This window comes from Mustela nivalis (genome assembly GCF_964662115.1).
Source record: "Mustela nivalis genome assembly, chromosome: 5".
Taxonomy (NCBI): domain Eukaryota; kingdom Metazoa; phylum Chordata; class Mammalia; order Carnivora; family Mustelidae; genus Mustela; species Mustela nivalis.
The window spans coordinates 117,530,366-117,809,396 of NC_139024.1; the positions used below are offsets into that span (position 1 = coordinate 117,530,366).

Genomic DNA, 279,031 nt, shown 5'->3' on the forward strand with positions numbered 1-279,031 from the left:
TCGGATCCATACCTCCCAGCCCCCCCATTCTAGCCACCACCCATTTAACCTGGGGGGCTCTTTAAACCCTCCCTCCAGAGCTTGAACCACAAGCTGCCAGACACGCAGATAAGGGGAGAAGCAGTGAAAGAGGCAGGTGCCAGGCTGAGTGCCCACAGAGCTCTCCTCCGTGGTAGGGATCCAAATGGAGTAACAGCAATGACAGCCACTGGGTGCCTGACTTACAGATCAATCCACTCAGACATCAGGTGGTTATACCTGTGTAGCAGGAGCAGAAGGAGGGTATGGTAGCTTCTAGAGCTGGAGTACCCCCCAAAACCAGGAGGAACCCCCCTCTGGTCACCAGCCCAAGCCGGAGAGCAGCAGGAAGCCCCCAACCCCACGGTCCCTGCCTCCCTGTGTACCAAACTCTGTCTCCCTCTGTTCTCTGCCCTCCCCACTATCTGTCTCACACCAGCCCTGCTTTAGCCCTACCCTCTTCTCCTCCTGCTCCCTCCCCTACCTTGGAGGTTATTCTGGTGAGTTAAGCATTGCCCTCGTCCTGTGTCCTGTTTTGTCCATGTTTCACCTGTCTCAAGATGCTCTCGTGACTAATGAAATGCAAATTTATCCAAAGCATCCCTGACCCCATCGTGGATTTTCGCCATTATGAATTTCCCACCCAGCAACACATTTCCACTGCAAGGCGCCATTGAAAGCTTCTGTTTTCAAAGGAATGCTGCATTTTCTGTTTTGTTTTAATTCTTCATTACAGAGAATTGCAAAATGACAAAACTGCAGAGAAGGTTCTAATGAAGGCGCAGGTACCCCTCAGGCAGGGTAAAGGGCCAGCAGCCCAAGGCCGGGCCTGGTGGCCACGCCCCAGCCGCGCCCCTCCCTCCCCATACTTGGGAAGCACTGACCAGCGTCATATGTCATACGGATTCATCTTTCCACACCTGACCACAATTCTCCAAACGATAAGGATGCTTCACACTTTGAAGTGGCATCAAAATACCATGATCACACTTAATATTTACTGGTCACTAGGTCATATCCTGTCAGTGTTCAAAGCTGTTCAAAGTTGATGTCAAACGTGAAGCCCAATACTTGAAAAAGTCATGGAGCATGCTTGTCTGGGCCTTCATGTCTCCCCTTTGATGGTAACTGTGCCTCCCTCTTAGTCCCCACCCCAAGTCACCCTCCATACAACAGATGGGAGCCATCTCAGGCCAGAAACTTAGTCCAAATCCTCTTCTCACCCCCGTGGGAGAAGTAGGTCGGGACCACCACTTGTGGGGTCCACAGTGGGGGCTCCGGAAGCATTTATTCAGCTGTAGTGAGCTGCACCTTATACTGAACACAACTGTAAATCTAAGACCTTCCAGGAGAGGAGCTGGGGGAGGACCCAATCGCCACCCCCCCCACCAGGTGGCCGGAACATGGCTCCCATTCCCAGATACTTTCCTGAAGGGCCTCATCCTCCTGACCTCTTGCAGCTTATTAGGCCCTGAGAGAAGCTGTCCCTGAGCATCCTGCTTCTACTCTGCCTCTAAATGCACCTCCTCCAGGAAGCCCTCTGGGAGCCTACTTACCACTGAAGGCCCCCTGACTCCAGAATTTGCCTGGCCCACCCCTCCCTGTGGCTCATTTGCTGTAAGCTCCTGAAAGGCGGGGCTGTGTCTTGTCTGTCTCCCTACCCCCCCCTGCCTGCCCCCCACTCTAAGTGATTGTTCACAGCCAAGAAATACCAGAGCATCTTTCTACCCTGAGATTTTCTTTTTCCCTGCCCCCCCCCACTAATTCTTCTGACCCTTTAACCATTTTCTCCCTCTCTCATTTTTTTTCTTTTCTTTCTTTTATTTATTTAGAGAGCTAGAGAGCACAAGTAGGCAGAGCCACAGGCAGAAGGAGAGGGAGAAGCAGCCTCCCCCATTGAGCAAGGAACCTGATGCAGGGCTGGATTCCCAGGACCCTGGGATCATGATCTGAGCCGAAGGCTGTCACTTAACCAACTGAGCCACCCAGGCTCCCCATCTATTTTTTCTTTTTAAGACTTTATTTATTTGAGACGGAGAGAGCATGAGCAAGGGGAGCAGCAGAGGAAGAGGGAGAAGCAGACTCCCCACTGAGTGAGGAGCCCAAGTTGGGGCTTGATCCCAGGACTCTGAGATCATAACCTGAGCAGAAGGCAGGCAAATGCTTAACTGACTGAGCCACCCAGGCACTCCTCATTGCCTCATTTTTTAAAACCAGGGCTTCTCACCCATAAATCCATTTATTTTGCAATCTCTAATTAAGCGCTGCTGCATGCTGGGTGTAGGTCAAGCCCTAAAGGGCCAGAGAGAGGAGAAAGTGGGGTCACTCCCCCCAAGGGGAGGTCAGCAGGGGTGCAGTGCCCAAGACGATATCCCACATCTGACTACAGGCAGCTTCTCCAGACCCTCCACATGCAGCTCATGCCCCATAACCCCTTGGTCCACACAACTCAACGAGGCCTGGCTCTGCCCTACATCCAGGTGTGGCCACCCAGACCTGAATCAGATACTCAGGCCCATCCTCAGCAGCGATGACAGTTGATACAAGGGATACACAGAGAGTTTGTGCCTTGCCTGAGGGACACACACAAGGCAGGGAGGGAGAGGAAACTGGACGTGAACCCAGTTTTTTACACCCCTCAGTGGTCCACACAGCTGACCACCAGGGACCACTCTAAGTAGAGAGCTTGCCCCACAACCACCATGCTGGGTCTGACCCCTTCCAACTCCCCATCATCACCAAGAAAAGTGTCCCTCACCCTCTCTTTGGTATTCAGAAAGTTGGAGGGGGTATCTCAAACCCTCCAGTACAGCCTTCTTTTCCCCAGCTCCTTATATTACCTGAGCCAAGAGTGGGGGAAATGCCTCAGCATTTATTGAGTACCTACTGTATATACCAGATTCTTTATATTCATTATCCATTTAATACGATGCCCTAGCTGGGCAGATCTTATGATCCCCATTATTCACTTGAAAGGGGGCTCTAACCAGGTCAAACCCCAATATTTCCGCAGCCTCCATGTCCAGAAGTGAGCACAAACTTCTACAATCAAAGTCATCAACAGTTCTCTGATCTGTGTTGTGGAAAGAGCTTCTTTGTTCTGGGCAAAATGATTTGGTAGGTTTTCTTGTGTCAAAGTGCAGCCAAACTCCTCTTCTTGACTAGAGGGGATGGCTCTGATAAGCACAAGGTTCTAAAGGCAGGGTGGCCTTTCTCTCTGAGCCCAGCAGAGAGTGGGTACCGGGCTCTGGGTTACAGGGCCCTGGACAAAGGCATTCTCACTCAGGGTGTGAGGGGGGGCCATAGCACCAGGTCTAAACTAAGACAAGAGCCACCCTGGGGGAGAGGGGTAGAGGACTCCCCATGGAGAACTTGGGGCGCCCACTAACCCATTTCACTTTGTCGCTGGCTAAGCCCCAAGTAAATCTTGTTTAAACCCCTGACTCGTACAGAGCCAGGCTTTGGGAATTATGGGAATCAGGACTGTGTCCCAGCTTGGAGGGAAGGAGTTTGAGAAGGAAGGAATTGGCCCCAAAATGCCCACATAGGGTAGAGACAGCGGACCCCAGGGACAGCTGTCATCTGGAGGGAGACGCCGGTGGATTTGGAGAGCTCGAACCTAGGCCAGACCTGACTTCCTGCACACAGCGGGAGGGGCTCTGAGCCTGGTGGGGTGGGTGCTGCTGAAGTCCAGTCTCTGTAGACTGGAGAAGCAGGAGGCAACGGGTTAGTAGGGAGGAGAAAACTGAGGACGCCCATGGGGAGGTGAGGCAGCTTGCCCCGGGCTGTCAGAGCCCTGCTCTCCAGCTGGAACCAGAATGTCACTTGAGGGCTTCAGCCTGTTCCTCTTTGGAACCAGAGGTCCCCCTCCAGGCCAAGTGAGTGAGTGGCTCAGGTCCCCTCGGTCACCATCACCTCTCAACCAGAAGCTTGTGCCCCTCTGCAAAGGGATCCAGGGCTCTTAGCGGGAGGTGGCCGGCCCTGCTTCACCAGGCTGCCCTCCACATTGGCTGATTGACTTTTTATTTCCCTGCTTGTCCAAGCAATAATTAGGATCCCCTTTTCCGTATCAAGCAGCAGCTGTCATCACCACTTCACGGCTCTCCTGGTCACATTTTCTCCTCCTTCTCTTTATCCTGGAGGCCGGTTTCTGACAAGTCGGCTGTTTCCTTGTCACTGAGAAAAGGCAGGATGTTGGACAGGGAGGCTGGAGAGCAGTGGGGGAGCCGGGGAGCTTTCTTAGAAGATGAGCAAGGCTGGTTCTGACTTCCAAGGTAGATCCACCCAAGATGGACTAGGTCACGTTCAGTCTCCCTGCAGGGAAACTAGGAGAGATTCTTAGGCCTCCTGTCACGAAGATCTGAATCCCCTCCTCAGAGATTCATTCCTTTGAAAAAGGGCACTTTAAGAATACAGATAAATTCTGGAAGACTAGTTAAACTGTCCCTGCGATTTCTGGTGGACATCTGTTTGACCCCTGCCTGCTTCCCCTGCCCTCCCTCTGCTCCTCTCTATTACTGCAACTGCCCCCAGAAAACTACATTTCCCTAGGCTCCTTGCCTGCAGGTTTCTGGTCAGATTCAGCCAATGGCTGGAGACTGGCAGGAGGGAGAAGAGGAGAAGCCAGGGTATTTTTTCCCTCTTTCTGACTCATTGTGTCTCTGCCTGTGGCTGCTTATTGGGCATTGGCTACATCTCTGCTCTGGCCTCAGTTTCCCCAGCCTGGGAGATCCAAATCCTCATTCCCACCAACCAGCCTCAGACCCTGGGCTGCTGGTACCATCACGTCTTCTCTTATACCTCTTTCCAGGGGGCAGGGTGTGCGGAAGGGTGCGGGAGTGGGGGGTAGAAGGGGCAGATACCTGTTTCTCCACTTCCTGTTTTAGCTCTCCAGCACCTCTGCACCTGGTTCTGCATATTGTATTCCCTCTACTAAACTACCTGGCAAAAAGATCTGTTTGCTTGCTTGGACCCTCTCTGAACAAAGCTCTCACACTTAAAATGTGCAGCACAGAGCTGTTGCTTCCACCTGTCCCAACATGGACTCTTCCGTCCTCAGTCCTCCTCAGGACTGTCCACATAGTATCCAAATCAGAAACCTGAGCATCATCCTTGATTCCTTTTCCCATCTATCCATCATCACCAAAGCCATTTTCAAGTACAGATTGTGATTCCTGGTTTTCCTCCTGCCATCATCTCCCACCTGGCCTGTAGCCTTCCAGATGGTATCCCTGCTTCTTTTCCTGCCTCCCAGTAATCCACTCTCTATACAGCATCCAGAAGGATCTTTTAAAACATCCTTTGCCTCGGGGAGTGCCTGGGTGGCTCAGTCAGTCAGGTGTCTGTCTTCAGCTCAGGTCATGATCCTAGGGTCCTGGGATGGAGCCCCATATATCTTATGTCTAGCTCCCTGCTCAGCAGGGAGCCTGCTTCTCCCTCTCCTTCTACACCTTCTCTTGGCTTGTGCTCTCTCATGTGTGCATGTGCTCTCTTGCTCTGTCAAATAAATAATCATTTAAAAATAAGTGAATGAATGAATGAACGAATGAATAAATAAAAAGATCTCTGACTAGGTGCACCTGGGTGGCTCAGTTGGTTAAGCACCTGACTCTTGATTTCAGTTCAGGTCATGATATCAGGGCTGTGAAATCAAGACATGTCAGGCACTGCGCTGGGTGTGGAGCCTGCTGAAGATTCTCTATTTCTCTCCCTTTACCCCCTGCCTACCGTTGGTGCATGCAGACAGGCATGGGCTCTCCCACCCCACCCAAGAAAAAGAAAAAAGAGTGTGCTCCCTGCCTAAAACCCCTCAGTAGCATCCCATTTGAATCCAGACTTCCAAACAGGGTCAATCAAGATGTGCTCATTCATATGTAACACTATCTTTTTCTGTCTAGCATAAGAAAAGAAGGCTCTGCTAGCAGATATCAGGCCTTAGAATTGACAACAGGAGACTCTAGGTTTTGAAAACAGGTGAGAAGCATCTTTTGGCAGAAACAGCCAGGAGAATATACTCAAAGCTGCTAGGCCCCACATCTCCCCATCACCACCTAGAGAGAGCCTGACTTTCTTCACATCTTTGGCTACTTGAGATTCAAAGTCCAGGGCAGGAGAGAGCAGTTCAAGTGCCAACCCAAGTGCCATAACGCAGACAAGAGAGAGAATCTGGTCCTTCTGGCCAGACTCCTTTCACTGCCCCAGAAAGGTAGAAAGTTGGATGCTGGACAGCCAAAGCATGATCAAACCCACAGGCAGCCTTCAGGCACTGCATGATCCAGCTCTTGCATTCCACTCATCCCTAGTTTTCACATCCCACCAGCTCCCCCTGGGTTCAGTCCACACCATGCTGACCTCTCAGTTTCTAGAACATGGTCAAGCTCATTCCTGCCTCTACAGTCTGTCAGGGCTGACCTTCACAGAGGAGCGATGTCTCATCATCCCTCTTGCCCGCAGTCCTCTTACTTGTTTTACTTTCCATGCTGGAAGGAAGGGAGGGGTGAGGGAGCTATCCTATGTCCAATAGGTGCCCAGGCCATGCTCTAGTCTGTTGTGATGGGTGACCCTAAATCCAGCTTTCAGGGCCGGCACATTCGCAGAACCCAGGTGTTGTCAAGGTAGCTTATGACACAGGGCGGCTTTTCCCAAGGGGCCTCTCCAAATCCAGTCACACCCTCCCCCAGACTTAGCATCTTCCAGGGGGTGCTTCTTCAAGAGCATGATCTCAGGAATCTGGTCCCTCTGTGTCTCTTCTCCCAAACGCACCTCCTTCTATCACCCCCCACCCCCTTCACCAAACAGCTGCAAAATTTCAGCAGAAGCATAAAAGACAGGTGCTTGTCTTTGGCTTTGTTCTTTTAAGAAGAAAAACAATGAAGAGACAAGCCCTAGGAAATCAAGTGGGGAAAAAAAACCAACCCTGCGTTCTAGGGAAATGTTAGATCAGCGAATTAAAATGCTGGTGATGAAAGTGGGACTGCCGGGTGGAGCTCGTCACACCCGCTCTCTGGTAATGACAGCGTGGAGATGGTGGGGAGATGCAGGCAGTGTCAGGTTGTGAGGCTTGACGGCAGCGCCCCCACTCTGCTGGCTCCTAAGTTCCCTTCTGCTATGGCTTTGTCCAGCACCTGGGCTCTCCCACTTTCCCCCTCCAGCTTGGACAGTTGGGGTTGGGGGGGCTCTCTTGCCTCTGCCCCTCCCCACCACCAAATTGTCCTTAAGTCCCCCACCCCCATGCATCATTTAGGAGAGCACTCCCTAATGGTGGAGTGATATTGGAATTTAGAATAAGAAATACATATTTGGTCTTCTTACTATCTGGCATAGAGCTCCTAGAACCCTTGGAATTTCCTAAGTAGAGCAGTGGGAGCATCTTTCATTAATGTTTGTTTTTTGGTTCCTGATACAGCCCAGAGCCATGATGATGAAAGGAGTGTCTTGTTACCATAACAAACCCCTTTCTATTGCCCCTGGGTTTACATTAATGAGGTGACTTTTGGAAAGCACCTAAGGATGGGGGCTTGTTGCCAAGGGGAACCAGCCACTTGACTAAGAGGATTGGAACTTTCAGCCCTTTTCCTCCACCTCCAAGGCAGATTGAGTTTAGTCACCAATGGCCAAGTCACCAATTGATTTAATCAATTGTGCCAGTGTAATGAAACTCCTATAAAAAATGCAAAAGGACAGGGTTCAGAGAGCATTTGAGTTGGGAACACGTCTACATGCCAAGAGGGTAATGTACCCCAGTTCTATGGAGACCGAAGCTTCTGTGCTTGGGACCCTTCCAGACCCCACCCTGCATACCTCTTTTATTTGGCTGTTTATCCTTTATAATAAACTGGTAAATGTAAACTTACCTGTTACAGAAGTTGACGTCTGTGAACAAATCAGTCAAACCTGAGAAGGGGCTCATGGGGAATCTCCAATTTATAGTCAGCCAGTCAGAAGCACAGGTCACAGCCTGTACTTCTAATTAGTATCGGAAATGAGGGCAGTCCTGTGAGAGTAAGTCCTCTAGGTAGATAGTGTCAGAATTGAGTTAAACTGAAGGACACCAGCTGGTATCACAGAATTGCTTGGTGCAGTTGGAGAAGACACACACTGGAGATGGCCTCAGCAAGTTGGTAAAGAGATGGTGGCCTCCTTGGCTCTCTAGAATCCACCTCTCAGGCCCTGGTCTTCCTGTAGACCTCTGTTCCAGAGAGAGTTGAGCCCCCAAGGAGATGGACTATATTCCTGTTTCTTACGGACATTCAGTCCTCTGGTCGCTGACCTTGACCATGGGTCAGTTGATTTCGGGAGGTTTCCAGGTAGATTAAGCTGGGGGCGGGGGGAGAAAGGGGGGAGAAAGAGGTGGCTGACAACCGTGGATTAGGCACCATCAGATATACTACTCAATGAGGAGATGTAAGATAGGGTATGAGAGAGGAAATGAAGAACACTTGGAGAAGAGATAGAAACCCAGAGAGGAGCCAGTAGGATAGAACATGGGCCAAGTGGGGGCATGGGCATGGGCACCCCCTCCTGGGACGTGAGCTTGTAACTGAGTCAAGTGAGCATTTGCCCACCCAGTGCACAACAAGCCAATAAAACCTGACACTGAGCTCTTGCAGTGAAGACACATAGGCTCCATATTGGTGTGGTGCCACTCAGGAGAATGGGAAGCTAATGCTCAAAAGTCCCAAACTCCACTAGTAGCTTGTGAGTGAGGGTTTTTAAGGGCAAAATGGAGACCAGTGGTCTCCTGACTCCATTGACTTCATCAGGTTTCCTGGAGGTCTTTTCCATCTCAAGAAATTTGGAAGCTGAAATGCATCTGTATTGTTTATGTTAGAGATTTCATGGGGGTAGATCTGGTTCATCAGGCATATAGCAAGTATATCTTTAGAGTGTGTTGATTAACTGCTTGTGAGCTAGTGGGGTTGCATTCCTATAGGTCCTTTGGCTGGTCCAGCCCTGCCTGGGGGCGATATGACCTCTAGTGTCCATTCTTTTCATCTGAACTGACAAGATGGACTATGGCTTCAAGCCAGACCCAGGCCTGAGGTGATCCTACAGGACCTCAGGGAAGGCAGCTTGTGAGTTGGAGGGTGAAGGAAAGGTCTGATGCCCAGCAGCATGGTTAGCACCACACCCAGATTGTTTCATCCTCTAATGAGCCCTCTCATCCCCACGCAGCATCTGCCTGTGTGGGTCTGTGTGGTCTGTGCTGCTCTGTGACAGTCTGGCCTCACTAAGCAGCTGTGTTTTAGGACAAAGTAGGACCTTCCTCTTGGCACAGAGCTGGGCCTGTCATCAATGATAAGGGGACAAATTGGACCTCCTATCCCCAAACAAGCCTGATGAAGTCAGAGGCTGAGGGAAGGAGGGCTGGGCTGGCTCTTTTTCTCCGGGCTCCTCTCTTTTGCGTGCTAATAGGGGGCTCCACCCACAGCAGGAACACCACAGTGGAGGCTTCCCACACTCCTCTCTTGTTCTCCCAGCTCCCAGCAGGGTTGCTGAGTACCACTGAATGAGGGGTAATCATTCCAGAGATGCAGCAGGGGTTGTTTGGTCGCCTATAGGGGAAGGGGAAATATATCCATTTGTTTAAATCATTCAGCCCTCCAGGGGTGCCTGTGTGGTTCTTTCAGTTAAGTGTCCATCTCTTGATTTCAGCTTAGGCCATGATCTCAGGGTCACGAGATCAAGCCCCACACAGGGCTGCATAGTGAGCTTGGAGTCTGCCTAGGATTCTCTCTCTCCCTGTCCCTCTGTCCCAACCCCCCCCCCCATCTCTCACTCTCACTCTCTCCCCGGCTTCCCTATTTCCCCCAAAAATTAAAAATTAAGAAAAATTATTCAGCCCTCCAGGTTCCATAGCTGCCGGAAGTAGTGCCCTGGTTTGGCCAGAGAGGCTGGTTAAGTAGTGCCTTCAGCACCACGGACAGCGCCCTGGGCCAGACCACCGCAGTCTGGCAGCTGGATGACGCTGAAGACTAGGCCCTATTAAAGTCCACATTGAGTCCCTGAGAGCATGTCCCTTTCACTGCAGCTTGAAGGGACATCGGATAAGGAATGTCACCGCCAGGCCCAGTTGCCTGGTAATCAACCATTCTCAGTACCCTGCATGGAAAGGCAATTAAACCAAGAATTAAAAAGCCATAGCATCATTTAAAATCCAATAATACGGCTGGCCTGAAATGTGTGTTCAGTCTCTGGGGAGGGTAGAGGTGGGGTGTGGGGAGGTGCTGAGGGCAGAGGGATGCAGCACAAGGGGAGAGAAGGAAGGGAAAGGCAGAGATGGTGGCATGGTGGTGGAGAACTTTTCTGAGGCTCGTATGCCTTCCCACTACCCTGCTCGCCTGCCTCGCTGATGACTCTGGCCTTAAGGAAGTTGTCTCCTCTGGAGTCCTCTAGTGCATCTTATGGTACTGAGTGTTGCTTCGTTGTTGTCATCTTTCCTTCTCAACCAGAGCATATGGCCCTGCAGGGACAGGCTTGCTTATGTCATCAGTGTCCACTGCCCATCACACCTAGTGCCTAGCACAGAGCTGAACCCTGTTTAGGTGATCATTAACTATGCACTGATTGGTTCAATGGCTGAGGCTTTTAATATAGTCCCACCATTCCTCCTATTATTTACCCACCCCTCAGCAAGGCCATCCATAAAAGGAGAATCATAAAACTCAAGATCTTCATGAACCTGTGTGTCAAACACAAAGCAAGTCTGTCTGGCCATTTCCCCTCCTTTTGTTTCCAGTGTCTAAAAAGGGTTTATGCATACTCTTTCATGGAAAAGCTCAAATTTGCTTTTCATTCCTAAGAGACCTAGAGAATTTCTAATCTGCTAAAATGACGTTAACCCTTTTCACATCAAATAAAGCCCTCCTGCAGGTAATCTTCCTGTCACAAGCTGGCTGCCTTGATGTGACTTGGAAGTGAGTGGGGATACTCCGTTCCCTTTCATATTTCGTCCTCCTTAGTAAAATCCTAAACCGGGAGGATTCAAGTTTGATTGGAGCTGTTCTTGCAATTTATGCCTCCTGTCCCTTGGGAGCTTACACGTGCCTATTTTAAATAAATTCCCCCTTTTTTCTCTCCTTTTTTACAAAGAAGAACTGCAAATCTTCTCTGAGGATAGCTTTTCTTTGGGGTGGAATTCAGTTCTGACAGTCAAACACTCAGGAGATGAGCCCTGGGTGAATAATGATTAGATGAATTACCACTGTGATTGGGTCTTGCCTGGGACCTGGGAGCGTTCTCTCAAAATCCTGCAGTGTTGTTTGGCTGCAGTTTTCCAGTAATTTGGTTGCTCTTCCAAGGGAAATATTATTCTAGGAAGCAGAAAAGGAAAAAGAGGAATGGGCGCTGCAAGAGGAGGTGAGGCTGACAAGCTCTAACATCCTTGTCTTCAGAGCTGCTCAGGGCAGGTCTTGTTCAAGATCCTAGTAGGAGTAGCTGAGTCTTGCCACTATCTACAGCACTTGCTCCAAGCTCATCTTGTCCCCATCCTGGCTCCTGTGATGCCTCTGGCTCGCCCCATTATCCCAACTGAGATCTTCGGACCCGCCCATATGACACATGCCTCCCTTAGATGTGCCCCACAGGAAACCACAGCGGTTAAGGACCTGAAGAGCATGCTCGCTGTGGTGGCAGACCAGGTCTCTGCTCAGACAGACACTATGAAGGCATGGAGCTGTGAATGGCTCCTGAGCACCAAACCTGAGCCACCAACAATTTCTGCTCAATTCCTAGGTGAAATCACCCTCCTTCACCTCCTCCACTCTTGCCCATCCCCCATCTGGCAGTTCAGCCCTGGCCATGGACCACAGAGGAAACAGAATCACCTCTTCGCCCCTGCCTCTCGCCTCCAGAGTGAGGTGGTGGGAAGGAGGTCTGCGTGACTGCCACTGGTGTCAATGGCAGAAGCTACATGTAGCCCATGGTTCCCATCAGCAGCCACCGGCAGCCCCCAAAATCCAAAACCCACCAGCCCAGCAGGTGTGGGGAAGACAATGAATGAGGTTCGTTGATGCCATGGTAAAGAAAAAGTTTGGACAGCTAGCTCCTTTTACCGGAATCTACCCTGGATTAGGCTGACATTTGAAATTATTTTGGCTCCTATCCACATGGCGTAAAACCTCTACTGAGACTTCTTTCCTTCTGAAACATGAGAGTACAAATTTCTCTCAACCACGGACTTCCTTAATCATTTATGAAAATGTGTCAGCTGTCCCTGCCTCCATGTTCTAGTGCCTCGTTCCCTCCGATCAGGGTGCTGGGAGCCCCCTGAAGGAGTTGAAGGAAAAGGAGAGGCTTTGGCTTCCCTTATAATTAATTCGTCACTTCCAAAGCCATCTGCTTTCCCTTCACACACATCCATCATCTCTATAAAAACATAAATACATAGATTTAAAATTCAATTACAAGGAGACTTGGTGTCACCAGCTCAATTAACAGAAAGAACAGAAAAAATAAATCCCATCAAAGTCCATTCCATAGACCCAGCTCTAAGCACCATCATCGTCCCTGGAAAAAAAGTTATGTGACCTCTTTTTTAAATTTTATAGCAGCAGCTTTTGTGATAAACCCCCATAAATAGAAAGGGAACCCAGAAGCACATTAGTGACTGGGACATTTCTAGGAGTATATTAACCACCCGGGGAAGTATTGACCGGGAAGTCGGCAGGAATGCTATTGTAAAACTCAACAAAGTTCCCAAATTCCGCGTACACTGTCAATAGTCTACAGAGCTGAGCTGAACAGGAAAGCATTTTATTGGATTGTTTTGGGTCCAGGGTTGTTGGCACACATTGAATGGACTCAACAGGAAATCGGAGATGCAGGAATGTTAATTCAAGTATCAGATGTAACACACAGGAAGATCAACAAATTGGAAATTAAATCTGGACGGACGCTCTTCAAATTTGTGTTTTCCTTTCCACTCGCACTATTTCTATACGGGGGGGTTTCTTGGTGTATGGTGTCTGCTGTGTATCATTTCTCAACAAATCATTTGTGACTTCTGAAAAAAGAGCCTAAGCCATGGAAGGAAAAGAATAAAAATACCCCACAGGTCACTAAAGCCTGTGTCCCATGGGCCAGGACACTGTTGTTGCCTAAAATACATCTTTCAGTGCTTTGCTTGCCCTAGTTTTTTTTTTTTTTAAGATTTTATTTATTTATTTGAGAGAGAGAGCATGTGAGCAGGGGCAGGAGCAGAGGCAAAGGGAGAAGCAGACTCCCCACTGAGTACAGAGCTCTATCCCAGGACCCTGGGGTCATGACCTGAGGGATCATGACCTGAGCCAAAGGCAGATGCCTAACTGACTGAGCCAGCCAGGGGGTCCCTGCCTACCCTAGTTTTAAATGCCATCACTGTCAACTAGTATTTGTGCTCATGAGCCCAGTCACACCCCTCTAGCTCCAGGAGGGCCGATTGTAGGTGGAGCCGCGTCTTAGCCCCCCCCCACCCCCCCGTTTCTGCCTTTGAGACACTGCGTTCTTTGCCTCTCCTTGGCCTTTGTTCAACGTCAGCAATGCACATTTAATTCTTACCAGCATTCTGGGCAAGCCAGTCTTTCGAAACCTTTCATTTTTCATTTTTTTTTAAGATTTTATTTATTTATTTGACAGACAGAGATCACAAGTAGGCAGAGAGGCAGGCAGAGAGAGAGAGAGAGAGAGGGAAGCAGGCTTCCTGCAGAGCAGAGAGCCCAATGCGGGGCTCGATCCCAGGACCCTGAGATCACGACCCGAGCCGAAGGCAGCAGCCCAAACCACTGAGCCACCCAGGTGCCCCTCATTTTTCATTTTTATACCTTAAGCTTTGGCACTCCTAGCAATCTCCGGGCAATTTTGACTTATCTGGACTCTTGTCTTCCTCTAGCCACTGTCCTCTGCCTCTTTGAGGGTGCCATCTGGAAAAGAGAGCAATGTGTTTGCCACACAATGTGTTTGTCACCCCGGTTGTAGCTTTCCTTCTTTGCTGGCCTCTCCTCACCATCCACATCTCATGTCCTCAAGGCCTTGATGACCTATGTCCAGCAGCTCACCTGGCCTTTTCCAGCTTATAGTTCTAACCTCCCAACGTCTTCTTGTATTAGGAATCTGTCCTCCCTGATGTTTGCTACATCTCCCAATTTAGTATCCTCTGCAAATTTAATTAACACGCGGTTGCCTCCCTGTTCCAGGCCATTAATGAAGATGTTATGCAGTACCCAGCAAACAATATTTTCAAGGTCATGAGGAGAGGTGAGCTGAACTGTTAATACTTCTGCCCAACATGGGGGAAAGAGGCAATCAAGGACCCACATGTGGTTTGAGTTGCTTCCTCTGAGTTTTGTGAACTTCCTTTCCCAGACATGGGTCAGGTTTTTTTGCCTCCCCTCTGCTTCGGCCGCTGCACATCAGAGGCGGTTCCAGATCAGAGAAGGAAGAACATCAGATTATGCCTGCCTTTTATTTTTGTCCAGTTTCTAGCAGAAGAGCGAGCCCCTAATTGAGCATTTGTAGGGCGAGACAGTGTACATGGTAAAGACAAAGTAGTTGTTATTAGGCTTGTTATCCACCATCTCTCCATTTTGGAAGCACTACGCTCGACAGTGGAAAATATACCTCAAGATTGAGGCCCCGGACAGAGAGGAGAGAGAAGACATTCTCCTGGTGAGAACCTTCCTAATGGTCAGACCCCCACGATCCGCAGCCAAGACGAGCAGGAAGAAGAGGCCCCTTCCTCCTTACAGCTTGTGACTCCAGAACAGAGGCCACAGCAGAGCCCCAAACTGGTCCACGTTCCCCCCTGCATTATAGGGAGTAGATCCCTGGGAACCCTGATTTGCGTTTCCTCCAGACCAAACTGCAGATATCATATGTAACACTGCAAAGTGCTTGGATCAGAAGTCCTGAGTCACAGGAGAGTTCCAGGATAATGCTACTCATGCCCAGAAAATTGATCCCAGATTATTTACTGTTTCCAGCACCTCCTACCTCCCCATCTCTCTTCGCTGTCCTGTCTCCGGTTCCCAGGTTCCTATCATTTCTCAGACGGAGTGTCTCCGGATCAGAGCCCAGACTGGGCCAGCAGAGATAAGGTGCTGGTCTCAGAGGCCTGGTGTAGAGGGGTGATGGGGAGAGGCTTCGAACTTTCCCTTGTGCATGGTGGACAGCCTGGCCCACCGCATGCAGTCCTCCCCGGGTCTGGGTCTGACCTCTCCAAACCTGAGAACACACAAGAACAACCTGCATTTGTCGCAGTTGGTCCATTCCGACTGGGTCGTGCTCAGGTACCTTGCCAGGGGCTGACTTAGGAGAAAGTGGCAGGTTTGTAGAATTTCTACGGGGCCCTATCAAGGGCCTTCCCCAGCTGTAAACATCCACGTGCTCACTCATCAAACATCAAGTGGCAAAAACTGCAGTGGGCTCTGAAGCCAGGCTTTGAATACAGGCCCTGCCGTTTTAATAGGTGTGATCTTGGGCCCAATGTTTCGCCTCAGTTTTTCTACTTGTAAAATGGAACAATACCCGCACCAGCCTCAGAGTATTGTATGATTTCAAAAAGCTGATACGTAGGATGTCTGGCTGTTATTTTTTAACGTATCAAGCACCTTCCATGCTCCAGACACAGGAAGGCCAAGGATAAGCAAACTTTCTAGAAGGCCCAAATAATAAATAGCTTCAGCTTCGTGGGTCTTAACATCTCTGTCCAACTATTCAACTCTCTTGTTAGAGCCCCCAAGCAGCCATAGACAGCAAACAAATGAATGAGAGTGGCCGTGTTCCAAGAAAACCTTATTTATGGGCACAGGAATTGGAATTTCATAAAAATTCACATGTCACCAAAATCCTTTTTCTTCTGATTTTTTGAATTATTTTAAAAAACGTAAAAACTACTCTTAGCTCACAAGCTGGATTTGGCCCACGGACCATAGTTGGCCTGCCCCCCACCTCACCATGTGTTAGAGATGAAGGTACGGACCTGAGCCCTGTTCTCCTCTTCCCTCCCCCAGGAGAACATGGTGCTAACAGAGACCCCCGGAGTCTGGGAAGTGGGGAGGGAGGTACTTCTTCACCTTGCTCATGCTATCTTGCCACCACCAAGATCTGTGACCATGTCTTAAAGGCCATTCTTGCAACCTGGGGCAGGGTGGGCAGTGGCATCTCAGTTCCAAGCCCCGGCATTTCAGGCTTTCATTCCTCTGGGCTAAGTCTCAGGGACTGCAGAGACCCAGGGGACAGGCTGAATAGCAGTTGGCGAGCCCACGATCCAGCGATCCAGTGTGACTGGCCTTGAAGTGGAATGCCCAGACCCCGCTGGCAGGAAGCCTTGATGAGCACAGGATTGGGTTTGTAGCTCCACAAACATTTGTTTCTTTCTGAGGAGAAAAGCCACGGCAGAGAGGTCTGACCGGGGAGGGGTTCCTGGACCAAGAGCAATCCCCATCTGGATGTGTGCAGCAGCCTCTCTGGAAAGTGCTACTGGCCAGCAAGGTTCCAGGGGAAAGGGTCTCCACTAGCCCACGCCCTCTGGACCTCACACTCTGTTGTTTGTTTGTTTGTTTTTTAATTTTTTTTTTCTTAATTTGACAGACAGAGATCACAATTAGGCAGAGAGGCAGGCAGAGAGAGATGGGGAAGCAGGCTCCCCACTGACCAGAGAGCCAGATGCGGGACTCAATTCCAGGACCCTGAGATCATGACCTGAGCCAAAGGCAGAGGCTTAACCCACTGAGCCACTGAGGTGCCCCACAGTGCTTTGTTTTGTTTTTTAATTTTATTTATTTATTTGACAGAGTGAGCACAAGCAAGGTGAGGGCAGAAAGAGGGAGAAGCAGGCTCCGCGCCGGACAGGGAGCCCAATGCGGGACTCGATCCCACATGACCTGAGCTGAAGGCAGACGCTTAACTGAGTGAGCCACCCAGGTATCCCCAGCAGCTGAGTTCTAAGTGGGCCAGAGAGTGCCATCTGGGTGGGAGTTGGCCTCCACCAAATCCTGACTGTTGCCTGAGGCAGAAGCCTTCCAGGAAGGCCCCAGAAGTCCACAGGTGGCAGGCCCTGCCTGCTGTTTCCATGAGCTTCAAGAATCTGGGCTCCCCACCCAAAGCCCCAAAGGTGTGGCCAAAGGTTAATGGGCTCCCAAGGACGGGCCAGAGGGCCCATCAGACCAGCCAGATACCAGATATAAAGACCGGTCAGATCAGCCAGATACCAGAGGACAAGCAGACACAGACTCCGCCAGTCCCATTCACACCGCGCTGATGTGAGTAGCCATGGTTGGGGGGTAGTGGGGAGGGTTCAGCATTAGCCCCAGGGCAGAACAGCGGTGCAAGCAGAGCCAGCCGGTCCAAAGATCTCCCCTGTGTCTCTCCTGCCACCTTCCAATACTTCACTAGGCTTTGGACTGCAAGCCCCAGAGCTGATTTCCAGAGTAGCAGGTTAAAGCCACTCATCGTGTGTGTTAAAGCAGGACTGCCCCGGAGCAGGGAAGCTGGAGGGAGGAGTGGGTGGGTGCCTTTCCTGGCAAAAGAGAGGCTGTGTGGGTGCACGGTGCCGTTGACTACAACTACAGGCCAAGAACACAAACCAGAGCTCAGTGTGGACGCAGGACCCCCGCATGGCATGGAGGCTTCACTCTGGAAAGATAAAGGTGAAGCGGGTCCCTAGGGAGATTGAGTGACGAAGCCAGACTCGCCAGAGCCGAGGATCCTATGGGAGGGCAGGGAGCAGACAGATGCCCCCTCCTCTAGCCTGATCGCTTGAAGACTGGAGCCCCATCCTGGGAGATGGAAAAGGGAAGTCAGTGTCTCATCATACAGCGAAAAGCTCTCCCACTCCGAGCTCCCAGGAACGCAAATGAATGTAGGTGACTTGCCAACTGCCAGTTGGATCAAGAAAATGAGCAGCAATTGGATTTTGCCTTTTTTTATTTAAGGTTTTTATTGATTCTTATGGAGGGAATTAAATGTGAACACCAGAATGAAAAGGGCTCTGTAGCATCTCTGTGAAGGAAACGGGACGCCATCGATGTGACACATTGTCTCCACCTGGGGAGGGGAGTCAGGGCCCTCCAGCCTCCATAGGGAGAGGGAGGATAGGAAGAAGAGTGATTGGGAGCCCTCCATCCCTGCCCAGACTCTGTACTACTCCAGGTCCTCCTGGGGTCCCAGACCAGATCTCGGCTGTCCCCACAGATGAGGAAGGCAGTCGGTGGGTGGGTGGTCTTCTGACCCTGAATTTGCATGTAGCTGGCATGGGAGGCTTTGACTATCTGAGCTCTCATGTTCTATCTCATGGAGTGTTAGCCAGATGGAGAGAGAAAGTAGGACGGGGACAGGAGGCTTCAAAGAAGGCAGAGAGAGTGTCCTGCTTAGTAGAGGTGGCTTCAGATGACTGAGGATAAGGGTCCTGGACATGGGGAGGCAGGACGCAAGTTGGCATTCTTGGATGATTCTCTCCAAAGGGGTAAGGGGGAGTGGAACTGCAGGGAAGCTTGGAGACCAGTCCAGGGCCGGACTCTTTCCTGCCAACAGAATCCAGGCTGCCCAAGGGCTGTGGGAGCCCCAGGCTGACTCTCTGAAACTCTTTATCTGCAACCCTATAATCCTCCCAACTCTGCCTGCTAGGGAGGCTGCCTGTTGTCTCTCCTCCTCGCTCTGGGGCCTGGCCCCTGCTCTCATCAGCCCACTCAACACAGGAATGTTGGGGCCTGGATTGCGTTCAGCAGGCTGCCCCCGCGATGTGCTTCTCCACTTTCTGTGAGCAGAGGCAACGTGGAATAGCGTGCAGGGCCAAGCAGCAGGCCTCAGGAAGCCAGCCTTCCAACTTCCACCATCTCTGAATAAGTCTCCTCACCTGTCTAGGTCCCCTCCCCTCCCCAGATAGCACCTGCTCCCAGGTGAGTGTGCAGATTGTGTGGGAGAGGGCTTGGAAGGGGGCACTGTGCACCAGGGTAAGGAGTCAACTGAGGCTGGCACCCAGCAGGCAGCACCCTCCCCCACCCCCACCATAGGACCATTTGGACCCAGCCCGGAGTCTGCTCAGCTGACCCCATTTCTCAAGCCTTTGTTCTCCTGGGGTCACCACACCTACCTGTTTCTGGTAGGTGTCTGCGGCCCACCTTCTGGCCCACCAATCCAGACATACCCACTTCCTGGGACACGAGGCCCCACACGTGCAAGCAGGCACCCCCAGCACTTGCAGCATTCTGAGGTGTCAGGGGAGGGGGTTGCTGGGAACAGACGCACTCTGTGTTGTTTCTAGACAACCAACAGGCAGCTAGCTGGAGCTCAGAAAGAGTCTCGTTCCAGAGCCAGTGCTGGCCCCTGGAGGGGTGGAGACCCCACTTCAGCTGTAGGATGCTGTTCCCTGCTGAAATTTTCCATCTGGCTCTGCTTCCATCTGCGCAGAGTGTTCCAGCTCCTCTCTCCAGACCCAGTGCCACCTGGCACACTTGGGGAAACCTGGGGTCATCTGGGCCTGGGTCTATCCCTTTTGTCATCCTCATCAGCTCAGGGCACAGGGAGGGCTCAAGGGGGTAGCACAATTCTGTTGATTATCTAGTCTTTCTTCTGAGACATGGGTCCTTCCCACTTCATGAGCCCCGCTGACCCTGGAGGACTGCAGCTGTGACAAAGAGGGGAGCTGACACATGGACGACTTCTCCCCCAGCATGTGGCAGGGGCCGGGCCACCTCTTCTCAGGCCTGGCTCTGTGACAGAGAAGGGCCTCTGAGCTCCTCTGGTAAAGCCCCACACCCGGCCCGCATCAGGAGAGGCTAAGTGGCTTGCTCAAAATCACAGCTGTAGGGAACGTGTGCACCATAATCCCCATGACAAGAGCTTCTTGTCACTATCCAGCTCCAGGATGGTGTCCCGAAAGGCTGTGGCTGCTCTGCTTGTGGTGCACGTGGCTGCCATGCTGGCCTCCCAGACAGAAGCCTTCGTTCCCATCTTCACCCACAGCGAGCTCCAGAAGATCCGGGTAGGAAGTCTCCCCACAACACACACACCTCAAGGCATGCCCACCTCCCCTGTGTGACCCAAGTGGCGCAGAGCCCTGCTCAGCACTCAGGTGGCCTTAGTCTCTCTAAGGCACAAGTAAGTGTCCCCTTGGTAAACCCTTGTTTAATCAGCTGAGCTAGCCCCCAGCTCCAGCTGTCTACCTGCCACCTTCACTCCTCCCCAGCACCACACACAGGTGACTGCAGCTCCTATACGCAACACCTTTTCCTGCCCCTGCCCATCCTTCAGAGGAGATTTTCAATTAACAAGCCAATCAATATTTGCTGAGCATCTCTGCGGTGTAAACGGCCACGCTGGGTGAGAGGCCAGGCACACAAGGAGATCTAAGAGCCTCCGTCTTCAAGGAGCAGGCTCAGCAGCCAAGATACAAACACCTGAAAATTTCACTAACAATAGAGAACAAGAGAAATGTCACGAGGTAGGACGTGATTAATTGCCCAGCGAGTGACGCTGATGGTAAGTGCGAAGCTCGGAGGGGTCTCCACGGGCTGGCGCATGTTGGTAGCCTACAGAGAAGAGGTGAGCATGGATCTGTGGGTCTTTAGAGAGAAGGAGGGGCACTTGGTGGGAGCAAATGCCCAGAGTGGGAAAGAAGAAGCTGCTGCTCCCTGAAGTGTCGGCCAGAGCCGCCTCTTGAGAACCCAGAAGTAAACCAGGCAGACTTAACAGAACTCAGGGGGGCAGGTCCCCTGAAAAAGTGACCACCAGACTTGGCTCCCCGTGCCTTTTACTTTAGATGTCCAGGGGTTCTGAGTATCTTGTACAGATAGTTGTTTCTCTCCGACCTGAGGAGGTGAAAAAATGGGACTTTCGTGTCCCACCTGAGACCAAGGCTCCACTAGGAACAAAGACATGAATCCATTCTCTGGGAGGTTGCATGGCCTCTGGACCCATGTGCTCTGTACAGGGCAGGCTGCCCCAGACCCAGTGACCAGTGTCCTCTGCCAAGGCAAGGCTGGCCGAAGCCTCCCTTCTTCGTGGGGGTGGGGCGTAGCCATGGAAATACGGAGGAGATGTGGCAGTCTCTCTACACACACTTCCTCCGCCACCAGCTTCCTTCCCAGAAGAGACAGCCCATTGTTCTAGAATCACCATGTCTCAGGCAAGGCCCTGAGCTGAATCCCAAGGGTGCCATTAGGGAAACCAAAGGAATGAGGTGTGTCTGATCTCAGTGCCCTGGGACCCAGAAAGCAGGATGCCACGTAAGATTTGGGGCAGAAACAGTCAAACTCAGTAGAACATAAACTAGCAAAATGGCAACCAAAGGACACTTTGCATTAATCCACTCTATGGTTTTGCTCCTTATAATTGCCAGGCACCAGGATTTTTATGAAGAAGCTGCAATCTCCTTCCTCCATAATTCATCTCCCTGTCTCGCCTCTTATAAATCACCTCCCAGGGACTCCAGTTTCTGGGCCACCCCGTGGTGCCCTCACAGGCTAGGCTGTCTTGCCACCTTTTTTATAGGCTCTCTGCTAAGAAAAACCCATTTTCACGCTTAATATGCATGAAGGGCAGCCATTATTTTCAGCATTTTAACTTAATTAACAGTAACAGCCTGGGTGCGGTGCTGGAACGAGAAAGGAAGGGATTCTTCTGCAAGTTGACCTGTTGGTGGACAACTCGGAGAGGCTTCTGTGGCCATCGCATTGCTGGGACTTGCCGTAGAGGCACCTGGGGAGAAGGAATGCTTCTGTCCCTGTGGGAAGCTCAGGTCACTTAGCACCTTGGACAGAGACAGGCAGGTGCCCTCTGGGCAGTGGACAGACCCCGGTTTTGGGTTTTGTGTGATTTTGTGCTCTGCCCTTAGGAAAAGGAGCGCAACAAAGGTCAAAAGAAGTCCCTGGTTTTACAAAAGAGGTCTGAGGAAGTGGGGCCTCTGGACCTTGTGGAGCCCACAGAAGAAGAAAACCAGGTTATCAAGGTGAGCAGACAGGGGACAATACAAAGAAACCTAGTGGGTGGGAGCAGGGAATGACTCCCCTGCTAGCCACCGATTATGCTAGGATACAGCAGCGAACCAGACATTTAGGCACCCAGCTCCCTTCTAGGAGAAAGGGAGGGAAACACCAATGAGGAGACAGTAAACCATTTCAGGCACCAAATAAAGGAGGCATATCCAAATAAAGGATAGAGAATGACAGGGTGGGGTACTCTGTCACCAGAGGAGGGCTCAGGGAAGGCCTCTTGGAGGAGGTGACATTTATTTTCTTTGAAACCAGAATGATGAGAAAGAGCCTCTCATGCAAAGTGCTAGAGTGAGAACATTCCAGAAGGAAAAGTGCAAAAGCCTTGCTCAGGAAGCACATAATAGGTGTGAGGCCCTCAAGGCCAGGGCATACTGGGAGAGGACAAGAGGTTGGCGGGCCTGGTGGTCCAGGTGAGATGTCTATGTCACTGGGGTTCAAAGCAGGGTAGTGACCTGATCTGACTTAGGAAGATCTGGGGCAGCACAAGTGGAGGCAGGAGACCAGTCAGGAGGCAGGTGTGGTCCTCAGGGGACAGATGGCAAGGGTGCCAGTTCTTCCCCTAGCAAGGAACCTTGGGGACAGCTACAGTGTGAACCCCCCTGGGTCAGTGCTGAGTTTGGATGCACAGATTGGCATAGCCAGAGCCAGTCTTGGGTTTGTCCAGCACAGCTCTTTAATTTCCAGACTCATTTGCCCAGGAAGTAAGTATTTACCGAGCCCTAAGTGCGAAGCCAGGCTCTGGGCCCTGGGGATAGTGTGGTGAACAAAACAGATACATCCTCTGAGCTCGTGGAGCTCACAATCCATTGTGGGGGGGGGGGGCAGAAATGAGATAACAAAAGGACCAGCAATGGACTACAACCAGGATAAACAACCTTCCTAGTGTGGCCGGTGGTGGCAGGTGCCATGGAGGAAAATAAAGCAGAGAGGGGAGATGGATGTGTTGCAATTTAAATAGGGTGGTCAGAGCAGGCTTAGTCAGTACATGGTATTAGTACACAGACCTGGAGACAGTGAGGCACTAAACCGCTAAGATGTCTGGGGGAAGAGCATTCCAAGCAGCACAAGTAATCAGTGCAAAGGCCCTGAGGCAGAAGTAGACCTGGTGCATTGTGGGAACAGGGAGGAAACTGGAGTGGCTGGGGCAGAGGGAGTCAAAGAGAAAGTGGGAGGTGAAAGCAGACTCTGCAGTTTGGACTTGGCTTTCACTCTGCTGAGATGGGAGCCACTAGGGGCTTTGGAGCAGAGCAGGGAGAAGATCAGATTACATTTTAAAAGCATCTCCCCAGGGGAATCTGGGTGGCTTAGTCTGTTAAGCATCTGACTCTTGATCTCAGCACAGGTCTTGATCTCAGGGTAGTGAGTTCAAGCCCCGTGTTCAGGCCAGAGGACCTAGAAGGATGGGTTCGTGACTCATGGAGACGGTGAAGCCTATGGTTAGCTGTAGGATGGCCGGAGGAAGGTCAGGAGGTCAGATAGGACCTGTGAACTTTAAGATGCCTGGTGGGCGCCCAGGTGGAGGTGTTGCCCAGGCAGGTGGATATAGATGATGGACTTTAGGAGCGCTTAGGGCTGGAGACATCCCTCCCTGTGGGAGGCATCAGCAATTAGCTGGAATTTCAAGCCAGGACCGGGTGAGATCCTGGAGAGAGTAGGCGTGGATGGAGAATGAAGGGGGTCCTGGGTCTGAGCAGGGGACACTTCCCTGTATAGGGATTTGGGAGGGGAGATGACTGATAGTAGGGAGAGTGAGAGCCAGGGTGACACAGTCATCAGAGCAAAACTGAGCTGGACTCCAGACCTCCTGCCTCCTGCCAGACACCAGCCAGGGATCCTTCTACCCCCTCAGGTCGCCATAGCACACTGTCCACAAACAGGGAGGTCAGTTGTGGCCCAGAGAGGGACTTCGGTGCACTCATCACACTGGGTGGCAGGGTTAGGGGAGTGTGCCTTCCCTTCCCACGTGCTCCTTGGGCTCCCTGGGAGGAACGGGGAAGGACTGGTTCAGCTGGCAAAGGGAAGCTCACTTGGAACTGCCCGCTACCTGCACCCTGGGCAGTGGTAAAGCACGTGTTACATCCTAAAGAATGTCTTGGGGAGGCTGTTCCATCTCCCTAGAACAGGATATATGGGTCGGGAGGTCCTTTCCAGATCATTCCATCAGCCGCCTCATTTTAAGGTGAGGACGCTGATGCATAGAGAAAAGCATAGATCAGCAAGAGGATGGCGTGGGCAGAGGATGGCATGGGCAGGGCTGGAGACCCTCTGTGTGGCCCTTCAGGCAGCCTCAGCCTATTTCCCACTGCCAGGGAGCCCCTGGGACTCCTCCATCACAGCTCTCCAGACAGGCAGGGAAGCTCGGCTGGCCTGTGAACCAAGACTACTGAACCAGGAAGCTCTGGGGTGGTGGCAAGATCAGTCAGGCCCCCACCCCTCACCCCCCCAGCTCGGCCACAACAACTTCTCTTGGTGGCGAGCCTCCAGACAGCTCCTTTGGGGTCTCACCTGTGTCCCCATGGTCCAGAGAAAGTCTCGCCTGGTGGCGCAGATCCTGGAGTCAGACCCCCTGGGTGTCACACCCTTTCCCTCCACGACTTAGTACCTGTGTGGCTTTGACCAAGTTACTCTACCTCTTTGCCCTCAGGTTCCTCATCTGTGAAATGGGCACACCACTAGTCATATCTACCTCTAGGGCTATTGAGAGTCATCATACATGCAAAGCGTTTGGAGTGACGCCTGTGCTGCAAGGCTCCAGGTGCCAGCTCTCCTTATACAGGAGAAGAGGGACGGAGAGTTTCCTCCCACAGGAAGAGCCAGGGGGTTTCCTGCAGACCCCTCCCCTCCTGTCCCAGCTTCCCAGCCAGGGGAGATTTGTTGATCTTCCTCCCAGCAAGACTAGGGTGACTTCCAGGATCCAGCCCCTTGGTTGGAGTTTGGTGGGGGGCGGGGGGGGTTCCTGCCAGAATTCTCTGGCTGGCCCTGGAAGGTCAGAGGCTTCCCCGGAGGATGGGTCAGGAAAAGTGGGGCCGCCGCAGAGCCGTGTGGCTACTGGCCATCCCTCCTGCCACCTGTGAGGCACCCGGGGGTTAATGGCGCGCTCCGTGTCTTTTCCTTCTTGTTAACTCTGCCTTATTTCACAGCTGACTGCTCCCGTGGAAATTGGAATGAAGATGAACTCCAGGCAGCTGGAAAAGTACTGGGCTGCCCTGGAAGAGTTGCTGGGTGAGGCGCTGCTGTCCACCCAGAACGGTAAGGGAAGGCGGGCGCCTCTGCAGCTGGGGCCTGGCCTCATCCACCCCGTGTTAATATTCCAGGAGCGTGTCTGAGCGCAATCTGGGGACGGCGATTTGTTTTGCTGCCTTGCACTTGAGAACAGGAAGCTGCCTTCTTGGGGGAAAGGGTGCCCCTGTCCCTGAGGGGAGCCTCATCACAGACAATGGCAGGCTCTGAGAGCTCCTGGGAACCACTGAGGCCCAATCCCCAGCCAGCGGCATCTCAAGGCTCTGCCCCATGGCTCGGGCCCCTTTTCCACTACCACGACCCTGCTCCAGTTACGTTCATTCCCTCCCCCAAAGCACCACCAGCACTGGGGGCTTCCTCTGAAGGGAACTCTGGAACAGTCTGGCTCCCGAAGCCTGCATTTTTTTTTTTTTTTAATCTGTTCTACAAATCGTAGTGCTGAGCTGCACTTGGCCTTGCCCCGTTCAAGGTCTGCCAGAGTAACTTATGCGAAGCTAGAACTTACCTGACAAACAGCTACTAATGACTTCTCATCCTCCCCAGGAGGAGAGGAGAGAGGTGGGGAGGAAGGGTTGGAGTGGGAAGAACCAGAGGTTAAAGGATTTGCCCCAGGGTACAGAGAAAGCTAGAGGCTGAGCTGCCAGATACCTGGCCAGTCCGCCCTGCACCCTGGGGGCTGGATGTGCCCCCTCCTTCCTGGCTCTGCAGGCAGGTTTAGAAGTCAGTTTCATAAGTGGACCTGCGAATGTTCCTGAGCGCAAACCCTGCTTTTCCCCAGCAGACAAGTGACAGCCCGCTCTGGGAAGAAGATGGAGCCCTCCTCCCACCCAAAGGAGGCCCCAAAATCTGCATGCCCAAGAGCGGGGCTCCGAAGGAAAATACTCTCTCCCAGGCAAGCCCCCCATCTGGCAAATAAAGCAGGAAATACACAGAAATGACTCTTTTATTTAATATTTTAATTTTGGAAGGTTAAACTCAGGTCATATAAAGGGGGTGGGGGGATAAATTTGGAATGGGCCGTAAGTGGTGGTACGTACAGGAGCAAAATGTGTGCCTTTGATAAATTCTATGTTCAAATATGAAGTCAGACCCACGGAACTAGAAGATCTGTGCCGCTGAGAAAAGATGGCATTTTCTGCCCACACACACCAGCCAGTGGCAGAGCAAGGACCGGAACTCAGGTCTCCTGAACCCTTGTTGGTCTACTTTCTGTGTATGGGCAAGCTCGAGGTCTAATGGGCCAGAGAGTTGTGAGACTTCTGCACTCAACCCCTTGCTGTGTAACTTCCAGCTAGCCCTCGAACCTCAATGAGCCTTTGCAAATGCAAGGTGGTAATATGTGCCTTGAGATCGGGGGACAGGCACCAGCAAATCACTATTATTACTATCATCTTGTGACTCTACGCTCCAGCATCCACAGCAAAATTCCACCATCAACACACTTATTTCTGCCTTCTAAACAAAACTGGATGGGAAATATCATTCTGATTTCATTTTGCATTAATGAATGTTCATTTATTTATAAACCGGGGCTGTATAGGAACCACAGCTCCCGCTATCCATAGGTTACCAGCAATTAGACATGCTGCCCCTTCGGCATTTCCACCCACCACAGTCATCGCGGGAGCTTAGCCACAGTTGGTAGTTAGCGGGACCAGACAAAACCAACCCTTAGAATGGACACTTTTGGTGCACTGTGACTGCTGCTGAGGGACACCTGAACCTTCCAGGGAACCCAGACCCTTTACACCACCCAGTCCCACAATTTCCCATGCATGTACTGATCAGCCCAAGTGCAGCTGCAGGTTTATGGGAAATGCTGCCAAGATACCCTGTTATAAACGGGGAGAGGGCTGCACAGGGCAGGGGAGGAAAAGGAGGAAGAAAGGCAGGGAAATCTACAAAGTATGCCATTGGGAAGAACTGGATCCAAGACCCCTCCTGGCCCTTCGGAGCTCCACCGTGTCATTCACATCATTCCACGGAAGCCACTCCAAAAAGCAGACCAAATGCTCACTGTCCTCTTTCTAAGGCAGAAAACACAGCTTTTGTGTCTTTTCCTCTCTGCTCAGGTCTGTCGCTATATGAGACTACTTTCCCCCATCACCAGATGGGGGCGCTCACCACTCCCACTCCCCCTGCCCCAGCCTCCGAGCCCCCACGCCCCCGCGCCCACCGCCCGCGTGAGGGGAATTTTCCTTAAGATCCTGGGGCTGGAGAGTAGCGTTGAAATAGGTGACAAGAAGGAAACAAGAGCTCTAGGTGGCTGTGCCAAAGGCAATCTGCATTTCTGAAAACGGAATTGGTTCCGCAGCCACAGCACTTAGGTGGCACGAGGGTGGGGTTCCTTCTGCAGAACAGCCCTGTTCAAAGCTCAGCTTGGCAGCCAGGTTCTCCCTGACCCTCACCCAGTGGCCTCTGATGTGCTTCTCAGTAATGAGCCGCAACAGGGACCCAGCCACCACCTCCATCTGTATGCACAGTGCCCCAGCTGCCTGGTTGGATGTGTCCGCTCCTTTCTTCTCTCCTTCTCCTCCTGCCGCTGTTCAATTTCTCACAATCGGTTCAAATAATTCTTTTTCTCCAACGAGTTCCTCCAGTTTCCAGGACAGCAGACTCGATTGCTTACTGGACAGGCAGAGCCCTGGAAGAAATTAAAATGGGGGGTGGGGAGGGAGGGATAGGGGAAGATAGTGTGAGTTGAGCCGAGACAAAAATGACCCTATTTTCACAAAAGAGAAAGAAAGAGAGATCCACTTTTGGTTAAAGCTCTTCACAGCCAGGAGCAGGGATGGGAAAGGGGAAAGTGCCCAGAGGAACCAGGCAGGAGAGGACCGCGATCTTCCTCACATCTTAACTGAGGTTCATCCCGTGAATTCTGCAAGAATCTCTCCAGAAAACTGGCAATTACGGAGAGTTACAGATTATCCCTCTTCGTCTGGAATGTACTTTACACTTAACAGGACCACGGGTAATTATAGGGCAACCTGAGCCTCGCTTCACAAGATGGAGATGATGAGGTATTTTCTCGGTAACCACATCGGTATGATTTTATAATTACCGAGCTACGTGGATTTGCCATGAAATTGAATAGTTAAAAGCAAAGAGTAATTGCCTGATATCTGTACTCTGTAATTTTGTATAATCTAATCATGGACAAAGCCCAAAAGAAAATGTTCTGAAAGCATTACATTTTTCTTCATACACAATTCGTTATTGACATCGGGGAACATATTCCATGCCGCTAAAGGAACTTTTACCCACAGGTATCAAAGTGTGGCCAAAAGAATGAGAGTTTTGTTATATTTTCAGCTGATTGTGAAAAGCAGCCAACCGGACTGTCCATTATACCTGTTCTGGCGTTTCTCTGTGACAATATTTGCCGCCTCACTAACCTGGAGGGATGAAAGGTAGCTCTCCTCTTCCCCGGGGGGCACTGAGATAAGGCAGCCGGAAGCTGGGCTGTGCTGGGACCATTCCTGTCAAGACCTGAGCCCAGAGGGCACCCACTTTGTCCCCCACTTTTCAATCACACTCTGCCAGCACCCCACTGTTCCACGGTGTGATACCACCCATGATACGGTTCCAAGCAAGCCCAGAGAAATGCACAAGGCTGGCAAGGGGGTGGGTCAAGGATGAGGCCATGGTCCCCCAGGGTCTCTAAGGACCTGATAAATGTGTGCAAGGCTCTTTGCAGGAGGAGAAGGCGAATGGAACCCACTAAAAGATTTATGGCTGTTGTTATTCTAAGGCTCTGCTGAAACAGAGAGAGGTCAGCAGGATGGCAGGCGGTGTGCCGGCCCTCTGGGAATCCAGAGCCTTCTCCTAGAGGCCCCTCACCTCTGCTAAATGTGTGGATGTGGTTACTAAGTAGATTTTGGACACTGGAGCCTGCTTTTCCTCTTCTGCCTTTAATAAATCAGGAAGACCGCCTGCAGCCTGAGCTGCTCACCTAAAAAAAAAAAACCCACAAGAAAGTGAGGAGAAAGGGGGGCATGCAGGGCAGCCGCTGACTTTGCAATATTGCCCTTTGCTTTAAAATATGTGTTCCCATACTCGACCCAGGAGGCAAACTCTGAGAAGGCTCTCATGAACCTCCAGGGTGGCTCCCAACACAAGGCAGTGGTGCTGGAAGAGGACGAGGGCTGAGCCTCAGGCCGGGAAGATGCCAGGGGCAGTGAAGAAACTGTGGGGGTGCAGCAAGGAGCAGGTGAAGGCGTCCTGGCAGACGATGTGGGTGGAGGGCGACCAGGGGGCTATCAATCCATGGAAGGGCCAGGACTGGAACAGACTGGAACCGGACCTTTCCAGGGCAGGGTACATGGAAAGGCCCCAGACCTGAGAGGGACGATTGCCTTGTGAGGGTTTTTCTGATTGACTTTTCTCCATCCAACGGTGAGGATTCTTCCAGGGGTGGAGGGTAGGGGGTGCGGGGGAGGCAGGCATTGCATGGGAGCACTGATTGGCAAACACCCTGGCGGGGGGCACATGAGCCCAAAGGCCCGTTGGACACAGCGAGATATCCAGGAACTTCTAGAAGCCCCACGGAGACAGAGGATGGACCGCAGGGGGGCAGAAAGCTACGCCTGAGGACATGATGGGTTCCAGGCTAGAGGGAAGACAACAGGCTTGGCGGGTGGGGGTCACTGGGCCCTAGGTCGGTATATCAACAGCAGCAGCCCCAAACCCAAGCCTGGCTTGACAAAGCCCACACTGGGGACCACTGCTGGGGGTGGCTCCAGTTCAGGACATATTTTTAAATCGTCCTGGGATCCATTGTGATGAAATAGACCATAACTCTGCAAAGTGCCAGAATGTTCACTTTGTTTAAGCATCAGATTCAAGCCCTCTTAGAATACACGGGGCCAGTATTGATGCCGAAAGGCTCGTTCCTTATATATTGAACTGCACAGCTGCAAGGAGCTGCACAAATGTTACCAACTCATTTGTCATGCAAACAGTGCTTCAGAAAGAAATAAAATACTATTATGTGGTGTATGTGTTAGGCAATCACTATATCAAATTCATGGCAGTCCGTGCAAACACAGGCAGAGAAAAGGAAAACAACACTTGGTGAGAAAAATTGCACCACATGGGAACAGCTAAGTTGGGGGAGATGGGGAGGCTAACAATGGAAGCCCGACAGCAGAGGCTGTAATTTTCCCAGCAACTGTGGCCAGTGTAGGACTACCCCAGTGGGACAGCAAGTGGCAGTGGCAGAGATGCAAACCACTGGCGGAGGGGCCTTGCCCAGGACCCAGGGAAGGAATAGGGACACACAAGGCGGGGGCTGGGCCACGGGTGGGGAAGGGGGGAACCTCATTGGAAGGGTAGCAGTGGCATGGTACCTGGGAGGCCAAGGGCAGCCACAAACGTCTGGGACAGGAAGCTGGAGAAGGATGTGGAAGGCTTACAAAGAGGGGAGGGAGACAAATAGGAGGCTGTGAGCCATAGCTCAGTTTCCATTTGTCACCACTCCCCCATGCTTCCCTTAGGGGCCTCTCACTTCCTGTAATCAAATAGGGTGCCCTATGGGAGGTTCTAAAACGGCCCTCCCCACCCCTAAACTGCCCCTGCAGAGAGCGGGATTAAGTATAAACACTTAGGAGCCATGAGAGACTATGGACTCTAAAAAACAATCTGAGGGGTTTGAAGTGGCGGGGGCGGTAGGGGGGAGGTATTACAGAGGGCACAGATTGCATGGAGCACTAGGTGTGGTGAAAAAATAATGAATATTGTTATGCTGAAAATAAATAAAAAATAAATTAAAAAAACAACACCACCACCACTTAGGAGGCCTATCAGGCACTGTTTGAACCTCTCATACAAATTACCTGTTCTAATCCTCATAACTGCCCTACCAACTTTACTGGCCAGCAGACTATAAATGTTAATTGGATGTGATCACACATCTGAAAGTGGCGCCCGTAGGATTTGGGAGTCCCCAGCCTAAACTCGCAAGTGATACAAGACTGTGTCTCGGGGGTCTTCCTCTACCCATCTCTTGTGAAAAATCCCACTACCCACACATACGGGCTCCTCCCAGAAGTCTGTACTGCCCACTCAAGCCCAAGGGCATTTGGGTCTTCTGCCTCCTTGAGGCCCGTGGCATGGACCTGGGGCAGAGGACCTGGGACAGGGCCTACATCCCCTCGGAGCTCCACCCCAGAGCGAACTCCTAGGAAAACACCACGGAGGCCTACCGCCCTCGACCTGAAGTCGGACAGGGTCTCAGAACATTTCCGGCATCTAGCTCACGGCCAAACAAAGCCCTTCCCCAAGCACAGACAGAGGCAAAGAATCCCATCTCCTCATACTCCACTGGCGCTTATCACCATTAAGCAATTCATCCATTATTTCACCATTAGGTAATTCATCAACACTTTGCTGAATGCCTACCAAGGGCAAGGGACCGCGCATGGGGCGGAATATTCGGAAAGAAACCCTGATCGGTCTTCCGGAGGAGACGGACTGAGCAAGGAGGGGAAAGAAAAAAGGAAGAAGGAGGGGGGAAGAAGAAAAAAAAAAAATCCTCGGACCTCCCCAACATGGCGGCCAAAAAGGCCGACTCTGACCCCCTCATCATGGCCGGCAATCAGGCAGAGGCGGACCTTCTCAACATGGCGACCCAGACAGACCTTCCCATCATGGCGCGGGGCCCCGCCTGCTCCGCCGCGGCCGCGGCGGGAGCAGTTCCGGGTGCGGTGCGCGCCGGGGGCGGGTGGGGGGCGGCGTCCTGGCCATGGCCGGCCTGTCGGACCTGGAGCTGCGGCGGGAGCTGCAGGCCCTGGGCTTCCAGCCAGGACCCATCACCGACACCACCCGGGACGTCTACCGCAACAAGCTGCGCCGCCTGCGGGGCGAGGCCCGGCTGCGCGGCGAGGAGCGGCTGCGGGAGGAGGCCCGGCTGCGGGGCGAGGAGCGGCTGCGGGAGGAGGCCCGGCTGCGGGAGGAGGCGCCGCTACGAGCACGGCCCGCCGCGGCCTCCCTGCGAGCGGAGCCCTGGCTCTCTTCGTCGGTCTCGGGCTCGGCCTACGCGACCTCCGGGGCCTACGGCGATGTTGGGGCCTCCGCGGCTCCCTGGTCCGGGAGCCGCGGCCTCGCCTACCCCGCCCGCCCTGCGCCGCTCAGGCGCCGCACCTCGGTCCGGGGCAGTTCCGAGGAGGACGAGGACGCCCGGCCGCTCGACAGGGCCGCGCCGGGCCACGGAGTTCGTCGCTGGTGGGCCTCGACCCCGACCCCGACCCCAGCACGGCCACCCTCAGCCCTCCTAGGCGCGGACCCGCGCCCCGGCTCGCGGGCGGCGCGAACTGGCCCGGCCGGAGCGGCGCGGGCCCGGCCCGAAGCGGGACGGCGGCTGGAGCGCTACCTGTCCCGGCTCCTGTTCTGGGCCAGCCTGGGGCTGCTGCTCGTCTTCCTGGGCATCCTTTGGGTGAAGATGGGCAAACCCTCGGCTCCGCAGGAGGCGGAGGACAACAGTACGTCCCGGGCCGGCGCAGGGGAGGGCCCCGGGCGCGCGAGTGTCCACCAGAACGGCCACCCGGTCCTCCCAGCGCCAGGCTGCACATTCCCGGGGCCTTGTCGGATGCCTCTGGCTGTCTTCTTACCTCCAGACCCTGACTCTCCTTCCTCCCGCTGTGGGAGAAGAGGGCTGGAGTTCCCGCAGTAATTTCTGTCTTCACTCTCTGCTGTTCTCATTTTCTGCCTTAACCCTCCCTGCCAACCTCCCTTTCAACCACGTGCTGGAAGCAGTCTTCATTCCTAGTCACTTCCACCTCAACCTCTGGCTTTCCCCCATCTAGAGAAAACCACACCCCTATCCAACAGACAGGTCCACCCCCATTCGTTTTTCGTTCTTTCTTAACTTGGATCTCTTGCTCATTCACACGTTAGTGCCCATTTGAAGGCACCCCAGGTTTCACTGCCCACAGATCAGATCTGGTTGGGTTCCCAGCTTTGCAGCACCAGAAGAGTTTAAACCGATATAAATGGAGGCATTTATCCTTGCTTGCATTATCCTCCTGGAGTGTGTGCAGAGAGGGTTCATGTTCCCAGCCATGCTGCTGTCCACACTTCAGTGACTAGACATGCCAATAAGTGGTCTGCAGGATACAGTATGCTTCCTGAAGAGTTGAGGATTGGTATGTTTCTTAAAAGGGAAATTTGCCTCTTGGGTAACGTTGGGCTTTAGTCTAACAGAAAACAACATAGACATCATTTCTTTATAAATTTAAAGGGTAAAGTGTATAAATTTAAAGTCTAAGTATAAAGTGACATTGTGAGTGCACCAGTTTTTTATATTCTTTGGAAAGCATCGTGATTAATCCTGCTCCCAGCCTCAGGCCAAGGCCACATCTCTTCACGCCTAGTAGGAACAGCCAAGATGGAGGGAGAAGCTAAATTGTGTCTTAGCTCTTGCAGCAGATGGGTGTTTGGGTATACGAACGAGTCTGTGGGCTCACGGGGATACCAGACTCGTGCACACACCCAAATAATTTCTTGGCTCTGAGAGCAGTTTATCCACCTGCTAAAGAAATTAAGCAGACCCGGGAGTGTCGTGGGACTGTACTGGTACCACAACAGTGAGTCTACTGTCATAAGACCACAGCTCTTGGATATATACTGAGATTTACCTGGAGCGCCCCTCCCATGATGGTACTAATCCCTGTTCAACATATCACTGTTGGCAATTTACAAAACCATCATGTATATTGACTTGTTGGAGGTTAACTCCCTGAGTTAAGCAGGGGAAGCTTTATCGATCCCATTTTACAAATGAAACGGAGATTCAGAGTGGTTGAGTTACCCAAGAGCCTGTGGCTCATCATTTCCGGCTAGGATTTGGACCTAGCTGCCCTCATCCTCATTCCTAATCCAGGATTGGGAAACTCTTACGTGTTACTGTCTGTGTTTTAAAAATGCCGCCACTTAGATGACACCTTCCTGATCCCCACCCTTATGTTGGTAATGTTTTACTTCCCCTGAATTTTGAGACTGGTCCCTTTTTTGCAGTCTTTTCCTCCACCCACACGTTTAATTTCCTCTGTGTTTCTTTTCTTGGTCTCAGTGAAATTATTGCCAGTGGACTGTGAGAGCAAAACAGATAAGGTGAGTCTGCGTTCCTCTAAGCTTTTGTTATTCCTCCCAAGGATGTTAGCCTCTGCCAGGAGGTAAGCTGGCCCCGAAAAAGATCATAATAGGCTCATTTTCAGGAGTGCTTCCTGTAATGTACCAGAATCACATCGTGTTCTGTGGTGTTTGTGTCAGACTCAATTGTGGCAGGCGAAGGAGTACTTGAAACAGAGAGAATTGAACTCCCAGGATCCAACCCTGGGCTTGTTATGGAAGCTCTCCCATCAATCACGGCACTGGGGACTTTGATCTTCTGCCTGAGTCAATCTAGGGGGATGCAGAAGGTGGGGGCTGAAGGACCGCTCAAGCACCCTGGCTTCCCCAGGAAGAGCTGATGGTTTTAAGCACCCGGAGGCTGGCTTCTCAGGTCCATATGCCCTCTGGTAGTGCGTCTGTGGCTGACTGACGGGTGCCGTTCGGATTTGAAACATCATGGGATGGGGGGAGGTTGTTTTAAATATATCTGAAGTAGAATGAGTCCTCCCAGTTCTATAGATTTGTTTTATGAAGCTTTAATGTTCCCTACAAATAATATTTGGGGAAGGCGAGCAGCCCCATCCATTTATGACTCATGCCCCTAGCATTAGCCGGGAGCTGGGATGCTGGCACTGGTGATAGTCTAGGGAAGATAGGAGGCAGTAAATTTTCAGGTCATAAATCCTACCAGGAGGAGCCTTTTGCTGCCAGAGGGCATGACTTAGTAGTCTAATTATTAAGTGTGCAGTGCCAGGCTTCTCTGGAGGCCTCAGTCTCCATGTCTAGCAGCCCAGCGGCTGGGAAAGAAACAATACGGGGTCATGTGTTCAGTCTCTTACCCATGTCACTGAAGGGGTGGCCTGGGGCAGATAATAGGTTTCATCTCTTCTTTGGCTTCTGCTGTGCATTAAGGGTTGTTTTGTTGTTAACATTCATTTATTGTGTTCATCCACCAAGTATCTTTGCCTCTCAGTTGTTTTGGGAAAACAGATTCGTCTTAAGTTTCAGCTCCCTCGTGTTGTGCAAACCACCGTTGACGATTACAGGAAGTGGCCCGGAAAAATAGGTAGTGGCCAGACGGAACACTAGAATTCTGAACCCCGAAAGCAGAAAATGGGCAACAAGTCTGTAAGATTTCTCTGGTTTCTGTCTCTTGGTTCTTCACCCCAGTTGAGTGAGCCCCGACAGGCACAATCCAGGGCCTTGCTAAAAACGTGCCCAGTGAGCAGACTGGGGACTTACAACCTCTGAGCATCCGAGAGCAGGGTCTGGCATCGTCGGCAGGCGCCACTGAGCTGAGATTTCACAGGATGCTCTTGGTCTTTGTGAAGGGCGGACACAGGAACTGGGAGGCGCTTCTTGGCTTTGGTGAGGCTCTTGCTGAAAGTTTCATTCTTTGTGCGACTCTCAGGCTCCCCCAGAACCCAGATGGGCACTGGAGTTATAGATATACATGTTCTTTCCCTTCTCAGCCAACGATGACACTTAGCGTTTTTCTTTCTGCCTTTGTGCTGCTGAAAACGTGTGGACAGGCTGGGAGTGGGTGTGCTGTCTCAGGCAGGCCGTCTCGTGGTCTGGTGCCTTCTGTCCTGTTCCCTTTAGGTGGTGTGAGCCCTGCTTTGCCTAAATGTCGGTGAGTTTGGAACAGAGCTCGTTGTGACCACTTTTGTTGTCCTTTTGTGGGTTTTTTTCTTTCTTTCTTTCTTTCTGGTTGTGACAGTAAGAGATGTTTAGTGTAGAAAATTTGAAAAGTGTGACAAAATCAGCCATGAATCTGCCACCAAGAGATAATAAATTGCCTTTGACATTTTGGGGGCGTTTCCTTCCCCCTCTCACCTATCTGCGTATGTATGTTTATAGAATTGGAATCTCTGTGTATATTCAGTTACATTTTCTATCATCAACATTTCCCATCTCATTCGTCTTTAAAAGGTATCTTGAATACCTGATTCCACTTACAGACTTGGGAGTTGTCTTAGAATGTTCATGGTCATACTTGTAAATCTTGGTATTGCCATTTTGTACCCTGTAAAGGCTTTTGGGTCTTTAGGCAACACGAGGGTACATATCTTGGCCTCTGAGACTATGAGAAACCAAGCCCTGCACATTGCAGATGAGGGCCACAAGTGAGCCCAAGAAGGAAATTATTGTGGTTCCTCCGGCAGTTGTCATGCCAGGCAGGCCCCAAGCCCTGGCCCTCAGTGTCAGTCAGGCGCCCTGGCCAATGACACCCCAGGGGAGGTCTACAGGGGGCGGCAGGCTTAGAGGTGACTGGCTGCAGCACTTGGTATCTGTGGGATCTTGGGGTCCTAGCAGGTCTCTAAACCTTGAGCTCTTCATCTGAGAAATTGGGGTGCGGTCAGGATTGTGGTGAGGAGTCGGTGCAGACTCTTGACAGCCCGTGGCCTGTCATTCATTCTCGAGGACAGCAGCCTTCCGTTTAAATATTCTCAAGCTAGCAGCCTAGCAAAATGGGTTCAGTTCAGCTGCGGGTGCAGGAGAGCTAGGTGTGCCTGTATTCCCGTGCCCATGTCCTCATACGGGTGACTTTCGTTCCCCCGTTTCAAGATGCCTAGAGATATTGCAGTTCCAGTCTAGAATCTGGATGTCTAGGATGAGGCCTTTGCTGCAGCTCATGCATACAGTAGATGATTTATGGGCGGAACGAAGACACCTGGCTCTCCAAAAACAGACGGGAATGGCCCAAGGAGGGACGAGACCGTGGTAGTGTGGCATTTGCCTGGCCCACCATGGAGGCCTGACCACATCTTCCCGCAACCTCATGGCCTTCATTCCGAGGAGAGTTACAGGACAGAGGCCGGGGGTGCCTCTTAGACAGTAACCGGGGCTGCTTTTAGCTCTCCCTCAGCTTTTATGGTTAACCAGATACTTACCCATCCTTTGGAGAATGTGGGTTTTGCGGGGTTCCGGGCTGCTCAGCCCTTGACAGTACAGACAAGGAGGCCTAGCCAGATAGACGGAGCCCCCCCGGCCATCACCCCTCTGCTGACTGCTTGTCCTGTGCTCTTCCAGTTTTGTCAGGCCAAGCAGAAGGCAGCCTTGCTGGAGCTGCTGCATGAGCTCTACAATTTTCTGGCCATCCAAGCCGGTGAGTGCCTCTCTCAGAGCCCCAGGGTGGTGGGCTTTCACCCTCAGCAGCTGAGTGGGGGCTGGCTGGCAGGCGGCTAAGATGCCAGATGTCTCCCGGAAGACATCCTGCAAAACCACGCCTTGCCTTCCCCACTTTTCCACTCAGTCACATCTCCTTTCAGCCTACAGTTGGTTCTCATATCCCCTGGAAGGGTCCCAGGGCTCCTGGCCCCAAGCCTTTCTGCTTTCTCCGGATGCCCACTACCTGAGGTCTGGGGCATTCATGTTGCCTTGGAGGGGGCGTGGCACGCCCTAGGTCTCCTCAGTGCAGGTCTGTTGACTTGGAGGGCCTCCCTGTACCAGGTGGCTGGCCAGGCCAGGAGGAGAGGCCTGTGCAGGGGCCAGGGGTCGGCAAGGTAGGCTAGTCACACTCAAGTCCATCCAGCTTGCCAGGGCCCCGGGGTCACTTCTGGTCCCATTTACCCCATCTGGCTGGAGGACCTTGGATAAGTCCTTTATTGTCTCAGAAACCATCTTCCTATCCCACCAAGTGGTCTTGGGTCTTTTTTTTTTTTTTTAAACAAAATGAAAAGGAAGTCCTGTACTCTAGGAGAGGGCATTTTCAGCACCCCCATGAATACCCCCTAAAAAGTCATCCATTCGGAAGGCTCCCCTACTGTTTTATTTAGAAAATTGTTCTCTGAGGCCAGAGATAACCCGTCCCCACACCTCTAAGAATCATTTGCTAAAAACATAGGTAATGACCAAAGCTTATGCCCCCGGTGAAATATATTTGGCACAAGAACCAGATGGAGCTATTCAGTCTTACGAGATGTTCCAGAGACACCTCTGACCTGTGGGGCCTTTTCTAAAGTTGTTGCTAGGGAATTGAGGCTAGATGGGCCTGTACTGGGCCCTCAGCCCTTGGGGCCAGTCTTACTGGCCCGAGTTCTGCCACCACCTCCCTCCTGAACGGCAGGAGACCGGTGATGGGCAGAGAGGCATCTGGGAGCTTGGAGGAGGAGCAGTAGGAGTGGGAGCTCACAGCACCATAGGCCTCAGGGGCCTTTCTCTGCGGCCCAAGTGCTTGGAATATAAATTCTGGCCCAAGAGGATATTGTAGACCTTTGTGACTCAGTTGTGGTCCGGGAACCAGTCAAATCACTCAGGAGGTTACTGGATGGAAATGCAGACTCTGAGGACCCATCCCAAACCTATGAATCAAAGTCTGCGTTTTCAGAAGACCTCCAGGGTATAAAGTAGAGAAACTCTGTCTTAAGCTGTGGATGCTGGTAGACATTTCTCCTTCCTGCCCTCTGACTATGGTTCTGGCTTATGCCATCAGGGAGCCTACTGCCTCTTGTCCTCTGATAAGCCCTCTGTCCTCTGACAAGTCAGGGGCAACCCTAGGGTCTCATTGTCGGGGAATGAGGGCTCTACCAGGCTATACCCACCCCACCACCCCCACAGATCACCTGTAAGCAGAGCCTTGTGCTGGCCTTTGCAGCTAACAGGCTGCTTCTGGTCTAGTAGAAGAGACACACCACCTATGTCCCTGACCACTGGCTGTTATGAGGCATGACTGGATGAGAACCGAGAGGCCAGAAGTTCCAGGAGGCATGTTGCCAGAGCAGTCAGGAAAGTGGCACAGGGGAGGTGGTGTCTGTACCAGGCCCTGAAGCCCAAGGAAGGTTGATTCTATGTATGTGGGGGGCAAGGCAGAGCCAGAGAGGCAGGAAATGACAGGGGCAGGGATGGAAGCAGCTGGCCTCACGGGGGAAGGAGAAACAAGGGATGGAGTTTGGAAAGGTCAGCTGGGCCCAGTTGTGGACGGCAGGCCACGGGTGCTTGATCTCCGTAGGCAGTGAACGCCAGGGAGGCCTTCAAGCAGGGGAGAGAGGTGCTAGGAGCCAGGAGCCAGGAATGCCAAGGCGACAGCAGCTCAGGTGTAGTAGTGCCATTTAAGCAGAATCATTTTAAACTCCTGTTGATAAGACATGGATGGGAAGGGGGAGAGGAGGAAACCAATTAGGAGACCATGGCCATGATCCAGGCAGGCTTAAGCAGGGCAGGGCGATCAGGGCACGGTAGGTGAAGCCAACTTGATCTCAGGGATCCCCTAAAGTCAAAATCAACTTCGGCATTAGAGGGATAAGCTGTAGTTCATTCTCAAGATTTTTGAGAATCCTCAGCCACTTCCTCCCCCAGCACACAGACTGGCCCTCCATGGCCCCTAGGCGGCACCAGGTTAAGAGTTTGTGGCTTCAGGGTCTTGTGCAGGTGCACCATGTGCTGTCCCTGCTCTCAAGGAGCCTGGTGACCCGCGGGAAGCAGCACGTGGTGGGTGGGCGGTAGTGGGCTGTCGAGAGCCAGTGACTGTGGCAGGCCCCCAAGTTCAGAGTAATTTGGTTCAACAGGATTCCCCTACAGGCCAGAGGTTTTTCCAAGGAGATGTCCCTGGGTGGGCTTCCTCCTAGGTGGGAGCTGGTCACCTAGGGTGCTCAGATGGGAACAGCACCTTGGGGCTCCACACTAAGGCCCCGCTGCCCAGCACAGAGACGCCCTTTTTCTCTGTGGGGCATTTGGACATACATCCCCAGAACCCCTCAACCAGGTCACCTGCCTGTGTCACGGTCAGAATCCCTGCAGTGCCTACGGCTTCCCAGCCTTTCTTTTCTCCCAGGTTGCGTTTATTTATAGTGCCATTCTGGTACCTTCCAAAGCTATCTGTCTGATCCTTTTAGGGATCAATTGCAAACAGACCTTAGGATTGGGCAGCTTTTTAGTCATTTAATGCAAATCACCACACTGCTTTGCAGGTCAGGTTTTAATGATCTGGAATCGATCCAAGCTAAGTGGCTTTTGATCTTGCTGCGGAGTGAAGATGCCCCACGGAAGCTGGAGTCGCGGGGCCACATGCTCCCCATCAGAGCTGATGGCTTGATACTCGCTGCAGTTTTTTTAGGCCGTTTCCGAATAATTTTTTTTCCACCTCTTTTTTGTGTTTGAATGTGTGTTTTCTCCTCCTAGGTAATTTTGAATGTGGAAATCCAGAGAAGCTAAAAAGCAAATGCATTCCTGTAATGGAAGCCCAGGAGTACCTAGCAGTAAGTAGGCTGCGGTGCTTACCCATTCCCGAGAGGTCCTCGTGCTTTTGTACTGATCTTGCAAGCCCTGCTTTTTTTTTTTCCCCTTTTTGTTTTGTGTTTGCTTTTTGGCTTTTTTGTTTTCCCTTTTTTTTTTTTTTTTTTTTCCTTAAAGTTAGTTCTGAGTGTTAGGCTACTTTCAGTTTGGGCAGCAGCAGGGGTGACTGGTCCAAGGTGGGCTGTGAGCCGGCCTGCTGCCTCTTTCCAGGGGCCCTGTTACTTGCTCCCCACTTTTCTTTCCTTCCCAGCAGCTTTACGGAGCTGCACTCTGCCTATCCGCTCTTAACTTTATGTTCGCTGTGTAGTTTGCTCAGGGTCTGTTGGACTGTTGGCCTGGCCCCAGTTTGATAGAATTCTGGAACTTGGGGGCCAGCAGAAACTTTAAGGGTCACCTAGCTCCTTGTCATTTCCCAGATGAGGAAACTGAGGCCCAGAGCGGGGCAGGGACTGGCCACCGGCCTCCCACCCTACCCCGCCCCCACCCCCCTTCCCCTTTTTTTTATTTTCCCCAAGATGAGCTGCCAGTTCTCTGACCTCACACTTTGGTCCTTGAGAAGATGCTGTGGTCTTGGCTACCTCAGGCCTACATTGCTTTCTTTTGTGCTTCTGCATCGACTCCTCCCAGTAGAGCTCTTTCTTGGCTCTCATCGGCCAGATTTCCACCTGCCACTTTATTGTGCATTTAGCAGAACGGGGCTTTGGGGCCTGCGGAGGACACGGGAGAAGGCCTCCTTAATCCAGGAGGAGAATAATGTTCCAGCTGATCCGCCCAGACACAGCACTAATCTCCTGTTCCCTCCCACAGAATGTGACTGGCAACTCCTCCGCCAAGTTTGAAGCCGCACTGACCTGGATACTGAGCAGTAACAAAGACGTGGGCATCTGGTGAGTGTGGGCGGGGCCTCACAGGGTGGCGACACTGCCACAGGCCCCTGCAGCCATGGTCCTTACCCATTGGCCGGCTGCTGAGCACTCACAGATGTGTCTCAGGGCGGAAGTTGGAGGCAGGTCTCCCTGCTGAGTCCTTGTGGGCTAAGCCTGCAGCGGGGCAATGGAAAGAAGCAGCATTCGGGGCCAGGGAAGTGGGGGTTGGGGGTGGGGCAGGGGCCAGCAGCATAAAGAGCCATTTGAAGATAAGACACAAAATCCAGGTGTTGGATTGTGAGCCAAGTGTTCTAGCTAAGCGTTTCAAGTAACTCACTCTGCGCCCCTTGCATTTACCAGCTCCATAGGGTTGCTGGAGAAGGCATTTTTCTGCACTTCCTTTTGTCCGCTGCTAGTTTTCCTTCCTAGATGAAACATTTCTGTCTGTTGGTTTTTACTCAGCATGGACATTGCAAAAGGAAATACTGAATTTTATTCTGACTGGGCAGTTCGACCTCATTTCTGTCTCTGGGGAACTCTGTTAGTAGAGATGGCAAGCCCCCTCTTCCTCCTGAGAAGCCCCAGCTGGCTGGTCAGCCTGTGGGGGAGGGGCGCACCGACCATACTACCCCCATCCGGCTCCCGGCTCCCTCTCGCTTTCCAGGGTTTGTGGGAGTCTCTGTTCAGGCCACAGCTCCTGATATTCAAATACACTCTAGGGTTTTGTTCCCTTCCATTCTAACCCACCCAGACTACTAATTCTATCGGCCTCGCCTCCACCAGAAGCCCCTTGGGCAGCTCAACCTAAAGCTTGCTCACTGGATGCAGGGCACGATTAAAATTCGTTGGCTTAAAAAAAAAAAAACAGCTTCCCTGAGTGGCTGAGTGATTTTCCTGTGTGTTAGGAACAGGGGAGGAGAGAATATGGATTTTATCCTCCGCAGCACTCACCAAAGCTGCCAGCATAGAAGAATGATGGCACTCACCCTTTCACATTGGGGGAAGGCTATCAGGAGAGTGTCCAAGCCCAGCTCAGATGACCGGTGCTCAGAGTGGGTCGTGAGGTACTGGACCGCTTCAGGGACTGGGCATTCCCTTGTGTGGTCTGGAGCGCGGGATTGTCAACTAGCCGGAAGAAGGTGCAGGCGTGGGCATCCCCACACATCCCGACATCACCTCTTAGGGGCCAGGCTAGAGGTGATGGGGCCGGGGCCTGGCCTCAGAGAGTCCTTTGCTTGTCCTTCCCTGAGCCTCACAGCACCCCATCTTTACTCTTAAACAGCCTATGTGCCTTCTTATCCCCATCACCGAGGAAAAGCACACCCTCCCAGACTCTCAGTTCCTGCCATGCAGTGCAAAGCCAGCGATTCAGTAAACATTTCCATTTCTCTGTGCTGGGAGGTGGGAATCCAATTTACAGTTTAATCTTCCACATGCTGAGAGGGGCTGTCAAAAGACCCGACAGAGGGGGACTTCACTTTAGCGGTAGGGGTTCAAGCCTGCTGCCGTCTTTAAAGCTTTATTCTTTCTAAGTAGCCAACGTGGGAAATTTCTGGAAAGCATGCAACCAGGATACTAAGTCAATTTTATAAGCAAGTAGAGGCCTCAAAGCTCCTCCTTTTTTCTCTTTCTGCTCTAAAGTAGGGCTGATCCCAGGGCTCTTGGGAGCTTGGGAACGTCTTTGCAGCCCCATGTCCTGTTTCAGGTTGAAGGGGGAAGATCCATCGGAGTTGGTGACGACTGTGGACAAAGTGGTCTGCCTGGAGTCTGCCCGCCCCCGCATGGGTGTGGGCTGCCGCCTGAGCCGCGCCCTGTTCACCGCAGTCACCAATGTGCTCATCTTCTTCTGGTGTAAGTCCTCGGCTGCCCTTCTTCCCCCACCCCAGCCCATCCTTGCTGTGGGGACTGCTCACACAGCACCTCCCCAGAGCCCAGGCTCAGGGACGCTCCTAGGCATGAGTGATGAGTTCTAGAAACCCAGGCCCTGAGAGTTCATTTCTATCTAGTGAACCTGAGGTCTGTGTAATAAAACAGAGGAGATGAACAAGTCAGCCTCTGCTCTAGGTCATCTTTAGAGATTGGTGGCAGGAGCATGAGGGTAACTGGAAAATATCCTTGATCAGGGTCAGGACGATCAGGGTCCCCGGGGTCGGAGTGGTGGGGGGAAGCCTGGCCCGGGGCGGGAGCCCAGCATCATCTCCCCACAACCCTCCAGGGCCTCAGAGGGCAAGCCTTTCAAAGGAGGAGAAGGCGCAGCAGGACCTTGGCCTAATTTTATTCCCTGAACAATGTAAACATCTCCTTGGGAGCTCTAGGTACCCGATGAAAGTGGGAAAGGCCCAGGGGGCTGAGCTACAAATCCGAACACAGATCCTGTCGCCTGACATCAGGGGCTGCCTTTGAGCAGAGACCTCGGGGCGTCTCTGAAGGCCAAAGGCCGAGTCACAGGACCTGCCGCTCTGCAGAGCTGGCAGAGTTACAAGTTTCAGGCCATCTGGGCGTGCACACGGCTCCCTCCCTCAGGCCGCCGGGTGCAGACATCATTATCCGCAGCAGTGTCTCCGAATACAAAGGGCCCCACATGTATATATGTATGAAATGCCGTGTTCCGGTTCACAAGGGAGGAGATGAAAGGCCCGGAATGAGGTTGGGAGGAGCCGCAATCTGGGCAGCTGGGGAGGCCTCTGTGGTGACAGCCGGCGGGAGGAGCATGATCACTTCATAGCCTGCCTACCCCCTGCACCTCCATGGCCCACGTCTGCTGCGGGTGGCCTGGGCCTGACACGCTGCAGGCATGTAGGCAGAACCCTGGTGCTGCTCCCCCACCGCCTCCGGCATGGCGGCCGGCCCACCCTGAGACCTGGCCAGTGGCTCAGCGGCCAGGAGGGATGTGACGGAGTCATGGGGCCCGTGTTCCCTCATAGGTTTGGCCTTCCTATGGGGGCTCCTGATCCTCCTGAAATACCGGTGGCGGAAGCTGGAAGAAGAGGAACAAGCCATGTATGAGATGGTGAAGAAGATTATAGGTGCGTGGCCCCCAGGGAGAGGACTCCTGGCACCTGCCAGAAGGTCCTTGCCCTCAGTCCTGCCCTCTGTCCTGCCCTGCAGACGTGGTCCAGGACCATTACGTGGACTGGGAGCAGGACATGGAGCGCTACCCATACGTGGGCATCCTGCACGTGCGCGACACCCTCATCCCTCCACAGAGCCGGTGAGTGCCATGGGAGGAGGCCCAGAGCGTCAATTATTGGGGGCGGGCAGTGCAGCCCCGAGGGGCACCGGGGAGAGGGCTGTGCCCACCTCTGGCCCTGCTCAAGTGCAGCTCTGAAAGAAGCTTCTGGAAGAAACAAGCCCCTGTGAGCGTCTGTACTGACTCTGGGTGGCTGACTCTGGGTGACTGGCACCCTCCTCTCCGCGGTGGCTCAGGCTGGGTTTCTGTGAGTGGAGGTCCAGAGTCCTGTGGACACTGGGAACAGAAGAGTCGGGTCTCTGGTTCCGTTTCTCTGCGATGCTTATGGTCCCCGCCTCCACAGACTCTGTGAGCTGGTGTAGAGTTCCCCCTGGTCACAAGATGGTAGCCTGCCGCAGTGGGGGCAACATCTCCCTTATCACGGCAGCAGGGGAGAGACGGGTCACTCTCATGGGCAGAAGACATTCCCAGAAGCTGCAAGTGACACACTCCTTGAGGCCCTGCTGGCCGGAACCGGTGACTTGTATATTCTTGAATCAGTCACTAGCCAGGAGGAGATTGTTTTGCAAACATTTTGAACCATGACCCATTACCTAAAATACCGTGACGTGCGTCCCACAGACGCGTGCACATGTACATGTGCATGCCTGTAGCAGAGAGCAGGGTTCTGCAGTGGTGGCTGGGTTCAGTTTCCAGGGTGCACAGCTGCACGGGAAAGGGGAGCAGGCCACGGTCATGCCTGGGCCGCAGATGCTGGATGGAGCCTGACAAAACCCAGCGCGGGTAGCTTTGGAGGATGGGGTCCCCAGCGCCTGCCACGACTTTAGCCCAGGCTGTGGGCCCTCCTCAGAGCTTGCTGTGGTGTGGGACCAGACGCCATCCCCTCAGGAGGTGCTGAGCCCTTACTGGCTGAGTGCTCACTGGGAGCCAGCACTGCCCTGGGCCCTCAGGAGACACCACCCTGCTCACTCACTCCTTGCTGCAGTCATGGGAGGTGACGGCGGCGAGTGTCCCATCTTACAGAGGAGGGAACTGAGGCACCTGGAGACTAAGAACTTGCTGAAGATCCACTGCTGGTGGTGTTTCTGTGCAACCCAAGAGGAATTGATAGAGTAAAACATTGAAGACCCCTTTTAAAGGTGAAGATGCTTTAAGAACTTTCAGGCCCCCCTCCTCCTTGGGGAGGTGCAGGCAGGAGCTGAGCAGGGGCAGCTGGATCCCGGCAGTGGCCAGTGCTTGCTGTTGGTGTGAGCACAAGGCAGCCACATGGCCCTCTGGGGCAATGTCACCTGGTGCTTTCATGCTGCCACCAAATTTCTGGCTTGCCCAGAGTCCTCATGTGGCCATGGGTAATGGCCCCTCTGAGCCAGTTTCCTCGTCCAAAGTGGAGATAACAACACTGCCTTGCAAAGGGAAGCCCCTTATTTACTCAACAAATGTTTACTGAGCTCCTGCTATGGGTCACACACCCCTGGGTCTCGGGGAGGCGGTGGGAAGAGGAAGAAGCCCAAGTCCCTGGCCTTGCTTCCCGGGAGGGAATAAGGAAACTGCTGTGGGGTAGTGACCGGTCCTCGGGAAGTGGGGCGCGGGTGTGTCAGGAGAGGGCCTCACCACTCATTAAGTCAGAGCATAGCCAGAACGCTCCTCCGAGGGCAGCCCTGATGCTCTCGGGCTTCCTTCCATTCGGTGGGGCCTGCACACCAACGGGAGTAAGAGCAAGAGCACCACCACTGCTCGTCTTGGGCCTGAGCTGCCCAGCCTCCATGCAGAGACCACAGGTGCAATGGCGGTCCATGGGGACTGAGCCCTGGCAGTGAACCCCAGGAGACTCACCCCCTGTTGGCTCTCAGCCCCTCAATTTATCTCCCAGGGCCCCTGATTTGCGTAGCCAAGCCCTCACTGCCATCACAGCCAAACCCTCCACTGTCCTCGGCCCTGCAGAGGAGCGCCTGCCCTTGGGGCTGAAGGAGGGCTGGGGAGCCTGGCTGGCAAGGAAGGCAGGGGAGCTAAGAGCAGCTGGCTAGCAGGGCGTCGATCAGTACCTGTTCGTGGGCAGCCTGAGAAGGAGGGCTGGTGTGAGACCAGCCAACTGGGGACTGCTGAACCGTCTGAGGGGTTGTTGGTGGCAGGACTGACCCCCGAGATAGAAAGCCCTGGCACCCTCACTCTAACTCCTGACCCACAGGCCGCCTCAGGCTCCTTTGTCCGCCCCCAGGCTGAACCTCTCCTTCTCCCACATGGACGTACCCCCAGCCCCTCTCCACGTGAGGGGGCATGAGGAGGTAGTGTGCAGAGCTGACAAAACACAGGGACTCAAAGAGAAGATGTCAATGCAACCCTCCCTGACTGCCTTGGAAACTTCCTGTCTAGCCTGGAGGGAAAAGAGTTTATAGGGGGCTGTCCAAGGGATTGCAAGTCCCCGGGGAGCCAACAGAGAAGGGGCCCTGCCTGGTAGCTCTGGTTCCAGGAGTAGCTCTGGTTTCTTGGCCTCCCCAGTTAGATGCTGAGCTCATTCCTGTGCTCCAAAGTACTGTGGAGTTTGGGCTCAGCAGCCCAGTGGCCACTCTTTAATTGGCCCACATGGGGCATTAAAATGCAGCCAGCACTGGTGGGGGTTCGCCTGACTGGGGCTGCTGCAGGAACAGGCCCCAGCAAGAGCTGGCCAAGGCCGGCACAGCCCCTTCCCACTCGGACACCTGGGGGTACTCTGGTCACCTCTGGCTCCCTTCAGCTCCCTTTAATTGAATGCTTTTAGAGCAGAGAAGGTTGAGGAATCATTTCTCTGTGGCTCAAGAAATTTCTCTCCTCTGCAGGAGTTCTGTTAGTACCTGACGCCTTTTCCTCCCACAGATAAATTCCATCCGGGCTCCTGGATTTTTGGCCTCGGTTTGTACAAAGGGTTTACACAGGCCCACTCGCTTCTCTGATCAGTGCCAGACGGAACTCCCGGGGCGCTGCTGGCCTGCTGAGCCTGGCTCCTTTCTTTGCAGGAGGCGCATGAAGCGGGTCTGGGACCGGGCTGTGGAGTTCTTGGCGTCCAACGAATCCCGAATCCAGACAGAGTCCCACCGCGTGGCTGGAGAAGATATGCTGGTGTGGAGATGGACTAAGCCCTCTTCCTTCTCCGACTCCGAGCGATAAATCCCAGGCGGGGAGGGGGGCCTGTTCCCAGTCGGCCTATCCCAGGCCAGTCCCCTCCAGGGGCGCTAGAAGGCCACCAGACCTGCCAGTGCTGAATTCACACTTGCCTTGACTTTCACCCTCCTCCCGACTCCGGTTCCAAAGGTCTGTCTATAAGACTCTGCAGAGATCAGCTTGTAGGAAAGCATGGGCTTCGTTGAAGGGCAGCAGTGGGGAAGAGCCAGAGGCCAAGTGCCTAGCTTGTCCTCTGTGTTGGTCCGATCCTCTCTGCCCTGATTGCTGGCAGAAAAAGGGAGAAGGGTTTGTTTTTGATGCAGGGAAAAGACGAAAGAGCAGCCGTGAGACCCTGCAGAGCAAGTGTGCAGTTCGGTGGGCTACAGCTCTCCCACCGCTGGCGAGCACTCAGCAGGGTGGGCATCGTGCCTTTGGGAGGCGGGTAGGGACGGCAGACTGGGGCGGCAGGGGTTGGGGAGCAGTTGGGTCCATGTGCCTTCAGAGGGTGTTACCTGGGAGCTCAAGGGTGAGGGGAGAAAGCCTGTCCTCTAGCTGGGTGGGGCCTGTTTTATCCCGAAGGGATAAGGTGCTAGAAAGTAGAACATGTACTGTAGAAGAACTCTCTAGAAATGCCAGGTCCTGGCACACGGAACCCTCAGGTCAGGAGGAGTGAGCTGCCAGGGTGGCCTCCTGAGAGGACCTGGAGCAGTGACAGGGGCCTGAGAGCAGACAGGAGGGTAGGGCTGCCCGCCGCCACCATCTCTGGCCGCCGGAGGCAGCCTCCCAGGGCCGGGCTTCCGGGACTCTTGAGCGGTGCTTCTCACAGAGTATTCGTTCTAGACCAGCCCCGCAGCCACGGCACTGTGTGGGGCCACGATGCGCATTCCGGTACTTTGGGAATGCCGCGCCTCCGGTGTGCGACGGTCACCGTGTCTTAGGGCGACCACAGCCACCCCACGGGGAGGCAGTGGAGCCAGAACTTGGCGGCACCGACCCCAGCTGCGCGGGGCGCGTAGTGTGCGGCGGCCGCACGGCTGCCCCCTGCTGGCCGCCAGGGAGCGTGCATGCGCCGCTGCAGACCTTCGTCACGGCCCCCCCAGCACAGCCCGCCAGCCCGCGGCGCGGAGCCCGGCTCCAGAACCGCCCTCGCGGGGGCCTTATTAAGTGCGGGGAGCCTCTCCGGCAGAGCCGCGTTCCCATATGTTCTCAGCCGCAGCAGGCGGGAGAGGGGCAAGCGGGCCGAAACAGCTGCCTCCAGAAGGCATCAACCACCCCCTTTCGGTCTTTCTGGTATTTTTTGTTTCTCTAATAAAGCTCCAGTCTCCCTCATTTGAGCAATACTCTCTCATTTCCTCTGATATCTGGATGATCGGCGGGGCTGGAATCTGAGTGCCAGCCCCGTGGCAAAGAAACAGTCGTAATCAGGCTCCAGCCAGAAGAATAACACTGCAACAGGCTTCAATATCAGGGTTGAAACTATTGGATAAATAAACTATTTATTAAAAATGGATGTGTTTCTTGTCCATGGTTCTCCCCCTAGAGTGACGTTGTAAGGGATGGCAGCTTGCCAAAAGGTCAGCAGAAGAGGAGGGTGGGGTGGGCTGACTAGGGGCCCTGAGCCTTCTCCCATGGCTGGCTGGCCCCACCCCGCTGTGGGACCCAGCCTTTTCACCAACAGGCTCTCCGGCAAGCCCCCAAACCTCCCAGAGCCTCAGTTTCCCCATTATCACTCTGCATGGCCTTCATACCAGGCGGGCTGAGCTCAAAACATGCCCACCTGGTCCCTGTGAGTGTGTGCAAGGGGCGAGGGTCAGTAGAACCTTTCATCCATCCTCGGCCCCATTTCTGCTTCCCCGCAGGGCCCCAGACACTCCCGGGTGGTGCTCAGCCCCTCTCAGCCCTGGGAGGGGGAGGAAGGAAGAGCAGAGTGAGGCTGGTTGGGGCTCCTTGTCTGCAGACTGTGTTCTCTGAGGAGGCAGAGATGAATGTCTGCCACAGACCAGTGTCTGGGCCTCCATTGCTCTGGAGGCCCCGGGGGCAGTCTGGGAGGGAGGGCGCTAGGCATATGGGGGTCTGCAGTGCAAGGGTTCACGGAGCTTCCGGGGGCCCATCGCCCTCCGCCAGGACAGTCCCTACCCAGAGGGCACAGTGGGGTGTGGGGAAGAGCTGCAGGCATGGGGGTTGGCGTCCTTCTCTGTCGGCCCTGCTGCACCCTCCACAACGGCCCACTTCTAGGTGGTGGCTGGTGCAGGAGCACCATCTGCGGGAAATTCTGTGGAGAAACTGACCATCAAAGCACCCAGAAACACAACCCAGACAGAAACAAGCCCACCTTTCCCGTTTCTGTTTTTCAGGGAGAGATTCTTTTTCCCTCTCCCCTGTTTCGTCTTAAGCTGAGAAGGAAGTTAATGCACGGTTCTATTTCTGTGAGGCTGTTTGGAGAGCGGCAGCAAGATCAAAATAAGCCAGATAACAAAAGGCCCCTGCCAGCCGGCCCCTGGCTTTCTGGAGCACTGAGCGCAGGCACAAAGGCCCGGAGGTGCGTCCTCTGCCGCTCAGCCTCAGATCTGGCCCTGCAGCCCTCCTCTGCTTTGAAGGGCCAAGCTTCTCTTTCAAGCAGCTCTTACTGCACAAGTGACAGGGCAGGGTGGAGGGATTTGCCTGAGGATGGGATCCAGGGGCCTCTTTTTTAGTGGGAGCCATTGCTGAGAAGCTTCCGTGGCTCTGACTACTCCCTTCCAAGCCTCCCCAGGCCGCGGACCTGTCTTTCCTCAGTGACAAACAGCCCCCTTGGGCTTGGTGGCACAGATAAAGAAGCTTGTGGGTGGTGAAGGAGGGAGAGGTTGTACCCCACAAATCTCGGCCATGGACATCCACCCAGGAGCTCTAGGGCATCTTCCGGAGCCTCCGCTCAGAAGAAAGGTAAACACAGTCATTTGTCACTGACTTATCATAAGAACTGCAGTAGCAGCTGTTCCCCTTAATTAATACACCATTGACTTTGAGTCTCTCTCTCTCTCACACACACACACACACACACACACATACACACACACAAATCCCTGCGTTGAGGCAGGCCTATGGACTTCAAATCCATTATCCTCTTGGCCTCCACCAAAGGGAAGGGGCAGGGGAGTGGTCAGACAGTAACTCAGCTCCAAACAGGCCTCCTGGGACAGTCAGGCCAGCTTCTCCACCCTGTCCCCAGAGAAAGCTCTAGAGACAAGGAGAGAATCTGAACAGAGGGGCTCGTGGTACACCAGGGAAGAGACAGAGGGAATGAGTGGGGGGTGGGGGTAGCATGCCACCTGGGGCTTCAACAGTGCGAGGCAGGCAGGCACTCAGCATCCTCAGGACCAGCTCTGTCCCTTATTGGCTGAGACCTCAGGCAGATCAATCACTTTATCCCTGTACCAAGGGACGTCACTGAGAAAGAAATGGTAAAATTAGCCAACACATGATAACATCATGACATGCTCCTAGTGAGCCGTAGCCCACTGTGGGGCCACGACACCGCACACGGTAGTTGCTATTGTTATCCCCTTTATGGGGGCTGGAGGAAACTGAGGCAAGGGTTGACGGGCAAGTAGCAGAGCTGCAGTTTGAATCCAGGCACAACAGCCCAGAGCCTGTGTCCTCAGCCCTGCTCTCTTCCCTTCTCCAAAGAAAGCAATGGGAGCCACTCACAATTTTTTGAGCTGTGCTGGGTTTGCCAGAACAGTAAAACTATGCCAGGACCTCAAAATGGCTCTGGGAGGCTCCTCTAACGTGCCCACATGCCTGCCCCCATTATGCTTTCTGGCCACACAGCTTGCTGCCCTCACCTTGCCCGGGTCCCACGGCTACCAAGCCCACGGCTGCCAAGCCTCCGCATTTACTGTTCCACCCAGTCTGCTCTTCCTCCAGGGCGCCAGGCGGCTCTCTCTTCCTCTCCTAGAGTGGGGGCTTGGAGCAGATGGGCCAAGATTTCTAAAGGAAGTGACAGGATGTTTTCTCCTGCCAAGAGTTGGGGCATCCAGGGCTGACGCCTCCCAGGACCTCAAGGGCACACCCCTCAACCGGGCAGCAGCAGTGTGCTGAGACTGCTGGCCACCGTGGAGGGACTGCCTCCTGCAGGTACCAGGCTGCAGGTGGGGACAGTACAGAGCAGGGGCTTGGGAGCAGAGGACCTGAACAAGCTCTGAGAAGCGAGGGGAACAGAGGTATTGCTGGTGATTACAGCCCAATTTCTGAGCCGCTTCTGTTTAGGAAGGAGACAGGGGAAAGTACAGCAATTTTCTTCAATGAAAACAGGCAACAGAATTCCCTTTGCCTCCTTCCCCTTGCAATTAAGCCCTTCTCTGCAAATGAAATGATTTGGTTTTCATGGGGACTAATTTAAGCACACTGGAAGGGCCGCTGAACTTTCTGATTGCAAACACCAGCATGTGCAAAACAGACTCCCCAGCGGTGGCAGGCTGACGAGTTGGGTCCCGCCCGCCACCAGCCCGGGCTTCAAGCGGTAAGGTGGGCTAAGCCCTGGGGTGTGAGTCCAGCTCCACCCCCGCATCAGTGACACTGTCTTCGTGGCTGCCGCCATTGCCTTCTCCAGCCCTCATATCACAGGTCAAGGAGCTGGACTGGAGCCCGAGTGGTAGGGGGGTGATTGAGAAGCCTCTGACCCAGCTGGTAAAGGCAATGAACTGAACACGCCGCCCCTCCCATCATCAAGAGGGCGTGTCTACCTCTTCTTGAAATCTACGGAAGGGAGATGGTTAGGGGGACACTGGCCAGGGCCAGCCCAAGGCCTGACCACTTCCGCTTTTATCCCTGGGGCCCAGAGCCACCACGTAAAGTGGCCCAGCTGTCCTGCTGGACAGAGCTTGTGGGGGACAGCTGCATGCCTGCCCCTAGCTGTTCCAGCGTCGCCAGCTGGCACCCTGGACGTGTGAGTGTGTCCCACGGGAGCAGGGATAAGCTGTTCCCACCCAGCACTGCCCACATGGCAGAGTCATGAATGTATACAAGGTTGCTGTGTTAAGCCACTAAGTCCATATTATTACCATTATAACTTTTTAATTTGAAATAGTTGAAGATCCACAAGAAGATGCAAAAAGAGTGCAGAGACTTCTTGGGTACCCTTCACCCAGCTCCTCCCAGTGATAATGTCCCACATGATTGTGCCCGATTGTCAAAACCAGGACATTGACCTTGATCCAATACTACTAACTCACACACAGACCTGATTTAGGCACTTCGTGTGTGTGTGTGTGTGTGTATAGTTCTATGATATTTTGTCACACAGAACCACTAAGTTTTGGGGTGGTATATGACACATAATGGATACCTGATCCAGGCTTGGACAAAACCTCCCAGGAGTGTGTATGACACAGTTCCTCGGGTGGGAAATAGAAGAACATTCCACACTAGACTCAGAATGAGCATCCAAGTGGTATGATGGGAACTCACGATGGGTCTGTGGGACAGAAGCAGCCAGTATCCAGAGACATCACGAAGGCCGTTTGCCAGAATTTCTGGCACTAGAAAAGCTCAGAACTGCCTCAGTCCCTTTTCAATGAAGCATAGCCACATGACTTGCTTTGGCCAGTGATATGTTGAATGGAAGTGACAAATGGCGCATGGAGGCGGAAAGCCTACGAGCTAGCACGTGATCTGTGATGTCTTTCCTTCTGCTGGGGTGTGGTACTCCCACCCTCTCGGCCTGGGACCCAAAGCCATGGTGGCCTGGACGGAATCCCCAGTGGACCTGCAATGCAGCGATGTGAGCAAGAAATCAATGCATGTTGGTAGAAGCCGCTACCAAGAACCTGGGCTGGTTTATTACCAACCTCAGCTCCCTGACCCAGGTAACCATCTTCTACCACCTTCGATGCCGGAAGAACGAACAGCTCCCATCGCAGGAGGGGAGCTAGAGGAATATGCCTGAGTCTTCCGTGGTCTAACATGCAGTGCCTGGAGGTTGGGGCATGGCCTAGAAGATTCTGGAAGGTCTGTCTAGGCCCTGTGATCTTTTTCATTCCATTTAGGCAATGTCTGCCAGGCTCTTCAGGGAAGATCTGGATCTTTCCAAGCTGGCTATGCCTGCTATGCAATTACCCCAAAGAGAAGGTCTGGGGTCCCCCGAAGAGAAGGATCAGACAAACAGCGCACAGCAGGTACACTGGCAAGAAGGAGCTCTCACCCCAAGCAGTTGTGCTGACTTCACCATCAGCAGCCACAGCCAAGAGGGGGAAGAGCTACACATCTGGATGCTGCGTCTGGTGTGTCTAGCGGCAGTGGGAGGGATGCACAGCTGGCCGGGAGAGCCAAGGTCCATGCTGGTTCACCAGCCTCGCCTTAAGCTTGAAGGAAGGGGCCAGTGGGGTCTTGCCGGGGCAAAGGCTCTTTAAACACCTGCTGATGGCGGCGAGGACATGAGGACGTCCCCAGAGCATCCCATCCACCGCAGGGACACGTGCACAGCAAGTGCCTGAGAGTGCCAAACCCTCTATGGGATACAGGTGCCCAGGATCCCCACCAGGATCTGGGTGACTGGACAGGGCTAACAAGCCTCAGCCAGAAAAGAAAGGGGAAAGCGCAAGTGTGTGTGTGTGTGTGTGTGTGTGTACGTACACACGCGCCTGTGCGCGCCTGTGCACGCCTGTGCTCCAGCCACCCAATGCAGGGGATGGGGCTTCCTCTGAGACAAACACGCTCCATGTACTTTATCAAATTTGCAGATGCCACACAGCTGGGGGGGATGATGGCAAATACACCAGATGACAGAGCTGGGATCTAAAGGGAAGTTGACAGGCCGGAGCGACGGGGTGGATCTAACGAGATGAAACTTAACAGGGACAAACGTGTTTATTTCATTTTATTTATCTATTTGTGCCCTGCCTCCACGCGCAGAGGAATGGGGGAAGGACAGTGGCTCATGGGAGGAGGGAAGTGTAACTATGGCACACAGGGCCACAGAGCTGACTGCACAGAACTGGGGGCCCAGGGGAAGGGGGTGGGGACCAAACTCTGGTGTGGGCTTGGGGGTCCAGGGATGATGGTCAGCTCCACAGGCAGCAATGGGGGCTGTGGGTCTGTGGCTGCATCAATAAAGGCATAGCATCCAGGTTGAGGAGAGTAGTGAGGACTGGGGTACCTGAGTCTGAAGTCTATGATGGTCAGGTCTCCCGTTGGGCAGGGGCCTTTCAGGCAGCTCAAACCCGGCCTCCTTCCACACCATCCACCTGGGATCAGGTCCCCACATCCACCTCTCTTTAAAATAAAAAAAAAAAAAAATTTAAATTTATTTGAGAGAGAGCATGAATGGATGGGAGGGGCAGAGGGAGAAGGAGAAGCAGGGAACCTGACATGGGGCTGACATTGCCACCAACCCTGCCGTCCTGCCAAGGGTCCATATGAGACCAGGCCCAGGCAGGCCTCCCAAATGTGGACTCCTGAGGTCTGGCCAGGCACCAAGTAGGTCCTTGACCAAATCTGGCCTAGAGGGGAGAGGAGCTGTAGGAACAGACCTCCTGACTGTGTCACCACAGACTCACCCACATCATAGACATGGGCTCCCTATCTCCTTCCCTCCCCTCCCCTCCTCTCATTGTGAGAAGATTCCTAGGGAAGAAGTCTCCTTCCTTACTCCTTTGCTGTCCAGGAGGTCTTCCTGGAAGAGGAGTGAATCTACTTTAGGTTCTTGGGGGAAGGTGGGAGCTTACATGGGAGATAAGGGCTTGGCGGAAAAGCAACAACAAGATGGAGCCAAGCGGGAGGTGGGGTGACCTGGGGAGATCCCTGGCTGGCAAGGGCGTGGGCTCTGGATTTGAAACCCAGGTTCTGTAACTGCTTGGCTTTGTGACCCACTTAGGAGACATGGTTTCTCTGGACCTCAGGTTTCCCATCTATATAATGGGGATGACACAGGTACCAACCTTACAGGTGTTGGATGGGTTAAATGACATGTTGCACTGAGCCTGCTATGCGGATAATGCACAATGATGGGAATTTACTCACGGCATGTGACTATAAGTAAACAGATGGCTGCCACCAAATATTCAGACTTCAGCTAACACAAAGAACTTTCCTAAGAAACAAAGCACCTTTGCCTGGAACAGGCTCCTGCATGAGGTGGTGAGCCCCCTGTCTCTGGGAGCATTTAAGCACTAGGGCTCTGTGGAGGGATACCTGTGCAGGGAGGGGTGTGTGGAGATGGCCAGCAGGGGTCAGCAACACAGCAGGACAGAGGAAGGTATGGCCAGTAAACTTCCCTATCCCCCACACCCCCAGCTCTCTGGGGATAGTAGTGACAACTGGCTCAGGCTGCCTTGCTTCCAGGCAGACAGGATCCACAGGACGTGGCCCAGGCTGTGGCGTGTCCTGTAGGGTCAGGCCAGAGTCCTAACCCCCAGCGGGGCTGGGTTGGGGTGATGGGAAAGGCAAGCTTTGAGACTTCCAGTGAGGGGCCCTGCAGCTGAGGTCTGAGCCAATTGGGGAGGTAAGAACACGGTGCTGGCACCCCAGGATCTGAAACTCTAAGTACAGGCCTTCAGAAGGGTCCCTCGGGTGGTCAGAGCTGGGGCCTTCTTCCCTTCTGATCTCCACAGCAAGGGCTGACAGGGTCCGTACTGAGCCCTCCCTTAGCTCCACCAGGGGCCTCCCAGGGCCAGGAGACTGAGGATGAGGAGATGGGCTGGGAGGGCCAGGGATTCAGCTGTGTCCCCAGACCCTGCCCCAACTGGTACAGCCAGAGATCCCTACAGATGGTGCTGCTTGGGGCACCTGGGTGGCTCAGTGGGTTAAGTGTCTGAATTCTGGATTTTGGCTCATATCACGATCTTGGGGTTGTGAGATGGAGCCCTGGCTTTTATTCAGCAGGGAGTCTGCTTGGGATTCTCCCTCTTCCTCCAACCCTTCCCCCAGATAAATAAATAAATAAATAAATAAATAAATAAATAAATAAATAAATACAGCTTTTAAAAGGAAAAAAAAAAAGATGGCACTTCTCCCTCTTCCCACTCCTGACTCCCAGAGTGGCAGGGAGGGTGTGCCAGGGCACGTGGGAAAGTTACAGGTTGAAGGCAGGAGCAAAAAGTAGATTTTCCCCTGCTGGGGGCCCATTTCAGAGCCAGAGGGAGCTACTGATCCCCACCCCTACCCCCAAATGCTCTGGCAAGTGATGGAGAAAGTGACTTGACCAAAGGTGTCTAGGAGGGAGCCTGGGACAGCAGGATGGCTCTGGGGACACAGGGAAGCTTCCCTGACAAAACCAAACCAAAGCCAAAACAAATAAAACCTCTCCTAAGAGGAAGAGGTCTGAAATTCCACCATTAAAGATTCATTCCTTTAGCTTAACACTTTGTCCTTTTTAAAAATGCAGACCTATCAGAGCCTCACCTACAAGTAGGTTTGTCAGAGGAAAGAAAAGGGAAAATGCATAGTATCCCCTGTGAAGAAACACCGTGAAGAGACCAGCAGGGAGAGCAGCAGTGGGGGACACTGTGAGGAGGTCAGTGGAGAGGGCAGCAGCCGGGGCGGATTTCCCAGGATTTACTTCACCTGCTACACAGCTTTGGCCAAGGGCCAGCTCTAAAGGCACCTGCATGGGAAGGAAGCTGAGTCTCCTGGTGCTGTTCCTGTGTTCAGGGAGTGAAACTGGACAGAACAGACTCCCAACACGCCAACCAAAGACACCATTCACACATGCACCGGTACGTGGGAACATGTGTACTCGGGCACTTCTGAGAGACTCCACAGGCAAACATGACCCCGACTCCCATCACCACTCCTACCCTCCAGGTTCTGCACCTGACTTGGAATCCAGAAACCAAGAAGACTCTGGGCCCAGACCACTCCCCACCCATTTGCTTTCTGGTTTGGGCTCAAAGCTCTCAGCCAGTGAATATTTACGGAGAGTTTGCAGGAAGCTGCAGAAGTATGCTTGTGACATCTGAGAGGCGCAGTGAAGAACCCATTCGAGGAACCCATTATCAAGGGTGAGTTTTCCACAATCACAGGGGCCTGGCACCTCCTGTGGTGCCCCTCCCGCTGCCCTCCTTGCCCTCTCCAAGCTCAGCCAGATTCCCCTGCAGGGAAACTCCTGCCCCAAGGCTATTTCTTTGTGGGCTTCGGCAGGGAATGGGGGAGGAGGGAAGGGAGTGGGGCAGGGGGAGGGCCCACTTTAGTGCACTGGGCCAATATACCGGACTCCTTTTCCTTCTTTTTTCTTTTTTAATTGTGGTGAAACAGCCTCCCCTTCCTTTGAAGTAAGTTCAATTTTTACAAAAATAACCCAGGGGAATCATTTTTTAAGTCAAATAGTGTTTCACAGATAGTACATAACATGTGTCCCATGAATGAATAAATGAATGAATGAATGAATGAATGAATGAATTGAATGAATGAATAAGGAGCCCCTCCTGATGTCTCTCCAGCTCCTCATGACAGGGTCACCCAGAGAAAGTGGCATGGAGCAGTCACATCTTGCTTCACAGGGAAGGAAACTGAGGCCCGGGCCACCCTGAGTGTTGTTGGATAACATGCAGCAGCCCAGGGACTTGCCTAAGGTCTACTTCAGTTTGGGTCTAAATCCAAGCCCACCCCTGCTCTGGCTGCCAGTGAGCCTGGGTCTGCCTTCCCCGGCCTTGCCCTAGGGCCCCTGTGGTCACCCAGCCTGGGAAGGTGGACTGGCTTCTCACGTTGCAGGTCTAATTTTATCCACTTCTTCAGAAGAGCCGGACCAGGGCCAGAGGACGCAAGGCCAGAGGGCCAGAGCTCTGGTGGCTAGGCTGGTCCAGGGCTGCAAGGGCCTCTTTTAGCCCTAGAACTTGGGGGCCAGGCTTCTAACCTGGTCTTCCCTAGAGGGGCCAGGCTGTGGGGGCCGACCGGCTGAAAAGGAGGTGAGAGAGAACGCTTGCTGGGCCCTGCAGGAGCCATCTGGCCAGGTCCTCACTGCATCTCACCTGGATCATCGCTGTACCCCCAGAACCTCAGTGCCTCCCAGGAGCTTCGCAAGGAGAAGTGCCCTGAGTCACGAGCCAGGGCCTCAGTCTCCTCATCCCTGAAATGGGGATAATAATGTTGCTTTCATCTCAGCGTGACTGGAGGCTTAACTAAGTTGAGAGAATTCATGTCTACAGCAGTGCCTGGCACCTAACAAGGGCTTCCCATGTACGCGCTGAAGTTGCTGTTCCAGACCTCATGATTTGAGACCCTTCCCTCCCCCACTAGGCCACCAGCCTCCCCCGGAGCTCCCAGGTCCTTCCAGCCCCCTCAATGTCTGCACCAGCTTCTGGGGTTTTCTCCTGGGGCAGAGAAGGGGGCACAGGGAGTGGCCTGCCCAGAGGACAAACTCCCTGACCGCCAACACCCCCAGGCCCTGCCTGTATAGGGACCTAGGGACGGCTGCCAGGGGATGGGGCGGGGGCAGACCAAGGACAGATTGCCGCTGCAGCCCTGCTTGCCCGACTCAGCAGAAAGCTGGGCCGGCGGTAATGGGCTGGCGGCCCCCGGCTGCAACCAACTTCATTTTCTGTCACAATTAAATGATCGCTCGAGTTTGCTCACGCTCACTTATTCAATTACCTCCGCGGCCCTGAAGGACTCACAGAGAAACAGCCATAAATAACCCACATCAGCTGCCCCCCCAGGCCGTCATCCTTGCGCATCAGTCACCGCCCGGGCTGGACTTGCCTGGGAGCACCGGGCCATCGCCGTGCGCAGCCCTGTCCCGAGTCAGTCCTCCTCAGCTCTCCCACCCGCATCTGGAATCGAGCCCTGGCCGCAGAGCTGGGAGATCTGGTCCCTTGTGGCTCTGGCTGCCCAGCTGTGCACCTCTGGGGGGCTGCATCCTCCGGCAGGCCTCTGGCTCCTCATCTGTGAAATGACAGAACACTGTGTGGGAGCTGGGAGTGTTGCCCTTGCAAAAAGCTATGGACTTGGCTTCGTGGTCAGAACGTGGGCAGGGTCAAGGCAGGGTCAAGGGTGAGACAAGGTGTCTTCCCTACCTGCCTCACCCTCACCTCCACTCCAGGCTTCCAGAAATTCCCTGCTCTTCTAGCCTGCAGGCCTTTGTGGATGCTACCGCCTTTGCTGTTCCCTTCCTTCACTTCTCGGCCTGGGGACTCTCGGCCCCCTTTAAGGTCCAGCTTGGACGCCACATCCCTGGAGGGCCAGAGGTCTGCCCCCGGCGGCTAGCGTGTTGACGTCTCCCTCCTCAGGCTCCCACAGCATGCTACATGCCTCTGTGGTTCCTACAGTTTCTGCATTTGGGAGACAGTCCCAGGATCAAATATTCTGGGCCACTGTCCCCATAACCATGTCAGGACATGAATCTTAATTTGGGAAGGGTAGCCACTGTGGGGTCCCTCCCTGACAGTCCCGTCTGCGTGAGACCTTGCTGGCCACTTATAATGGCACAAATAGCCAGTATCATGGAGGCCTGGGGTCACACACTGTGCTAAATGGTTTTTCACCGGCATTTTGTCATTACAGTATTATATTCACCCTAAGAAAATTAATCCGGCTTTAAAGAGGAAGAAATGGAGGCTCGGTAAGTGTAAGATGCTGGTCCAACATCACATCACTGGGGAACAGCAGGGTAGGGGCTCCACACCTGCAGGCCAGGCTCTGTGCCCGCCTCTCCCTGTTGGGGAGGGAGAACTAGCAGTCTCAGGACGTGGGTTCAAGTGTGGCTCTTCCACTGGCCTCCACACGACTCCAGGCCTCCCTCTGCAGCCTCTCTCAGTCTCTTCCCTGCTGTGAAATGAAAAGATGGTAAGAGATGGCTTCTGAGGGAACCTCCAGCTCCGATGTTCTGGAATTCCGTTTCTTTCTGTAAAGCATGGCTCAGACCAGCGGGACCCACAAAGTTGGAATGGTGGGTTCACCTCCTGGGGAATGTTTTGGAGCAGAGCCCTGCCAGTGGTCCTGCCCGTGGGCCGGGAAGGCAGGTGGCAGCCTGTTCTGTCAAGGACGGCAGCTCCTGAGTCTAGTGGTGGGGGCAAAGTCCTCTGGGCATTTGTGGGCAGGGCAGGGTCCTTCCTCTGGTGGCCTTTGATGGTGGCTGCTGTTACCGTGACTGTGTGGGGCAGAGGAGCCTCGCACTGCGGGCTGGAACCAGGCTCTCTGTGACACACGTCAGCGGCTTCTCCTGGGAGCTGTCTGGGGAAGGCGTCTTCTCCGTGCCTCAGCCAGACATGAGCTGGGGGACTCGGCCAGTCAGCCCAGGCCGCAGGGAAAACCAGTCCCAGGCCGGGGGCCGCAACTGTGTCCACACACACGCCCAGAACAGCCAACACCTCACTCCTGCCACCTCCCATGCCCAGGGCTGGCCTGTGGGCTTGACTGGGCAAGTAGAGGGATAACCCCCGGCTTTCCCCTGGGGCATGGGGCTGTGTCCTTACATCAGCATGTGTCTAGGGGGCTGTCTGGGGAGTGAAATAGTCGTTAGGAATGGGGACCCTAGGTTCAAGTCCCCGCTCTGCCACTGAATAGCTGTATGACCAGAGGCCTCTCTGAGCCTCCGTTTCTCCTCTATAGAGAGAGAGTAATAGAGGCCCCTCCCTCACAGGGCTCTTGTGAGAATCCAGTGAGGTTGTGTGTGTGTGTGTGTGTGTGTGTAAAGAACAGGTGGCCACAAAATACATCAATGTTAGCTGCCCCCATGGAATGATAACCCTGTAGGGGTCTGTGGCGGCTCCCTTGGAGCCCCGCATGATGCTGAGCCAGCACCCTGACCCCCCAGCACCTGGTTGGCATCTTGGGGGCTCCTGATGCTTCTCCCAAGCTGGTGAAGGGGGAGTGATGACACGCCCTCTGCTTCTTAGACAAGGGAGTCCATTGGACATACAGAGGGTGTCCTGCCTGACCAACTGTGTACTATCTCCTCAGATTCCAGGCTTCTAGGAGGCAGGAGGAGGTCAGTAAGGGGGAAGTGACTGCCATGGCCGGTGCCCCTCCCCACCGAGGGGTCTCTGAGCATCAGCCATTTGGGAGTCCACCACAGGTCCAGGCGGGCTCTGGGACGGGATCCTAATGCCCAGGCTAGAAGTTCCCAGGTGGGACCACTTGCTGGCAGAGCCCTTCACCGATGGCAAGGGGCTGGACAGTGGCCTCGTTCTGTGTGTGCTGTATCCCGGGCTTTCCAGGGAATGGGGTGGCCGCTGATGTGGGGGGCCCAGTTCACCGTCATCTGGGGAGGCTCTGGATGACTGGCGGGCAGGTGAGACTAACGTGTCAACCACAAAAGAAGCTAAGGGCCTCCATGCCAGCCGCCTTGCTCTGGGATTCCCTTCGAGGCACCCAGAGCCTGGGTGAGGCCCCCCGGCACCCAGGTTTCTGGGCAGAAGCTCATAGCCCTGCCTTCCTCAGGGCTCCCATTCCCAAAAGCCCACTAACGAGGACATACTTTTTCAGCCCAATGGGCTCTACCACATCGAGACCCTCACGCACCCGCATGAGGCCTGAACACAGCAGAGTAGAACAGGAAGTACCAGCAGAAACAGAAAAGGTGATAAGAGAATGTGAGAGAAAAAAGGAAAACCAGAGACAGAAAAGGCCAGGACAGCACAGGAAATAACCCACAGGAAGGCAAAAGGAGGAAGAAAGGAGATTGTGGAGGGAATTGCAAGACTGAGGTGCTTTCCTCTCTGAGCCTCAATATGCTAGCCTATAAAATGGGTCTCCTCACACAGAGTGGACATGGGGGAGGGCTGTGAAGGGGGCGATGGACTCACTGGGCTTGGAGGGTCCCACCCAGCCAGAGAGCAGAAGAGGGGAAGGGAGGGGAGAGCGGCATGCCACGCTGGGGTACAGCAAGAGGGGCCCAGCACAGGGCAGGACTTCTGCGGGAGCCCAGGTGGGTCAGCAGCAACCACAACAGCCACGATGTTTATGCCTCGAGAAGGGGGTGACGACATGTTCTGGAACATGTTGTTGTCTCCAGAGCAGGAAAACTGGGTCATGGGGGCAGTAGAGGGGAGGCAGAGGGGGAAGGGTGTCCCAGGTCACAGTGACCAGGCAGGGCCTCCACACCGGAGGCCAGGAAGAGAAAAGGAACCCCTGGAGACCAGCTCATGACCCCACACACCCCCAGCTGTGAAAGTCAGGGGCATCAAGAGGCTGGAAAGGGGAGCTGTAGACCCAGAATGAGTTCATACATTTATTCCTTCTTTCAGCCACCAAACAGGTACCAGGCAATTGGCGCTACACTACATGCCCGGGGACCCAGTGTTAAGCACAATGATCCAGGTCACTGCCCTCATGGAAGGAAAACACACAGGGAGCAAATAGTCATACAAGTACAAACTCAACTCTGTCTGAGATGAGTGCTTCTAAAGAAAGGTCTTGGGTAGCAGACCATGTCCAAGAGGTCAGGGAGGGCTTCTTGGAGGAGGTGACACTTGAGCTAGTGTTTGAAGTGTGAAGAGGAATTAGCCACACAGAGAGGTGAGGGAAGGGTGTCCTAAGCAGAAGGGACAGCAGGTACAAAGGCCCCCCACAAGGTGTGGTAGACCACAGAAGGCGAAGAGGCACCCCTGGAGTTCGGGCTGGGAAGGTGGGCAGGGCTGGGCCCTAGGGAGGGCTTTGGACTTTATTCTAAGGACAGGGAGCCCCTGAAGAGAATTAAGCAGGCAAATGACATGACCTGAATTGTCTCAAAGCATTGCTCTGGGGAGGCTGGACTGTAGGAGCAGAGGTGTGATGAGAAAGGAAGACGCCATGAGGACCCACTGAAGCCATCCATGTGGGAGATGGCAGGGTGGTGAGCCAGGCTGGCGGCCGTGGAGATGGAGTAAAGGAGTCCAGTTTGGGACTTAAAATTCACAGGATGTGGTAATGGGTAAATTGCCCGAGAATGCAGCAATGGGGGGGGGGGTCCTAAAAGTAGTTCAGTTGGGTGGGGAGGACTGAAGGGGGAACACCCCTGTGCCTTGAGCCAGCAGGCTGGCCCCCAATTAGGTAGCTGTGTGCTTATGAGCCCCCAGGCATTTTCTGTCTCCAAATGGTGGCATCCAGGAGCTGGCCTGGAATAGCATGTCCACAGACAAGCCTCATGGGTCAGGGCTGATTGCCTAGAGGAGAGGCAGGATCAGGCCCCGAGGGAGAGCGAGCTGGGAGTTGTGGGGCAGAGCTGGTCCCAGCCATGGTTGTAGAAGGAGGCTTAGCTGCAGGTATCTGGCAGGGAAAGCTGAGCTTTAGAAAAATGACCAGGAAGAGAACTTGGCCAGAGTGGGAAAACAAAGTGGCTCATGTGATTGCATAATGGAAAGCACCAGATCACTGGCTCTGTGACCCCAGGGCCCTGTGTGTTTTGTTTACTACCGTGTGTCTTGAGAGGATCACATAGTAGGGGCTCAAAAATGACATTCAAAAATAGATGTGTCAGAAGTCAGTATGCAACTTTGCTCTTTACAACAACAAAAGGACACCAGAAAGCAAGTACTGGAATGTGCTTCCACCCTCCCGAGGCCCTGGGTTCAGCCACTCACTGGCCAAATGGCTCTGATGGGGGGTCCCTTCTCCTCCGCCCTCAAGGGCCTGCGGCTCAGCCCTGTGTTGATTCAAGGTTTCCCAGAACGGGGCTTTGAGTCCAGCAGGTGGCAATGAGGAGGTGGGGGAGGGCTGGGGGGAAAGGAGGTCACACCCTCTCTTCCAGGGCCTGGTAACCGGAGCCCAGCACATAGCTGGGCAGCATGAGAGACCAAGGACACAGGAGGCTCCTGGAACAGCCTGAGCATCCGCCTGTCCCAGTGAAATGCGATCCCCTGCCCTGGGGAGCAAGCAGGGGCATGGGATCCTCAGCCCATTAAACCAACATCCTCAGGGTGCCCAGGAATCCCTGTCATGCTTGCAGGGCTCTACTCCGTCTGGGTGTGGGGAGGACTCAGGGTGGGGACCGGAAAGGAGGCTGGCCACAGGAAGGGCAGCTGCTGACAGCCCCCAAGGCTGCCATGGCCTTGCTGTGACACTGTTTTCTGCTGCTAACACATCTGTCGGGCAGCTGGTGAGAAGCCAGATCCCAGAGTGGGCACAGAGCACCCCGAGCACACAGTGACCATGGGACCTCAGGGACAAGGGCCAGGAGACCTGCGTTCCAGGCCTGTCTCACCTCCCACTTCGACTCCTATCAAAGCCCAGGGCTCATGTGCTCTGTGCGTGAGCAGTGAGGGCAGACAGGTTGTCTGTGCGGAAGGAGTTCTCCACAGACACACGGAAACGGGGGTGAGGGGATGGAACAGCCATCGTGGCTCTCAGTGCTGCAGCAGTAAATCTGGGGGAGCCCTGTTAAAACCAGGAGACAGGCGAGGGCACCCTGAGGGAGGCAGGGATCTGGGGGAAGTGGCCCAGAGTCAGAAGAAGGCTGGACCAGACCAAGGGGCCCAGGGAAGAGCCTGTGGCCTGAGAGAAAGCTGAGCCCCAGAGCTGAACTGTAGCCTCAGGGGCCTAGTGCCCATATTTGGAGAAGCCTGGGAAGGGGCAGGCTGGGGCCTCAGGCTAGTGGGGCATCCAGGACCCAAGGGAACTACAATCAGAAGTTTGGGACAGCAGACTTCAGACCTAATACTCGGTCCAGAGTTGCTGAAACCTGAAGCCTGGCATTGATGAGCCTCTATCTTTTGTCCACACCACATCTCTCCCCATTTACATGTCCCCAGACCTTGTCGAGCCTGTCTCAACATCTCAGGAACTCACCATTCCCTTCCACTCCACTGCCTCAGCCCTGTCACCAGGCTGGGCTAACCTGGAGGACAGCACCTGGCAGCCTCCTAACCTGCCTGCCCATCTTTGACCTGATCCACTCTCCCCAAAGCAGAGTGGACGTGCTCAAAATGCCAATCTGGACCTGGCCCTTCCTGATATAAAGCCCTTCGGTTTTTCCTGAGAAGCCAAGAGACCTTTGAGGCCTGCATCTCCGACCTCAGGCCCTTCTGTCATTACTACCCACCTCTCGCATGCTCTGGGCACTCTGAGTGGCTCCACCTCCGGGACTACCCTCTTCCCCGCTGCCTCTGGGCCTTTGCACATACTCTTCCCTTAGCTAGCATGCTCTTCCCACACCCTCTCTCCCCACCCCAACCTGGATGATCCTGTTTGTCCTTCAGGTCTCTCTGATGGCTGCTTCCTCCAGGATGCCTTCTTTGCTTCCCCCAGGCTGGGCAAGTTGCCCCCTGCCCCAAGCTCCATGTTTGCCCACGAAATACACTGGGATTGCCCTTCGACTTGATAAACACTCCTTCCTCTGCCCTCACCATAATTCCCTGACAACCATCACTGGTCAGGTCAGACAGGTTCCTGGGTCAGCTCAGCTGAGCAAGGAGCAAGTCCAGAACACATAAGGGTCTCAAAAACTACTTGACTGTCTTTAAGCTGATTGTTGACTGGCTGTCTTCTTGCATGACTTTCTCTCTGGCGACCACAGCTTGGGGCAAACTGACAGTAAAATTATGGGGGAATAGGGTTGGGGGAGGGAAAATAAGACTCCCTAGCCTACCCTTACCTCAAGACATCAAAAACCCACCAGGGGCCTGACACACTGGGCCCTGGGTGCGCGGGGCCTGACATCCATCCAGGCAGCGGAGCTGACTGCTTCTCCCCTTCAGACCTCTCCTCCTCTGCCTCCTCTTCATTCCCCTCCCTCCTAGGCCCTCAGGCCCTGCTCAGGGCAGCCATACACCAGCTGACAGCTGGATGTGCCAGCCCCTGCCAGCCCTTCCCCAGGGTCATGTGACTTCCCTATCCAGGCCCGTGGGCAGACTGGAGTCTAGGCAGACCTCTCCAGCGGCACTGCCGTGGATAGTGAGTTCTCGGTGCTGGGACGCTGGGAAGAGCCTGCCATCAGCAGGCACCGAACGAGGAGATCACTTCCCCCTGGACCTTCCCTTCCACACGCTCCCTGCCATCTTTCCAGGAAGAAGCCCCTGGTGAGTGCCGCCCCAGGGAGAATAGGGCAGGGAGGGCCTTGCTGAACCCTTCATGGTGCTGGAGTGAGGGTCCACCCAGGTTGGGATGACCCCACCCCTCAACAAGGGGCCCACCCTGCAGAGGGGCCAGTCTTTCTGGGGGTGTCTGTACCTCTGTGTGCACCTATGTGTCTGGGGGTGCTGTTGGGTCAAGTCAGAAACACAGAGATTCTGTCGTTCACTTGTCTCCCATCTCTATCCCCCAACCCCTGGAGTGATTCCAACCCTTCCTAGGGCGTCCCCGGGTCTCTAACCTCAGCTCCTGCACAGAGGCAGGGCCGGTTCTGGGGAGCTGGGACTGCAGAGGAAGCTGTGTACAGGGGCTGGAGCCAGTGATTCGCACTGTTTAACCCTTCACAGAGGCAGCTGTCCCAGGAGACGTGGACAGCAACCCTAGGGCTCCAGGAACGGCGTGTCCTGTCCTGGCAGCCCCACCCTTCCGCCAGGGGGAGGGGTGCACCAGGCTGGGGTGACGTCAGCTCCTTTGACCAGCCATCCATGGCCTGGGTGCGGGGCGCTCCCATGCAGGGCTGGTAGACTACGGTCACTACCAAGGGCCCCTGCCCTGAGCAGTGGCAGAATTTTGGGAGGCCTCCTCTCTCTGGGCTCTTCTTGGCCTTCAGTAAACTTGAGACCTGAACCTGTCTGAGCCTGGCATGGTCCTTGGGACCTCTGGGAATCTAAAAACCTCCATGCCAGATTCCTTCCCCAGAGATTCAGATCCAGTGGGGCAGGACCCAGGCTTCCAAGTTTTTTAAAAGCTACCAGTTTATATCTGAACCTTTTTTACTATGAAAAATGTTAAGCCCACAGTAAAATGTAGAGGGAGTGATATCACGAACCTTGCATATCCTACCCCAGGATTTACACGGTTGTTTGACCTTTGCCATACGCTTCATTGACTGCTCTAAGGCTAAAGTATTTGAAGTAATTTTGGGACATCATAGCATTTCCCCCCAATGTACCTCAGGAGGCTCTTACATAACCCCAATGCCATTATCCCACTAACAAAACTAACAGCTCCTGAAGAATGGCCACATGGAGTTCATATTCAAATTTCCCCAGTGGCCCCCTGGATGTTTTTTATCGCTTTGTTTAGACCAGGATCCAATCAAGGTATATGGGTCAGTATGTCTTTTAAGTCCCTTTCAATCCCAAACTGTCTATTCCAACCACCTGTCTCCATACCCCCCCCCCCGCCCACCACATTGACTTCCTGAATTAAAGGGCCAGCTGTCCCATAGGAGGGTGAGAATATGGCTGAGTCAGACAGCTCTCAGTACAGAAAGGGAAAATGAGGCCCATGGAGAAAGGGACAGGGAATCTGAGGCAGAACCAGGTCTTCTGGTCCCCTCCTGTGCTGTGCTCCCCCAGAGCCAGCTCCGTATCAGGAATCTGAGAAGCTCGTCCATTGCGAAGGGCCTGTGGCCGCCGGGACCCTGCCGGTGTGCTCTGGGGTAGCAGGCCAGGCTGAGCCATCCCGTGTCTCTCCCTTCGTTCTTCTGCTCTGAGCAGGGGATCTGAAAAAATTCTTTACATATGGTTGCTATCTTGTTCACCAGCAGCCACAGGGAATGTCAATCAACTTTATGAGCATTGGGTTGTTCTGGGAAGTGAGATGAGAGGCCAGGAGGAGTCTAGGAATGGGGAACACAGGGGCTCACTGAAAGCCAATACTCTTCCTTATCCAGCAGGGCTGGGACTGTGGGGTCCAGCTGCTACGGGGAGGAAGTGGTTGAGTCGGGTTGCGAAGGACCATGTTCCCCTCAGCTCGGATGTGCCCTCCAGCTCATACGCCTTGTCCCCTCTTCAGCAAGACCTGTCCCTGGCTTTGAGGTCCCTCATACTGTGAATGGGGCCAGGCACCCCACTCCTCAGAACATGCCTCCTCTTGCCACCAGCCAGACACTCCTCAGAAAAAGTAGGGCGTGGTGAGAGAAGAGAGAGGGTCATCAACCTCGATGGTAACTTTTTTTTAAAGATTTTATTTATTTATTTGATAGAGATCACAAGTATGCGAGAGGCAGGCAGAGAGAGAGGAGGAAGCAGGCTCCCTGCTGAGCAGAGAGCCCGATGCGGGGCTTGATCCCAGCACCCTGGGATCATGACCTGAGCCAAAGGGGAGGCTTTAACCCACTGAGCCACCCAGGCGCCCCTCGATGGTAACTTTTGAGCTCTTGAAAAACTGCCCCTTGGGAAGGCAGTGGCCCCCAAGCCACTGTCCTGGGCTCTATGAGGGCATGCCTGGCAAAGCCAGGTCCCGGATGTGTTCCCTGTCAGGACCAGGGCTGGCCAGCTGTGGGGTTTGGGCCAGGGACTCCTGCTCAGGGCGGGTCTGGCCCGTCTGCTGCTGCCCTCTGCTGGGGGAAGGCCCACTCACCTTCTCCCTGAACAGGCAGCGGGCTCCTCAGAGTTGGCCAGTTCCAGCCCGTGGTGTGAAGGACCACGACCACATGCTCACACGCACGCACGCACGCACGCACTCGTCTGCACGCTCACATGTCTGCTCCACCCATGACTGCATTTTGACCTTAAAAGGCTGTTTCTTCCTGCATCCATAAAGTTGCCATGCTAACCACTGCCAAAACCTTCTGTCTCTGGCTCAAAGACCTCTTACGTAAGGCAGGTGGCTGCTGACCGCAGTGCTTAGAGAAAGGTGGGGAGGTGCGGGGAAGGGGGTCAGAGGTTGGGAAATGTGCACGTCTAGATGGTTAGCGGTATCCAAGATGCTGGATGCAGCTTCAAGGGGGTTAAGGTCCTGAGGGAGTTGGGCAATGCTGCTGGAGCCATTATTAGCCATGCCCAACATCCCCAAGGACCTGGGGTGCTGTTATGAGGTCAAAACAAGGTAGGGATCAGGGAGGGAGAAGTCTCCAGCCTCTGCCTTCCCTGGAGCAGCCCTTCCAGGGCCACTGGGATTCTGGAGTCATCTTTGCCCCATGCGTCTCCCGCCCCGACAGCAAGCTCCGAACATTGCTGCTGCTGCTGCTGCTACTGCTGCCGCCGCTAAGGACATTTGTCAGTGGCTGAAAGGCTTCTAAACTAATAATCGCTGTATTAAAATCGCATTTGGTCCTCAAACTGGAGGAACATTGGGAGATTTTAAATGTTAAGAGAAAAGGAGAGAGACAAAAGAAATCTCTCAAAGGATAAAATCAGCCCCGAAAGAAGTCTGTGTGATAGAGGAATATGAAGCATTGCTCTGGGGTTCTGGGGATCAAGCCTTCCCTGGGGAACAGACGTTTTGCCAAGCCACATATCTCAGCCACGGCTGAGAAGGTGAGATGTGACGTCCGCCAGGGCTCGTTATTGATCCTGTTGGGCCAGGGGGGCAGGGAGTGGCCACGCACACAGAGGGCCCACCATTCCATGGCTCTTGAGTCATTTTTAGAATGGATTTTAAAACATGCCCCCCACCCCCGCAGGAAATAATCTCTTGATTTCCCAGCCTGGATGGCCCCAGATGATACACAGACCTCTGCCACATGAGAAACTCCAAAAATCCTCCTGCCCATTACTACCTAAGCAGTTTTAAATGGTTTTTGGGTCCTCTCCTCTCGAATAGATCTAAAAAAATGCTCCCTCGGGCATTGCAGACATTGAATGGTACTTGTACCAAACCTCTGGCTCCAGCAGGCCTGCAAAATGCACGACAGGACTTCAGAGGCGAGAGGGCAGGCCATAAACCATGCAGCCTTTGAATCTGCAGCCGACCCTGCCTATACAGCAGTCTTCTTTTGCTACAAGCTGCTTCTTAATTATCTCTTCCTCAGAACACTTCCCAGCACCCTCCCCACCCCATCAGATTTACTGGGATGCGATGCTGAAGGCTTCCTTCCACACCTCACCCTCTCAGGCAACCCCCTCCTCCCTGGCCTGATCAGGAGCCAGACAAGCTGGGCACCCCGGGTCTATGTGGCCAGGCCCCCTCTAGGCCTGCGAGTGAAGCAGGACAGGCTTACCCCCGCTCACAGCCTTCCCTCTGGTCTCCTGGCTGGCCCAGACCACTTTACTGTTGCCCCACCCTCACTGGAGACAGCCCCTCCTCAGGCCTTGATGGCCTACCCCCAACCAAGACTCCATCCAAAACCCGTGACACCACACCCACCTTAGGAGACAGCAGTACCTCTGCTAAACTTTTCAGCTAGGACTCCATTTCAGCATAATTTGTTCCCTACGCATCCCCCTGTGATACTCATTATACTTTTAGTATCCGCTGATTGAGAGAATGGATGAAGATTAAAACTACTAGAGGCTCAAGAGTGCCTTGAAATGAATTTGTATTTTGGTAATCACAGATGTGTTCGTGTACATGTGAGAGGTTATCACACTCTGAGGGTCCTACTGCTCTGGTCTGAGGATGACGCTTGTGGTGGTGTAGGGTTAGGAAGGTCGTGAGGGGCCTGCTGGTGGGAGCCCTTCACCCATGGCCCTGTGAACCCACACTGCTGAGTGGGCCTCTGGACCCTGTCCACCGGGTGTGAGCTCCAGGTAGGCAGGCCACAGCGGCACAAAGAGTGGAGAGGGCCTCGGATGGGACCCTAGCCCTGAGGCCTTTAGAGGAGAGGGAATGCTCTCTAGCTCGCAAGTGTGCCAGTGGCCTTTGCCAATTCAGCCCCTCAGTTTCTCCACCAGAGATGGGGACTTGAGAAACGGAGATGGGGACTACAGAGCCCATGACCCCAAGATATGCTTCAGAGGAGCGGCTCATGTCATACAGGGTACATTTCTGCAGGAAGTCTTTGAGTGCCTGGTTCCAGTGGGATCCCTTGCAACTTCCGGGCTCCCTGCTGGGCATCCAGTTGTGGGCACAAGGCCGCCAGCCTCACAAACCAGCCCCGAGTCGCAGTGGCCTCTGAGAGCAAAGATGTACCTCTCTGTCAGGCTACATACACATCCAGAACGTTCCAAGGCAGGCCAGGGAGAGAGGACGCGGCAATGGCTTGCCCTCCAGGATCCTACCGGCAGTGGCACAGGGCACTCCCATCCGCATATGTCAGCGGAAGCAAGTCATGGGGCTGCGCCTATCCTCCAAGGGCAAGGAAGTGCAATCACACCACATTCCCGCAGGAAAACCCGAGTGTTTGTGAACAGCACCAACAAGGACCACAGTCAGCCAGCTTGTTTCCATATTACAGGGAGCTGACAGGATTTCGTAAGACCAGGTTCATGACGAACTTAGTCTAAGTTAGAGCCGCTAGAAGTCTGATTGGTGGCCTCATCTGCCATCTTGCCTAAAATGCGAGCAGCAAGCTGGAACAGGGGCTTATCTTCTGTAATTTTTAATGAACTTGGGTTCAGCCTGGGGCAAAAGATTACATAAACACAGATTCTCCGGGAAGAAAAGGTGCCAGCTGCTAGTGATAAGCCAGAGGCACTCATCCACCTCGGCCTGGTGGCCTCTGTCCCTGTGTCTGGCATCACTGATACCATCATCTGTCCCCACTCTGGAAGCCAAACACAACTGCAGGCCCTGCTGTCCGTAACCTTCCTTTCAGACCGGGGGCAGGCTGGCTGTCACCCGGGCCCCGTGGGGCTGCACAGACACAGACAGCACCATGGGGCCTCATTCAACCACCAGCTGGACAGTGGGGCCCATCAGAAATTTCAGCCCTTGAGTCTCCTGGAGTGAGCCCAGAGTTATTTCATTCAGGATACAAGCCAGTGACAGGATAGGATGCAGGGACCTGGGCCGTTTGTCCATGACTCCTGGGGAAGGGGCTTCTAGCTGAGCTCTTCTGGCTGGGGGCATCTCACTCTCTCCCCTCCCTCCCTCGCTCTCTCCCTCTTCTCCCTCCCATGGAACACCAGGGCAGGATGCTGAGTGAGGGTCCAGCTGTGGGGCTATGGAGGGAAGTGTGGGCTGGAGAGCGGACATTTGTCTCCCTCTGACGCACTGAAGGGAGACCAGTGTACTTAGCGAGGGTGTCAGAGGGGGCGTAAGGTCCTGTCTCAGGCAGGCGCCTCACCTGCCTTCCCAGCACCCGAGCTGAGTCAGTCCTGAGAATAACCCACGCAGTGACAAGCCTCGAGGGGTGGGGATGCTTGGGAAAAGGACTCCACAAAGGAATGCTGTGCGTTCTGTCATCTGAGCATCGTGACAAGGCTGTGGCAGTGGGTGGGAAACCAAGACTCAGACGAACATTACCAAGTTCATCCCAGGGGCCTCAGCAAGCTGGTGGGAACACTTGGGAAAGATCTGGGTTCCTGAAGCCCTGCCCAGTGCTCTGAGGAAACAGGGCATTGATCAAAGGCCAAGGCCCACACCGATGACAGATGTACCTGTGTGTGGCAAAAGGAAGGTCTGGTTGAGAAAGATCTGTCTGCTTGAATTATTTATTTGAAACTTAAGGGTGAGAACTGAGAAAAATGGAGGTCTTCCCTAGCTTATTCCCATAGAGCAGAAGACTATACCCAGTGACAGAGAGACAACCTTGGGAACAGAAGGTCAGCATCAGTGCCAAGGGGAAGCCACAGAGTACCTCCATGAGCGGCAGCAGAGCCCACCTGCCTAGCTCAGGTACTGATGCCTCTGCTCCCACTGCCCCTTCCCGCCGACCCATGTCAGAACCACAGACCACAGAGCTCAGGAGCAGGACGACCCTCAGAGATCACCTCATCTGTACCCTAAGGTGAGCCCTGACAGAAATAGCCTCAGTTTCCTGACCTGCTGGGTATAGACTTTTTTTTTAAGGAAGTTCTTTGCACAACATGGGACTCAGACTCACGACTGCAAGATCAAGGGTCACAAGCTCTACGACGGAGCCAGCCAGGTGCCCCAAATCTAGATTTTTTTAGAAGTACAAGCTGATTATCCAGCAGACCCACTACCTCACTACCGACCCACCCTAAGTTTGCATTAGGGAGACAGTAGCATGGGGAAGAAGGGTACGCAGGAGGGCTCGCCTGGGACGCCACCTGGAGGTGTCAGCACTGCTAAGCAGTCCTGGCAAGGCCACGCCTGGTTGGTTGGTGCTGGGCCACCTGGGTTTTTCTCTCCTACCTTCCTTCTTGCCTTCACCACATCTGCCAAGTAGGACTGGGTTTGCCAAGCAACTGGGCTACCTTGTCCTGTATCAGCTTGTCCCTGCACGGATTTCAGATTTGCCTCTGCATCTAGATGCCTCCTACTGATTTCTCAGCTCGTGGAACAGGCTCCAAGTGGGGCTCCCTCTGTGCTATCTGGGAGCAGACCCGGAGGGAGGCCGAGCCTGCTGCGTCAGCACAGCCCCTCTCCATCAGGCCTCAGGCTCCCCCTGCCCTGGCCACCTGGCCCGGCCACCCTAACCTCCCCAGTCCTGCTCTGGCCACACGTGCAGCTCTCAGAAGCCTCGTCCTGCACCCAGCAGAGCAAATGCACACACCAGACAACACACCTCCCCCTTCCTAGAGGGGCACTCTGTGGCCTGAAAATCAGTAGCCAGTGAGAGAGAGAGAGAGAGAAAAACCCCTTAGGGGGGAGCAGGGGGTCTCTCTGAGCTGGGGTCCTGAACAAACTGATAGGCACTCCACGCATGGAGTTGGCTGGCCATGCTCATGGTCTGCACTGAAGGTCATTTAGAGCGTTAATCATGTCCAGGGCTGCCTAGCTTGGTGGCATCTTTGGCCAGGAGTCCAGCGGAGGAGAGAGTATTAATAACTTGGCGGTGATGGGCACCCCTGTGGGAATGTCCTCTCAGACGGGACAGGACAAATGTGGCCAGAAGATCCTCCCCTCACAGTGTCTCCTTGGGCACTAAGACAAAGTCAGGGTGTCTTTCGGGGCTGTATTCCCAGCCCAGAGTTCCGGCAGGCCTACCTTTAGGGAGGACAAGGGAGCAGAAGTTCATAAGGAATAAGGCCCCAAGACCAACAGTCCCCACTTCCTCCTTTCTTGCCCCTGGCCTGCACCAGAGCCCAGTCAAGGCACTGCAGGCCCCACTTCCCTCTTGTGCAAAGTGGCGGTGAGAAACACGGCCTTCCTTCCAACCCAGAGCTGTTGGAAAAATATGATCACCAAGGCAATAAGGTTAGAAATAATTACAACAAATCACATTTATTGAGGACTTAGCTCTGGGCCCTCAGCCAACCTTTTCATGGGCTTTATCTCAATGTTGTCCTATATCCATAAAGTATCCTTACTATTTCACTTTACAGATGGGGAAACTGAGGCCCAAAGGGGTTTGGTAACTTCTTAGAGTCACATGGCAATTATGTCTTGAAGATGTGACGCAGACGGGTGTGCACAGCTGTGCTGACAAAACCAAAGTTTTGCTGTGCCCCCCAGGCCCCTGCAAGAGACCAAGCACCCTGACAGCAGAAACTTTGCTCTCTCCTTGGGCCTGCAACCAACGTTCCCAAAAGCAGGCAGGAAACACGATATGAGGAGTTAAACACAATCTCGGCACTCTGGAAGCCTACGGTTGTGTGTGTTATTTGTTTTTTCAAAAATGCTAAACAGGATGGGATTCAGAGAAGTCTATCTCTCATCCTGGCTCCCCAGAGCAACCACAGTACCAGTTTCTTGTAATGGATTATTCTAGAAGTGACGGAAGCCTCTGTACAGTCTGTTCAACTACCAGTGGGCATGGCTGGGAACTGTGTGTCCTTCCACTCCTCCCAGGACCTTGTCTCCCTCACACCATTTCCACCTTCCTCCTCTGCTTTCCAGGGCTCCCTCCCAGGCCAACAGACAGAGGGACAGCTGTGCTATGACGAGGATCAAGGCCACTAAGGAGACAGCTGAGCCCCACTGACGGCCCCACCCCCTGTACGGGAGCTGCCCAGGCCTTCCTCTAGTGGACACATGGTTGTGCAGGACAGCACAGATGCTGGGGAGGCCAGAGTGGGCGTGCGGCTAGAGCCCTTCCTGCACCAGGTCGGGGGGCACCTGAGCGTGATGAAGTACGATGAGCACACCGTGTGCAAGCCTCTCATCTCCCAGGAGCAGAGGTTCTACGAGTCTCTGCCTCTGGCCATGAAGCGCTTCACCCCACAGTACAAAGGTGAGTGTTCCCGGCAGCCGGCTGCAGCTCTGTGTGCCATCGTGCCGCCATCGCAGGCCAGGCTCCTGGACGCCCCCCCAACCCCCACCACCTCCCCAGGTTGCCACGGAGACAGGCCCCCTCCCCACAGTCTGGCTGGCCCTCACTGTCCTAGTTTCTCTGAACTCTTCAAGCCTCCAGGCCTGGAGTCTAATACCATTTGGCATCCCTACAAACGAGCTCAAGCCACTAGGCTTCGAGGAATTGAGCGTGGGGTGAAATGATACCCCGGCCCCACCCTGCTCTGCTAGGGAGTCTGCTTTGTGGTTCAGGGGTGCCATGGCTAGGTCATGTGACTGGGGCTGGGGAAGACAGGGCAGGCCAAGGCCTCTTGTCCCTCCATCTGGAGACCCAGGTGGATGGATGGAGCCTCAGGCCTGGGTCAGGGCATGAAGGAGCAGGGACCTGACATGTTTAAGAGACGAGAATTCCTCATTCTCACCTAGTGACCAAGCCGGGGCCATGGGCTGCCTTCCAGGTAGAGCTGGGGAAGCGGGGCACAGAGCCGTGTGTATTCTAGATCTGAGTACAAGGTGGGTTCAGGGGGGTGAAGGCTGGTTGGAGGTGAAGCTGGCTGGCCGCCAGCTGTGGGCCTCCAGGCAGAGGCCCTCTGGGCAGCTGGCCAGCATCCACGAGGCAGGCCTTTTGATCACACCCAGCCTTCAGTAAATGCGGCTCACAGGGCTCAGGGCAAGAACGCCGGCCTTGAACCCCTCAATGGGACGAGTCCCCAGAGAAAAGATCTCTTTTAAAGGTTTTAAATGTTGTGACTACAAGCTTCTGCCCTCGAATATGCATCAGCAGTAAAAGTAATGACAATATCCAAGCAAGTCAGTCAAAAACTTACTTGAATTTCAATGATCAAAATAACCAGGAAAAATGGGGCCTAGCTCTGTGGGTGTTTCTTAGAGTGTGCTCTGGGACTGACCAAGGCTGGTATAGGTGTTCACATGGAGATTCCCAGGCTCCCTTCTACTCCTATGAACCAGAACCCCTGGAGGCAGGGCCCAAGAATCTGTATCCAGCATTCAGACTGAGATCCACTGTTGGGGGCCAAGGCCTTGAGCCCCAAGCACCGCTTCAGTGCCGGCTTGCGAAGATCTTCTGAGAGTCTGAGATGAGGCCTGTGAGCACCACATGCTGGGAGAGAGGGGGGCGGGTGGCTGGTGCGTGGCCTGTGCAGGCCTCCCCTGGGGCCTCTGGGGCTGCAGGCCGGGGTTGCCCATCCGTTGTGGGTCACTGCCCATGTCGTCAGAGCACCCACTAGAATGAATGTCTGTCCTTTCACAACGGAACTCAATCTACCAAAGGGGTGGCAGGACCCTGCGTGGAGGGGCCTCCTGCCCGCAGCATTTCACGCCTGTTGGACATGGCTCTGGAGCTGAGGCAGATGGCCGGAGCAGCCACAGGCAGGGCAGGAAAGTCAAAGAGGCTGCTTGGTCTGCAGGACCCCATTCTGATGCCCTCCCTGGGTCCTGTCTACAAGTGCCCATTCCTCTGAGGGAGGAGGGGGAGAAGAGCACCCCTCCTGGGCACTCTCGGGCACTAGTCTACTGTCCAGACCCCTACTCTAGCCTGCCTCCCAAGCTAGGTCAGGGGGTCATCTAGCCCAATAAGGACGGGATGTGCTTTACCCAGAGTCACTCAATGAGTGACCTCAGGTCAGGGGGACTTGAATGCCCACAAGGCTGCCACAGGGGGTTTCCCCCAGAGAGGCGCTGTTTCTGTAGTGGCCACTGTGTGCCATGGAGCACAGCCTCTCCCTTCTCATAGCTCTGCACTGTGATGAAATCAGAGAGTGCTGGGCAGGAACGTCACTCCCAAGGCTAGCCTCCCCATGCCAGGAGCTTGTCCAGACCTTTTGATGGGCTCCTAGGGCAGGATAACATTTTGGACCTGCATCTCTCTGCCTCCCAGTGTACCTGTCAGCTTTGGGTGAGCAAAGACATACTCCTAAGTCTGGCTGGTTAACAGACGAGCCAGATTCATATTATACACGCCGGCAAATAAATGCTCTCATGAGCTTAAAAATAAATACATGACAGAACATTCCCGGAGGCTGGGGAAGCTGCTTGGCCAAGCCGAAATTGCTGAGATGCTCTGGGCATGGCAATTGTGGCAGTAAGCACTCTTGTCTGCCCGGCTGGCGTGACTGCAGGCAAAGCTCTGGCTGTCCCCCACTTACCCCCAGCCAGGCAGGGGCGGCAGAGTGTGGGGGGCCCATGTCCCTCCGGGCCTAGCTCCCATGGACACACAAAGCAAGCCGGAAGCCAGGCTGGGACCAGCACAATCTTGACTAAAAACCAAGCCAAGCCCCAAGGCGTCTGGATTCCAATGACCAGCTGCTTAGGTTTAGAGAAGGCAACCTGAGATCATCTGCAGCAATCTGCTATGCATCTCCGGCTTCAGAGCAAAGTCTGGGCTGAGCTGGAGAGAGATGTGGGAGAGGGGAGAAGACAGATAGGTGGAGACACAGAACCAGAGGCGTGCAGGAAGACGGAGAGGCAGGGACACGAAGTCTGGCTGGGTAGCTCTGACAATATGAGGAATAGAAATGATTTTTGGATTTTATTGGTTTTGGGTTATTTTGCACCTCTCCTCGCCTCCATTTATTGAGACAGTCAGATCTGATGAGATCAGACAAGAGCTGGAGCCTAGAGAAGCAGGAGAAGGTCATGTTTCTTGTCCTTCCAGGGAGGCCTCCTGGGGCTGGGGCTCCCCAAGACAGTGGTTTCTGGTGAGCGTGTCCCAATCCCACAGTCCCACAGCAGAAAAGGCCAGAGGGTGAGCTGAACTTTACAAAAGACCCAAAAGGGCCATGCCCTTGGCTGGCACACCGTCCTGGGCTCCCCAGCAGCCACGAGGCTCCAAGCTCCCCAAGGACAAGCACAGACGCTAGCGCGCTCTCCTTTCCCCATGGTGGAGGGGTGGGCTCTGGGGCCAGCACCAGCTTCCAGGTTGGCCCTCCCTGGAGCAAGCAGAGTGGCCCTCCTGCCTGAGGAAAGAGGAATGGCAAGAGAAACGCCGCGTCCTTAGGCTTCTTGGCACTCCCACCCCTCTGAACCAATGGCCTTCTCAAAACAGGTTTCTCTGTTCGCTCCCATGGAACAGAAGGGCCGAACCAAATGCGATGAGGACACAGCAGGAGCGTTCCTCATCCACACACAAGTAAACACAGCATGACAACACTGGAGTTTCCCAATGAAGTCCTTGGCTCTGTGTTACAGCTTGTTCCCTCTTCCATAGCCATGTCTGCTGTGGCCTTTCTCAGAGCTCCGCCCCTTACTGTGTGACCTTGGGCAAGTCATTCCATCTCCCCGAGTCCCCGTGATACAGGCAAGGGCCTCGCAGGCTTGCTGTCACTCAGTGGTAACAGACGAACATGGCACTGATTAGCATGACTGCAGTTCCTTCCCCGACCTGCCATCAGCCCCTCATTCTCCAGGTGGAACCCCTGGGTTCAGGTAAACGACAAAATGCCAGGTTCAGGGATAGTATTATTAATTGTATCATTATTAATTCACAAGATTCAGGGGCCTGAGATGAGCTGAGGCAACGCAGAATTTTTTTAAGGAGCTAGAAAAAACTGAATGTCACTCTCGGGCTGCGAAATTAGGGCACTGGGAATCTGAGATGACAGGACTAGCCCAGAAAGGCCGCTGAGCTAGGCACAGATGGCCCTGAAGAGCCACTTGCTGAATTAGAGAGCAGCCCTGGAAATGAACGTCTGCACTGACCAGCCTGGGCAGGGACGCAAGCAGAGAAATCAGCTGCCTTGAGCGCTGGTTCAGCAAAAATTACCACTTGCGCTGAGAAAGTGACCAAGTGGCAGGGGAGAAAATAAATACCTGAGGGGGACCCGATCACATGCAGCCCACCCAGGTCAGAGTCCCAGCAGGCAATGAGCGGTGTACCGAACGGGCTTTAAATGAAGAGAGTTTTCAAAAGGATGGCTCATAGACATGCATGTGGGATTAAGGGAACTGGGGGCGATGAGGCACGCAGGGACCAGCACCCCTGAAAGGCTGTGACCACCCCTAGGCCTGAAGGGAATGGGGTCACGGGCCCAGTGAGAGGGAGGCCACAGAAGGACAGGACCATGCTGTGACAGGGAGGAAACCAGGAAGATAAACACCTCGATCTTTCTCTGGCTCCAGTCCATCTCCTGCCGATGTCCTTCGTAGGCCCAGCCCCTGGGAAATCAGGAGCACAGAAGCCACTGGTGCACTTCACAGGGTCAGCCTGCCAGGCACAAAGCAGGGTGGAGCCAGGTGCCGGGTGGCCTGGAGGGAGAAGGAGCCACTGGAACAGTCAGGGATCAGGGGCAGGAAGAACAGGGAACCAAGGACTCCAAAGCTACTTGCGGGGCTATCTCCCCTGACACTGCCAAGAGCATAGCTCCACCTCCAGCAGAACTTGGGCGAGGCCGGGCACCCATTTAGGGCAGATGCTGAGCCCCATGGGGGAAGGCCTGGACTGTGCCGCCAGAGCAAGAAATCCAACAGGGGTGACCACGGAGCCGCTGACACGCGTGCCAGACCTAATTACCCAACCTGGCCCCTGTCCCGGAGAAGCCAATTAGCATGTTTGTTCACTGGGTCTCCTCACACTCTCCATGCTCACAAGCAGTGACCAGAGTGGGCTGCTGTGCCTTGATTACAAACTCGATGGGCAGGAGTTACCGTAGCTGGAGAAATCCCACCAGCTTCCTGTTTTCTATCAGAGAACCATGTTCTGTCAGTAATATTCATAGGCTGTGGGTCTAACTGAAGGAGATGGCGGGCATCTGTGTTGAAGCCAGGATGGTGGGTATGGGAGAGGTCTAAAGGATGGGGACAGAGAGGCCGAGCCCAGGAAGGCTGTCTGAGGCAGGCTTCCTGGAAGAAGCTGGTCAGACAGAACGGGAAGGGAGAGAGAAAGGATGATGAAGGAGGCACAGGGAAGTTATGGGATGGGCCCCAACTTCCCTCACGGCCTTCCTGAGGCACAGGGGCCCTCTTGGCGGAAGACCGGCTCCGATGATCCTGGGTTGGGCCCCACTGGAACAGCTCTGTTGTGCCTGGGAAGGTGCCAGTGTGCACCAAGGAATCAGAAGGTGAGGACAAAATGTACAGGGCTGCATTTGTTCAAAGCCCAAAAGGGCAGAGAGATACAGGGAAGGAGAGCTAATGCCCTGACCAGCCCAAGGCTATTTTCTGCAGGCTCCGCGGCCCTGGGCTCATTTTGGAACGGTCCCCGTAGCTCTTCCTTGAGAGAGCAGTTAGGGAAGTGGGGGGGGGGGGTGTTGATCAGTGCCCTTAAACTGCAATTCAGAAGTATGTCATGCCTTGCAACATGTCCACCAGGTAAATTCCATCTGGTTTCCCCCTTCCCCTCCCCCTGTGTGCTCTGCAGGCACCATCACGGTGCTCCTCCAAAAAGACAGCCGAGGCCATCTCAGCCTGGTGGCCACCCCGCTGAAGGAGAACCGGGGGCCCTTCAAGGTCTCCACGGAATCGGCGGCAGTGGCAATATGGCAGACGCTCCAGCAGACCACCGGCAGCAGTGGTGGCGCCCACCCCCTCGTCCAGTGGCAGCTGGCTCACTCGCTTGAGGAGAGGTGAGGGCCGCATGGCAGGATGACAGCTAACCTAGCAGGGACCAGCTCTGCTCCCACCTGCGCCAAGGCCCACAGCTTCCCAACAGGGCCGAGGAAGTGACACATTCCCAGGAATCTCCTTCTAGAAACATCCAGGCGACCAAAGGAAGGCATGAGTTTTCCTTTATGTGGTTTCAGAGGGGGGACTCCACAATGTATTTATCTCAGAAGCTGCCACATACGCAGGGTCCTATACGGAACAGGCATTTCAGCACATACTTGTTTAATTAAATACTTATTTTACGGAGACTGTGCAGTGTCTCCGGGTGGGGGTGGGGGGAATACAGAAACCCAGAAAAGTTGACGCAAGGGAGAAATGGCTAATGGCAGTCCGAAGTCACCATTCCCCAGCAGTCAGGAAGGGACTAGGAGAGAGGTCAACACAATCCCCCTGTACCCCTCACCCCCACCATGGATCTCAGAGACCAGGCAGCTCAGGGCACCCAAGTTCCCAGAGAAGTCTCCAAAACCTCTCTGATAATGTTAGCCGACCTTTCTCAGATGAAAAGGACCCCTGGGGACTTACAAAACATTTATAGAAAACAAAAGGGAGCTAATACAATGAAAGTGCCTCCTTTTCCCAAGGAGCAGAGCAGATCTAATTACGTCTCTTGGCTCAGCGTCAGGAAGCGGGTACGTATTATCACCATTTCACAGATGGGGAAGCCGAGATGCAGAGGACTGGAGAGAGGGCAGACCAAAATGCAGGATTCCCGGCCCTAAGGGCATTTTCAGGTCTCAAGGAAATAGTGCCACAACACACTCACAGCCTAAAACCCCAGCCTTCTGATTCCAGGCAGGGTTGCGGTCCCCACACTGCATCATCTCGAGAGTGCAAGAGGAATCCAGATCACTTACGAGTGAACTTAAACCACCTCAGCCCTCTGAGGAGGCGCCAGGCTCTAATGAATTCTTCTGGGGCTCGGAGAGACGCCCTGCCAGGGCTACAATGTGGCCTGATCTGGTGCCCAAGGCCTGAATGGGGCAGCAGGGGCACTCTGAGGCCCTGTAGGCAGCCTGGAGAGCAGCTAGGGGCTGTCCCTATCAGAGCCCAGCCCAGGAGAGCCCTGTCCGAGGGACGGGCACCTACCCCCAGCCCTCCGGCCACGGCTGCTGGCCATGGCTGCTCTGACTGCCGTGTGCTTCCCTCTCCCACAGACCGGCCACGTCGCTCTTGAGGTCCGAGTTCCATCTCAATGCCCCAGTCTCCACGCTCGTGGAAGACGTTAAAGGGAACCAGGCTGAGAGGAGAAGCTTTAACCCGTGGGGATTGCAGTGCCACCAGGCCCACCTGACCCGCCTGTGCACCGAGTACCCGGAGAACCAGCGGCACCGTATCCTTGCCGGCACTCCCTGCTGCCTGTCAGAGGCCAGGGCAGCGGGGGGAAGGGGGTGACAAAGACAGGCAGACAGGGGAGCAGGGGTGGGAGGGGGAGACACAGACATGGGTGCCAGGATGGGGGGGGCAGGGAGAGACCAGTTCAAGGGAGACATCGAGGCACAAGCCCTCAAATCTGGGACCTAGAAGACATCTAATCCCTCCAAAAAATGAAAAAAGAAAAAGAAAATCAGAGATTATGGGGGAAGTCGGACTGGGAATTAAGCTGAACACAATGCCCATGGCCAGGCCTCTGGCTATGTCGCGGCTCCCACCTGGGCAGAGGGGCTGGGCTGAGGGTGTCTGTTGGCAGACAGGAACTATGACAGCCATGCTGGGTGGGGGTGGCAGGGGGCCAGAGGGCTGGGTGGGTTCCCCACACCCCAGCCTCCCTTCTAGCCCTCCAAATTCTCCCCGCAGATGTCTCCCTGTGGAGCTGATGGGGTGTGGGGGTGCAGTGTCCCCTCAGGGCAGTGCCCGAGAGGGAGACTCTTAGGGGAGGCACTCCCCACTACCACCTCAGGCTGCCATGTTCTCAGTGAGTACATTTAGGCTTGAAATACCCTTTTGTCAATGCTGGGCTCCTTCCTGCAAACGGGTGACTGGTTCCACAGTATTTACTAAGACACATCTGCAACACTAATCCCTAAGAAGCTTTTGCAGGATAATTACTCCGCTGAAATTAATATTCCTGCAACTCATCTCCAAAGCAAACATCAACCCACTTCTCCCAAAAGGTATTGGCCCATTCAGTGACTCAAGGTTTTAGCCTTATGATTTTCTGCCGTAAAATGTAAATTGGGCATGGCCTGCCAGGGATTTCACGCCTACATTTAAATTTCAACCTCCGAGCAGAGAGGAAAAGAAGCTCCCAGAGTCATAAACTCCCCCTAAATAAATGGACTTCTTAAAGCAGCCTGCTAGGCTAATACTTTGCATTCTTAAGAGGGGTGATGGGCTTGTCCGTGCGGAGCAGGGGGAACCCCTGAAAAGGGGGTCCCGGGCAGTCATGGGGCCGTGTGAACTGCCTCCATAGGGGCCGCAGCCTTCCAGTCCACAGAGCCTTCCTGAACTTAGCCTGACCAGGGTTTCTGCTACTGGAAAATGTTGTGTCACAGTACAAGCACCCCTGTATCCTGGACCTGAAGATGGGGACCCGGCAGCACGGGGATGACGCATCTGAGGAGAAGAAGGCTCGTCACATGCACAAGTGCGCGCAGAGCACCTCGGCCTGCCTGGGTGTGCGCATCTGTGGGATGCAGGTAGGCGGCAGAGGGCCCGTCGTGGGGCTGGGGGTCCTGGTGTGTCCACTGCGGACACCACCGCCCACAAAGCCAGCCACAAAGGAGGGTTTGCGGTAGGTGGAATTTCCCAGGGGCCACGTGGGGCCTGTCCACGTGGAGAGCAGACCTCTGGTGACGGTGTGTGAGCAGGGGCTGGAGAGAGAACAGAAAAAGAGCTTCTCTGTGCACTCCGTGGCTTCCTTGGTCTCTGGAAGGGTAGAGCTGAACACTCTCCTTCTCAGGGGCCATAAGGCACTCTGCTCTTCAAATTCCTACTCCATGTCTTCTGGGGTTTTTTTGCTGTCTGTTCTGGTTAAAGAAGTGGGAAGGTCGTGGCCTGCTCAGCTGAGGCAAAGGAACAGTTCATTTTTTTTATTGCCCAGACTCTACCCCATTTTTGCAGCTGACGTGGCTCATGGCAGGGGCTACAGAACCGGAAGAAATCAACTTTCCCCCACTCGTTTGCTCTTACGTCTATCTTCTCAAAGCAAAACCAGACACTGATTTGATGGTACACGTTGAGGCTTTCCTTAATTGAAACTGCCACCCCTTGAAGCTGGAAGTGGAGTCTGTAAATTTGTTGCACAGATGTCCCTCGGAAGGCTTGGAATGCAGTCCTCAAGAGAATGGAGTGTGATGATTCGGGGTGTAAACGGAATCTCTCTCCAGACCTCCAATCTTCTGAAAACGATCTGATTTATTTAGATAGTGACAAGTGTCATGTGTTTATGATGGCTAATTTAACAGCCCATCTCCCGCCCTCCAAAGCAAGTCTATCATAGCCTTCTGATTTTTTTTTTCCCTACACTGGTTTTCCATACACATACCACGTAATCTGAAGGTGGGAAAGACTTGAGAAACTGTCTTGGCCACATATGGGCTGCCCTTTCCAGGTGTGCCAGACAGAAGTAAGCCAAGTCATGGCCACGCCAGCCACTGGCCTTAGTACAGCCTCTGAATGAATGGGAGCAGCTGCCACTGTCCCCCCATCAGCATCTTCTCCATCTGCTTCCTTCTGGTGGCCAAGACATGACGGGGGCGGGGGGAGCTGGTGCCAAGTAGGAGCCACCAGCCCCGCAGAGCTGCTGCGAACCTCCTCCCCAGGTTCCCCTCAGTGGCACTGGCTCCTGGAAAACCCCATCCCTTCCTCATCCAGCCTATCTTCTTATTGTTTTATCTTCAGTCAACCCTGCTCTACCCCAAAAGCCATGACAGTTTCCTTAGAATCTGCAGAGAAAGGATTTTACAAACTTTACTGGGGAAAATTGAATCTAGTTGGCTTTCCAAGGCCATTGGCTGCAATCTCAGATTCCTGCTAAAGCATTCTAGCTTGGATTCGCTAATATTTGAATTGAAGAAGGCCAGGAGCCAGGGTTTAAATCACGATTTGGAGGATGACACTGGAAATTCACAGCAAAGGCGATCCAGAGCTTTTTGTTACGGGTGGAGGGTCACCTTCATGGGGTGAAGGATATGTAGACCTTGGATTCCTATTAAGGGCTTGCAGAGAAAGCATTTTAAAATGTGAAAGTTCCCCTGGCGCTTGATGGAAGATCATCCTTCCATTCATTTCAGCCATTCCTGCCCTGCATCTCCCAGAAATCTGTTTATATATCACGCTAGTTTGTAACCCCGCAACCACAGCAGTGGCAAGCTTTCTCTTGAGTTGGCAATTCTTCACGTTTTCTTTCTTTTTTTATTATCAGGTTTATCAAGTTGATAAGAAGTACTTTCTCTGCAAAGACAAATACTACGGAAGAAAACTCTCTGTCGAGGGCTTCCGACAGGCCCTCCATCAGTTCCTGCATGACGGAACCCGCCTCCGGATGGAGCTCCTGGAGCCCATCCAGTGCCAGCTCCGTGCCCTCCTCTCAGTCATTAGGAGCCAGAGTTCCTACCGGTTCTACTCCAGCTCTCTCCTCATCATCTATGATGGGCAGGAGCCACCAGAAAGGACAGCCCATGGCAGCTCTTCTGGAGGTGTCAGCAAAGTTGACATCCGGATGATCGACTTTGCCCACACAACATACAAAGGCTCCTGGGACGAGCGCACCTCTTACGATGGACCAGATACAGGCTATATTTTTGGCCTAGAGAACCTCATCCAGATCCTGCAGGATATTCAAGAGGGAGAATGAGGCTTGTTGGGTCTATCCAGATTTTTCTAGAGTATAGTTCTCACAAGGGACCTACTGGTAGCCAGGGTACTCCAGACACAGTCAGATGTCTTTTTGTGATAATGCTAGCCACATTCAAGAGCCACACAGGGCAGAGGATATTAATGGCTGCTACAGAAACTAGCTCTGGAAGTAAGTTCACATCCTCTAGCATCTTCTGCTAATGCCGGTTATCCAAGGCTGGACAGCCAGAGTGGAATGGCACCATCACGGAGTACACTGGAGGGCTGTGGCATGAGGAAGAAGCCAGCGTTACAGTAAGATTCTAGAGAATTTGCGTTGAAAAATGCTTTTTTGTTGTTGTGCTGATGTCTTGGCAAGCTATGAGGCAAAAAACTCTACTTGAAGAAGACCAGAAGAGTGAGGTCACGAGTGTATGGTTTTTTCTGCTCACACAGGCAGCCCACCCCAAGAGCAGACAGAGCTCACGAATGACTGTCTTTTACCTTCCTAGGAGGCATTTCGGTGGGGCAGGAACACATGGGACTGATCTGCCCGTCTTGCCAGCTTCCTACCCAGGGTCTGAATGGGCAAGGGCAAACCACACACAGTCCTGGCAAATCGAGCCCCTGGGTTCTCCATTTCTGCCTGAGGAAATGAGGGTCTCTTTCTAGACTTCCGGGTACCTATTGGAAGTGATGCCTCTGTGCAGTTCTGGCCACAAACCAGCTCATAAAGCGCAGTTCTGGTGGCGGGGGGGCTGCCGGAAGGATAAGCAGTGCTGTTAAATCACACTATCTGCTTTCTATTTATTTATTTTGGAGGTGGGGTGGGGAGTCGGGAGAGAGAAGCCTGAAGGGCCAAGCAATCCAGGCGCAATGTTTACAAGACTGGTGGACAAGTGTAAATACGGAACAAAGAGCAAACAGTTCTAATTAATTCCTTCTTCTGCAGCATGGAAACCTATTACAATGCCCTTGAGTCGAGCACGAAGATACGTTACCCAATTAGGGAAATAAATTTGTTAATAAAATTGCTGAGGTCACCAGTGATTATTTGGTGTACCTTATTACTCTTTCTGTTTATTCTGGTCATCACACTGTATGGCATTTCCACTTTATGGGTGACTAGAACAGTTCACCGATCTCCTGCAATCCTTTGGGGGTCCCAGGGGGGAAATGGGAGCTAATCAAATATTTCCATGTATCTACAAGGCATGTACCAGACCTCGTAAGTTGTCCTTTTATCTAAACTTCTTTCTACAATGCAAAGTCAAATAATTTTTATATTCTCCTGGCTAATTACAATCAACCTTCAAAAAAGCCACACTCACAGAAGGAAAGAGTCCTGGATTAAAAAAAAAAAAAAAATTTTTTTTTTTTGGTTGTTTAATTGTACGATACATTATATGGATTTCGAAGTAAGTTAACTTCCCTAATTATGTTTGGCTGAGGTAATGACATGATTAATTTGCATTTTCTGCACCCATGGTGGGAGAATTGAGTCAAAGTATGTTGGGTGGCAAAAAGGAAGTCAGCCGAAAACTAAACATTTGCTAATTACAAAATGGAGCCCTAAATATTGCTTTTACTAGGCCACTTCCTTGCTGGAAAATCTGCTTCAACTAAGTCCAAAGCTTCTGCTTCCTGGCCCCGTTCTCAGCCCTGGGCGCTGTGGGACCTACCTGAGGATGGGGGTGGGGGGGGACAGCAGGGGGCAAGGACAAGCGTCAGCTAGAATGGAAGTCTTTTAGGGCTGGCTGGCCCATATCCGTAACTGTGCCACACTCACTCTCCTGGCCCCATCCATGTGACCCATCTTCCCTCAGTTCCTCCTTTATCCAGCAACGCCCTTCACAGGAGCCCTTCTCCCCACTCTGCCAATCCCTTCAGGTCCAGACCAAACTCCCACATGCCCCAGAGGATGTTGCCAACAAAAGTGCAGTTTGCTACGAGGCGCAAAGCTGGTTCCAGGCTGTGCTTCCCAGACCCCCGGGCTCAGAGGGGTTGCTGCTTTCTGGAAATGTGCACAAGGTTTTCCTGACTCAGCGGAATGAGTCCACCCAAGCACTGCAAACCCAGGCCAAGGGGGAAGAACAGAGAGGTATGAGAAGAGAAGATGGCAGGCATGGATGTATTTGATCATCAGAGAGAGTTCGTGTTCAAATGGCAAAAGAGGTGAGGGGACCCTAAAAATCCAGTATCCGGCAAGTATACACCAAACTAGGCAGCTCTCCCCTGCTGATCTTTTTGCCAAGTACTGGCGAAGATCCAGCACTTGGGAGTGAAGATTCTAGGCAAGGAGGCAAAGGTTCCGCACATGATCTGATAACAAACCACACAGAGACAGTACCCTGGGATACAGAGGACTCATCTGTGTGGTACAGAGGATCAGTCCTACACGATGAAGAGGTCAGCCCACAGTCAACAGAGAAATGCACATCACCTGACAGCCGACCCTCATCACAGAAACTGTCTGTGAAAGTTTCTGAGGTGAGACTTCACTTAGACCCTGAACAGTGACAAGAATGGAGAAGGGGCTGGCTGAGCGGAGGGAAGGAGAAGACCAGCCTGTTCAGGAGTCTGTGGAGAGACCAACCCATCCAGAACGGGGGTTTGGTGGCTGGGAGTAGTAGAGCAAAGAAGAGAGAAACGGAGTGAGCCCAGAGGGTGGAGATACTTGAAAATCTGGCTGAGGAGCTCATGTGTTTGTGATTACATTAATCTGTCCTTCCTTCCCTCCATTCATCTAACCAAGGAATATTCTCCGAGCGCGCGGTACATATGGCCCAGTGCTGGGACCTAGGCAAGAAACAAGGAAGGGTGAGGGTCAGGTCATTATCCTAAAAAAACCTTATGACTTAATGAGAAGATGAAAACCCTCATGTGAAAATATCAGGGGTGCTTCAACAAGGCCTGGGGGCCGTTTGCTCAGCCATCCAGAGTGCTGGCCAGGAGAGACAGTGAGGGCTCAGTGCCACATGGGGAGATCACAGAGGTGGTGTCTGAGCTGTGCCTTGAAAGGGAGGCAAGACTGAGAGGTGATCAAGAAGGCAAGCATTAGGGACAAGCACAGCAAAAGTAATCAAGCATTTTGCTCAGGGAACGGCGGGGTCGGGACTGGCTGCAGGGGTTGATGTGAAGAGGCACCAGGAGAGATTAAGATGAAAATGGAGAAAGCCCAGCACTGAGAACTGTCAGGGACCTCCGAACCTTCTGCTTCTACCACTCCCTCTTGTCTGGAAGCCTGGAAGGGCCTCCTCCCACCTGGCCTTCCTTCCCCCAAACTGGGGAGCTCTCTTCTGAATTAAGAAACACAGGCGTGTTAGTCAGGGTGGGCTAACTGTTACAACAAATAATCCCCAAGCGACAGTAGCTTTGCATTCCAGTCGGGTTTGGTCAGCAGAGAAAGGGCCTCAGATCTGCACGGTCACCCACGAACCTTCCATCTCAGAACTCCAGCACCTCCAGTCGACCATGAGGCCTGAAAGTCAGACGGCACCCAGGAGGCACACCCCCATTCCAGAGACAAGAACCAGCCATGGACCCTGCCCAGATGCCAGCAGGCTGAGATGTCGTTTAACCATATGCCTGGAAAAGGAACTGGGTTTGATGAGAAGCTAGCCAGTCTGTTATTACCTCCAAAATCCTCAAGTCGAATTGATACCTGATTTAAGGAGGGAGAAGGAGAGACATAAAGAATGAGTGAGGACGTGGAGGGGCAGAAGCAAGGGCCTGCCAGTGCCAGGGCTGTGGGCTCTGACGCAGATCCTTCCCCTTCAGCTGCATCTTCTGACGGTCCGCCTGAGTCCAGAGAGCTGACAGACTTCTTCCCGTCTCCCCACCTCAGTTGCCCCATCTGCCCCCCAGGAACTCTCACTTGGTCCCTAAGACAGGTGCTGAAGAGTGGCAACCACTCCTGCCCTCCCCAGCAGGGAGGCCAAGGACAGCCAGGGAGACAGTCACCCAGGCCTGCCTCCTCCGTCTGGTGCTCCCAGTGCGATGGAAGAGGAGGCTGAAGAGTAGAATGTTATTACAGCTTTTCCATGATGCAATGTCATCAGGAAGCCCTGGGCCTCTGGGCAGCACCCTGGCAGGTCCCATCACTCTTTCCAGCTGCACAGAGCCTTGTAGCCCATGCTGGAAAGGGCAGGAAGCAGGCTCATAAAACAAAAGGCATGGCAGGACCACTCATCAGCAGCTCTTCAAAATGATCTAAACTTCTGACTTTTTATTTAAATCTGCATTCACTGTGGCCAAAAACATAAAACAGAAGATGAGGGAAAGAACCAGAATGAAGGCTTGGGTGCCAAGAACTAGAGGGGAGGGAGGGAGGCATAGACAGCCCTGGGACAATACCAAGTTGAGTGCCAGCCAGGCAGGCTGACTTGCAGCCAGGTTGGGTCCTTTTCATTATGCATCGCTCAGAACTTCTCCCTTCTGTTATGAGGCTGCCGTAAAATGGGACAGGAGCTTCGAGAGCTAATCCGAGGACCAAATCCAGACATCTACCTGCTCCCGATGTGCCCTTCACCTTTCTCCCTCAGACCTCTAGAGAGGAGTGTCTCACGGGGGCAGGTGGGGAGACCCGGGTCCAGACTCTGACGTGACCTGTTCTCTTCAGAGGCATTTAGTGGGAGAGCCTCTGTCAGGGCCTGTTGTCAGAGAGTGGCTAGTGTTCTACAGGGACCCGGAGTGGCAGGGCCACTCCTTGAAATGGGCGACAGGGAAGGCCTCTCTGAAGGGACATCCACTAGAGTGAAAGGAGTGAGGCAGGGCCTAAGGCAGATGACAGATGACTCCAACAAGTGGTGGGGCTTTTTGGTACGCTGGGCTGAGCTTTAGGCCACTGTGAGCCTACCCTGGAACACCGTGAACACCTCTGAGTCTTGAAAAACAGCTCCCCTCCAGACAAAGGCAGCTATCTCCCACTGGCCTGCCCCTTCCGGTTCAACTTTATGCGGGGGCAGGAACCTAACTTCTCCCTTGCAAGTCCACGCCCATTTTTTATGGTAACAGCTGGAATGGGCAGCCGATCATTTCCTCCGGTTGAATAAGTTGAAAGAAGAAAAATCAGGCAGTCGTGCCCCACAATACAGCTAAGTATTTAATTCGTTTTGAATGTTTACATTATTAACACCAGCATTACAAAACGGTATTTTTACTTTCAATGTGCAATGATTTAAATGTGCTATTCAGTGTCTCAATTACTGGGATCGTTAGAACTTGAAACACTGAAGCCGTGCTCCCTCCCGGAGATGCCTGTTTCTATAAAGAGCTACCAAAGGACTCCACGGAGCTGAAATACCCGCCCCATTCCAAATGGATCCCGAGGTACAGCCCTGGTGGGGGACTTCAAGAAGCCAGGGGAGCTTGCATTCAGTGTAGAATGAGTGACAGTCAGCAGGTGGGTGTTAAATGGTCATCAACTCCCTGGGGACTGGCCCTGCCAAACCATATTCCAGGCGGTGCCTATAAATGTGTCCAGAAGGATGCTGGGTGACTGACAAGCCAGTGGGCCTGGACTCTGGCTCCAAACACCCACACACATGAGAAGGTGGGGGTGGGGCGGGGCACAGGTAACACAAGACTGGAGAGGGCCCTAGAGCCCCTTAGGAAACTATAATGCATCCCAAAAGACGCCATTCACGCAGCTCCTGTGATGATACTGAAGGGGCATCCTGATGGCGGGGGTGAGAGTGTAGGCTCTGGAGTCAGTTGGCTGGGGTTCGAGTCCAGGTTCCGTCACTTACCACCCAGTGACCTTGGCAAGTCCGCATCCTCTCTTTACCTGAGTCATCACCTCTGTAAAATGGGGATAATAGCAGTCCTTCTCTCTGAGAGCCATTTCAAGCACGAATGAGTCACTACTGTATGAGGCATTTAGAACAGAGTCTGACACAGAGCAAATAGTCAGGTGTCACTTTATCATTAGAATGCCTGTTTTTTTAAGACAAAGAACTGAAGATCAGAGAGATTAAATAACCTATCATACGCTGGCTGTTCTGAAGGCTTCTGTGCTCCCTCTGCCGGGAAGCCACTCTTGCCCCTTCTGTGACTAGGGTCTCTCTCATACACAGGCCTCCTCCAGACCACCCAGACCCACCCCTGCCCCAATCGCTGTGGACCCAGCACCCTGCTTTGAATCTCTCCCTAGCACTTATTGTATCTGAAATTATCTTACTCATTTACTAAATGACTTAATATATATAAAACACTGTTATTATCATTATTATAGGTCTGTTCAGTTGTTGTCTGTCTCCACCCACTTACATGTAAACCCCACGGGATCTGGGCCCTCGCCTGTCCTGTCCACCACTGGGAAGGAGCTCAGGGGCTGCTTCATGGGTGTGTAACCTCTGCAGTCACACAGTGCTCTGAACTCCAAAGAGCCCCACACTTGGCTTAATGCTCCATGGTTACTGTCTCAAAATTCCTTTTTTTTTTTTTTAAGAGATTTTATTTATTTGAGAGAGAGCATGCAAGAAAGCACAAGGGGGGGGGGCTACGCAAAGGAAGAGGGAGAGGGAGTAGCAGACTCCCCACTGATAAGGGAGCTCTACACAGGGCTCAATCCCAGGATACCAAGATCATGACCTGAGCCAAAGGCAAATGTTTAACTGACCAAGCTATCCAGGTGCCCCTGTCTTGAAATTCTTACTATTTTAACAAGGACCTTTCTATTTTCACCTTCTACTGGGCCTCCACAAATTACACAGATAGTGTAATCAATGAATGGATGAAGGAATGAATGGGCAAGCCCACATTCCAACCCAGGTCTGTAAGACTCCAAGGCCTCACTCCTGAACCACCAAACCAAACAAGCCTCCAGTGGAGATAAGAGAGGTGGGCAGGGCAGTCTGAACCGGGAACAACCACAACTCACCTAGAAGAAGCTGTGCTGTGGAGGGGAGAGCCTTAGAAGGAGACACTGACTTGAGTTTCCCGGATGTCTAGTTGTTCTTCTCAACCTCTCATTTCACTTGTGCCTCAAGTGGAGTAAAGACCATTTGCTGCCACCTCAAGATACTCCTCCTCTCACTGAAGAGAGAGGGATCTCAGTCCCTGCGTCCTAGGGACACTGTCAGCCAACAAGGTGCTCTTCAAAGCCACAGCTGTGGTCAGGCCTCAAGCAGAATGACCAGGCCTCTAGGCACTCAGCACAGCCCTAGGCGCCTGGAACTTGACAGTAAACAGGTATAATCCTTGACCTTTAGGTCTCATGGCAGCCATCAAAACTTCGCGGCTAAACAGCTAATGAGGAAGATAGAGCTGGGAGGTACTGCTGGACTGGGAACGAAGGCGGGGCTGCCTCCCCAAAAGCCTCATTTTCTACTCCTCCTGAGCTCTCCTAACCTCAGGCAGGTACTACTCCCTGAACTCATTTACCTCAAGTGGACATTGCACACCCCAGATCCCCAGAGGTTCTCATTCAATAATAGGTCTTTACTCTTATGGCCTTCAGAACACTTCAAAGCTGATCCTTGTTAAAACCACCCATTTATCTTTCCTCAGATTAAACCCCTTCCTCCTCTTCTCTCTCCCATTCCTCCCCCAGGCCTGGCTCTTGCTGCTCAAGAACCTTTCATTCCCTCTTATCCAGATCCTAACCATCCTTCATGGTCTGGCCCAAATGCCATCTCCTGAAGAAGCCATCTCCAATCTTTCTCCCCTTATTCCCCTGAACAGCTAGAAGTAGTATCTCTTTCTCCAAACTCCCCAGCATTCTCTGACACTTCCATTAAAGTCCTTGTCACTTTGAACTTGTATTCGGGTTGTCTATCCACTACTCAACAGTCCACTCCTTGAAGGCAAGAGTCTCCTGGATTTACCTTTACAAAGTAGGCAGGTAAGAAGGAAGAGGTTTGGGGAAAGCTGGGTGTTGTATGCATCGGATGGTCCTGGCTCAAAGCAGGATAGTGAAGACAGAGCCCGACTCAGCTTAAGGAAACTGGTGGGGGTATCTTGAAAAGAAAAATGATGACATCCCACATGATGCTGCAGCTGGAGATGTATAAGAAAAGAATTGGTAAAACAAGTTTCCCAGGCTGAATCAACCCAGCTGACTTTGCTCAAGCTGGGAAATCTGTGCCTCCCAGGGACACGTGCTCAGTGTGGGGAGGGGAGCTCTGAACGATACTGAAGGGCTGGGGACAGAGGAACTAGAGCTAAGAAGCAGTACCTAGTGGTAATGACAAGCACAGGGGCTGCGATAGGAGAGATAGGGAGGCGAACGTGATTAAATTGCGCGTGCTATGTGATTAAATTCATACACATCTTCATCGAATAACAACCTGTATTTACATGCAAATGTATTCGTTTATGCAAATTCGCAGAGCACTCGGAGGAAGTTTGTTAGTCTGGAGCTTGTGCAAGCATTGAAAAAAGAGAAGCAAACCTGTCTCTGGGGTACACCGCGTCTGACGGGCCCCTGGGAGCTGAGCCGGTTCCAGGAGGAGTAACACTGAATTAGCTCAGCTCGCAGAGACAGGAGAGCAGCGCCCCTCTCCGGAGAGCGCGCGGGCGCCCGCGAACTCACGCATGCTCACTCCTTCTTTCCTACTTCCCCCGGGAAACTGGCGAGCCTATGTGCGCAAGCGCCAACTTTCGCTCCGACTCCTCCCTCAAGGGCGGGGACAAACGGGGCCCAAAATGGCGGCCAGCCGCTACCGGCGTTTCCTTAAGCTCTGTGAGGAATGGCCAGTGGACGAGACCAAACGGGGCCGGGACTTGGGCGCTTACCTGCGGCAGCGGGTAGCACAGGCCTTTCGGGAGGGAGAGAACACCCAGGTGACCGGACTGTGGGGTCCGTCTGCAGCGGGGTGGCGGTTGGGGCGAGGGGCGGAAAGGACGAGGCACGGGCGGGGCTGACGAGCGGGCAAGCAGTGGGGTCCACGCATGCGCGAGCCTTCCCTCCTTGGCCGCACGTGCGCGCGGCCCCTCCTGTACACCCCACCACCCCTCCCGGAACTTCAGAGAGCGACGACCCAGCCTTTTATTCAGTGTTCTCCTCTGGCTGCACTGTGGAATTACTGAAGATGCTTTTAAAAAATATAGGTGTCCGGAACCGTACAGCCTTATTGAATTAGAACCTCTGGGGTTGGGGCCTTGTGCTCAATATTTGGTAACTTTCACCAGCTGATTCTGGGTGCAGCCAGAGTTGAGATGGTGTCTGTCGCAGGCTTAGAGCTTCCCTGACATGGTGCTGTTACCTCGCAGTGTTGTGCAGTGACTGAACCAAACCTCAAGGTCCTCTGCAGGGCCCCAGCTAAGCCTTTGTGTGCTCTCTGGGCCCCTGTAAGTCCATGCAGCAGGTTTGGACCTCAACCCCCGCCCCTGTGTGAGTCATGACCCTACCTTCTCGCTCTCCTCCAGGTTGGTGCTAGGGCGGCTGTGGGCCTCATTCATACACAGTTCATACTCTTCGATCACCGCCATGTGCTGGGAACTGTGCTAGGTGCTGGGGGAGACAGCAGTGAATTAGAAGAGGTCGTGTCCTCTTCTGTCCTCTTCAGTTTCAATTGAAGTTGAAGTTTACATTCTCGTCTGGGACACAGTAAGCAAGTAGACAATGGTAAGAGAGTCCAGATCAGTCCTGTGTTGGATGTCAAATAGAGTAGCATGATAAAAGAGTAATACTGGTTCTGATACAGAAGGCCTGGCCCAGAAGGTGACACATAGATGACGCATGAAGAAGATGAGCTGGCTGTACACTTGGTGGGAAGGGCATTCCAGGCAAAGGTCCTAGGCAGGAAGCAGACTGGCATGTTAAGGAACAGAAAGGAAGCCAGAGTGGCTGAAGGGGAGTGAGTGAGATGGAGTTGCTAAGAGTTGAGGTCAGAGGAGGACAAGAGCCAGGCGCAATAGGGTGTTAACAGGCTCTGGTTAGGAGTTGGATTTTATCATAAGGGCGGTGAGAAGCCATTGGGGAGATTTGTGAAAACTGACGTGACCTAATTTATTTGTTTTAAAAGATCATTCTGGTTGCATGTGGTGAATGGATTATAGCGGGCAAGGATAGGAACAAGGCAGCTGGAGAAAAGGCTACTCTGGCAAGAAATAATAGTGGTTTGGATGAAGGAGGCAGCACAGGAGACGGAGTGGTGCACTGTGAAGGTTGCTTCAGTGAGACTTGCTAATATAGTGGATGTGACGTAAAGGGGTAAAGAAACCAATGAGAACATCTAGATTTTTTTGGCCTGAGCAACTGGGTGGGAGGAGGTGCCGTTTACTGGGACGAGAAAGACTAGATGAGGAGCAGGTGTGGGAAGAACGTCTTGAGTTCGGTGTTAGACATGTTAAATTTGAGATGCCAAGTGGACTTACCTCCAAGTGAAAATGTCAAGGAGGCAGTGAGATATTTGAGCCTGGGGCTCAGGCAAGAGGTCAGAGGTAGGAAATACGATACATAAACACACAACCTGAAGAAATGACTTTTGCCAAAGTTGGCCACTACCTGTCAAAGCAGGAACATGTTTTTTTGCAGCTTAGCCCCAACAAAGAGCCAAGCCAGACCACCTCCAGGAGCAAGAACATGCCCAGTGGTATCATTGAAACCAAAGTTCAGACTTGGGGGAGGCCATGGATGAAGTGCCTGGCTATGGGCTTGGGGAAGGAGTGAGGGGCCACTACGCTGACACACCTTTTACAGTGGCCTTCACTGTTCTGACATAAATCAAGATCTTGAAGGCAAGAATTGTTATCTAGTTCCAACTTTACAAACTCCGTAGACTTTTCTAGGGCTCTGCTCCCTACGTATTTTTAGTGTGAGCCTCCTGGGACTAGAGAGGGTGCCATTTATTTTCTCCCCCCGCGCCAGTGTCTAGCATGGTTCTTGGCACATAAAGGACAACCAGTAAATGTCTGGATGAACAGATTGAATAAATGATCGGTTATGACTCATGATACAAAAATCATTTCAATACAGTTGCAGGTGTGGCAGAGCTAGGTAGAGAGAAATAGCGAAGAGTGAGAAGGAATAGTTCTGTGTCCTGAGTGGTGAGAATTTGAAAGCTTGCTGTGTGCGGGGACTCCAGAAGGGGGACAGAACCTGGTCCTTACCGTCAAGAAACTTACCAGTCAGGTAGACATGCAATTTACTGGACTGAGATTCAGATGGTGATGGTGATAGCAGCCAGCAGGGAGGCAGGCAGAGACCTGAGGAGGTGAGAGAGTGCGACGTTTGCCTACTTGACTTAGTGTTAGAGGACCCAGAAAAGCTTTCTCTTTTGGAGTTGTCATCTTTTGTCATCACCTGGGGAGATAGTTCTAATTAGCCAAAGGCCCACCGAGACTTGAGTCATAGTTTTAAATGCAAGTCATGGCTTTGTTGATGGTTCTGGAGCCGCTGATGAATGCATCCCTAGTAAAGCAAACCAGTATATGATGGGGGCAGCAAGCCCATTACTCAGGACCATTGTCATGGTACCTCATCCTCGTGGCACCTGAGAATGCTCCTGGGCTTAGTAAATCTTGGTGATCATTTGTAGAGGGAGCAGCCCCTTGCCAGAACGGAAAACAGCACTGTGAGTCACTCCCACTGACACCCCGGATCATTTATAAAGCTTGAGAAAGAAAGGAGGTTCTGCTAAACTCTTCATGAAGCTGGCAGCCGGCAGCGAGCATTAGACCCAGCTGGCCGATGGGTGGGGAGCTCCTCCTTGGTTATGCCAGTTGCCAGAAAGATCAGACTAGAGGTGGACGCAGCTCTGCTCCCCAGCCTCCTTGTTCCTGTCGAGGAGAGAGGCAGGCAGTCCTGTCGACCTCCTGGCTTCCTGCATGTTAACAGTACCACTGAACACATGGCCTGGCATGCTTTTGCAGGCATATTCTCATTTAATTTAATCCTCAGTGCAGCTGAGGAAGGTGGCCATCATTTAATTCCCATTTTGCAGACAAGGAAACAAAATCAGAAACCTAAAACAACTTACTCAGGGTTCTCGGGGAATCAGTGGCGAGACAAGTAAGCAACAGAGCCAGCTGTGCCAGTCCTGATCCAGCGTTGCTTCCTTGGTGCCTCCTCTTCCCTCAGCTGCCTTTTCTCCCGAGTTCTTTCTTGCTGAAAAGACCCCTTGTTCCGTGGACATGAAGCCACCACCCCTTTTCCCTCATGCCCTCTTCAAGCCAATGACAGCTTTACCAAAGAAGTAAAATATCTCCTGCTTGTTTACCTACCTGCTTTGCTTTGCCCCAGCCACGACCCCCCTCGTACAGATTGGAAGAAAGATGACCCTCAGGTAGGATATCAGTGCAGAAGGGCCTGACTCACTAGAAAACAAATCAGTCATTCAGACTTGAATGCAGAGTACAAAAACCTCCGCCTCCATTAATACCACTTCACTTTGCCCTTTGGGGAGCCTCACGGTCCACCCAGAACCCACCAAGAAGGAGGCGATGGTGGGAAGCAGGAACACACTTAACACCTCTTACACCCTTGGGCCTTTTGTGCAGTATTTTGAAAGTTAATAGTTATGGGTTTTGCCCCTTCTGAATGCAGTTTCTTCAAGGAAACACGTCCCCTGCAGCACCAAGCGCTCAATAAAAGAATCACGACGTGGGGGCAGGTGGAAAACAACTCTGATTGTTGACTTAAGTACAGGGAAAGGGGCCAGTCCTTCTCATGAGTTCTTTAGGTGCACAGGCAGCTTCCTGAAAGATCCCTGACTGCACACCCACACCCACTAATCTAGCATGGGGCATGGCTCTGGGGAACAGCTTGGAAACACGGCCACCCAGGAAGGGGCTCACCCACCAGTGAGTTCTTGCATCATACCTTTAAATCCTATCAGCCTCTTTTGAGAAAAGTTGAACGGTGTCTTGGGTTTGCAGTAATGTAAGTGATAGTTTCAGGTCTCGGGAGAGTGTAAAGGTTGTATGTAATTCTGTTGTCTCGGTCACCAGGCGAAGCCCTGGACTCTGGCTTTCCTCAGTGTGGCAGGGAGCCAGCTCCATCCACCATTGCCTGGCCGGTGCTGGTTTCGGGGACAGCACCTCAGCCATGCCCATGCCCCGCTCTGTGGGGCCCCAGAAGGCCAGTGTCCGAGGCATGGCCTAAGGACAGATGGTGCTATTTTTAGCTACAATCTGGAACCCACTGCAAAACTGGAGTTGTGAGGAGACTCATCTGTGAGAGGGAATGCAGACGTCTCCATCTTTTTCCTCCTCTCCCAGTTCCAGGCAGAGCTAGAGCGACCCAAGGTAGTGTTTAGGCTACGGGATGGCAACTTTCTGTGCTCAGTTAAAGATACAGGTGCTCGTCCTCCTAGAGGCATAAATTAGGGACCCCTTTAGGTGGGTCCCTGCTTTACTTGGAGCCCTGTGGGTCTGCCTCTTGCCTCCCTGATGAGTGACAGGCAGGTGTGTGAGGTCTTCACTGTCCTCCGATCATTCATGCCAGCCCGTGTTCTGCTTCTCACCACACGGAAGCCTGTGCCCTGGCCTCCCATTGCCTCCCAAATGGGCTGCCGTGCAAGTGGTTCTTAACCTCAGAATCTAGTGCACCGTGGACACCACCGCCCAAAATGCACAAGGCTTGCCAAGATTTGCTGCCCCTGCCCCAACCCCGGCCCTTGAAGCACTCCTTGGCTCAGCTTAAGACCCTGCTTTGCCTAAAACATCCTTGTCCCCTGCTTTTTCACACGTCCTCCAGCCATTCCTCAGATCCCCATTCCACCCACCCCCAGCTCCTTGCTCTGCGCACTGTGGGACTCTGGCTCTCCCTCTGAACTGTCACTGCGCTGAAACTCAAGACCCCTGCCAGCCCTGCCCTGTCAGCCAGGCCTGGTGACCTGCTCCCACCCCTGATGTCCTGTATCCTGGTACTCAGTTACACGCTACCCCTGGGGCCATGTTTGATATTTAACGCATGCCTGACTTGTCTCCTCTACTTGATTTCCAATTTCTCCAGGGTCGAGGCTGGGTCTTTATTGTCCCCTCGCAGCCCCCCAGCAGAGCACTCTGCCTAGTAGGTGCTCAAGAAATAGATTTGCACTAGAATTGAAGGGGGCAGGCTCCCATAACGGAATGAACTCATTTCAGAAGTTCATTACCAAGCCATGAAAACCTTTTTCATAGATCCTCCTGGACCAAATCCAGCTCTACCTTAATTAGCAAAGCAATTTGCAACACCCTTTCCCAAAAGTGCTTATGCGTCCCTTTGTGTGACTAGAATCCGGGCCACTGTGTGGACCGATTGCAGTCACCACCCAAAATTCAATTTTGAAAATCGAAATCAGTGCCTGCGGCACTGATGTAGATTTGTATGTATAAAAGTTTAATATGGTAAAGAGAAATTTACTGACGACTGAGCAGGGGAAATGCAAAAGGAGCAAAAATAGAGCTATAAAGGACACTATGTCAGTTGAACATCTATTTCATTCACATTTAGGGAGCAGAGCTGAATTTTTCATAATGTCCCACGGCTGCCTTCTTCAAACCCACAGCTGCTATTAGTTCTAAAATGTCCGTAATCTCATTAGGTGTGAATGCAAAATCAGGTAATTTAAAGCTTGTATATAAGAATATTTCTAAAAGTGCACAGAACATTTCATCAGGCAAACTGTATATTTCCAAATTCAGAAACATTTTTGCTGGAGTCTGTGAATAAAGTGTAGGATGTAGGAGTGTGGCAAGGCTTCTGGAATCAGACAGATATTTCTACCAATAATCCTTTTAAATGGTAAATAAGACTTTTTTTTGTGGGGAGCTTGGGTTGGATGTGCCCGGGACTGGAATTGGCTGGAGCTGCATCTGCCCTTAGGCAGTCACACCTGGCCAGAAATGAGCACTCCGGCCTCTCATCACCTCCTCATCACCTCCTTGGAGCTGCTCTTACAGCCTCATATGCACACCTTCTGGCCTCAGATAAGAGGTTGGGTGACCAATTCATTTTTTGGTGTTTGGTTCTTGTTAGGTGTTTGGTTCCTTCTCGGATTGTTAATGGAGCACGGGGCATTATATAAAATATCTAGGAGGCTGTGTCGTAAATACTGAAGGAATTTTAAGAGGTTGAGGGAGCTCAGACCATCCCATTGTTTTTACATTCAGACCCTATGCTCTTTGCCCTCCTAGGAGCAGTGCTCTACAGGGGTGACCCGGGCCTCCTTCTGTGCCCCTGCAGAGACAGGAAGGAAGAGGATACCTCATTCTCTCAAGGCTTTAGTAGGAGGTTTCCGAGTTGCCCCATGGTCACCATTAGAGAAGTTGGAGGAGAAGCAGGAGGGGAACTTGCGTGGAGTGATCTCCCATGCCTCCATTACTTCCATGCCTAGCCACACCCCGGGGGTCACATCGGTGAGGAAAACACTGATCTGCTGAGGACACCCTCACTGCCTTATCTCCCCCACGGTTGTGCTTTCTAGCCGACCCCCTGCCTGCAGAGCCCCCGCTTCCTTCAGGTAGCCCCTGCTCGTCCTCAGCCATGACCCTCCCGCTGGCCGGTCTCCCCTGGCAGTGTCCATAGCAGTCCTCGTTGCACTGCCACCAGGATTACCTGTCCCCAGGGCTGTCCTGAACACTTCCGCTCTTCCCCTTGTAGTCCGTGAGGTGGAGACAGGCATTGCCTGCCGGAACTGTTCACTACCACTAACACTAAGAAAAGCGAATCACTCACATTGATCAGCGTCCCAGGCCCCAACTTCAGAGCAATCCAGGCATCGCCTCGTTTTTCCTCACACCGCCTTCAGAAATAGGGACTATTATTATCTTTCCTTTTAAAAGGTTAAGTTGGCGGGTATGCTTCAAAAATGTCAGTGCTTGAAAGACGAAAGGCCGGGGAACCGTCCCGGCTGAAAGGAGAAAGCTACATGACAGATAAATGCTGTTGGTGATCCTGGGCCAAAAGGAAATTTTTTTTTTTAATGTAAGGATTATAACGGAAACAATGGACAGAACTGGAATATGGATGATGAACTAGATAAAAGTGTTGCATCAATGTCAGGTGTCCTGAATTTGATCACTGAACCGTGGTTATGTAAGAGAAATGCCCTTGTTCTCAGGAAACCCACGGAAATATTATGGCACGAAGGAGCGTCACGCTCCAACTTACTCTCAAATGGATCAGAAGGAAAATACGTATATATAGAGAGAGTGATAAAGCAAATGTGGCAGGTTTTTTCTAAAGTGTGGGGGACGGGGAGATTGCATGATTTGCCCAGCATCCTGGGTCTGATAAGTGAAGGAGCCAAGATTCCAAGGCAGGAGGTGTGACTCCACTGCTCTTCACAGCCATGGAGACCTGCTCATACACAGGGCCGAGCACACTGCAGGTTCTTGGTGCGTGGTTTTTTGTTTTTTTTTTTAAAGATTTTCTCTCTTTTCCTTTTTTTTTTTTTTTTAAAGATTTTATTTATTTGACAGATCACAAGCAGGCGGGGAAGCAGCTTCCCACTGAGCAGAGAGCCCGATGCGGGGCTTGATCCCAGGACCCTGAGACCATGACCTGAGCCGAAGGCAGAGGCTCAACCCACTGAGCCACCCAGGCGCCCCTTAGTGCCTTATTTTTAAATTTGTAAGTGAGCCCATCCACACAAGGATGAAGACCGCAGGCAAAAGATGAAATGGCACGATTTTCTTTTGATAATTGACATAATATTTAAAACTTGGTGCTGGCGTTATTCTGTTTCCTTTTGTGTCTCGCACACTCTGTTCTCCCTTCCGTGTTAGCTCGTGGTTATGCACGTTCCACTGAAACCACAATGTTTGAAATGCTTTCCTCTGAAGTGTGTGCTGCAGAATTCAGTTCCAGCTGGACTTCCCCTCTCCCCCGCCCCAAGAACGCTGCCCTACAGGGCTCAGGACCCAGTCCCAGCCTTAGGTTTTTCCATCCCTTCCTTTTGTTCAGCCCTCTGCACCAGTCCACCCAAGTAATGCTTCAGCGAACCCTGGCTACCTCCTCAGCCCCAAATCCTCTCTCTTCTGATGTGGCTACCTGGGCCTTGTCGTGGTGAGTGGCCTGAACCCGGGGATGGATCAAGTAAAATTACATGATGGATTGTCTTTTTTTGGTTGGCTGTGAAAGGGGGGACCTCATTTGACACGTGCACAGAGGCAGAAACAGAGCGACCTTATTAAAACAATTAATTACTTATTTATTTCTGCTTTGCCTTCTTCGAGAAAGGATTTAAGTTGGAAAAATCCATCATTTGAATTCTAGGGAAAAACATAAACGAGAAAGTTTTTTTTTCAGGGGAACTTTCAGAATTCTTGGAATCGTGCAAGGAACCATAGGTAAAATAATAGGGCAGAAGGAAGGGAAAACTAAAAAGTGGGATGAACAGGCAAACCACCTCACGTCTACACGTGTCCATGTTTCTTGCAGTTTCCAGCAAGGGCACCAGGGTGTCCTGATTTTTTTCCCTCTATTTGCAAGGCCTCAGTGTTTGCGCCCTTTCCTTTCTAGCAGGACCTAATTGGACTCTCCCTCTGGATTCTTAATTCAACTATCTCATCTTTAACTACTGCCTTCATCATGTTTCTTTCCTTGTAAAATTGTAATGGCTCACCATAGATGAAAGCGCAGACGATTTTTTTTTTTTTGCCTTTCATAAAAGAGTATTTAATACATTTTATATTGAAGGTTTAATTCAAAAAACTCTTGCTCTTTCTTCCACCCAAGCTCTTACTGCATATTCAGGCCATCAGCCAGACTGATCTGGTGTGAAACATAGACAGCATCCGGGTCTCTTGCTCACACTATCCCTCCACCTAGAAGGCCTCACCGCTCTCGCTTCTGCTCCCCAACTCCTGTGCATCCTTCAGAACCCAGCTCAGTCTCACTCTCACCATACGCTGGTCCTATGAATCACCCCCCCCCCGACCCTGGTTGCTTCCCACACCACCATGAGGTTCACCCTTCTGATACTATATTTTCATTGCCGTGGCTCCACTGCCGCTGGTGTGGTGGTCCACTAGTCACAGATGCTCAACAAACATTTGTTTGCCATTGATGGAGTTTTTCCGCAGGCTGGGGAGTGGATGAGGTCAAGCCATCACGGAAAGGTGATTTCTAATAGCTTTCTCATCACTGGAGCTGGAGGCCAAGTTGGCTTCCCAGGGAGGGGAGAAACTGGTGCTAAGCAGCAGGCTGCTTCATTTGCATTGCGGAAGCGGGGTCCTAACTGGAGGTGCAGACGCAGGGCAGGGTGGAAGCGAAGCCGGCTTGTTTGCTTACTTCCTTGGGGGTCTCTTTGTTTTTCAGATTGCAGAGCCTGAGGCCTGTGATCAGATGTATGAGAGCCTAGCACGACTTCATTCAAACTATTACAAACACAAGGTGAGTGGGTCAGTCTTTTTTTTTTTTTTTAAAGATTTTATTTATTTATTTGACAGAGATCACAAGTAGGCAGAGAAGCAGGCAGAGAGAGAGAGGAGGAAGCAGGCTCCCTGCTGAGCAGAGAGCCCGATGTGGGGCTTGATCCCAGGACCCTGAGATCATGACCTGAGCCGAAGGCAGCGGCTTAACCCACTGAGCCACCCAGGCGCCCGGGTCAGTCTTTTTTATATCCCCAGCCCTCAGACTGGAAATGACCAATGAGAGTGAGTGAAAAATCTGATTATATGGTGCTTTGTGAAGAAGTGTGGTTTTGCGCCTTTTAAATGCAACCAGTAATTTCAACGAAGCCAACAAGGGCGCCTGGTAGAGGCTTTTAGGTCACCTAAATAAAAGCTATTTATAATTTTGAATAACAGCCATGTGTTTTATAGACCAGTGTGTGCTCCGGGTGTATCTGACGCCTGTTGAGCCTTACCCGTTATTTTCCCATCTTCTCTGATGGAGCTGGCATTTCCCCACATTCGTGATAAAGATGGGTGCTTCGGGAACGTCCTGTCAGACAAAGCTGGGCTTTTCCTCAGCCCTGATGTGATTACTGTCAAATTCCGTTCAGCGTGGTTTTCCCCAGACTGGAACAATGTGTTCAGTAACTCTCTAGAGATACACACACCAAATGCCTAGCCTAGAGGGAAAAGGGATTTCTTCTAAATCCTCGCAACTCAGAGTGGGGTCTGTGAGCAGCCATGCACGCATCTCCCTGCTCCTGCCCCCAACTGGTTAGAAATGCAGAATTGGGGGGACCACAACCAGACTTCCTAAATCACACAGGCTTTTCCCCCCCAGGCTTTTTGGATCCATTCAGGCGAGGCCAAGTTTTTGACCTCTAGGTGGCGCCGCTCTTCTAGCAGGGCCCCAGGCTTGCGGAGGCCCACGCTGGGGAACTGTGCAGAAGAGTAAGGCTTCTCAAGGATCATCAGGTCTCTGACGTTTTGCTGCAGAACTAATCTCTCCCCCACCTTCTCTGTCCTTTCTGCCCCGTGTGACCAGTACCCTCGGCCCAGAGACACAAGCTTCAGTGGCCTCTCTGTGGAAGAGTACAAGCTGATCCTGTCCACAGGTATTGACAGCCCCGCTGCCCTTTCTGGTCGGTTTGCAAATGATTCTTTGAGTTCGAGCAGCCAAGGGGATTGTCTAATAAGACCACGCTGCATGAGCGTATGGAAAGTCTTGTGGAATAGCCTAGAGGAAAATCTGAAGCTTGAGGGCTCATGCTTTTTGGCCATGGAATATGAAGAAGGTCAAAGGCATTATTTTAAATAAGAAAATCCATATTTAGAGCTTTTAAATTCAAGCCTGGGCAGCGGGGAACAGGGGAATTCATATTTGCCAAATGGAAGTAGTTGAAATCAGGATGGAAGGAAAATAATTTTATTTTTATGGTCCTAAGGGGGCTTTATAAACAATGAGGGTTTTAATTAAAACAAAAAGCCATTCAATAAACTTGTATGGGGATATCCGTTGAAGAGTTATCTGACCCAGGGGACGTGGTTTGTGGGTTAGATATGGGTTTAACTAGGTACATTTGGGAGTTGTTGACAAACCTCAATTAACAGAGAAGGAAATACCTTGCCTAGCCGTCCCCTCCTTACTTCCCCATATCCATTGTCACCAAAAGGGGAGTTGAGGGTAGTGGCAAGGGGAGCCTGGGTTGAAGTAGGGAGGGTCTGGAAAATTACTATTTTTATTGCCAAGGATACCATATACAAAAATAGGCTAACCTTTTCTGCAAGGGCACGGCCCTGAAATATTTGCCTTCTGGTACCCTAGAAACTTCTCTTTCCTATTCCTCTGACAGCCTTTCAGTGATTGAGTTTTGGGGATTTGGCCTTCCAGAGAACGCTTAACCTTCTGAACAGAAGTGGTATCACCTGCTATCGTATGTCAGCTCTGATCCTATTTTTGTTACAGTACTCTGGAAAACTGGGGTAAAGATATTTTGGCCAGGCAGAATTACTTTATCGACAGTTTTTAAAAATACGTACATAAATGTATTCCCCTGTCCCTAGGCCCATGCAGTTACCAGCAATGATGCATTGTGTCACTCTGAGGGCCCCAGAGGGTTTGAACAAAGTTTGAACTTGAAATTAGAATGGAAATAAGTTCCAGAGGCCCAGCCTCCGCCCTTAGCCTCTGGACACATCTGCGAGTGGGGCAGGGGGGTGAGGAAGGGGCGACAGACTCGGCAGCAAAGGACGGGGAGTTGGAAGACTTCCACCACTGACCTGTGGTTCCAACTTGTTGTGGCTGGGAGCTCGACTCTGGGAAATTTGCTGATAATTTGTTTTCACAATAAGCCTCATATGTTTTTGTTGCAACTGTTTGGCACAAGCTCCTGATTGTTTCTTCTAACACGGCAAGAATACACACCTTACAGTATTTGAGGGCTTGGCGAGTCCGAAATGTGGCCAAGGTCTCTCTGGGCCCAAGTGTGTTCCCCTGGGCTTGGGGTCATGGTAGACTCTGAGAGAGTCCTCGTGGCTCGCAAGTGGGCGGGGACCCCTCAGCCTCCCACTTTGTGCCCACAAGACAACCTAGACTTCTGGAAAGATTTCAGTATGGGATGTTGGGCTCATGGCTGAGGTAGAGCGTATGTCCTCATTTAGTCAAGAGCCCATCGACCATAAATGTAAGTTGCCTTTTTGTTCAGAAAAGCTCTTCTTTTTTCTTCTCCAGAAGTTTTGTTAACCAAGGAAAATCTAGGCTATGAAATTAAAACAATACTATGTGAAAATCTAAATTTACAGTACAGATAAAATTAGGCAGCATAGAACTTTAGCCCTAGAGAGCCTTTAGCTGGGTGGTTGGTTGGCGGGGGGGGGGGGGGGGGGGGTTTGCAAATCTGCCACATCTGGAGACATTTTTAGATGTCCCTGCTCAGGGCCTGGTAGGGGGGCTGCTACTGACATCTAGTGGGGAGAGGCCAAGTTGCTGCTAAACGTCTTAGAGTGAGCAGGTCAGCCCCACAACAAAGGACTTGGTGACCCAAAATGTCAGTAGCACCGAGACTGAGAAAGCTGGTTTTGGGGTCTCTGGGATGTGTGTGTTGTGTGTGTGTCCTTAAACAAGGGCCCCACTAGCTCTCACCAACCAGCTCCCTGCCACCTTCATAGCTGAGAAGATGGCCAGCTTTTCCTGAGTGCAGGCCAAGCGCCAAGCAGATTTTCCTCTTACTTTCTTTAGTCCACAACTTTGGAGGCGGGTGTTTTGACCTCCACCTTACAGATGAGGATTCTGAGGCTAACAGGGTTGAATCATTTGTGGCCCAGTGAGATGATCGGTGGGGATCCCGGGTCCATCTCCCGCTGCCCCCCGCCCTGGGCCTGCTCAAGCCCACAGCATATGGTGGGCCCACTCTGCCCGGCTTCATGTCCCAGCTCTGCCGCTTCTGAGCTGTGTGACCTGAGCAAGTTACCTGGCCTCCCTCAGCCTTAATTTCCACATCTCAGAAGTGGAGACAGTAAGGCCTGCCAAGTTTTAAGAGGAGGCCTCTGGGCCCATGGGATGTGTCGCTGATGGGATGGTGCCATTTCTTTGCTGGTCCTGTGGAACCGGGCAGCGGGGGGTGGGGGGCATGTAGATGTGGGCAGAGGGCACAGTAAGTCACAGGGTGCTTCGTGTGGGCCTGCTACGCAGGTACTCCCTCTCACAGACCACGCTGTGTAAAAATCAAGGTGTGCTCAGATGGCAAGAGCCCGTGGGGCCAATTTACATAATCATATTGCCGACTTCAGTCTATTTCTTGTGTTCCCCTCTTGCAGACACCTTGGAAGAGTTTAAGGAAATGAATAAAGGCATGTGGAAGAAACTGCAGGAGAAGTTTGCCCCCAGGAATCCCGAGGAGAAGCAGAAGGCCTGGGCTCGGCCCTTATCTCGCCCGCGCACCTAAGTGTGGAGTCTTGTACATTGTCATCATAAATAAAACTGCCCTAATTTCCCCATCGTCACAGTTTGGGAATCTCCTCAGCCTCACAAGAAGGAAGCCCTTGCTGCACTAAAGAAAGCTGCCTGAGAAGGGATGCCATCGAGCATCCGCCCTGCCCGCCGGTCAGGGTAGGGAAGTCTCCAGAAGAGAGGAAATGTGGGTCTCTGTCTGGGCCGGAGAAGGGAAGGTGCCGGGACCTCTGGGCAAGGTGCTTCCTGCGCAGCCAGGGGAGCCCCACCTGCCAGCGGGGTTCTGGCTGGCTCCTGGCGAAAATCTCAGGCTCGCTTTTGTTGTAAGAGCTCCTGGGGGAGAGCCAGAAATAGTGGTAAATATCGAAGAAGGCATCCTGTTGCCAGCAGAGAGCAGCAGGAGGTGGTGTCGCGGAGAGATGAGAAAAGCCGGCTTGGCCCTCATTCCCACTGACTGACTCAGAAGGACGGAGCCCAGTCCTCTGCTCCTGACCTTGCAGAAAACCCATGTTCCTGGTTGGCTTAAGGGCCAGAGTAAAGCTACGGACGGGCCTTGGCCAGGCGGGGCCTCAGATCACTGGGCTTCAGCCCTCTGGGCAGGTTGTGTGGGAGGTCACAGGACAAAAACCCCTGGGGCCGGAGCCACACGGGGTCACCTTATTATTCCACAGAACCTTAGCTCTTCCGTAAATGTTCATGTTCCCCACTTGAGCTTTCTTCTGTTAAGCACAGAGCTGAGAGAAGGGATAGGGCAGGGGCTGATGGCACCCCTCAGGGGGAAGTGAACATTAGCTCTTAACCCCATCTGTACCTAGACTCCTCAGTGTGTGCTGAAGTACAAACAATAAAATACACCCAGTTCCCCTGCAACACAGTTCTCCGCATCCTTTCCCCACAGTCTGGAGTTCTATTAATTTATTTAAGGCAATTAACATATTAGTTCTTAGGCCAAAGGATTTGTAAAATGTTACACCAAGAGATAAAACAAGCAGTCCAAAACCAGCCACTCAAACACACCCAGGCCCTGTCATGTGGGCCAGCGATTGTTGTCAGCAGGCCTACTAGGAAGGGGCAGGTCCCAGGAGCAAGGCTCTTCATCCTCAGGTCAGTCTCCCTGGGGCAGAGCCAGAGTGGTGGCCTGAACGGTGAGGTCTTCGTGCTGTCCACAGCAGATTCGAGGCCTAGGCATGGCCCCCTTTGAATAAGTTAAATACCAGCACTAAAATCACTAGCAACGGCAGCATTACGGCACCTCCCTGGGGCGCGGGCAGAGGCCAAAATGTAGTGCTTAGAACAGAGAGGGGACCCCACTCCTAACGACCCCCACAAGGAGGAACACAGGAATGTCAGTTACTGCTTTAAGGGACAAAGCGATTGTCTTTCAAGACGGCTTCTCTTCCTCTAAGGCATTAAGGTAAGCGGAGTCCCAGGGACGTTCTGAATTGTCTCTAAGGGCTCTAGGCAGGACTGGCAGCCCCATGGCCCCCCAAACCGCACCGGCCAGAGCCTGGGATGGCTCGGGGGTGTCTGGCAGAGTGGGATCTGGAGGCCAAGTGGGCCCCTGGCCTGGAGAGGCTGGCAAACTGGCTGGGCCCCCTGACCCACAGGAAGGGGCAGCATTCCAGTCGCCGCTGTCCGTGATGACCATCCCCCATCGGGGCTTCCAGCGGCTCTCAGCGGCTCATGCAGTTCTGGACGTCCACGAAGCCCAGGCGTTGCCTGCGTTTCCGCTGCTCTGTCATCTAGGATTAAACGGGCCCACGCGTCCGGTCAGGGAGCCTGGCTCTCACTCCCACCGTGGGCACCGGGGAGGGGCCAGTGCCCGCCCCCCACCCCCTGCCTAGTGGGCCCAGCTGCTGTTCAGCGCTGGAAGCAGGCCAAGGCCCCCCCAGGGTGCACTGAGGATGTCAGCCCCAAACCCTTGTCCTCAATTAGTGCATCACGAACCCCTGATGTGGTGCAGCTGGGGAACCACCCCACCTAAAAGAGGGGCTGCCTAACCTCATTTAGCCACTGCCAGATGGCGAGGAGGATGCTCCGGGCAAGAGGGGACCTTGGCAAGTGGAAGAATGCCCTGACCTCCCTTATCACCAGTGAGCCCTTCAGACAGCCTCCCTAGCAGCTGCCAGGGGTGAGGTGGGGAGTGAGGGGGAAAGACCTCTCACACCTCTACCAGGTGTCCACTTGGCCCTTTCTTCCAGGGGCTCACAGACAGGAGCTGCCAACCTCAAGTCTGGTTTTCCATGAGGGAGAAAGTGTCTCTGAAACCTTCAGTCTTCCACCCCAGACCCAAGAAGGAAAGGAAGGGGTGTGAAGGCCCCAGCACCCTCCCCCTCTCCCCCGTGGCAGGCTGGGCTGTGACCCCACCCCCAGTGAGCCTCTGAAGCTGGGGACCCCAAGGGTGGGACTGGGTACACACCTGCTCCTTGAGCTCGTTGAGCTGGGCAGTGAGGTGGGACACAAGCTTCATGGTGGAGTTGAGCTTGTCCTGAAGAATCCGGATCTCATTCTGCTCCCCTTCCCCCTCATTGCACACTAGGGACATGGCCCTCATCCGGGGGAACCAGTCCAGGTTCTTGTTCTGAAAAAGGTCCCCCACGGGATGAGCAAGCTGGGCCCAGCCTAGGACGGCCTCGTTTAGAAAAGCAATAAGGGAGGGGAGCCTGCTGTCACACCCTGGACAAATTACTCCCCGGGGACTTGTCAGGGGAAAATCTGAACCGACTGGGGTTCTCTCTGACCCTGGGCAGGGCGGAGAGACCAGTGCCCTGGGACAGGCTAACTTCCGTTCCACAGCCTCAAGTCTCACTGCTATCAGCACCGTCTGTTTTTACTCTCCTGACACCCCACGAGAGGAGGAGGGGGGCCTCTGCACCAGACCCCGAAGCTCCTTCCTTCCGCCCTGCCCCGTCTGCCCCTCGTGCTCCACACCCCAGGAAGATTCGAGTCAGACACATGGCTCATCGAGCAAGGGGAGGGTCTGCCGAGGACAGCTGGCATCTGATGTGTCTGAGAGGCAAGGCCACATTTCCCAGGATGGGGGAGGAGGGGAAGGGGGCCACCAGGTGTCTGGCTCCTTGTCACAAGCTGGGAGTTCTCAGACCATCAGATAAACCTGTACTCAAAGATCAAATTATAGACTTAAGAAATAGTAGAACTCCCCCATTTCTCCCCAACTAAATAGGTCTTTCCTTTTAGCCTGCAATTTACCCATTGTGCGGTGATTAGAAGCTGCACTACATCTGATGGAATGGACGGGCTTCCTCTTCCCGAAACACTATGAGACCTTTTTTTAATTATTATTATTTTTCACTGCTGTCACTGCCTCCCTCACTACAGAAATTGGACAGATTATCTCTGATCCCTCCTAGATCTGATAGTTGCAAGTTATCCCAGCCTCCCTCTCAGCCTAGACCATCCAAAGCTTTTGGGAAGCTGCCATTCCTCTCGCCGAGCTGGAAAAGGCCCCTTGAGAACGTCCACAGAGCAGCAGCCGGGTGGAATCCCCTGATTCCTCAGTATCGGGCAACCAAGGGCCTGGGGAACCCCGTGCACGTCCTTTGGGGCTGACAGGTTTGCTGTGGGCTTTTCCCGGACAACTGAGCCTGTGAAGGAGAGCTCAGAGGCCTCTCCAGCCTTCCCACAAGTGTTCCCAGATATCCCACCCCAGTGGCCATGGTTGCTGTCTCCAGGGCCACACCTTGATCATCTGGGCCACATAGCTCTCGGGCCCCGTGTAGTCTGTCTTGTTTTTCACACGGACTAGCACGATGAAGTACAGGTAGTTCCACATGTTGTGTTCGAACTTGATGTGCTCCTCAAAGGATACCGTCTTGTTATCAAACTTGTCTCTCTCCAACCCTGAGGGTGTGGGGGGTGAGGATGAGACCGTCAGCCTCCCACAGCCATCACGGGGCTCCCTGGTCGAGCAGATACCGCCTCTGGGTGCAGTGGGGGGGCATCTGGTCTCAGGCTGATGGGTCTGGTAAACACATGTGACAGCCCACCCCGGCCTATGTAGATCACTTCTATTTAAGGCTCTAGGCACTTAGCCGTGGAGAGCCCTCCCCCCCCCCCCCCCCCCGCCGCCACAGCTGCAGCCCTCCACAGGCCAAGGACTGAGGCAGCCAGCTTTCCGAGCCCAGGGGGAGGAAACAGGGATAGCTGAGAAGGAATCTTGTCCCGCAGGTGCCACTGGCTCCTCTGCCTGGGGTGAGGGGACTAGCACCTCAAACCACGAGTGGGAAAAGCTTTGGACAGAGACCAGAGAGCTTCGGTTTCCTCTGAAGCTCTTTCCCACTCCCTTCTATTACCCCAAGCTCAGGCAGGGTCCTGTTCTCCCCAGGGATAGGAGGAGCAAACCGCCATCAAGCTGTCAGCCCCCCGGGGACCGTGGGAACCAGGGAAGGGCCCAACTGAGGCCGCCCCAAGGGGCAAGAGCAGGGCCTCACCACAGATGAAGCACGTGGTCTTGAGAATCTCTTCCTTCTTCTGCTTCTCGCTGCGCAGATCGGCGAAGGTGTCGATGATCACTCCGAAGATGAGGTTCAGCACAATGATGATGACGATGAAGAAGAACAGGAGGTCGTAGACCACCCGGGCTGGGAAGAGAGACTCCTGCAGGGGGTGGGCAGGGCCCAGTTCACCCAAGCAGGCCAGACTCAGGCTGGGAGAGGTCGGGGCCAGGACGGAGGGGAATGAAGGCCCCCAGCTCCTACAGCCCTAAAGGCAGCAATGCTGACCCAGCTTCACTCCCACAACCTTGTCACTGCAGCTGCAGGCCTGGACTGCGGGTCAGGAAAGAGCGGACTCAGGATACCAGCTAGGCCTGAGCCCTGTGGACATAGCTTGGCGTGGGGCACTAAGGTTGCAGGTGGAGGCTTGTCTCTGCCCCCGATTTTTGCATGGGGGCAGAGCCAGCTCCAAACTCCTCTGCCCTGCCCTGGGGATGCCTGGCCTCACACATTCTAGAACTTTCGCCAGGAAGCGGCTTCTCGCCCCCACGTGACTGGGGAAGACTGGCTACTGGTAATGCCTGAGCCAAACCCTGAGGCCTCCTCATGGAGCTGACTCAGCTTCCCCGCCCTGCCCACCCCCCTGTGGGTGAGGGCTCTGCCTCACAGATGAAGCCAGTGTAGCGGGGGATCCGCCTGACATCTGACTCACACCTTCCCTAGCCTGGGCAAAGCTTGATTGCCAAGGTCTCTCCTGAGAGCAACCATGGTGAGCTGGTGGGATGTGGGAGCAGAGGGGGGCGTTTCTCAACATCCACGTGACTGCACGCTGACTGGTGGGAGAGCAGGGAAAGTGGACGCCTGACGGGGGCTTGAGACACTGAAGACTGGGTGGCTTCGGGGACCAAGCTGCTCTGCCAGCCCATGACCCCATGGCAGGACCTCACCGTGGCTGACTGGGCCAGGGCTTGGGCCGCATGGATCTGGGAGCAGGGCAAGGGATGCTCACGTCTTTGGAGGGCTTTCGGAGAATGTCGCCCACGCCGCCACCATTGCGCAGCCCGTGATTCATGACAGTGACGATGCACATCAGCAAAGTGTCACAGGCCCGCTCCGTGCTCTCCAGCTCTCCGTTCCCTACACACGGAGCGTGTGCTCAGACCCAGGCCGAGCCCCCTGCCTCTGTGCCTCCTTCCCCAGGCTCCTGAAACACACTGCCCTCACCTTCCGGGACCTCAGGCACCGAGACCCCCGAGACACAGTTCAGCTTGTCCCCACTGCATGTACCCATGAGCGTGGCAGCTCCATGTGGCATCCCCAGGGGGCTGGCTAGAAAGGACACAGAGGAGGTCACCAGGATAAGGACACAGCAGGCCTTACCATTCCCCTGGTTGTGTCCCTAGCATCATACCCTCCACGAACCCTTCCATCCTGTGAGCTACCAACTCTGCCAGACGACAAGGGAAGGGTCTTTGTGCCCTTGCCCCCACTGGGCTGTGCACAAAGGGCAGAAGGGGGGTCTGCACCTCTGAGCCTGGCACATAGGCAGTCCCAGCAAATACCGAGTTGAACACGAACGCCGGGGTCTGTAAGCAAGAGGCTCTCCCACCCCCCTCAGTCTGTGCCAGGCAAGAGAGAGGCAGAATGGTGTGAGCCAGACCTCCCTGGAACCCAAGAGGAGAAACTGAGGCACGGAGCCTGGTGGAGAAGCACTCCCAGGGCCTGGGCCTGACATAGGTCATTCGTGGACCACGCCCCCCAAGCTCCCACTTCCGCCAAGGAGAGGAGCCGTCAGACCTCCAGAGTGATTGCCCGGCAGCCGGTCGACCTCGAGGATGAAGTCGTCCTTGAGGAAGAGGAAGCCAACGATGGAGAAGAGGTAGACAAGGATGAGGGCCAGTAGGGCAGTCAGCAGGATGGAGCGGCCATTGCGAGTCACGCTCTTAATGACGTTGAACAGTGTCTCCTCACGGTAGATGAGGTCAAAGAGCTGCCGGGCAGGGACAGGGCCATGGGACCTGGGCCTGTGGGACCGCAGGTGCCGCTGGATCCCAGGGCTGCCCTGCTTCCACTGGTTTCCCACAGGCTCTTCCAGAAGCTTGAGGGGAGCCCCGATCACTCCCACACCCCTGCCAGTACCTGCCCCCAGCAGGCTCACCAGGATACTGTAGAAGAGCTCGTGGACAAAGAGGCCCAGGACACTAGTCAGGATGTAGCCCACATGGTATAGGAACTCCATGTCCATGACCATGGCCTTATAGCCCCGGATGAAGGTACCGCGGTTGCCCACGAAGCTCACCACAAAGACAATCTTGTTGGTCAGCTGGAGGCATGGACAGGGCAGTGGGATCAGTGTCCCACCACCCACCCCGGATCTCCACTCCCTGCTGCTGGGCCTGCCCCGGGCCACCCTGCCTTGCTCCAAGTATGCTTTATTTCCAGCTGCCAGGAACTGTCATCACATTACAAATCTTTGACGTCTACGGTGTGAACAGTGCCTCTGGGCAGTGCTCCACTAACCCCATGTACACAGCAGCCCTGGAGCTGGGGCCCCACAGTGACTCCCACCGTGACTCCCCACAACTGGCTCAGAGTGTCAGTTGCCCCAGTTGATCACGGGCGACGGAGGAGGCTCAGAACAGCCCCACCCGTGGGTCTTTAACAAACTTGGCCCCATTCACAGGGACGGGGTGGGGGGTAGGGCAGAGCAGTGGACTGTGGGGAGGCAGACGGCCAGCATGAAGTCCTACCGCCCCGTGAGCGCAGGGGTGGGGTGGGGTGGGGGCTCCCTCCAGCACTCACATTGAGGGCACCCAGGATGTTGAGTGTGGGCCCAATGCCCAGGTAGTAGATGGAGCGCAGGATGAGTGCCACAATGAGGGGGCGAACGCTGTAGCGCTTGGTGAACAGAGCCGCGATGGAGAAACAGATGAGGATCCAGAACAGCAGCGAGATGAGTGGGGAGCCCAGCACGCCTGGAGGCCGGGATGCAGGGGTGAGCCCTGGGCAGTGAAGCCCAGCATAGCCCCAGCCCCAACACATCCCAAGAAGCCACCTCTTCCTGGAAGCCTTCCCTCTAATGTTCTTGGTCACCTGGTTTTAGGCACCCCCCCCCCATCACACCTGCCCATTCAGGCTTAAGGCAGGAGGTCCTGTTCAGCTGCTGCTACCCTGTCTGATCTCTGGCTCATGTTTGTGCGTTAGAGAGATGGCAAGAGACATGCACTGTCTCCAGAGATTAAGGAAGCTGTCCATCCCACGGAACCATGACTGTGTCTCCCACAGGTGCAGAGCCCAAAGGCGTGCAGGTGATGTTCCCCACTCTGCATCTGGTCCCCGCAGAGCCTGGCCGGCACCGAGGCTCTGCCCAAGCCCAGGGAGAAGGCATGGTGGACTCTGAGGCCTCAGTCTGCCACCCTTGGGTCCCCACCTGTGGATGCGCCCTCCATGTAGGGGTAGAAGAAGGCGATGATGATGTTGATAAACACCGCCAGGTTGAAGGAAATGCTGCCCCACAGGGTCATGCGGCGGGAGAACCAGTAGATCAGTGGCATGCCTGGGGGAGGAGGGGGGCAGCAGGCTGGCATGAGGGGTTTCTCACCTCCATATTGTTCTCCCACCCCACAGGAGCCCCTAGGCGCCAGCACAAGCTCCAGGTCCCACTTGAGCAACCATGACCAGAGCCCTCCTAGCGGTGGGGCGGAGGTGGGGGCGGAGTGTGGCAACCAGCAGCAGGCTGGGGGAGGGGGGGCTCAAGGGGGCAGCACTAAGCAGCTCCAGCCCTGCCTCCCTGTCCGGCCCTGCCCAGTCCTCACTGCGGAGCTTGCGCTGCCATTCCATTTCGTTGTGCAGGAAGGAGGACTGGTCGAAGAAATCGCTCACTTTGCTGCCCTGCTCATCCTGCTCAGTGGTGGTGAAGAGTCGATGCTTGGTCTCCTCCGTCAGGAATTGGCAGATGCCAGGCACGGGGAACACGATCTGCTCCATGCTGCGGTCCTGCCTCACGATCTGGGCGCGCACAGGCACTGGGTCACAACTAGGCCACTGCCACCAAGGGCCAGGGTCACAGCCCTCACCCACAGTGCCCCTACTGCCCTCTGGCCCTACCTCTATCTGGGACGTGTGGTTCTCGTAGTAGGCCAGGGGGTCCTCCTCCTCCTCCTGGGCGGGTGCTGAGGACTTGAGCATCTGGGACAGCTGCTTGTTGTTGAGGCTGAGCTGGGAGTAGAGTGGCCACTGAGGTCAGGCCCCACAATTTCCCACGGCTACGCCCGCCACCCAGCCCTACCTGCGCGAGGGTTCCCCACCCAGACCAGACGCAGCCCAGCCCAACTAGGGTGCAGCTCCAAATTAAGAAGTGGGTAGTGGGAGAGCAATGTCCAGACAATAAGAAGGACATAAACCGTCCTCCGCTGTTCTGCTCTAGGCTTCCAGAACAGCCCCAGAGCTTCACTCCCACTTGTACGTCTAGGTTTCACCTCGGCCAGGCCACCGGTGTGGCTCTTCCAGCCCTGAGCCCCGCCCTCCACCCCCCAATTCCAGCTCTTTACTCAGGTTCAGGCCACGCCCCCGGCCGCGCTCTGGCGCAGAGTACCAATTCCCACGGGCCTTCCCTCCCTAGCCTTGCCCCCAAATACCAGCCCAACGAAACTCTCGCCCTGCCCCGCCCCTAGATCTAAGCTCCGCCCCGCACCCAGCCTTGTCCGGGGGCCCCCACCATGGAAGAGATGCCCTCGGCCTCTTCCTCCTGGATGCGCTTCACCGGCTTCAACAGGTGCTGCAGCTGCTTGTTGTGCCTGGAGAGCTGCGGGAGAGGGCGGTGCGGAGTCACGGGGCGTGGTCACGGGGGAGAGGGGCATTTGGGGGGCGGGGCCACGGGGCGGGGCTGGTACCTGCAGCGCCAGGATGTAGATGTTGTGGCCCACTTCCCGTGGGCTCACCTCTGAGTTCTCCCGCTCCTCCTCCTGCAGGTAGGCTTTCTTGATGACGTCCACCTGGCGGGGCACTGCCTGTCTGAACGCCGTTTTCCCGGGGCGTAGGGAATGCCCCAATCCCCCCTCCACACCCCACCAATCACTCCTTCCCAACCTGACCCCGGGCCCAGCCTCACCAGCTCTTGGGGCCGCAGGCTGATGAGGATTCGCTCCGCATTCTCACTGTCGTGCCGGCTCTCCATCAGAGCCAAGAGCAGCTTGGACGCATTGTCCTGCGGGGAGGTGGGAAAGGGGGACAGGTCACAGTCTGAGGGCCCCCACCATGCCCCACAACAACCCCCTGTACTCCATAACAGCCTCTCCTGGCCTGGAAGATATTCCAGGGCCTTCCCATTCCCCACTATCCCCCAGGACTCTCTGAGAAGTGTCCTGCAAATCCAGACCACCCCCCACCCCTCCATTGCCTTCACCCCCACCCCACAGTGGGCGCACACAATCCCCCAGAGAGCAGACACACGCATAGGAGACCCCGGGGGAAACCCAGAATTCACTTGCTCCTGGAGCGTACATGCACCACATTTGCTCACAAACTCATCTGTGTATGCATGTTAAACCCCCCAGCACACCTCAGGACGCATGCTCAGCACACACATCACCTGCACACATGCACACCCTTCGCACGCACATGCCCGTGGGCTGCCATGGGCCCCACCTTGAGCTGCAGCACCAGGTCCATACGGTACTTGCACAGGGGACTGATGTCATTGAGAATCAGTGCCGTGATGATGTCGATGCCATTGGACTCGTGCGTCACGATGCAAGTCTGGCAGGAGGCAGTGCGGGGGACGTGGGGCCCAGGCCCTTCAGACCTCTAGTGGCTTCCAATGCCCTTGGCTCTCCCCTGCCCACGCTGCTCCCTGCACCCACATGTCCACACTCCCTGTCGGCCATGGGCACCAATGTGACTGCTCACCTGGTTCTCATGGCAGGGGCCCTGGCAGTACTCGGTGAGGGTCTCCAGGGTCTGGATGACAAGGCCCACGTTGTCCTCATTGATGTAAAGGCCCAGCAGCCCCAGGCCACCGGTGGTGCTGCCGCACATGATGTCCAGAAACTGGAGTGTCTCGCACACCAGGTTGTAGTTGGTCTTGTTGTTCTGAGAGCGCAGGAAGTTCTGCATGGCACAAGAGGGCAGGCATGGCGAGGCTCTCACAGGGGCTAGAGGCCAGGCCTGGGGGGCCCTGCCCTGTGTAGGCACAGAGCAGTGGCCTGCGGGCAGGCGGCAAGGGTGGGGATCCACGCACTGGCCAGGGGGGTGGGGGCAGGGCCAGCACACACCTGCAGGTCCCGGTTGTGATTCTCACACAGCAGCTGCAGGAAGCGAAGGATGGGCTGCATGATGAGTACGGACGTGCCCATCTCGTTGCTCTGTACGCGCTCGCCCACCTCGTGGCCCCGGCGCAGGCTGGGGCCCAGCGAATAGCGGGACGGGGAGCCCGGCATCGAGAAGGAAGCTACACGGCCTGCAGGGGGAGGCCTGCTGAGGCTTGGGGCTGCCGGGAGGGACCAGACCCTCACCCTCACCCTGCACCCTCTGACCCGGGCCCAGCACCCCCATCCTCTATGGCCATGACCTCTGACCTTTGGTGGTAGGGTCTGCCGGCTCCCGGTCCTCCCGTGGCTGGCTGCCCAGGTCGTTCATGTTGACAGCCACTGTGGACTTGGTCTCCTGCTGGGCCCGCTTCATGCGGTCGTGTAACACTTTGAAGAAGCGCTCTGACTTCTTGTCACTCGTCATCAGGTTGTAGAAGGATTTCTGGGCAAGAGGATGGGGGACAGGGGCACCTGAGTGGCTCAGTGGGTTAAGCCGCTACCTTCGGCTCGGGTCATGATCTCAAGGTCCTGGGATCGAGTCCCACGTCGGGCTCTCTGCTCAGCAGGGAGCCTGCTTCCTCCTCTCTCTGCCTGCCTCTCTGCCTACTTGTGATCTCTCTCTGTCAAATAAATAAATAAAATCTTAAAAAAAAAAAAAAAAAGAGGATGGGGGACAGCCTCAGCACAGTCAGGTGCTAAGCAGTCCTCGGTGAGTCCCTGGAGGGCTCTCTCCCATGGTTCAGGGACAAGGTTGGGCTGCAGACAGGTCCCTGGACGTGCCCTGGGACTATGACTGGTGCAGGGGCGGTCAGGATTGTCAGAGGCGGAGCGGAAGTGTCCATAACTGCTGTCACTGTGAAGCTAGGGGCCTGCACAAGTGTCCTCACACCATCTACATCTACTCTTGCTCCTCTATCTGCCCCTCACACAGCCGCAGAGGTGCCCTTGGAAGTCTAAATCTCATCCCTCCTCTGCCCACAGTGGCCCCATCTCACCCACAGAAGAAGCCCCACCTCCCAGCACCCATGAGGCCATCTGATGGCCTGCCACCTCTCTTGGCACCAGTTGCCTGCTCTGCCTGGTGCAGCCCGCCCCTCCTGTCCACAGGCTTACCTCGGGGCTCTCGCTGCACTGGCCCCTCTTCAGGAGCCTTCCCCCATCCCTGCCCTGGCACCCCCAGACCCCTCGCTGGCATTAGCACTATCCAACACTCTCCACACCATGTAGGGGTTACAGTCATGGGCTGTTACACCACTAGGCTATAGGACCAATTCAGAGGATATGCGGATTTTGTCTTTTCTGTTCACGGCTAAAATCTTAGTGCCTACGCACATGGAAAACACTAAGTGCAGACTTATTAAAACAGAGCATGAGGGGGCACTTGGGTGGCTCAGTGGGTTAAGCCTCTGCCTTCAGCTTAGGTCATGATCTCAGGGTCCTGGGATTGAGTCCCGCGTCTGGCTCTCGGCTCAGCAGGGAGCCTGCTTCTCCCTCTCTCTCTGCCTGCCTCTCAGACTCTGTCAAATAAATAAAATCTTAAAACAAACAAACAAAAAAACAGGGCATGAGGGGCGCCTGGGTGGCTCAGTCGGCTAAGTGTCCAACTCTTGGTTTTGGGGTTTCAGCTCAGGTCATGATCTTAGGGTTGTGAGTTCAAGCCTCGGATTAGGTCCTGCATCTAGTACAGAGTCACCTTAAGACCCTTTCTCCTTCTCCCTCTGACTCTCCCAGACTCTCTCACTCTCAAATAAATAAATCTTAAAAAAAGAATAACAAAAACACAAGTCATGAATGAAAGAATGGGGATAAGGCAATCACAGGGGACTTTTCAGAGGAGGCAGTTCTTCGACTGGGCACCAAAGGCTGAGGAGGATGGGGGAGAGGAGGGAAGGAAGCCTGAGCAGAGACCGAGAGGCAGGAATGATGGACGCAGTGTGGGCAGCGTGGTGGGGAGTCAGGCTCAGGCCTGGCTTAAGCAGAATAGTCTGCGTGGGCAGAAAGAAGCCACATGACACGGGGGAAGGTAGACGCGCCCACATGTAGCCGGACTCGTGCAGGCCACCAGCACCTGGCCTGGCAGCCTCAGCAACGTGCCGCCTCATACCTTCTCCCAAGCACAAGGCACCCCCACAAGAAGAGGTGAGCCCCCAGCACCCCCAGCCCCTACACACCTGGATCTCGGTGTTGCCGCCATCCAGCAGGCGGATGGCCAGGCCAATGCTCTCCTGGAAGATCTTCTCATTCTTGGTGCTGGTGATCAGGTCGCATACCAGTTTGGTGGCCCCCTCCTTGTCCAACCGGCACTGGGTGGCCGCAATGGCTGACCAGTCCTGGTCCAGGCCTGGAGTTGGGGAACCCACACTGAAGGGAGCCGGGGGTAGTGGGAGGCAGGCGAACAGAAGGGCAGGCCCAGGGCCTAGGCACATGGGCCACAGAGAGGCACAGTGGCGGCAGGGAAATGGTACTGACCAGCGCCCACGGGGTCTGGAAGGTCCCCCCTCGAGCTGGACTTCCGGTTCTGGAGGTAGTTCTGTAGCAGCATCTTGCGCAGCTGGTTGCCCTGCGGGGGAAGGTGTGAGGCCCCACAGTGGCACGGTTCACCATCAGACCGACCACGGGCCAGCCCGCACTGGCTCCGAGCCCCTGGCCCCCACCGGCCAGTCTTGCAGGGCATCCGGCTTGCCCCAGACACTCACCCGGTCCCCGTACTTGGTCTTCTTGAGCAGCATCTGCTGCAGGGTCCGCAGCACCTTGACACACAGCTTCTCCTCTGACTCCATGAGGTCCTTGGTGTGCTGGATCAGCCTGGCCCGTGAGGGAAGAGGAAATGCTGGGGCCAGCCGTGGCCACCTCCTTCCAGCCACCTACCCTGCCCCAGCTCCCTGCCCTGTGGGCTGTCCGGTCCGGCCCTGCCCCCAACAGCCTCACCCCGGCCACCGCCCCCTGCCCGGGCCTGGCGTCCGGCTCACTTGGACAGGAAACCCCCGCTCTCGCAGCGCTGGTAGGCCTCACTGCCCTCCAGGAAGAGCAGCTCGGGCCAATGCAGGACGTCCACCAGCACCGACAGCTCCGCCTGTACCAGGGGCCTCAGTCGCTCCTCCAGGGCTGTGATAATGTCCTGGGGTGGGCACAGCAAAGTCACTACAGGGCCAGATGCGGGCCACCCAGGCCCAAGAGATGAGTGGGGCTGGACTGCCAATCGGCCCGCCCCAACACCAACACCAAATGGCCCTGTGGATTTCTCCGAATCTGTCTGAGGGGCCCTGCACCCACAGAACCACCCTGAACCATGCAGGTCATCTGCCTGCTTAGAGCACCTAGCGGGTAGCCACAAGCCAGGGCTTCTCTCCCAGCTGTGTGACCTGGGGCAAGCTCTTCTCCCTCTCTGAGCCTCGGTCTCCTGCCATGTGGGTGTAGTGAGCCACCGCATCCCCCTCAGAAGTGTGTGATAGTGGCCAAGAGCGTGTCACATAAACAGGAACGTGCTCTCAGGACTGAGAGGTGTTCTGATCCCCTTCATGAGCACCGACTCTACCTAGTGGAGGCCTGGGTTCTCCTGGCTTCCCCTGGAATGAGGCCTCTCAGTCCCCTGCCCAGGGCCTGCCCTAAGCAGGGGCCTCTTTCCCGGGAAGTCCAGGCAGCATGGGGAGGCAGGCTTCTCTGTCGTGGCGGACGCCGGGCAGCCCCGCACCCACCTGCAGCTTTTCGATGATGTTCTTGTAGTCCCATTGGTTGGCGGTGGGCGTGACACGGGGGAAGGCCCGTGTGGTCGCCTTGTAGTTGGAGGCGTTGCGCTGGGCAGCGGCTATACAGCTGGTCCCACTGCTGAGCAGCGAGCTGATATGTGCATCCAGGTCCATGGGCAGTGAGATGGCCCGGCCTTTAGCTGGAGGAGAGAGACAACGGGGTGCTCGAGGGCAGGTGGGGGTTGGGGGAGCTCGGCCAGCCAGAGCAGTCAGGCTCCAGGCTGCTGAACTGGGAGACAGGGTGAACTCCCCAAGATTCTGGGGTATGTGTTGGCCCCCACTGGGACTGGGGTGCCCCCTTCCACTTTTGGAATAAAAAGAGGGAGTTTCTGCCTCTTTGATTCTACCCTGGCTCCACCCTGAGCCCTCTCCTCTCTTTCCCACCTGCTCTCTCCTCTTCCCCGATGTTCCCTAACCACCTCCAGGCCTCCCTTCTGCCTGCAACCATTTGCAAGCGTAAGAAACTTTGGTTGGGGGATGTCCCCCGGCTTTACCGTCTGGGGAAATGACTCAAAGCTCAAAGGAGAAAACAGCTTCTCAATTGCTAAGATGCCAGTGAGACACCAAGAAGGACTTACTGGGAACAACCTGGGAGCAGATGATGGGCAAGCTTAGGAATAAGGTGTTTGTGTTGAGGGCAGGTGGCCCTGCGGCAAAGGGAAGGGAGGGGTGGTTGGCGCTAACCAGTGCCCCTGGCACACTCACCCACCATGGCGAGGGTCCGGATGCAGGCCTCCACGGAGCCCTTGTGCTGCTGCTGCAGCCACGGACACTCAAGCAGCCGTGTGGTAGACTGCAGCAGCTGCACCACGATCGTCTGATGTGTCTGCAAAAGCAACATGCCTACTGCTATAGCCTGGCCCACCCTCCACCCTAGGCAGCCCCAAGCCCTGTGACCAGGGCCCCCTGAGGATGGGCAAGATGGAGCAACAAGGCTTCCAAGAGCTACCATATATCTTTGTGCCAACTGGAAAAAGGCACTGCCTTTCCTCTCAGCAGTGCACAACCTGCCCAACCATAGTGGGAGAACTCCCCAAAGTTCACACCGGGGTTTATAATCCTGTATTGCTAATCCTTTCCTTCCTTTAAAAATTTTTTTAAAAGAAATTAATATTGTGAAAAGGTGATATAGTTCCATGGTTCAAAAACTGAAATATGCTATAGAAAGGTAGGCTTTGAGAAGTCTCACCCCAGCCTTGATCCCATCAGCCCATTCTCCCACCTCTGTCCTGGGACTGATGAAAGGTGGGAAAAGCTTATACAAATTACTCATAGTCTCAGAGAGGTCCCAGGGCCCAAACGCCTGTGTGTCAAAATGAATCCACCCTTGCTGAGACCAGGACCCACTCTGCCCCCAGTTCCTCTACCTATAAGTAACCCCTTTGTTGGGCTCTTGTGTCCATCCAGTGATTTATGGTATTATGGTTTAGGTATTGTCTCAGGCTCCCTCCTCTAGGAAGTCTGCTTCTCTTGCCTTCAAAGGGGTCTGGGCTAGAAAGTCTGGGAATCTGGGAATTGACTGAGTGTCCAGGACTCTTCAGTGATTTAAGGCCAACTTCTGTTCCCTAACGTAGAGCTTCTCTGCTGTAGTAGGACTTCAGTCCTAGGGGCACCTGATTGATTAAGCTGACACCAAAGTTCTCTGGGCCTTGGAACCTCTGGATTACTGCTCAGGCTCTGCTAACCACTGTGGTACACATGACTGTCTTGTCTTCAGGAGGTAAGGGCTGCCAGCCGTCCCCTGCCACCCTAGGACCCGTCACACCAAGTCAATTTAGGAATTCCCGTTCTAGGGTACTGTCCCCACAGTAATTCCCGACTTACAGAAGTAATAGGAGAATAAACGTTTGTTGTTTTAAACCGCTAACTTTGGGGGTAATTTGTTACACAGCATATGTAACTAACACACTTGTCTATGTCCCTCCGCTATGTCTCTATGCACCACAAGCAAACAGGAATATATGTTCTCCTTCCCTCCTTCCCCGCACAAGAACTGCGCACGCAGGACAAGCGCACCTGCAGGGAGGTGCTGTTCTCAGAGAATGGGGAGCTGAAGAACGCATTGATGGTGTCCAGCACAACGGTCAGCACGTACTTCTCCAGTGTGGGGTCAGCCAGACGCTTCTCCCGCTTACTGCACACCTGGGGCAGGAAAGAGCGATGCCTTGGGGGCCCCTCCACGCCCAGTCCTTGGCAGGCTAACTGGGCTCCCAACCACACTTGTGCCCATCACGGTGCACCCACAAGCCCACAGCCTCCCGGCGGACAGACCCGAGCCATATCCAGGGTGAAGTTCTCAAAGAGCGTCCAGATGTGGTTGCTGGTATAGATCTCCTTCATCTCCACCTCTGTGTCCACATAGCAGTGATTCACAAAGTTCACGTATGCCATTTTCACCTGAGCAGCCGGGAACAAGGTCAGGGGCGCGAGCCGGACCACCAGCCCAGGCTCTCCTTCTCTGTGCTCCGCCAATCTCCTGACCTCCACCTGTTCCTCTGCCCACACCTTCCATTCCCCCACTTTTCTTACCTCCCTCTTCCTGCCCCACCATGCAAGACTGACAGCTGCCCCGGCCTGGCTCCACCAGCTTTTACACACACACCCCCCCACTCCTGCCAACTCTCCCAAATCCCAGACCTCGGTGATACAGTCCTCATGTGTCACCACAGACACCACGTCCTCCAGGGGTAGCAGGGAGGTGCACTTGATCTCCGTGTAGACGTTTTTGCCCTCAGCACAGGCAGCTAGCAAGTCCACCAGGGAGATATGGTACATGAGGGGGCTGTGGTCCTCCACGCCATCCCGAGCAGCCTTCATCATGTCCAGCAGGTGGGCCAGCGAGGCCTTGTCATTGTAGAACACCACCACGTCATCACCCGCATTGGTCAGCTACAGGGAGGAAGGGTGCCCGATCAGACGCCCCCTGTCAGCAGGGAGAGATTAGGACTCTGACCCCAGCCCTCACCTGACACTCGGAAAGCCCTCCCCTGCCTAGCCCATGGGGCCATAGGCTGATGTCTCAGGCCACCTGCCATCAGGGCCAATCCCTGGACCAACAAAAAGAGACTCCTCCTCCCCTAAGGAAAAAAAAAAATCCCACACTCAGTCTTATTTCACAGGTGCTTCCTCCAGGAAGCCCTTTCTAATCCCATGCCTGCCTGCCTCACCCCCTGCCTCCCCTGTGCTCCCACAGTGGAACTTAAAGCCTCCCAGAGCACTTGCTGCATCCTCTCGTGTCAGTGATTATGTTATTCATGGTAATAATAATAACAGCAATTAATAGTTCGGCCCATAGGGCACTACCAGTACCCCATTTGTCAGGTCCCTCATCTCCATTTACTGTGCTACCCACCCCCCCCACACACACACACCCCTCCCGGGCTGAGACCGTCTCTGTTCCGGATTTAGACTCGGCCCTTCCTCCTTCATGCCTTCGGCTAACAGGCCTACCAGGCACCTACAGTGCACCAGACGCTGGGGCCCATGCAGAAGCACACAGGATGTGGTCCCTTCCCTGAGAGTACACCCCACCCGTGTACCCCTGGGTACACGTGCTCCTTGGCCCTCCAGCGGGTGCCTCACGGTTTTGAAATGCGTGAAAATACAAGGATAAATAGTGGGACAGGGCTGTAAGTTCTGCCTCTGTAGCCTCTGTCCTCTCTCCACAGGCCAGGCCCCTCTCCACAGGCCAGGCCCCTCTGTCTGACTGGTCTTCACTCTGAGTCCAGCTGCCTGAGCCCCCGGCGCCCCCGGGCCCCGGCCCCGTCCTCACCTCGGTCATAATCATGTCCTGGCACTTCTTGACGTACTTGCCCTCGGCCTTGATGACGGTGTGCAGGAAGTCCAGGTACTGCACGTGGCGCCCATGGGTGGCCAACAGGTGCACGAAGTGCTGCAGCACCGGCTCGCTGATCTCCGAGCACAGCTGGTAGTTGTTCAGGAAGATATGCTGCATGGTCTCGGCCTCCAGAAGCTGCAGGAGGGCAGGCAGCCGTCACGTGGAGGGATCCCGGCCCGCCCCGCCCCCCTGCTGCCAGCCCCATACCGCCACCCCCCCCACCCCGGGCCTCACGCCCTTACCCCAGGCGTGAGGAAGAGGTGCAGGTGCTTATGCAGCAGGGCCTGGTTGCCCGGGTTCCCCGCGCAGAACTTCTGCAGGAACTGGTGGGTGTAGCGCAGGATCTCCATCATCTTGGCATCACCCTGGGCATCCGGATGGGAGGAGGAAGGTGACGCCGGGCCTCGTGCCTGAGCTCCAGCGGGCATGGCCGGAAGGAGGGGGCAGGGCTTGGGACTGGGACCACGGGGAGGCCATGTTCAAGGTGAAAGAGGGCCTCCAGGTCAAGATAAGAAAATGTGTCTTGGGCGCCGGGGTGGCTCAGCCAAGTTAAGCGTCTGAGTTCGACTCAGGTCATGATCCTGGGGTCCTGAGATGGAGTCCCTCATCAGGCTCCCTGCTCAGTGGGGGGTGGAAGGGATGCTTCTCTCCCCCTGTCCCTTCCCCTGCTGTGCTCTCTCTTTCTCTCTCTCAAAATAAATAAATAGGAAATATGTAAAGGGCTGAGGGGCAGAGGCTGACGAGAGGCCAGCTTGGGGAAGCTAGGCTGAGGGGTGAGGTGTCAGGGTCAGGTGAATGCTGGGTGTCATGCTCAAAAGCCAGTGTGAGGCTTGAGACATATCAAGATCATGGTCAGGTGAGGCAAGTTGTAGAAGATCAAAGGTTGAAATGATGCTAAATTTGGAGTCCAGGACCAGGATGTGCCCTGGGAACAGGTCAAGGTAAGAGGTCAGAGTGAGGCTAGAGTGTGAAATCAAAGTCAGGGGTCAGTATGAGGTCCGAGTTGACATCAAGAGTCAAAAAGAGGCAGGGGTCAGTTAAGGTTTAACAGGGGATCAGGATAAGGAGGAGACAGGGCACCTGGGTGGTTCAGTCGGTTAAGCGTCTGCCTTTGCCTCAGGTCCTGATCCCAGGGTCCTGGGATGGAGCCTCACATAGACCTCCCTGCTCAGCAGGGAGTCTGTTTATCCCTCTACCCCTCCCCCCTGCTTGTGATCTCTCTCTCTCTCTCTCTCTCTCTCTCTCAAGCTCTGTCTCTGTCAAATAAATAAAATCTTTAAAAAAAAAAAAAAAGACAGAAAGATGAGGAGGCAACAGTCAGAGTTTACAATGAAGCTAAGATAATTAGGACGAGGCCAGAGAGGGCAACAGAAGCTGGGGTCAGGGTGAGGCTGGGTTAGGTCAGCGCTGGGTATTAGTGCGTGGTTTGGCTTGGGCCAGGGTTAGGGGGAAGTCAGAGGTCAGAAGTCAGAGGTCACCTTGTCATAGGGGATCTGCAGCAGATCCAGCATGACCTTGTGGGCATCCATGTTCTTGAGCAGCCTCTGCTGCTTCTTCCTCATCTGCTCGCCAACGCCGCACATCTTGTTCAGCCGTTCCAGGATCTGGGGAGCATGGGGGGTGAGCCCAGAGCCCCTGCCCCTTCCCTCCTCCTCCAGCAGCCCCGCCGCCTCCCTCAGGCTGGTGGGAGTCCCTGGCCAAGCCCAGCTCACATCGGGGACAGGAAGGGGGAGGAGGTCACGCTCACTGAGTCATATCACCACAAGGCAGGCAAGCACTAAAAACCCAATTCCACCCATAAAAGTAAATAGAACAATATGACTGTGAAATGGAATTTCATTAAATTCCTTCAGCTTTAAAATAATTCCATCTGGACCTGGGCAGGATTGTCTTTAATGTGCAGGCAAAGCCAGAAAATGTGTATTTAGAACGCAAGTGGCCAGCAGAATGGGGAGGCAGGAGAGGCCAGGCCCCAGAGCCTCCAGCTGGGGTGGGGTTGGGGAGAGGCAGGGCGTGGGGAGTTGCCTCAGGGCCCCAGGCCACTCACGCCCTTGACGATCTGGTAGTTCTCACTGCTCTTCTCCCCAGGTTGGTGCAGAAAGCCCTCCTCGTCTGTGGGCCGCTGGGGACACAGGGAAGGGGGCGGGGGTCAGCTGGGCCCAGCCCTTGCTGGCAGCCCTGGCATCCCAGCTCCCTGCCACCCTACTCACCTCCTTCTTGTCTTTAGAAGCACCTGTGTCCACCTCCTCACCCTTGCTGCTACCCTTCTTGTCCACCCATAGTTCCGACTTCTCCACCATGGTCCGCAGCCGGTCCAGCTCCGACTTGATCACCTTGTAGTTCTCTACATCCTGAGCCGAGATCAGCAGCTGCACCTGAAGGTTGACCGTGGGCATGCCAGATGAGATGAGCACTCCCGGTCCACTGCCGCACGGAGACCCCCGGTGCCTGCCCTATTCCAGGCCTCTGCTCCTCCTCAATGTTGGCTATGGTCCGTCACCTCTAGTAAGACTTCCCTGATGGCCAAAGGCCTCTCTGCACTGTCTGTCATGAGCTGCCCCATCAGCGGGCTTCAGTTGCTCATTGACTGGTGCTGCTAAGGCTGTCAGGGCAGGACAAAGAATCCTGGCAGCACTGATTCCCCGTGGCAGGACAGCCTCAGCTCCCACCACACTCACTTTGGTCAGGGTAAAGCAGGAAAGCTTCCCAGGCCTTAAGGCTCCCCCCAACCCAGTAAGACAAGGCCAAGGCTCTGCGCCTGGCATGTGCTCATTAGACGGCAGGCGTGTTTCACAGGGCGCTGTCGACACCATGCGACATCATGGTCACAGAACCAGTCACCTCAGTGCAGGCTGTGTGCCAGGCGTGATCTGAAGCCCTTAGCAAAGGTGCACATGGTATCATTTATGAAACCCTCGAGTCTGTCTGCCTCATGAAAAGTGACAAGCCTCGAGTCAGGCAGAGAGGTCCTAAAGGTGGCCAACACTTGGCCTTCACCTTTCAGGAGCTCGGCAAGGCCAGGCCAAAAACCCCCAAACCAGCCTCTTGAGCTCCCCTGAGCAGCAAGCTCCACCCCACCCCCCATGGTTAACCCCAGTTAACCCCCCAGTGCCCAGCACAGGCCAAAGCCCGGCCAGGATACCAACCCACTCAGGGCCTGGGCCAGATGGTCCTCAGAGTCCCCCACCCACACACCCTGGAAGCCCCCTGGGGCCTCTGCCCCGCTCCCCAAGGCCTGTCTGGGGGCTCAGGCAGGAGCAGCACCTGCTTGAAGGTGTGCACGGCCTCCTGGCGCTGGCTGAAGTGCTTGAAGAGCAGCTGCAAGGCCCCCGAGACCAGCGGCGCGTAGTCGTGCATGGTGAGGTGAATGAGCACACGCAGGAACGTGCGGCCGCCCTCGTCGTCCACCTCCAGCATGCTGCTGGTCTTCCTGCGGCGCCAGGGACAGCCATGCTGGGCGCTGGGCACTGGGCTCCCCACCGCCCACCCTGCCACCCACCAGCAGATGCCGCACCCCGTGGAATTCGCACTCGGGATAGTGACCCCAGCCACGTCCCGAAATTCCAAGGGAGCCCCGTGTTCCCTGAGATCCTGCAGGACTCCCCTTGATCACGCAGCTGAAGCGGGGACTCTGCAGGGGACCCGACCCACAGGACTCCCTCCACCAAAGGGTTCGTGGAGATGGGCTGAGGGTCAGGAATGGAGGTGGGGAAAATTCCCGTCAGTTTACTAAGTAAAATGCAGCCTTTCCTTCAGTGAGGAGAAGCTGGGGTACCAGCGATTCTGTCACCAGTGACAGTCACAGATGTTTGCGCATCGCCTTATAGTGGTTACAGAAATTGTGAATCCCGTTCACATGCACTGTTCCTTCGAAATCACGGTACTAATTACCACCCCCCCAGCTCAGCTGGTTACTTAATGTGTTAATAAAGATCCACAGATCTAACTGTCACTTCAAATTTGTTTTCTTCAATATTTTGATAACTGCTTCTCAAAGCTCTTGGTTTCCTTTGTAACTGATGTGCTTTATTTTATGAATTTAAAAATGTTCTTCTGAGTCGGGGTCCCTGGGCTTCACTAAATGTCAAGGGCACAGCACAGAGACTGTGCTGCCCCCAGCTCCCAGGCGACCTCTCCCCATCCCAGCACTGTGTACAGCGGACTGTCCCCCATGCCTCCCGCTGCTCCCCTCCAGCTACCTGGGCCAAGTCCCAATGTAGATAGAGCCACGACTGCTCTGGGTAAGGGCAGGGGATGACCAAGGTGACACGAGGGCCCAAATGGCCCCTATGTCCCTGGGGCTAGGTAGGCATGAGAGGGCAAAAGCACAGAGCCAAGGAGATTCCCGCCCCAGAGCCCAGTAAAGGTCCTGCAGACCCAGGAGGAGAGGCCGCTTAGAGAACCCCAAGGAGGGGAGTTTGCACACCTGTGTCAGCATCACCCACCCAACCCCACACACCAGCCCCCAACTGAACCCTGGCCTCACCCCACTCCGAACATGGCCTCCGCCTGCTCCCCGATGCGGTCCAGGTTCATGTTGGCGGCTGTGGGGAGCAAGGGTGAGTGGATGGGGGCAGGTGGCAGGTCCGTGCCCAGGAAATATGGGGAACACAGGGTGAGGGAGCAGGGAGGCACCCGAACTACCCCGTTCCCTGCACTGGTTGGGTGGCAGCCGCACCTTCATGCTCCTTCCCAGGGTGAGGGTGGAAGCCAGCCGCGGCGGGGACCAGAGCAGCCCCACTACCCTGCAGGGCCCAGCAGAGTTCTGAGCTGGACACCAGGGGACCTGGGTCCTGCTCTGGTTCAGCACCTGACAGCGTGACCTCAGGCAAGTCCCCACCTCTCTCTGGGCCTCAATTTCTCCATTTAGGAGATGGAGAGAATGATGTTTGCCTCTGCCTCTCACCATGGCAATTAAATGGGCTGGGTGGGAAACAGAGGCAGGGCTGGGGAGCTGGACCCGAGGTGCCCCCAGCCCCCACCCCACTAATGTGTACCCCTGGGTGAGTCACACAGCTTTAGCCTGAAGGTGGGGGAAGGCAGGGGTCAAGGCTCACTTGTGGAGTCGAAGGCCGGAGCTGTGCCATCAGCCCCACTGTCCTGCATGGGAAACACTTCCACAAACTCCTTCTTGAAGACAGAGAGCAGGTAGGAGATGCGGTAGTCCAGGCGGACGTTGAGGATGAACTGGAGAAGCAGGGAGGGATGGGGTGAGGACTGGAATGCAGTCAGAAGGCCAGTCGCACCCCAGGAAGGAGGAAGGGGTACCCCGAATGAGCTCTAGCACTCAGGGATCTCAGCATAGATATTCCAGCTACCGTAGGACATCACAACCTAAAAAATCAAGACTCCTCTCCCTGGGGAGGCCTGGAGTGCCCTCTGCTCCTCTCCTGCCCCAGTGATGAGGGATGACACCTATTCTCCAAATGAGGCATAGATCACTCGTCCCTCCTTCCCAGGGAGGATGCTGACAGGAAAGCAGAGGCCAGCTCTCATCCTCCTCCCCTGCTCTGCCCGGGGCTGAAGGGCAGGGGGGTGTGGAACTGAAGATTAGCAGGGAGCAGGAGAGGCCAGTTTGGAGTGGGTGGAGGGTGAGGACAGAGGGTTTACAGACACCCCTCACTGGACTCTATCCTTTGGCCACACCCCAGGACGTAGATCCGGAAGCCCTTAGTTCCTAGAATGAACAAGAACCCTCCAACTCCTTAACCAGGCCCTGCCCAGACTGGGTCCCCATGGTGGTCACTGCATTAGCCCTCCCATCTTCTGGTGGAAGCAAGGCAAAAGCAGGCATTCTGACCACCCTCAGGGTCCTACCAGCCCCTTCTCCCAGTTTTGCTAGGGGGTCTCAGACAAGACCCAGAACAGGAAAGACCGTGTCTGCCTCACCAGGGAATGAACCCTCAAAGCTCTACTTCTGCTCTAAAATCTCTGCAGGAAGGCAGTTAATCCCCTCCCCCTTCCCTTCCTCATCTGTACAGTGGAGGGATGGAGCTAGGCTTTACTGTCCCCCAGAATCACCTGGGAGGCCAATCACAGCACAGTGGGCCTGCCTCGGATGCCTCTGATCAGTATGTGGGTCTGGGACGGGGCCCAAGAACACGCATTATTGAGTTCCCCGGTGAGGCCCATGCTGCTGCTGGTCCAAGGGCCACGCTTTTGAAACCACTGAGCTACATAACCAATCACTGCAGAGTTCCCACTACTGGATACTGTGATCTGAGCAGGGGCTCACCAGCCCCAACCTCCCTGTCCTAGGCCCCCACTCTCCTGCTCTATTCCCAACACTCTCCACCACTGTCCTGGCCCAGCCACCTGCAAGATTTCCAGGATCTTCAGCTTGGTCTCCATCACCACAATGTCCTCATTGTCCTCGAACTTGCTTCTGTCCAGTGGCTCAGTGGCACCAGCGCCAGCAGACAGGCTGGGGGCCCCAAAGACAGACTGCTTGCGGTTCAGCACCATGGTGGACATCATGTGGCCCACGCCCTGGATGGACCGGCGCACGTTCTTGCCTGCAGAGCGAGAAGCACCAGGGGGTTGCAGGGTGCCCTTCAGGAGCTCTGGCTCTGGCTCTGGCTCTGTCAGAGGCAGGGCTAACCCAGAAAGGCTTTCTGCGGGAGGTGAGCTTTAAGCCAAACCTGGGTAAAGAGGGACTGGCCATGGCAAAGGTTAACTGTGTGGGGAGAGCAGTGAGAATTCTCTCATGGGGCATCATGAGAGCTGCTACAGAGCCTGGGGGACACAGGGGATACCGTGCAGGGAGCAGGATGCACCAGGTGTCAGACAACGCACTTTTTGATTAGAGGTTTTGTGCCACCCCTGGGCGTGTCCCTGAGAACTGGGCTGTGTCTGTGGTCACATGTCTCCCGCCCACTCCCCTGTCTGACTGGGAGCTCCTTGGGCAGGGCCTGTGTCTCCCCTCCTCCCACATTATCTCCCATCTGGACCAAGTTGTGTTGGAAGACAACTGCCCAGGGCCCCAGAGTCTCCACGGCGCTGGGACAGGGGCCCCTCTGGTCCAGCAGAAGCCAGGAGGCAGGCTGCACAGGGGGCTGATCAGAGTGGACTGTGGTGCTAGGAGGAGGAGGAGGAAGGCCCGGGCTGGGTGAGGGTGGGGATGTGTGGCCCTGGCCACTAGGTCTCACCGCCTGAGTCATCGTAGGCCTGCAGCATGGCCGGGGGGCCCTGCACGCAGTCGATGATGCCCAGCAGCGTGCGAGTGAGCCGCAGCAGCTCACTGAAGCTGTAGAAGCCGAAGTAGATGAGGTTGTGTGCCAGGCTGACCACCTGCGGGGGGAGGAGGCAGGGCCCCGAGGTGAGCGGGGGCGGGGCCTCGCAAGGGGCGGGGCCAGGATGGGAAAGCAGGGCTGAGCCCCTGTCAGGAGGGTGTGACAGGAGGGTGTGACGAAGGTCCTTGGAAAAGGCAGGACCTCTGGGGGCGTGGGTCTGAGAGGACCGCGGCTGCCCCCAGTGGGCTACTGAGGAAGCGAGGCCTGCAAGGAAAGCTACTGGGGGGTTGGAGGGAAAGAGCAGAAAGGCAGGAAGGTGGGGTGATCCTCGAAGGGGCCTGCAGGGGTGAATGGAGGGCCCCCCCACAAGTCCTCTCTCAGGTGGCCGGGGAGAATCTTCCCCCTTGGGGAGCCCCGGCAGTCTATGTGGGCTCCCTGAACTGGCTGGGGCACGGTGGCAAGTTAGGTCATGGAGCCCTCAAAGCACCCCTGGGGGCAGCTGAGGCCTAGAGCCCCCGCAACGCCAACCCCTTGCCGCCCCCTGCCCTGCAACCTCGAAGGTGAGCTTGTTCTTCTCCTCGTTGGCAAAGGGCACGGCCTCGCTGACCACATTGTTGAGGTAGTCCTCCACGAAGTCCATGGTGCTGGCAAACTTGTTCTTCTTGTCATCGCGAGAGGCGTTGAGGTTGGAGTCGTAGCTGGGGGTCGGGGGAGGCAGTGAGGTATAAGGGTCGCTGAGATCCCCCCAGCCCAGCCTTGCCTGGCCCACCCCTCTGCTCCCCATCTCACTCCTTGATGGTGATGGCTGTGGGGATCTCAGTCCAGAGGCGGGCGAACTTGACTGGCGTGACCAGCTCCTGGGGGTCCCTGTCCACGTGCACGTGCAGCATCAGGTGGCAGAAGGAGGCGCGCAGATCAAAGGGCAGCATCTCATCTGCCATGCATAGGAAGATGAGCTCAACGCCCAGCTGCTGGGAGATCTCATCAATGGCCAGGTACTGGCGGTCCAGGCACATGCGGGCAAAGAGCTTCAGCTGGTACCTGCAGGGCAGGGTGGAGGGTGAGCCTTCGGCAGGCAGGTGCTGGTGAGGGCCACCAGCACTTGGGCTCAGGCCAGGCGGAGGCCTTGGGAGAATGGCAGAGGGACTTAGGTCAAACCAGGCACCCACCAGCATCACAGTAAAGACACAATTCTGAGCGAGCGTTTGCAGCCCTCCCCTTCCTTGCGAAGAAAACCACTTCTGGCTCAGCCAGGACAGGTGTTCACGGGAGGAGAGCTGGCTGAGCGAGAGGCTGGGAGAGGCAGGTGAGGGAAGCGCAGCAGGGGGACAGGCCTCCGCAGAGCAGCGGGTACAGAGCCCCAACAGGAGATCGACTGAAAGGAGGCCTGCAAACGGCCCTGCTCTGCATGGGGTGCTGGCCTGCCCTCAGCTTTCTGCTCAGAGCCCAGATGGCCTGGGTTTGAACCATGGCCCCTTATGAAAGAAGTGTGACCTTGGGCAAGTCCTTTCACCTCCTGTGCTTATCTCCCCAACTCTGAGGGTGACAGTAGTCATGGGGCTGCGGTGAGGCTTTCATGAGTGGCCAGGGAAAACACTTTGAATTATGGCAGGCACTGGCTAAGTGGTTATCTAGTAATCTTATTTTTTAAATAAATATGCGTGGACACAGGTTCAGGTTCATTCAGGCCCCGTCCCTGGACTGAGCTCTTTGGGCGACACTCAGCCTCCCCAGGGAAGGCCACACAGCTGCTGGAGCTCATCCCTCAGCCAGGATTGGCTGCCGGCCTTCCAAGAAGGCCCAAGGGCAGCAGAAGCGCTGAGGACGAGGAAGGAGCTGAGCCCCCAGAGGCACCTGTAGTAGCTAAGCACGTTCTCGTCGTGAGCATTGCCTGCCCGTGCCTCCTGCGCCAGCTGCCTCACGCTCTTCTCGTGGTGCTCGTTATTCTTGTCCGTCCACGTGAGCCACACCTCCTCCTCTGAATACTCGATGCTCAGGTACTCGTGGGACTGAGCCATCTCCTTCACTGGCCGAAGCCTGTGAACCAGGGCCGTGCGTCACAGAGAGTGGGGGCGGTGGGTGGCCGGGGGGGAAAGGGCGGCTAGGATGCCAGGCCAGAGCACCCCCGCCTGTGTGCCCAGCCGCACAGACCCCCTCCTGGAGTTTGGCCGAGTGCCAGCTCAAATAAACACACTCCTCAGACCACGAGCTTCTCAAGGACAGAGGATCTGGCTCAGTCCCCAAGGCGTCCTTGCTCGCACAGTGCGGGCACAGAGCATAGACAGCCAGAGGGATGGTTCCAGTCTGTACGCACCCGGGGCCCGAGCTGTAAAGGGCCTGAGGAGCAGGGCAGGGAAGAGGCGGGGCTGTGGGCAGGGGACAGCGCAATGGCTCACTCGGTCTGGATGAGAATGTCGCTGTTCTTGGGGTCCAGCACACACTTGCAGATGAGCTCTTGGGTGACGGGGATGGCGATGTGGTTGGACACACACAGGTCAGAGAGGTAGTCCAGGAACCTGGGGTGGGGACCGTGGGGGTGAGGAGGGGGCTCAGACACCAGTCCCTGGTGGGGATGCACCCCACTCTCCTCCAAAATATTGCACAACTGGTTCAATACAGGCATCAATCCTCTGGTTTCGAGATTGGGCCACAATCAGGAGGGTCCCCAGGGAAGGGCTGCAGAGGCCAAGGCCTCAGACATGAGGCACTTTACCAGTGGAGGCAAGGGTCTTTCACTGTTTGAATGATCACAATCAGCGCCCGCCACCCCTATACCCTGGGAGAACGGGGGCAGGTGCAGCACGGGAGGTGGGCTGGTGGGCTCACCGGGGTTCCCGGTTCTTGCGCACGAGGCTGACGAAGGTCTCCACCTCGGTCTTGGTGATGTGCTTCTCCAGCAGTTTACGATTGTTGTGCAGGAGGGCAGTGATGGTGTCCTCCGCCAGGATGTCGTAGCCGATCTGAGATTGCATCATCCCGAACTGCTTGGCGATGTGCTCCTGGAGAACAGATGAGCCAAGTGGCAGGGGGCCCGGCTCTGCTCCCGCAAGCACCCCCCACCAGGGCCTGGGTACTCCCACTAGCAAGGCGGAGGTCCGGGGGAGGAAACCCGCTCTGAGCAGCAGACTGGGTTTGCCTAACAGACTTCTTCAGCTCACGCAGCCTATCTCCCGACCAGAGCAAAGCCTCCATGAGGGGGGAATTGCCTTGTGGGACTGGCTGCGTTATCTGTGGGGCCCGGGGCAAAATGAAACAGCAGAACCCTTCTTCGAACATTGGGACTTTCAAGATGGCCACAGCAGAGCATCAAACCCAGCTCGAGGCCCTTCTGGGTACAGAGACTGACCGCATAAAGCGGGCCCTACTGTCTGGGTCCCTAATGTATCCCCAGAGCCTAAAACAAGGCCTGGTACATAGCAGGTGTGCACTCCACAGCAACTACCTGCAGAGTGGTGGGGGGGGGGGAGCAAGCTGGCAAGGGGGTGAGCATGAGCGGGGCCACCCCAGCCGGGAAGGCTCAGGCCAGGTGTGGCAGCACACCTGGTTCTTGCGGTAATCCTCCTGGGAATGCCGCAGCACCCGGTAGCAGAGACGGAACATGTGCTGGTACGGGGCGTTCTTCTGGTCCGACAGCTCTTCCAGTCGCACCAGGGGGCCCTCACCCCCCTTCTCACGGAAAGGGGCCTTCAGAATGCCAAAGATCTGGGGGAGTAGAGAATATGAGAACTGATCCCCCTACACCTGTCTGCATCCCTCATTATCCCAGGAACCCTTGGCCCCAAAGTCACCCTGCCCCAAAGCCACACTGACAGGAACCCCTAGCTGATTCTAAGCTGGACGGAGAACCGAGCCCACCCACCATCAGCCCCACTTCCAGCCCCCACTCCCTTCTTCTGGCTGGGATGCCACTGCTGGCCTCAGCCCACCCATCCCCACGTGACGAATGCCAACTCTGATCCTGGGCCTGGCTCAGAGTCTGGGGGAAGAGCTCAGGGCTGCCATAGCTCATGGGTCTGCGGTTAAGAGAAAAGGCAGGCCAGTGTGGCCAGAGCCAACTTCATTAAAAAAAAAAAAAACAAAAAAACAATAATGTAGGGCACCAAGGTGGCTCAGTCATTAATCATCTGCCTTGGGCTCAAGTCATGATCCTAGAGTCCCAGGATCAATTCCCAAGGCAGGCTCCTTGCTCAGCAGGGACACCCACCCCCCTCAAATAAGTAAAATCTTTTAAAAAATGTTAATGTAGGACGCCTGGGTGGCTCAGTTGTTAAGCATCTGCCTTTGGCTCAGGTCATGATCCCAGGATCCTGGGATCAAGCCCCACATCCAGCTCCTTGCGCTTCTCCCTCTCCCACTCCCCTTGCTTGTGTTCCTTCTCTGGCTGTCTCTCTGTCAAATAAATAAAATCTTTAAAAAAAAAAAAACCACTAATTCTTTTTTTAAAAATGTTAATGTAATCAATAAATTTTAAAAGCAAAGATTGGGTGAGTGTGAAAAACTTTTCTAGAAACCAAAGAAATACAACCAAATGGAATAAGAAAACCTTCGTGGGATCCTGGGTCAAAAAACAAGCTTTAAAAAACACTTTGGGTAAAGTAAAAGAATCTGATATGGACTGGTATCATTACTAATTTTCTTATTGTGCTGACAGTATTGTGCTTACGGAGGACAATACCCTTATTCCAGGAGATGAACACTGAAAAACGTAAGGGTGAGGCTCACCCCGTTTGGAAATCTACAGATGCAAGGACAGATGTACAGACGCACAGTTACGTCAAAGCCAAACCGGCAAAATGTTAACAAGTGGATTCGGGCCGTGTTTGTACAGTGTTCACTGTACTATTCTTGCACTACTTTCTCACTATTTGAAAAGTTTCACAATCAGGGGCACATGGGTGGGTGCCTCAGTAGGTTAAGTGTCTGTCTGCCTTTGGCTTGGGTCATGATCCCAGCGTTCTGGGATCAAGCCCCACATCAGGTTCCCTGCTCCGTGGGAAGCCTGCTTCTCCCTCTCCCACTCACCCTGCTTGTATTCCCTCTCCCTCTGTCAAATAAATAAATAAAAATCTAAAAGAAAACTTTAACTTAATTTAAAAGAGAGATAAAAGTTTTACAATCAAAACTTAGAAAAAAATATTTTTTTAAGTTATCCCCACACCCAGTGTGGGACTCGAACCCACGACCCCGAAATCAAGAGTCACATGCCACGGACTGGCTCAGCCAGCCAGGTGCCTCAGAAATAGTATTTTTTAAGGATATTATTTATTTATTTGAGAGAGAGAAAGGGAGAGACTGCGGGAGCTGCAGGGAGTGGCAGAGGGAGAGGAAAAAGCAGACTCCCTACGCATCGGGGAGCCCGATGTGAGGCTCGATCCCAGAACCCCGGGATCATGACCTGAGTCAAAGGCAGATACTTAAAAACTGAGCCACCCAGGCGCCCCCCTTTTATTAAAGCACAAGTTCTGGGGGCTCCTGGCTGGATCAATCTGCAGAGCATTCGACTGTTGATCTCCAGGTTGTGAGTTCAGGCCCCACACTGGACATAGACCTTACTTTAAAAAAAAAAAAAAAGAAAGAAAGAAAGAAAAAAAAAGCACAAGTTCCAGAGCAGACATCCTGAGTTCAGATCCTGACCCCGCTGCTTTCTAGCTGCAGACTCTCTGTCAAGTCGTTCCAACCTCCACGTGTCAGTCTCCTCACAGGTAACATGGGATAATAATAGTTATCTCCCCCAGGTGGACAGGATCAACCAAGCCAATAGGTGTAGGGCACTTAGGGCAGGGTCTGGGGCATGTGGCCAGAGCTCAACAAATACTCATTTTCCAAAAAGGGGTGAAGAGAAGCTGCAGAGAGACTGAAGCTCCACTGCGGATGGGAAAAGGTTCCTCTTCTGGACACCCGGCCCCTCCCCCAAGGCCCAGACCCGCCCCTCCTGTTTGAGGATGCACACACCTGTTTGAGGATGTTCTGTTCTCTCATCAGCTTCTGCCGTTCCCGGTTGGGCTTGGTGACCATGATGTCCAGCACATTCTGCCCATTGTTGGGGACGTCGCTGACGAAGAACACCAGGTCCTCCAGCAGCTGGATGACAAACCTTCATGAAGGGACACCAGGGATGACAAGTGTGAGGCACCGACCTAGGGAAACACCCCCAGGACCCAGGGGGCCACACGCCCCTCAAAGGCAACTAGCCCTGCCCCAAACATGCTCTCATCAAGCCACTCGCCTGCCCTGCTATCCAGAGCACAAAGCCCATCATCGGCTTTCAACTTTGCTCCCCAGCTTCACCCCAAAAGGCTCTCAAAACACACCCCTCACCCCACCCACCCTGGATTCCATAGTGCCCTGGGACAAAGAATCTCTCTGTACTCAGATCTGGAAAGGAACAACAGGGCACAAGGTGTCTGGGGTGAAGGGCTCTGCATTTCTGTCCAGATCCTGCCACTTACTAGCTTTGTGACCATAGACAAGTCTCTTAACCTCTCTGAGTCTGAACCCTTCATCAGGATTAGTTCTGGGAGCACATGAGCTGTGAGGCAAGAGCCAGGGGCCACCAAAACTTGTAGGAACCGGTCCCCACCTCTGTCTCCCCAACCACAGCCAGCCAAGACTGCCCGGCTTCTGCTTTGTGACTTCTTGGTTCATGAAATGCAGACCCTTCAAGGACCCAGCCGTGCGGCCCACCTGCGGTCATTTTGGCTGATAAAGCCCTCATTGAGTTTCTCCACAGCACTGGCCAGCATGGAGCTGGCATCATTGGCGAAGTCCAGGTCTCGGATCTCAGACACAGGCACGGACACGATGGCAAAGGCCTCCTTGTCCTCCTTGGTGGGGCAGGTGCCCAGCTAAAGGGAGAGATGTCAGCTGGGCACCGAGGGACAAGCCAAGGACCCTGCCTCGGTCTCCCAGCCCCAGCCCCAGCCCCAGCCCCGCAACCCCAGGCGGCTCGCACCATGAGCCGAATGGGCCGCTCCTCCTCAATGTCAATGGGCACGTTAGTGCTCTGGATCCACGTGTTGGTGCAGAGGTGCCGCAGCCGGACATAGGAGTTCCTGGAGGTGGGGCCGGGGGCAGGCCTCAGAGTGAATCCCAGCAGCCCGCCTTGCCCCACAAGGGTGCCACATCTCCACATGACTCCATGGGGCCATGGGACAAGGGAGACCGGTCCCCTCCCAGGAGAAGCCCAAGCCAGAGAAGAGTGGCCAGCAAATGGCCCCAGGCCCTGTGCTGCTCCTCCGCACGTGCCTCGCCTGCAGCCCCAAACCCAGAGCGTTCCAAAAGCTGGAGCTTGTTTGTAAACTTGAAACCAAGATTCATTTGGACAAATGAGACTACTTAGATATTTATCCCACTTCACGGCAAGATGCGTGCGTCTCAGAGCAGAAACATTCTTGTCTGATTACGAAATGTAATTACCTTTCTGAAATGAAAAACAATCTGAATCTCAAAACGCACCTGGCCCCAAGAGCTTCAGGTGAGGGCTGGTGGGCCTACAGTGAGGGATGCCATTACGTCTCCCGTCAGCCCTGTTTTGGGTACACTTGATATGCCCACTGTCAGATCAGGCAGTCAGGGCAAAGGGCCTGAGGTCAGACACCTAGTAAATGCCAAAGCCTGACTGACACCTGGGGAGTTTCTTGACATTATGTCCTAGCGTCTAGGGTTGGGGGGCCTTAAAGATTGGGGATCCTGGTCCCCCCCCTCCCTCCCACCCCGTGGACAAACTTGTGCAGCCTGTGCTTGAATATGCAGAGCGCGAGGGGGGCAGGTGGCTGATGAAGAACACCAGAGAGAAGGCATTTTGATGAAGCAGCCAGCACAAGGCAGCACCGCGTGTGACCAGAACCCAGGGCCGGGCACACGACATGCGTTAAGTAAAGGATAGATGCCTACCGCTCTGAGAGCTTGGTCCCCAGAGGGGCAAGACAGGCAGGTCCTGAGGCCAGAGCTCAGGAGGACAGAGGAGCATGGGATGCAGGGAGCCCAGGGACAGGACGGCACAGCCTGGGCACCCCTGTCAGCCCCCAGGCACATGGCACCTACTCACCGGGGCACAAAGGAGTCAGTTTTCTGCAGCGTAGTGGGGTCCAGCTCAAAGAGGGAGGCGATGTCATTGCCATGGGGCACAGCCACCAGGCGGTACTTGATCTTCTCTCCAGCGTTCCGGCGACCTACACGACTCTGGGCACCCTGGGATGAGGACCCCAGCTCAGACAGAAGCCCCTCCCTGCTCTCAGGTCCCCCCAAAACCATCTGGGATCCCACCCAAGAGGCCTTCTCCCTCCAGCTCACCTCCCAGGATTTCCTGGCTAACCCCCACGGTCCCTCCCCACCGCGGGCCCTGGAGCCCTGCTCCTCACCATTCCTGCTGCCTTGGGATCACAGGCCTCACCCTTGTAGCTGGGGTTCTCCTGGACAGACAAAAAGGATGGGCACAGCTACTGGATATGGAGCTATGCTCACATGACCCCCCACCCCAAAACAAGGTCCACATAGGGCCCTATGTTGGGGCAGACGGTCCCTCACCCTCCTGGAGGTGCCCACCCCAGTGCTAAAGCCCAAATCACTCTTGAGGAAGCCACTAATGAGAGCTCCCAGGCCCTGCCCTTCTCGCCCTTTTCATGGACCCACAGATGAGAACACACACACATACAAACACACACATGCAAACGCCCCAGTATACACAAGCCTGCATATTATGGACAGACATACATGTGGACTGTAAGTCATATGAGGGGTGGGAACCTGGCTTGCTGGTGACTCCCCAGTGCCCAAAGGAGCTCCTGACACAGAGCAGAGGCACAGTAATATTCAACGGACTTATTTGCATCAAGCACTTATTTGATAGTATTTGTTAAATCCAAGGGTGCGGCTAAGCCAGGGTCCACAGACACGTGTGTCCATGTGTACAGACGTGAGCCCGACTTCCAGGCTCACATGCGCCCATGTGCCCACACAGCCTGAGCTCCCAGGCGCCCTCTCCCACCCCGCTCACCTCGGCAGCCAAGTAGTTGCCCGTGGCCAGGTGCTTGAAGCGGTACAGGCCGTTCCAGTGGCCAGCTCCTCCACGGCAGGGGTCGTGGTGGACCACCTTGGGGGGGCACAGGGGTGAGGCAAGGAAGAGAGACTGGTGGCCAGGGAGGGGTACTCAGACCCCAGGGAGGCCTGGAGAGCTCTGGGTAAGTGGCACCCGAACCCCCACACCGGGCTCTACATGTCCTACCCTCCAGGGTGTTGGGGGGAAAAGGGGCAGGCCCCATGGCTAGCAAGGAGGGCTGGGTCCTGGGTAAGAGGCAAGCTCTAACCTCCACTTCCCAGAGGGCATTGGAGCTGGTGGCCGAGGTGGCAGACTGACGCAGTGTGGTACGCAGAAACACCTGCAGCTTGCCCTTGTACTCGTCGCACGTCAGGAACTTCTCCTGCTCCGCATGGAACAGTCGCACCACATCTCCCTGCAGCCATGGGCCATGGGCTCAGGTTGAACCAGGACTTCCCTGGGGGCCAGCCCCCCCTTCCCCACCCCACCTCAGATGTGGGTGTAGCTGGCACGGCCCTTGTGCTCCTTGCAGAGCCAGCAAGCAAAGGGCCGGACGCGGGCCGAGCCCCCCTGGAAGGTGGCTAGGGCCAGGGGCCGGACCCTCAGCCAGGCACTCTGCCCAGACCCCAGATTGAGACCCTCCAGGGCAGGGCATGCTCTTATCCAGAAGCTTCCCCAGCTTCCTATGTCAAGCCCACCGTTGACTGTCTCCTTCCCTGATTTGTATCTCTGGGGACCCCACCTGACCTCTAAGGGCCAATCTTGAGTCACCCTCTCTATTAAGGCTGGAGGGATATCACCTCCTGGGGTCCCCCCAGACCCATGGCTGCACCCCCCTAGGTGAATATGGGTAATTCCTGCCCATTTCTTCTGCTCCCGTGGGCCTGAAACAGCTGGAGTGCAGAGACTGTGGCCTATTCATTTCCAGAGCTCTGGACACAGAGATCAAGTCTGGACCCTGGTTCTACTTTCCAAGCTGTGTGACCTTGGATAAATCCCTTAAGATCTCTGAGCCTCGGTTTCCTCTCGTGCAAAATGGGGATATTAGGACCTCCTTGCAGAAATTGTGAGGGCCATGATTTGTATGATGAAGTAACCCTGCCCATTTCCCACATGCCAGCTGCCATGTGAGCCCTTTACAGGGACTTCCTCACCCCATCCTCACCCAAACTGCCTGGGTACCTATATCATTATCCCCATTTTACAGGTGGAAAGACTCAGGCAGAGAAGATAAGTAAGTGTCCTGTCAAGGGTCACACAGCTAGTGGTGAACCTGTGGTGCAGCTTCGGAACCCTCACCTTTCCACCACACTTCCTCCGGCAACGGGCCTGCAACCGGCAGGCTCTCAGGGCATGGCTGCCACCCGTTCCTGTCCCTAATGACATTCTCTGGCTTCCCTACCCAGCACCTAGCTCTGCGCATGAACGCGCCAGGGAGGGAGCCGGTGAAGATACACAGATTAAACCCGTTACTTTGGCAGAACGTCAGGACTTCTGTATGCACACGGTATAGGGCAAGAGCCAAAAACGGGATGGGCTCTGTGAACTAAGCTGCCTGACCTCCAACATCCAAGCCATGACCGGTTCACCGAAACCATGGGGTTCAGCCCAGTGATGCTTTACTGTCTAAAGGCCACACACAGATTTGGGGGCAGGAATGTGTTATCAGAGAAGGCTTCTGGGAAGAGGTGGAGCACAGGCTGAGGCTTGGTTGATATGTGGATGATGTACAGGCTTAAGGAAGGGAGAGAAAGGCCTTTGGGGGCGCCTGGGTGGCTCAGGTGGTTAGGCGACTGCCTTGGGCTCAGGTCATGATCCTAGAGTCCTGGGATTGAGTCCCACATGGGGCTCTCTGCTCAGCAGGGAGTCTGCTTCTCCTTCTGACCCTCCCCCCTCTTGCTCCTCTCTCTCTCAAATAAAAAATCTTTAAATAAAAATCTTTTTAAAAAATAAAAAAGAAAGTTATTTGGACAGAGCATGGGTAGAGGGGGGAGGGGGAGGTGCTGAGCCCCTCGGCGCCTGCCAACCCCTATGCCCCAGCACCCATGCTAGCGGGTCTGGAACCAGGGCACAGGTCCTGACTCAGCAACCTCAGGCCCTTGCCTAAGAGGGCACAGGGCAAAGGGCAGGGTGCCTAGCCTGGCTCCACAGAGCCAGCGTGGGGGAGGGGATAGGGTGCTCAAAGGATCTGGGCCCCATGGTGAGGGGATGGGGACCCCTAGTCCTCTGGCACACCCTTAGCAAGAGAAAAAAACGGAGGCTAGCAGGGACCCAGAAAGGATGCAGAGGGAGGCTCTGAGTCCAGAGACAGAGAAGGGGTGGTCCAGCTTGGGGGAGCGGGGTTTGGGGTGCTGCGGGGTGGAAAAAGGCTGAAGAGGGTGCAGAGCCTGAGAAGGGGGCACACAGAGGAGGAGACTCAGACGAGGAGCAGAGCTGGGCAGGGGGAGGTAGGGAAAGGGGGCCCCGGCAGGTGGCAACGGGGGTGGGGGAGGTGGGGGGGGCAGTTCTTACCCCTTTCAACACCTCCTCCAGGTGGTCTCGGAACTGCATGAACAGGTTGATCTTCCAGCTGGTGTTGCAGTTCACAGAGTTGACCTGAGGAAGGGCAGAGAGAACGCTGACTGACACCAGGTGGATCCCCAGAAGGTAGAGGCTGGGGTGCAGAAAGGCCCGGGGTGAGGGGGTTGGGGGCGGACCAGCCCAGCTCCCGTCAGAGCACAAGGAGCAAGTGTTATCTCTCAGCCAGGGTCCACCCCCCACCCTGAGGTCCCAGCCCAGCTGCCCTGGGGCTGCTGGCCTGGAGGGTGGAGAATGGGGCAGAGGAGCGGCAGGAGGCCAAGGCAGGACTGGAGGCCGAGAGCAGGGTGAGGAGGGGATGTCTATGCCCTCAGGGCCCCCCCGAGCCACTCACCTCCTTGCAGCCCACGTTGTCACTGAGCTCGTAACTGCTGGCATGCAGGGGCTGCCCAGCATTGACAGGGTTCAGGATCACCTTGTCCCCCACCACTACCTATGGGCACAGGAGCAACAGGGGGCAGGTGGGAAGGGCATCTCTCTGATCTCAGTCTGTCCCTCTGAGAAATGGGCACAACCTCCCCCAGTCCCCCCATCAGAGGCCCCATAGAAGCCCCTCTGGAGCTGTGGCCTGCATCTCCCACCGGGCCCCTCCAGCCCTGGCCGGTCTTTACATTGTCCCCATTGCTCCGCAGCTTCCAGAAGGGCTGGATGAAGAGCCAGGAGCCCTCATTGCCTGTCGCATCCAGCGTCACGCGCATGGCGTTCTTCTCCAGCAGCGCCGGCAGCCGCTTATTCACGGTCAGGTACTTGTTGCTCTTCATATGCAGGAGCTGGAGGGCAGGCGGGGTGCAAGTGAACGTGCTGGGCCCCAGGAGGCCAGCCCCGCAGGGAGGGGGGCTCTTAGGACCCAGTGGACATTGGTCACAGCTGGACACACATACGGTGTCATATACACAGACGTAAACACCCAAACTGAGAGACATGCAGCCACGCACACGAACACACGCCCCCCGTCCAGCACCTGGGTGATCACAAAAGAAGCCAGCATTTCTAAACACTCTCTGTGTGTTTGCTCATGTAATCTTACAACGACCAAAAGGGAAGCGCTATCACCGGCCTGATTTTACAGATGGGGAAACAGAGGCACTGGAAAGTTAAGGAACTTGCCCCCGAGTTCCCAGAGCCAAGACTAGAACTCAGATTCCAGCATTTGCACTGGTGACCGGTGAGCACAGAAGCCACGCATGGGCACAGTTCCTCAGGCCAGGCGGTAGGAGGCATGATATGCAGTCTCAGAGACAGTGCCGGGGCCACCCGCTGGGGACACAGCACTCCCCGCCGCCCCAGGGCATGTCAGCCACCAGCCACCCCATCACCAGCCCAGTGTCTCCAGGGGGCAATGCGGTCTCACCTGGATCACACTGCCGTACTTCACCACGTCCCCATGCACTTTCTTGTTCTCTGTGTCGTTCTGCTTCTGCTCCATCTGGGCCGCATGCTGCTTGGACACATGCAAAGGTGGACAGCAGGCTCAGAAGCCTGCTCCTGCGGGGCCACATCCCCGACCTGCACACACATGTGTGCACGGATGCACATAAACACAAACACACACATGCACAGCTCCTGGCACTGTACCCAGAGTGACCCCCCAGAGACAATCTGGCCCATTCCCTCCCTCTATTGAGAAGGGACTGATCCTCAGAGTGTGGAGGGGCAGCCTGAAGTCAGACAGCAGGAAGCCCAGGGGAACTGAATCCTGATCCCCTGCCCCCTCCCCTCACCTCCTCTGGAGGGTACCGGCCAACAGGCCCGGGAGCTCCCTATGCTCTCGGACAACCTAAGCTGTACCTCACTGCCCCCATCTTAGCAGAGTCCTGATGCCCCCAACATGGGACACCTGCCCCAGCCCTAACCCTGACAGATGCGCCTAGTGCTCCTTCCTCCTCCTTCTTCTCCTCCTCCTCCACCCCTCTCCTCCGAGACCCTCCCTCCCAAAACTGTATGTGCTCCTAGCCACTGCCTCCTGGAAGCCCCCACTATTGGGCCACATCCAGCTCTGACAGATCCAACCCCAGTGGCCCTCAGGATTTGGTTGGCTTCCCACTAGGACCCTTTTTAGGCACTTCTCTCACTTTAACCAGGAAGCTGCCTAAGGATAGACTGACTCTATCTCCTCCATCAGATTGGGGGTTTCTGGAGAAAGGGCTCTGTCTCCTCCATCAGACTGGCATTCCCTGAAAGCACTGGCCCCTCTGTGCCTTGCTTCTCCTCAGCCCCACTCTCTAGGCCTCATGACTGAGGCGGGGGCAAGGGTGGCTGTGAGGGAAACTGGCCGTGTACCATGTGACTTCCCACAAACCTACAGTGTGTGACATGACTGTGTGTGTGCATGCGTGTGTGTGTGCATGCGTGTGTGTGTGTGTGTGTGTCTGCGTGCATGCACATGCACATGGAAATGCCCTATACCCAGGCCAGATCCCCAGTTCAGCCGCAGGAAGGATGCCGGTGACAGCACCCAACCCAGGAAGAAAGATGAGATATTTATGACAGAGCTCTGGCAGCCCACCCCTGAACCCCCTCTTTCCAGCCCAGTTCATAGCTGTGGGGTGAGGCCCATCCTTCCCCATTTCATTTCCACCTCCTCAGGGAAGGGGCCCACAGAGAAGCAAGTCTCCATGACAGTGAGGGGCACACCAGGCCTGAGGGAGGACCTCAGAAACAGGCTTCGAAGCTGCTGACCACAGCCAAAGCCTCCTATTCGCTTTTTCATGGGGACTGGGCTAGGGGTCCTGAGAGTCTATCCAGAGAGCACTACCTAGGATGTCCACTGAGCCACTGCCCCCAAGAGACCCATGAGCAACCACCAAACCCTTCCATGGTGCACTGTCCATGTGTCCAATGAGCCCAAGGTGGGTCAGAGACCTGGGAGCCATTTGGGGCCTACCACAAAGTCTCTGGTTGAGCATAGACAGTCCAGCCCCCTCTAAGGGCCCCAGGATCCAAATCGATAAAATGAGGGAGGTGGTTAAGACTGGTTGTCAAGTCAGGTTCCCTGGAGCCACTATCACCAGGAACTAATGGTAACTTCCCGTACAGCTGTACAGGTTGTTCACTGCACCACGCTGTCCAGCTGAAGGGCTGGGTGGGAGCTGAAATCTAGTCCACCTTTCACTCACTGACCCATATGTCCTGGGCAGAGGGCCACGCCAGCCTGAAGGAAGGAGCACCTCCTTCTAACTGGCACAAAGGGTCATACAGACGAGTGGATCACTGGGAAGGCACGCTACTTCCCCTCTTTCACCGCATTCACACCCACGCATACCACTCTCTTGCATGCTGGGCTTCTGGACTCAGCCACCGGGCCCCTTTGTCTCTGATGAACAACATCCAACCCCTGACATCCACGTGTGCCCAGCTCCCTGAGGCGCACAGGCGCTCTGCTGCACGCAAACCCACCTGCAACTTCTGGAGCAACACCACGTCGGCGATCTTCTCCTTGTCCTGCTTGGTCTGCTTGGCCTTCCAGTACTGCTTCTGGGCTGAGTAGCGGTTCATGGGACACACCTTGAAGAGGCAGTCTGTGGGAGGGCGGGCAAGGGCAGGGGGAGATCAGTTCATGCAGGGCTCGGCCTGCCACCCGGCCCCCAAATCCCACCTCCGCTCTACCCATCCCTCCCCACCCTCCTGCCCCACTAGGGCAGAGAGGTAGTGGTTGGAAGAACCCCAAAGAACGTGGAGAAGGTGCGAGGGCAGGATCTCACTTGGGAGGCAGACACATGCCCTCCTCCCTGTGGCGGATTTATCAGAGGCCCTTGAGTCCCGACCCCATGCCCATTCTGTGCCCACTTTTGTGGACATTGGTGGCTGACAGCTAATACCTACATCCTTCTCTGACTCACTGCCATCTTGCCCACAGATGCCTGGGAAGTTATATCCCATGCCATCCCCGACCCCCGCCCTCAAGAGCAGCTCACTGTGAGCTGCTGACACAGAATCATCGGGCCTCTGGAGGTGACCTGTGTGGGGGTCTGGTCATTCCCCAGCTCCCTGCAGTATCGCCCTGGAACCACATCCTTGTCTGGGACTTCCCTGGCCCTAAATGAGGAAGGCTCCCTCACTTTCTCCTCCTGAGACCCCTCCTCCATAGGCTCTGCTTCCAGGGAACTAGACCTAAGACCAAGCCACTCAAAACTCCATGAACATGTTCACTGTTCCGATTTTTATTTTGGAAAGCAGACAAAACACCTTTGATTTTCGCAAGCCCAAACTCCAGAGAGGGAGCCGATGTTTCTACTCATCTGAAAGAAGCAGGAGTTGGAAAATCCTATTCTGAAGTGTGGCAGGAGGGGATGGAGGATTATGGGTCAGGGTCAAGTGAAGGCTCAGTGGCTGGGCTGGGTTGCCAGTGGCATGGGTTACACTCCCAGGCAGTGGGTTCCCTGTCACAGGAGGGAATCACAGCCTGGACAAGGGACTGGCCTCTAAGATGCTCTCATGCTACAGGCTGGGCCTCCATGACTGCATAGGCTCCAGCGGCATGGCGCCCAGGAGCTGGGATGGCTGTGTTGGAGCGTCCCTCCTTCAAGTCCTTTTCATCTGCCCTCCAAAGGAAGGCTAGGTGCCCACTGTAGTCAAGGCTGGTCATCCAACCCCCAAAAACTAAAAAGCAAAACTGGGTGCTCCTGGGTGGCTCAGTCAGTGAAGCGCCTGCCTTCAGCTCAGGTCATGATTTCAGGGTCCAGGGATCGAGCCCCGCATTGGGCTCTCTGCTCAGCGAGGAGTCTGCTTCTTCCTCTCCCTCTGACCCTCCTCCCCACTTGTGCCCTCTCTCTCTCTGTCTCAAATAAATATTTAAAAAGAAGCAGCAGCAGAAGCAGCAGCAAAACTGGATTTTCTAACTAGTCCATTAACACGCAGCCCCCTGGTGCCATCCGGAAGAGAGACTGAGCGAATCGAAGTTCAGAGAAGACAGAACTTCCTTAAAGGGAGAGGGGGAAACAGCAGTTCTATAAGTGGGTAGAGTCACCAAGGCCTGCCCTGCCTGGTCCACCTTGATACCACCAGCAGGAGCGGGCACTGCTTCTAGAAACAAGCACTCAGTTTGTTGGACAGAGTAGGTCTTTACAAGGATCTGCTTAGCCCTCAAGAAGCAGCTCAGGTGTCACCTCCTCCAAGAAGTCTTCCTGCTTCTTCAGGCTGGGCTGGAGCTCTCAGGGCTTCCCAGACCCCCAGCTTACCACGCCGATCTCACTGCCTTGTTAGAAGCCACCAGTTCCCAGCCAAAGTCAGAGCAGTGACCCAAACCAGGGATTGTCTGGCAAAGTGGGGGGAGGAGGTGGTCCCAAGAGAGGTAACAGCTTGCATTTAGTGGGCAGGGCAGGGATGCTGGACATCGGCACCATAAAGATCGTCCAGCACAGGGGTGCCTGGGTGGCTCAGTGGGTTAAGCCGCTTCCTTCGGCTCAGGTCATGATCTCAGGGTCCTGGGATCGAGTCCCTCATCGGGCTCTCTGCTCAGCAGGGAGCCTGCTTCCTCCTCTCTCTCTGCCTGCCTCTCTGCCTACTTGTGATCTCTGTCTGTCAAATAAATAAATAAAATCTTTAAAAAAAAAAAAAAAAGAAGATCGTCCAGCACAACTCCTGCCGAGAACATTCTGCCACACACTTGTGGGTGGACTGCTGCGGGCAGTGCTCTGGGTCCAGAGTGGCACACAAAAACACAAAGGATTTTTTGCCTGGTTTCAGCAATCAGTGAATTTTTCAAGAATGCAACTCAGATATAAGCTGAGGGAATCTGTGTTGTCCTTTGTGTTGTTCAAACTTTACCAGGAGTGGTTTGTTTTTTTTTGGCTGTTTCAGAGAATGCATCACTCCTGGCCATGCCAGATGCTTGCATTTGTGGCTGCCCTAGTCATGATTCACAGGCAAGCTCTGACTGCGTCCTTGGGCCTTCTAGTTGTGCCCGACATTGACTTCTAAAGCGCCTATTACTTCATTAGAAATCGCTTTCCTTTTACGTCTCTTTTTGCTCACACTTAGGACATTATATTGGCCTCATTCCCTGACCCCCGCCAGCTCCAGGCTCCCTCAGACCCTGGCCCCGCCCCCCCATTTTATATGATATAAATATAGATATGCATCTGTTGTATTACTTTTGAATTCTACTTAAGAATATCAAAGCATGCTCTGGTTCTGACAGGCTAATCTGCAGGTGGGCAGGGCCACATGGAGCTCATCACCTTGTCGCCAGCGCCTAGCCTGGGGCTCAGCAAATACCTGCCAGATGAACGCATGAATCTAGAAACGACTCTTTCATGCGGATGAGATGGGACCTGAATTTATAGCCGAGAAAAGAGGAAAAGGATGAGGCACTGCAAGTGGAGGGAAGGACCAGAGGGCACCACGTGGAGGGGGCAGTGAAGTGATAGCAGCCAGTCACTTTGGGTCTGGGGAGCTGGGACGGGAGGGGCCAAGCCAGGACCCTGAACCTGAGTGAGCCTGGAGCCCACAGGCCTTGGCGATCATGAACTCTCTGGTCTCCCTACACCTCCACTCTTCCCCCTTACCCCACCACTCCCAATCCAGAAAGGAGAACAGAAGGAAAGAGAGAGGTGGCCCCAGGTCACCCTAGAGCAGAGGTTCTCAAGCTTTTCTGAACTGACTCCTCGAGGAAAGATATTTTTGGATCACCATTTCATGAAACAACATGAGGGGCTTCCGCCCCTGGTAAGCAGGGCAGGCTCTGACGGGGCTGAGAACCATGGTTATAATATCTTTTGGACCAACCCAACCAGAAAACAACTAACACAACCGGATTTTTCAAATGGGTATTATTTTAAGACTTCTGAAAGAGCTGACAAATGAGCGAAGAATTATTGGGCCCGAGAAGAGGATCAAGGGGAAGTTAGAAAGCTATAGAGACACCCAAGTTTTCACCCTGAGAATAGTCACTGATTCCAGAAAAGAGGCTTTTTATGTGGGTGGCTTCATCAGGGGAAGGGGGTGGGGTGCAGAAATCCAAGCCCAGGCCCATGGAAGGTAGGAGTCTAACAGGAGACACCCCACTCAATAAGCTGGGACCCCAAAGGGTTACACTCCCAAGTGAAGGCTGAACCCGAAACAGAACAGATCCTTCCAGGAACTAGAACCCTGTTGGAATCCCCTGGATGGTTCAGAAAACCCCAAATCTGAGCCTGGCCTCAGGCAGCCTTGGACAGACGGAGTCCCAGGAGTCTGGTAATAGGATATGTAAACCCCCTCTGGAGGAAGGTACCTCCCTCCTGGTCTATAACCACTTGTAGCAAATTCTTCAGATGCAATGGCCAGCATACAGTCAAAGCCAGCCAGGAGCTCTCGAGAACTAGCTGTTGTGAGAGAGAACCAACCCACTAAACAGACAGTAGAAACAGACTCGAAGAGACTCCAGACACAGATGTCAGTAGAACAGATATGCCTACTCTGCTTAAATCCACGAAAGCCCGAGGATCCCCGCAGAGAAGAGGAAACTGTAAAGAGTAACATCACAGACTGAAAAAGAACCAAATGGAATCTATATAAATGAGAAAGCTTCAACAACCACATTTAATACTCATTGAAGGGGCATCTGGGTGGCTCAGGGAGTTAAGCCTCTACCTTCAGCCCAGGTCATGATCTCAGGATCCTGGGATCAAGTCCCGCATTGGGCTCTCTGCTCAGCAGGGAGCCTGCTTCCTCCTCTCTCTCTCTGCCTACTTGTGATCTCTGTCTGTCAAATAAATAAATAAAATCTTTATAAATAAATAAATAAATAAAAATCATCGAACGCATTTAACAAGAAGGAAGGAGCTGAAGGAAGAATGAATGAAACAGGAACGACCCCTACTATCATGATGCATTCGGATTCCATTGTGTCCAGATCTTTAAAGGATGGGGGAGCCCCCCTAAAGGGACTTCACACAGCCACAAATGGGTCAGAGCCCTTGTCTGAATGAATCACTGTTCCGGAGTGTCCCAGGAGGGGGAAGGAAACCAGACGTGATCTCTCCAGGCTCCTGACTCTTCTGTCTTTGTCTGGGAAATGGACTCCCTAGCACTTGTCAAACTTTTCTTTTTCTCTCTCACACAGATCATCCCTTAGATCCTGGTCCATAGTGCATGTCGGGAAATGCTTGTTGAATGAATAAATGACTTGAGTCCTCTCCAATATCTGTGGCACACCTCCAGGCTTTTACGGGGCTGTTGGCCTAACGGCAGCACTGTCAGAACCCCAGAAGGGGCTGGAAACTTTCTTCTCCCCAAACCCCAGGACAGGAGGGCAGGATGGGAGGAAGAAAGATAAAAGGTGACCAAGAGACCGGGCTCACACAGGAACAGCAGCAGCAAAGGCCAAGAGAAAAGTATGGGTCCGGGGAGGTTTCCAACAGTCAGGACGGTGTGTGTTGGGGGACATGCACTCATGGCTAAGGGGGTCCAGAGCCTGTGGGGCGGCAGACAAGAGGATATTCACGTAGTAAACAAAGTCTAGCGACATTCCCTGAAATTAAAGTTCCTAACAGTTCAAAAAGCCACTGCCACTGGGGAGCTATAAAAAACACAAAGTCCTGGGGCACCAGAGTGGCTCAGTTGGCTCAGGTCATGATCTCAGGGTCGTGAGATGGAGCCCCCGGTGAGGCTCCATGCTCAGCAGGGGCAGGGGGATCTGCTTGAGATGCCCTCTCCCTCTCCCTGTCCCCCTCCCCAACCCCTTGTCTCCTTAAAATAAATTAATTAATTCAATCTTTAAAAAAAAAAAATACAAACTCCTAGGTTCTGCATCAATTCAGCAGGCTGGAGCAAGGCCAGGCGAGGTGGGGGGGCAGGCAGGTGATATGCTTATATAAAGGCACCCTGAACCCTAAATAGTTCTGCCGCTCCATCAAGATTGAAAAACACCAGTGCCCAGGACTGGAGGTGAGAACGCAGCACAGGAATAAAATTCTACAGCCACAGTAATGTCCAAGCTCTGTCGTAAATCGTGTAAACATCTGCTTCTAATTATTTTCAACATTTAGACTCTACCTACTGAACAAAACATAAAAGACTTCATTGTGGTTCCAGAAGAGAAGGCAAGGTTATTCGGTCTTGATGTAAAACTGAATGTGCGTCTGGCAGCAGAGGGAAGGGGTGTGGGGCAGTGCAGGGGCTGCTGGCCTGCTGGGGAAAACAAGGTGGAACCATGCCCCTCTCCCCGGCGTTTATAGCAGGTGACAACAGAGAATCGAGACAGGCTGCCCCCGAGATAGGCTGCCCTCAGGAGGACAGGGCAGAGGAAGCGGAAGAGTGGCCCAGGGGAGCTGAATTCTCCTGAAATAAGCAACACAGGGTGAGACCTGGGAGCAAACAGAACAAACAATGAAGAGCTTGAAGGGACCGCCTTCTCCTATGACATTGATCCCCCCCCCCCCCACCGGCTCCCTGGGGCAACCTCGCCGCTGGTCTAACCTTCCGCAGCAGCTGGTCTAACCTTCCGGGAGCACACCTGTGTTTGTTCAAAATGTCAAGGGACAAGGGTCTTCGCTGCAGCACTGTCTGGAAAGATGGAGATTAGGAAGAGCTCAAGTGTCCATCAGAGGGGACTGGTTAAATACATTCCCACCGATCCAAATAATGGAATGTTCTGCAGCCGTTAAGAGGGAGAGGTCAGAAATTCCCACAGGTGCTACATGTGAGTAAACCTTGAGGCCATTATGCTAAGTGAGAGAAGCCAGTCATAAAAAGACAAATACTGGATGACTGCACTCGTGTGGGTACTTAGAACAGTCAAATTGATCGAGGTGAAAGTAGCATGGTGGTTGGAGAGTGGGGCTGCGGTGGTAACTATTCAATGGGTTTGGAGTTTCAGTGTTGTAGGAAGACGAAAGTTCCACGGCGGATGGTGCCGGTGGCTGCCTATCGGTGACAATGTGCTTAATGCCCCGAACCATACACCTAAAAATGGTTAAAGATGGGAAACTCTGGGAGCCCCTGGGTGGCTCAGTGGCTTAAGCCGCTGCCTTCGGCTCAGGTCATGATCTCAGGGTCCTGGGATCAAGTCCCTCATCGAGCTCTGTGCTCAGCAGGGAGCCTGCTTCCTCCTCTCTCTCTCTGCCTGCCTCTCTGCCTACTTGTGATCTCTCTCTGTTGAATAAATAAATAAAATCTTAAAAAAAAAAAAAGATGGGAAACTCTGTGTTAGAGATCTTTACCACAGTTTAAAGATAAATAAATATTTCCTAAATGTTTCAAAGCAGCTAAGTTGTAGAAACACTATTTTCACACAGTTGTCCAGGACACAGAACAGAAATAGTGTCTAAATGAAAAAAACAAAAACAAAACAGAGTTCAAGATCTCTATATGCTAATATGAAAAGGTCTCCAGTAGGATCTGTAGTAAGATTTATAAAGTCAAAACAAAACAAAAAACAGAAGAATGTATAGAGAATGCTACCTTTGTGTAAGACAAGGAGGAGGGACTCCAAATATATGTTTGTATTTGCAAACACTGGAGGATGCATAAGGAGCTCAGGAAAGTGGTGTCCTGAAGGGATGATCATAGAGGAGGGGAGTGGGGGACCAGGAAGGTGGGAGCAGACCCTGTCCCCCATCTGTACAATGTTTTGATATTTTAATCATATGCATAAATTACCTAGTCTGTTTTTCTATATGGTTGCCCCCAGGAAGGGGGGACAGAAGGTCCGAGAGTGTGAGGTGGGACACCACAGCTTTCACCTTGAACCTCGAGTCTGTATTTGCATTACTTTTATAAAACAGGGTTGGGGGGGTGAGGAGAACAAAATTTTAAGGGGCCAATAAACATAGAAAAGATGTTCCATCTCACTAGTCCTCAGAGGAATGCAAATTAAAACCACAGTGAGATGCCATTTCACACCCAGCAGGCTGGAAGATATTTAAGTGGGATAGACCCAAGTGTGGCAAGAATGCAGGTGGAAGCGGTGGGGGGGGGGGGGGACACACCCACAGTCTGTGGGGGGTGAGCACGCACAGCCCCATGGGAAGGCTCAGAAGAGCTTCTTCGCAGCAGGACTCCCCCTCCCTGGGAACACACCCAGGAAACTCTTGCCCGGAGCCCAAGGACGTGGATGGGACCACTCACCACAGCATGGCCGGCAACGGCCAGAAGCTGGAGATGGCCTAAGTGGCCATCAGCGGGAGAACCGATAAAAGGCTTGCTGCTTATTCACCCAATGGAATATTGTATAGCAGTTGACGAGATGAACTAGACCCACATGTGTCAATGTGCAGAACTCTCACAAACGATGCAGAATGAAAAATGTGCAGAAAGATTTTAATATACGGGGTTATAAAAACAGGAAATAATACCCTGTATCACTCGTGAGTATAGCCCTGTGGATTAATAGCAAAAGTATAAGAAAAGGCTCCTGAAATATACACAAATTTCTGATGAGGATTTGCCTCTGGAGAGGGAGGGAGAGGAAAAGGATCAGGGAGAAGACCCAGAGGGCTTTCGCTACAGGCATAAGAGGCTTTAAAAAAGACAGGGTCTGGGGGCGCCTGGGTGACTTGGTCAGTTGAGCATCGGACTATTGGTTTTGTCTCAGGTCATGATCTCAGTGTGGTGGGATGTGGGACTGAGCCCCACATCAGGCTCTGGGCTCAGCGCAGGGTCAGCTGGAGATGGTGTCCCTCTCCCTCTCCCCCCGGCCCCGCTCCTCCCCGTGACTGCACCTGCGGGCTCTCTATCTCTCACTAAGGGAAATAAATAAAATCTTTTTTAAAAAATGACAAGGTTTGAAATGAACATGGCAAAAAGGATTTTGACAGAGCTCTTTACTTCTGTGTAGAGTTAAAATATGTCTTAATCATAACAAAAAAATAAATACATAAACGGGGCTCGGAAAGTGGGGCAGATAGAGCAGAAGCACAGGCTTGGAGGAGGTGAGGGCACCCAGCCTCCTGACTGGCCTCCTTCCCCGGCACTGTCCCTCCCCCACACCAGTCTGGCCCCTGCATACACTCCTGGGGTCGCTGTAGCTGGGAGTAAGGTTGACTAGGAGGCGAAAGCTGTCCAAGCCCTTCACTGGGTTTCCCCGGGCTCCGCATGGAAGAGGAAATAGAAAAAGGGCTCATGGGAGGGAACATGCCCAGACTTCAGGGCCTGACCAGCAGCTCATAACTCAGAGCAGCCATAACCCCAAGATTCCTATGGTGAAGCAGAGGTTAGAGATGGTGGGCTGAACTGGGTTATCCCACGCATTGGGGAACCAGTAGCCTGGGCCTCCCCAGGCCCTGCACACTCTGGAAAGAATTCCCAGAACATGTCGGGGCTTGGAATGGCCTTAGAGGATGGCTAGAGCTGAAACCACAAACGAGAAGCCAATCAGGGGCTTATAGGTTGGCTGGGAGCGTCCCCGGGCTTTGCCAGCTCAGCCTGGGGGTCTCCAGCGTCAGCGGGTGAGAACAACCAAGCTGCAGGGGGAGAGAGGGAGAGACCAGGGTTCGCAGCAATAGCTGGGCCCACCCAAGGATGGCAGGACAGCACTCGGGGGCCCTTAGGACACAGCCATCCCTGATAACTTCTAGCCCACTTCTGACATGCCTCCCACGGCCGCCGTGCCCTTGCCGGGACCTCCTTCCGGTGCCAGGGTATTTACAGGAGAGAACCGGGACTCCCAGGCAAGAGGCCAAACTCTGCTTTTCTTTTTCTCCTCTGCCTCAAAATGAAGAAGTTGGAGGCCATGTCTCTTTGTCCCAAATTCTAATACTCCGGCTGTACCCACCCTGGGCTGCACAGAGACCTCGTCCTGGCCCAGAAGGCCGGCTCTTCTCAGGTCTAAATAGGGCCCCAGGAAGTTCAGAGGGGCCTCTGCCTGCCTCCCCCAGACACCACAGGCCAGGACCTGGGGCAGAAGGGCAGGGAGCAGGCTGGAAACTCTCTGAGTTGGCTGGGCGCAGGGAGGCCAGTCCCTCAGGAGCCTCCTACTTCGGGCTCCAGGAGAGGCCCATGCACTGTCTCCACCTTCAGGACCCGGAGAGCAATCAGACCTGGGCCAACAAGCGAGAGGCCCGCACGAGTGCCCTGAAACCCCTAAAGCCTGGGCCCAATGCCTTGGAGGCTGGGTCTGACTGAAGGACTCTGGGACAGGTCACATCAATGGAACTAGAGGAGCCAGGCCTGAGAGAGGCAGCAGGGGCGGGAGGAAGCCTGAGGAGGGGCCGATGCCTGCCTTTATTCCTCAGCTGTGTAGCAGACCCCCACTCTGTGGCAGACACCACACAGAAAACAGTGAACAAAACAACCAGAATGGAGGTGAGAGAGGCAGCAAGGCCCAATGGCAGGGCTGAGGGGTCCACGGTGGAAAGGGAGGGAAGTCCAGGGGCAAGGCCCGACCTAAGACCCCCAAGCAGAGCCCATGACAGAAGCAGAACAACAGGTGTGGGGCCCCTCTGCGGGCTGGGGGGCCCCCCTCCATCTCCTCCAGCCTCCCATGGATAGACAAGGCCCCGGCAGACCGACGAAGGCTGGGGTTGCCACAGGATTATCTTAAACCCCGCTTCCCTCCCAGCATCCCCCCTCAAGGACAATCCCGGCTAATCTCTCCCCAGAGGAGCAGCCCCGTGGGCAGACAAGGCGGCAGCTGCCTGGCATGTTCCTGCCTGCTCCCACCCTGCCCACCACACCCGGGATCTGTCTGATTGTCTGTCTCAGCTTCGCAGGGCATCACAACAATAACACCTTGCCTCAGCTGGGCACAGTGACAGCGGGAGAGCATTTAATTCCCTGGGCGCCCCTGTGCCTGCAGGGTGGGGCTGAAGGGCAGAGCCAGGCCGGGGCTCCACCAACTCTCCTAGGACTGGAGTCATCCACGGCCTGGGCCTGGGGACACAGTGGGACAGGGATCACGGGTTCCAATCCCCATACCACCCTTATGGGAGCACATGGAAGAGCTCTCCCCCCGACCCCCGGGACCTCCCAAAGCCTGAGAAAATTCTCCCTCCCCTGCTCCCTCCGAAAATGCCCCATCATGCAGACAGAGAAGGCCTTGTGGCTGGTGGGGAGTTGTGGGGGCGAAAGGCTCCCAGCCAAAAGTGGTTGTGCTCCTCAGAGTGGAGGCAGCCCCCAGAAAATGAAGGCAGAGGCCATCTGTGCCAAGATGGCAGTGGAAGCCAATGGGGGGGTTCCCACTGACTACAGTAGTGTGAGGACTGCCAGGCAGTGCCTCATCTGACCCAGCCCATGGGCACTGGACGGGGTCAAATGGGTTCTGTCCCTGGTCTAGGACTCTGCAGCCTGAGAGGAAGGCTGGTGTGGAGGTGGGGGTCTTACCTCGGAACTTCTTAGGTGGGTTGTCCAGGTCCCCCGCCGCGGGCTCCACCACACAGCGGTCATCCACCAACCTGGGTGAAAAGGTAGCCCAGTCAGGGGGAGAGGAGAGACCATCTCCCTAGGTGTCCCTCCTTAGGGGCAAGGGATTCAGGGCACCAGGGAGGCCTCCCCAAAAACCCTTCTCCATCACTGTCCAACTCCCAACCCCTCAAGCCTTTCCCTTTCCTGGCACCACTGTTAAAACAGATGGGGGAGTCCTAGGAAAAGCCCAGAGACACACCCAACCCACCCCCAACCCCCGCCCTCTGCTGGACGGAGGGAGCTAGAGCTGTCCTTTGAGGGGGTCTGCCTCCTGCCTGGGCTGTCCTTTGAGGGGGTCTGCCTCCTGTCTGGGCTCCCACGCACTGTGGACATAAGGCTCATGAAAGCCCTGAGACCCTGCTGCCCAGACCTGAAAGGGCAGTGGGCAAAGCAAGAAGGAAAGGGAAGAGGACTAAGAGAAACAGACAAAGTAAGAGAGACTCAGAGAGGGTGGAGGGGAGACACAGAGAGAGCAGAAGAGAAAAGATAGAAAAATAAGTAGGATACAAACAGAGGCACAGAAAGACTGGAGACAGGTGGACAGATGGCAGAAGCTTATGAAACATCAAACTAGGGGGACCATCCTTTGGTCCCAAAGACCAGACAACAAACCTAACACCTTCTCAACCCCAGTCAGGCCCCATTCCACACCCTCCTTTTTGACCTACCCTAGGGCCCCAAACCCCCCTCTTAAGCCACAACTGGAATTAATCCTGAATCTCTGGAGGACAACCATCCACCCACCCAGCCACCCATCCATCCATCCGTCCATCCACCCACTGATCTATCCATCTACCCATCCATCCATTCATCCATCTACCCACCATCCATCCAGCCACCAATCCATCCATCCATCCATCCATCCATCCATCCATCCATCCATCCATTCCTGCATTTAAGTCTTTAATGCCATCCCAGGCGCTAGGATACCACCCTTTCAGAGGCTGTCTATCTCAGCACTTCACATCTGTTCCCTCTGAATTCTCACCAACTTCCCCACAGGGTCTAGTCATTAACACCATTTTTTACAGAAGAGGAAACTGAGTTTGAAGGTGAGATAATTTGCCTGAAGTCACAGAGCTGATTCCAAAACCCCCTCCTCTCCTCCTTGGGTTGGCTAACAAGGTCTTTTGTGATCTGACCTCTACCCACTCCCCCCCCAGCTAGCCTCACAACTTCCTGTGCAAACCATGCTAAACCCTGCATTGATTCCAAGGTCCCTGGAGCTCTCATCCCTACCGAGGTGACTACCTCTGCAGTGGCAGTCCGTGATGCCCTTCATGCCCAGTCCACCCTGGCTCCCCACCAAGACCCAAGCCTAGCAGACCTCATTTATTCTTTGGCCCTCAGCCCCTTTTTCTACTCTATGAAACCTCCCCTGGCCAATGCCCTCCCTCCCACTGGGCCCCCTTCCCCCGTGTTCCCACAGCACTTGGTCCTGGCCTCTCCTGCTGCCGTGTCTCTTCCTACTACCACTATTTGCCATATCTACACTCTGGGTTCCTTGAGGACAGGCCGCTGGTTTTTCCTTGGGCATCACCAGCACTTAGCTCAATGTGATCCATAAGAATAACAAAAGCAAGCAGGATTTTGAGTCTAATGTTTTCATATATTGTTATTTAGTTTTCTAAATCTATTTTGTCATTGTTGTTGCTGTTGTTTTAAAGATTTTATTTGACAGAGAGAGACACAGCTAGAGAAGGAACACAAGCAGGGGACCAGCAGGCAGAGGGAGAAGCAGGCTTCTTGCTGAGCAGGGAGCCTGATGCGGGGCTGGATCCCAGGATCCTGGGATCATGACCTGAGCCCAAGGCAGATGCTTAACGACTGAGCCACCCAGGCGCCCCTAAATCTATTTTGTTATTATTGTTATTATTTCCATTGTTACTATTTCCATTCTCTGCCCCACATTCGGGCAGAGAAGCCCAAGTCCAGAGAGGTAAACCATCTGGCCAGGGACACACAGTCAGCAAGAAGGGCTGGGTTTTGAAGCCAGGCTGAGCAGCGTCAGAGCGGATGTTGGGCAGGACTTTACAATGATGGGGAGGGGAAAGGCAGCTTGCTCTTCGAGGATTCCACCCCCCTCCACCTTGGTCTCTTTCCCTTTTCCCGGCCCCCAGTACCAAATCAGCACTTGTCCCTCTGCCCCATTCCATCTGCTCGCACTCCCTCAGGCATCTCAGCCACACTCGTGGGTTCAAAGGACTGCTTTAGACACTGACCAATGCCTCCCATAGCTACCTCCCCCACAAACTCCAGACCGCAGCTCTAAACACCTCCACCTGGATGTCCACGGGCATCTCAGACTCGGCAGGTTCAAAACTGAGTTCCTGATCTACCACTTAAATGTGCTCCTCTTGAAGCTCTCTCCATCTCAGCTGACAGCAATTTCATTCTTCTCGTTGCTTAGGCCAAAAACCTTGGGTCAATCTTTGGCTCCTCTTCCATCTGCTTCTCACACCCCATCTGTGAGGCAACCCTGTGGGCTCTATCTTCACCATATGTGCGGAATCCTACCCCTTCTCATCTTTGCCACCAGCACTTGGCCAGCTGTCCCCTGGATGTGGGTAACCACCTTCTCATCCATCTCCAGATGTCCCCCTTATCTCTGTAAGACCCATTCTCTACACAGCGCGCATACCTTTCCTTTAAAAGGTGAGTCAGATCAGGGCAGTCCTCTGCTCAGAACCCTCCAGAACTACCCATCTCCGTGTAAAAGCCAAGAATTCACAATGGCCTGAACCCACATGATCCAGCCCTCACCTCTCTGACCTTATCTCCCTCCCCTGCCCCTTTGCCCACTCTGCTCCAGCCCACAGCCCTCCTCCTCCAGGCTCCTCAAACCTTCGAAGACACTTGGTGCTGCTTCTTTTGTCTGCCCCCAGTTCCCCTCCTGGCTCCCTCCCTCCCTCCCTCACTTCCTTCAGATCCGCTGCTCAAATGACCCACCACCCTGAACGCCCTCCTTTTTAAAACTTGGAACTGCTCCTTCTCACACTCCTTAGGGTCCTCCCTGCCTCCCTGTTTTCATAGTACTTCTCACCACCTGGCCTGCTGTACTTTTTACTTCTTTATTTTGGTTACACCCCCGCAAGCCCCGACTGACTTGGTATGGAAGGGCCATGAGGACAGGGATGGATCCTTTTGCTTCCTGCAGTATCCCCAGACCTGGACCACTGCCTGGCACAGAGCACACACACGGAACACACAGTGAGCGAATTAATTCACTTTACCAGCTTCTAAGAAAAGTAGATGAAAAGCAAAAGGTAAAGCCCCTGCCTCAGGGAGTTTCAAATCTCATTGGGAAGACAAGTCACACGCTCAGAAGAGTTTATGATATAAAGAATATGTATGAGTGCCAACTGGTGGTACCAGCTGTGGATTTTGTCCGAATCCAGGGAAGGAACAGGTCAGAGCTTGGCCAATCAGAGGAAGTGTGAAAGAAGAGCCAGGAGCTGTACTGCGCCTTGAATAATTCATAGAATTTCCTGTAAGACATTAGTGAATCAGATTATCTGCTTGTCTCTTAGCAAGGCCCTGAAGGGAGGAGACACGGGATGGATGCGTTTTGACGGGGGAAAGGAGAAAGCACAGGCCCTGGCCTGGGACCCTACACTGCCAGGGGTGCTGGGCAGCCACATGGCATCATGGAAGTCAGTGTGGCTGAGGACAGGCTGGGGCCATCTCCAACAGACCCTATTAACAGCACTCAAGGCCTTGGGGGAGGCCACCTCCTCAGAGACTCTCTGAGGAAAAACCCATTTTCACCCTGACCCCACAACGGCTCCCCTGGGAGCTCCTCATCTGGGCCACACGTGCAGGAAAAACACACACAAATTCGGATGCCTGGCGTGCTTTTCCTAATCCCCCTGGCACAAATCTGCCGGGTCATTATGCGGATGTCCATCTGTCCCCTCCCACTCTAACACAGCTTCTGAAGCCCTGATGTCTCCAACTCAGCCCCTCCCCCCCATTGCCCCAGCGTGCAAAGCAGGGCACATATTGGGAGTGTGAGCTGAGACAACACAGGGAAAGGGAAGGATTGATTAGGAGGGGAAGACGGCCTCCAAGAGAACTCAAAGTTGAGAAGAAAAACACTCTCAACCTGCAGGCTGAGAAGGGACAGGAATGGTCAGTAGGAGGGACCAGAGCAAAGAAGCAAGCCAGGCAGGAGGAGAAAAGAGGCAGGTGTGTTTCCCGAAGGTATCAGAGGAACAAGGTCAGTTGATCGGACTTTCGGAGGTTCTCCTGGCTCTAACATTTCACACCCTCCGTCCTCCAGGTGTGGGTCCCAGCCTAGCAGAATCAACATCGCCCACGAACGCTGGACTACATTCCGTGCATCCTCCCAGAAACGTCTGAGGGGTGGCACCTTGCCCTACTCATAGTTTTATTTCCCACCTGGTATTTCCCACCTGGTAGGGCTAGGTAGGGCAGCTCCCCACCTAGCCCATAAGCAAAGAAGGCATCGGCAGGGTGTTCAGAGTCCCAAATGTCCCCAAGCGCCCCCGCGAGAGCCTCCCTCCCTTCCTGTGCGTGTACTCATGAGGACTGAGGCAACCCAGGAAGGTGCTATCGGGCGGGAGGGGCGGGAGGGGTGCCTCGAGAAACCATTAATAGATAAACAGGGAAACGCTTATCAGATGGGCTGCAGGGAGACCCGAGGCCAGAAGGAGGCCCAAGATGACAGGTTAAGTTCTTACGGAGGCGGCGCCTCAGGGGGCAGCCCAAGTCGGGGCAGCTACGGTGGTCGCCCAGCGCGGGCTCCCCAAGGAGCCCTCCTACCCCGGGTGGGCACTGCGCTCTCACCCACAAGGCCCCGGCCGGCCCCGCCCCCCGCCGCCAGGCCCCACCTCTTACCCCGCCCCCGCCTCCATGCCCCGCCCCTGCCCCGCCCCCGCCGCCCAACGAAACTCGCCACCCCTCGTGCAGCCGTCGCCCCGCCGCGCCGCCTTGCCCCTGCCTGTCTCGGCTGCAGGCGCGCGCGGGGGCGGGAGGGTGACGTGCGCCGAGTCCGCGCTTTCCTCCCCTTCGCGACTCGACCTGTTCCCCCCACGTGGCACCCACGTCCCGGGCTGTACCCCTCACTCTCCCACACGGGGACATCTGGGTTTATAAAACTAGCCGGACACGAGTCACAGGTGCTTCGGGTAAGCACCTGGCGCTGTAACCAGAGCCGAGCTCTGCGGGCGGGGGGAAGTAGCCGCGTCGCTTCACTCCACCCGGACCCCTCCCCTCCAGAGCGCCTCCGTCTCCTCCCTAGGTCCGGGGAAGGGCTGAGATAGCCAGCCCGCTGATCTCATCGTCCCCACCTCCAGACGTTTGCACACCAGAAACCCTGTCCGAAGTCCTGCCAAGTCCTGCCACCTTCAGGGCCGCGCTTAGGCTCCTGCAGAGTTCCCCTCCTGGTCCCACCACTGACACCGCCCCTCATCTAAAAGCAGGTACCAGCCGATACACGTCCACAGTAGAAAAACCAACTTTCCAGAGTGCTAAACGTGTTTTAATTTATAAGCTGTTTTTACATCCAATACCTAATTCTATTCTTACTACAGTTCAGTGTGAGGTTCACTGAGTAAAATTAAAGGCCGCCTCTGCCTCCCCCATCTCAGCCCACAGAGTTGGTGAGTTGATGACACATGTACAAGCTAGGTCTCCATCCATTCAACAAAAACTTACAGGGAAGCCATTATGTGCTTGGGTGGGGTCAGGAAGCTCATACCCACCATGCTGAGTGCCCTAAGGACAGGAGCCATGTCCTAGAGGGCCAGCCCAGAGACTGCTAGGAGATGTATCTGCTGGGAGGCACAAAGCCAGTTTGAGCCTGGACTTGCATGGCCCAACAGGGCGTGGGCAGAGCGGGCAGTGGGATGAGGGTTAGTGGGGAGGGGTCTAGCAGGAGGCCTGTGGGCAGGGCTGCCCTGGACCCTTTGAAGAGGAGATGGTTGACAATTCTGCTCTACAAAGTTGTGGAGGAGGGTGCTGTCCTTGAAATGCCCATAGGGTCTGCACCCCAAGACCTTGGTCAGAGGGAAAAGAAGAGGGCAGATGTGTCCAGGGACCTGAGTGGCCCCATTCTGCCCTGACTGGACTTTGAGATCCAGGCAGGAGTAATAGAAAAGGTAGTGGGGCGGGTCGCTGCCGTCTGGAAAGATTAGATAAGGGAGAGGAAGAAGGGAGCTAGAAATGGCGCAAGTGACTATCAGAAGAGCTTGAATCAAAGCCTGCACCCACCATCAGAGCAGGCACAAGACTGGGAACCCTGGACTGGGGAATGCCTGAGGGATTCTAGACATTCCCTCCCCAAGCCAGCTTGGAAACTGAGGCATGGAGGGGAAACTGACCGACTCAGGTCACACAAGTTAAAGGAACAGCCAGTTCCAGACCCCAGGTCTCTGACTCCCAGCCCAGGACACTGGCCACCATCTCACAAATCTAGGCCAGACACAAGAACAGCCACTCCCAAATGTGGGCACTGTTAGAATACTGGGATTGGCAGGTGGTTCACATAGGCCTTGGAGTCTCTTTTGCCAAATACCAAAGTCACACCCACTAGATGGGGGTGGGGAGGGATATTGGGACAGGAACCCTGGTTCATTGGCAGGGATCCCTTCTCATCAGAGAAAAGAAATTCATTTCTGCATCCCTGAAAACCATCCATTTACTGAATTAACCTCTACATATCTTTCTGTACCAAAGATCCACCACTAGCCACCAGAGGGACCAGTATACAGAACAAGCCTGGATGACTAAATGTTTGTTGAATGACTTCATGAAGTTTCATGAAGGCTAAGAGAGATAGACTCTCTGGACCAAGGGGCAGGCAGGTAGGCTTCCTCTTCAGAGAGCTTACATCTAAAAAGGACAGTAAGGGGTGCCTGGGTGGCTCGGTGGGTTGGGCCTCTGCCTTCAGCTCAGGTCGTGATCCCAGGGTGCTGGGATCGAGCCCCACATCAGGCTCTCTGCTCAGCGGGGAGCCTGCTTCCTCCTCTCTCTCTGCCTGTCTCTCTGCCTACTTGTGGTCTCTCTCTCTTTCCAATGAATACGTAAAATCTTTAAAAAAAAAAAAAAAAAAAAGGACAGTAAGCCACACACTCAGAGAACCTCAAGAATCTCCCCACTGAGGCATGGTGGTGGCAAAAATGAATGAATTTTGGGCCCACTACAAATAAAGATGCCTGGTTAATGTGCATGGCTTCAGGACGCTGCCTCTGCCCACAGGCCTGGGTTTTTGGCTCTCAGGATTAGTGGGCTCTGGCAAGTGCTGGTATCTCAACAGAGCTGCTGGGTGCACGGGGAAGCGCACCCATTAGGCTAAGAAGAGAGACAAGAGGGAAAGCTGAGAAAGGACAAAGAATGTGAAAGCAGGGGCCGGCCAGCTGGCCGGCCCTCACCTCACCCACAGGCCTTGCCTAGCCTAGGCCTTTCTCCTGCTCTCCATAACCCGGAACTGGACTCAGCCTGTCCTGCAAGACAGAGTAACTCAGGCCTCAGGACTCCTCAGAGCAGGCCCTGAGGCCCAGCCCACCTGGCTCCAGACTGCCACAGAGCTCTCTGGAAAACAGCAGCAAAAGCTGCCCTGACAAATCCAGAAAGTGAGACCGTCTGTAGCATAACCAGCCCTGTCTTGTCAGGAACTCAGTATCATCGCAGGAAAGAAAGAGGTGGGGGCCTAAGAAGCAAATGTGACATGTGAACCTTGACTGGACCCTGAACTAAAGAAACCACTGATTGAAGACAATGGTTTCCCCTGAGAGGGGAATCTGGATGGCTCGGAGGGTTAAGCGTCTGCCTTCAGCCCAGGTCATGATTCCAGGGTCCCAGGATCGAGCCCCGCATCGGACTCCCTGCTCAGTGGGGCGCCTTCGTCTCCCTCTCCCTCTCCCTTTCTCTCTGGCTGACATTGGCCCTGCTTATGCTCTCTTTCTCTGGCTATCAAATAAATAAATAAAATCTTTAAAAAAAAGAACAAAGAAAGAAAGACTGAGGACAAGGGAGCACATCTGTGTGCAGACAGGGTATTGGGTGCCATTAGGAAGTTATTAAAGCGTGGGATGAAGGTACTGTGGTTACCCAGGAACATATCCTTATTCCTTACAGCTGTGTAATGAAGTATTGAGAGGTAAAAACGTGCAATTATATAATTTACCATAAAATACTTCAGCAAAAATATAGATACATCACGTATGGCAAAATGTGGGCAATCATTAAGTCTAAGTAGTAGGCATATGGGTATTCTAAACAGTTCTTTCTACTTTCCTTGGATTATATATGGCAAGGGGCCACAGTGACATGTAAAGGCGAGAGCCACCCACCATAAAAGCTCAGTGACGTCTACCCATTGTGGCAGCAGCCGCAGCATCTCTGAGACACAGACTTAATTCTGCCTACCATGACCTAGATCCCCCGTCACCCATTTCTAAGCTCACAGCCTGGAGAGGACAGCACTCCTGCAGGCTGGAGAAAGGGGTGCTACCTGGCTGGCTGAGGGGAGGAAGAGATTTGCGAACCAAATACACACAGGTGTCTCCCCAGCACCTGCAGCTGACCAGCACCTGCACCTTGGGGTGGCGGTGGTGGGGGAGGGGGCCTCCAGGGCTGAGATTTCTGTTCACTGCCTCCTCAGGCTCTGCCCACCTGCCAGCCCCCAAAATACCTAAGTTCATATGCCACCACTAGGGTCATTTTAGTCCCCTGCCGAGTCCCTCCAGCCTGTCTCCCCAAGTGTCCTCACCCACACACTGGGCTCTCTGTGCTGTCAAGGCCTAGACTCATCTCTGCTCCCACCATCGCTGGTGTGAAGGGCCCTGCAACCCCTGCTATGTGATCCCGGGCAAGTCCTTTAAGCCTCACTACACCAGCAGTGTCCACTGCAGGGAACTGTAAGTGTGGGTGCCAATGCCAGGGGCCACCGCCGGCAGGACCAACATGACACACTCACGGTGGCTCAGAGCTCACTCTCAGAGGCCTGTGATGAACTTACCATAGATTTGGGCTCTGCCCTCCTCCCCTCTCCCAGACCTCCTCCTTTCCTCCCTCACAGCCCCTGCTTCCAGGGAGGAGCCCCCCAGTTCCAAATAGGGGGCGAGGAAGCATGGACCACAGGTCCCAGGAAGACTACAGGGCCTTCGAGGCCCCAGCTCAGCGACAAAGGAAACCCAGACCCTCCCCTTAAGCAGACAGCAGAAAGCTGGTGTGGCCCCACCTGAAAATCCAGCACAGCACCCCACCCCCCAACCCAAGCCACTGCCCCACCCACCCCACAGCCCCATCAGGCCAAGTCGGGGAGGTAGGGTCAGGAATGTAGGGCAGGGCAGAGTGGGAGCAAGTGACTACAGCAACATTCTTTAGGGCTGGGGAGGGGATGCAGCCTGGGTCCCTGGGTCCCACGGTGGAAGCCTGGGGCTGACTGTGTCCTCAGGCAATCCCCACCCAGCTCCTCTCCCCGAGTTACCCCCTCTCCATCATAGTCACCAAGCCCAACTTCAAAGGCGGAGGCTGGTCTTTCTCCCCACATCCCCTTGGACAACACTCTCAAACTGAGGATATGAAGCGGAGTCAGGCCCCCTGGGACGCAGGGTCACCTCAGCAGGTCACCTCTACCACCAGAGAAACCAGTACAGTCCAAGCCTGTGAGGAAAACAGGGTTCTGCTTCTGGGAGTTTAGCCTGAGAGGGTAATTGGACAAGTGTCCGGGCATGTATGGACTCGGATGTTCTGGGCAGATTGTTTATAATGCAGAAATTCAGAAACAACCTGAATGCCCAATACCAGAGTCACTTGAATAAATGAGGATACATCCTACCATACCGTGGGATGCTATGGGGCTGTAACAATGGCCTGTCTGGTGTAGGAAAATAGAGCCTAACGTATCTCCCCAAAATGACAGGATACAAAGCCGTATTTGCCGTCTGACATCGTTTGTAAATGTTTGTGTAGATAAAACTAAAAACACACCAAAAAAAACAAAAAACCACCCCAGAACATCCACATAAATAATGTCCATATATGATGAGTGCTGTGAAGTGTGTAAACCTGGCAATTCACAGACCTGTACCCCTGAGGATAAAAATACATTATATGTTTTTTAAATAATTAAAAAATAAAAAAATTTTTTTTAAAAAGAATGTCCATATAAGTCACAGCAGTATCAAATAATTTTTTATTTGCATTTTTCCAGTTTTCTCCATGGGACACACATTATTTTTGAACAACAAAAAAAAACTTTTTATTTTTTAAGTGCGTGTTTTTTGTTTTTGTGTTCAAGCCCTGGGGCTTGAACTCACCACCCTGATATCAAGACCTGAGCTGAGATGAAGAGTCAGACACTCAACTGACAGAGCCACCCAGGCGCCCCTCCAAAATATGTATTTTTAAAGATTTTATTTATTTATTTGACAGAGATCACAAGTAGGCAGAGAGGCAGGCAGAGAGAGGGAGAAGCAGGCTCCCTGCTGAACAGAGAGCCCGATGCGGGGTTCGATCCCAGGACCCTGAGATCATGACCTGAGCTGAAGGCAGAGGCTTTAACCCTCTGAGCCACCTAGGTGCCCCCAAATATGTATTTTTTAAAAAACGAGTTGTGTGACTAGGCCTAGCTGCGGTCAAGACCCTGCCTTAGGGCACAGGACAGCGGGAGTTCCAGCCTCTCCAGGGAAATCACAATGAAAAGAAAGCCAAGGACAAGTCTGAAATTTGCTCCAGGAATGCAGTCTGCACCAAGGATCAGTGCCCTCCCCCACACCCCACACCACAGGGATTTTATGTGTCTCAGGGACTTCAGGCTCAAAGGGCCCTTACAGACATCCTCACCCAGCTCCCCTGTGTAGAGACTAGAACGGGCTGGAACTCTATCTTGGTTACTCTGGATTCCCCCAAGACTAGAAAGGTGCCTGGCACAAAGTAGGTGGTCAGTTAATGTTTGTTGAATGACTTACTGAAGTCTGATGAGGGCTAAAAGATGGGCTCTCTGGACCAAGGGACGGGTGGATCCAACAGGTAGGCCTCCTCACAGCCTGTCAGCCACCGAGGGCCCTTAGATCAGGAAGCGCCACCCCAGGTAAAATCACCGGGGAGCTTTTAAGAAACCCAACCCTCAGAGCCCTAAAAATACTGATGCAGTTGGTCAGACCTGGGATTCAGAAGCTGAAATTTTTTTAAAGATCCCAGGGGTTCTCGGTGCAAACAGAGCACCTCTAGAGGACATCCAGGCTGAGGGAAACACACTTTGAGAAGGCAGGGCTTTGCCAAAATCACCCAGCAAGTTAGTGACAAAGCAGCAGAGAGCCTCACCCCTGGGGCTACTAGCTCAAGGGTCCTGACCCTGGGGACCCAAGGTTTCCTCTACATTTACCACATTTCCCTTCTTGGGTGCTGGCCTCCAGGGCCCACCCTCCTGGGGAAGTGAATCAGGCTGGAAGGTGGACAGAGAAGCCCAAGGAGGAGGGGACCCTTCTGATTTTATGCTCTGTGATCACCCAACCCTTGGGGATACAGGCCCGGAAGCCCCGAGAGCCTCGAGATGGTGCTCCGAGGCACTCTGACAAATATTGGGAGCTCAGCCTCAAAACCCAGGTACCCTACACTCCCCAACTTACACACTATGGGCTGGGGCCCACCCCTCTGGCCGTTCAGCGAGAGAGGCCTCGAAGAGAAATCTTCAAAGAACTGGGTATCAGACTCTGAGGGGCCCAGGCCGCACATTGCACACAGATGTGGCCAGGAGCCACACGGAATCCTCCACCTTTCCCTGGCCCCAATCAGTCACTCCAGCCCTGGCCTCTACTGCCTTCCACCCAGGGTGAGGTGTGAGCCAGTGGCCCTGGCCACACTCGCCTGCCGAGAACAGGCGTGGGCCTGCTTTCCCTTCCCCGCCGAGGTCTCGACCTGCTCCAGGATCTACTGCCCAGACCCTCCCACCCTTCCAACCCAGAGTTAATGTACAATCTTCCCCAGGAGCTCGAATTATTCAGGCAGGTCGAACTGGCCTCCTCTGCTTCTCCCCGTAGAGTCTGGCCAGAATCTGAAGGCTGCTTCAGATTCCCTGCTCCACCAACAACCCCCTTTCCATCTCCCAGCTGACCAGCCCCTCTGCCCACCAAGGCCACCCCCCGTCTTCAACACATTCATTTCATCCAGCCCTTAATGGGCACCTCTTGGACACCAAGTATTGGGCTAGCCTGGGACCTCAGTCAAATCAGCCTCTAGGGTTCACAGACATGAGCCAGGATGAAGGCCAATGGGGACCAGAGTTAAGGATAGAGGCAGAAAGATTCTGGTGAGTGGGGCACCTGGGTGGCTCAGTCAGTTAAGCGTCTGACTTCAGCTCGGGTCATGATTCCAGAGCCTAGGACTGAACCCCACATTAGGCTCTCTGCTCCGTGGGGAGTCTGCTTTTCCCTCTCCCTCTGCCCCTCCCCCTGCTTGGGCCAAGGCTGCTGGCTCTCATAAATCAAGGAAGGGAGGGAGGGAGGAAAAGGAGAGGAGAGGAGGGGAGAGGAGAGGGAAGGGAAGGGAAGGGAAGGGAAGGGAAGGGAAGGGAAGGGAAGGGAAGGGAAGGGAAGGGAGACAGATGCTGGCAAGGATGGGGCACAGAGTTGACTTAGAGCAAAGCAGCTCACACTTTAAGGCACCAAATCCCACAGGAATCAGCATGCAGGTTCTGAGGGATGGGCACAGGTCTGAGATCCTGTCTATCCAGCAAGCTTCTAGGGAATGGCGATGCTGCTGGACTGCGGACCACCCTTCAAGTAACAAAGACTCAGCAGGGCTTAGAAATCATGCTCTCATTGACTCTAAGTTCCAAGAAGGTGGGACACACTGCTCCCTCAGTCGCCACCAAGTCCCCAGTGCCCAGTACACTGGCTGTGGACACGCTGAGTGGATGAACGATGTAATAAATTAGTTAATCCTGGCAAATGGCCCAGCATTGGACGGCCTTACAGAGAAATCTGCAACTAACTGTGAAAAAACACAATACCAGAGAGAAATCTGTGCAAAGCTGTGCAAAGCACAGAAGAAGAGTTAACTGCCATGTTGTGAGAGGAGGAGCTGGATCTCTCAAAAGAGGTCACTTAGTACTAGGTCTTAGAGGGTGGGTCAGATTTACCCAGGTGGAGGCTGGCTGAAGGGCGGGGGCAACACAGGAGCAAAGGTAAAGAGACCTAGAGCATGGGGTAGGTTCCGGGAATCAGAGTAGCCTCACGCACCTAGAGCTTCAGAGGCTGTGAAAGGGAAGGTGGGGGGAAAAAATAGAAAATTAAGTTAGGGTGCTAGAACTCTAAGCTGGGAGACGGGCATCCTTCGATGGAAAGTCGGGAGCTGTCAGAGGTGTTTGCACAGGGAACAGGCACCCCGGAAAGAAGCCCTCTCGGGGGTCACCAGTTCCTGCCCCAGGGTCAAAATGGACCAGAGGAAGCAGCTTCCAGGGGCAGGAAGGGCCAAGGCAGGAAGAAGCTACGTTGAGAGACGACAGAATCTCCCGTGCGTCTCCGGATGCTAACAGATCTCACGCGTACTTTAAAAATCACCCACTTTGTGCTCAGCCCTGACCCAGGCTCTAAGCAACAGAGAAGCTGATCATTTCCCAAAAGCCCCCAGTGCCGTTCAGACACTAGGAGGGAGGGCGGCTTCCACCATCTCCCCCCATTTCCCCCACAGCCCCCCTCTCCTGCTTCCCTCGGCATCATCAGGGGTGTTACTGTGTGCCTACTGTGTGCCTGGCAGCGGGACCCCCTGGTCAGCGCTCTGTGGGAGGCCTGCACAGATGCTGGCCCACATGTGGTTCCAGCCCCGTCCTCTGCGGAAATGAGCCAGATCAAATTTAATGGGGTGCGGGGGATGACCTGTGGCTGGGGATTCCACATCTGAATAGGGAGGGGAATGAGAGAGTCAAAAAGGATGCTGAGATAAGGAGAGCAGGTATGCTGGAATTCCCAGTCAGAATCCCCTGCTGGCAGAGCCAGCCCTCCAACCCCCACAGGCCAGCTGGACTCCCTTTCCATCATGACTAGAACCAAACTCCCAACAACCCTGGGAGAGACCAAGAGCCAGGTGACTCCCACTTCTCAGGCTCAGGGTGAGGCCCGGCCAGGTCCAGAGTCAGACTTTTGGTCCTCGAAAGCACCCCCACCCCCAAGAGGACACACCTTGTGACTGGCTGGTGTCCTGATGAGTAGGGGGAACAGAAGAGGGTGGGTTTATCCCAAAGGACAGCTGGGTGTGGTGGGGATGAGACAATTTAACCCAAGTCCCCAGACTGAAAATGGGACAAAGGCAGCAGGCTGTGCCCTGGAGGTTGGCTGGAAAGGTAGAGAAAGCACTCTACCCCCACCCCCAGCTGCTCCTTTGAAGATAAACCTATTCGCTCTGCCTAATTCCTTTCCTGCCCTAGGCCTGCTTCAGGCCTACCCCTCTCCGGGGACTTGAATAAATTCCCTGCTAGACAGACCCTGGGGGGTGACCGCCAGAGTTAATTAATGTTTGTAAAGTGCTCGCTAGATCCTGGGACCGGGGACCCAGGGGCGCCAGATGAGCCACGCAGGAAATTGACAGGGAGAGGCGGGGAGAGGAGCAGCGGGTCAGGACCTGGGACTCCTGCTAGGGGAGGACTAGAGAAGGCACTCCTACTGAAGAGGGGGCAGGGCAGCGAAGAGCTAAAAGGGAAAGGTGCGACCCTTCAAAGGTGTGACGGGACCAGACCATAACTTGAGGATTCCGGGCTCCGTGGTGAGCCTGCTTCCCCCACTGCTCCGCCCCACCCCCAGAGCCAGTCACGTCCAGGCCCGGATGCCTTTCCCCAACTCAGGCCCCAGCCACCCACCTGCCCCGCCCCGGGACCACCTGCAGAGGAAGTCTCGGCCTCTCCTCCAGCTCGGAAGAAGGGCGAGCGCAGGAGGGTGAAGGCTTCGCGGAGGGGTGTCCCCTACCAACTCCCGCAGGGTCCCCGACTTCTACCTGGGCAAACACTGAACTTCCTTTCTCTAAAAAAAGGAGGCAAGCCGTTACCCCGCTCCTTGAAGCTGGGGACTTCCAGGTTCTCTATGGGGGAGGGGGCGGCGGCAGGACGCACGCAAGTGGCACCAGGGCCCACGGCGCCCCCTCCCTGCCCGCGCCCCCCCCCCAACCCGGCTCACTCACCCCAAAGTGCTGATGAAGCCGTTGACGGAGCCCTCGGCGTACAGGGAGACGATGTCCCCGATGTGGAGAAAGCTGGACATCTCGCTCATGACTGCGGCCCGCCGGGGGCCCGGGGTGGTGAGGGCGCCAAGGGGCGCGCGGCCAGGCTCGGTGCAGAGGACGGAGATGACCGCGGAGGCCGGAGGGGCGCGCCCCCACCCGCGAGCAGGACGCTCCGCGCGGCCGGGACGGGCTAGCGGCCACCGGGGCGGAAGGCGGCGCGGGGCGGCCCGGGAGCCGCTGGTGGCGTCCGGGTGAAGAGGTGCCCGCGTCTCGGCGCGCCCGCCGCCCGCCCGCCCGGCCCGGCCCGCGCGTACCTGCAGCGTAGAAGGAGCAGGAAGTCTGGGGCCGCCACACACACATGCAAATCCCGCCCGGGAGGCGGGGAAGCCACACCCCGGCCCCCCCGCACCCCGCCGCAGCCGGCCCGCCGGCACCCATGTGCGCCTGCCCGCCTCCTTGTGCCCTGCGCCCCTCGTGCGTCCAGGGCCAGGCCTCCCGGGCACCGACGGGCCTCCTGACCCGCGCGACTCCGAGGAGCCCTGGGGCTCCTGCGGGCTCCCCGGTTCAGAGTTCCAGCTCCAGCGAGTTCCCAAACAGACTCGCGGAACCGCCATCCCCGGGAAACCCAGCCGTAGCTGGGGCTTTCTGGGCTCTCGGGGTTCCCTGGGCTATCTACTCCTCTGCCCTCGGGTCGGTGAGAGCCAGTGCGCGGTGCGGGGTCCGGCGCCCCCGCAGGCTCTATCTCCCGCCGCGCGCGGAAGACCCGAGAGCGTCCCAGCTGAGAGCCGTCTCGCACCGAGAGGCGCTCTCATGCCTTCACAGCGCAAATCGGGATTCATTTTTCTTAACGTGAAAAAGCCTTTTCATTGCACAATAGAAAGCGCTGGGGCTTGGAGGGGAAATGAAGCAATGGGGTGGGTTTTGTTTTTTTCTCTCTGCATTCCTGTGTACAAAGAGATCCAACTTCCGAATCAGTTCAGCCGCTCCCTCTCCAGGAGTTGGCTCCAAAACTCTTGGCTCCTTCTATCTTTCTTTTAAAGCGGGGGGGGGGGGGGGTGGCAAAAGAGAAAGCTACCTTCGCTAGTTAATAGCGAACCGAGTGCCAACAATGACAAGGCCGGTACTGGCCGTCTGGGAGTGACCCGCTGCGGTGTCGCCGCCGAGCTGTGGCTCACGAAGTCCTGCCCTCCAACCCACGTCCCCAGCTCGCCTACTTTCCGTTCTGGCCCCCGGGTGCTTGGGTGTTTCTTTTTAGTCTTTTTATCTTAACTCCTGGGACAGAGTGCCCACGGCCACCCGGACTGGATCACGTTCACTGTCTTCAGAAACCCCCACCCGGACTTCCTGGGAAGGGGGTGGGGGTGGGGGGGTTGTCCCTGGGAGAAAGGGAGGAGGGGATTGTATTGAAGCAGGAAGAAGAGAGACCCAGGGACGGGTGGAGGCCGCTGAGAGCCAAGAGACAGCTGCTGACCCAAGAGAATGAAAAGACCCTGGGTGTGTGGCTCTTTCACAGAGACCCCTAGACGGTGGGAGTGGGGCCACCTCCGGGATAGCTGAACTCCATGTTTTACAGTTTCTTACCAGGACCCACAGGAATAAATACATGTTACAATAGTTGCACAAAACAATGCTTACCCTTATGACCTGCAGGCAATGCACTCTGATATTTTCTGTTCTATTTCTGTATTTTGTTTGGTTTTTCAATACTGATTGTGACCCATTTGATTGCTTTTTTAAATGTGCCAAACATTTAACTGCAGTCTGAAAAACCTCATCCAGATTTCTCTGCCAAAAAGAAATGACAAAAGCCTAGAGAAGGTGCACCAAACCTCAAGGTCACACTGTATATTCACCTCACCGGGAGTCAGGAGCCCAGCCCAGGACTGGCAGCCCAGTACTCTCCCCAGTACTCCCACACCACACTGGAGCTGGCTGTATCCATCCCTGGAGCCCTATGGGAACAGCTTCTCTTGCTCCCAAAAGTCAGGCCTCCACTGATAGAAGGGAACAATCCGCATCTGGGCCCTCTGCGAGCACCAGGCTCTGATGGAGCTGCAGCCATGGCCCAGTTGCCTTTCCCCCTACCCCACATAGCAAGGATGGAGAGGAATGTGCTAGAAGCACCCTCTCTAGGGGCCACACTCGGGACATGTGCCTTCCTTGCCCCAGCTACATCCAGGAACCCATGTCTCTCCCCTCCTGAGATTCAGATAGATGGTTCCATAATTTAGCCAAGGTCTCACAGCCAGGAAGTGGAGGTCAGGCCTATCTCCCCCGGATGCACATCCCCTGGTTTTCCCTCCATATCCAGCCTGGGAATGCTCAGTACCTCTGTCCCTCCACCAACCAGGAGGACTGGGGGGGAAAAGGGAGGAGCACCCAACTCTCATCCAGCTGAGGGGGGGCACCTCTGCCAGCCTCTAGCCACACACACTGCTTCTAGGTATTTTTCTGGAACGTGGCATCCATACCATGTTCCCAGAGGAGCCCTCTCTGGGCTCTAGGCCCCTGTCAACTGCTTCTGCCAAATCGACCCCACTGTAAGCTCTTTTATTTATTTATTTTTATTTTTTTAATTTTTTTTAAGATTTTATTTATTTATTTGAAAGGGAAGGAGAGAGAGAGAGAGAGCACAAGTGGGGAAGGGTGGAGGGAGAGGGAGATGCAGACTCCCCGCTGAGCAGGGAGCCCAGTGCAGGGCTCTATCCCAGAACCCTGAGATCATGACCTGAACCAAAGGCAGATGCCCTATCGACTGAGCCACCCAGGTGCCTGGCAATGTGAGCTCCTTTAGATTCTGAGTTGAGTTAGAGTTTGTTTAAAGACAGGTTCGGATGCTGTAGCTACAATGAGTTGACTCCCTTGTTCCCCCGCTTGAAATCCTCCTGAACGTCCTCATCATTGACAGAATCCAGTCTACACATCACAGCTCCTGCCTGTCTCCACCCCTCCCCACCCCTGCACTCTGGGCGGACACAAAGCTTGCTCCTTGAGAAGGAACTGCGCTCAAGAACACAGGCTCTGACTCACAGGCCTGGGTTCAAGTCCCAGCCTCTGTTTCCATCTGTTAAATAGGGAAGGTGTGGTGCCAACATGGGAAGGAAGTGGGATAAAGCCATCAGCATAGTGTCCCCAGTTAGGAAGGACTCGGTGTTCATTCTCATTACCCAGGACCTCACCCACTCCCAGCCCTGTGCCTGGGCTCATGGGCTTCCCTCTACATACCCCCCTCTCTATTCCTACAGTCAGAAGAAAGTCTCCTTCCCAGATGTTCTGGAACATCAGTCCCCTAAGTATTATTATGCAATAGTTTAAGAAATAAAAAAATAAAATAATACATTAAAAATATTGTCAGTGCCAGGTACCTTTCCACCAGCTTTGTCAAATGCTCATATTTTGCAAAATTTAGTTCCTATATATATATATATATATTTTTTTTTAAGATTTTATTTATTTATTTGACAGAGAGAGATCACAGGTAGGAAGAGACGCAGGCAGAGAGAGAGAGGAGGAAGCAGGCTCCCTGCTGAGCAGAGAGCCCAATGTGGGACTCGATCCCAGGACCCTGAGATCATGACCTGAGCCGAAGGCAGCAGCTTAACCCACTGAGCCACCCAGGTGCCCCCATTATATATTTTTTAAAGAACTGAACCCTAAGGGGCACCTGGGTGGCTCGATCGGCTAAGGGTCTGCCTTCAGCTCAGATGGTAATCTCGGGGTCCTGGGATGGAGCCACATTGCTCAGCTGGGAGTCTGCTTTGTCCGCTCCCTCTGCCCCTCCCCCCTCCCTCTGCCCCCGCCACTTACCTGTGCTCTCGCTCACTCTCTCACACAAATAAATAAATAGAATAATATTTTTTTAGATTTTATTTATTTATTTGACAGAGAGAGTCAGTGAGAGAGGGAATACAAGCAGGGGGGCGTGGGTGAGGGAACAGGCTTCCTGCCCAACAGGGAGCCCAGTGCGGGGATCGATCCCAGGAGTCTGGGATCATGACCTGAGCTGAAGGCAGACGCTTTAACGATTGAGCCACTCAGGCGCCCCAAATAAATAGAATCTTTAAAAAAAAAAAAATAAAAGGACAGAACCTTAAAGCTTGAGTTGCAATTCCTTATACAACACCACCACCAGCCCCATTCCCACTCAGGATAGATAACCCCTATCCTGACGTGGGTATCATTTTGTGCAGGATTACACTTACGCCACTTCAGAATGTAGTCATTAATAATATGGGCGTATAAGAACCATAATGATAATATGCCACCATTCTGCAGAGCTTTCCGTCCAAGATGGATCTAGACAGTGTCCCCATGTGTGTATCACAGCATGATAGTCCACTTCCTGACCAAGTCACAATTTCTTTATCCATTCTGCTGGTAATCACGAAAGCCCCATTTCAGTTTTTGCTGTGACAACAATGTTGCAGTATGCTTTCTTGTCTCCTGTGCATGCATGTGGGAGCACGGTTCCCAGGCTTGAGACCTAGCAGCGGGTCAAATCGATTTAGCGGATGAAGGTGAGCATTTTTAAAACTCAGAACTGATTCGAAAATAATGTGCCTCACACGTCCTCAGGGTAACTGTCAGAGTGGGAGTTGTATCAGTTGTGAGTGTGCGGTGTATGCTTACTGAGGATACTGCCAACAATTTTGAAATATTCTACTTTAGAGTGAGGACTTAGAAAGTGAGTGAAATTGTTGGATCACAGAGAAGATCTTCCTAGACTTGCCGAATTACTCTCCAAAGTGGCTGTTCTAACTTACCCTCGCACCAGCCACTGGAAGTGTGCCCACTGAACCAAGTGCTCACCAACACTGGCATTGTCAGATTCTTTTTTTTAAAATTTATTTGACACACACACAGAGGAGAGAGAGATCACAAGTAGGCAGAGAGACAGGCAGAGAAGGGGGGGGAAGCAGGTTCCCCACTAAGCAGAGAGCCGGATGCAGGGCTCGATCCCAGGACCCTGAGATCATGACCTGAGCTGAAGGCAGGGGCTTAACTTGCTGAGCCACACAGGCACCCCTGTCAGATTCTTTAATGTGGGATTTAGAATACCCAACTCCCACCAAGGTGCATGGGCTATCTGGAGCTGGAATGATGACTCTCCTTTCTGGCCTCCCCCAGGCCACTGTGAGCTCTTCACTGGAGTGGGCATGTCCCCTCACTTGGTGTCCCCAGGCCAGCTCAGGCACACAGTAAGTGCTTAACAGGTCCATGTGGGGTTTTTTGTTGTCGTTGTTGTTGTTAAGTAAGCACCCAGCGTGGGACTTGAACTCACGACTCCGAGATCAGAATTGCCTGCACTGCCAACTGAGCCAGCCAGGCATCCCAAGTCCATGGAGATTTGAACTGTCAAGGAGAAAGAAAGAGGTTGGCAAAACTATATGAATTGTGTCAGGAGATAAAAGGATACTGGGGTAGCCCCAGCTCAGGGTGTCAGGTGCCTGGGTCCCCTCGGTGGAGGGCAGGGAGCTTCCAGGGATGTGGCTCTAAGCAGTGGAAAAGGAGAAGTAATGGGCCCCACCCCTCCTGAGTGGCTCGAGCAGGATGCTGTCAAGCTGGGGCCAAGTTCAGACCCAGGAAAGAGTTCACCACCATCCCAAGGCAAATGGGTGCCTGGTCCAGGCCCGAACGTCAATGGCTGGGCATGTCCTTGTACCCACCTCCCACGGGACCCTCTCCTAGAGGGAAAACAGAAGAGATGGGAAGCTCTGACTCAGGATTCACAGGGAGTCAGTGATCACGGGGGCCTCTAGAAGGTGGAGCAGGGTGTGGGGTATGGGCTACGATGGGGGGAAATTACCTTTTGCCATCTCTTTCCTTAACTTTTTAATTTTGACTATGTGAATATATAGCCTATAACCCAAAATAAATAAAAACAAAGGTGTTCAAAGCATCACCCCCAAGTTCCAAGATCCAGCAGGAAGACTTCCAGGAAACCCACCTCCATTTACTGTCTGACCTGGGCCTGAAGAGGTGAGGGAAGAAAGGGTGGTGGTACCCAGACCCTCTCCCTGGACTAGAAGAAGCACCAAGGAGTGGGGGGACAGGCAGGCAAATGGACATAGGAGAGACTACCAGCTGTGAAGCCCAGGCCTCTTTCGCAAGACGCCCCCACCCACACCTCAGCTGCCTCCTGGCCACTCGTTCCCAGCTCTGCTGTGTGACTTTGCTCAGAGTACAGACCTCTCTGGGCTGTACAGACCATCTGAGCTGAAGGCAGACAATTAGCCGATTGCCTACAAGCCAGGCGCCCCTTGTAAACAGAGTTCCCATCCCCCTCCCAGATTTCACTCTTGGCTCTGACTGCTCTTTAACCTTTTTCTGGCCCTCCATAACTGCAGCTGGGAAGGGTAGGAATACCACCCCCACGCTTGCTGTGTCTTCATGTGGTTTGAAGCAAATAACAGGTAGTTCTGAAGGGCTTCCTCAGCCCCTCACTCCTGACAGGGCAACAGGAGGGACAGAGTCAGGCCAGAAGGTCTGACTCAGTGTAGCAACCACCCAGCTGGGTCACCCGCCGTGGGTGGGGTGCCAGCCCAGGCCCTCTGGGGTTCCCAGAGAATTCCTTCCCCATGCCATAAGCTGCCCTGGGCGGGCACCCCAGCCCACAGTAACCACTTAGCCGCCACCAGCGCTGCCGCCCCAGAAACCATCACTCACACTTGCACTCTCCCTCACACACACCACTACTTACAGTCACACACTCTCACTCACGCATTCATACCAACACTCTCCTCACATACTCACAAATTCCACAGTCACACACTCTCTCTCACAAAACCACATTCTCCCTCACACAACCATCCCAACACTCTCCCTCATATACTCATGTCCTCTCCCTCACACACACCAACACCCACCTCACACACACACTCACAGGGACACACTTTCCCTCACACATTCACACCAACACTCTCCTCATATACTCACACATGCCACAGTCACACACTCTCCCTCACAAACCCACGCTCTCCCTCATATACTCATGTACACTCCCTCACACATGCTCTCTTACACACTCTCACACATTCTCCCTCTCACACTGTCTCACATACTCACTCTCTATCACACACACACTCACACCAACTCTCTCCTACACATTCACATACTCTACCTCACACTCTCACACACTCACACCAACTCTCTCGCACATTCTCTCTCACACACCGACACACTTTCCCTCACACATTCATACTCTCACTCCTATACTCTCATCCACACCCTCCCACAACACTCACCCTCTCAGGAAGCCTGAAAGGAAACAATACTTGTTCTGTTTGCCTTCACCCCACCCCCACGCCCTAGTCATCGATGCCATATCTATTTATTTCAGACATGGCTGACCACCTTCACATGCAAGGGACCAAAGACGAAACGGACTGTAAGAATGTGGCCTCCTAACTTTAACACGTGCTTCTGGTCTGGTGAGGAGGGAGAGAAAATAATCTTCTGGGATTCCCTCTTGTCACAGAGGGAAGGGTGATTCCTTCTAATTCTGACCTCTTGAGAGAAGAGCACCCTGGCTCTGGAGTCCTGAAATGGGGGGGGGGGATACCCCAGGTCTTCCCTCCTCCTGTGCCCTGAGGTGTGCAGGCAGGAAAAGGGGGACCCCCTCTGCAGACACCTCCACAAACAGAAGTGGAAAGCAGAATTCCTAGAGGAGGACCACTGGAGTCCTAGCTCTGCACACTTGCCAGCTGTGTGGAGAAGCTGCCCAGCCCTCTGGCCCTCCATGTTCTTGGGTGGAAAATAAGGATGCAGGACTGTACTAGTGAGATCCTGGCAGGAAACTGCCAACACATCCCCAATGAGGGACTAAAGAGAGGTTAACAAGTGGGTCCCCCCACAGAGGTGCAGGCAGGGTTAAGGGCCCGGAAAAGGGATGGTACAGAGACCTGGAGCCATCAACTACAGAGAGCTGTTATCACTCCAAGCTTGAAAAGTAGCCAATGGAACAACCCCCCACACCTGTCTCTCCTCCTGCCCTCCAGTCTTACTAGTGCCTCTCATTGCTCAGAGGCCGAGGGAGCCAAGTACTTCAGGCCACAGAGATCAGCTTCCCAGAGCCCAGAGCAAACGCAGAAGAGTAGGACAGTGGTGGACCTGGAAGGGTGTGTGAAGAATGTCTAGGATCAGGAACTACTTTGTAAAGCCCTTAGAACAGTCAGCAAAACAACTGTCTTTATTTGCATAGTCCTGAGGGGTCTGAATAAAGAGAAGTGCTTGTGGATCCAAAGAAATGACAGTCTAATGGTGGATTTTGTTTTATGGAATGACCAAGGAGGGAACACTGATTAGGCAGAAGGTTTTATCAAGCTCTCCACAAATCAAGCTCAAGTCCCCTCCCCAGATGAACAATCAATGGTTGAATGTCCATTACACACACTGGCCAGGAGGAGGAGGTACAGGAGCCTGGACTGAGCTGCAAAACCCCCTGAATTCTGAGTCAGAGTCAGGAATGATGGAGGTTACAGTGGAAGCTGGTCACTCTGCGAGGCCTCCCCATCCTTCTATCCAGGTCAGCACGGTGGAGCCCCCCAAGACAGGGGCAGGCCTCTGGCAATTCTGCCTCTTTCCAGATTTTGCGAAAGGGCCTCTGCACTTCATCTGCCAACAAGGGAGGCCTGTTAGAAGGAGAGGGGACATCATCCCAGGGATCCTCTTGGGAAAGGGGACCAGCATGGAAAATCTCCTCGGGGCCAGGGCCAGCCTTGCCTGGCAGGAAACCAAGACGATGACGTCAAGTCCACCTGGGCTGGGTCCTGGCCTCCAGCCAGGCCCCACGCCCACCTTGGCAGGACTGGGTCCCGTGAACCGGTCCTTGCCTGGGCTGCTGGGCCAAAGCTAGCAATGGCTAAAATATAGGGGTTTGTCCACCAAACAGGACCTGCTCCTCTGCCAGCTTTGCCAGCCTCTGTTTCTGGATCATTCAGAAGGAAGAGGTCCTGCAGCACGGGGTGGGCCATGCCCTTCCAAGGGGGCAGGGAAGGGTCACAGCTGAGGCACTCTGGAGAGGAGAGGGAGAGAAAGGCCTGCTGTTAGCCCAAGAGCCGACAGACACTAGGGCCCTTGTCCTGGGGCAGCGGAGGAGGCTTCTGGCCAGATGGAGAGCAGCAGAGGGAGAGGAGGGACTCCCGGGCTGAGCAGTCAGCCTCCTCCTCCCACACCCCCACCGAGCTCCTCCTGGGGCTCTCTTCCTCTCCAGCCCAAGATGAAGAGAGGAGCCCGACTAAGGCCTGGTGAAGCCTGGCCCCCAATCCCACCCCAACCTCAGAAGCTCTGGAGGCAATCCCAGAGTACTCAGAAACACCCCAAGTTGTTGAGTAAGGCGCTGCCTTCCTGAAGCCCCAGTGGCATAAAACCCTCCGGGTCCGGGCCATCAAAGCTGGACAGGCTTTCCTCTGGAAAGGGCGCTCCTGGTCTGCAGTGAACAAGCCCAGCCTCAGACCTCTAGGGCCATCTGGTGAGGAGGGCTGCGTTCAGCCCTTTGGCAGATAGTACTGAGTCTGCGCTGTGTGCTGGCCCGTCTGTCTTGGCAGCAGGAAGAGATCTCCCTGAGGGCCTCAGCCTCCTGGTGGCCAGGGCACCCAGCTCTGGCCCAGCCCCCGACCCACAGTAGACTTTGACAAACACAGGTTGGGCCAAGCTGGACCTTAGCAGCTCCTTCTTTGGTCGGTGCTGCTGTAATTCTCTAACCTCTTTCTTTCTTTTTTTTTTTTTTTTTTAAGACTTTTTTTATTTATTTGTCAGAGAGAGAGAGAGAGAGCGTGAACACAGGCAGACAGAATGGCAGGCAGAGGCAGAGGGAGAAGCAGACTCCCTGCCGAGCAAGGAGCCCCATGTGGGACTCGATCCCAGGACTCAACCAACTGAGCCACCCAGGCGTCCCCTCTAACCTCTTTCTAAACTTAGCCACACCCAGGAGCGGCCCCCAGCACCTCAGCCAGCCCTCAGGACTGTCCAGGGTTCGGTGGGGGAACAAACAGGTGCAAGCACCTGGAGCAGGAGCGGGAAGGGAAAACTATTCATGGCCCATCACGGCCAATACCTGCTATCCACCCCTAGGTGGTGCTGTGGCTGCATCTGCGCACTCAGTCTGGCCTCAGCCCCGCCCCCATTTTACAGAAGAGAAAACCGAGGCTTGCACAGCAGAGGGGATTTGAAGGTCATCAAAGGGCTTATGGATCATTCCCATGCTACGGATGGAGTGGAACTCAGCTATCTAACAGACTGGTGAAGATCATACAGCTAGTACCGTGTTCCCATTTTGCAGATAAAGAAATCTCAGGGAGGTGAAGGGACTTACTCAGTGCCACACAGCTAATAAATGACAGAACTGGGACCCGAACTCAGGCCTGCCTGACCCCACAGAGCCTGCTGGCTTAATCTTCCCTCTGCAGAAGTTTTGCAGACAGGGCATCTGGAAGGGGAATGGGCTCACCCACGAGTTCTGTCCGCCAGAGGGCGGTTCCTTTGCCTTCACAGTCGCTGCTTAGAACTCCTGTCGAGGGTGGCTGGGAGGAGACTCTAGCCATTGTGACAGGGCCTGTGCCTCCAGCCTCCATCTAGATCTTTCCTCTGACTTCAGCTGCCGTGGGCCTGGCCTTGCTCCCTCTCTCCTGAGCTGGGTAGGCCTCCACGCCCAGGATGGGTTTGTTCTGGAGCCACATGCAGGGTGCTCCTGCCCTGATCCCTACAGACCAACCAGTGCCAACCACCATGATTCGTCAGTCCTCCTTTGCTCTCCGTGGACAAAATGCACAGCAGGAGGAAAACGAGACAGCAGGGAGGACTTCCAGGTTGTCAGGGTTGGAAGATGCCTGGATGAGATGACAGAGGTTGTGGGGGTTCTTTTTTATTTTTTTTTTTTAAGATTTTATTTGTTTATTTGACACAGAGAGAGAGATCACAAGTAAGCAGAGAGGCAGGCAGAAAAAAAGAGGGAAGCAGGGGCCCCGCTGAGCAGAGAGCCCGATGTGGGGCTCGATCCCAAAACCCTGGGATCATGACCTGAACTGAAGGCAGGGGCTTACCCCACTGAGCCACCCAGGCCCTGTGGCATTCTTTAAAAGAGGAATAAGCCAGGCCGCAGGAGTAAAAATCCATATTGGGGGGGTCCAAACTAATTAGCGTCCTTTGGCTTCTCCAGCTCCCTCCCCTCGGGCTTGAGTGCTGGGAGTGGGAGCTGGAAGGCTGCCTCCAGATTCTGTTCAGGACACACCCAGCTGCTCACACTGTTCCCATTCAGAGCAGAGAAGAATGAGCATTTCCTGAACCTTTCCACAGTCCTTCCAGGTCTCTATCAAAGCATCGAAACTTCAAATGGTCTTATGGCAATGGCGCAGCTATTCCTCAGCCCCCCACAGCCTTGTCCAGGACTCTCCATCTTCCCCATGTCTGCTCATCAAGGCTCGGCTTCTGGGTCCCGTCCTGCCAGCAGGTCACACTGAGGACCTGTGCTCTCTGCGGGGCAGTCTGGGCACAGGGACCACCACTGGACTCTCTGAGGCAACCTGACACTTCCTAGTGCTTCACCTTGAATAAACAACTTCCCTAACCCTCACCTCCCTTATCTGCCACCAGCCCTAGGGGATGGGGCTGAGTATCCAGTCAGATGACAGACATCTCCAATGCACCCTCCACACACCAGTCACTCATTCTAGCACTGACTCCTGTCCAAGTCCCCAGCTTCCTGCAGCTCTGAGCTCTGGCGACCGGCTCTCTTAACTTCATCCAGCTCCAGCCTTGTTCGGCCGACAGACTGGGGATCAGGAGGCCCCTCAGAAACACGGAGTGCCAGAGGCTGAGGGCAGGGCCTGGCTGAGGACCAACACAGGCACAGAGGTCCCCATCCAGGGACCAGGGTGGAGATGCCACCCAGCAGCTCATCCGTTGAGGGCTTGGCTGATCACCAGCATCAGGGTAAGCCCAGCAGTTCCTATTCACCCCCCGGGGCCAGAGGGAGGGTGGGCATCCTGTCCCAGCTTTCCCCCACAGCATTCTGGGAACCCAGGGAGCCACCTCCTGGCTTTGGGTCTAGTGGAGGAGGCGTTCAGTCTGGGAGACAAGGTGGGAAGGGGACCAAGAGAGGGATCAGGAACAGTTTGTGGGTAATGTTTGGATTACTATTGCCGTGTAACATGTCATCCAAAACTTCGTAGTGTGAAACAACCACCATGTTATTCTGCTCAGAGTTTTAAGAGTCAGGAATTATGGAAGGACCCACTAGGCAGCTGTCACCTGGGGTCTCATATGAATGCTGCCCACTGTCGCCTGGGGCAGGAGGCATCTGAAAGGCTTCAGGGACTAGATGCTCAAGACAGCTCCCTCCCATGGCTGGGAACTCAGCTGAGACCACCTCCTTGTGGCCTCTCCAGCTTGGCAATCTTAAGATGGTCTGACTCCTCACGTGGGGGCTGGCTTATCCCAAGGCCACTGTCCTACAAGAAGCAAGAGGAAGCTATGTGGCCTTTTCTAACTTAGCCTCCATGGTCCCATAGCATCATTTCCACTGTATTTTACTGATGGAAGCAGCCACTGCCCTCCCAGATTCAAAGCGAGAAGAACATGATCCCACCCCTGCCCTAGAAAGAGTGCCAAAGGATCTTAGGACCAGGCTCTTAAACTACTGCAGGTAGCATTGAGGTCCCATGCTAACTGGGACCTCACAGGTTGTAGGCCCGAGGGAAACCAAGAGACCTTAAGCCATCACCTATCATACAGATTTAAAGACAGGGGTCCCCCCGAGAGTGCTGAGCTTGGCTCTCAGCACCTGCCTCGGCCCCATCCTGCCTGTCCTAGACAGTGAAGGCTGAGGAGTCCTCAGGCTCTGAGGCCCAGGACCGGTCAGCGACTTGGAGAGGTATGTGGGGGGATGCGTAGACCCAAGGACCATTTCTTCGTGCATGAGTTCAAGCAAAACACTGTGCCCCATTACCAAAGTCCCCTCTTGTAGGACACAGATTCTGCAATGTGGTGGGAAAGTTGAGGCAGGACCATAGGGAGGATAGGAGCCAAGTGAAGAGTGTATACTGAGCCAGAAACAGGCCTATGGGGGTTCGAGGGGCTAGGACCCTGGGCCTGGGGTCTTGGGGTTTAGAGCTCCTAATAAACAACTTCATCAGAATTAGCAACAGCTAATTATCAGAAACCGTTGACAGTTTCCCCCGCAGCACAGGGAAACACCTGTGGGGGGGTGCGGTGGAAACTTGAAGGGTCAGGGAGGCCTGGAGAAATTCAGGGTCCTCAGTCCCCACCCTGAGGCCAAAAGACACCTCTTCAGAACCCTGCCCATCCCAACTGTCCCCAAAGTTGCTCTAGGCCTCCGGCCCAACCTCATAGCACAGTAGCAAGGGCAAGGCAGGTGAGGCAGGCCAGTGTCCCAGTGCGTGGCAGGCTTCACCCCATCTCCCTCATCCCCTGCAGGGGCAGGAACCTGGTCCCAGCCACATTCGGACAGGCTCTCAGTAGAGCTTTGTTGAATGAATGAGGGTGACTGCAGGCTGGAGTGGGTGGTGGGCTGAGGCTGGGTCCTTGCTTCTCTGCTCAGCCTCCATGTAGAGTGGCTACTTATGGTCTGTGTCCCCTCCAGAGGTCCACCCAGGCCCTCAGGTACTTCCTGAGCCACAGGACATGTCCTGCTCTGTGTGCCCCTGGAGGGAGGCAGCTTATCAGAGGGGAAAGGACACTTTGTTCAGGCCTGGCCATCTGCCTGGGCTGAGGGTGCCCTGCCTGGGGCCTGGCAGACAGAGCAGGCCACTGCCTGCAGGAAGATCCCAGCGAGCAGATGAGGATGGAAGGCCTGGGGAGGGCAGATGAGCAAGGCTCTGTGTCCTGGTCCATGCCAGGACCTTGGGCCCCTCTCAGAGGTCCACTCAGATCCTCCTTTCCCCTCTACCATTTTACCTTCTCTCCATTCATCTCACACCTCTCTGACTTCTGATGGGGTTTTTCGCTCACTCACTCCGTTTATTCATTTAAGCAATATAGAAGGAACACTTGGAATGTGCTAGTAAGGTTCTAGGCCCTGGGGATGCAGCAGCAAGCAAAACAGGCAACAGTGCCTACCCTCATGAAGCTCATGTTCCAGCTGAGAGACAGTAAGCACATAAGAAGATGAAATAGGTGCTATGTTAGATGATGAAAGTGCTCTGAAGAAAATAAAACAGAGCAGGAGCACAGGGACAGAGCCAGCGCAGAGGATGAAAGGGAAGAGATTATTTTTCCCCCCAACATATACAGTGGCTAAGAAACATCCCCTGAGAAGGTGACAGCTAAGCAAAGACCTCAAGGAGGTCAGGAAGGGAATCACATAAATTCCTAGAGGCAGAGCCTCAAAGGCCCTGAGGCAGGAGTGGGAGGAGTGTGCAAGGAAGAGCAAAGAGGCTAGTGAGGCCAGAGCACACAGAGGAAGGAGGGCGGCAGGAGATGGGGCAAAGACGAGAGGCAGCTGGACAAGGTAGGGCCTTGTCAGCCCTTGGAAGGACTTGGTCCCACTTACAAGATGCGGAAGCCAGTGCAGGGCTCTAAACAGAGGATTTATGTTTAAAATAACAGTAGGTCATGTTACATAGTTTTTAACATGTATCAGCCATTTTTCTAAATACCGAACATGTATTAACCCGTTTAATCCTTCTAATAACCTTTATTAAAGATGATGAAACTGACTAGAGAAGTCTCTACATACTAGACATTAGTAGCACCCTCCCCTAACTTGTGACACCAAAAATGTCTCCAGCCATTGCCAAATGGCTCTTGGCAGACAGACTAGCCCCCAGTTGAGAACGACTACCCAAGTGTCCTCCAGTCTACCCCATCCGCCTCTGTCCCAGCTTAGGCCTACACCCCTCTCACTATGACAGTTGTGACAGCCTTTAAATTGGCCAATCGGCCCCCTGTCCTCTCTACTTCACCCTCCACGGTGCATCTGACCAGGCCACTCTCCTAGCTTTGAGCACTCTGTGGCTCCAGGGGCCCTGGAAATAAATGTGAAGCCATTTACAACGATCTGAGTGGTCCTACACAATCTGGCCCCCGCCTGTCTCTCCAGCAATATACCCCCATCCTCCCCCCTATCTGTCCCCCCACCAATCTAGCATGTGTTGAGCCTACTGTGCACCAGTCACCTCAGTTGACATGGCTGTTGAGGAGACCAAGCCCCCCAGGGCCTGTCCTTATGGTATATTGGTCCTGGGTAGGGGAGAGCAGCTGCACTAGCAGATCCTGGTCACCCAGAGCCAGGCAGATGTGGCACTCCAAGAGCATAGGTGCTGGAGCTGAGCTGTAAGGGAGGGGCAGGAGTTACTGCGGGGGGGGAGCAGGGGGAGGACCACTGAAGACTTGGCAGTGGGGGGACAGCAGCTCTGAGAAGCCAGGGAAGCTGTGGCTGTGATTTGGGGCCCCAGGAAAGGAACAGAGAGAGCACGTGTGAAGAGGGATGGAAGGCAGGGAGCAAAGGACTACACATGAACAGGTGGACTGAACAGGAGGCCCAGGAGAGGAGTCCAGAATGGTTCAAGGGGGTGGACCCTGGGGTTGTGGTGGCAACTGGACACTGTCCCAATACCACGGGGTTCTCCTGGCAGGCATGGCCTCCCACTTCCCCTGCAAGCCCAAATCACAAATGGTGCCTCCTCCGGGAAGCCTTCTGGATTCCTCCCTGCTGCAATGACTGGTTCCCTCTCAGGCGGGCATCTCCTAACCAATACTGCGGGAACATCATCACCTGCTTTCATGGCTGGGGTCTGCGGTTAACTCACACCCCGGAGGCGGGGCAGGGCGGGGGTGGGGGTGGAGGAGGCAGGGAGGTCGCGGCCAGGCTGCACTTGCTACGCGCCTGGGTGGGCACAAGCCAGGCAGATAGCAGCCGCCTCCTCTCACCCTCATTCTGCAGTCACCCAAGTGCAACCCCGGCCCCTGTCCCGCTGGCCTCCAGCCCCGCCCCGCCTTTCCCTGTCCGGACCCAGGCTCCGCCCCTCTCCTCGGGGGCGGGGCTGGGGGGGTTCTACCTGGGGAGCCCCTGGCTGACCACCGCACAGAAGTTGGGGCCAGAGGGCTCTCCCTGGTGAAAGGGAACCCCCCCAAAGCAACCCCCAGTCCCCTTGTAATAATTACAGCCGCCAGTGAGGTCACCTGCCTCCCTGCTTCAGTCCCTGATTCCCACAGTCTCTGCTTCCCTCAGCAGCCAGGAAGATTTTTAAATTTTTTTTTTATTTAAAGATTTTATTTATTTATTTGACAGAGAGAGACAGCAAGAGAGGGAACACAAGCAGGGGGAGCAGGAGAGGGAAAAACAGGCTTCTCACCAAGCACAAAGCCTGACGTGGGGCTCAATCCCAGGACCTGGGATCATGACCTCAGTGGAAGGCAGATGCTTAACGACTGAGCCACCCAGGGACCCCCCAAGGAAGCCTTTTAAACAGTATGCCACGTTATGTCACTCCTTGCGCTGATCAAATAAGCCCTAGAAAAAAGCCCAGCTGGGCAAAATACACGTCCTCTTCCTTCCCTCCTGACCTCACCTCCTACTCCTCCCCTTCCCACTCACTCCTCTCCCTCTGAGCCAAACGGGTCTTCTTCTGGTTCCTCACAGGAGCCAGTGTCTCAGGGCACTTGCACTTGTGCCCTTTCTGCTGGAATGCCCTTTCCCTAACACCCCCATGGCTCACCCCCTCCCTTCCTCCCATTCCAGTTTATACATCATCTCCTTAGAGCTGCCTTGCCCACCCCATCACTCGGATCTAAAACAGCATCGCATTACCCAGCTTCATCTTTCTTTACAGTACTTGTCACTCCCTGATGTTTTATGTTTATTGTCTATCCTTCTAGCAATATAATAAAATGCTAAAAAAAAAAAAAAGAAGTTCTGTACATCTCGTTCTCTGCTCTATTCCGCAGTGCCTAGAATAGGAACAGGATGTAGTAGATGCTTGAGAAGTATTTGTTCGATGCCAAATAGCACTTTATTCAGCCCACACGAGAAGCCCCCATGAGTTGCCCATTTCACAGATGCAGAAACCTGAGATTCACAGAAGTATGGGACCTATCTGTGGTCACATGACCTTGTCTGCATTGGAGCTGGGGCTCCAACCTGATGAGTCTCTCCTCTCTGTTCTCCATTTCATTGCCCACCTGGAAAAGAATACAGGTGGTTTTGCCCTTCCCTTTCGTGGGGATAGGCAAGACTGACAATCAGTGACTCTGGACCTGGCACAAGGCAGCATCTTCCTCCAAGATCCTGCCCAGGACCCTGCAGGGAGAGAGACCCTACCCACTCCCCAGGAAGGCAGGCTCAGCTTTGACCCTGGCCACTTTTCCCTGGGACCATCTGTACCCCCTCCTCAGCTACTCCCCTCCTGCTTTCTTTCAGCCACCTATGGGTCCCAAAAATGCCCTGAGAATAATCTGGGGGTTGCTTTTCTTTCTTTTTTTTTTTTTTTTTAAGATTTTTATTTGTTTATTTGACAGAGATCACAAGTAGGCAGAGAGGCAGGCAGAGAGAGAGAGGAGGGGAAGCAGGCTCCCTGCTGAGCAGAGAGCCTGATGCGGGACTCGATCCCAGGACTCTGAGATCATGACCTGAGCCGAAGGCAGAGGCTTTAACTCACTGAGCCACCCAGGTGCCCCAGGGGAGTTGCTTTTCTTACCTCTATCCCTCCAGAGATACAGTGAGAAGAGACAGAGACACAGTAAGAGATGCATCGTGGGGGGTGAGGGAGCATGAAACAGAAACACACATGCAGAGACAACAGAAAAAATCAGAAGATGGGAGAGATGACAAGCCCAGAAAGGAACTGAGATGTGGCAAGTTCTGGAAGTAATGGCTCCCCTCAAACCTGCAGGACGGCCCAGGGCCACTGCCAACCTGACTAGCCCTTCAGAGTGAATTAGAGAGAGGCACCCTGGCTGGGTTCCAGAACCTTCTGGCCTTTGAGCCAAGCACACTGGTGCAGGGCCCAACACACAGGGCAATACATAGCAGCCCTCCACAGAAAGCTGCCGAGGACTCCAAGGGGCTGGGACAAGGCCCTCATGCCTGCGCTAGTGTGCACACCCTCTTCCTGCTCTCACAGGCTACCTTCTGTTTGGGGGGTGTTGGGGAGACGAGGATGTGGCATGACCCTTACTTGACAGAAAGGGAAAGGGAGAAGCAGAGAGAGGAATGATCACCTCTGAGTCTCCCGTACTAAATGAAGGTTCCTGCCCCCTTGTTCCCCAGAAGCCAACCCTTATGGGGGCTGAGGATGAGATGCTCAGTCCCCAGAGGCCACTTGGCTCACACAGGCAGCCAAGGAGCCTGAGCTGCCAGCGGGGGCCCAGCCTACCCCAAGCCAATGTGGGGCTGCTTGGGCACTCCTTTGGCTGGCCCCACCTGGAGAGCAATGGGTGAGGGCAGAAGCTCTGTCCTACAGTGCTCTGGGTCCTGGGAATCCCCACTGAAGCCTGGACATGGCCTGGCACAAGGTCATGGGCTTAGGGCTTATTAGGATGGGGGAGGGAGAGAAGGTCTCCCCTCCATGGGGCCCATGGGGGGTGCTACATCTGTGCTGGGGGAAATCAAAGGGTCCAGGTGGAACCAGGGAGCCCCCACAGGCTGCTGTCTAAGGCCCCCACCCTTCCCAAGAGCCAACACTCTGGGAGGAAATAATTAGGACACAGGTGAGTCATAGTGTCACAAGGCTGCTTCCTGGCTGACTCAGGGGAGAGTCAGATGGCCCTTCCACCAGCCCCTAGCCCAGAGCCTGAGTCAAGGATTCCAGGCGAACAACAAATCCTGGTGTCCAAACTGGGCCCAGTCCACCCTTCTACTGGATCCCCAAAAAGTCAGGTATGAGGGTGCCCCCTTCCGTGGCCAGTACAGACACGGCCTTATGTGCCCCTGACTCAAGCCTATCCTTGCCTTTGGGTCTTTGGGATGTCTGGATCTCCCTCTGACCAGGATCCCTGTGAGGTACCTGGCACTGACTATGGTATAGAAGGGCTGTGACCAGGGGTAGCCGGATGGGGCCCTGCCCCCACCTCCATAGCAGGGAATCCTTCTGCAACACCCCCCGCCCAGGGGACCCTTTACCTGCCCCCAGTTCAGCCCTCCAGCAGGTCCCTATGGTCCCAAGACTGCTTTCCTGGCTTTGTCCCTGGGCTGGCTGGGCAGCAACTTCCTGCTGGAGAATTCCCGGATCCTCCCCGCTCCCCGCCTCCAAGGCCGAGATGGCCTGGGAACTCAGAAGGGAGGGAAGTCAGGGATGCTCCCCCTAACAGGGTCTAGTCCTGTGGTAGCACGGGCTTTCCTGGCACTCTCTCCCCCAGTCCTTCCCCTCCTCCGGGTCAGGTGCACCAAAGGTCTTGTCCTCTGGCTCCAAAGCCACACTGTGGCCCCTCCACTGGAACTCGGGGCTCTGCAATGGGGGCTGCTGCCCTGAGGGCTAGACTGAGACCCTGGCTAACCCGAGTCTGCTCCTAGCTTGAGGCTGAGGGGTGGGGTCCAGAAACAGCCAAGGAGGCCAAAGTCAAAGTGGGTTTTATTATTAAGAACCCAGGCTTGACTCTGGTGGGTGGGGACGTTCTGCTGGGCAGGCCCACCCTGCGGACACATGGACACCAGTGATCTCAAGATCCCTTGGCCCTGGGGGCGCCTCGGATGTGCCTCCACAGAGTGGGAGGCTAACTCCCGCTTCAGGCTGCGGTGATCCGGGAGCAGGGCAGACTCGGGTTGGCACCAGCTTCACTCGGGGGGCCAGTTCCCCAGCTCGTCCATCTCCTCCAGGAGCAAGTGCTGGGGGCAGAAATGGGTGAAGAAAGAGGCCTCAGCGCCTTTGGGCTCGCCCTTCCGACTCTGTACCTCTAGAAGCTTCCCACATACCCCCCAGAGATAAGCACCCTGAGGCCATTCCAGACCCTCCTCTGTGGCCCCACAGCCCCAAGCTACCTCCCTCCCACTAAATGAGGGACCCTTCTCCCTCCAACTTCGTGAGGGGTGGGGTCCTTGGAAGCCCCAGGAGTCAGGCACCCGAGCCAAGCCCTCCCCTCCCTCACCTCTGTCCTGGACACCACACCAAGGGGGCTCTGCACCCTTCCCTTCAGCCTAGGGTGTTGCTTCCGCTGCCTCAGCGCCCCTCCCCTAGGTCCCCAGCATTCCCCAAAGGCTGGGGGGCAGCTTCTTTCCCCCTCAGTCTGGTATCTCTGAGGGTAGATAAGGAGAGAGTGGGGGGTTGTGATGAGGATAGGACCCTCAAAACACCCACAGCAGGAAGATAGCCCTGAGGCAGCTCTGTCCCCCACATGAGGCCAGAGCTGGGCCCCGGCCTGCCACTACCCAGAAACTCCCTAGAGACCCCCAGTGCCGCTCAGGCTACCCCAGGAGTGTGACCCCCTACCCCTGGGACAGGGGCAGGCTGGCTCAAAGGTGCTTCTGGAGGGGAGAGGGAAGAGAAGAGGGCGGGAAGGGTGACGAGAGATCCCCTTAGTGTGAAAAGACAAAAGCGCAGGCCCCTGCCAGAGCTGGGCCATCGTGTGGTTCAGGATAAGGTGCACAGCCTTGTTCCCTAGAGCATGGAGGGGCCGGTGACTCAGGCCTGCCAGCTCAGGACAGTGAGAGAGCTGCCCCTCAGAGCCCCAGGGGTGGGCGATACAGGTATTCACTGTAATGTGTAATTTACACTGTAATTTACATTACAGTAAATTTACATTACACTATAATGTGTAAATTCACATTCACCAGAAGGGGTAAGTAACATCCTTAACACTATAGTGCCCTTGACAGCCGGTGGGCATCCCCTCTCCTTCCTGTTAGATCCTTCAGTCACTTGGGCCTTTTGGCTAAGATCAAGTGCTGTCTGGTCTTCCCACCAGGCTCCCTTTACAGGTAAAGAAGCCAAGGCCTGTCTCCAAAGCCACAGAGCAAATCCAGGCCAGCGCAGGGCTGCAATAAAAGCCTTTGGCCTCTGAACCCTACGCTTCTTCCTTTATTTTCCTATAAAAGGAAACTACATAGACTGTCAGGGCCACATGTCCACAGAATGAAAGAATGAGCTGATGAATGAATGCAAATTAATTTTAAAGGCCATCGACACACTTTCCTGCAACAGATCTGTCTGTGTGCACTCAGAGAAGCTGGCACAGGCCTGAGCTTGAAGGCCCGTGTCAAGGAGGGTGGGCAGTGAGTGGTCTGTGGAGCAACACGGATGAGTAGCCTATGAGTGTTTGTGGAAGTCGGTGTGGGCAAGAATGGAAGAGAAAAGAGAAAAAGAGCAACATCACGGGATTAAGTAAGAGACGGAGAGACAAACAAACAACTGTGTGTGAGGGGGGTCAGCCTCCTACTCTCGAAAATCCCACCACTAGGAAAGGGTTCTGCCGTCCCTACCCAGGCCAGGGGAGGTGGGAGCCAGGTTCAGGGGCCTATGGAGGTGGGAGGCCTCACTTTCTCCAGTGGCCTCAGGCAGGGGGTAGTGGTCTGGGACAGGCTGGGGCATACCTGACCGTTCACAATGCCCGCCTCCTCCAGGGTGATCTCTGGCTCGGTCAGCAGCTCCTGGCCATCATGGCTGCCCACCTTCCAGAGGCGGGAGTCCCGCTGCACTGCCAGAAGCTTCTTTAACTCCGACTCCACGAAACCTGTGAGGCAGAGAGATGGGCATGGGGCAGGCAGGAGAGGGTGGAACAACCTGCTGGGGAGGGAAGGAAGAAGAGATGGCTCGGGCTCTCCAGGACTCATCCTAGCCCTGGGGAGTCTCTGGTCACCCCCAGCCCCAGTGCCTACATTTCCATTATCCGGATCTGGCCATGTACCACCTCCCCACCTCCCCGACTTCCCCCGGAAACTTACTGGCCAGTGGGCTCCCTCCTACGTTTGAGTGTGGGTTTCCTCACCTCCTGGGGAGAGTGTGCAAGGCGCAGACATCTGCTCCCACCTTTCACCAGCCACTGACTCAAGAGCAAGGATCAGGGACTACCCCAGTTGCCGAGGTTCAAGTCACAGCTCTGCCATGTACTAGCTGTGTGACCCTGGACAAGTTACTTAACCTCTCTGTGACTCTGCTTCCTGACTATGAGGTAGAGATTATAATGGAGGACGTATCTCAGATCTGTGACATGGCATTTCACGACAAATGCTCAGAAGAGGGTTAGACCTATGGTTATGGCTACGCAAATGTCAACAGTGACCATGTTGTGGGATTGTGTCAGGCTATTACCATCCTTGCTCAGGCCACTGAACAAGTTAGAAGTCTGGGCTGGAAAAGGGTGATGCTCCTGGAGTACAAGTCCATCTAATGCCCTCCCAAACCAGGAGAAAGGAGGACTAGCTACACTTCTCCAGCAGAGCCACCCACGGGTGCCCCCCCTCCCCGCCCCAACCCCCATCTCCAGTGGTCATCTTAGGTCCTCTGGTTCCACCTGGTGGTAAGAACTGGTACCACACCCATGAGCCGCAGCCAAGGGAAGCCCTTGGGCCTAAGGGCTGGTTGCCCACTGCACTTACCCACTGTGTCTGTTGACCTGAAAGTCTTATGCAGCGGTGACTGCAGGGTGACAATGCCTGGGACACAGAGCTTGAATGAGCTGTCCTCTACCTCCATTTCCTCTTCCTTACTTTTCTCATCAGGCAAGCCTTCCTTGAGAGGAAACTGAGGGCATGCCCCGCAGCTGATCAGGGGAGGACAACTCTGACCCAAGCCTATAGCCCCACCCCCACCTCCAAGATAAAACAAAAAGCAGGAGGGTACAGCTCCCCAAAAGTTAAGAGTGATCTGCCCAAGCCACAAATTCTGGGGCCCAGCCAAATGGGGGGAGGAACCCCACCCAGGCTTTACCACCCACTCCCCCCAACCCCCTTGTCTCCCCCACTGCCCCAGCCTGCTCCCACAGACCTTGGCCATGGCTGATTTCTGAAGCTGCTTGTACAAGGTGAGGAGGCGGTTCCAAGGAGTTGCCCCCACCTTCAAGGAGGCCAGCCTGAAGTCTCCTGTGAAGGGGCAGTGTCACCAGCAGGCCGATGGGAACAAGGGGCAGCCCAGGCCTAGGTAGGCAGGGGCACTAGGTGGGCTGAAGCGAGGGTGAGGTCCCTTGTTTTCTTAGCAAACACCTCTTATGTGGCAGGCACAGTACTAGGCACCCTGCAAAGAGCATCTCATGAACTCCTTGCCACTGCCCTCCGATGTGGATACTGTTCCATGCTCACTCTATGGATCAGGAAATGGAGACACAGAATGACTGAGCAACATGGCCCCATCCCACAGCTTGGCATAGTGCGATGGAATGTTCTCAAATCCAGGGAGCCTGCCCCCAGCACTCCCTCAAACCACTCCGTGTCCTTCCAGGCCCCACACCCCTGAGGAGTCTGAGGAAGAGGGCCTATCTCTAGCACTGCCCCAATGCCTGTGGCCACCGCACTCACCGTCCAGCAGACACTCCTTCTCCTCCTCCCTGGTGAAGGTCTTGGGGCTGACCTCCGGTGGCCCCATGGCCCTCTGTGGGCATCCTTGTTTCACCTCCAAGGCTTGGGCAAAGTGGCCCCTGACTCCAAAGCATAGTCAGATGGGGGCGGCAGGCGGAGCCAGAGACATGGTAAATCCCCAAATTCCCCAAGGCCCTCCCACAGGCTCTGCTCAGCCCGTTCCTCCCTCCTGCCTCCAACAGTTCCCTGCTTGGTCCTCTGAGGTCTTCATCATACAGGGGTGGGCCCCCTTTCTCACAGGGAGTGGTGCCAGGTCCTAATGGGAGTGGGAGCCAGGAGGGAGAGAGTGGGGAGGGAAAGCAGGGTGGAGTGGGGCCCAGGAAGGAGCTGGGAAGAAATGGCAGCCTGGTCCTCTCTCACCTTGGGTGCTTCCACCCACAACCTCTGACTTGTGGGAAGACCCACCCCATCTCTGGTTCCCTCCCCCCAGACTCTCCTCCCATTTTCCTGGCCCACCCTTGGCCTCCAGGCTCCTTCCCATACTTGATGCACCTGTCCCTTCCCTATAGAGCTAGGGGCCTTATTCCAGTCCTCTACCCATATGAAGACCCACATTCCTGGGCCTTCCTCCCATCTCTGCCCCATATCCTTGCCCCAGTGCCCCCATCCCAGGCCCCTGCCCACCACCCACATGGCCCAGCCCCTCACCTGTCTGAGGTCCTTGTATCCCCGGAGGCTTCCCCGACTGCCTCCTCCTTCTCTTCTCTTTTTTCCTTCTTGGACACATTGCCCAGCACCTCCTGGCTTCCCCTGGACAGGATGGGCTTCACCTCTCCACCCTGGGCTGCCACCCTCAGGACCGTCTCCTTTGGGGTGGGGGTCTGGGCCCCTGTGTCCCCCATCCCTAGCCCCAAGGGATCATGCCGTGGCAAGGCCACAGAGAGCATGTAGGGCAGTGTGGCTGGCTGCCTTGGCTCCTTCCTCCCTGTTCCTCCCTGGCGGTTCCTCATCAGAGGGGTGGTGCTTTGCTCCTGGGAGGGGCATGGCCGACTCCCCATCAGGGACTTGTCCGAGCTCTTGGGGCTACCCCTGCTCCCCACCAGACTACGGAAAAAAAGGAACATGGAGGAGCGGCCCAAAATTCGGGACTGAGGGGTTGGACCTGGGGCCTCCATCCTGAGAGAGACCCTGACTCAGAGGGAGTGGTTGCAGCTGCCACCCCACCAACTGCTTAAGAACAGGAGGAGTTTTCAAATTAAAACCTCCAGTTGGAAACTTCCAGGAGTTCTAGAAGGCAAAGGTCAGGTGCAGGGGGGGGGGCGGTGATGGGGAGGCTGGGAGGAATACATGATGGGAGGCTAGTGGGGGGGCAGAGAGGGCAGGGGGTCGTTGAGGCAGGGGAAGGGGGTATGGGAGGCAGATTTGGGATGGCTGATGAGGCTTCAGGGGACACGGGGTGTGGGGGCAGGCAGAGAAAGCTTTGGGGGGCTCCCTGGACTGAGAATGGGGCAGGAGCTCTTTGGAGCCTCTGCACACACCTCTCTCCACCTGGCTTGTCCTTCCCTGATCCTGTGGGGCTGCCTCTGCCCTTGAGAACCGTTCCCTACAGCCAGATAGTATCTGTCTTCCTTCTCTCTTCTCAGCATCCACTGGCACGGGCCCAGGTGGTACACAGACACCCCGTTTTCATCTGTTGGCCTGCCTATCACCTCCAGGGTGTCAAACCCCCACCAAGCTGCCCTGTGCGCGTCCTAATTGCATGCTGAATCTCAATGCAGTATTATTCCCCCCCAACACCCCCAACACCCCCCCCCCTGCATCCAGAGACTTGATCTTAAACTCAGCTCAGTGCCCTTGGGGGTTCTTTAATCCCGCTGAGCCTCAGTTCGTTCATCTGTAAAAGAGGCGTAGGGGCCAGCACCCACTTCAAGGGTTACTGAGAAAATTCCACGGGACAAGGGCCCTGTTGCCAAAGTGCAAAGCACACTGTGGCGCTTCAGAAACTCTGCCCTCCTGGTTTTTTTACTGGTACTGACTGATGAAAGGGGGTGCAGGTCAAAGAGCAGGAGTGGGAGAAGGGGAGCCATGCCAGCTGAGTGCGGCCAAGAGTGGGGGGTGGAGCGTCTCTCCCGCCCAGGAGCCAAGACCGACCCCCAGGCTGTGGGTCCAGCATCCGCATCCGGCGGCTTCACAGCAGCTTCCTCTAGAGGGAGCTGATTGGAGCCAGGAGCCGTCGCCGGCACCTCTAGGATCACCGCGGCCTCGCAGGTCCCTGGGGCAGCGCCGGGACAAGCGCAGGCTGTGTCCAACGCCAGGACTGCACTCACCCCTGTTCCTGGAAGCCGGGTCTGGGCCCCCGATCCCCCGGGAGCAGCTGCTGGGCCCTCAGGATCTCTGGCCTCGGTCTTGTGAGCCATCCGGGCCCGGGCTAAGTTCCGGGCAGGTAAGGTGGGAGGGTCTTGTCCATCCTCCCAGCTTTTGGCAGCCGCAGACCCTGGGGTGGGGATACAAGGAGCCGGCAGGCAGCCGGGTGCGGAAGGGAAGGTCTGGAGACTTATCTGAGCAGCTCCGCCAACTCCTGCTGGGGACCTGATCCAGTCTGGGCTCCCTCTGGATGCCCCTCAGACAATTCCCCGGCCTCCCCTCCCATTCCCGGCCCTGTCCCAGCCCTGCCCTGGCCCTGGGCACCAAAGAATTGGGTGCTAAAGAGTCAGGTCTTTTAGCAGTCTGGGGGGTTGGGAGTGGAGGTCAGAGCCAAGGTCAAGGGCAGGGAGAGAACTTTCACGGTGCTTCCTGCTGCCCCAGGAGCCCTAGACTGAGTCTGCCGCCCAACCAGGCATCTCCCTCTAGGGAACATCCTGGGCCCGGCGAGTGGAGACAGGGAACTCCCCTTACCAGGAAGTCAGGCCACTTGGATGAGGGCAGGGGTAGGCCCAGAGCGGCAGAGGCCTCTGGCCCTGGGGACCGCTCTGACGCCCCCACCTACTCCCCAGCTGTGACCCCCTTGGGTAGCGGTCGATGGAGTTGGAGGTGCAGTCAGCATTCTCCGGTCCTGCTGTCCCCGGGGTGCTGGGTTTGCTGGGGGGTGCGGGGCAGGGGACCACGGAAGAGGGAAGGGCATCTTTTTCCGGAAGGAGCAGCAGGGATGGGGTTGTGCCAAGCAAAGGTCTGTTTCTTGCTGGCAGGCAGGGCTGAAGGAGGGGAGGGTCTGCCTTCTCCCTTCCTTCTTCTCCCTGCCCCCAGTAAGTGGAGGGGTGGAGTGCTCTCCCCCTCCCCTTCTTGAGACTTCTTGCCCTGGGGCACTTTTGAAAATGGCCCCAGGCCAGAGGCAGGAGGAAGGTGGGGAGGGTACTCCGGTCCTCCCTGAGAGAAGGCAGTGGCTGTGCTTGGTCCCCGGTCCCCAGTCCCGGGTCGAATTGCACCTTCTGCACGGGTGGGAGGAGGTATACTTCCCCAAAAGGCTGATGGAGGCAGCTTTGGGAGGGGTGGGTATGAAGGGGTGTAAACTGAAAGTGAAACAGTCACGTCCAGGAAATACTCCCTCTGTCGAGGGTTCACAGAGCAGATCGGGGCTGTGGCCAGGACCAAGCAAAGAGGAAAACGGGCTGGGGACAGGAGAGCAGGTATGCGGTGTGGTGGAGGAGGGGCGTGAAGGGGGGTACTGTGGAGACAGCTTCCTCAGCTCACTGCAAGACAGGAATGGGTAGAGCACAGGTGGGATGTTAACAGATAACCACAAACTGGAAAATAAATCTTAAAGGAGTACTGAAGGTATGAAGTGATGAAAATTCAGATAACCAACCCGACTCCCTGATTTAGCTAAGTGGCCCTCGGGCCCTAACTTCTTGGTGCCTCACTTTCCCCAACCCCACCCCCCAGTAAAATGGGTAGGATGATGCTTAACTTGCTGGGTTCATGTGCATTTTCAGTGTCTGACACCCCAGGAGATGGAAGTAAGTAAGCCATGGGCACTCAGGAAATGTCTGTGGCCGAGAGGCCTGACTTGGAAAACAGGCATGCTCTGACCAGCCAAGGGGAAGTGGAACCTTCCAGCACAGCTTTCATGGGTCATTAGCTAGATGGTGGCAATCCTGTGGTAAGTGTGTGCTAGGTAGGGTGCAGGAGGTCCCAGGAGCAGTGGGAAGAACCCGCAGCCTCTAAAACTTGCCCCATTTGCCCAGGGGTGAGGTGAATTATGACCTGAGATCCACGAGGGTGTTGCTGGTGTCCGCCCTCCCCTGGGCCCTGGGTCCAGGTCCCTAGGTATGAATCCAGACTGCCCTGACTTTCTCCATCTCTCTGGAAGGACTGCTAGTGAAATGCTCAGGAAGTTCTGATTCTGCCCACAGATGCCACAGGGACCCAAGGTTGTGAAATTGAGAGGCGGTTGGAGCTAGGACCGTGGGGCCTTTGGAGAGTTGGGAACCCCCTCCTCTCTCTGTGGCTGTGGGACCCTCTCGTCAGCCAGCCCCTGCCCATCCCCATCACAGCTTTTTCTCACCCATCCCCACAGGCTAACCCTGTCCTCCACTGGGACCTGAGAAATGGCATCCGGGCAAGGCCCAGGTCCTCCCAGGCAGGGATGTGGAGAGCCGGCCCCATCTTCTACTTCTGGTAAGGGTCTCTCTGCCCTTTGCCCATCCCAGAACCACCAGGGCTGTCTGAGAGGGTGGTGAGAGCAGAAGGGGTCAGGTCCAGGCAGGACTAACAGGCAGGTTCTCCTCCCCCATTCACTCACCTCAGATAAAGGAGGAAGGCATCTTCCCACCCAGTACAGGTGGCCTCAGAAGCTGGAGTGCAGTCCAGGTTGAGCCCTGGGAGTGGGGAGGAGGTTGGGCCTGGGGTTAGGGGGGTAGAGGCTAGGAGAGGCCCCGGAGGGAGTGTGAGGCAGGCACAGCGCCATCCCAAGGAAGAGGAGCAGGAAGGGGTGAAGAGAGGCCAGAAGAGTGGGGTGTGGCTATTCTATTCCTCCACTAGGAGAAAGAAGGAAGTTCCTAGACATATCACCCCATCAGGCCTGCTAACTGGCGAAAGTGATTGTTACGACTTTGGGGAGGAAGTAAGATGGCTGCCTTTCTTCCCTTTTCCAGAGGGGACCATTAGGGACGCCTGGAGTCCCCAGCCCATTACAGACTGCTTCCGGGGCTTTGGGTTCAGTGCCCCATCTGTCCCTATGTCCCTATGTGACTTTTCCAGGCACAAAGCTACAATTTCAAATTCTGTTTCCCCACATTTCCTGGGCCATCAGGGCCGGGTATCTGTACCCACTCAAACACACTGAAAATCCCACATGCCTGGCTTACATCCTGGCTCTTTCTGACCGTGTGACCTTGCGTCTCAGCTTGCCCATCTGTAAACTGGGGTTCCCCTGCTCCACAAGGCTGTGGTGAGGGTGATCCTGGACACAGGCAGCACTGGGTGTTGACTGAGGACTAGAGTTAGGGTTGCTTCTGCCCATGGGTGTGGACAGCTGATGCCTCGAAGAGTGACCCATGCACAAAGCATGGGGCTGCCCGGTCTAGCCCGTCCTCCCTGACTCCTGGCTTTGATTCTCAGAGGAGCAGGTAGCCCGGGACACTGAGGAGGTTTTCCGCAGCTATGTTTTTTACCGCCATCGGCAGGAGCAGGAGGCTGAGGGGGCGGCTGCGCCTGCTGACCCAGAAATGGTCTCCTTGTCCCTAGAACCTAGCAGGTGAGCAAGAGGCCCCTCGGCCCACAGGAACATCTTCAGGGAAGTGGAGGTTTATATGGAGTCAATGCCCAGCAGGCCCGGGGAGCTGGGGAGGCTGGGTAGAAGGGGGATGGTCTTGTCCTTCTGCCATCATTGCCTTTTTTTTTTCATTTTGGGCTTCCACCCCCCGCTGGGGCCTTGCACCATTTATAGCACATACCTGTCCCGTGACCCTGGCCTTGGCCCTCATGTCAGAACACTGTCAGGAACCTCCAGGGAGGGGTCCACAAGGCCGGGGGCATCTTGGGTGGAACCCCTTGTCCATGAGCCCAGGCCCCAGCCCTGCCCGCGCTAGGCCTCCTCACCTACCTGGCTCCCATTCCTCCAGCACCATGGGGCAGGTGGGTCGGCAGCTTGCCATCATCGGGGACGACATCAACCAGCGCTACGACTCCGAGTTCCAGGCCATGCTGCAGCACCTGCAGCCAACAGCGGAGAACGCCTATGAGTATTTCATCAAGATTGCCTCGAGGTAGCCCTGGCCCCCAGCCTCCCTGCTGTGCTGTTGCCCTCACACTGTGTCCCGCCCTTAGGATGGGAGACACGCTTCTCTGTCAGCATCAAGAGACATGTGTGCCATTCCCGTATCTGCTGTTAGCTCACGCATGGGCTTGGGCCCCTGTCTTTCTCTCTCTGGGCCCCAGACGCCTCCTCTTTGGGGTAGAAGCTCACAGCTCTTGTGAGCTGGGGTACTGAGGACTTGACTGGCTAGATTGGGACTAGAGAGGCGCCCAGGATGGGGCTGTCCCCAGAGTTCCCCAGTCCTGCTGAGACACAGCTGTCCTTCCAATTCGGAATCATATTCCTGCCAAAGACAGTCAGGTTGCTCATGTTCCAGAAATGCTCATGTCCCTTTGCTACAGTCTTATGTCTGAGAGGCATTGGACAGTGGTTAAAGATACCACGTGCCTGGGTCCAGTCTCAGCTTTGTCACTTAATGGGCTTTGTGAAACCCTCTGGCCATCAGGCCCTGTCTATAAAATAGAGGAAGTGGGCTCAGAACGGTGGCTGTCCTTACTAGTGTCATCTGTTGTTAAATCTGGGTTAGGAGTCAGCCTCGAGGGCACTGATGCTGGGGTGAAGGCAGACAACAGATGCTCAGAGCCCGAATGTCCTGCCCCTGTCCTTCGAGGCCGCCCCCTCCCCACTCCGGTTCCAGGACCTGTCCTAACCTCCTCTTTGTCCTTCTCTCTCTGCTGTCTCTTGGGCTGCCAGGCCAGCAGCATCCACCACAGGTAATCTCCCTGCTGCCTCTGTCCGCTTGTCCTGCCCTCCCTCCTGTCCGCCCGTTGGCACTCACAGCCACAACCCAACAGCACCAGCCCACTCAAAGGCCCTCTGAGTTTCCTCGTTTCACAGAGATGCAGGCTTTTCCCAGATTGAGGCCCAGCTGGGGCAGCCTCTGCCACTTTGGTTCACGGCTCGGCCGTTTTGCTTTCCAGCTGGGAGCAGGGCGGGTGGCCACCAGACTGTGGGAGAGGATGAGCAGGCCATGGGGGCCTCCTAGGGGTCTCCGCTGACAGCATCACCCCTCTGCCCGCAGCCTGTTCGAGAGTGGCATTAACTGGGGCCGCGTGGTGGCTCTCCTGAGCTTCGGCTACCGCCTGGCCCTCCACGTCTACCAGCGCGGCCTGACCGGCTTCCTGGGCCAGGTGACCCGCTTCGTGGCTGACTTCATGCTGCATCACTGCATTGCCCGGTGGATTGCGCAGAGGGGCGGCTGGGTAAGTGTGGCCACTCTCCCAGCCCCGCCTCTGCCCTGGCGAGCCTGTGCTGGCTGTCTACCCCTCAATGACCACTCTGTCTCTCCTGGCAGGTGGCAGCCCTGAACTTGGGAAATGGCCCCATCCTGAACGTGCTGATAGTTCTGTCTGTGGTTCTATTGGGCCAGTTTGTGGTACGAAGATTCTTCAAATCGTGACTCCCAGGGGGAGTCCAGGCACCCTTGCCTGGACTTCAGCCAAGCCTTCTCCCCTCATCCCCTCCCCTCCAGCACCCCCCCACTCAAGAATACAGAAGCTTTAGCAAGTGGGGCACTCAAGCTTTAGGAGGGCCCCTGTCCAGGGGTCAGTTAGGCTGCCGGGATGCCCCAACCTTGCGTGGTGCTAATGACCTCCCTCTCTGGGGCCCATCCTGTCAGAGAGGGGCTGTAGCCTTCTTCCTCAGCTCTCTGGGACTCCCTCAGCTGTGTCTCCTGGGTGCTGGGGAGATTGACAACTTGGGGAAGCAAGAGGCTGAGAGTCACTTCCCTCCAAATTTTTAATGGTTCTATCTTTTTATAATGCCCTTGGAAGGACTCTCCCCACCCCCCATTCCCACCACTCTGCCCAAGCGAGGATGCCTGGGTTGTGGGGGTTCATAGGTCACCCTGTGCGCCCCAGGACTCAGCTGTTCTAGAAGGTCAGAGTTTGATTGCTGGGCTTGGAGCCCAGTCCTGGCCCTTCCTAAGCTCTCCCCCTGCTCCCACTCCCCCTACCCATATTGCCTTTGCAGTGGACTCTCAGGGATTCTGGGCCTGGGTGTGGGATGGGGAGGGAGTGGGGGTATAGACCAGAGCTGTGAGAACTTCATTGGCACCCCCCAGCCTGCCTTCCGAGACCCTCAGTTCTCTCCCTTCTCCTCCCCTATTACCACTTCAACCCAACCTGTTCACTACAAGTGAAGCCCACCCTGCCCCCATCACTCCAGATAAGGAAGGAGGGTTCTTGGGTAAGTGGAGACCTGAAGTCCCCTCCTTGCCCAGACTAGACTTTAGGACGCATTTGTTATTGTCAGGGAAAGGGGGTAAGGAGCTCATCTTGAGGTTTCTGAGTGAGAAAAGAGCTGTTAATGTCACTAGGAACCCCAGAGTTGGGATCCTCCCTCATGGCCTGGGCACAGTGTAATCAGGGGGTGTGGATAGGGAAACTGTGAATACTTGAACTCTACCCCCCTACCCTACCCCCATTCTCCACACTCCTCACCTGCCTAATCCCCTCCTGTGGGTCAGGGTGGGAAGGCCTTGTCTATCTTGCACAACCTAGAGGTTTAGAGGTAGGGAGAGGGAAGTTTTTGATTAAACCAAATGCAAGAAGGGGATGCACATGGAGCCCACTGGCCAGCCCTCACCCCTCTGAGTAAATCTGAAAATAAACTATAATCCCCTGATTCCCATGTGGTTATTTTTGTATCCTCTGCTACCTCTCTCTCCACCAGACTAGGTTGGGGGAACCTGCACATGCCTGGCATTCAGCAGGTTTGTTACTGAATAAGAGTTCCTATTAGGCTTTCACAATCCTGTAAAAGTTGCTTGTGGCTCTCCCAGGCTCCAGCTCCCTGGAAGGCCTTGGCCCCTCCCCACCTCTCCTAGACCCTTCTCCAGGTGCCTCCCTCATCTTAGTGTTCCAGGCAGGTTTCCCACCCCTTAGGAGGCTGGGGGGACCGCAAGCTGCTGGGCTCTGGCTGTGGAGCTGGTGGAACAGCTGTATATGTCTGGGGAATCCCAGAGGCCACCTCGGGCCTGATGTGAATGCCCCTCCCTGGGGCCTGCCATCCATGCCGGGCCCAGAAAGCTCTCTCTCCCACACCTGGTTCTGCCCGGGACACAGTGTCTCAGCCCCCTCCTCCCCATGTTCCCCACATCTAGCGCGCGTACACACACACACACACACACACACACACACACACACGGCTTTTCAGTCCAGGAATAATGTGCTGCATCGGAGTCCCTATGGGAAAGCAGCTAGAGGTGATAAAAATAACAAGCATGGGGGCGTTCAAATGTTCCCAAGTCTTTCCAGTCCCGGGCACCCTGGTCTGTGTTTCTGACACCCTTCCAAAATGGTCACATGCAAGTCCTAAAGGACTTGCGGGGCTTCACTGTCACTCCGTAAGGGCATCTTGCCGACCTTCTCTCCCTTTGGACTTGGGTCTTCAAAGAGTCACACTGCGGTCATGGCAAGCCCCCCGCCCCCCCGGTTCTCCCGCCCTACAGTAGTGGCTGGTGGGGTGTTGGCTACGAGGCAATCTCCAGTAAAAGCTCCCAGACAACCTGCAGGGGACAGACACCCCGCGGGCCTCCTGCTGAGAATTCGTCATACACGCACGATCGGTAGGTATTACGACTGGTGACCTGGTGGGTTGGGAGGTGGGGCTGGGACTTAAGCTCCAACTTCACAGATAAAGAAAACTGAGGTACCTGCCCAGAGTCACCAGGTAGAAAAGGCGGGAGCTGGCACTTGCCACGGGATACTGGCCCGCGGTTTTACGTAGAGACCCGGCCAGGTGCCGCACAGGGCCGTTGGTCTCCAGCACAGGACAGCCAAAGGCTCAGGCCCGGAGGTGGGGTAACTCGCCTCTCTGCCCACAGCGCGCAGCCGCCGGGCCACCGCCCCACGAATATGAAGACCACAGAGGTGGGCGGGCTGCCCGAATCCAAGATGGCCGTCGCCGGGCCGATTACGCCAGCGTGCCATCTGGTGGGCGGGGCCTCCGGGTGCACCTCCCACTGCCTTCCCGCGGGGTTTTTGAGAATAGCTTCCTCAAGGACCTTTTTTGGAAGAGCGGGTATTTCTATGGCTGGGGAAAGGCGGGTGGGCAGTGGCTGGAGCTGTGGCTTTCTCTGCCTCTGTAAGGAAGGAGTTGGAACTCTGTCTTGAAGGTGTGGGGAGTATAAAACCTGCCTTGCCTTGTACCCAGAGACTCCCCGCCTCCCCGCCCCACCCGACAGTGTACCTTTCTGTGCCTGCAGTTTTGCCTCCTCTGAAAAAAAGTTTTATTTTAGGTCACTAGGTGTCCATCTGAACAAGAAAATCCTCCCTTTGCCCAAACCTCTCAGTGACTTGAATGTAGGTTTTTATGACCTAACCATCTGAATCGCATTAAAATAAATTAAGATGAATCCATTGGTTAATTAAAATAAAAAACCCCGCCCCCATATCCTGCTCCGTTGTACACACCTCAGATGTAAAGGCCCCTGATCAAAGACACTTGTAAAATATGGATTTAATTCACTCTAATCCTGCGTGTGTGGGTGGGTATGTGTGTGTAAGAGAAACAGAAAGAGAGGAAGAGAGGGAGAGTTGGAATGGAGTTACCAAAGATTTCTGGAAGTGTCCAAAAGAACCAGAAAACCAGCAAACCCAGCTTCTGGGGTAGATTCACCAATTGCTGGACATGTTAAAAAGGTGAACACCAGGGGCGCCTGGGTGGCTCAGTGGCTTAAAGCATCTGCCTTCAGATCAGGTCCTGATCTCAGGGTCCTGGAAAGGAGCCCCACCTCTGGGCTCTGCTCGGCAGGGAGCCTGCTTCCCCCTCTCTCTCTTCCTGCCTCTCTGCCTGCTTTTGATCTCTGTCTGTCAAATAAATAAATAAAATCTTAAAAAAAAAAAAGGTGAACACCAAACTAGTGGCATATTAAAAATGCAGGGGGTGGGGGAGGGAGAGAGGATTCAGCCCACCAGATAATAAGGGAACAAAAAGCAGTGATCTAGCCTATTGAGCACACGGCTGGTAGCAGATCCCCAGCAAACTCTGAATGAGCCAGTAGAAGGGCAGTGTCACAAGACCCAGATCAGGTACTGAACTAATGTGAGCCGAAACCGGATTTTTCTGAGAAGTCACTTAATGGCTGAAGGGATTAAAGCCACAGTCTCCCTCCACCTGAGATTTGGCAACCAAATGGATGCTTGTGAGGATGTAGAGGCGTGTATGACATCTGGAGCGTAACATTTGGGCATTCATTGTTGAAATCGACAGACAAATCACGATACCTCTCAGTTCCATTCATCTCCTTTCTTGCTCTGCAATCTTGGAATCATTCCTGGTGCCTAATGCCTCAACTTTTCCTAGCTTTGGCTAAGAACACAACATGAAGACAGTTCTTCAAAGTTGCCTGCTGCATCGCATCCAGGGTGAAACTCCTTTTGCAAAGTTCAGACTTCTGTGATGATGGACTTCCCCAGGAGCTGCACTCACCAAACTTACCATGTTTTGATCTGACCCCCTTATCTCGGACCTTACTGAGGGCAGCTTCTCCAGTTCATTTCCAGCAGATGGTAAGGCTTCCTCCAGCATGGGAACATTTTCTTGCTAAATTCTCAGGTGAACCACACCAGGGAAAGGCAGGGTGAATTTGACATGCTTTGCATCTCGGAATTGTGGATGTTGTGAATCAGAGCACGAGGGAAGCCCTGGGTGGGGTTTAGAGATGTGGATTCCCATGTCTGCTGAGAAAGAACAAGGTTTCCAGGAACCTGAATAATGCTGCTACTGAGCCATGTAAGAGAAGGGTTGTGTGTAGGCTCAAAGCCAAGTGCTGTCCTGGTAAGGGTGTGGGGAAATCCTCCTGGGTGTATGGAGATATATAGTGTAGTGTATAGCATAATGGAACAGATTGTCTTCACATGATCTTAAAATCCTTAACATATCCTTTAAATATGAGATACAAATATATACATTATTTTTTTAAAGTAATCTCTATGCCCAACATGGGGTTTGAACCCATAACCCTGAAATCAAGAGTTGTATGTTCCACCAACTGAGCCAGATGGGCACCCCTAATTTTCTATTTTTTAAAGCAGTAAATTATTTCAAAATCCCACTGTGGACAGTGGAGGGATCAGAGTGAGGAAGGGGGCACCTCTCCGGAGAAAGTCATTTTTCTTTTGTTTCACAGAGTTGCCTGCCCTTTACGCTTAGAAGAAGGAAAGACCCTAGAATTTTTCCACTTTAATCTGAGTTTGGGGGAAGGATTGTGGTGTCAGAAAAGGAGAAAGGAAGAAATGAACATATGTTGAGTTATTGCGCTTATGACAGATGTCTTGTTTGGCTGTGCAGCTTTCTAAGACAGAAATTGCTATGACCATTTTACAGATGAAGCAAAAAATGAAGTATATGCAGAAAGAACAGGATGGTATAAGGTAATAGTCGGTTACATCATTCGCTCTATTGTAAGTGTTGTTTTGTTCCTTTGCATAGATAAATAATATAAATTAATACACTGATAAGTTTTGTTTAAATCTAGGTTTACATTTAGAAGGGTAATTATCAGACTTTTCTTTCATTGTAGGGACAAATCAATAAGGTGATTGTAGAATTGTGGCAAGAAAACTATGAACAGAAAACATTTTTACCACCTTGGGAAGGAAAATGCTATAAAAATAGAAGTCCATAATGTTACTTTATTGTGTAAGGTTAGGGAAAAGATATTTTGTTTTGTTTTGTTTTGTTTTGTTTTGTTTTGTTTTAGAGAGAGAGAGAGTGTGTGAGTTGGGGAAAGGGGAGAGAGAGAATCTTAAACCGACTTCCTAATCAGCACAGACCCGGAAGGGTGGCTTTATCTCAGAGAAGACCCAGAGATCCTGACCTGAGCCAAAATCAAAAGTCAGACCCTTAATGACTAAGTGACCCAGGTGCCCCTAGGGAAAAGAGTTTTGTCTTTTTCTGAGATTTTATTTATTTATTTATTTATTTGAGAGAGTGAGGGTGAGCAGGGGGAAGAGCAGAGGGAGAGGAACAAGCAGACTCCCTGCTGAGTGAGGAGTCCAGTGCGGGGCTGGATCCCAGAGAACATGACCTGGGCAGAAACCAGGAGTCAGATGCTCCACAGACTGAGCCTCCCAGATGCCCCCTTAAGGGAAAAGATTTCTGAAGACTGAGATAGTCTCTGTGTGTGTTTTTAATGTGTGTGTAATATTTAAGAGAAGTTGGCATACTAGAGAATCTGAGAGATTAGTTTTGTGGTTTCAGATTGAATTGTGTAATTGATTTTTGACTTGTAACTTGAAGCTGAAAGGTATAGGATAATTTGATTATGTTTGTAAACAATATTGAAATCCTTAAGATAACTTGATTTGACACATTTAAAAGCTTGAAATATTAGGTCTATGAGAGTCATTTACATGCTTAAGATTTTTTCTTGTTTGACTTGTAAATAGGCCCTATGAGGAATTTGAAGTGCTTGAAAAAATCAAGTATATTAAATTTGTAAATGTAATTTAAATATGTAAGAGAATTTAATTAGCTAACTTTGTAAATGGCAAGAGTAACGTTCAAGAAAATGTAATGTGTCAAGCCCATGGGCTAATTGAACATTAATCAAGGAATGAGTTATTTCTTTTATTTTTGTATGAAAATTACAAGATTTCTAAATAGAACATCAAAGTTCTGCAAGCTAAACTTAAAAACTGAAGAAAATCTGTTTGTAAATTTACAACTTTAATTAACTGAAAGTTGATTTCCATAAACAACTGCAAATAGCATCAATGAACTCAAGTTCGTCTGCCCAACATGTAGCAAAGCCAATCACTGAGACCTTGAGTATACAGCAGGGAAAAGATTTATTCGAGAGGCAGCAAAAAGTGGAGACAGACGGCTGGCTTCAAATCTTTTCCCCAAGTGAGATTAGAACAAATGTTTATAATCTTAGGGGTGGGTTTACATACATATTGATGCAAAGGGCAGGGAAACTTATGAGGAAAGATGGAGGATGGCATTAAGCAAACATACATGTAACATACATCCCATGTGCATTGGTGGGTGGAGATGTAGCTTTGAAATGAGGCAAAATTTGGCCCCTGAGGTCAGGCGGTCATCTGTAGGACAAGAGGGGCTATGCTCTGAAGGCCATTATAAGCTGGATGGGATCTTAGCCTCATTATCTCTGGGAAGGGCATTGCTGTTCACAGGTCGAAACCACATCAGTGACCTTCATTAATGCGAGTCCAGGCCTCTACAGAAACAGTTACTGGGTTTGTCGTGGGGTCTGAGAAGAAACAATAGCCGATTAGGGAGAGACAGGTCTCTGAAAAACAAGCTTTTAATTTCCTGTTAGTCTTAATCTTATTAATCCTACAGGGCACATTTTCAGTCCCCCCGAGTTATGATCTATTCCTCAATCTTGAAGGAATTGGGACAATGACTGCTCTGGCTACTTCCTCCTAGAAAGGGTGCAGTTCGAGGGTTTGAGGGATGAAACAACTTTGTACTTGGAGATATTCCGTGGTCCTTGGCTTCACATGTACCTTCTATATGACCAAGATATTAGTTCCTTCTCTGGCCATTTTAGAACAACACTGGAAAGCACATTTGATTAGTACATATCCAATTAATGAAATGAAAAATATGGATAACCCAAATCTTAGTTGTCCTTGTAACATTGACCAAATCCCTTGGGGAATCCAGAAAAGAAAAAAAGAAAAAGAAAAAAAAAGAGTCCAGTAAACCAATCACTTTCTCCAGGCACCTCTAGGGAGATCTGCTATGGCCAAGTGGCTTGCTCTCTGATTTTATCTAAACGAGATTTTAGTTTTTATAGCAGTAGAAGTGTTAATATAAACACAGCAAGCTGTGTTAGCAGTGGCATTTTACCCTGTTCTGCAAGAATATAGTGCAAAGCGATGTGATTATCAAGCACTACCTTGGCTAATTAATTTACTCTTTTTTGTTGGGCAACAGTGGCCAAGAGCAGTTTTGTAGGTCAGCTAAAAATGTTCTCCCAAGATCCATCCTCCTGATAATCAGGCAGGTAGTCCCTATCTAGCGTCGATTCCCTTTTTGCTCAATAAAAAGTTGAAAAATTCCCTGGAATTGTGAACAGAGAAAGGGGTAACCAAATTCCCTAGTAAGTAGACCTCTCCTATTCTCCAATGGTCAAGACCTAGATAAGCCCAGGGTTGGTTAGAAGTCATGGGAAGATCCCCCTTTCAACCAAGATTTTTTTCTTATGAAGACACCACAGATCAACATTGTTCCTCGTAGCCAGAGTTTCAGTGTTCTGCTCTGGACCTTAGGTACAAAGTGGGCGCCCTATGAGAATAGGTCAGTTCAGTTAAAGAGCTGTCTTGGGGCACCTGGATGGCTCAGTTTTTAAGCATCTGCCTTCAGCTCAGGTCATGATCCCAGGGTCCTGGGATCGAGCTCCACGTTGGGCTCCCTGCTCAGTGGGAAGCCTGCTTCTCCTTCTCCCTCTCCCACTCCCCCTGCTTGTGTTCCCTTTCTCGCTGTGTCTCTCTGTCAAATTAGTAAATAAAATCTTTTAAAAAATAAAAATAAAGAGCTGTCTCGTCTTAGGAGGTGGTCCTGCACGTGGGCTCTCAGGCCTATATTGTAGAGGCAATCAGATAATGAAGAAGAAACATTCCCATGGCCACGCCACCTGGGTGGCTTAGTCAGTTAAGCATCTGACTCTTGGTTTCTGCTTGGGTCTTGGTCTTGGGGTCCTGGGTGCAAGTATTGCCTCTGACTCTGCACTCCACCACGGAGTCTGCTTGTCCCTCTGCTCCCCTTCTCACTCGCATGCACATGCACACACATTCTCTCTCAAATAAATAAAATAAAATAGAAATATTCCTATGGAAACAAAAGAAAAACAGTTTAGCGGTTGCGGCAAATTGTAAATCCAGAGTCTGAGTCCTGAGTGGCCTCCTAAGCAAGGTACCAGGCTGAAATTTTCAAAGGGGCTTCACTGGCTGTGTAAAGTCAATCTTAGATCCTGAAAGCTGTCCGTGTGTCTCCCTCAAATATGACATTCCAGTCAAACCCTTAGTACTATGAACAGTGTTTCCAATGGTGTCCTTTTACAAGGAGAACAAATTCTTATTGAACTTATACAGATAATTAAATGCCAGGAAAGGGGCACCTGGGTGACCCAGTCATTAAGCGTCTGCCTTTGTCTCAGGTCATCATCCCAGGGTCCTGGGATCAAGTCCTGCGTCAAGCTCTCTGCTCAGCGGGGAGTCTGCTTCTCCCTCTCCCACTCCCCCTACTTGGGTTCCCTCTCTCACTGTGTCTCTCTCTGCCAAATAATAAATAAAATCTAAAAATAAAAATTATGAAATAAATAAATAAAATCCTAAAACAAAACAAAACAAAACCCACTGATTGCCATGAAAGTAAGAATACTCAGAGTTTCCAAAATTTTGGGGATGATCAGATAGGGAGAAAAATGTTCCATATTTGTTTACAAAAGACTATTTCACCCAATATCTGTAAGTCACAGATAACTTAGGAGCAAAAATTTTCTTAAATCCAGAAGAGGAAACATTGGAGAACCAGCAATGTTTCAATAAGAGTCATAAAAAAATATCATCATCTTTTCTCGATTCATTCAGTCTCATGTTATTAATTCTTGTTCTGTTTGAGTGCAGTTTCTCTATTAGTTCTGGAAATTCTTATTCAGCTTAGTTATATGATCCTAAAGGTATCAAAAGCCTGTATTCATCAAAAGTCCTTTCCATGAATCTCCTTGAAGCTGAAACACATGTGCAAGAGTATCAGATTAAAACAATAACTGTAAAAAACAAAAGACTCCAAATGGCCATGGCTAAAGATATGATGAGAGTTCATTATAATGCAGGTGACAAGGAAATCTGGTTATTTCTCTGACACATAATGCTTCAATAATTAGAATTACAAGTGATGACTTTATACCAGGACATATCAAAACCTTAGGAACTTTATATAATTTATACAATAGTTATAGCATTCTCTCCTACAGTGTAACCTAAGAAGGTTTATTATCCTGTTTGACAATGCTTCCCATGTAATATAACGGACCAAATAAACAAGCCTAATTCATCATGACTTTGTTTAAAATTTGAATTTTGGCAAATGTCTCAGGATCAGAAGGGTTTTGTTTTTGTTTATTTTAAAGAGAGACCATGCTCCGGGTGGGGGTGGGGAGCAGAGGGAGAGGAAGAGAGAGAATCTCAAGCAGACTCTGCGCTGAGTGTGGAACCTGATGTGGGGCTCAGTCTCATGACTCGAGATCATGACCTGAGCTGAAATCAAGAGTCAGATGCTTAACCAACTAACTGGGCAACCTAGGTGCCCCCCAAATATCAGAAGGTTTTAAAGCACATGCCTTAATGGCATTACAGATTATTACAAAACTTAATTATCTATTTAACCAAGGAGACCTTAAGAGAGTCTAACGGCAAATACAGAGGGATACATTGTTGTTAGCAAAACAGCTTTTTTAATACTGAGAAGATTTAGCTTTCTTAAGTGATCAAAGACCTAACATAGAGACAAAACAGAAACTTTGTTTTTCTAGGCTGGTTACCTTAAAGATAAAGAAAAATCTCTGGTGTGGAACTTGCTGAAGATTCTCTCCCTCCCCCTCCTTTTGCCTCTCCCCACTGCTTGCTCACGCTCTCTTTCTCTCTCTCTCTCTCTTTCAAAACAAAACAAAACAAAAAACTTTAACTCTTAATTCTTAGAAAACTTATTTTCTAGTGAAAGCGAAGAAGGAAGCAGTTGTGAACTAATATACTGGCATTTCTTTAGATTGGCTAATTTATGAATACATTTCATAATTTTTTTTTGAAAGACTTTACTTATTTATTTGACAGAGAGAGACAGAGAGATCACAAGTAGGCAGAGCAGCAGGCAAAGACAGAGGGGGGAGCAGGCTTCCTGCTGAGCAGAGAGCCCGATGCGGGCTTGATTCCAGGACCCTGGGACCATGACCCGAGCCAAAGGCAGAGGCTTAACCCACTGAGCCACCCAGGTGCCCCCATTTCACATAGCAAATTTCTCAGCATGACATAAAACATCTTTACTAATAGACCCAAATATCTTTAGTTTTTCTGTAATAGGGAGCCAAAAGCAGTAAACCTATGTTTTATTAATTTGTCTTAATTAGAAATGATCTGGGACACCTGGATGTATCTGTCAGTTAAGCACCTGCCTTCAACTCAGGTCATGATCTCAGAATCCTGGGCTCAAGGCCCACATCAGGCTTCCTGCTCTGCCGGAAGACTGCTTCTCCCTCTCCCACTCCCCTCCCCACCCCCAACCTCTCCCACTGCTCATGCTGTCTCTCAAATGAATAAACAAAATCTTTAAAAAAATTATGTGGATATTAATGAATCTAACTTTACTTACTATTTAACTGAGCAAAACCTGAAAGTTTCAGGTTATCAAATATTTTTAAAGCTATTTAAAAGTTTACCTATATACCTGTTTATCTTATTTACATCCGTTCATTTGTTCTCAACAATTATGTTTAGATTACCCATTAAACTTTATAAGGCAGTAGAAAAAGTTAACTATTATCCTAAGTTTTTTCTTTCTTTCCTGACAAGTTTTGCAATAGAGATAACACAAACTCATTTGACTTTCAGTAAGCACAGCAGAATAAAAGTTTTATATTTAATGCTGATAAGTCTAAAATATGTCTACTTTAATTAAACCAACAACCTTAAATTAGTTTTAATACCAAATATTTTCCCAGATCACATGAACTTGAAAAACATTTGGGTTAGTTACTATCTTTCTGAGTTTTAGAATGCCCAATTCTTATAAGCACTTGCTTGAAGTTTAGTTGGTTTGAAAACCAACTAAATAAAGTTCTTTTACAAATTAATTTGTAATACCATCCAGAAGTAGAGAAAATATCTCACATTTACAACATATGGGAACACACACACAGATAGATAACCAAGATGGTAACAAAATCTTAGAGCTTTTGTTTGACTAATATTTATGGAGAGGACAGTAAAGGTCCAATTTCCAAATATCGCATATATATATATATATTTTTTTTCTTTCTTTTTTAAGAGAGAGCATGCATACACATGCATAGATAGGGTGGGAGGGGTGGGGGAAGAAGAGGAGAGAGTCTTTTTTTTTTTTTAAGTTTTTATTCATTTATTTGACAGAGGGAGACACAGCAGCAATAGAGGAAACACAAGCAGTGGCAGAGGGAGAGGGAGAAGTAGGCTTCCTATGGAGCAGGGAGCCTGATGTGAGGCTCGATCCCAGGATCCTGGGACCACGATCCAAGTCAAAGGCTGAAGCACTCAACAACTGAGCCCAAAGCAGCGCCCCAAGGGGAGAGGTTCTTAACCAGGCTTCATTCCCAGTGCGGGAAGCCCCACCCAGGGCTCAATCCCACAACCCTCAGATTATGACCGGAGAAGAAAGCAAGAGTCAGACACTTAACAACCTGAGCCACCTCGGGCATCCCCCAATATCTCCCTTTTGGAAAAGAAATCAGTTGTAAGATGGTATTATAATTCAAGTATCTGTTTTCAGGTCATTTTCCTCCAGAGTCTGAAGAGTATTGTGTCCAAACAGTGTTGCAAAAAAAAAAAAAAAAAAAAAAAAATCATCTTTTTCCTTTTCATAGGTTCATAACTAAACATTGACCAGTTTTGGGGAATACGGCCCAAAGGGCTGCATGTTGGTTGTCATTTCCCATCTTCCAGTTAGAACAAGGCTGGTTTTATTCAAAGAAATGAAAACTGCAGCAACAAATAAACCAAATAAAGCCCAGAGGACCTCCTTCCTAAAAGTCAGAGCTCCAATCGCTGAACCAAATGGCTTCCTAATCAATATTTTCCTAAGCACAAAAAAGAGGCCAAGAAAGCCAAACGAACCCCCCCTATTTGGAGGCCACCAAATGAGAGGAAGAACTAAAAATCTAAAAGAGCCAAATAGTGGGGCATCTGGGTGGCTCAGTGGGTTGAAACCTCTGCCTTTGTCTCAGGTCATGATCCCAGAGTCCTGGGTCCCTCAGCAGGGAGCCTGCTTCCTCCTCTCTCTCTGCCTGCCTCTCTGCCTATTTGTGATCTCTGTCTGTCAAATAAATAAATAAAATCTTAAAAAAAAAAAAAAGAGCCAAATAGTTAGTTTATTAGTCCCATTAACCCTGTGGTTACTGGTTTCAATACCCCAGTATCTTTTGATCATGTCTCATTCTCAAGGGAATTGGGATGACACCATTCCAGCTACTTCTTGCTAAAATGGGACAGAGGTCAGGGTTAGAAGAGTAGAACATTTTGCATTCATTTGAAATATTCCTGGGGTACCTGGATGGCTCAGTCAGCTAAGCATCCAACTCGATCTCAACTCAGGTCTTGATCTCAAGGCCATGAGTTTAACCCCCGGGTTGGACCCCACGTTGTGCATGGAGCCTACTTAAAAAAATAATATTCCTGGGGCACCTGGGTGGCTCGGCTGTTAAGCATCTGCCTTTGACTCTGGTTGTGATTCCAGGGTCCTGGGATCGGGCCCTGCATCCGGCTCCCCAATCGGCAGGAGGCCTGCTTCTCCCTCTCCTAGTCCCCCTGCTGTGTTCTCACTCTGTTAAATCAATCAATCAATCAATCATTCAAATATGATATGAGGACTATAATGATAGTCCTTAGTTTCAGGTTGACACTCAACATTCTACATTACCAAAATTTTGTACTTTGGTTACTAGCTCTTGTATCACATGCTATACAATACTTTATGATAAAGTAGCAAAGAAGGAGAATTAGAAATACCTGTAAAACTGATCTATTTCCTTGGGGATTTTGAGAAAATAACCCTGAAAACCAGTCAAAATCTGGGCTTGGGGCTTTAAGGGAGATTTGTTGTAGCCAAGGAGCTTGTTTCTTGTTTTGTCAAGATGAACTTCAACTTCCAACGAAGTATGATGAATTAGCTAGCACATAAACACCTTCTTGTTTTGTTAAAATATAACCTAAAGCGGGGCACCTGGGTGGCTCAGTGGGTTAAGCCGCTGCCTTCGGCTCAGGTCATGATCTCAGGGTCCTGGGATCGAGTCCCGCATCGGGCTCTCTGCTCAGCAGGGAGCCTGCTTCCTCCTCTCTCTCTGCCTGCCTCTCTGCCTACTTGTGATCTCCCTCTGTCAAATAAATAAATAAAATCTTAAAAAAAAAAAATAACCTAAAGCAATTTTATTATCTAAGATTACTGCTGCTAGAGGGCCGAAGGTTTTTTCTTGGGCTGTCACGGCTTTGTCAGTTTCATTTGATATGATCCCTAAAGTTACTGAAAGGATTCCAATCATATGTTCATGTGATGCCATCCCGCACCATGGCAATAATGTTCTCCCAAACATGTACCAGACAGAGTACATCTTCCTGATTTCCAGGAAGATAATCAGAATATCTTGTGGCTTCTCCTTTTAAACCTATAGAACAATTTGAAAGAACTAGTCCAGTGACTAACCTTACTGGAATTATATATAGAAAAAAATGTGACCAAAAGTCCTAAAAGACCTCCCATGCTCCAGCCATTCAAATATTCATATCCCCAGGGGAAATGGTGATATCTACAAGGAAAAAATAACCTAGGGGGTACACATAGCATTTGTCAATGTGTGGGAGTGAGTACTTTCATTTTGCAGGATCACTGAGGCATTGTCTGAAACCAAGAAGTATGGTTATGTTTAATGTAATTGGTAAGAAGGAGTTCAGAGAGAGATGTGATTGCTCCAAATGGCCAGGTTCTTTCTGTTCTCAGTATTGTAAGACAAGTAACTCTTGTTAAAAGTGTCTTTCCCAAAAGTCTCTGGAAGGTGGTGAAAGGAAAAAGGTTCGATTAATTTTACAAGAGGTGAGTTGTCAAGTGTTCTGGTTATATTGTAAGCCTAAGGAGAATCGCAAGCTTCTTGGGGTGGATTCCAATCACTGAATGAGAGAGACTTCATGCTTTGGGGTAGGTAAGAAGAAACGGGATGGGAGTAGGGAGGGAGGCCGACTTGATTAACCTGACTCTCTAAGCCAATGGCGTGAGTTGGTTTAGAGGTATTGAAGAATTAGTGAGCAGGGAAAGACTGGCAATAGGTATTACTACTGGGTTGCCATGGACTTGCACTGAGTGGGGCTTAGGATGACATCTTGAGCAGTGAGAAAGACTGTCAGCCTTGGCCAATGTTTGAGAAATCCTAATCATGGAATTATCATTTCAAGCTTGAGAGGTCGTGAACAATAGAAAAGTGCAAAGGGAGAAGGAATAACATTCATCATGTATAAGCTATTAGTAGGTCACAGGCTATTTTTTCCTTATCGATTGGTTTCTGGGACCACTTCTTCTAAATAGCAGTCTCCGGTCCCTCAGAGACTTGATGGTCCAAGTAGGACTCTTCTCCTCTATGTTCTTCTCTATGTTCTCCTTGCCAACAGGGTAGAGGGCACCTGTGGATTCTTTGGAGTTCCTACTCCTAAGCCATGACAAGAGTTTAGAAAGGGTCTTCCATATAACTAACATTCCACAGGTGCTTAAACCTGGCCCACTTCTAGGGGCCACTCGTAACCGAAGTAGGGCAACTGACAAGGTTTCTTCCCAAGTTAAGTTGGTCTCTTGGCAGATCTTTGCTAAAGTCTTTTAAAGTATGTGGTTAATTTTTCTTGCTTTTTTTTGGTCTCTGGGAAATGTGTAGTTTCCATTGAAAGCCCAAGGCATTAGACACTGATGCCACTCCACTGGCACTCTGAATTGTTAGTGGCAATCCAAACCTGGCAATGATTTTTCTTAAAATGTCTTAACAGATGTGCCTAGGTGGCTAAGTGGATTAAAGCCTCTGCCTTCAGCTCAGGTCATGATCTCGGGGTCCTGGGATCAAGCCCTGTGTCAGACTCTCTGTTCAGCGGGGAGCCTGCTTCCTCCTCTTACTCTGCCTGCCTCTCTGCCTACTTGTGATCTCTCTATGTCAAATAAATAAATAAAAATCTTTAAAAAAAATTTTTTTTAAGTGTCTTGACAGGGGACGCCTGGCTGGCTCAATTGGTAGAGCATCTAACTCTTGATCTCAGGGTCATGAGTTCAAAACCAACGTTGGGTGTAGAGATTACTTAAATAAATTTAAAAAAAAAAGTATTTTGACAACTTCTGAGGCCTTCTCTGAACAGCATGGGAAGGCCTCACCCACCTTGTAAATGTCTACAAATACTAGCAAATATTGAAAATCATCTGTTACTCTCCATGTCATGGTGAAGACTATCTGCTTATTCTCTCCAGGTTCAATGTTTCTAAGTTGTTTATTTATATCTATTATGTATGCATGTATGTATGTATGTATGTATGTATGTATATGTTTAAAGAATGTCTACAACCGACGTGCGGCTTGAAATCACACCCCCAAGATTGTGTTGGATGCTCTACTGACTGGTGCCCGCAAGTTTTGTAACTTGGTTATAACTTGGTTTAGAACTGGTGGGGGCCTAGTCCTAGGGTTGTTCTTAACACAAATGTCACATTTCTGGACAGTCTTTTAGATAATTCTCTGGAGTTTGGGTCCCACAGTATATGTTTGGACCCACTAAAGAGTAACATCTTGCTCATAACAGTGCTTTGGTGAATATGACTATTTCTTCCATAAGATGTTCTGGAATAAGGAATATTCCTTATTCATTATATTTGCAGTTGACTTTTATGACAGCATTGTACCCAAATCTCCATTCCTTAGCTCTTTTCAGGTCTTTCAAGAAATATTTGGATTGGCATTTATTTAACTCTACGTCTGGCACCAAAGTCATCATAGAGGTTCTTGGAGTCTTCATAGAGCCTGTCACCTTGGTGGCATGGTCAGCCAGATTGTTTCTTTGAGCTCTAAAATTAGGCTTCTGATGTTCTGGACAATGAACTACTGCCAGTTCCTTTCGGTTTCATTACTGCAGTTAACAAGTTCAGAACTTCTTGGGGGTAACTGATTTCTTTATTTCCTGGAGTTAATAAGTATATTTAGAGTCAGTATATATAGTTATCCTTTTTTTTCCTTTTCCTAAATGAAGGGCCCTTGTGAGGGCAATGAGTTCTGCCTTTGGAGTGGAGGTCTCTGGTGGAAGAGTTCCTACCTCCAAACTTCCTTGGCTGGTAATCTCTGCAAATCCAGTTTTCTGTTGTCCTTGGTCCGTGAAGCAGCTTCCATCAGTGAATATTTCCATGTCAGGATCCTACAGTGGCATATCAGTTAGGTCCAGACAGCTGGAATGAGCGTCTTCAGTTCTTTGAATACAATCATAAATGGATTCCTCGTGCTAACGAGTAGCAAAGTGGGAGGATTTAAAATGGAGACAACCTTCAAAGTAACTTTGGGGTTATCTAGTAAAATGACTTGACATTTGCCCAATCTTCCAGATGTTAACCAATATTTCCCTTTTTGCTCTAGGAAGGAAAGCACATGGGTGTTGGGGGGGGGGTGGAGTGTAGGCAGTGGTAGGTTGGCCCAAAGTAAAATTTTCTGCCTCTTGTACCAGATCAGGCGGCAGCCATGGCTCTTCAGTGGGCAGGCCATCCCTTGGTGACAGTGTCCAAATGTTTTGAGAAATAAGCAATGGATCTTGTGCAGACGAGATTTGGGGTCAAGACTTCAAAGCTAATTCCTTGTCATTCATGAACAAACAGCTCAAAAGGTTTCTTAATATCCAGAATGCCTAATGCAAAGGCAGTTAACAACTTTTCTCTGGTAATCCAAAAGGCCTTGTGACATTCTCCAGTCCAGTCAAGAGGCTTCCCTCTCCCTTGTAGTGCTTCCTAAAGGGGCTTAGCTACCAGGCCAAACACAGTTATGTATCCAAATTCAACAAAACCCACTCATTCTTGGAAACCTGCACAATTGTCTCCTGGGTGGGAGGGACTGCCACTTGGGCTAGAGCCTCCCTTCTATCAAGAAGCAGATTTCTTTGTCCTGTGGAAAGCCCAAAACCGTGGTATTTCATCGTGGGTTGGGAGACTTGGGCCTTTTTCCTTGAAACTTTGTAACCTCCCTCAGCTAAAAAGTCTGGAGTCAAAATAGTACCAAAGTGTGAAGACTGTGTTGTTTTAATCAGCAATTAATATACCATCCATGAATTGGAGGAGAGTCCCCAGCTCTGATTAGAGGTTTCTTGGGTCTTTAGCGAGAACTTGCCCAAAAATGGTGAGAGAGTTTTTAAAGCCTTGGGAAAGGACTGTCCAGCAATATTGTGGCTTACTCTGAGTCTCAGGGCTCTTCCCATTCAAATGCACACAATTCACAGCAATCTGAACTGAGAAGGCTCCTTTAGATCCAGAACAGTGAACCTTCTAAAGACCCCAGACAAGGTTGTTTAGAGAGTATATAGACTGGGGAGCACCTAGTGGAATATTCCTGATAATATCCTGGTTATGGACCCTTTAGTTTCAGTCTTAGTCTTAGTGGCCCCTTGGTCTCTGCCTGATTATTATAGAGGCAAAATAGATGAGTTGTATGGGGATTAACAGGGGGCGGATGAGGCCAAATTCCAAGAAGGCAGAGAGAATGGCCTAAATGCTTCTTTTTGCTTGTTCCTTTGATGAGTATTGTCTGGGATTCATAATCTTTACCCCAGCACGAAGGTGTTTGTTTTTGAAGATTTTATTTATTTGTTTAAGTCAGAGAGAGAGAGCGCAAGTGGAGGGAGCAGCAGATGGAGACAAGGAGAAGCAGGCACCCCCTTGAGCAAGGACCCTGATGCAGGAATCGATCCCAGGACCCTGGAATCATGACCAGAGCCAAAGGCAGACGCTTAACCACTCAGCCACCAAGGCACCCCTCCAGCACAAAGTTTAACATGCATGAGCATCACCGATTTTGCTTGCCTCATGCTTCCCATCGACCCAAACATCTGATCTTGCCTTTTGCATAACTTCTTCAGGCAGCCATGATAGGACTTCACCTTGGTGTAGTAGCATTGCTTGAAAGGCGTGGGCTAGGTCTGGTGGTACTTTTAAACTCATGCGACCGGCTGCAAAAGTAGCCTCAGCATTCAGTTAGTTAGTAGTCACATCCCTGTAACAGGGCGGAACATTCAGGCATAGACAAAAAGCTGTGTTGTAGGTGAATTTGTTCTTTCCGGTGGGCTAGGTTGTAAGAAGGTTTCTGTCAACTGTGCCCCAGGAACTCCTGTCACAGCCAAGGTTTGATTTGATAGTAGAGACAGCTAGGAATTCAGTCCTGAATCTGTGGCCCAAGTAGCAATTAGTAAGTCTGTAAGTATGTTTTCCACCTTCACTCTTCTTGGGGGTTCCTTATGGGACATGAGAACAGGCTTTGCAAGGAACCCCTTGGACCCTTCATTCCAGGTCACTGTCAGCCAATCTGGATGTCTGGTGTACTGTCTGTTGCTCTTTTCTCTTCAAGAGACCTGGCGAGCTTGGGGCATTCCTTTTTTTGAAAATTGTATTTGTTTATTTGAGAGTGAGAGTGAGCAGGGGGAGGGACAGAGGGAGAGGATCTCAATCAGACTCCCTGCTCAGTGTGGAGCCCCATGATCTCACACCCCTAAGATGATGACCGGACCCAAAATCAAGGGCTAGACGCATAAAGGAATGAGCCACCCAGGCGCCCCTTGCTTTATTTCCTAAAACATATTCAGACTCTTTTGCTTAGGGATTGCTTTTTTTTTTTTTTTAATTCAAGTATAATTAATATACAGTGTTATCTTAGTTTTCAGGTATATGATCTAATGATTCAGCAATTCTCAACAATTTTAGGGCTCATCGAGATAAGTGTACTCTCTCTCTCTTTTTTTTTTTTTAATTTTAAGTGATCTCTATGTCCAACATGGGGCTTAAACTCATGACCCAGAGATCAAGAGTCACATCCTCCGTCAACTGAACCAAGCAAGTGTCCTAAGGTAGGTGCACTCTTAATTCCCTTCATCTATTTCACTGATGCCCACCCCCCACCTCCCCTCTGGCAACTGCCAGTTTGTTTTTCTGTATTTAAGAGTCTTTTTGTTTGTTTCCTTTTTCTTTTTTTTTTTTTTAAAGATTTTATTTATTTATTTAAGAGAGAGACAATGAGAGAGAGCATGAGAGGGAGAAGGTCAGAGGGAGAAGCAGACTCCCCATGGAGCTGGAGCCTGATGTGGGACTGGATCCTGGGACTCCAGGATCATGACATGAGCCAAAGGCAGTTGCTTAATCAACTGAGCCACCCAGGTGCCTATCTCTGTTTTTTAAATTCCACATATGAGTGAAATCATATGGTATTTGTCCTTCTCTGACAAATTTACTTATTTCACTTAGCATCCTACCTTCTGGGTCCATCTATGTTGTTGCAAATGTCAAGATGTCATTCTTTTTGTGACTAATTCCATTGTATAAATATACCATACCTTCTTTCTTTTTTTTTTTTTAATTTTTATTTATTTATTTGACAGACAGATCACAAGTAGGCAGAGAGGCGGGCAGAGAGAGAGGAGGAAGCAGGCTCCCCGCTGAGCAGAGAGCCCGATGTGGGGCTCGATCCCAGGACCCTGGGACCATGACCTGAGCTGAAGGCAGAGGCTTTAACCCACTGAGCCACCCAGGTGCCCCCCTTCTTTCTTTTTTAAAAAAATATTTATTTATTTATGAGAAAGAGAAAGAGCACAAATGGGATGGTCAGAAGAGAGAATGTCAAGCAGACTCTGTGTTAAGGGCAGAGCCCAAGGCAGGGTTCGATCCCACAGCCCCAAGATCATGACCTGAGCTGAAACCAAGAGTCAGATGCTTAACCAACTGCACCACCCAAATGCCCCCATATCTTCTCTATCTGTTCATCTTTTGATGGATGCTTGACTTGCTCCCATATTTTGGCTATTATAAATAATGCTGCAATAAACATAGGGATGCATGTATCTTTTCGAATTAGTGTTTTCATTTTCTTTGGGTAAATACCCAGTAGTGGAATTACTGGATCATATGGCAATTCTATTTTTAATTTTTTGAGGAACATCCATACTGTTTTCCACAATGGCTTCCCTGGTTGGCATTCTTATCAACCGTGCACAAGGGCTCTTCTTTCTCCACATCCTCACCAACAATTGTTACTTTTTGTGTTTTTTATTTTAGCCATTCTGACAGGTGTAAAATGATATCTCGTTGTGGTTTTGATTTGCATTTCCCAGTGATTATAAAGTTGAGCATCTTTTCATGTTTCCATTGGCCATCTGTGTTTTTTTGAGAAATGTCTATTCAGGTCTTCTGCCTGTTTATAATCAAATTGTGTGTGTGTGTCTGTGTGTATGTAGAGTTGTATAAGTCCTATATATTTTGTAGAGTGCAGAAGTTATATGTTTTCTATATTGACTGTTTATCAGATATATCATTTGCACATATCTTCTCCCATTCAGTAGGTAACTCTTTTGTTAGTGATTTCCTTCACTGTGCAAAAGCTCTTTATTTTGGTGTAGTCCCAATAGTTTAATTTTTAACTTTATTCAACAAGGCCAGAATTATCCTGATACCAAAGCCAGACAAAGAGAAAGAAAGAAAGATAGAAAGAAAAGGAAAGAAGGAAGGAAGATAGCTATAGGCTCTAGTTCATCTTTGATGAACACAGATATGAAATTCCTCAAGAAAATACTAGCAATGGGGCGCCTGGGTGGCTCAGTGGGTTAAAGCCTCTGCCTTCGGCTCAGGTCATGATCCCAGGGTTCTGGGATCGAGCCCCGCATCGGGCTCTCTGCTCAGCGGGGAGCCTGTTTCCTCCTCTCTCTCTGCCTGCTTCTCTGCCTACTTGTGATCTCTGTCTGTCAAATAAATAAATAAAATCTTTAAAAAAACATAAAAAAAGAAAATACTAGCAAACTAAATCCAACAATATATTAAAAATTATTCACCATAATTAAGTGGGATTTATTCCAAAGATGCAAGAGTAGTTTAATATTCACAAATCAATCAATGTGATATACCACATTAACAAGATAAAGGATTAAAAACCATCTGTTCATCTCAATAGATGCAGAAAAAGCACTGAACAAAGTAAAATATCCATTCATGAGAAAAATCCTCAACAAAGTAGGTTTAGAGGTAACATACCTCAACATAATACAGGCCATATATGAAAAATTCACAGCTAACATCATACTCAGGGGGGAAAAATTGAGAGCTTTTCCTTCTAAGGACAGGAATAAGACAAGGATGTCCACTCTCACTACTTTTACTCACCATAGTACTAGAGCTACTAGCCATAGCAGTCACACAAGAAAAATAAATAAAAGGCATCCAAATTGGTAAGGAAGAAGTAAAAATTTCACTATTTGCAGATGACATGATACCATATGAGAAAATCTTAAAGACTCCACCAAAAAACTACTAGAACTGACAAATGAATTCAGTAAAGTCACAGGATACAAAATTAATACCCATAAATCTGTTGCATTTCTATACACTTATAATGAAGTAGCAAAAAGAGAAATTAAGAAAACAACCCATTTACAATTGCACCAAAAAGAACAAAATACCTAGGAATAAACTTAACCAAGGAGGTGAAAGATCTGTACTCTGAAAACTATAAAACACAAACAAATGAAAAGCTATATCATGCTCATGGATTGGAAGAACAAATATTGTTAAAATGTTCATATGACTCAAAACAATCTGCAGATTTAATGCAGCTCCTATCAAAATACCAACAACATATTTCACAGAACTAGAACAAATAATCTAAAATTTGTACGAAACCACAAAACACGGTGGATAGCCAAAATAATCTTTTTTTTAAGATTTTATTTATTTATTTGACAGAGATCACAAGTAGGCAGAGAGGCAGGCAGAGAGAGGAGGAAACAGGCTCCCTGCAGAGCAGAGAGCCTGACGTGGGACTCGATCTCAGGACCCTGGGATCATGACCTGAGCTGAAGGCAGATCGTAACCCACTGAGCCACCCAGGTGCCCCAATCTTTTTTTTTTTTTTAATATTATTTATTTATTTGAGAGAGAGAGATCACTAGCAGAGGGAAGGGGTAGAAGGAGAAGCAGACTCCCCGTTGAGCAGGGAGCCTGACACGGGGCTCCATCCCAGGATCCTGGGATGGTGACCCAAGCTAAAGGTAGATGATTAACTGACTGAGCCACGCAGGTGCCCCCGCCAAAGCAGTCTTGCAAAAGAACAAGTCTGGATGTATCACAATCCCAGATCCCAAGATATACTCCCAAACTGTAGTAAACAGACATTATGGTACTGGCACAAAAATAGACACACAGGTCAATGGAACAGAACAGAGAGTCCAGAAACCCATGGTTAGATAGTCAATTAATCTATGACAATGGAGGCAAGAATATACAATGGGAAAAAGACATCTCTTCAACAAACGGTGTTAGGAAAACTGGATAGCTATGCACAGGCCGAAGAATTAAATTGCACTAGTTCCTTTAAAAAAAAAAAAAAAAAGATTTTTAGAAGCAGAAGACTGAAACTGCATCAGTTTCTTTAAAAAAAAAAATAAATAAATAAGATTTTAAGGTACCTGGGTGGCTCAATCATTAAGTGTCCACCTTTGGCTCAGATCCCAGGGTCCTGAGATGGAGCTCTACAGTGGGCCCCCTGCTCAGTGGGAAGCCTACTTCTCCCTCTCCCGCTCCCCCTGCTTGTTCCCTCTCTTGCTGTGTCTGCCTCTGTCACATAACTAAATAAAATCTTTTTTAAAAATAAAATAATAAATTAGAATTTTTAAAAAGTCTCAACAACCAGTGTGAGGCTCAAAGTCACAATGCTGAGATCAAGAGTCACATGCTCCCCTGACTGAACCAGCCAGGCACACCCACTTTCTTACACTATACACAAAAACAAATCAAAACGGGTTGAAGACCTAAATGTGAGACCCAAAACCATAAAACACGAAGAAAACATAGGCTGTAATTTCTTTGACATTAGCCACAGAAACATTTTTCTAGATATGTTTTCCTCAGGCAAGGGAAAAAAAAGGTAAGATTAAACTATTGGGATTACACCAAAATAAAAGACATTTACACCGTGTAGGGACTCCCTTTCTCAATCCAGCTAAAATCCCACCTTGATAGTGTTCAAGCTTACCTGGGTCTCTAACACTGATGTTCCAGGTGGGATTCACAGTAGGAACGGGCATCATTGCATTAGCTCTTAGGGAGTTACTGAGAGTTTTAGCATGCAGCCCGATAACTTCTTCCCTCGCCTTTTCTAGCATCATGTGGCATTCCTCAGAAGCGAGGAGAATATTTAACAAATTTTGTATATGTGTCCAAGTGGGGTTGTAGGTGGCAAAAATACATGGGATTGAATTTTCCATCCTCTTGGGGTCATCTCTGTAAGTAGGTATATTGTTTTTCCAGTGAAACAAATACAAGGTGGATGGTAGACAGTGGACCCAAATCATTCCTACGGATTATCCCCCAACCCTCCCCCTCACCAATCTAAACCTGGGATTGGGACTTGCCTTAGCAGATATTGTCTTCCCTGGGAACGAGTGGCTCCTTGACTAAATTGAGTAGGGTGTAAGAAGGGGAGATCATTTCTAGCTGTTGGTCCCCTGAGGCTGAGGGTCTTGGTTTTGGGCTCTTTGGGAGCTCAGGTTGTTGGGACTGAGTACAGACAGTAAGTCTTGGTGCCCCCATAGAGTGGAAGAGCTATAGAGGAGTTTAATCCAAGTAGTCAATAAATCCTCTTCCTCTCCCTGGTGAGAATCAACAGCACAGGCTTTTTTGTGTTATTGGTTCATTGAAGTAGAATTTTACATCTTTTCTGAGCTGGTTTATTTTGATACAAAAGCAAAAAATGACTGAACATAAGGTATTTCATTCCATTTACCTTCCCTTTTACAAAGCAAATCTAATTGCAAGATAGTATTATACTCTAAGGATCCATGAACTGGCTATTTTTTTCCCAGAGCATAATGAATATTGTGGCCAAGCAGGGTTGCAAAAGAAGATCATCTTTTTTCCTTTTCATAGGTTTATAACTACACATTGTCCAATTTTTGAGAATATAGCCCAAAGGGCTGCATGCCGGGGATCAATTTTTCATTTCCTAGTTTCCAATTAGAACACGAGCTACAGCAACAAATAAACCAAATGAAGCCAAGAGTACCTCTGTGAACAAAGATTCTCTATTTCCACTCAAAAGGCTTTATCAACTGAATAAATGGCTTCCTCGTCAACCTTTTCTTAAGCAAGAAAAAGAAGGCTATGAGAGCCAAGCCAAAGGCCCAGTTTGGAGAGAACCGAAGGTGGGGGGGGGGGGGAGGAGAGGAAGGAGGTTTAGGGGGGTGGGGAGAAAGAAGCATTTGGTCACTGGTTCTGAGGTTACTTACCAAAGAGATGTCTATCCATATAGAAGCCAAAAGCTGTTTCCTTGCCACAAGAGTTAAATTCAGCGCCTGAAGGTCAGTGCACCCAAATTGGGGTGGAACCCCCAAGGAAGGTCCCTAGGATGAAGAGCCTAGGCAGCTGCTTGGACTTGTCACAATACTCCCTTTAATGGCTGGGGCCATCGAACCAAAGTCAAAGCTGGCTCACCAAATTTGTGACCAAACCCAGGTTAATATGACCCATGTGCAAGCAGAGCCAATCACTGAAACACCAAGTACGCAGGAGGAAAAGTCTTTAGTCAAGAGGTAGCCAAAGGAGCGGAGATTGGCTGGCTTGGTCGGTGGAGATTGTGACTCTTGATCTTGGGGTCATGAGTTCGGGCCCCAGGTTAGGCATAGAGCTTATCCGGAAAGAAGAAAAAAGAGGCAGGCAAAGGAGAAGGGAAGGCAAGCCTCAAATTCCTCTCCTCAAAGGGGGAGACTCTTGGTATTTAAAGGTGAATGAAAAAGGATCTGGGTGTAGGGAAGAGGAGTTACATGATTTCAAACTCAGATAAAGGGAGTTAATAAGTAACTGAAGGGTTAAAGCGATCATTGTCTGCATCTTTACAGATCTTCTGCATGTCTCTTCATATGACCCATGATCAGAAAGTGGCCCCCTTGTTATGAGTCTGGGGTGGGGTTTTAGGCCTTCCTATATCAAATATTTATTCATCAGACACTGGTACATGCTCCAAGAGAAGGATGGAGGTCCTAAGTGGTTCTGGCTGGTGTTTTTACTGAAACCAAGTCTCTGCAAAACAACTAAAGCAACATTTTCATATTGTTGCATTCTTGCATATTGTGCAAGAATGTTATCTATAGAAACATGGCAGCAGGCTGAATTCCAACAACAAACAGATTTGGGTAAAAAGTTACGATTGCTCTTACTGGTCCCTTTAGCCCTTAGGTAAGATGTGTTGTTAGGTATCTTTCTTTCTTTTTAATTTTTTAAAATTCAATTAACGTATAATGTATTATTAACTTCAGAGGTAGAGGTCAGTGATTCATCAGTCTTATATATGACACCCAGTGCTCATTACATCACCTGCCCCTCTTAATGTCCCAATTACCCCAGCTCCCACCCCTCTCCCCTCCAGCAACCCTCAGTTTGTTTCCTATGCTTAAGAGTCTTCTATGGTTTCTCTCTCTCTCTGATTTCATCTTGTTTTATTTTTTTCTTCTCTTCCCCTCTGATCCTCTGTTTTGTCTCTTGAATTCCACATATCAGTGAGATCATATGATAATTGTCTTCCTCTCACTGGCTTATTTCACTTAGCATAACACTCTCTATCCCATCCATATCGTTGCCAATGGCAAGATTTCATTTTCTTTAATGGCTGAGTAGTATTCCATTGTATATATATACCATGTCTTCTTTATCCATTCATTTGTTGATGGACATCTGGGCCCTTTCTATAGTTTGGCTATTGTGGACTTTGCTGCTATAAACATTGGGGTGCAGGTGCCCTTTGGATCACTACATTTGTGTCTTTGGGGTAAATACCCAGTAGTGCAGTTGCTAGGTCATAGGGTAGCCCTATTTTCAATTTTTTGAGGAATCTCCATACTGTTTCCCAGAGTGGCTGCACCAGCTTACATTCCCGCCAACAGTGTAGGAGGGTTCCCCTTTCTCCACATCCTCGCCAACATCTGTCGTTTCCTGACTTGTTAATTTTAGCCACTCTGACTAGTGTGAGGTGGTATCTCACTGTGTGTTTGATTTGTATTTCCCTGATGCCAAGTGATATTGAGCATTTTTTCATGAGTCTGTTGGCCGTTTGTATGCCTTCTTTGGAGAAGTATCTGTTTATGTCTTCTCCCCATTTCTTGACTGGAGTATTTGTTTTTTGGGGTGTTGAGTTTGATAGATTCTTTGTAGGTCTTGGATACTAACCTTTTATCTGATATGTCATTTGCAAATATCTTCTTCCATTGTGTTGGTTGTCTTTTGGTTTTGTTGACTGTTTCTTTTGCTCTGCAAAAACTTTTTATCATGATGAAGTCCCAATAGTTCATTTTTCCCTTTGTGTCCCTGGTCTTTGGAGATGTGTCTAGCAAGAAGTTGCTGTGGCTGAGGTTGAAGAGGTTGCTGCCTGTGTTCTCCTCTAGGATTTGATGGATTCCTGTTTCACATTGAGGTCTTTCATCCATTTTGAGGCTATTTTTGTGTGTGGTGTAAGGAAATGGTCCAGTCTCATTCTTCTGCATGTGGCTGTCCAACTTTCCCAGCACCATTTATTGAAGAGACTGTTTTTTTTTTTTCTATTGGACATTCTTTCCTGCTTTGTCAAAAATTAGTTGGCCATAGAGTTGAGGGTCTATTTCTGGGCTTTCTATTCTTTTCCATTGATCTACGAGTCTGTTTTTATGCCAATACCACACTGTCTTGATGATCACAGCTTTTAAAAGAGCTCAAAGTCTGGGATTGTGATGCCACCAGTTTTGTTTTTCATTTTTAACATTCCTTTGGCTATTCGGAGTCTTTTCTGGTTCCATACAAATTTTAGGATTATTTGTTCTAGCTCTGTGAAAAAAGTTGATGATATTTTGATAAGAATTGCGTTAAATGTATAGATTGCTCTAGGTGGCATAGACATTTTTACAATATTCTTCCAATCCATGAACATAGAACATTTTTCCATTTGTGTCTTCCTCAGTTTCTTTCATGAGTGTTCTATAGTTTTCTGAGTACAGATCCTTTGCCTCTTTGTTTAGGTTTATTCCTAGGCAACTTATGGTTTTGGGTGCAATTGTAAATGGGATTGAGTCCTTAATTTGTTAGCTTTCTAATAGCCAGCTCCCTGGGTCCAAAGGCCAAAACTAACCAGTTAGTTGCTCTATTAAACTCTCCTTGATAGCAAGACCATAAAAATGTTTTCTTTTGAGTGATTATAGAGAGGAGCTGTGTAAAAAAAAAAAAAAGGTACCATACTTCTCAGAGAGAAAACAGTGACAAGTTCCATAGTACTTCCTTAAGGACAGGCTGAGACCCAATTCAGTGGCATTATTCAGTGGATGGCTGATTTCCTGGGCTCAGACTGGGTGGCTTGATATAGGATGAATAAATACATGATGATAATCCAGTTAACAGAGTGTTATAATGGGTGTCACAGTATGGGGGAGGGTGCGCTTATATGACAAAATCAAGTGGGGAAAATTGGAGATGACAAAAACATAAAAATATCAAATTATATGTAGAAAATTGTTGGAGTAGAATTCTCTAAAATGTTAACAGTAAAAACAAAACAAAACCACAAACAACCAAAGTGGTTGTACCATTTTATACTCTCATCAGTAAAAATGAGGCTTCCAGATGCTCCATATTCTCACCTTACTTGATTATCATTACTATTTTAAAATTTCAGTCATGTTAGTAGGTATGTGATAGTACCTAATTCTGGTTTTAATTTATATATATCTGTTGTATCAATCTGGTAATGGAGTATTTTGTTAGGTGCTTATTGCTATGCTTTGAGTCTATTTAGTTCCATTTGTGTGTCTATCTTTATTGTGATATCACATTGTATTGATTATTGTAATAATCTTGTAAGGAATCTTCAAGTTAAAATTTTTTTCAGGGAGGGTGGCTCAGTTGGTTAAGCAGCCGCCTTAGGTTCGGGTCATGATCCCAACGTCCTGGGATCGAGTCCCGCATCGGGCTCCTTGCTTAGTGGGAACCCTGCTTCTCCCTCTGCCTCTGCCTGCCATTCTGTCTGCCTGTGCTCACTCGCTCTCCCTCTCTCTCTCTCTGATAAATAAATAAAATCTTAAAAAAAATTTTTTTTCAAAAAAATAAAAAATAAGTAAAATGTTAACAGTAGTTATTTCTGTATATTTGGGGTGTGTTTGGCTTTTCTCTCTCTCTCTTTAGTTGTCCAGTGGGAAATACAAGGTGGGGGGGAGTATTTTTTAATGATTGGCGTAAAACGCGAGGCGTACGGGGCCAGCCTAGCAGGATCGCCCAGGCCCTAACCCACCGCCCCGGACGCCCTGTTTCCGGTCCAAGCACCCACCGGCCGCGCGATCCAGGCGCCCTATGGAGCGGCCCGCCGAGACGCGAGGTCCTCCGAGCAGCCTAGAGAGAACGCGGAAGTTGGCTGGGGGCGGGGCCGAGGCCCCTGGCAGTTGCACAGCCATGCAGTTTCACTGGTCCTGTGCGGTCGGTGGCAAGTGAGCCGCTGAGGGCCGCAGTCCCGTTTTGCCCTGTGTTCTCCCGTTTACCTCACCTAGCCGTGCCGCCAGCGCCGGAGGGGAGTGGGTGTGTGTCCCGGGTTTCCCGGCGGAGGTCGACGCCAGCAGTGTCTCTCCTCGTGCCCGGGGTGGTTAGGGCCGTGCCAGCTTCGGTGTACCACCCCCCACACCCCCCAGAGCGACTCTTCTCAGACGCGTCCACCCCCCACTCCTCAAGTTCCCAGCCTTCCTTCTCCTTCGAGGAGCAGGTGCTGCGACGACCCCGCGTCAGAGTGCTCAAAACCTCTTGTTGCCAGGGCGGGTGCCCTTTGACGATGTGGTCGTGGGCTTCAGAAACAAAGAGTGCAGTCTCCTGGACTGGCCCGAGAAGGCTCTTTACACGAACGTGGTATTAAAGAATTACAGAAACGCCATGGCACTGAGTAAGAACTCTCCTGTGACCCTCAGACGGTCCGACTGGAAGGCTTAAGTGCAGCTTCTCACTAACTGGGGGGTCTTCTCCGCATTTCCCTTCTCATGTGTTGTGGAACGCTTCCGGGTCTGGAGAGCTTCCCGAGCTTCAGACTTTCCTAATAACAGAGATCAACCTTCTGTTTGGGGGTTTTATTTCAATGTTTATTTCTTCCTTATATTATTTTTCTATTTACTTATTTTAAAGATAGATTTGAGAGAGAGTACACAAGTGGGGGAAGGGGCCGCTGAGCCAAGAGCCCCACGTGGAGGGGGGCTTCATCCCCTGAGCCATGAGATCACAGCCTGAGGCGAATCCAGAGTCGGATGCTTAACCGACTGGGCCACCCACAAATTCCCCTATATTGTTTATTTTTATGCTAGAGGAAAGGCTTGGAATTTGCATGTCTCTTGGTTTGAAATGCTCCTTACTAGTAGGGCAAGCCCTCTTTCGGTGCAAGTGCTCTGAATGGAGCTGTATAGGTCCCAGTCCCCAGTATTTTGACAGACAGCCTTGAATTGCGGACGGGCCCTGAGGCAAGATAATTAATTCTCCCTCCCTCTCTCTTCTTCCTAAATAAACTCTACCTCCAATGTGGGGCTCCAACTCACAACCCCAGGAATAAGAGTCGTTAAACAGGCAGTTTTTTTAAGCATTGTCAATTCTTGCCTTTCTCACAGCTAGAGTTCTGCATAAGCACTCTCCACAGCAGGATCCCAGGCCTGGGACTGACTGGTAGCTTTCTGGAGTGGCTGCTTGCTGCCACTGTCTTTTCATTCCAGACACATTCCATCCAGGCCTCAGAGTATATTTTGCCCTATAAAGCATGTTTCTCCAGCTTCCCTCAAATATAGAAAATGAGTCTTTGGTTCCTTTTGCCACTATAATCCTTTATCAGAATGATTTAATTAGATTAAATTTGGAGGGACATTAAGGTAGAAGATTCCCATCTGGAGTTTGCCAGCCCCCTGTATTTTATAGTTAAAAAGAGTCTCCCAGTATAAGTGTTGGAGCAAGTATGTACAAACCGGAGTTGAAATCCACCCTTGATTACGAAAGGGTGTAGAAAAGAGATTTGCAAGGTATCAGGAAAACCAGCAACACAGACCAGGCTTTCTACCCATTTTCTGTATTTCTGTGGTGAGCAGCAGAAAAACCTTTATCCGAAAAGCTTTTTTTAGGTTAGAGCGGACAGCAAGGTAGTGGGAAGCTGGGAAGTATACAGGTGGTCATGGGAAAAGAAGAAAGAGGGAAGTAAATGGAATATCTAGAGCCAGTGAGTGGGGGCCAAGGGGCAGGAATGAGGAGGACAGTTAGCCTGCCTGGAGTCATGAAATCAGGGCCCTCGTCAGCAGAGTTGCCCTCATTCCCTGATTCCTCAACGTGCTGATCCTTTTTCTTGCCCACGAATAGGATTTTCATTCTGTAAAACTGAAGTGATAAGCCACTTGGAAAGTGGTGAAGCTTGTGTATCTGGGCTGGACAAAGAACCATAGCGGGATGAGCACAGGAAGGCCTTTGGGACCCCTGTCCTGCTCTGCCTTCAACTTGTACCCATTACTGTAGGAATTCTAGCACTTGTGAATTCTTTTGTTAAGGATATAGGTTCAGGGGCACCTGGGTGGCTCAGTGTGTTAAGCCTCTGCCTTCGGCTCAGGTCATGATCTCAGGGTCCTGGGATCAAGCCCCACATCCCCTCACTCTGCTCAACAGGGAGCCTGCTTTCCTCTCTCTCTCTCTGCCTGCCTCTCTGCCTACTTGTGATCTCTGTATGTCAAATGAATAAATAAAATCTAAAAAAAAAAAAAGGAATATAGGTTCATTCTAGTTAGTTTTCTCCTCCTGGCTTAATTTATTTTATTTATTTATTTTTGGGTCATTTCACTATTACTAATGACTATCCAAGCCTTTTCCCTCAGGTCCGACCTGTGGTTCAGAGTTACTGCAAAGTAAGGCTTAAGATGGATTTCTTCCCACTCTCCTTGGTTCCCAGTGAACTTAGGATTTCTAAAGTGAGTAGAGTTTAGAAACACTTATAGGGTCCCCCCCCGGATGTTATTAATTAATTAATTTTTATTTTAAAAGTAATCTCTGGAGGCACCTGGGTGGCTCAGACCTGAGCCTCTGCCTTCGGTTCAGGTCATGATCTCAGGGTCTGGGATTGAGTCCCACATCGGGCTCTCTGCTCAGCAGGGAGCCTGCTTCTCCCTCTCTCTCTGCCTGCCTCTCTGCCTACTCGTGATCTCTCTCTCTCTCTCTGTCAAATAAATAAATAAAATCTTAAAAAAAAAAAAAAAAGTAATCTCTGTGCCTAACATGGGGCTCAAACTCACAATCCCGAGATCAGGAGTCACATGCTCTACTGACTGAGTCAACCAGGTACCCCTAGCTCTTAAGAGTTTTCACGTGTTCTGTTTAAAATCTGCATTTTCTTTCTTTCTTTCTTTCTTTCTTTCTTTCTTTCTTTCTTTCTTTCTTTCTTTCTTTCTTTCTTTCTTTCTTTCTTTTGGAAATAGAGGCAGAGTAGAGAATGGGACTTTGGCTCTGGACCCCCTCAAATTCTCAGAAACCTCATGTTCAGATAAGCACCAGTCTGAATCTAGTGGCCTCTCTTCTGACACTGGACTGAGAAAAGGTGTCTTCGTGATGGCAATGGGACCTCCAACCCCCTTTCCTCACCTCTGTCCCCTTAGTGAAATCACTGGGACTTCTCATCCCGCCAAACAGGAAGAGGACTGGAAAGTGATCTTGACACGACCAGCTGTTATTGCCTATAGAAGGTGAAGACCTTCCCTGGTTGCTCGAAGGGCCAAGAGCCCATTCCTCCTCTCTTCTAGTTGCTGCAGGTTGGGACCTGGCCCCAGTGCAAGATCCATGTACTTCCTATGACCCAGACGGCTTGGCTCAGTCCTTGCAGAGATCTGCGAAAGGCAAATAGAGTAACTTCAGCCACCAGACATTGAAACAGTTGGCTCTTTATTGCTGATAAAGTTAAACATTTGATTGTCAAATTCTGTTTGAAAACAAAATCCAATAAAGCCAGTGTTTTTAATTCATTTGTATCTCCATGCTCTAATGAGTAGATCAGATTTCTAATAATGATCCTCTCCTGGCTTAAGCATGAAAAATTGCATCTTCCAAAAAACCTAGCGTATCTATTTAAATAGTGCTACCAGGACTACAGATTATTGTCGTATTTTAAAGATTGTACTTATTTATTTATTTAGAGAGAGGGAGTGCATGCAAGTTGGGAGAGGGGCAGGGGGCGAGAGACTCTCAGGCTGACTCTGAGCTGAGCACAAAGCTGGAGGCAGGGCTCGATCTCACGACCCTGGGATTATGACCTGAGCCAAAATTAGGAGTTGAGATGCTCAACCAACTGCCACCCACCCCCGACACCCGCCCAGAACTACCAATTATTAAGTAAGCAATCAAGGTTACAGACTTTAAAGTCTTTAAAATCTATAGACTTTAAAGATTACTTTCCCAGGATGTATTAACAATGTCCGAAGTCCAGGAGTCTTGAAAGGCTCCTTAAAAATCACCTTATTAAGGGGCACCTGAGTGGCTCAGTCGTTTAAATGTCTGCCTTTGGCTCAGGTCATGATCTCAGGGTCCTGGGATTGAGCACCACTCCCCCTTGGGCTCCCTACTCAGTGAGGAATCTGCTTTTCTCTCTGCCCCTCCCTGTTGCTCTAGCTCATTCGCTCACACTCTCACTCTCAAATACATAAAAGCTTTAAAAAAATAATAACCTTAGCAAGAACACTTTTGGGAAATTAAATAGTGCTTGCTTTTCTGCAGCTGTTAGAAGTTGTTTTCTGCAGGTGATTAGAAGAACAGAGAAATATTTTTCCCGCCTGATCTTGCTGAGACTTTTTTCACCAGTAGTTGGGGAGTTCTGTGGTTTCAAAGCCAGACTTGGAATTCTGTTAATTAGTGCAGGAGGAGGCAAAAGAGAGGCAAATTGGAGAAGCTAAAAATTCACAACATAGGAAGAACGCTGAATAGGATAATTATCAAATGGACCATGGGAAAGTAATGGAGTCCTGTTTTCCAGCTGTAGAATTTGGAAGACACTCGTTAGGTAGAATGCACATCAATTTCAGTCCCAGCAGGCATCAGCCTGTAATCATGGTTTCCTGTCATTACTGCATTGGTAGCTTCTGAGCCAGTGGCTGACCTGTAACCCCTGGAGTCCAGTGAGGAAAGGGAAACAGAGGTTCACTGGTGGCACAGCCCCTAACCCCACTGAGTCCTGAATAGCCCCCTTACTTCCCCCTCCCTGAGGCTGGTGTGGTATCAGGGATCTAGGAAGAGACCAGCGACTGAGAAATCAACGGATGTCTACTGCATTTCCTTTTGCAAGTCTTCTACTATATTAGCTCTGGGGACCGGGGCCCCTCATCCTGGCTGTAGAGCTCTGGCTTTCAGTCCAAGAATTCCAAAGAGGAAGATCCCAAACTTTTGTGGGGAGTAAGCCCTTGAAATAGACCTTCTGGGTTATTTACTAGTATGCGGTGGTTTGAAAAGAGTGGTTTCCTCCTGCCATGCAAGTAGATAGTTGTCAGGTGACGAGCTCGAATTTACCTGAGGCCTTAGGGAACCCCTCAATTTTAATCAGGTAGCTGTATACCCCACTGTGTTTCAGGCATTTCCAGTCAAGACCCAATGTCCCGGGGTGATTATCAACAGCATTCCTTTCTACTCTGAGAAGTAAAAAGTATCCCCATTGTGACAATAAATCATGCGGTCCCTGGGATTGTCGGACAGCTCACATTTGCTACAGGATTAGTTCCTACCCTCTGAATTCTCTCCCCAGTCCTTCTGACTGGAACCAGTCAGAGTAGGCTGCTTGCCTCCGTGACACAGCAACTGATGTGTGAGGAGAGGAACTGCCGTTGCTGTGTATTTTAGCAACGTCCTACCCCAGGGGACGCTGACAGATATCTGAAACCCGGTTGTAAGCATCCTGAAGAGAAGGAAGCATTGAGGAGGGTGGCCTGTCAACACCTGTCACATTCCAGTCACTTTAAACTGCTTTTTTCCGAGGCTCCTTGATAGCAAGGACCAGGCAGCTCCAGGGTAGTTGTGAGCTGTTAGGCCAGTGCCCGCTTTTATTTATTTATTTATTTATTTATTTATTTATTTATAAAGCTTTTATTTATTTATTTGACAGAGAGAGACACAGCGAGAGAGGAAAGCACAAGGAGAAGCAACTGGAGGGGGAGAAGGAGGCTTCCCGCTGAGCAGGGAGCTGATGCTGGGCTTCATTCCAGGACCCTGGAACCATGACCTGAGTCAAAGGCAGATGCTTAACAACTGAGCCACCCAGGCGCCCCTAGTGCCCACTTTTAAAATAAGCTGAATTGGGGCACCTGGCTGGCTTGGGCAGTAGAACATGCAACGCTTGATCTTGGGTTGTGAGTCTGAGCCCCACACTGGGTGTAGAAATTACTTAAAAATAAAATGTTTACGGGTGTGTGGGTGGGGCAGACAGTTGGGCGTCCAACTCTTTTTTTTTTTTTTAAATAACTATTTTTTTTTTTAAGATTTTATTTATTTATTTGTCAGAGAGAGTGAGCACAGGCAGACAGAATGGCAGGCAGAGGCAGAGGGAGAAGCTGAGCAGGGAGCCCGATGTGGGACTCGATCCCAGGACACTGGGATCATGACCTGAGCCAAAGGCAGCCGCTTAACCAACTGAGCCACCCAGGTGTCCTGGGCGTCCAACTCTTGATTGTTGGACTCTGTGCTGAGCGTGGAGCCTGATTGAGATTGAGATCATCTCTCTCCCTCTGCCCCTCCCTCCACTCATGTGCGCTCCATCTCCTTCACTCTAAAAAATAATAATAATAAAATCTTTTTAAAAATTTTATACCTTGGTGGTACAGTTAGTTAAGCATCCCAGCTCTTCCTTTCAGCTCAGGTTGTGGGATCGAGCCCCACATTGAACTCTGTGCTCAGTACAGAGTCTGCATAAGACTCTATCCCTCTTCCTGTGCTCCTCTCTTATACCCAAGCTCTTTCTCTAGGATAGACAAATCTTTAAAAAAAAAAAAAAAAAAAAAAAGTATGGGGCACCTGGGTGGCTCAGTGGGTTAAAGCCTCTACCTTCAGCTCAGGTCATGATCCTGGGGTCCTGGGATCCAGCCCTGCATCGGGCTCTCCGCTCCACGGAGAGCCTGCTTCCCCCTCTCTCTCTGCTTGCCTCCCTGCCTATTTGTGATCTCTGTCTGTCAAGTAAATTAAAAAATACACACACACATATTTATATGTATGTATGTATAAATTTATATTTAAAACAAATAAGTGGGGCGCCTGGATGGCTCAGTGGGTTAAAGCCTCTGCCTTTGGCTCAGGTCATGATCCCAGGGTCCTGCGATTGAGTCCCGCATTGGGCTCTCTGCTCAGCGGGGAGCCTGCTTCCCCACCCCCCGCCTGCCTCTCTGCCTACTTGTGATCTTTGTCTGTCAAATAAATAAAATCTTTAAAAGAATAAAATAAAACAAATAAGTAAGTTGAGGTACTTCTAGAGAGTCCCCCCTGTGCAGGGAGTTCTGGCACCCCCTCCAAATTGTCAGATTCCCAGCCGCTCCATTCACATTTCCATTTCTTCCCTGCTGCCTAAAGACTTGAAATTTGTGAATTCAGCCCTAACTTTCCCTTTCTGCTTTTGTTAGCTGTTCACAGTGGAAAGGGATGGAGAAGCGAACCGGCTTCTCTGGCTGGCTTCACAAGTGGTGTCGCCACAGGTGAGATGGGCCGACCTCAGGCACATACCACCATTCTCGCATGAATTTCGGAGCGAATAGCTAGCCTTCACCGTGTTCGCACCTGCCAGGACCTGTTCTAAGCATTTACATCCTGGTAACATAAAGGTTTCTTTACCTCTACCGTTTACAGGTAAAGAAACCACAGACAGGTTGATTAACTTGCCTAAGGTCATCTGAATGAAAATTGAAAAAAAAAATATTGCTGCTTATTTTCTGATTACAGTAATTCTTGTTCAGTATAGAAAATTTGGAAAGTCCAGGGCGCCTGGGTGGCTCAGTGGGTTAAGCCCCTGCCTTCGGCTTGGGTCGTGATCTCAGTGTCCTGGGATCAAGCCCTCTGCATCGGGCTCTCTGCTCAGCGGGGAGCCTTCTTCTCCCTCTGTCTCTCTGACTGCCTCTCCACTTGTGACCTCTTTCTGTCAAATAAATAAATAAAATCCTTGGGGAAAAAAGTAAATAAAGAAAATTTGGAAAGTCCAGAAAAATAAGACCTAGGGGCGCCTGGTGGCTCTGTTGTGAAGCATCTGCCTTCGGCTCAGGTCATGATCCCAGGTCCTGGGGTCAAGCCCCGCATCGGGCTCCCTGCTCAGCGGGAAGGCTACTTCTCCCTCTCCCTCTGCCCCTGCTTGTGTTCCCTCTCTCACTGTCTCTCTCTGTCAAATAAATAAATAAAATTTTTGAAAAAAGAAGACCTAAATTCACAAAAATACAGAATAAAACAAGTCATCTCTAATTGTACCCTGAGACATAACCCCATGCTTAGGAAGGTTGTGCCTGAATTTTTTGCCTCTTGAGTAGTTTTTTAAACATAGCTGGGATTACTTGATACTTCTGTTTTATAACCTGATTTTTTATATGCCCTCTATTTGTGGACTTTTTCCTGTGGCAATATCTACTTTTACATCATGTTTTTTAATGGCTGCATCGTCTTATACATACGCACTATAATGAATTTTATTCTTAACTGATTCCCTATTGTTGGGCGTTTATGTAACTTCCAAGCTGTTATAATTAGCCAGCATGCGAATCTACAGTGAGAAATATATCTGGCAAGGGAACTAGACTATTTCTGCAAGTTGGGCACACATCTATTCCCTATAAAAAGGATACAGAAAGTCAAAGTATATCATAGCATTCAAAAAAAGGATATTGATCTTAATAACCCACCTCAGCAAGCTATGTGGTAGCCTGTTAATACACATTTGAAGATGTTTGAGTAAGATTGTCTATGTCACAGCTTTCCAAGTTACATCAAAGACAAAGCCCAAGGGCACCTGGGTGGCTTAGTGGGTTAAGCCTCTGCCTTTGGCTCAGGTCATGATCTCAGGGTCCTGGGATCGAGCCCCACATCAGGCTCTCTGCTCAGCGGGGAGCCTGCTACCCCCTCTCTCTCTGCCTGCTTCTCTGACTACTTGTGATCTTTCTCTCTGTCAAATAAATTTAAAAAAAAAAAAAAAAAGACAAAGCCCAAATCACACACGTCCTGGCCTTCTGATCCTCACCTTTAGAAGGAGCCTGAGGGGGGTGGGTTCTGCAGCTGGTTAATCTTGTCTCTCCGGCGTCTCTTAGGGTCCTAAGTGCCTGCAATCTCATCTCATTGTGGTCTGAACCTCAACAGTTTACATGGCTATCCTCATCTATCCATACCACCTTGTCATCTCTGTCCCCTGTAAAATACCTCCCATTGCTTTGTGTGGAGAGAATCCATGTGTTTGTAACATTTAAGTATTTGCTTGATTAAAAAGTGTGTTCGCCTTATTTTTTTAGTTTATTTTTAAAAAGACTTTATTTGTGAGAGAGAGCATGAGAGTGGGGGGAGAAGGAGAGGGAGAAGCAGACTCCTCACCAAGCAGGGCCCTGATGAGGGGCTCAATGTGGGGCTGGATCCCAGGACTCCAGGTCACGACCTGAGCCCAAGGCAGATGCTTAATGACTGAGCCACCCAGGCGCCCCTGTGTATTCGCTTTATACATTCAGGTGAATGCAGAGATTAGTGGGAATCTATTCAATATCCTTTTCTCTTGGGGACATTTGCAAATTGATTTAATGTGTGTCTGTGGGTAATTTTTTGCTTCAAGAAAGACTTTGTTTATTGCTATATGCAGTTATTAAAAAAAAAAAAAAAGAAAGAAACCTTCCCCACACCTCCTATGTGTCAGGTCCTGTTCTAGATGCTTGAGATCATCAATGAACAAAAAAGATAAAAATTCTTCCCCTCATGAATGTATGTGCGAGCGAGTCGGGTGTGGGCATTATTGAATTTCACCGGGTGGCATCCATGTGCTAGAATCTGCTGAGCCAGTCTCTGGGTACAGTTTTAGTTCAGTGTGAGTTTCGCCAGTTTGGATGTTGTATTCACATTTTAACTAAGCTATATTCAAAAGACAGCTTAAATTTTGTGTGTGTGTGTGTGTGTGCGTGTGTGTGTGGGTGTGTGTGTGTTTCAATTCTTGAAATGTTCTGGGGTGCCTGGGTGGCTCAGTCATTAGGCATCTGCCTTCAGCTCAGGTCATGATCCCAAGGTCTTGGGATCGAGCCCTGCACCGGGCTCCCTGCTCAGTGGGAAGCCTGCTTCTCCCTCTCCCTCTTATCCTGCTTGTATTCCCTTTCTCACCTGTCTTTCTCTGTCAAATAAATAAATAAATCCTTAAAAAAAATTCTTGAGGGACGCCTGGGTAGCTCAGTGGGTTAAAGCCTCTGCCTTTGGCTCAGGTCATGATCCCAGGGTCCTGGGATCAAGCCCCACATCGGGCTCTCTGCTCAGCAGGGAGCCTTCTTCGCCCTCTCTCTCTGCCTGCCTCTCTGCCTACTTGTGATTTCTGTCTGTCAAATAAATAAATAAAATCTTTAAAAAAATTTTTTGAAATGTTCTTATATACAGAGTGTGGGGAGTCACGCAAGAAGGAAAGGGAGAGAAGGAAGCACACACAATATTTCCTTAAACGTGTGTGTGTCTGAACAGTTTCCCCTTAAAGGAAGGATTCTGAAAGGCCCTCCTTGGTTTAGGCTTGCTGTGCCAGTTCAAGTGTATTTTGAGCTGCCTTTAAAGTGGTTACATGTACGTGGGCCTCAAGTGTGACTAGTCTTTGCTCCTTGAGGATCATTTTATCTTGAAATGTAGCCAGAAGTTATTTAGTGGAATCTGAAAACCAAGGAATGACTCAAACCGGTGAACAGATGTTTAGTCAAAAATGTGTGTGATGTGACCTGGAAGTTTTAGGGCCTCAGGAGTCAAGGGTGTGCAACTTACACTCCATGTGAGGACCCTGGTCGTCATTAGTCTAGAGAAGTTGCATTCGCTTTAGTTGCTATTTTCCTGTTGGCCACTCCCACTCCTTTTTTTTTTTTTTTTTAGGTAAAGTTTCTGTATTTAAATAATGTCTACCCACAACGTGGGGCTCGAACTCATGACCTTCGATGTCAAGAGCCACATCCTCTTCCAACTGAGCCAGCTGGGCAACCTGGCAGTTCTTTATCCTGTTTGATATTATACCTTTTTAAAAAATTACCTTAAGGTGTACTTCTATGTAGGGCACATGTGTTTTCTACCTTTTAAAAACCACCTCTCTTCTTATAAAATGAAATTCATGCAGAATGTGAAAAATTCTGTCTGCCTGTGCTTGTGCTCTCTCTCTCTCTGACAAATAAATAAATCTTAAAAAAAAATTTTTTTTTAAATTCAGTCAATAAAAGGAAGGTGTAAAGAAGAAAATTAAATGTACTCATAATTCCACCACCTACACTATGAGCATTTTAATGTCTATGCTTCTATCCTGCGGACATTTTTTTTTTCTTTTAAGTAGGCTCCATGCCCAGCGCGCAGTCCCACACAGGGGCTTGAACTCATGACCCTGAGATCGAGACCCTAGCTCAGATCAAGGGTCAGACGCTTAACGGACTGAGCCTCCCAGTCGCCCCTGGGCATTTTTTTTTAAATGATTGTATTTATTTATTTGAGAGAGAGGGAGAGAGCATGAGAGGAGAGAGGTCAGTGGGAGAAGCAGACTCCCTGACATCAGGGAGCCCGATGTGGGACTCGATCCCAGGACTCCAGGATCATGACCTGAACCGAAGGCTGCTGCTTAACCAACTGAGCCACCCAGGCGCCCCATCCCTGGGCATTTTTGTGTACTTACATGTGCCTACCTATATTAACTTAAAATGGGATGATGATGTATGATTTATGACCCAGTAACAGTTCACTGTGCTTCTTGCTGAGAGCTTTCTGATTTTTTTCTTCTAGTCTGTACATCTGGAGTGGTTCCTTCTCGGTATAGTCTTACGGGTAGAGGTTGTTCTCTTGTGTTCAAGAAGTCTGGGGCAGGCAGTTCTGGACAGCATGGGGGCTCCATGATGTCATCAGTGCCCCCAGGCTCCTTCCGTTTTTTTTTCATTATCCTCCTTAGCATGTGGCTTCTTTGAGGTCACATTGTGGTCAAAAGAGGGCCCCTGGAGGCCCAGCCATGGCATTCACATTCCAGGCAGGAAGGAAGAGGAAGCTAAAAACTCCCCTTAAAGCACCGCTTCTCAAACCTTGAAACGCATATGTGAACCAACTGGGGTTCTTGTAAAAATGCAGATCCCCAGTCCGTAGGTTGGACTAAATGCCTAAGATTCTGCATTTCTAACAAAATATCACACTTCTTATTTTTTTATAAATATTTTTAAAATTTATTATGTATTTATTTGAGAGGGCATGAAAGTAAGAGAGATCACAGAGGGAGAGGGAGAAGCGGGGTTCCCACCCAACAGGGAGCCCCATGCGGGGCTCGATCCCAGGACCCTGAGATCATGATCTGAGCCAAAGGCAGAGGCTTAACCGAATGAGCCACCCAGACGCCCCATGACACTTTTTTAACTAAGAAGACTTGAAAAAACCTTCTGGAAGCCCTGTATAGTGACTTCCTGGCTTCCATTTCATTGACCAAAACTGGATCATGTAACCAGCCCTGCCTGCGGGAGAGGCTGGAAGATGTGGACTCTTTAGCTGGGCCCTTTGTCACCCTGAATACAACAAGTGTGTTTCTGTTCTAGGAAAGGAGAATGGTGTCGGTAGGTGACTCGCAGCCTCTGATCACAGTGGAAAAGCTTTCTGAAAAGTCTGTCCTCTTATTTGTCACAATTCATTTTTGGTAGAAAGTATGATTTCCACTGCCTACCCTTGATAGAAATTTTTTTTCTGGGGATGTTCTCAGTGAAACCAGAATAACTTCGTAATACATACGAAGGAATGGCCCTTGTCACTCTTCCCTGTTGCAGATTCCCTGTACTGTCGTTTTCCCATTCTGATTTGTGAATTAAGTGGCCTTTGTGAGGAGGGGAGAGATGGGCTAAGAGACTAGCTCTCCTGCTCAGCTTTGCATAATTACTCTGCCTTTACGTTCAGCCTGGTGATGCTATTTTAACTCCAGACGCAGGTATCTAAGATCCTGTGAGATCTGTCATTATTCCAAAATAAAAAGCTAAAAAAAAAAAAAAAATCACCAAAATCCCAATCCAACTGTAAATGGTATTTCTGAGACATTCTTGAATTGTAGGCATGTTTCATGCAAAAAGTTTTTTGGAAAGTCTTTAAAAATTGAAAGAGATCCAAAATATATAAAGTACTCCTACAATTTAGGGGCGCCTGGGTGGCTCAGTAGGTTAAGCATCTGCCTTCAGCTCAGGTCATGATCCCGGGGTCCTGGGATCGAGTCCCCAGCAGGGAGTCTGCTTCTCCCTCTCCCTCTGTCTCTCCTCCCACTGCCCCCCCTTGTCTCCCTTGTGCTCTGGCTCCCACACACTTTCTCAAATAAGTAAATAAAGTACTCCTGCAATTAAAAACAAACAACTCCATCAAAAAATGGGCCAAGGATTTGAGTAATAGACATTTCCCAGAAGAGGTGCTCAGCGTCACTAATCATCAGGGAAATGCAATCCAGCCTACAGCGAGATCCTGCTTGACACCCGTTACGATGACTATTAGAGCAAAACAGAAACTGCAAGTGCTGGGGTAGGCTAGTGGAGAAATCATAAACCCTTGAGCGGCTGCTAGGAAAACTGGTCTGGCTGTTCCTCAAAATAATTCAAATAGAATTATCATATGACCCAGCAATTCTGCTTCTTGGCATATTCCCAAAAGAACTGGAAACAGGGACTCTGGTATTTGCACATCCAGGCCTATAGCAGTGGTAGTGATAATACAGAAGGGGGAAGCAACCCAGATATCCGCCCCTGGGGGACTAGAGAAACGAAACATGGTATCCTTACAATGAAATGTTGCTCAGCCTTTCCAAAGGAGGAAATTCTTTTTTTATTTTAAGATTTTATTTATGGGGGGCACCTGGGTGGCTCAGTGGGTTGGACCTCTGCCTTCAGCTCAGGTCATGATCTCAAAGTCCTGGGATCGAGCCCCACATCCGGCTCTCTGCCCAGCAGGGAGCCTGTTTCCCCCTCGCTCTCTGCCTGCCTCTCTGCCTACTTGTGATCTCCCTTTCTGTCAAATAAATAAATAAATAATAATTTTAAAAAGAGTTTATTTATTTGAGAGAGAGAGAGCAAGGACAAGCTGGGAGAGTGGCCAGAGGGAGAGGGAGAAGCAGAGTCCCTGCCAAGCAGGGAGCCTAATGCCATTCGGGGCTCCATCCCAGGACCATGAATCCCAGGATCATGACCTGAGCCAAAGGCAGACACTTAGCTGAATGAGCCACCCAGGCACCTCTCAAACGAAGAAAATTCTGCACCATGCTACAGCGTGGATGAACATTGTATTAGTGCAGTATTAGGACATTGTATTAATGCAGTAAGAGAGTCACAGAGGACAAATACTGTTTGAGTCCACTTATGAGGAGGTACCTCGAGGAGCCAACTTCACAGAGACGGAAAGTAGAGTGGTGATTGCCAAGGGCTGGGGGGAGGTTATTGTTTAATGGCTGTGAAGTGTCCCTTTGGGCAGACGAGAAAAGTTCTGGAGAAGGTTGCAGAGCAGAGTAATTTTAATACCATTAAAATTACTTAATAAATTTTACTTAAAATTTTAAAATTACTACATAATTACTTATGCTTAAGAATGACTACATAAAATTTATGTTCTATACATTGTACCACAACTTTAAAAAAAAAAAAAAAAAGAAGAAGAGTTATTGTGGGTCACCTGGGTGGCTCAGTTGGTTAACCTTCCGGCTCTTGGGCTCAGGTCATGATCTCAGGGTCACGGGATTGAGCCCCATGTTGGGCTCTGCGTGGGCTCTGCGATCAGTGGGGAGTCTTCTTGAAGATTCTCTCCCTCTGCCTCTCTCTCTCTCATAAATAAATGCTTAGAAAAGAGAGTGGTTGCTGGTTGGGCTTGGTTTTTCAGCCTGAGTGCCACAGAGCAAAGCCGTGAGCAGCCACAGCCTGGCTATGACATGAGTGAGAAAGAGGTCTTTGCTATTGTTTGTAAAAAACTCAAGAAATAAATACATTTTATATTCATAGCCTAGCATAATAAAAAAAAATCAAGAGAAAATGTTTTTCATTAAACTCTTTGTGTAAAAAAAAATGTGGAAAGTGAATGGATACCTCTCTTAATTTTTTCCTTCAGGAATTTAGAATAAATTCCTTCTGATTTTCTGTAAGCTTGTATGTTTTTTGCAAGCATCAAGCTGAAATTTGGTTTCCCACTTACAGCACATTACTGCGTCATGAAACACTTCCAGGTCTTTCCGTATAAGTCTACTTTATTCTCTCTATAGCTCATGGTATTTCACTGCCGAGACATGCCATGTCTCCCTGATTATTGATTATTTGTGACACTTAGCTATTTACTTACCTAGGGGCCCAAGTCCAGATTGTTAGGATATATGTGGGAAGATTTTTAAATTCTAAAGTGAAACCCACTTGTCTTCTCAGGAGGGATGCTGGGTACTTACTGTCCATTGTTGCCTCAGAGTCTGGTTTCTGAAGCAGATTTAAATGTAGGGTCAGAACTGCAGGGCTGTGCGCACTCCCCCTTCTGGAAATATTCCTGCCTTGTGTGTTTGGTCCCTCCCCAGACAGTGGGAATTGGTCGGTGTACAAGGCAGAGGACCAGCTCTTTTTATTTCTCTTTTTTTCGGTCCTCAGAAACTTTCCCCCGGCCTCTACGGATTGTGGCCCTGAAATCCCCACCCTCTGCAGAGGGAAGTCCTGAGGCCCGGTCATGGTGGCCATGGCGGCCACAGCCCTCGCCTTTGGGTCTGGTCAGCTTTGCTTCCTTCCGCTGCTTCACAAGACCTTGCCTGGCCACCTAGTTGATTCCTTCCTGTGGTATAATAAATATATTTGGTCTTTGGCCCTGATTCCTAGCACTGAGCTCCTAAAACCCTGGGAATTTCCTGGGTGATAGGATTGTCTCTTGTTACACTTAAGGATTCCCCTTCCAAGTCCACAGGAGTTCATGCTGACAAGGCAGGTAGGGTCCCTGGCTAGGCTCAGGGTGGGACTGGTCACCAGAGAGACCAAGTATTTGGAGGGTTGCAATTTTCAGCCCCACCTGCCAGCCTGTGGGAAGGGAAGAGGACTGGGTGTGAGCCTGGGAAGAGCTGCTGGGCAGGGAGATTTGATGAGTGCTTCCGGTTTGATGAACAAGAACACATCCGTTTGCCAGGCGATGGCAGAGGCTGAGTTCACCAGAGACAGAAGCGCCTATGCTCTGCTTATGTATCTCTTCACGTAGAGCTGTGTAGTCATATCTTTCAATACCCTCTGTAATAAACTGACAATAGTAAGTAAACCGTTTTCCTGAGTCCTGAGAGCGGCTCTGGCAAATTAATTGCACCTGCGGAGGGGCTCCTGGGAACCTCTGATTTAGAGCTGGTCAGTCAGAAGTGCAGATGACAACTTGGACTTGGCGATTGGCATCCGAAGGATCGGTGGGCTAGTGGAACTGCGCCCTTAACCTGTAGGATCTGATGCGCTCTTCATGTAGACAGTGTCAGAGGTGAGTTAAATCATGGGACTCCCTTGGGGCACCTGGCTGGCTCAGTCAGTGGAGCGTGTGACTCTTGATCTTGGGATTGTGAATTCAAACCCCATGTTGAGTGTAGAGACTACTTTAAAAAATAATAATAATGATAATAGAAAGTTAAAAAAAATTAAAAATAAAATCTTAAAAAAATTACAGGGCTCCTGGGTGGCTCAGTCAGTCAAGCATCTGCCTTCGGCTCAGGTCATGATCTCAGGGAACTGGGATTGAGCCCCCACATCCCAGCAGGCTCCCTGCTCAGTGGGGGGTCTGCTTCTCCTTCCCCCTCCTTTGCCCCTCCCGCTACTTATGCGCGTGCACTCATGCTTTCTCTCTCTCAAAGAAAGAAATAAAATCTTTTTAAAAAATTGCAGGACACCCAGCTGGTGTTAGAGAACTGTTTGGTTGTAGGGGTACCCCCAAACACACACATATTTGGTGACCAAAAGTATTGAGAGCAGGGGAGGGAAATACAGTTTTCCCTTGCACCTTTATTGCCACTGCATTTGCTTGACCACAGCAGCCTTAACTATCCCTTTCCCTGCTGGAAGACCCTTGTCTTGTTCCATAGCTGTCCTTGCTCCTCAGGTATAAACACAGACTCAGAACCACCCCTTCACCGTGCTGAAAAATCCCTCAGGGGTTATTCTTTTAGTGGCAGCAGATCCTGTGTCTGGGGATTGGGTGACCTCTGAGGATGTGCGAGGCCCCGGTCATACTTGTCACTCATAGGGACTGGCATTGCCTGACCCTTCCGAGAGGAATCTCCATTAAGACATGATGGAGAGAGAGGCACCTGGGTGGCTCAGTGGGTTAAAGCCTCCGCCTTCAGCTCAGGTAATGATCCCAGGGTCCTGGGATGGAGCTTCGCTTCGGGCTCTCTGCTCAGTGGGGAGCCTGCTTCCTCCTCTCTCTCTGCTTGTGATCTCTGTCTGTCAAATAAATAAATAAAATCTTAAAAGAAAAAAAAAAAGACATGACGGAGAGGGACATCTGGGTGGCTCAGTCAGTGAAGCATCTGCCTTTGGCTCAGGTCATAATCTCAGGGCCCTGGGATTGAGTCCCACATCAGGTTCCCTGCTCCATGGGGCGCCTGCTTCTCCCTCTGGTTGCCTCTCCCTCTGTCTGCTGCTCCCCCTTCTTGTGCTCTCTCTCTGACAAATAAATAAATAAAATCTTAAAAAAATAAAAAATAAAAAGACATGGTGGAGAATTTTGGGAACGTGACCTGACTTGGTTTTAGATTTTGAATGCTTGTTAGCTGCCTGGTCCCCCTGCTTCCCATAGTTGGGTTCTGATACTTCCCTTGCTGGAAATAGGCACATTTCCTGGGATCTGAGTCTGCCCTCTCCAGCCCCCAGGTGACCTCTCTTTGTATGGAAGAACTTGACCATGGGAGTTTAACTTCCGGTCCAAGATGGTTGACCCCTTAGAGAGAAGCCCAGCCTGTTGGCATCCCCAGCCATGTCTGTTTCATGTTGGCAGAGGGACTGTGGCTGCTTTGGGTCCATTATCTCCCTTTTCCTGTTTCCAGTGCTATGAATAGAATTTTATTTTCCCCAGCCTAATTTGATCATCGTCCTGGAACAAGGGGGAGCATGATGGCTACCAGATCTGCTGGCCGCTGTGGATGGAGGGCTTCGCTCACACCCGTGAGTGAGGGGAGTCCACTAGAGTCTCTCCTGAGGCAGCTCCTGCACGTGTGCCTTCCGAAACATTGATGCACCGAGGGCAGAACGCTGATTCAGATGAATCTTCATTTTCTCTCCTTCTCTCAGCCACTAGGGGAAATCGTATAGAAACTTCTACAGGAATACCCCAGTGCACCTTTCCTCTCCCCTGGATTAAGCATCAGCACCCAGAGGACGGCGGCTGATGCCCCTGCTTCTGCCTGGTCTGTCTGCGGGCAGTGAATACCCCAAGGAAATTCGCCAGCAGCCATTCCCCCTGTACCTGCTGCTGTGTCGTCTTACCCCTTTCCTTCTGGGGACTCACTTTGTCTTTACACATCAGCTGACTTCCCTGTTCACCCCCTATGTGTTTTGCCCGGCCCTTTGTTCCTCCCTCCCACTCTCTGTGTGTTACCAGCATGCTTGGCCTTCTCCAGCTTTCTCTGTCTGCTGCCTCTTGGCCCGGTCCGAGCCCCCTTCCCTTCCTTCCCACAGAGGCTTGGGAGGATGAGGGCCGCACCCCAGCATTCTCTCTCCGCTGGTTCTGTTCTCAGGTTGGTTTTGGTGCACAGGGGCTACCCATGGCTGGGCATCCTCTGGTCATGGTCATGCAGGTGTTTTTCTTTGTCAGGCAGTGAAAGCAGAGCTGGGAAGGTGGAGTCAGCTGGGATGCAGGGCATTTCCAAGGATGCTAAGTGGGGAGGGAAGGCGTGGGGAGAACTCCCAGAGGCTGGGCCCCAGAGGAGAATCCCCTGAGTCCCGAGAAACCACAAGAGGTCTTCGGAGAAAAAGATCCTTCAAATTGGCAAGTTTGGGAAGAGGTCCACTGGGAAGTCACGACCTACTGCTGAGCGGAAAATCTGCTGGAGAGAAGTTTGCGCTCTCCTGTTCCCGTGGCCCAGAGAAATTGCCCTTGAGAACAGTCTGATGGAGGGTAGGAGCATGAGGAAGCCCCGAGAAACTACACGTTCTGGTGCATCCGTGTGCTCACACCAGAGAGCGCCACTCCTGCAGCGAGTGTGGGAAGGTGTGTGTCCAAGGTCGCAGACACAGGCCTGTGAACAGGTGCAACATGGCAAAACCAGCTCCCAGCTTCTGACATGGGGAAGAAGTGTCCTGAGCTCTGAGGGTGGAGAGAAAGCTCTAGAAGTTAATTGCTCAGGCTACTCTTTGGTCCTTCATAATCGACAAAGCTCTGTGAATGTAATGGACATAGAAGAACTTTCCAAGACAACGAGGCCCTTTCTCCTTTTCTTCCTGATGGGAAGAAGTATGGTGTGTCTGTAAGGTGTGTGGAGGGGGCCTCTTCTCAGGAGGCTGACCACACAGCCCACTCTGGAGAAAAAGCCGTAGAGGCCACAGAGAGAGTGGTCCCTACCTCATCACACACTGGAGCGTTCACACCCCAGCTGGGCCTGTGTGCAACAAGAGTGAAAGGCTTTTCTGTATTATGTTCCCTACTGTGCCCCACAGAGTTCACCCTGTAGGAAACCCCACAAATGCCAACGCTCCCAATACTGGGTTCCTCTGAGTAGCCTCTGGGGGAAAGCCTTTTACCTGTGGCGAGTCGGGGAAGGCGTTCAGGGAGCAGCCTTGTGTCTTCACCCATCAGACTCTTCCTGTTCCAGAGAAGTCTTACAAGTGCGAGAGGCCTGGAAAAGCCTTCAGCCAAGCCCAGTGGAAGGGCCCATTGAAGAAGAGTCCACACAGGACAGAAACCTGGGAGTGTTGCAGATGTGGGAAGGCCATTAGGAGAAATCCCAACCTCACTGGTCATCAGAGACCCCATTCAGGGAGAGGCATTGATGGGGAGGGAGGAGGGCGCAACGGTGTTTAGCAACCATGGAGACCGTCATTCACATAGTAGGTTTCATAACCGTTTCCAAGCCCAGGAGTGTGACCAGTGGGAAAGCAGGAAAAGATCACCCCTTCCTCTCTCCCGGAATGGATGCAGGAGACCAATGGTGCAAAACCAGCCAGGAGGGGGAAGCCTTCCCTGTGGCTAATTTGTTACCATCAGTTCACCTGCAAAACCCAGAGAGGGCTGGAAGGAGCCCCAGCAAGAGTGGCGTCCACATCCTGGTACCCTGGAACCTATGAGTGTGAGTAGATTTGGAAAAAGGGTGTTTGCCAATGTAATTAAGAATCTTGAGACCAGATCATCCTGGATTACGAGACGAGCTCTAAATCCAAAGACAAGTGTCCTTCCTAGGAGCCACAGGAGCGACACCGATGGGACAGCGGGCCTTGAGAAGACACAGGCGGAGAATGGAGTTCCACGGCCACAAACCAGGGAGTGCTGGGAGCCTAAGCCATTTCTGTAAAGGGGCTGGAGAGTAAAAATGTTCGGCTTGGGGTCTGTCCAGCCTCTGTGGTCACAGCTCAGCTCTACTGTTGGAGCAGAGAAGCAACCAGAAGTCAGTACGCCAATGCAGGTGGCTGCTTTCCAGCATGATTTGCTTTAAGAAAACAGAGAGCTGACCCGATTTGGCCCGCAGGTCCTACTTTGCCAACCCCTGTTATAGAGAGAGAGCCTCTCGAGAAGCCTTGATAATCAGAGGGTGGAGTCACTAGACGGGATTCCTAATGCTGAGCGGTCTTGGAACAGCACGGTCAGTGGAGCGGAAACTTCGGTGGGGAGCGGTGCTCCAGTCTCGTGAGAGGGGCAGTGGGAGAGGCGTGAAAGATCCAGAAACCTGGGTTTTGCCATAAAATAGCTGAAGGACCAGCACGCAGTCACTCACAAGTCACAGGGCGTATGAGAAGAACAAGAGCATATATCCGAGAGTGCTTCCAAAGTGAATATGGTAAACACACACACACACACACACACACACACGGTTGAAGTAATTTCTGCACTGAATGTGGGTCTCAAACTCACAATCCCAAGATCAAGAGTCACACACACGCTCCACTGACGGAGCCAGCCAGGCACCCCGCTATGGTGAACACATTTAGAATGTTGATCTGTGTGAAAAGATGTTACTCTTCCTCCAAACAGTGTTTGAGCCTCTGCAGCGCCAGGTTCCTACAGAGGGAAGTCAAGAGCGTCAGTGTGCAGACAGTGCTTAGAGCTGTGCGACAGAATGATTTCACTAAGGGGACTCACGAGGGTCGCGCTGGGGGCCTCTAACATTTAGAAGTAGGGAGAAATGGGGGACTCAGCCTGAAAGATTGTGAAAGCGGCCTGTGAAGTAGGAAGACTGTTCCTGGGCCCAGGAATGCAGGGAAGAAAGTGTCTGAGGAGGGACGGTCGCCTCTGAGTGCTGCTGGCTGGCGAACGGGGGTAGGACTGGGCAGGGACACTGGCTCTGCTGAGGGCCCTGTCTGAGCTCCCTGGGGCTCCCTGAGCACTCAGCACAAGCCCAGCAGCTTAGAACAATAGGAATTCTCAGGGTTCTAGAGGCCAGAGGTCCAAAATCAACGTACAGGTGGGACCAGGCTCCCTCTGCAGTCCCTTGAGGATGATCCTTTGCCTCTGCCAGCTCCGGGGGCTCCCAACACTCCCTGGTTTGTGGCCATGGAACTCCATTCTCCGCCTGTGTCTTCTCAAGGCCCACTGTCCCATCGGTGTTGCTCCTGTGGCTCCTAGGACACTTGTCTTTGGATTTAGAGCTCGTCTCGTAATCCAGGATGATCTGGTCTCAAGATTCTTAATTACATTGGCAAACACCCTTTTTCCAAATCTATTCACACTCATAGGTTCCAGGGTACCAGGATGTGAACGTCACTCTTGCTGGGGCTCCTTCCAGCCCTCTCTGGGTTTTGCAGGTGAACTGATGGTAACAAAGCCAGTGATGAAGGGAGCCAGTTCTGGAGAGATCAGGGGCAGAGGCAGCACAGCCAGCAAGCGAGTCTCAAGCTAGAGGGTAAGACTGAGTCATGCTGGCCTGATGAAAGCCGGGGTCCTCTGATATCCACCCTCTGTGTCAGGATGTAGCACGCCCCCCACCCCCTACCACAAGCCATGGCCTTTCTGGAATCATCCTGCAGTGGGCACATTGTATCAGGGTCTTTAGAGGCCTCAAGAGCTTGGCAAGGGGCGGGGCGGGGGTAGCGGTGGGGAATAGCATTGCCATGGCCCTGCTTCCCTGAGCACCTCTAGAAGGCTTGACGGCAGGGCGGGGGGGTGGGTGGGGTGGGTGGGGTGGGTGTGGGTCGGGGGGTGGGAGTTGGTGGGCAGAAGCTGCTTACCTGCAGTCATGGGGCGACTCTCCACACCTCTGCACAACCACGAGACAACTGTCCTCACATCGCTAAACCCACATCCCAAGCTTGCAGGAGGAAGAGGTAGTCTTTTTTCTTCTTGAATGCGGGGGCACCCACAGGAGGAGCTGGGCTTGTCATCGGGCCGGTATTCAGATCTTCACTAGTATAGCTCATCCTAGACAAATGTTTTGCCTAAGAAATCTTTTTTTTCCCCCAAAGATTTTATTTATTTGTCAGAGAGAGAGCACGCACGCGCACAAGCAGGGGGAGTGGCAGGCAAAACGGACTGGAGAAGCAGGCTCCCTGCCGAGCAAGGAGCTCCATGTGGACTTAATCGGGGGACGCTGGAATCACGACCTGAGCCGAAGGCAGTGGCTTAACCAACTGAGCCACCGAGGCATCCCATGCCTAGGGAAATCTTAAACAGGGACACCAACAGTGGGGCACTTTCGGGAATTGTGTGAGCTGAGGTCATCTCAGCCTTGAACAAAAGAGAACTAAAGAGAACTAAACAGAAGATCCTAGGTCGAGGCCTTGGCCAGATAGGCCATGTTGCGATGTGTAGGCAGACGGTGATGGCAAGATGAAGTTTCTCCCTGGAGGGTTAGCACCGGGAGGAAGAGGGTATGTGTGTCCTTATTCCCAGACTGAGGTGTTCCCTTTGAGCCATCCGCCCCCAGTTGCTCACCGCCCCGCCCCCACTCAGCCAGCCCTAGGTCACGCAGTGTGCTACCCCAACTCCAGCCCATGGCCCTCCGCCCCTTGCTTTATCCCTCAGGCTGAAGTCTTCAAACCATCTGACCATCTGATGGAAGCAAACATTTCTTTCTTTCTTCTTCTTCTTTTTTTAAAGATTTATTTATTTTATTCGAGAGGGAGAGAGAGTCTTAAGTTGACACCACACTGACCGTGGAGCCCGACTTGGGGCTCGATCTCACAACCCCAAGATCACAACCTGAGCTGAAATCAAGAGTCGGACACTTAACTGACTGAGCCACCCAGGCGCCCCGAACACTTCTACTTCTGCCTAGGCTCCTGGGAATGTTCACACACAAGCATCGTTCTACTCTCTACGAGAAATTGGGTCAGACCCACACCTGTCTCTGAGGTTTGACGTTGGAGCTGGAATTACTGGACAAGTTTGCTTTCTATGTCGAGGGCCTCTAATTTATTGTTATCAGAATGAGAAATTAAAATACTGAACCAGACATGTGCGATGGTTTACTAAGCACAAGTGACTAGTATCTTTTGTAAGTAATGTTTTCAGGATGAGGATTTGGCTCAGCTGGTCTCTCTATATATCCATGTCTCTTAAAATTTAATTTTGACACAATAGGTCCACATGGTGTATAAAACACAGAGTAAAAACAATTTATAACATTTTTGGCTAAAGAAGAGTTGTAGAAAAGTAGTTTCTATCCAATCAAATTGGCGTTATTTATTTATTTAACTTTTTTAAAAATTATTTTATTGTTTTTATAAGATTTTTATTTATTTGACACAGAGAGAGAGAGCACAAGCAGGGGGAGCAGCATTCAGAGACAGAAGGAGAAGCAGCCTCCCCTGCTGAGCAGGGAGCCCAATACGGGGCTTGATCCTGGGACCCTGGGATCATGACTCAAGCTGAAGGCAGATGCTTAACTGACTGAGCCACCCAGGCACCCATGGAGTTTTTTTAAAAGCCTTGTTTTAATGAGATTGCCTAAAAGGGTGCATGATCTTGGAATATTTAAGAAGTATCCATTTTGTTGTCCACTGGTGTCTTAATGGCAAAGTGTTTTCCAAACGATGCTTATTTGAACAGCTGTGAACAGAGGGGAGTGTCCCACAGTCACTTGTGGACCTGTATCCAGGAGTGGAGTGAACTTCATGACCCAGGATTCGCGCCGCCCAGAAGGGATACACTGGCTTCCTTCTCCCCTCCTGACACCTGGCCCTCAGTGTGTAATCTGAAAAGAAAAACCAGGATGGTTCCTGCTGGATAGACAATGAAGGAGGAAAATCCCTGAAATGCTTTTTCAAACACAAACTCTGCTTGGTCTTTCAAATGTCTTTGACCCTGATTCTGTTGTGCTATAAACTGTGACATCTTTGAATTCAAGTTTTATTGTTAAGAAAGACAATGTCCCCTATTAGGAGGTGTCCTTTTGGGGGAACTTCTTACAGGTGTCCAACCGCCTGCACCCACTGCTTGATACAAGGCTTTTTGACCTTGGCATTAAAGACCTGAGCCTCTGAGCTCAGAGAGCATTCCTTAGTCCTCTTGGTACCTCCAGCCCTGGATGCAAAGGAATGGAAGGACTGCAGAGGCTTTCCTGTGGCCATGAACCCAGTGCCTGTCCTGGGGGGAGCTGGGCTGGGCAGTCTGCCCATCCCGCTCTTGGACCCTGGCTCAGGGAGGGGGCAGGCAGCTGGCTCCAGCGCCCCAGGTCAGGAAAAGTGAGGGCGCCTGGGGTGCCCGGGGTGGGTACTGAGCTCACCCCTAGCCCCTGACCAAAGAGCAGGGGTACAGGGATGCCAGAAAAGAAGTCCGGCCCAGGGAATGGACTTACAGCTCTGGGAGGGCAGGCAGGAAAAGGTTTCCATTCCTCAGAGGAAAAGGAAGGAGAAAGCCTGGTTTTAAAATACCTCCTTGCCTCCGATGGAGGTGGGGGGGTGCAGAGCCGCCCCCAAACCCGCAGGCAACACAGGCATCAAGCTGCGAGCCTCGGGAGAAGCGGGTTTATGAGCCTTGAAACCCTCTGAGATGTGAGAGATAATATCCATAAAATCCAGGATTGCTAGAAAGCCACAGACTTGATTCTCCAAACTGCCGAAAATAGAAAGTAGGAAGTGAAATTAACAGCGCTGGGGATGAGAAGGAAACCAGGCCATGTGTGCATAGCTCCAAAGTGAGAAAACCGCCCCATCTTAGGAGCACGTTACAGTGCAGGTGCTGAACCAAGTGATCTCCCCTTATTATGTCATTTAATCCTCATAAAAGCCCAAGGAGATAGGTTCCACAATCTTGTGTTATCGATGAAATCCTCTTAGGTTGGGGAACTGGCTCCAAAGTCGCAGAGTCGAATCCAGTTCTAGTGGACTCAAGAGGATGGATTTAATCACTGTGCCCATAGCTTTGGAACCTTTTCCATGAAGACCCACATTACGAAATGAATCTTCCTAAGAACCCGGCGCACGCACATCTACTATGCAACTGAAAAGAGAATTTCATGAAACAGTGGGTACCCTCACCACCTACAGCGCCCTCTGATACCATCTACTCGTTGTTTTATTTAAAAGGAAATGCTAGTCAGGACCTGGTAAATGCATTTCCTCCTCCATTAATGGGACAGGACCCCCAAAGAACCCCGCGCCCCCTGACCCCTGCCTCTGCTCCCGCCAGTGGAGGTGCACTGGACCCAGAAGAAGAGGGCTCTACTAGCGCCCCCCTGAATTGCTGGGCTGGAGGGTAAATACCTCCCTGGATAAACAGAGCAGATTCTAAGATCCTCTGGAATCTTCTGGTCCTGCTGACACCCCAACACCTCACGAGAACGCGCCTCACAGACATTGCAGGGAGTGTGGCAAATGAGACTGGCAGTGAACTGTGAACAAAGAACAAGTAAATAGGTATAAAGGGGTACAGTGTGCATTGGTGAGGCAACCTTCATGCCAGACCTGTGTCCTCTTTCAGTGCTTGACCTGCGTGTGGACGCAGCGTGCAGGAATTTCAGCAAAGCACCTGGCTGATTTCCTGAAAGCTGGCAGGGAACCTTAGGATGGTGTGTGGCTGAGTACACTCATTTCCCGGCTGACTGCCTGTCCCAGAGAGGGCTCCAAAGAGACAATCCATGAGGGAGTTCTTTGTAAAAACAGAAGCACAGAACACATGGAAGTTACCATTTGTAGACCGAATTGTCTCTGCCTCCTCAGAGGCAGTGTGAACCCCGAGAGGGCGGAGGACTTGTTTCCCTGGCCACCTGGGGTCCCCAGCACCTCGCCCAGGCTCCTCAAGAACTCTCAGGGAATGTTATCATTAACTGATCGATATCTGCCTGAAAGAAGACTCCAGGCACTTGTTCAGGCCTTCGTCCTCTCGCGGCCCACCTTCTCACCGGTGACGCAGGTGGAGGCACAGATGACATATTTACCAAAGTTTCAGGTGGCCCCAAAAAACTGGGACAGCCAGAGCACTGGATGACAGAATCGGGGTCCAAAAATAACTTGGCAGTCTGGAATGGTGGGCTGACTCAAGATGAAAAATTATAGCGATCTGTGCTCTGCCCATAGGTCTTAGACTTAGCTTGGCGAGCCCGGGAGGAGGGGGGCGGGGGCTTCACAGCAACGCACAACAGGGACCTGTTTTTATTGGAAACTAACAAATGAGGCAGCGATGTGGCAAGGTCGGCAACGCTGCAGACTTAGCCTGTGCAAATATGAGCTTAGTGAACAATAGAGGGAGGTCGGCGCCCTTCTGCTTCACGCAGGTCAAATGACGCTGGGAAACCTGGCTCTGAATGATGAAGGGTCACAGTGACACACTGTAAGTCTTCCAGAGGTCAGTGTGTTGAATTTGCCTGCCTCAAAATTAAGGATCTCTCTTCAGCAAAGGCCGCTGGAAAGGGACTGACTGGCTGGATAACACAGCGGGGGAAAGATGTTATATGCAATTAACACAGAATTAACATCCAGAGTGTTCTAGGAGCACCTTCACATCAACAAGGGAAAGGCGGGAAAGCGCAAGAAAAGAGGGCACAGGGGATGAGCGGGCGCTTGGCTGGAGAGGAAATTGGAACCGTTGCCAGCCAGCCTGGGATTCACCACTCATCAGAGGAATGCAAATGAAAACAACAGGACACTGGTAATAGCAGAACTCTCTCCTGTAACCCTCCTGCTGAAACTGAAAAAGCTGCATAAAATGCTGAAAGGAGCCTCTGTAACTGACAAGATGGGACAGCATCACTCTGTAGGGCATGGAGATCAGGGAGAAGCTGCTCTCTTCCTGAGGACCTCTGCCCACTAGCGGAGGGCTGCGCTCTCCTCCTGAAGGCCGCTTGGGAGGAATATGTCCCCACCATAGCCCCGAGTGGGAAATCTAACGGGAGACCCCATTTCCCCCCAATAAGCCAGGTTAAGTATAAACCAGAAGGGACCAGCCTGCTGGGATTACGGCCTGGTTCTGTTGACCTGGGCAACCCAGGGTATATATACCAAGCCTTGACTTTGTGTAGCCCAGCTCTGGCAATGCCCCCAAGGCTCTGTGGAGGAAATTACCTTCATCCCGAATTATTCCTCCAGATAATAAAACAACCAGCACGTCGTCAAAGATAGACTCGGGAAACAAGGAAATCAGGCTCCAGCCTGCTGCCCTAGAAGCCCAATTTCTGCAGCTGCCAGACTCTACATCTGACCCCTGGGGGCCGGGGTGGCACTGAGGGAGTGGGTGGCCGTCAGCAGCCACGCACCCCAGCAGCTGGGGGTTGTGTGAGTGCGTGATAGCGTGTGTGTTCATGTGTGTGCCACCAGCATGCTGGAATGTTCTCCCTGGTGGAGCTGGTCAGGTTTTGTGATAATCTTCTAATTTTTCAAAAAACACGTGGTTGGGGGCGCCTGGGTGGCTCAGTCATTGAACATCTGCCTTCCGTTCAGATCATGATCTCAGGGTCCTAGAATCGAGCCCCATGTCCGGCTGCTGCTCCACGGGGAAACTGCTTCTCCTTTTCCCTCTGCCCCTCCCCCTGCTTGTGTTCTCTCTCTGTCAAATAAGTGGATACAATCTTAAAACAAAACAAAAAACACATGGTTGAAGAAGGGCCACTTTTTCTAATTTGTATAAAGATGCCCTGTGGCTGAGGGGTTGCCCCATGTAAGGCCTGGAGAAAATGGAGCTGTGTGAAACAGATGATAAACTAAGCTTACTGTTGTAAAGAAATAGGTTGAATATCTCTGCAGGGAATAGAAAAAGTGATATGGTACATCTTTAAAAGAACCAAATTGGACTTCTAGAAATAAAAAGTGCAGTAAATGGGAGGCGCTTTGGGGAGCAGGCTTCGTTTCAGACATGGCCAAGTCCAAGAACCACACCATGACAGTCAGTCACAAAAGTGGCACAGAAGAGGCATCAAGAAACCCTGGTCACAAAGGTACCAGGGCACTTGGGTGACTCAATCGGTTAAGTGTCCTGCTCTTTGTTTCCACTTTGGTTATGATCTCAGGGTGGTGATATCAAGCCCCGTGTGGGGCTCCTCACTCAGCGCAGAGTCTGCTTGAGATTCTCTCTCTCTCTTTCCTCCTGTCCCTTCTCTCTTTCTTTCTCTCTCAAGTTGTAAAAAATACATCTTAAAAAAAAAAAAAAAAGACATGAATCTCTTAAAAGGGCAGCCCTCCAGTTCCCAAGGAACATGGGCTTTGCCAAGAACACAACAAGAAGGGCTGGAAGAAGATGCGGGCCATCAACACCAAGGTCATGTGTGCACGTGCCAAGGCTATCATGGACCTCACCAAGCCCCAAGACCCCAAAGTGGGGCAGCCACAAGCTCAATCGACTTGCCTGCATTGCTCGTTCCAAGCTTAGGGAACCTGCTCGTGTCTGCATTGCCAGGGATCTCGGGGCTCTGCAGCCCCAAGTCCAAGACCAAGGCTCAAACCAAGGCCCAGGCTGCAGCTGTGACTCCAGCTCCAGGCACCCACAAAGGCTCCAGAGCAGAGGCCTCTGTTTTGCCATGTCTGAGGACGGAAGGACTGATAGGACCTGTGGGCTTCTGTGTGCACGGGGCTGGTGGCCTCCTGTGCTATTTGTACAGATAAACCTGGGGTGGATCTGTCAAAAAATAACAAAAATGAAATGAAAAATTCATGGCAATGACCTAACCACTTTATTCCAGTTAGAGAGACCAAAGGTAGAAAGGTGGGACACATGCAGCACTGGCCAAGATCTGCGGAGCTGGGATCCTTGGGCAACAGTAGTGGATACGTAGAGAATGTGGCTCCCTGGAAAGGCAATTTGTGCAATTGGCACGTATTCCCACAGTCACCTGGGTTCAGAGCTCAGAGAAACCCCTTGCCCAGGCCTATGCAGAGACAAGTGTGTCCAGCCTTGTGCAGTTTGCAGTGGTTTTTGCTTTCTTCTTCTTCTTCTTCTTCTTCTTCTTCTTCTTCTTCTTCTTCTTCTTCTTCTTCTTCTTCTTCTTCTTCTCCTTCTCCTTCTCCTTCTCCTTCTCCTTCTTCTCCTTCTCCTTCTCCTTCTCCTTCTCCTTCTTCTTCTCCTTCTTCTTCTCCTTCTTCTTCTCCTTCTTCTTCTCCTTCTTCTTCTTCTTCCTCTTCTTCTTCTTCTTCTTCTTCTTCTTCTTCTTCTTCTTCTTCTTCTTCTTCTTCTTCTTCTTCTTCTTCTTCTTCTCCTCCTTCTTCTCCTCCTTCTCCTCCTCCTCCTCCTCCTCCTTCTTCTTCTTTTTTATGATTTATGTATTATTTATTTTAGTTAGAGAGAGAAGATAGAGCGAAAGAGTGCATAGTGGGTGGAGTGGCAGAGGGAGAGGGAGAGAGAGTCTCAAGCAGACTCCATGCTGGACTTGGAGCCAGATGCGGAACTCAATCTCATAACCTTGAGATCCTGACCTGAACTGAAACCAAGAGTCAGACGCTCAACCGACTGAGCCACCCAGGCACCCCAGCAGTGACCTTCTGAAAACAAATGTGACAAGAACATTTCCACTGGAAATAAATCATTGTGTAGCCTGGGGAAACTGAAAGAGGAAGAAAGCTTATTTTTGAGAACATCTAAATAGGAAGGCAAGGTGATTTTTCACGTGGAGATGATTACAAAATTCAATTTTAACAAAATTTTAGTTTATTGCTTCATAGTATTAAAATCATTTAATCAGTTTTGTTAAAGTCAAACAAATAAACATAGGAGAAATCATCCAGATTATATGATGCAGCTCTTTTAGGAAAATAAAATACTTTTGTAATGTCAGTATTTTTTTGGAATCGTGGTCTCCTCAAAGAGTCTGACAAAAGTAAACACATAGTCAGAATGCAAAACTAATTAGCTGGACAGAGATCACGTCCCAGTGAGACTCCACAATTATTCACATCCTCTATTTTCTGCTAAATTTATTAACAAAATCATCTTTTCCATATTTCTTTGGAAACATTTGCAAAGTTAATGATTGATTTTAATTGGTTATTTAATGGTATTAACTTTTCTTAAAGCCCCTACAGTAAAATGTAACCTAGAGCCAAACCTCAGGGGTGAAGATCATGTATAAGATTTCTATCAAATATCAAGCACTAACTTTTCGTTGAACGTTGATTAAATCAAAAACCCAGACCAGCATTTTAAGTAAGTCATGAATTGAATCAACCTGATTAAAACCAGACCCTCTAACTCCAAATACTAGGTGCAATTTATGCTGATAATATGTAAGACAGTGGGCAATTCCCAAACAGCCCAGCTGGTCCTGGATGATGATTCCTGGAAGAGCTAGACAGGCAAGGGGAGGTCACCCTGAACCTATATTCTGAGGGGGCACATGGCAGTGTCCTCTCTGGACCTGGGCAACAAAGGACTGATGACTGAAATGTTTTGCCACTGATTGGCTTTAACATGTCCTGGTCTACTGATATAAAATTGTTTGTATTGAAGTTACATCCGCAAACTCCTTATTAAGAGATTAAATTTACGCTGGCTTGCTTTGTTGTACTCAGAACGTTCAGATACATTTTTATTAGCTTTGGGGAGCTCCACGGGTTTCTCCTAAGTAAGCTTCTTGTTAATTGCCTTCTTTGCACATAAACAAAATCCCAAATTGCAAAAAGGAAAGCAAATGAAGAACAAAAATTTCTTTACTTAAAATGCAATTCTTTTGTAGCTTTATGGATACTTTTCCTTTTTTTCATTAATTATTCAACACATTTTTATGATCTGCGGGGTTAACTGGCCTGAATTAAAATTGGAACTAGGAGAAAATATGTATGCAGTCCAAACGATGGTGTTTCTCTCCAGTAATAGTTCTGAGGAACAATGGGGTGAATTTGAAAAGCATGAACTTTACATTCAGATCTGGGTTTTAATTGGGGTCCCCCATTAGCTATACATTAATGACTCTGTTGCAGTTTCTGTTCTGTCAAATGGGAATATCATCTCCCTTAAGGTTGTTACCAAGGTTGAAGATATGAGTAAAGTGCCTGGCACATGAGACAGAGTGTTTGCTATTAATCCCTGGTGTGATTCTAGCCGGGGTTTGATGGTTTAAGCCTGTCAGTCTCGTGGGGTTTTCGTGTTGTTTGTTTTTACAAATAGCATGACCTGCTGCTGTACTGTTCTTAACCGTCTATATATTCTTTTCAGTGTGATTTTATTTTCACTTGAATTTGAGACTATTCTTCATATGAGTTCGTTGATCTGATCACAATAGTCTGTTCAAGGCCATGAACATGAGCTCACAATCCAAAATTGGAAAACCCACAGGGAAATAATCCACCATGAATGAGAATTTACCTACACAACAAAGAGCAGGATTAGACCTTCCATCACTTTAGACAATGGAATTATAAACCTCAAGCTGTAAGTATGTTAAAAAGTGTTGACGTTATAAAACAAAAAATCAAAAGCAGGAGAGGTAACAGAATGCTATAAAAATGCTACATATCAATGATTATGAATGATTTTAAAAGTTCCAATTTTAAACTCAGTGGATGAATTAAACAGATGACGAGAAGTAGCTGAGGTTAGAATTGGGCACTGGAAGGGGCACCTGGGTGGCTCAGTCCATTAAGCACATGCCTTCTGCTGAGGTCATAATCCCAGGGTCCCAGGATCAAGTCCCATGTTAGGCTCCCTGCTTGGTGTGGAGCCTGTTTCTTCCCCTCTCTCTGCTACTCTCCCTACTTGTATTCTCTCTCTCTGTGTCAAATAAATAAATAAAATCTTCTAAAAAAGAAAAAAAAAAGATTGGGCAATGGAAAATAAATCTGACAAAATTATCTAAACTGTAGCACAGGGGTGCCTGGGTGGCTCAGGCGATTAAGCGTCTGACTCTTGATTTTGGCTAGGGGGTCATGATCTCATGGGTGGTGGGTTCAAGCCCCATATTGGGCTCCATGCTTAGCCTGGAATCTGCTTAAGACTGTCTTTCCCTTGGCCCCTCTCCTTTGTGTACTTTCCCCTCTCTCTCTCAAATAAACAAATAAATCTTTAGAAAAGAGAAGACACTAAATTGAAAAGACATATAGACCTCTTTGTTTATTGCACCTTAATTTACAGGAGCCAAGATACAGAAGTAGAGAGGAATAGATAAAGAAGTGGGGTATATACACAGTGGAATATTACTCAGCCATAAAAAGGAACGACATCTTGCCATTTGCAGCAACATGGATGGACCTAGAGTGTAGGATAGTAAGTGAAATAAGTCAGAAAGAGACAAATGCTTTATGATTTCACTCATACATGGAATCTAAAAACAAAGCAAAACAAATAAATAAACAAGCGAACAAAAAGCTGGAACAGACCTATAAATACAGAGAACAAACTGAAGGTTGCCAGAGGGGAAGAGGGCAGGGTGCTGGGCAAAGTGGGTGAGGAGGCATGAAGAAACTGGCTTTCAGTATGGAATGAAGAAGTCACAAGAATGAAAACTACAGCATAGGGAATAGAGTCAATGGAATTGTAATAGTGTTGTTTGGTGACAGACGGTGACTACGCTTGTAGTGAGCGTAGCATAACATATACGTTTGTCAAATCACCACTGTACAGCTGAAACTAATATAACATTGTGTGTCAGTAATACCTCCATAAAAATAAAATAAAATAAAATGTCTGATGATTTTAAAAAACAAAATAAAGAGAATCTATATAACCACAGATGATATAATTTACAAGGAAGAATTAAAAATTCTTAATTGTATGCACAAAATAATATAGTCTATAAATATAAGAAGCAAAACTAGAATTATAAGGAGAAATTTATAATTCCCAAAGACAATAGGTGATTTTGACAGATATCTCAGAAGTATCTAGATTAGGTGGGTAAATTAAGAATTATATAGACAAGCAATCTTGCATACACCTAGAGAATTCACATTCCTGTCAAGTGCACATGGGACACTTACAAAAATGGCAAAAATTGTGTACTAGGGTACAAAGTAAATCTCAGCAAATTGCAAAAGTTATTATCATAGAAGGAAATACGCTTAGACCACAGTGCAATCAAGTTAAAAATCAATATTTTTTAATAATTTTATTTATTTATTTGACAGAGAGAGAGAGACACAGCAAGAGAGGGAACACATGCAGGGGGAGTGGGAGAGGAAGAAGCAGGCTTCCCAAGGAGGAGGGAGCCTGATGCAGGGCTCGATCCCAGGACACTGGGATCATGATCTGAGCCAAAGGCAGATGCTTAACGACTGAGCCACCCAGGCATCCCAAAATAAGTTGTTGTTGTTTTTTTTTTAATTTGACACAGAGAGAGATCACAAGTAGGCAGAGATGCAGGCAGTGAGAGAGGGGGAAGCAGGCGCCCCGCCGAGTAGAGAGCCCGATGTGGGGCTCAATCCCAGGACCCTGGGATCACGACCTGAGCCAAAGGCAGAGGTCTAACCCACTAAGCCACCCAGGTGCCCCCAAAATCAATATTTTAAGAAGATACATTTAAAGATCTATAGTTTGGGCGCCTGGGTGGCTCAGTGGGTTAAGCCGCTGCCTTCGGCTCAGGTCATGATCTCAGGGTCCTGGGATCGAGTCCCGCATCGGGCTCTCTGCTCAGCAGGGAGCCTGCTTCCCTCTCTCTCTGCCTGCCTCTCCATCTACTTGTGATTTCTCTCTGTCAAATAAATAAATAAATAATCTTAAAAAAAAAATAAAGATCTATAGTTTTATAAATTTAAAACACACCTGGGGTGCTTGGATGGCTCAGTTAGTTAAGTGTCTAATTCTTGATTTCAGCTCAGTTCTTGATCTCAGGGTCATGAGTTTGAGCCCCATGTAAAGCCAACTTTAAAAAAAAAAGAACAACACAGGGATGCCTGGGTGGCTCAGTTGGTTAAGCCACTGCCTTCGGCTCAGGTCATGATCCCTGGGTCCTGGAATTGAGTCCCGCATTGGGCTCCTTGCTTGGTGGGGAGCCTGCTTCTCTCTCCACCTCTGCCTGCCTCTCTGCCTGCTTGAGCGCTTGCTCTCTCTCTCTCTCTCTCTCTCTCTCTCTCTCCCCGACAAATATAGATAAATAAATAAAATCTTAAAATACACACACACACACACACACACATGCCCCTTCTAGATGAGTCATAGGTCCAATAAAAGATACCACCCTAAAGCCCTAAAGAGACTACATCTCGCCTCTGGACACCTGCAGTCGGAGTCCCACCAGATTCAACTGACAGTAGTCCACAATCATTTTTCTAAGATTACACTTGACTTTTGCACAGGCCAAACTGGTGAGTTAAATGGGAAGGGTTAGGAATCACTAGCCCTGCTTCTTTCAAGTCTTTGACAGGAATGTCAGTGTCTTCATTTCCCTTAGAGATGCAGTGCTGCTTCTGGTTTACTATCTTGGCAGGGGGCGGAGGTTCCAGAAGCTTCCATTTAGCCCGGCCTACCATAATAATCCCACAGGGAAGAGCCAATATGGGGATTCTGCCAGTTCCCAAATATATCTATTCCAATTATACTCTCAGAAACCACGAACTAGCCACAGGGCGGCTTCATGGATCAACTAGGCCTACCGTGAGTCACACTTGAGTTGAGAGTCCATCATATACCCCTGCTTTGAGTGGTGGGCCACGGTGGCATTTTGAATCCCATGGAATTGGCATTGATTCAGAGCCAGTGTCTGGTAATCCCTGAAAGGTCTGGGTATTTCCTTTTCCCCAGTGCACGGTCCTTCTAGTAAACAGTTGTGGGTTTCTTTTGGAATGCTTGCAGGAAGATTAAGTGTTTATTTGTGGCAGTGGAGCAAGGTCCTTTCTCAAGGGAACCTGGCTTTTGGAAAGTGCTTTGGGTCTGTGCACTGACTTAAGTCTGGAAACTGAGCACCATTCTCCATTATGGTGACTCAAGTTAGGTGTCTGGCTACCAGACCTAGTTTTCCCTGTTACATGGATCTAGCAATTCTAGGAGACTGATCATCTATTTCATTCTTAAGGACACCATGATCAATTAGTTCCCACTAAAGATCTCTGCAAGTCAAGGCATTCTGATCACTCAAACATCCCTGATGCCCTTTATGGTTGAGGAGCCCATGTGTGGTTGATGTTTAAGTGCTTCCACTTGACCTCTGCTGCAGTGGAATAGTACCATCATCCTCATTGAAATCAGAAGTGAACCATCCCCCACAGTTATAACTGGCCTACAAGGGAGAAAAACCACAGAACTTTTTAAGAATAGACTAACGTATTTCATACGAATGCCTTACGAAAGGGGATGTCTTCTTGGCCCTTCCCATAGAATATAGTTAGGGCATAGGTCACATGTGATAAATCCAATCCAACATGGCAATCTCCCTGCGCGTCTGATTTCCTCCTTCACATCATAGCAGAAAAGCTCTGGAATCTTTACCTCATTAAATTAGACCTCATTACACCGGAATATTGAGTTTAAGTTTCAGCCAACCAACCGAGTAAGAAGCTAGAGCCACCTCTAGCTACACAAACTAACATACTACATCTGGAATTCTAGTAAGCATATTCCTATAAGAGATTTGACATACTGGGAGTGTCTGGCTGGCTCAGTTGGAAAACCACAGGACTCTTGATATCAGGGTGGTTAAGTCTGAACCCCACAATGGGTGAAGAGATTACTTAAACAATTTATTAAAAATCTGGTATAGTGGGTTTAAAAAAATTTTTTTTCTGATGTAATGTTTTATTTCTTTCCCTCTTTGGTTTGCCAACCTAAGAACCCATTCCCATATGCATTCCTCAGGTTACTACCAATATATGTTAGAAAAGTCCTGCCGTTATTCTGATACCTGAACTACTTTCTCCTGGGCCGTGTTGTGTTCCCAGACCTCTGCAGCATGCTAAGGCTTACACTATTTATGTGCCTAGTGGCAAAAAGGAATGGCTGTGATGGGTTCTGAAGAGAACGAGCATCCTCTTTCAAGGCATCTGTCTCAGGTCCGTTTGTCACAAGTTTTTCAAGTAGAGGAAAGCTAGTGTCTTCAGGCACCAGAAGACAAACTCTGGGGGCTCAGAATGACCTGAAAGCTCAAGATGACCAGTGTTATTTGGTTGTCTCCATTCATTTGGGATGTCTCCATCTCAAGGTTAAGAATCCCATTCTCGGAGCGCCTGGGTGGCTCAGTGTGTTAAGCCTCTGACTCGGCTCAGGTCATGATTTCAGGGTCTTGGGATTGAACCCCAAATCGGGCTCTCTGCTCGGCGGGGAACCTGCTTCCCCCTCTCCCTCTCTGCCTGCCTCTCTGCCTACTTTGATCTCTCTCTCTCTCTCCCTGCCAAATTAAAAAAAAAAAAACTAATTCTTTCTAGATCAGTGCCCTTTTACATGACAAACTTGGCAACAGTCATTATAATTTAGCAGCCTACACAATTAAATTTTGGTTTTTATTTTTTAGCAATATCAGCCCTAGAACTGTAAGAAATAAGAAATTCTTTTAGGGTTATCATGGAAGCTCTCTGGTTCTCATTCCATGACATGAACTGAGACTTAACAGTCTTGAGCTATTATTTTCTCTTTATAAGTGTTCAAGTATACTTAAAAACAAAACAAAACAAAAAAACCTCTGCCTCACACCATAGTTCTTATAGTCATTATTTTTTTTAAAGATTTCATTTTTAAAATTTTTTTGTAATTTTTTTTCAGTGTTCCAAGATTCATTGTTTATGCACCATGCAATACCTACCCTCCTTAATACCCGCCACTAGGCTCATCAACCCCCACCTCCTTCCCCTCCCAAACCCTCAGTTTGTTTCTCAGAGTCCACAGTCTCTCATGGTTCATCTCTTCCTCCAGTTTCCCCCAACTCACTTTTCCTCTCCATCTCTCAAATTTATTTTTTAAATAATCTCTACCCCAATATGGTGCTTGAAGTCACAACTCCAAGATCAAGAGTTGCATGCTCCACCGACTGAACCAGACAGGCGCCCCCTTACGGTCATTGTTAATGTCATAACAGTGAAAGGCCGCAACCACATGGGCTCCCAAACCAGTTGGCACTTCATCACAATCAACCTCAGATGATCGTCCAATTAACTGTGATGCCACTGCATGCTATGGTTATCAGCAACCCATTTCTCATCTACAAAAAGATCAGCAGTATGCTCAAGTCCAAGGGTGTGGCCAAACCAATGTCCAAATGCCACCCGTATGGGTCTACTTCCTGGGACCATTCCTGGTACCAATTCTTTATTATTTTGTGTTCAGTCGAAAGACAGAACCCACAAAGTACTTTAAACAGGGTAGCTTAATATAAAGATTTATTAAATGATAGATTAGTAACTATAAAGAGGTTAAGAAGTATCCTAAAGCTGAGGGAGAGCACCCAAGCCTATGGTTCAGACCTTATTGGAGAAGGTATGGTTGCAACCCACTGGATGGCTGAGAACTTTGCTGGACTGCCCAGGCCAGAGCTCGTCAGCCATCATCAGGCAAGCAGGAAACAATCCTCTAGGGCACAAGCGAACTGAAGCTGGTGGGCAGACATGCTGAGACAGTTGAGACACGTGGTATTTGCCACAAGTGGGAAATAATTGGGTTGAAGCAAGCTGAGGCTGGTCAGTGGGCATGCAGGGGGAGTAAGGGCACGGCCATGGCCATGAGGCCTGGAATGTACCTTACCTACACTGGAGGACAGCCACAAAATAGTCACTGATCCACTGGGGCTTTGTGGTAGCTGAAGGGCTGCATTCTCTGGGCACGTGGCTGGAGCAGAACACTCCTGGAAGGTCCCTGCCTTGGCCAACACACACACACACACACACACACACACACACACACACACACACACACATTGCTAATAGACCATGTAGCAGGGGCAAGAAAAGCAAAATGCAGCAAATCAGAACTAGAGAGAAAAGCTCTGTCCTCCTGTGCCCTCTACGTTATGCTCACTGTACAGAAGAAATGCTTAAGCAGTCTAGTCCATTACTGCAGAGAGACTACTGAAGAATATTGGCGCTGGGAGTTAATAAATTGATAACGGGCAGAATGCTCTCAATCACTTTGCTACCGTGCTTACATGCAAGCAGTTCCAGGGGAAAAAAAAGAGAGAGAGAGAGAACAGAAAGAATGTTTTTACAACTCCTTTGTCAGGTTCTTGCAACATTCATTTATTTAAAACTATTTATTTGTCTCCTCCCATGTACGAAGCAGTTTTAGGTCCTAGCATCACAGTAATGAAGCAGATAGATCAGTTGCCTGCTCTCTTAAAGCTCACATTGTAATAAGGGAAGACAGACAATAAATAAACAAACATAAAAAGATGCCAATTGGCCATAAATGATATGCAAAATAAAGCAAGAAAGGGCTGCCAAGTGAAGAGGAGACACACCCTCCCTGCTTCAGCTATGATGGCGTGGCTAGTAGCAGACTAAGCTTGTCACCAAGAACAAGACAGCTACTTACAAATAAAAGCAAAACAAAACACATTTTATTTGAAGTCATGAGACAGCTACCAAGACAGCCAGAATTTGAGGGGCCAAGTTTTCAGAAAGAATGAAAAATGAAAAATCATTGAGTTGAATCCAAATTCCACTCAACTCTTAACCCAGTATTTGCCAGTCTGTAAGTGGCACCGGGTGAGACACCAAGAAGTTTGTCAGAAAGGGGGCTCCTGAGACAACCAGGGCTTGAGGGGCCGAGATCCTGGAGGGGAGAGTCTTACAAAATGATCTTTCCTCCTGAAACGTTTGCCTCTTTGCAAGCGGCCCAGGGGGAGGCTGGGGAGCTGAGAGGAAAGCATATATATGCCAAGAGGATGAGAATCTAAACAGAGCTCTTGGCTGTCTCATGGTGTTAGGGACGTTAAAACATGGAGTACAGGCCAATTAAGGAAGAGAGTTCCCTATAAACCCCAGGTTGCCAGTTAAATAAGGCCTAAATCCTAGAAGTAATGGAAAATAAGAAATCAGAAGCCTACAGAGCACACCAGCCACAAATGAGCCCAATTCCTTATCAAATTAATCTGTCATACCTCTAACTTCCTGCTTAGAGAAGCTATAATAAGTCTTCTCCAGGGGCGCCTGGGTGGCTCAGTCAGTTAAACCTCTGCCTTCAGCTCAGGTCATGATCCTGGGTCCCTGGGATTGAGCCCTTCATGGGGTCTCCTGCTCAGCAGGGGACCTGCCTCTCCCTCTCCCTCTACCATCCACTCCTTCTGCTTGGGCTTGCTCTCTCTCTTTCTCTCTTTCTCTGTGTCAAATAAATAAATAATACCTTTAAAAAATAAAATAAGTCTTCTCTGGAGAAAGATAACTTTATCCAGAGTCTCTACAATTTTTCATACAGAATGTTCAGCATTGAATAAAAAAGTACTAGGCATGGGGCGCTTGGATGGCTCAGTCGGTTGAGTGCCCTACTTGGTTTTGGCTAGGGCCATGAGATCTCGGGGTCAGGGGCTCGAGCCTCACAATGGGCTCTGTATGGGCTCACGATCTGCTTGGGATTCTTTCTCTCCCTCTCCCTCAGCCCTTTCCCCAATTGCGATCTCTCTATATATAAAACAAACAAACAAACAAACAAACAAAAAAACCCAGGCATACCCGGAAATGGGACCAAGAAAAAAACTCAGTAGGAAAAGATCCTTAGGAGATCCAGATATTCGGAGTTCAGATGAGGATTTTAAAATAGCTGATTTATGTTCAAGAAAAAAAAAAACATGACACAATGGAGAATTTTTTTTTCCTTTTTTAAAAGACTTTATTTATTTGACACAGAGAGAGAGACAGTAAGAGAGGGAACACAAGCAGGAGAAGTGGCAGAGGGAGAGGCAGGCCTCCGCTGAGCAGGGAGCTAGATAGGTAGGTAGAGGGCTTGGTGGGGGGCTCGATGCAGGCTCGATGCAGGGCTTGGTGCAGGTCTTAATCCCAGGATGCTGGGATCCAGGGCTTGGCGCAAGGCCTAATCCCAGGATGCTGGGCTCGTGACCTGAGCCAAAGGCAGACACTTAATGACTGAGGCACCCAGGCACCTACAATGGAGAGTTTTCAGGAGAATTGGAATTTACAAAAATAAAGTGGGAATTCTAGAATGCAAAAATGCAGTAAATGATATAACATTTACTATATCAATAGATTTGACAAGAAAATGGACACAGCTGAAGAGAGATTAGTGAGCAGAAAAAATGTGTTAGTAGAAAGTATCCAGACTGAAATAGACAGACAAAAAGATGAAAAATACCAAAAAAAGCATGAAATAAAAGTAAGAAATGGTAAAAAGTATAACATGTGTATAGTTGGAGTTCTAGAAGAGGAAAATAGAATGTGGCAGAAGCAATATTTGATAGAATCATGGCTTAATCATTTCCCAATCATTAATTTCCCAATCATTACTTAATAAACATCAAACTACAGATTCAAGAAGCACACACACACACTTAAGCACAAAGAAATTTACAGCAAATAGATGTTGCTGTGTTCAAGATCCAAAAACACCAACAGTCACTGTGCATCTTTTTGTTAGCAGAAGATGTAAGGTGCAGTAAGTTGCCCTTTACCTTGGAGAGGTACCTGGGTGGACACCTTTGAGATATCCCTGAATCTGTGTATGGCTTATCGTCTACCCTCTGTCATATCTGCATCTTATGGGGGTATCCAGACTACTTGCTACTTCTTATTTCCTGGTCCAAGGTGTTTTCAGGATAGGGGATTAGTATAGTATTATAGGAAATGTTCACGTGATCAAGGTCATGTTAGCCTATATTAGAACAAGAGAGTAGCTCTAGGAAAGATCATGACTATGCACTGTGATCTATTGCATGTGAATGTGAATTGTTTCTGATCTTCCTTCCTGAAAGAGAAAAGAATAAAGGGGCATCTGGGTGGCTCAGTTGGTTAAGTTTTCTGTCTTTGGCTCAGGTCATGATCCTGGAGTCCTGGGATCAAGCCCCACGTCTTCTTCTCCCTTCCCCATTGCTCCTTCCCCCAACCCCCACTTGTGCTCTCTCTCTCTCTCTCTCTCTCTCTCAAATAAATAAATAAATAAATAAATAAATAAATGATCTTTTTAAAAATTAAAAAAAATTATGGTATGCCTGGTGGCTCCATCAGTTAAGCATCTGCCTTCAGCTCAGGTCATGATCCCAGGGTCCTGGGATTAAGCCCCGCATCGGCCTCCCTGCTCAGCAGGGACCCTGCTTCTCCTTCTCCCTCGGCTGTTCCCCTGGTTGTGCTCTCTCTCTCTCTCACACACACACACACAAATAAATAAAATCTTTAAAAAACACTTAAAAAAGGAAAAAAAGAAAAGAATACAATGACCAATGCAAAAGCCATACACAAGATTCAGAGGCTATTGTTGGACTACCACATAGTCTACTATCATCCACCATGATCAGCCTAGTTTTCGAGGGTGTCATGGTGGTGAAATAATTGGAAATGTATATCTATATTTGGAAATAAATAGAGCTATGGAAAAAATACATAAATAAATATATAAATAATGGAAATACAGGTACAACAACTGCATCTATATACTGATTCTCTGAGTATCTGAGGATGATACTAATCTAGGCCACTCCATGTAGAAGGCAAAACTATTTCTAACTTATCTTGGCTTAGCAGGAGGAGGAGAGACAGTTTAGGGAGTGTTACTTGTCTTTTCCTACCATTATGGCTCTTACTCCATTGGTCAGGGAATTACTGTGAGGGCTGTACCAGAATCTAAATATATCCATTCTTACTATGCTTTTAGGAATTAGAGATAGTACCAGAGGATGGGTCCACAGAGCCACTAGGAAAAAACTTGGGCCAAGACTCCATGTATCACCCAGGCTCCATACCGCACATAACAGTGGGGCCTTGATGTCACTTTGGATATCCGACACAAGTGTCACCTCAAACTATGAAACCCACACCTCTCAAAAGATCTAATTCTTTTTTTTTTTTTCTGTGTACAATTTCCTTAGTAAATTGTGGTAGGTCCCTTTGGGATAAGAAGAATCGCTACTGTGTCATCACAGAGTCCTTCCTCAAGATAATTCAGTCTTCTCTGGGTCAGAGAATTGGCTCCAGGGTAGCAATGAGTTGAGGGGATCATGACTTTCTTTTCAGTAGCAAACAGTCTTTGGTTCATCCCCTTTTGATCTTTTTTTTTGGTTATAGAGGTTGAGTAATAGCCTAACTGGCTTTCTCTCTATCTTGTATTGGGAATACCATGGCCTATAAGCCATTGCCACAAATCTTCATGGGTTTCTTCCCTCTGGATGCCATTTTGGCTTTGCTACCTATTATGGTAATTATAACTACCTTGCCTCTAATAACTAAGTCAGGGCCTGTACTCTCAAAATCCTATTCACCCTCAATGACACTAGGGACTCTGGTTCCCTATCAATCTCCTTTATGATGAAACTTAGTTTTCAAAGAACAGCTGTTAATGATTATTTCCAATAATGTCAAGGTTCGTCTCAAGCACATTTCTTATTACTTCAGTGAGGGGAGTGTCCTCTGGGCCTTCCAGGGAACACAGTCAACTGATAGGATCTTTAATCTTGAGATAAACCCATTCTAGCATGTCTACACTAAATTTTCCAAAGCAGTTCCAGCATCTCCATCTCTATTGACTATGGGGTATTGTTTTTCCAAGCATCAAGGGGCTCCTCAGTGATGTACTAGGATCAGTTCTGGGTGTATTTTCCAGGACATTAAATCCTAAGTCACAAGAGAGAGTCCTTACAGTAACATACTCTTCCTTATCCAGTCTTATATCACAATTCCCTTCATCCAACACCCAGTCACTCCTGGTACATATTAGCCAGATCCAGTCACCCATGGTACATATTAGCCAGATCCAGATCCATGAATAATTTTTTTTTATTTTAAAGATTTTATTTATTTATTTGACAGAGAGATCACAAGTATGCAGAGAGGGAGGCAGCGGGGCAGGGGAAGAGCAGGCTCCCAGCTGAGCAGAGAGCCTGATGCAGGTCTCAATCCCAAGACCCTGAGACCGTGACCTGAGCCGAAGGCAGAGGCTTAACCCACTGAATCACTTAGGCATCCCTAATTTCTATTCTCCCAAAGTGGAATCAGTATTTCCCCAGTTGGGCCATGATGAAAAATGATCCAAATTATTGGCCTAGAGACCATGGGAGGTTGGGGGCAAATCTTGAGGATAGCAGCTATCATCTTATAAGGCAACTGCCTCCACATATTTCAAGTTTTTAGTAGTGGAAGTTGTTATCCTCCACAAAAGGGAAATGAGACATTTCCTAAGGTCTAGCAAGTTCAGGGGAATCTGGGACTCAATATCTCCATTTCAGGTACAAGTGTGTCTTTCTCTTCTTATCAGGGCATTGATTCTGATGTAAGAGTTTCCTTTCCTTTTCTTTTCTTTTTTATCTTCCTTTCTTTCTTTTGTTTTCTTTTTCTTTCTTTTCTTTTTTTTTTTTTTTGAGAGAGAAAGCACATGTAAGCGAGAGGGGACGGCAGGACAGGGAGAGAGAGAAGAATCTCAAGCATGCTCCCCACCCAGTGTAGAGACCGAGACAGGGTTTGATGCAGGGCTTGATCTCACAACTTAAGATCATGATCTGAGTTGAAATCAAGAGTTGAACTCTTAACCGACTGAGCCACCCAGGTGTCCCTGATGTAGAAGTTTTAACAGGGCTGTGCGTTAAGTCTTC

At 51.9% G+C, this 279,031-nt stretch overlaps 7 protein-coding genes and 6 long non-coding RNA genes across 25 annotated transcripts; 7 read left to right on the forward strand and 6 right to left on the reverse strand.

Annotated features, from left to right (window-relative positions):
• The first annotated feature begins 19,857 nt into the window (after positions 1-19,857).
• Positions 19,858-26,161, forward strand: MLN (motilin). Of its 2 annotated transcripts, none has more exons than XM_082732446.1 (4): positions 19,858-19,975; positions 21,827-21,940; positions 25,127-25,235; positions 26,008-26,085. In XM_082732446.1, exons 1-4 carry the CDS (start codon positions 19,859-19,861, stop codon positions 26,013-26,015), a joined length of 348 nt encoding a protein of 115 aa, XP_082588572.1. In that variant the 5' UTR covers position 19,858; the 3' UTR covers positions 26,016-26,085. The 2 variants fall into 2 exon arrangements, with proteins under 2 accessions (XP_082588572.1, XP_082588573.1); XM_082732447.1 differs by lacking the exon at positions 19,858-19,975 and adding an exon at positions 20,458-20,535 and having other exon boundaries at positions 26,008-26,161.
• A 1,328-nt stretch (positions 26,162-27,489) lies between these two features.
• Positions 27,490-33,042, reverse strand: LOC309865726. The gene is made up of 2 exons (XR_014312247.1): positions 32,834-33,042; positions 27,490-27,870 (listed from the first exon to the last, which is right to left on the reverse strand). It is a non-coding gene; the product is annotated as an uncharacterized lncRNA (long non-coding RNA).
• LEMD2 (LEM domain nuclear envelope protein 2) lies at positions 31,923-49,265 on the forward strand. Of its 2 annotated transcripts, XM_082732443.1 has the most exons (9): positions 31,923-32,704; positions 34,294-34,334; positions 37,368-37,443; positions 40,455-40,531; positions 41,376-41,455; positions 43,140-43,285; positions 44,359-44,460; positions 44,543-44,645; positions 47,615-49,265. In XM_082732443.1, the coding sequence occupies exons 1-9, from the start codon at positions 31,969-31,971 to the stop codon at positions 47,763-47,765; spliced, it is 1,512 nt and encodes a 503-aa protein (XP_082588569.1). In that variant the 5' UTR covers positions 31,923-31,968; the 3' UTR covers positions 47,766-49,265. The 2 variants fall into 2 exon arrangements, with proteins under 2 accessions (XP_082588569.1, XP_082588570.1); XM_082732444.1 differs by lacking the exons at positions 31,923-32,704; positions 34,294-34,334; positions 37,368-37,443 and adding an exon at positions 37,988-38,258 and having other exon boundaries at positions 39,855-40,531.
• Positions 49,266-57,875: 8,610 nt separating this feature from the next.
• On the reverse strand, positions 57,876-60,494 carry LOC309865734. The gene is made up of 3 exons (XR_014312250.1): positions 60,355-60,494; positions 59,433-59,615; positions 57,876-58,800 (listed from the first exon to the last, which is right to left on the reverse strand). It is a non-coding gene; the product is annotated as an uncharacterized lncRNA (long non-coding RNA).
• A 5,973-nt stretch (positions 60,495-66,467) lies between these two features.
• Positions 66,468-87,192, forward strand: IP6K3 (inositol hexakisphosphate kinase 3). 2 transcript variants are annotated; one of them, XM_082732450.1, is made up of 6 exons: positions 66,468-66,664; positions 75,354-75,687; positions 81,121-81,325; positions 82,523-82,698; positions 83,829-84,004; positions 85,732-87,192. In XM_082732450.1, exons 2-6 carry the CDS (start codon positions 75,489-75,491, stop codon positions 86,161-86,163), a joined length of 1,188 nt encoding a protein of 395 aa, XP_082588576.1. In that variant the 5' UTR covers positions 66,468-66,664; positions 75,354-75,488; the 3' UTR covers positions 86,164-87,192. The 2 variants fall into 2 exon arrangements, with proteins under 2 accessions (XP_082588576.1, XP_082588577.1); XM_082732451.1 differs by lacking the exon at positions 66,468-66,664 and having other exon boundaries at positions 74,707-75,687.
• LOC309865733 lies at positions 81,471-101,204 on the reverse strand. Of its 2 annotated transcripts, XR_014312248.1 has the most exons (4): positions 98,914-101,204; positions 97,218-97,395; positions 95,499-95,601; positions 81,471-84,717 (listed from the first exon to the last, which is right to left on the reverse strand). It is a non-coding gene; the product is annotated as an uncharacterized lncRNA (long non-coding RNA). The 2 variants fall into 2 exon arrangements; XR_014312249.1 differs by lacking the exons at positions 95,499-95,601; positions 97,218-97,395; positions 98,914-101,204 and adding an exon at positions 93,974-94,142.
• UQCC2 (ubiquinol-cytochrome c reductase complex assembly factor 2) lies at positions 94,712-109,233 on the forward strand. The gene is made up of 4 exons (XM_082732462.1): positions 94,712-94,931; positions 104,338-104,412; positions 105,460-105,529; positions 108,231-109,233. The coding sequence occupies exons 1-4, from the start codon at positions 94,794-94,796 to the stop codon at positions 108,356-108,358; spliced, it is 411 nt and encodes a 136-aa protein (XP_082588588.1). The 5' UTR covers positions 94,712-94,793; the 3' UTR covers positions 108,359-109,233.
• A 30-nt stretch (positions 109,234-109,263) lies between these two features.
• On the reverse strand, positions 109,264-175,438 carry ITPR3 (inositol 1,4,5-trisphosphate receptor type 3). 2 transcript variants are annotated; one of them, XM_082732449.1, is made up of 58 exons: positions 175,016-175,438; positions 159,797-159,867; positions 148,952-149,073; positions 146,907-146,993; positions 146,167-146,325; positions 145,890-145,988; positions 145,490-145,573; positions 143,247-143,393; positions 142,937-143,032; positions 142,302-142,352; positions 141,989-142,122; positions 140,894-140,993; positions 140,626-140,786; positions 139,894-140,035; positions 137,482-137,643; positions 136,768-136,940; positions 136,338-136,457; positions 135,796-135,978; positions 134,731-134,982; positions 134,495-134,639; positions 133,858-133,999; positions 133,025-133,224; positions 131,767-131,896; positions 131,196-131,253; positions 129,974-130,139; positions 128,920-129,084; positions 128,757-128,831; positions 128,188-128,313; positions 126,952-127,074; positions 126,644-126,844; positions 125,509-125,760; positions 125,143-125,268; positions 124,888-125,013; positions 123,577-123,697; positions 122,821-123,011; positions 122,095-122,243; positions 121,822-121,930; positions 121,595-121,685; positions 121,297-121,466; positions 119,393-119,567; positions 119,090-119,274; positions 118,725-118,925; positions 118,464-118,574; positions 117,928-118,023; positions 117,710-117,811; positions 117,535-117,621; positions 116,925-117,035; positions 116,633-116,825; positions 116,248-116,373; positions 115,620-115,792; positions 114,976-115,140; positions 114,615-114,807; positions 114,042-114,146; positions 113,827-113,954; positions 112,815-112,980; positions 112,064-112,224; positions 110,783-110,944; positions 109,264-110,105 (listed from the first exon to the last, which is right to left on the reverse strand). In XM_082732449.1, the coding sequence occupies exons 1-58, from the start codon at positions 175,102-175,104 to the stop codon at positions 110,037-110,039; spliced, it is 8,007 nt and encodes a 2,668-aa protein (XP_082588575.1). In that variant the 5' UTR covers positions 175,105-175,438; the 3' UTR covers positions 109,264-110,036. The 2 variants fall into 2 exon arrangements, with proteins under 2 accessions (XP_082588575.1, XP_082588574.1); XM_082732448.1 differs by having other exon boundaries at positions 141,989-142,131; positions 175,016-175,436.
• A 16,563-nt stretch (positions 175,439-192,001) lies between these two features.
• On the reverse strand, positions 192,002-204,583 carry LOC309865729 (gametogenetin-binding protein 1-like). Of its 4 annotated transcripts, XM_082732454.1 has the most exons (9): positions 204,496-204,583; positions 203,194-203,269; positions 199,164-199,265; positions 198,456-198,574; positions 197,929-198,023; positions 197,541-197,685; positions 196,536-196,675; positions 195,095-195,241; positions 194,564-194,834 (listed from the first exon to the last, which is right to left on the reverse strand). In XM_082732454.1, the coding sequence occupies exons 1-9, from the start codon at positions 204,560-204,562 to the stop codon at positions 194,784-194,786; spliced, it is 942 nt and encodes a 313-aa protein (XP_082588580.1). In that variant the 5' UTR covers positions 204,563-204,583; the 3' UTR covers positions 194,564-194,783. The 4 variants fall into 4 exon arrangements, with proteins under 4 accessions (XP_082588578.1, XP_082588580.1, XP_082588581.1 ...); XM_082732455.1 differs by lacking the exons at positions 203,194-203,269; positions 204,496-204,583 and having other exon boundaries at positions 199,164-200,158; XM_082732452.1 differs by lacking the exons at positions 194,564-194,834; positions 195,095-195,241; positions 203,194-203,269; positions 204,496-204,583 and adding an exon at positions 192,002-192,193 and having other exon boundaries at positions 199,164-200,178.
• Positions 200,494-207,333, forward strand: BAK1 (BCL2 antagonist/killer 1; the record flags this gene model as incomplete). 5 transcript variants are annotated; one of them, XM_082732461.1, is made up of 6 exons in its annotated part: positions 200,651-200,903; positions 202,969-203,069; positions 204,012-204,147; positions 204,515-204,658; positions 205,730-205,910; positions 206,003-207,333. In XM_082732461.1, the coding sequence occupies 5 exons, from the start codon at positions 203,000-203,002 to the stop codon at positions 206,105-206,107; spliced, it is 636 nt and encodes a 211-aa protein (XP_082588587.1). In that variant the 3' UTR covers positions 206,108-207,333. The 5 variants fall into 5 exon arrangements, with proteins under 5 accessions (XP_082588583.1, XP_082588587.1, XP_082588585.1 ...); XM_082732459.1 differs by having other exon boundaries at positions 200,719-200,898; XM_082732460.1 differs by lacking the exon at positions 200,651-200,903 and adding an exon at positions 200,925-202,078.
• Positions 207,334-210,764: 3,431 nt separating this feature from the next.
• Positions 210,765-225,986, forward strand: LOC309865735. Its single transcript, XR_014312251.1, has 3 exons — positions 210,765-211,115; positions 225,450-225,539; positions 225,676-225,986. It is a non-coding gene; the product is annotated as an uncharacterized lncRNA (long non-coding RNA).
• Positions 225,987-235,122: 9,136 nt separating this feature from the next.
• On the forward strand, positions 235,123-238,694 carry LOC309865736. Its single transcript, XR_014312252.1, has 2 exons — positions 235,123-235,609; positions 238,476-238,694. It is a non-coding gene; the product is annotated as an uncharacterized lncRNA (long non-coding RNA).
• Positions 238,695-252,910: 14,216 nt separating this feature from the next.
• On the reverse strand, positions 252,911-253,694 carry LOC309865737. The gene is made up of 2 exons (XR_014312253.1): positions 253,462-253,694; positions 252,911-253,157 (listed from the first exon to the last, which is right to left on the reverse strand). It is a non-coding gene; the product is annotated as an uncharacterized lncRNA (long non-coding RNA).
• Positions 253,695-279,031: the final 25,337 nt, after the last annotated feature.

Bases quoted from the DNA above. Each gene is read 5' to 3' on its own strand.
- ITPR3 (XM_082732448.1), bottom strand. From the start codon at position 175,104: ATGAGCGAGATGTCCAGCTTTCTCCACATCGGGGACATCGTCTCCCTG. The intron at 131,897-133,024 runs GTGGCTGGGCCA...CTGCTTCTCCAG, and splicing joins AGATCCTGGAAATCTTGCAG to TTCATCCTCAACGTCCGCCT. The intron at 112,225-112,814 runs GTGAGGCCCTGC...CCACACCCTCAG, and splicing joins GACCACGTGCTTCATCTGTG to GGTTGGAGAGAGACAAGTTT.
- IP6K3 (XM_082732450.1), top strand. From the start codon at position 75,489: ATGGTTGTGCAGGACAGCACAGATGCTGGGGAGGCCAGAGTGGGCGTG. The intron at 75,688-81,120 runs GTGAGTGTTCCC...TGTGCTCTGCAG, and splicing joins CTTCACCCCACAGTACAAAG to GCACCATCACGGTGCTCCTC. The intron at 82,699-83,828 runs GTATCCTTGCCG...TAGCCTGACCAG, and splicing joins CCCGGAGAACCAGCGGCACC to GGTTTCTGCTACTGGAAAAT.
- LOC309865729 (XM_082732455.1), bottom strand. From the start codon at position 199,630: ATGGAGGCCCCAGGTCCAACCCCTCAGTCCCGAATTTTGGGCCGCTCC. The intron at 198,575-199,163 runs GTGAGGGGCTGG...CTTTGGAGTCAG, and splicing joins GATACAAGGACCTCAGACAG to GGGCCACTTTGCCCAAGCCT. The intron at 194,835-195,094 runs GTGAGGGAGGGG...TTCTGCCCCCAG, and splicing joins GTGTGGTGTCCAGGACAGAG to CACTTGCTCCTGGAGGAGAT.
- LEMD2 (XM_082732443.1), top strand. From the start codon at position 31,969: ATGGCCGGCCTGTCGGACCTGGAGCTGCGGCGGGAGCTGCAGGCCCTG. The intron at 43,286-44,358 runs GTAAGTCCTCGG...GTTCCCTCATAG, and splicing joins TGTGCTCATCTTCTTCTGGT to GTTTGGCCTTCCTATGGGGG. The intron at 44,461-44,542 runs GTGCGTGGCCCC...CCTGCCCTGCAG, and splicing joins GATGGTGAAGAAGATTATAG to ACGTGGTCCAGGACCATTAC.
- UQCC2 (XM_082732462.1), top strand. From the start codon at position 94,794: ATGGCGGCCAGCCGCTACCGGCGTTTCCTTAAGCTCTGTGAGGAATGG. The intron at 104,413-105,459 runs GTGAGTGGGTCA...CCGTGTGACCAG, and splicing joins CAAACTATTACAAACACAAG to TACCCTCGGCCCAGAGACAC. The intron at 105,530-108,230 runs GTATTGACAGCC...CCCCTCTTGCAG, and splicing joins CAAGCTGATCCTGTCCACAG to ACACCTTGGAAGAGTTTAAG.
- MLN (XM_082732446.1), top strand. From the start codon at position 19,859: ATGGTGTCCCGAAAGGCTGTGGCTGCTCTGCTTGTGGTGCACGTGGCT. The intron at 19,976-21,826 runs GTAGGAAGTCTC...CTCTGCCCTTAG, and splicing joins GCGAGCTCCAGAAGATCCGG to GAAAAGGAGCGCAACAAAGG. The intron at 21,941-25,126 runs GTGAGCAGACAG...CTTATTTCACAG, and splicing joins AAGAAAACCAGGTTATCAAG to CTGACTGCTCCCGTGGAAAT.